Source organism: Notolabrus celidotus, chromosome 3 (genome assembly GCF_009762535.1).
Source record: "Notolabrus celidotus isolate fNotCel1 chromosome 3, fNotCel1.pri, whole genome shotgun sequence".
NCBI classification, from domain to species: Eukaryota; Metazoa; Chordata; class Actinopteri; order Labriformes; family Labridae; genus Notolabrus; species Notolabrus celidotus.
The window spans coordinates 8250199-8468201 of record NC_048274.1 but is presented as its reverse complement, the minus strand read 5'-3'; the positions used below and the strand labels follow the sequence as shown (position 1 = coordinate 8468201).

The window sequence follows — 218003 nt, the reverse complement described above, 5'->3', positions numbered from 1 at the left end:
GTTAACGGTTATGGTTAGTGTTAGGGTTAGGGTTAGGGCTAGGGTTAGGGTTAGGGCTACGGTTAGGGTTAGGGTTAAGGCTAGGGTTAGGGTTAAGGCTAGGGTTAGGGTTAAGGGTTAGGGTTAGGGCTAGGGTTAGGGCTAGGGTTAGGGTTAAGGCTAGGGTTAGGGTTAAGGGTTAGGGTTAGGGCTAGGGTTAGGGTTAGGGCTAGGGTTAGGGCTAGGTTTAGGGTTAGGGCTAGGTTTAGGGTTAGGGTTAACGGTTAATGTTAGGGTTAAGATTAGGTTAAGGGTTAGGGTTAGGGCTAGGGTTAGGGTTAACAGTTAATGTGGGTTAGGGTTAGGGTTAGGGTTAACGGTTAATGTGGGTTAGGGTTAGGGCTAGGGTTAGGGTTAACGGTTAATGTGGGTTAGGGTTAGGGTTAGGGTTAACGGTTAATGTTAGGGTTAAGATTTGGTTAAGGGTTAGGTTTAGGGTTAGGGTTAGGGCTAGGTCTACGGTTAGGGCTAGGGTTAGGGTTAGGGCTAGCTTTAGGGTTAGGGTTAATGTTAAGATTAGGGCTAGGGTTAGGGTTATGATGAGGGTTAGGGTTTGGATTAGGCTCAACCTCTCATACTACTTTTAGAGACTTTAGGTACGATGAGCAGGCCGACATGTTGGGAGTGTAGTGTTCTAGAGGGGTAACAGGGCACTATTAGCTCTTTAAGATATGAAGGTGTCTGACCATTAAGAGCTTTGTAGGTCACAAGAAGGATTTTAAATTCTGTTCTCTGTTTTTTTGAGGAGTCAGCCACTGATGATACAGAACAAGGACAGTATTGGGATCGAGTGGCTTTCCCAAGGACATGGCATGTGGACAGCTGTGCATGGGATTGAACTTCCACCCTTCTCATTAAGAGACAGACTAGTAACAGAGCCACAGCCGATTAAGCTTCCACCAAGAAGGAAAATAAGCCTATTGCCCTATATGATAATATAATCAGGCCTGAGTATGTTGAATTTATCTGTTTGTAATCGTCTCCTTATAAAAGAACAAAGAGCATACCATCAATTACATTCAATTGTTTGAATGTTTCATTTTTATTGTATGTAATGTAGGAGCAAAAGAGCTTTACTTAGTGTCAGACACAACAGGAGCACTTATACAATTTAATGTAATACAAGAGCAGTGCAACAAAGCTTTTAAAAACACACTGCCTGGAATAGACCAACAAAAAGCCTCTGAAAAAACCCACCTCTAACAATGAGACTGATGCCTTTTAACCGTCCTTCAAAACTCATAAAACTCAGCGGTGCCTCTGAAAGTAGGGTGGTGACTGTAAATATTAAGGTCTGAGGACATTGTTAATGGATTCTCTGATGACACATTTCATCCACGCGCTGATTGTAATTGCTTTTTACATGACAAGTAATAGTGCGAGGGCTTTGGAGACAGCACAAAATCCCTTGAAAATAGAGACCTATGAAATTAAACCTTGGTTTTCAATTTTCACTCCCACAAGGGTTGAGCAATTAAATGGATTTAACCCAGCGCGGTGTAATAAGACATAAATAAGTTTCAAAGTGAATCTCACGTATCATTATCATCATCAGGATTAATCAAAGTTTTTTTTCTGCTCTATTCTTTAACAAATAAGAGCAGACTGATGTTTTTCCACCCACTCTCTTTGTGTTTACACCTCAAAACAGGTTCAATACACCCACAATCTGCTGTGGTCTTGTGGTATTGATATGGCCCTGGTCTGCACTGTTTATTGTCTTATGGTGCATTTTGACCAAGAGTTCCGGGGTCTTTTAGCCCCCAGAACTATAATACCTGGAACTAAAAGGTTCCCGTGCCCCTGCTGTTGTCTGCGTTTCTATCGCGGGCTGAAGTCCTGGATAGATTGTGCAAATCAGGCCAGGGAAGTATGGAGAAAAAGTAAATGAACTACATCACAAGACCAGTAGAGGTCAGCAAAACAAAGACGAATGCCATTCATCACAGATGACACCATAGAAGCAGACGGACAGGCAGGTATCATTACGAGCAACACAACAGTTAGCCTGTTAGCATGGAAGAGACTCATCTCGCGCTGTTTTAGATCGTGCTATATTTCATCACAGATGGATTCACTGAGTCAACACATGAGAGGAGATAAGTGCGAGTAGCAAAGACATTTCAACACGGCTTTAAAATCGATTTTAACTCAAAAATCTGTGGCAAAGATCGAACAGTGTTTTGGTTTAATCAGCGACCCTGTTAACTGCCGACTTTCAGCCGGATGCATCCCTCATAACGTCTTTAGATGATCATTAAATACCTGATGAGGATATTTTGACATTTTATTAAAAAACAAACTAGTTTGCATTCCCAGGAACTCCCTCTGCGTTTCAACTGCTGTGTAAACTCCACAAACACTGACACGTTCAGCTGAAGGTCTCCAGTTTACAGGGTCATTTTTATAACCATAACACCTGGAGAGACGCATTCACGGTGGGTTTAGAGAAGACTACTGTTACAAGCTGCTAAATCAAGAGAATCACAGCTTCTTCTTTTGAAAAGTACAAACACATACAAAAAAGATAGAACAAATTTTAAAAAATGAAAGAGAGAGAAATCAAGTGAATCACAGATGTGTGTGATGTTATTGTGGACGGCAGGCGGAATACAATCACTGCAGTTAATCTAACAATCAGACACGTTCAGCATTGCAGGCCCAGCCCCCCGAAAGTCCTGGAACCTTTGAAAAGTACTACCCCCCCAAGCAGGGGCTTTTCAGGGGGGAGATTAACTACCCCTGAACTAAATTTAGAGTCTGGTTCCTCCGGTGGACATGCACGTAGTTCTGAGGTAAAGTTTCTTTAGACGGGTCCATCTGCAGCCTGCAATTCAGATCTGAGTATTCAAATTCAGTTTTGAAAGATTAATTGCAGTTAGAGGACGCTTTAAAAATGTACTTCCATCTAACTATCTCTGAAGTGTCCCCCGCTGATACCCTCACCCCCTTTCCCAATCATGTTTCTTTTACAGATACATTTTATTCAGATAAATTCTCCCTCTATCTCTCCCCCTCTGTCTCACTGCTGTCTTTCTCTCCCTGGATTTAGGATAAAGAGTGAATTACACAGCAGAACAGTCCTGGATAGCGGAGACAGAGATTACCCTCCCTGATCTTTCTACAGACAAGAAATAGTTCAGTGCAAAACCCTCCCTGAGGGCTTTGCCACCTCGGCACTGACAGGCTGCGTATTAGCATGCATCAGAGAAGAGAAAGAAAGCGGTCTTATCCGTTTTGACCCACCACTTGACTCGAGCAAGAGAGGAATCTAGTGAGGCAATGCAGAGGATGTTTGGCCTGTCACCACACTGATCTGCACTCAGAGAAAAGAGACGCAGGTTTCTGCATACAGCATGACAGGAGGATACGGCTGCAATACTAACAGGTACAGCTAGCTTTTATCCAGCAGACAAGACAAAAGTAAAAAGGTTGAGCTCCAAAAGAAGTCATGATTTGGTTCCTCTGAGAAACACAAACAGAAAGTGTTTAACCTTTGTTATGGTTTATTTAAAAACTATAGAAATACAGACTTTCAGAAGTTGTTGTTCTGAGTTGTTTCGTTATTAGAAATTCCAGTACTGCCAAGATGTTGAGCATGAAACAGTCTTTTTATAAATGACTGAGACTAAAGATACTGATCAGTCAGAGCCGGATATTTAAAGTATGGAGTTTCACAAGTTGATCTTAGTTTTGGATTTTTCCTTATGTTTATCTGTCTTTGTTTTCCTGTTTAGAGTTGTAGATATATCTTGTGTTTCATGCCTTGTTTTCTGTGTTAGTTATAGGTTATTTGTCTTCCTCTGGTTATTAGTGATCCACGTCTTGTGTGCCATTCCTTGTGTTTATTTTCTAATGTTTCTTAATCGAGTCTGTTCTGTTTCCTGTTTTATTTAGTAGTTTGTCTTTAACTCTTCCTGTCCCATTAAAGTTACTAACCATATACCTTTCTGGAGTCCCTGAGCTACCCTGTCTCGTAGATTCCTCTGGATCTCTGCCGTAGACAGCCTGCTGCTGTGGACTTGCCAGACTCCAGTTGCTGCAACTACTACTATCCATCTCACCACTATCATCTCTCTTTCTCTTCATCTCCCTCTATCCCTCTCTCCAATACGGTCTCAGCAGATGTGTATCTAACATGAGTCTGGTCCTGCTGGAGGTGTCTGCCTGTTAAAGGAAGTTTGTCCTTGCCACTGTAACTTGCTAAATGCTGCGAAGTGCTCTGCTCATGGTGGATTAAGATGAGATCAGACTGAGTCCTGTCTGTAAGATGGGACTGGATCTTATCCTGTCTTGATGTTGGGTCTTTGTTAATAACAGAACCTAGAGTACAGTCTAGACCTGTTCTGTTTGGAAAGAGTCTGAGGATAACATTTGTTGTGATTTAGCGCTTTACAAATAAAGATTGAATTATCTATAAAGCACCAATCATGTCATCAAATCAGCTCTCCACAAGGTGCTTTTACTCAATGGTACAGTTCACCTTTTTCTCTAACTTCATAATTATGGCATAATAACAAATGTTCCAGGTATCCCAGAAAGCTTTGGGCAGTGAATCATTCCTCTGTGTACTGATGATTTATATGACTTCAACCGAATATGTTGAGTTTTGGATGCATGCCATCTTGGGCTCTGAGAGATTTCACTACTTTCAACATGCTATCAGTTGAAAAGCGGTTTAAGAGAAGTGACTGACTGCAGCCCAAACAACATTAGAACGACTTTCAAAGAGATAAAAACCAGACGCTGATTATTCTTGAACAATATGTTAACACTTGATGGGATCCAGTTGTTTGATGAGCCACGATGAGTCATAAAAAAGAGCTTATTAAAGAGAAAAAATCAGCTAAATTACGCTCAATCAGACTGATGAATGCTTTGATTCAATACATATTTTAGCACGTTTTTCATGGGGTCTACAGAGGCCATGTTTGGTTACTTCTGATGTGAAAGTAGAGCTGTCAGCAGGAAGATGGTGTTCAGTGAATGAGGGGTTTAGCTGTAGGATCCAACACTTGCAAGGAACTCTCCTTATCACAAACTGTCTAGAGAGGCTATAACTGGATGTAGCTATAAGGAAGGGTTAATGTATGCTCAGCAGGTAGTTATGGGAAATAGAATCCCAACAGGGTGAGACAAGACCCTGACGCAAACTTATAATACAAACTTGTGGAAAAAAACCATTGGTTTAAAGATTATTTTATTAATTTAAAATGACTTCTGTTAACAGTTTTTTAAAAATACTCATGAAGTGTGATCAGTTTGCCTCTGGTGTTGCTCATGTTAGTGAAAGTTAATAACCATTGTCAAGGGGTTTTGACCAATCAGAACCAAGCATTTTACACAGCCGGAAGATCAGTAAGAAAGCCAGGTAATAAGGAGGCTGATTGGAGGGATGCCATTATATACAGTATATTATTCCCTTAACCCTCCTGTTATGTTGCAGGTCAAATCGACCCATTTTAAAGTTCAAAAATCAAAAAAAAAAAATGTAAGTATTTTTTGGCTATGAAACTTCTTCTGCTTAGCGTGAACAACGTATAAAATGAAAATGGTTCGTTTCACAGATTTGCAACCCCCCCTCGTATGTTTGTATCAATTTGACCCTGCAATCAAAGTGGAGCCTAAAAGTGGTCAGAAGTGTCAAATACTGAATGTTTCTTTGAACATGTGTTACATATTTCACCCCAATCCCTTTCCAATGTACATAAAAAAAGTTTTATCATGAATTTTCATAAAAAAAGAATGAATTATCCTCATTGTACCATGATCTGTGAGAATAAAAGAACACCATTGCACTAAATATTGATTTAAATAGTTAGTAATGGAGTTAATAATGAGATTTAGAAAATTTAAATTGGGATTTTTTTGGGATTCTGACACTTTTGATTCATTAAATGCCCCGGGTCAAGTTGACCCAGGAACATTATTGCTGTCCCTAAGAAATTAACATAACAGGAGGGTTAAAGGATATATCTGACTTAGTAGGATGGAGTAGAAACATTCAATCCATTAGTGTACCCCGTTTATTTCCAGGTGTACTTAATGTTCTGACTAATATTTGTAATCTTCTGTCGCTCTCTCTTTGTCTGCGCGGATGTTTTATGAGTACACTGTGCTTATTTGCACCTTTCCTAAAATGTTCTCATTAAAATCATCCTTGCAGACAAAAATACCGCGTCCTTTTCACAGTCTGTCTCGGAGTCATTGCTTATCATGTTTGCTTTTGTACGCCGTGGAAACGTCACATTCGAACTGTCAGCCAAAACCATGAACTACAAACTGTCTCAGGAGTATAAGCTGCTGCTTCGCTGACTGATTAAGAAGCATGAATAATGGATCTGCGTGTGTCAGGAATGGAAGTGGCAGCAGGTCGGGCCTGAATGCAGCAAGGGGGATGTGTCAGGCCTCAGTCAGCAAGTGATGTAGGGCGGGACATCCAAGAACCAGGGGGGAGGAAAGTGAGATTGGAGAGATGGTAATATCTGTGCTGCAGAGGAGAAATATCAGGAAGATATTTCAGCATGACTGTGATCTGAAAACTTGAAATCAGGCAGGTTTACTCGTCTGCAAATGGGTCAGTGGACATACAGATGGTGTTAGTAGTGGCAGCCATGCTTGTGGGAGCTCTGATAAGTAGGTCAGAGCATAAAATTGGACTCTTCTACCAAAATCTAATTAAAAAGTGAAGATTGTAATGCCATGGCTGTTATTTGGATAAAATCAATATTAGAATTAGCGCTTAATGATTAGAGGATTTGCAGGAAACTAATACACATCTGTTTTTATAATTAATCAAACAAAAACTTTAATCATTCTCTGATTCCTTATTCTTAAACGTGAGTTTTACTTCTGTTAATATCATTGTTCACTAATTATCTCTGTGTTTAGATGGATAAAAGACAACTTTTCCACAGATTGGCCAGATAGATTTAATTGGAAAACGATATTAGAAGAGGAAGATGGTGATGCTGTGGCTGTTGTGTGGATAAAATCAAAAGCTTATGAAAACAAAAGCATTTAGTGAAACATGCCTGAAGCGTATTTTGAGTAACTTTAATTTATTAGTGCATTAATTTTGAGTTTGAAGCAGTGAGGTGTAAACAAGGGGAATGTTAATTACATCTCTTCTTCCAGGGGCATGTCCAGACTTCTTTGACTGGGATGGCCCGAGAGTGCGGCACACATGAAGTGATATCATTCCTTTACCCTTCAGCCTCCACTAACCCTTTCTACTCAAGTTACTGAGGTTAAAGTATCACACAGGTGTAGTAATCTGGGGTGGAATAACTTAAACCGTCTAGGCTCAATTCTTTGGGGATTCAAAAAGAGGATGTTTTTCTAAGGTTTCAAATTTAAGTATTACTAGAAAACTCCTGCACAGAGTCTAACTGTCAAACAAACATTAGCCAATAAAAGTGCTTTTGATAGTCATGTCACGTTTGCAACAAGCACAAATGGTTGCGCTATTCGTGCAACATTGGCTTCAAATCTGGAGGCCGGAGGTTGTCGCTTGGGCACATCATACTTAACTGGAGGATCTGCACACTGATTGGCCATCGCGGTGCAAATGATTCGGTAGAGTTCAGCAGACGGTTGCACCAGCAGTGCGCAAGTTGTGTCCTAAGTTAGAGTGTAAAGTCATCACAAAACCATACATTGAAACTAGTTAGTTTGTAACTTGAGTTGTGTCATTGTTTGGTTGCACCACAGAGACGTAAGGTTCATCTTAACTAGTAGACCGTAACGTCCAAACTAACCAAAACATTGTCGCAGATATGACGTTGACACTTCCAGCAACCAACCAGGGGAAAGCACCAATTTTGATGCTGGGATTATACGTGTTATTTTTCGTGCCTAATCTTCTCGGAACAGACCGAAAGCTGAAACAAACTAAAGTAAAGTGATAACTATAGTCTAAATCCTTAATCTGCAGTGTCTACAATAACAGTGACTTCGAGTTGTAAAATTGTCAACTACAACATATGTTAATACTCTGGAGTGCAAATCTTCGTCATCATATTTTTTCCAAAAGATGTAATCTCTCACGGATATTGCGTTGCAGACATAATCTAGCTGGGAGAACCTTCTGTATCTCCTCATCCTCCAAATCCTCCCACCTTTCAAGACGACTACTCTACGGAGGACTTTACACAAACTAGTGTAAGAATTCAGTTGTAGCTTAGGCTTACGTTGGAACTATCTCAGCTGGTGCATCACCCAAAACGTTAGTAGAGTGTAAACTTCATCCTAAATGAGAAATTACTACAAACTAGGCTACGTTTGAGTTTACGCACAGCTCGTGCAACAGGCTGCAGATTTTTCAACTCTCACAAATTAATTTGCTTAATTCACACAAATGACCACCATTCTTGAATATAATTCAGGTTAAGAGTCTGGGTGTCATCCTTGACAGCACATTATCCTTTCAATCACACATCAATAACATCACCCAGACTGCCTACTTCCATCTTCGTAACATCAATCGTCTCCGCCCCTCCCTCACCCCCCACACTGCCGCCATCCTTGTCCACAGCCTTGTCACTTCCGTCTGGACTACTGCAACTCTCTCCTCTTCGGCCTCCCTCACAAATCCCTCCATAAACTCCAACTGGTCTAGAATTCAGCTGCCCGTATCATTGCCCGAACCCCCTCCATCCACCACATCACTCCTGTCCTCCAACAGCTCCACTGGCTCCCTGTTCAGTTCCGCATTCAGCTCAAAGTCCTTCTGTTGACATTCAAGACCATCCACAACCTCGCCCCCCCATATCTGTCCGACCTCCTCCATGTTCCCACTCCCTCCCGCTCCCTCAGATCCTCTTCCTCCATACACCTGTCTGTCCCCTCCGCCCGTCTCACCACTATGGGGAGCCGAGCATTCAGCCGCTCTGCTCCCCGTCTCTGGAACTCATTGCCACCTCAACTCAGAAACACAGATTCTTTCCCCCATTTCAAATCACAACTCAAAACATATCTGTTCAAAACCGCTTACTCCGTCTGACTCCAATTGCTCTGTCATTTTGTTATTGTTTCTATTTTTTTCTTACCCCTTGTTAGTTTATATTGTTTTCATTTCTGACTCTGATTTTGTTTCCTTTAATGTGAATTCGTGTATATATATATTTCTATCTGTGCGGTGTCCTTGAGTGCCGAGAAAGGCGCCTTTAAATAAAATGTATTATTATTATTATTATTATTATAATTTGGACGAATTAGCTTCCTTTGCCCTGCCAGACAAGAGCTTGTGTCTACTTGGGTATTTACATTGACTTTACATGTAATTCATTTGCACAAATGATTGACTGTGCAGGATTTCGAAGGACTGATTCCTCTTGTCTCATGAAGTAGATGTTCGAGGTGTTTTTCTACAACTTTAAGCACTAACTAAGGAAATATGCTACATTTGAATTCCAAATATTTGATTTTGACATAAGTCCCACCTTCAACAAGGCAATATCCGATCATGGTTTATGATTTGGGGGCGTGTCCAGAGGGGGGACGGTCAGACTTCACAGGCCACCTTTCTTCCTGCCTACACCTAAACTGCCGATACGATTTTTCACATTTCAGGGAGAAGCAAAAACATGTCTGGTTGACTCACCGTGTTCAAAGTTCACACTCTGGTGTGACTGCACTGTGGTCAGCTGACCTTCCAGGAGACTTGGGGATATAAATGGTAGTAGATAAAGCTGACAACAATCCTCCCTTCAGGCTTAAGGCTTCAGAGTCAGCCCCACTCCTCTGTTTCTGAAAGATGAAAAATATTGATCCTGTTTCTTTTGTGCACACTGGGGAACAACCCCGCTCCTGTCATTCTGCATGTTTTCCTCTCTTTATTCGTACCACATGCTTTCCCAGTCTCGTCAACATTTCAGATCTAACACAAACGTAACATATTTCTTCTTTAGTTTTGTGCCTTTCTGTCATCTGCCCATGTTTCTCCTCCCCCTTTAATGTCCTAGATTCCTCTTTACCAAACAGCAGGTTCACTTGTCATCGCAGCGGTACATCACATCACATTTTCATAAATTTGAGACTCCTGCGCAGATATTTCAAGCTTATTTATGGTCACTTATCGTCTCACCTGATCCCAGTCCTCAGCGCATGGAATATAAATCCAACACTTCGAGCTAATGTTCCTGCAAGCATGCCAGATTTAGATTTCAGGTCAAATGGCAGACACCTATGACTGCTGTAGCTGATTAATATGACACCAATATTCTACACAAGGCATAGAAATGTTTCTGCACAAGCTTCTTATATAACTCCTCTATGTGCATGGGCTGAAGATGCATGATTGTGAGAAGGGAAAACTACTGTGGTGAAACTTAAATTCACCTTAGTACGAGTTGCAAAAAAGTGTGGAGGAAAGTCAGAGTGATAAAAAGAGAAGATGAGTGTAGAGGAAAGCCAGGGAGGGAAGGGATGAGAGGATTTATTGTGAAACCTGTGCTGTAGTCCTGTCTGATAATCTGGAAGCAGTGGGTGGCTAGACAGCGGGAAAACACTATATTGATGGGACTGTTTACTCCATTCTCAGAGGAAAAAAAAGGCTCAAACACAGAAAACAAGAGAGTGAGAAGGCACAGGCTGCTCTCTCCAGGTGGTGTGTGTGTGCCTGCGTGTGTGTGCGCGTGTGTCCCATTGTGCTATGTCTTCAGTTTGCCATTAATGTCTGAAAACACACATCAAGACATGTTAAAAGTACCTGTGGGCCACGGGGAGGCTCAGTTTGGTGCTCATGACGCCAACTGTTCTCTTTCTGTCGGAAAATGAAAAATGAAATGTATGAATAATAGAAATGATACAGAGCAGTCATGAATAAATGCAGGTTCTTAACCTTACTGTCGGATCCAAGCTGTGAATGTTCAGTAAAATATACCTGTGATTATCCATAATGTCTTTGTACTTTTACACAGAGTGGGTCAATGGCAGCACTTGACCTGAGCTCCACCTGTTGGCACCACCACCACTCTTCTCTTGGTTTGTAACACGAGCTGTGATTGTGTATGTGCTCAGATGTGCTAAAGATAAAAGTATATGTGTGTGTAAAAGTTCACACATTGCTACACAAACCTCAGTATGAAACGAGGCTTTGGATTTAAATCCCCATCTTCATTGGAAATAGAAAACACGTTAATTCTTGCAAAACAAAAAGGTGAGACGGCACATTCGATATGTGTAAATGTAAACAAAGGCTGTTTCTGCAGCATGCTGTGAATGCCTCAGCTAACACCCAGCCTGTGTTAGAAACCAAGGGTATAAATAGAATGAATACATTATGTTGCTCATCATGAGTCTGGTTCTGTTTGAGATTTCTACCTGTTAAAGATAGCTTTTTTTGCCACTGTAACTTGCTAAATGCTACAACTACTATCCATCTCACCGCTATCATCTCTCTCTCTTTTCATCTCCCTCTATCCACCTTTCCATTCCCAACTCGGTCTCAGCAGATGTGTGTCTAACATGAGTCTGGTCCTGCTGGAGGTTTCTGCCTGTTAAAGGAAGTTTGTCCTTGCCAATGTAACTTGTTAAATGCTGCAAAGTGCTCTGCTCATGGTGGATTAAGATGAGATCAGACTGAGTCCTGTCTGTAAGATGGGACTGGATCTTATCCTGCCTTGATGTTGAGTTTTTGTTAATAATGGACACACGTGTGTGCAGGTGTTGCTCACTGTGACGCTGCCTTGCTCTCAGCTTGATGCGCTCGAACCAGTCTGTCCCCTGCGCACATTTAACCCTTCAACTGCTGCACACTTCTCAATTGCCGGTAATGACTGTTTTACCTCCTGCAGTTTTATTTCTTAATCAGACCTTTCTTTTATTCCACATTCTGGATCCTCTCCTTTTTTATTGGAAAACAAACATTGCCTTAACTTTCAGTAAATCTGAGGCTATTGGGAAAGCAGCAAAGTATTTAAGTGCAACCAGAAACATTCTTGTCTGACAATGGCTCGAGATAAAAACCTAAGGCATAATAATCCTTTTCAAAATGTATAAGTGTATATGAATCTCAGGGCCGTTCTTTTTAATCTCAATTAATCTTATAGTTTGGAGGATTTCACTTAAAACTGCAGCATTTCCTCTTAAAGTCGAAATCAGGGATTGACTTAAGTCAGTTTGATGCATTCTGCAGGGACCCTGACATTTTTTTGTGCAATTCATCAATTAATTGATTTATTATTATTATATTTTACAGGATAAGTTTGACATGGCACTTGATGAAAAGCCAGAGGATCTTTTGAGTTATGATTCATAGTCTGGTGACCATGAATGTTTGTTCAGTCGGGAAAAAAAGCACAAGTCAAACATACTAACTGATACTGGTGTCTGGGGAAATGAAGCAAGGTAAGAACATAATTGTTAAAAGACATAAAGCCAATATAAATCAATTAAAAGTGTCCGTTAATACTATTTAAACACAGAGAAATACAAAAGGCCTGTCAGACTGTAACAACTGGTTCAGTGAATGAAATGTTATCACAGCAATAAAGCCTGCCTGAGTCTAAAAAGACCTCACTCATATTTCACAACAATTGAGCTCCTTGACTCATTGAAAGTCACGTCCTGTGTGCAGAGCTAAGCTTCTGAAAACACCGGCTTTACCATGAACAACTTTAAGAATGATACAAAGCCCTGTCTGCATCTGCACTCTGATGATTAAAGCCCTCGTCTAAGTTGAGGCTAAACGTTAGCGCTTGTCAAGGTCACAGTAATAATTTTGAGTGAAACAGAAACCTCGATGGGAATATGAAATTAATCTCTGTATATGTTTGAGCAGCGCTCAGCACTATTCTCCTTAGAAGGTCCCAGGAGCCGTTCTTCAGTGTGCAGAGATAAAAGAGTCCAAAGACAACGGTTCAGGCTAACTGAGGCTTTACCTCTGAGTCATTCTGAAGACACAGAAAGAGTTGTAATTGGACAAAGTCCTTCTCAAAGAAACTTTTACAAAGACTGCTATTAAAAAAATACCTCTCTCAAAATGTCTTCACTGCTTTTTAAAATGAGGAGTTCATTAAACTCACCATCCATTTCTGTTTCTCTGTGGGAGGTGAACACTGTGTCATTACTGTCCAGCTTTCCAAACCTCCAATTACCAGTAATGAAAAACGCCAAAGGCTCACACTCAACAAAGAATAACTTAACTTTGAGCAGCTGTCTATAGCGATGAAAACAGATCACTGCTTTGATTTGTTGATTTGAACTAAACATATTCTGAGGCAACTGCGTTTCTATTTATTAATGGCTGTTTCTTGATTTGTTAAACGTGAGTGTTGATTATGAAATGTTAATTGTAAAGCATCACAAAGTAGTTATTGGATTTGGGGTTTTGCATGTTTTTGTTCCTTTTTGATAAAGAGGTTTTGAGTCACTGTCCCTTTAAGAGAGAGTTGTGTTGTAAACAGACAGTAGGTGGAGTCAGTGGAGGCTTGACTAGCTGTGGAGTCAAACACTTCTTACCGTGTCGTTTCATGTTGTGTCGTTTCGTGTTGTTTCATGTTGTGTCGTTTCATGTCGGGTCATTTCATATGTCGTTTCTATGGTGGCCCTGAATTGCAAATCACAACGGCAAATCAGAAAACACAACGACATTAACCAACTGGAAGAAGTAGTACGAAGTAGGCCGTTGTGTTTTTCTGAATTGCCGTTATGTTTTGTGATTTGCTGTTGTGATTTGAACTTGTGTTGTTTCGTGTCGAGTCGTTTCAAGTCATTTCCTGTTAGGAAGCTCTAAACGTTTTGTCTTCACTTCAGGGGAGCTGTTGTGCTGTCCATATTTGTATGTAATCTGCAAAGATCTATTAAAGGAACCTGTGTGAGGATTGTAGGATGTGTTGTGTCCATCAGCCTGCCATTGATGTCTCCTCCCTTCAGCATCCTATGTTATTCCAAGTGAGCAACCTGCATGCAGATATAAGCAAGTTTAGATGAAGATTGGATCCTGCACTGAATCATCTCTGGTCTTTAAACTCTGAATGTTTCATGTGTTGTTTTCTTTCATGAGATTTTAACCCTTTTAATGCAGGAAATATGCTCAGTGTAAGACTTTCCTCCAGTGTAGAGAAGAGAAAGGTCTGATTATGGTCTGGTTGAAACCACAAACAATAGAGGCTGTAGTTATATGCATTATTTAGCAATGCATTGTTAGTTATAGCTGATGGATTTAATGTATGTATCCTTTGAGACATACCTATCTTCACACTCTTAAACTCTCTCTCAAAGGTAAGGTTCAGCAAGGGTAAAAAGACAGCAGCTCCAATGGAAGGACTTCAGGTATCTTTCTCACTCGAGTGACTGATAGTCAGCTCACTGCAGGACACCGGCTGTTGATGGCTGTGAGGACCGAGCTGCTCCAACTCTCACCTTTACTTATGACTGAACAAAGGGTGAGATCTAGAATTCCAGGTGTGAATTGAAAGCACAGGGTGGCAGAGTGAGGAGCTCAGAACATGCTGCGGGAAATACTGGAACAGCAAAAAGCAATATCTCATTGGAAGACTGAAAAAAAGATGAAGGGACATGCTGATGGATTATTGTGTTGGCTTTATTTTATTAGAAAATCATTAAAATAATCTAATATATATTAAAGAATGGACGCAACATAAATATACATCATTTTCTGATTAATTCTCCTGTTTTTTAACTTTAGAAATTGAATGTTGCCCTGAAGGAAAATCATTCTAAAGCCACATGAATCCAGGATTACATCTCCTTTTAGGTCTTGAAACACCAGATCCCCAAGAGGAGAATTGTGATTTCATGTGGTGCTGGAGTGTCAGGCTGCTGTGACTGTGAGCAGAACCAAAACGATAAGAATTGATCATGAGGAAAGCTTCAGTGGAATAAAGGTTTGTCAGCGTGAACGAGGCCCTAAATTAATGTGATATTATTCTTTATAAAACTACTTTGGCCCTTTCAGGACACCATAGTTCGGCCACCGCAGCATCTTCCTGCTTCCTGCTGCTGCTGTAATAGAAAACAACTTCTGCTCATTAAAATATCAATGAAGTACTTTGAGTTTGAACTACGAGCTAAGCATACAGGGGCAGCTAATCAGGCTGATGGCAACCGCATTGCGAGAGACAGCAGGGCACTGTTTGACCCCGGACCGCCTCTGTCCAACCCCCCAATTGATGACTGAACCTAGACAATTTGGATTTTGATAATTACATTTTCAATATTTTTGCTCTCATGCTCTCTGGTGTGAGTGTGACTTGTTTTGAGAGAGAATTCAAGACAGCGTTGTATGTTGGAGACAAATGGAGTCTTAGACCACCGCCTCTTTTTTAAGAACACATTACGTATTGATTGCCGTCGGGACATACAGATCATTTTAACCAGTATAACAAAAAGTGTGTCTAAATCTGACTACCAACTCCAGCTTTAAGAGAAGGATGTTAAAGCTTCACATAGATGGCTTCCTTGACCCCTCTTTCAAACCAACGGTCTTCCCTGTCCAAAATCTGAACCTTGCTGTCCTCAAGGGAATGTCCCTTGTCCTTGAGATGTACGTACATGTACAGCTCCTGTGAATAGTAAATGCATTGTGCATTTCATTGCATTCATTTGAATCTTAAACCAAGAAACTGAAGAATTATTTTAAATTGTTAATATGGATTTAAAAACTGTATTGAGGGCATGGATGTAGCCTGGTGGTTAAATTGCATGCCCATATAGCAGGCAGCCTGGGTTTGATTCCAGCCAGTGTCCCCTTTCCTGCATGTCAACTCCAAGTCTCTTTCCAGTTTTCCTGCTTTGTTGACTGTATTTACTTTATCCCTCTAAATAAAGGTGCAAAAGCCCCCAAAATATAACTTAAAAAAAACTCAAAAAACTATTCAAATGCAAGATAGATAATGGAGTAGTAAGCATGTAAACAAAACTCAGATAAATCAGGGCGCTGGTGGCCTAGCGGTCTAAGCGCCCCACATACAGTCCTCGTTGCAGGGGTCACCGGTTTGGTTCCCGGCCACGACCAATTCCTGCATGTCATCCCCTGCTCTCCACTCCCCACATTTCCTGTCTCTCTTCAGCTGTCCTATCGAATAAAGGCAAAAAAAAGACCAAAAAATATAACTTTAAAAAAAAAACTCAGATAAATCGTGATTAAAATAATATTATTTTACAGCTTAATTAAAATTATTTAATAAATTATTGTATGACAAACAAATACAACCACTTTTAGTTAAATCAGAGGAAACTAGCCTTTATTCATTAAACAGATGAGACATGGGAACATAAAGGTGATGCTGAAAACTGGTCCAATGGACGCCCAACAACTGCTTTACCTTTACTGCTTTGCTCATGATTGAACCAGGAAGTAGAATTTAATAATGTGCAGTCTGTTTTAACATTTTACCTTTTGCATTAATTTCTCTTCCAAACAACTTCAAGGTTTTTTTTTTAAGAACATGTCTGATTGTTTGACTGCATTCTTTCTTTCTTCCTGCAGTGTCTGACCTTTTCAGCAACGCAGTTGAGTTCTTAGATCTCAGCAATTACTTTGGTGAGGACAGCATCAAAACAGATTGAGCCAGCAAAGCAAGCGATGTAAGAACAAAACATTAATGAAAAGAAGTTGTCACAAAAAGCCGTTTTCCATTGAAGTCATCTGAAGAAAGATAGTCCAGGTCAGACCGGTGCGGCGTGCTTTACAGATATGTCTTCTTTTCAGATAAATAATTCACCTGCTGTGCAGACATTAGAGAGTAAACATGTTATTCAAAGACGCCTGCAGTATGACACCTGTCTGGATGCACCGGCATGATCATCAACATCTGGCCTTTTTCCTTTCTCCTCAGGATAACTGTCTCCATATGCAGCGTTAACAACCTCATAAGAGACCAAACCAAGAAATCAAACTCCTTCCTATAAGCTCAAGAGAATCAGAATAACCTGATATCTATTTAGCCTTTAGGCCCCTTTGATTCCATACCTGTTATCTACTGAAAATGTCATTAACACGTTTATCTAAATGACAACAGCGCCGACTTTGATGGTTCCAACCTGTCATATAATTGCTATGCGGGGTTGAACGTGACGTAAAGGTCGTTCAACAGCTGTTCTTGAGCATTGCTGGTTGGAAATCTTGTCTTAAAAAGCACAGAAATAAACGATAAGTGTGATTAATCTCAAAGTTATCACTCACAAACCTTGAAACTTTGGAGGAATAAGCTCAGAGCTACTGGAGTGCTTCAGATGCTTAAGCAGCCTTGGGTGTGTATCATGATAGAAGCTGATTCTGGTGTATTAAAGGTGAAAATGACTAATGACAAGAATTACCATGCATGCTTTAGCGTAAGGAAGGTCACAAGCTTTTAAATATGATCAGAGAGTTTGTGATCACACACAGCGCCTGAGGAGATCGTACCTTTGGCCTGAAAACAGAAACCTGTTTAGAGTTTAATTGAATTTTTTACACTGTCATTTATTTACAGTGTAGCTTTCATCTCCTTCTAATAATACCTATGCAAATATGTTAATTCAGCCTGTAAGAGGAGTTTTTACTTTGATGAGCAGTTCCACATCACAGCAGAGCCAAAGAACAGGGTCTTTGGCTTTAGTCAGGTACTGAAAAGACAAGCATATGTGAAGCAAATCCTTTTCCCCTTTCTCTGCCCAGAAACCTGCCAGCAACACACCGGCTCTATGTAGTCAGGTAGAAGCAACTCAATGTGTCCTCACCAGAATGTCCAGGTGCTATCAGTTCTGTCCAGGCCGGTGGAGGCAGAGCGGGATTGAGTTTGAACGATGATAATGGACTCCTGCAGAAATTAATCTATTTCTAAAGAAGAAAGGAATATGACTTTTCTCACTTGGCCCCCACTTCCACCTGTCGACTCCTTTCCTTTCACAATTTCTCACAGCAGCAGCGTTACAGGTCAATTTTTAAATTGAAATGTACTAATTGAATGGACTCTGGACAGCATGGCGGCTATTACAAGTGAGGGGAGGCAGATGTCCTCAATTAATATGAGTCCCTGTTAACAGAGACGTGTTATTATTCTGTACTATTAGTACAGGGCGCCGTTTATAAAGATGCGTACACTGAAATTAGCAGCAACACTCCTCCACATTTAGCACCAAAACGTCATAAAACCGTGGTGTAAAATTTTGAGTGACTTTTGTATTTTTTCACATTTATTTTTGTTGTGACAAATATATTTAAGATAAAATCACAATTAAATCTAAATACAAAATGTAAAACAAATTGATACATTTGAAGTATAAATGCTAAATAGAAATTTGAATGTTAAATCTATATATAAATGTTAAATGTTAACTCTAAATGTTAGCTAATATGCTAATTAACACTGCCACCAAAGGGAAGGACCAAATTAAAAGCTTTATAAAGCGATACAGATATCTCAAACATAGTCTGTCAGGACCACAGAGTGTATAAAAAATTTACGTAGTACCCGTGACGTCACCCATCTGTTCCTGACCTTCTGTTTTGAAGCCTTTCGTCGGCGGGTGCCATATTGGGAATGCTGAACTCAACCTAACTTCTGTCGAGAAAGTGGTGAGGTAAAGAGGAGGGCCTTTAGCCTCCTCGCTAACAGCTACATGGTGCCCGCCTGTCAATCAAGTGAGCTGTGTCCTTATTTGGGCAAAAAACTCCTAACTTTATTATCTTTGAAAACACTGAGTTATGAATAGATTACAGTGTGTGCCAATCAAGAAATGAGCTATTCAGACTTAAACTGTTTTTTGAATCAGGCTGTAAACATGTTCATTTATGCTGCAAAGATCGTCTCTTTGAATTGGTGTGTATGTGGTTTCCTGTGTTTCTGCAGCCAGCCTCTAGTGGACGCTTGATGAACTGCAGTGTTTAGCACTTCCGCATTGAATTCATATTTAAAGACAGGAGGTTGCCGCTTGATTGGAAACAATGATTCAAACTGCTGCCTGACAGCTAACAGCAGCTGAGGCGTATCACTTCCGTGTCCTTCATGAACAAGCTCAAAGCTTCATTTATCAAATACATGTGAAAAAAATCACAAATATTGCTCTAAACACGATTTTAAAAAAGTGACTTTTTATGCAGTTTTGGAGCTAAATATGGAGAAATGTTGCTGCTAATTTCAGTGTGCACATTTTTTTTTACAAATGGAGCCCCATAGTATAGCAGGTATATGAGACTTTACTGTTGTATACATTAATCTGAGACATAATCTGAAGCACTTTCGGCATGAATAACATCTGCAGAAAAACCTATAAACAGAAGTGATTTCTGTGATGATTTAAAAAGAACAGTCTGCTTGTAAATGAAATGATCCAGACACAATTTCAACTGGTACAACCAAAGTACCGTGACATAATTTGACTCTTTCACAGCATTCATAGAACTTATTTTTTAAAAAAGTATAACCTGCACTGTGCAGACAGCGTGACAAAGTGATATATGCAGAGGCAATTTAATGCTCGTATAAATCTTCAGTCTGTATATATTATTAGATATAAAAATTAAATTAATACCAAATTTTAACATTTTTACTAAATTTTGACATTAGCTGTTATAAATAAGTCATTGTTAGTGCTCAGGAATGCTGGGTTGAAGATAAAAAATAATATTTGTAAAGCTGAACGTCTTGTTTAAGCCACAGTGTCTGGTAATTTCCACACAATCATTAGTGTTTGCTCCCGCTGTGTCCCGCACCGTCCATTAAATGTTGGAGCTGGCTCGCTCTGTCCTCCGCTCCTTTTCATCTCTGGATTAATGGGCTTGATATCAAGTCTTGAAAGTTTCTTGCTGCTAAAAGGGCAGCTGTTACAAGGCCAGGAGCATGTGTAAACACGGCAATATCAAGACCCAGATGGCTCCTGTCAGTCCAAGGCTCCTGGATCTGCCCTCCAATTCGGAGTCCTCTGCAGGTGGATAATGATGATGATGATGATGGTGTCTGTGATCACCGGCCACATCTGGACTCACTGAGGAGAGAGCACAAAACCAACAGACCAGTCAGAAGGACGCTCCTGCTCATTATGACCTTGTGGAAGCTGAATCACTGTGCAGGATTAGCTTAAAGGTGAAAGCTGACATGTTTTAGTGTCAGAGCAGAATAAAATTATGGATGGCAGAAAAATTCAATCATTCAATCATTCAATCAATCAATCAATCAATCAATCAATCAATCAATCAATCAATCAATCTTTCCAAACAGAGCAGGTCTACACCGTACTCTATGTTCTATTATCAACAAAGACCCAACATCAAGACAGGATAAGATCCAGTCCCATCTTACAGACAGGACTCAGTCTGATCTCATCTTAATCTACCATGAGCAGAGAACTTTGCAGCATTTAGGAGGTTACAGTGGCAATGACAAACTTCTCTTAACAGGCAGAAACCTCCAGCAGGACCAGACTCATGTTAGAAACACATCTGCTGAGACCGTGTTGGAGAGAGGGAGAGGGAGCTTTTATTTTGGTATTTCCACTGGGCTTTATATCTTTGCACTGTTGCATATAAAATAAAAAATTAAAATTAAAATTAAAAAACGTCTGCAAAGGGAGAAGTTGTGTTTCTGCGTTTGAGTGTGCAGTTGATCCGAGAGAAGCAAAGAGAGATAAGTATAGCTTATAGCCTATGCAGGGGTCTGTGTAGAGCTCGTACCTACACAGAGGCCTACGCACGTAGCTGACGTGCACGTCCTCCAAAATGTAACTACATGTAGAATCGACGCGGGCCGCAAGCCCTGTGATTGGTCCGCTTAGCGGCATAGTATTTCCCGCATTTACAGCACTTGTGGGATCTCAGACATCGGCCGCACATCAGCTGTGTATTTCATCTCCTCCTCTCTATTCTTCATGTAATCATGTCTGTATGATAAACAGCAACATGTATCAGCTGTAGATTAACATAACACACTCTGAATCACTGTGGAAAAGTAAACAGAGATCGTAGCGGTGCCGGAAGCAGGTGGCCGGCTATCAGAGAGACCACACTACCCCGAAGCTTTTCGGCGGAGCATTGCTGCGCGACACGGACACATCGACGCACAATTACATATGTGGTGCTCATGTCTGCATCAGCCCCTGCTGCGTAGAGGCGACGCAGTAGTATAAACCAGCCTTTAGCCTTAAAGGTGTACCCAGTGTGATAGGGAGGTTAAAGAAGTATGAGACAACATACCCCTCTCTCTTGCATGCAGTCTCTGCTGTTTATATCTCCACCTCATTACAATCCATGTCTAACTTTAAGACGTCGCCTTAGTTTGCAGTTTTTCTGTCAATGATAACTCACATTGGTTTCCAGCAGGAGTGCCAAGCAAACAGCTTTCAAACTGAAGTCTAAGTAGAGCAATCAAAAGATAATATGTCCTTTGAAGAACTCAATCTGTTGATTAATATTACTTTTAAGCTATTAAAGTTTTAGTGACCATGTGTGCATTAAGCCCAGACCACTCTTCACAAACAGTCTGATGGCTGTTTACACAAAGGAGCACCCAAGATGCCGTCTGCTGCTTCTCTTGGGATGAGTTGAAGGCTTAAGGTGCTCTAAAGTTGCATCAGCCCTCTATAAATAGGGCGGTGGAAAACTGACAAACTGCCTTAATGGTGTAGAGGGGGCACTAATGCATCGCAGCTGTGAAAGCGGGTGATGAATTATGGCCACTCTTATAAACTCAGAATAAAACCAAACACATTTGAGTCGCCGAAAATGTCAAAGGACCATTTAGATATAAGAAGCATTTGAATGAGTTCAAACTCTGCTTTATGCAGTTTGTAAAAACTTAAACTCGTTATCTGAAGACTCTTCAAACAGAGCAGGGCTAGACCGTACTCTATGTTCTATTATCAACAAAGACCCAACATCAAGACAGGATAAGATCCAGTCCTATCTTACAGACAGGACTCAGTCTGATCTCATCTTAATCCACCATGAGCAGAGAACTTTGCAGCATTTTGCAAGTTACAGTGGCAAGGACAAACTTCCTTTAACAGGCAGAAACCTCCAGCAGGACCAGACTCATGTTAGACACACATCTGCTGAGACCGTGTTGGAGAGAGGGATAGAGGGAGATGAAGAGAGAGAGACAGAGAAAAAAATTTACCAAGCAGCTCGGCTTTTAACTGGAATTAAAACATGTTCCCACATCACTCCAACTTTATCATCCCTGCATTCACTATCTGTTGTTTTAGGATTGATTTTAAGATACTTTTAATCAGGGGGCAGCCCCAGGCACAACATGGGCTGCCCCCTTCTTATATCTCTGAGCTTTTATCCTCCTATGAGCCAGGACGCAGTCTGAGAACCTCTGGCATTGCTCTGTTGTCTGTCTCAAGGTCTAGACTGGAAACTAAAGGGGAGAGGGCCTTTGCTGTGACTCTGGGACATCCTGCCAGAGGAGATCAGACTTGCAGAATCATTCCCTAATTTTATTTTGCTACCCTAGACAGACCTTAATAATAAGCTTTTATTTTGTGAATTTATCCTAATTTTTAACGTTTTACCTCTCTGCTTAGATTGTCTCTTTTTACTGTTTTTGTGAAGCACTTTGTTACTTGTATTGAAAAGTGCTATACAAATACAGGTATTATTATTTCTATTAACAATTTACAGAGCATTTATCTGTCATTAGATCCCATGAAAAAAACAACAACAGTGTACGTCTTACTCTCTGTACTTCTCTCAGTGTCAGTCAGCTGTGAGCTCCTTCACTTCTACAGATGATGTAAATCTTATAGGTCATAAAATGGGTCAGAAATGAATGTTTAATTTTCAAAGTAGGTTAAGAAATGTCTAACAGCAACTGTGCACTGTAGCTTTTTTTTGTTTTGATAAACCTTTTTTAATAATGAGGATATTTTCTGACAGGATTAATTTGCATTTGTTGTTCTAATGAGTATTAATTACAGCAGAGCAGTTTATGTGCGACTGATTCAAAATAGACCACAGCGTTCATGCTCATTGTAATGTAAGACAATGCCCCCCATGGTGCCTTTTATGGGCTCTCATTTGTTTTTGGATTTAAATGGGTTCTTTTGGCATGGAGGAATAATCTGTTTAATGTCGGATCAATTCACTTCATCATATATTCATTATTGAGTCTCTGCCGTAGACATCCTGCTGCTGTGAACATGCCAGACTCCAGCTGCTATAACTACTACTAACCATCTCACCACTATCATCTCTCTCTTCCTCTTCATCTCCCTCTATCCCTCTCTCCAACACGATCTCAGCAGATGTGTGTCTAACATGAGTCTGGTCCTGCTGGAGGTTTCTGCCTGTTAAAGGAAGTTTGTCCTTGCCACTGTAACTTGTTAAATGCTGCAAAGTGCTCTGCTCATGGTGGATTAATATGAGATCAGAGTGAGTCCTGTCTGTAAGATAGGACTGGTAAGATAGGATCTTATCCTGTCTTGATGTTGGGTCTTTGTTGATAATAGAATATAGAGTACGGTCCAGAACTGCTCTGTTTGGAAAGAGTCTGAGGATAACATTTGTTGTGATTTGGCGCTATATAAACAAAGATTGATTGACAAAGATTTAAAGATAGGAAAATAGCTCGGCATTGTTCCCTCTAACTTTCTAATAACCCTAAATCACCTACACCTGAACTAAAACACTGGTGTCCTCTACACCTTAACATCAGTGGATATTAATCCAGACAACTGCATCCCAGCAGCTGTCAGCATCAATATTTGTGTTCCCATCTCTTTGGAGACCTCAAGTGTTCGTGTAGGTTACTCAGTGTCCCTCCCTCAGAGAAATCAAGCGTCCTCTTTAGCCCTGCTGGTGTTACCTTAGCACACCTCACACTCTGTCCCGGTTCATTCCCACAGGAAGGGAGTGAAGCTGAACCTCGATAGATGACCAGCTGCTCCAGGACATTCCAGTTTCTCACTCGGGCCCAAGGGTCATAAGTCTGTCGTGTGCAGGATTAGTCTAACCCAGACCCTTTCAGAGTCTGCAAGGGCTCTGTTATCAAACTTTATCTTACTGGCAGAGAAATAAGACCTGCTGCAGAGGCCATTTGTTCTCTGTGGACTTCAATTCCACTTTTTATGGTGCAGCAGAAATAGCCTGTAATTCCTTTCCCCCCAAAGCGAGATCCACAACAATTACTTGTTGCTGTAATGGCTGAATTTCCCTCAGAGGATCATTAAATCTAATTTAACCTAATCTTATTTGATCAAATCTAATCTAACCTAATCTAATCTGAATATACAGAATCTAATCTGTTTGTTTGCAGATAAATTAAACTCTTTAAATAGACACTTTTCATTTGAATAAACATCTGAATGCTGCGATAGAAATCTTTACCTCTACCTGTCTCTTTTTCATGTTAGTGCCCACACATGAGCCACCGGTGAAGCATCCGAGTGTGGCCTGAAATTAACTGCTTATTGATTCACCGCCGAGGAGTCCCCAGGACAGCTATTTGAAGGTCTACAGCTCACAGATAGTCTGTCTAAGTTTTGTACCCAGGAGCACTGAACTTCAACACCTCAATCAATTCCTCTTACAGAAGCTTCAAGGTTTCTAATGAAGCAACAAGCTCCGGACACAATGACAGAAAGTATCTCCCAGATGAATAAATCCTGCCCTGCTGAAACTACTTTAAATCAACTGTGGAGGCAGCACAAAGCGACGGATCCCTGAGAGTCACGGACACGAGGTCTGACCTCGAGAGAGGAAATAAAAGAAAACCAAAACTTATTACCTCTGCCACAAAGAACATTTTTAAAGTTATATTTTTGAGCTTTGATGTCTCTATTCAGAGAGGATTGGACAGGGGATAAGGCAGAGACCGGGACAGAGTGAGGAGTAACATGCAGGAAAGGGGTAGCCTGCTGGAGGACAATAGCCTCTGTACATGGGACTTTACCACAAGGCAAAACTGGTGCCCACAATATATTTTCTTTTTCTTATTTTTTGCATTCATTTGATAGGACAGCAGAAGAGAGACAGGAAATGTGGGGAGCAGAGAGGGAGAGAAGACATGCAGCAAATAGGCGAGGCCAAGACCCAGTGGCTGTAGCCTCCAAATATGGGGTGCACGCCTAAACCGCTAGGCCAGCCGCGCCCCAAGAAGAGTATTATTATTATTTTTATTAATTAATGAATTAATTCATTCATTCATTCATTCATATTTTTTGTTCTTTTTGCCTTTTTATTTAATATGACAGCTGAAGAGAGACAGGAAATGTGGGGAGTAGAGAGTGGGGGAAGACATGCAGGAAATGGTCGACTGGCCGGGAATCAAACCGGCGATCCCTGCGACGAGGACTCTAGCCTCTGTATGTTGGGCGCTTAGACCGCTAGGCCATCAGCGCCCCAAGAAGAGTATTTTTAATTGTGATCCCTTTATTCCTGTTAGTTTAATTAACTCCAGCTGCTACCACTAATACTACCCGTCTCACCACTATCATCTCTCTCTCTTCATCTCCCTCTATCCCTCTCTCCAACACGGTCTCAGCAGATGTGTGTCTAACATGAGTCTAGTCCTGCTGGTGGTTTCTGCTTGTTAAAAGAAGTTTTTCCTTGCCACTGTAACTTGCTAAATGCTGCAAAGTGCTCTGCTCATGGTGGATTAAGATGAGATCAGACTGAGTCCTGTCTGTAAGATGGGACTGGATCGTATCCTGTCATGATGTTGGGTCTTTGTTAATAATAGAGTACGGTCTAGACCTGCTCTGTTTGGAAAGAGTCTGAGGAGGATTTGTTGTGAAATGGTGCTGTATAAATGAAGATGAATTGATTGTGTCTGCAAATAATCAACATGGCTATTTTTGTAATGATAGTCCAGGCCAAGGAGTATACAAGTGCAGAAAAGCAGAACTACATCTTCAATACAGAAACCCACCACAGCATACCTTCTCTTGCTGTAGTGTTTAAGTCTCTTGCAGCTTTTGTCTGATAAATAAAGCTATAATTTCCTGTCTTCATGTGGATCCAAGAAAAAAATATTTTTAAAATTTTCAGAGGAAAGTGCCGCACTGGTGACATGTTTTAGTAAACCGTCAGCAGAGATGCTCGGATGTTTGAAAAGGTGCCTGGTCTGAAAAGAGACACAGGTCAGAGAGAGAGGCTTACAACTGAAGTGAAATCAATAGAAGCTGATTCCTGAGGACTTGGACCAGCAATGATCAATAGCACACTAAGTGCACCAAAAAAAAACACTGCAGGAAAAAAACTGCAGCGTTTGGAAAGAGCCTTTAGTGTGATTGTACGAGGGTCAGCATCCAGAGCCTGACGTCCACATCTTCAGCTGCTCAGATTCAACAACAAGGTTTTATAAGAGAAGAAGAGTTTGTCAACCTTCACGTAGGTTTCCATTCCTTTAGTTACATAACAATAGAGACGCATCTTGGGTTTGAAGCTGCTGATTTATCACTTATTGATGATTCCATCCTGCGACTGAAAGCAGAATGTTGAGATGTGGAAAAATAAACCTGCACAGAGGCTGACTGTGTGTGTGTTTGGCCTTTGGTTGCTGGTTGAGCTGAAGCCGCCCGGCTTGTCGGCTTGGGCCGCTGGATGTTCCAGCAGAGCTCGGGAGATTTGGGACATATGGAGGCAGAGGAAGCATAGAGCAACGAGGGAGGAGAGCTGGTATAAGAAGACGGAGGTTTATGGAGAGGAGATATAAGCCGTGTCTTTCCTCTCTCATCATGGGCAACGTGAGATCTCTGGCTAATAAGATGGACGAGCTAACAGGACAAGCCAGGAGTCAGACAGAGTTTCAGGAATTTAGCATGTTGTGATTCACGGAAACGTGGCTGCGTCAGGATAATCCCGACCACAACGTCTCTGCTTCTAGACTGTCCAATAGGCCGGGAAAGCCCTGAGAGCGCTGTGGGCCTCCGACCATATTATCTGCACAGGGAGATCTCACATGTCTTACTGGTAGCTGTTTACATACCCCCTCTGCCAACCCGACTACGGCATCCAACGTTCTCAACGCTGCCATAGCCAGACTCCAGACAGACCACCAGAGTGCCCTCTTCCTGATCTCCAGGGACTTCAACCATGTATTTATTTTCTAAAAAGCTTATAATTGTATTTGTATAACTTATTGTGTATAGAGCAACTGTAATGACTGAATTTCCACCCCCTGGGATAAATAAAATATTTCTGATTCTGAATCAATGGAGGCGCATCTTGGGATTGTAAGCTGCTGATTTATCCCTTATTGATGATTCAATCCTGTGACTGAAAGCAGAATGTTGAGATGTAGAAAAGTAAACCTGCACAGAGGCATTTTCAGGAGAGGTGATATGTGTTATTTATTTATATATTTATGCAGTTGTTTCCAAATGTAGAAATCGGAATATGTATCCCTAAAAGAAAAGGTGCAACTAGACGCCCCAAAATCATACCTCTCACCTCTGGCTATATTTTCATCTTTACAAAGCATCATCTCCGTTTGTCGTCATGCTCATCTGCATCCAAATCAAAACAGAATCTGATCGCTGGCTGCTTATTTTAGGCACACCTATCAGACAACGTAACCTGATGTGAACAGCCTTCTCTCTGGAGTTATTTTTGTTTTCAAGACCAAACAATCGCTCTGTGAGGGAGCGCAGACCCTTCAGCTGGCTGTCGACTCCTGCCTGGGGAAGAAGCTTCACCACAATTTAACCACATTGATTTCTGTGTTATTTGACAACATTATTAGACTGCCTGCTGCCTGAAAAAAACCTCAGGACTCAACCCAGGAGAGACGTCCAAGAGTTTTCTTTTCAGTCTGTCATGAGGAAGCGAAGTTAGAGGGATTACAGCGACATTATAAGGTGAAGAAGCCCGAGCAGTGATTCGTCGGCTAATCCCTCTATCGCTAATTTGTGTTTAGCTTGATGGTAAAAGGTTGAGTAATGAATGAAACCAGTGGCGGCTGGCGGAGTTTTCTCCAGGGGGGGCTGTAACTCCAAAATAGACATATACCAAAAAGAAAGCAAACATGTACTAAAGTATCACACCACAGAACTTGACAGTCTATTACTTTAGATAGGATGTGCCTGTTCAAGCTGACATAAAATGTTTATTTTTCCAAACATGACTAGATACAGCGCATTTTCCATGTGGATCCCAGTTTGTTCATGCTGCTTTGTCTTTTCTGAAAAGTGCTTCAAATCAGTAATGCCTGTCTTAATCCATGCTGGGTCAGATCCTGACGTTTGAAGAAGGAGGCAGGGAAAGCAGAATAAAGCATTAGCCTCACTACATACAGTTAGCCAAGCCTTGTTTCTAAACCAGGTCCTGGAAAAAGACCAGGGGCCTCGTGTACAAAGACTTGCGTGGATTTCCCACTTGGCGTACGTTCAAATCCAGCAAACGTTGTATGCAAAAAAATATCCAGATGTATGCATCCGTGAGCAAGGAATCAACAGCTGTAGAAATGTGCGTAGGCCAGCCATGAAGTTGGCGTGAGGCGCCCCACATATCCACGGTCATTTCACTCTTGATACATCTGAACTTTGCGGTGAAAAAGAGCATACACCACGTTTTTGTGCGTACACACCCTTTGTACATGAGGCCCCAGGTGTATTGTCTCCCTCTGTCTTTGGACTGTTGATTAATTGTGATGTTCGGCTGATCTGGTCTGCGCTCTTTCACGTCGAGCTTCTCGTCTCAAACTCCTGTGGCTCGAACTGTCAATCAGAAGCACTTTATGACAGACGGCTCGGCTGTGACGTCAGCCCCATCCAGCTGCATTCAGCTCTGGGCGCAGGGAAGGTGCGCCCAGACATGGTCCTATCTCTTGTATTGAAGAGGAGCTACTGCCCATGAACACCTTTTAACAGGAGAGTCTATGGCCAAAGATTTTGTGCCCAGGGCGAAAAACACGTCACCAATCAGACAACACAGATGAACGAAACAACTTTACTCATCATTAACTATATAATGTTTATCTTGCTCATCTAAAAATATATACATACAGTTCAGAATATTGTTTTATTATTTCATTTTAATATAATTTTGTATGTCTTATTGTAGGTAATGTGTTGGGTGGTGGGGCGGCACCCGAGCACCCTCTATTGGCCAGCCGCCACTGAATAAAACCCTAACTCAGTCAATAAGTTTTAGTAAATGATAACACTAAATAAAACACTTGAATTAATTTTTAAAAGGTGGCAGTTCTTTCTCTATGTTTTTGCAGCTGGAATGCAGACTTAAGTCTCGGGATGTAATTGTAATCTGTGCACTGGAGTGTGGCGGTGCGAGTGCTTGTCTGATCCTAAATTGTTGGGTAAGAACCTGTGTTGTGAATGTTGTGAGAAGTGTTTCCCCAAAGCCCTCTTACACCTCCTGACTAGCCTCTCTAGCATCTTAACTGAAGCTTAAGTATGTGATTACGCAACAGCTGAACCCTATGTAGTGCTTTGTCTGGGGATCCTTTTTAACTTCTTCTTCTGCAAAAATGAAAAGAATGAGATGTAATTGCAGCTGCGTTCAAAAGCAGGAAACACCCTTTTGGTTTCTACTGAATTAAAACGGAGAGAGGAGGATAGTGTGAAAGCTTCAGCCGGGGAAATTAAACTTTGTGTTTCATCCGGAGCGAAACGCTGAAGACTACAGGGAAAATCATGTTTGAGGATGTTTGATAAATAATGCATCCCATATCAGCAGATATTACTGGTGATATATGATGCTAACGATGCTAAGGAGTATTTTAATGCTGCTGACAAGCCCTCAGTTTTTGGAGCATTGAAAAGAAACAGGATTTTAAAATCACATCTCCATCAACAGTGTTTGTCATGGGTTCTCTGAAGGCGTCTTTTGACAGGAGGAACTTTGCCCTGGAACAACGTGTGTTTGGACCGGTGGACCCAGGGTCTTAATTTGGTTCAGGGGTAGATAATCTCCCCCCTAAAAAGCCCCTGCTTGGGGGGTACTACTTCTCAAAGGTCCCGGGGCTTTCGGGGGTTGGGCCTGCAATGCTGAACGTGTCTGATTGGTAGATTAACCGCAGTGTTTTTATTCCGCCTGCCGTCCACAATAACATCACACACATCTGTGATTCACTTGATTTCTCTTTCTTTCATTTGTTCTATCTTTTTTGTATGTTTGTGTACTTTTCAAAAGAAGAAGCAGTGATTCACTTGATTTAGCAGCTTGTAAAAGTAGTCTTCTCTCAGCCTACCGCAAATGCATCTCTCTCTGTTACAGTTTTAAAAGTGACCCTGTAAACTGGAGACCTTCAGCTTAACGTGTCAGTGTTTGTGGAGTTTACACAGAAGTAGAAACACATAGAGAGTTCCTGGGAATGCAAACTATTTTTTTCTTTAGATAGATTTCAAAATATCCTCATCAGATATTTCATGATCATCCAAAGACGTTTATGAGGGATGCATCCAGCCGATCTCTGCCACGGCTTTTTGAGTTAAAAACGATTTTAAAGCCGTGTTGAAACGTCTTTTCTACTCGAGCTTATCTCCTCTCACCTGTTGATTCAGTGAATCCATCTGTGATGAAATATAGCACCATCTAAAACAGGGCGAGATGAGTCTCTTCATGCTAACAGGCTAACTGTTGTGTTGCTCATAATAATACCTGCCTGTCCGTCTGCTTCTATGGTGTCATCTGTGATGAATGGCATTCGTCTTTGTTTTGCCCTCTACTGGTCTGGTGGTGTAGTGCATTTCCTTTTTTTTTTCTTCATATGTCACTGGCCTGATTTGCACAATCCACCTGGGACTTCAGCCAGCGGTCGAAACGCAGACAACAATGGGGACACAGGAACCTTTTAGTTCAGGGTGAAGTAGTTCAGCGGGCTAAAAGACCCCGGAACTAAAGGTCGAAATGCACTTTGAGACTCTTTAGAAGTTCTGTTATTTATATTTTTATTCTGTCCAAGGTGTTGAAAAATACAAAAGTCATCAAAACTCCTCAGATTCATCGCCCATCATGTAACTTTAATGCAGTACATAAGAATACTTGTAAAAAGCAGTGATTACAGATATGATTCTAAGATTCAGGCGTTTGACGAGCACCAAGGCCGACAGATTGAACACTGAGTATGATCTCCTTTCTGAATGATATCAGTGCTGTAGTACTCGAGTCCAGGACTCAGGCTCTCGAGTCGGAGTCAAGCATTAACAGCATTCGTACTTGAGAGATGGAGAGGAGTACTCAGACTTGTATTGATTCAGACTGTCACATTTTTATGATAGCTTTCTTGGATGAGGCTCGAATAATTTATTCCGTTTTGACCAAGAGATGCAACGTGTTCGTCTGCATGCACATTCACATGCCGACCTGGTCTGCAACAGCTGTATAAATTCGACAATTATCATGTTTTGCTCTCAAAGAGTCACAGCAAATGCATACAAGAGCAGGGCAACATGTCCGTATGCAAAGATCGTCTTTTTTGTCATCGGGTGTTTCTGCAGCCAGCCTCAAGGGGATTCTCAATGAATTACAGTTTATAATACTTCTGCATGAGCTTCATATTTTGAGACTGGAGGTTGCCGCTTGGTCTTGATGGACAAGAGAGCATGGAGCCGGACCACATCGGATCAGAGACACGGATAAAGACCAAATATTTCTCGCTGCCCTTGAAGTTACCCCTAACAGGAAGTAGCTACATTAAATAAAAACCTCTCTGTGACAGAACTTAACATTATAACATTTGTTATGACCAGATTTAAAGCATCATCAGGACGTATGAATGAGTTCTAATACACACAAACACAGAAAACATGCTCTCACATGACTTCATTAGAGGCTGTCTCGTGGGAGCTCGTTTCATCACATCACACCAGTGAGTTGACTCCTCAACATTGAATTCATGATATACAATTTTATGGTTAAACTCTGTATTTTTTGTAAACTCTTTCTCAGCTGAGATGTTTTTCAGATGACACACTTAATGCCTTTATTTTTCAAGTCTACATGCATGACAATAGATGTGTTGCGTGTGCATTTCCTGTGGATTTACTGCAGCGAGTGTGATTCAGCTCTCAGGTGTTTTCCCTGACACAAACCCTGCATCGTTGCTGTCCTCTCCCTCGTCTCCATTAATCTTGTCGCTTAGGTCTTCTAAAAGAGAAGCCTATTTCTGGCTCCTGTCTCTATCATTTGTCACAAAGACGAAAAAAAAACCTGCATGAAATCAGATGCTGTCTGTCCCCTGTCCTGTCCATCAAACCAGACAGCCTGAGACGGGTGTACGCTGTCATTGTGCCTCCAATGAAAATGGCTTGTTTTAGCCATCTGTGTGCTCGACGATCACTCAGATTATCACTGATAGCAAACTAAAAGCTTCCGCTGCTCTTTTAGAGCCTGCAGCAAATGATGCAGAAGGTCTTGAAAACACAGGATGGCTAATGCATGCAGCTAAACTTCTGGATATGAATTTTAATGATCAGTGGAAAGTCCAATCTAAGCATGGCGTATTGAGCATGCAGGCAGGAGAAGTTTAAATGAAAAGACGTGCGTTTTTCTTAGCCGGCTGCTTTACCCCAGAATTGTTTTGTTTACATAAGAAGGAGATCAACTGAGGAGAGCAGCTAAATGAAGAGAAACCACCTGAGACCTCTTGGAGGGAAGGCTGAGTGCTCCCATTCTCCAACAGAACAATTGAATATAGCTCAGTGCCGGAAACGGCATCCCCATTCAATTAGATTCAAACGCCCAGAGAAAGCGAATAAATTAACTCTTTATCCAGAAAATCAAATCATTTTGCAACATTTCACTCATTTACATTACCTGCACAAATACAGCCTTTAATGAATAGGCCAGTGCCTGATGATTGATCCACCCTGAATTTCCATTATTGCACAGTCTCTCTCCGTCTTTCTCAGTGTTGACATAATAAAGGAGTGTTGCATCTGAATCTTGCAGCTGCCGTGTGTTTCTTGTACAGCAGTGCCAGGAAAGAAGGTAATCCCTGACACCTGAATCTGTGCAGGTGGATTCATCATCCAGGGAAGAGACTTAAACCAGTATCACACACCTTCAGACAACATCAGCTGCACATGTTTGGAGGTTAATCATGTCCTTTGGGAAGTCTGTCTGTCAATCAATCAATCTTTAATTGTATAGTGCCAACAAACGTTATCTCAAGACGCTTTTACAAACATAGCAGGTCTAGACCACTCTATGTCAAATTATGAACAGAGGCCCAACACCAAGACAGGGACAGTATTTAGCTAGTGTCTGTCTGTCTGTCTGTCTGTCTGTCTGTCTGTCTGTCTGTCTGTCTGTCTGTCTGTCTGTCTGTCTGTCTGTCTGTCTGTCTGTCTGTCTGTCCGTCTGTCCTGTTTGGCCAAGAATTCAATATCTTGATTTTTTTTCATTTCAATTGCAAAGATTTCTTAAAGATATTCCTGGTCCTAAGAGGAAATAAATAAGACTTTGTGATTTAAAACCACCGTAAAGGAAATTGTTGATTTGTGGAGAAACACTACATTTTATCTCTTACTGATCTTTCACTGTCCTCGAAAGTAGAGTTTTCTAATGAAAGATGCTACCTGCTTCCTTTTGACAGTCAGATATATTACTCAATGTGAATCTTAGCAGTGCAAAATATTTGAAAAAATGCTGTTTCTTCAGCCTACTGTCGGCCTCTCCCCTGACACGTACCCCGTCAGAGCAGTTACAAGCATTAAAAAAGAACTCAAGAGTTATTATAAAGCTTCTTGTTTGCTTTTGTAGGTCATATAAAGGCATCAGTATAATTGAAGTCTGTTTCATTACCAGCAAGACACTCCTCACTGTGAATCAATATTTATTTCTACAGCACCAAATCCCAACAAATGTTATCCTCAGACTCTTTCCAAACAGAGCAGGTCTAGACCGTACTCTACGTTCTATTATTAACAGAGACCCAACATCAAGACAGGATAAGATCCGGTCCCATCTTACAGACAGGACTCAATCTGATCTCATCTTAATCCACCATTAGCAGAGCACTTTGCAGCATCTAGCAAGTTACAGTGGCAAGGACAAACTTCCTTCAACAGGCAGAAACCTCCAGCAGGACCAGACTCATGTTAAGCACGCATCTGCTGAGACTGTGTTGGAGAGAGGGATAGAGGGAGATGACAGTGGTGAGAAAGAGTGTCAGAAAGGAACATCTGGAGCACGTACATGTGCAGTAAATCAAAAAGCTGACCAAGAAATTTAAAACCAGCCGTCTAAGACCGCTGATAGAGAGAGAATCACATCATGGACTGGGAAAAGGAAGAGGTCATCCACTTAGAGGGGAACAGATTCCAGTGTTGGATAAGGGAGGCTCTATAAATCAGCTGACAGACAAGTCACAACAACATCTTGTGACTCTTCTGAGGAAGTTACAGTGGCAAGGACAAACTTCCTTTAACAGACAGAAACCTCCAGCAGGACCAGACTCATGTTAGAAACACATCTGCTGAGACCGTGTTGGAGAGAGGGATAGAGGGAGATGAAGAGAGAGAGATGATAGTGGTGTCTCAGAGGAACCTATGAGACAAGGGAGCTCAGGGACTCAAGAAAGGTCTATGGTTATTAACTTTAATGGGACAGGAATGACATGCAGCAAAGAGGCGAGGATGGGAGTGGAACCCGCCCAGCTGTAGCCTTCATACATTGGTTGCGTGATTTATTTGTGAGCTACATCGACACACCCAGAAGATTTTTGTTTGTTGACATTTTTTGCATTATGATGGAACTCTATAGTAAAGTGAAGTAAGCAGGACTTGATGAATTTGTTGACGCTAGATTTTAAGCTGGATGTTTCAGCAAGCTGATCTTTTGGTCCACACATGAACTCTTTCTGAAAACACGAAGAGTTCAAAAGTGACTCAAAAGTTCAAAAGTATTGAAAACTTCTCCCCCTCTTCAGAAGAAGAGAGTGGATGTTCTGTCAGCAGAGACACCTCGGCTGTTTGATGGTAAACTTACTGGATTTCTTGTTCTCCTTCCTGAAAGCAATCATAGACTGGCCAGGTTGGTAAACACAAACAGAGTCTGTTTATTGACAACACATCACATAACTGTTTGTGTAGAGGAGAAAGAACAAACAAATATCCCTTGCTGTCTTTTGAGGCTACCGTCATGGGGTGTAACCTAGCACGGGAAGTAAATATGTTATGTTTATTAGAATAAAACATCAATAACTACATTCAGAATGAATCAGTTGAGCTGAGTTCTGTTTATGAGATTGTTAGTCAAGGCTAAAACAGACACACAGGTGTGCCTTCTCGTACAATAAACATAGCCTGATAATCCCTTAATAGTTCAATCACCTTGAATCAGGTCAAACAGCCTTTTGTCTGATTTAATTTGCCTCCTGTACTTAAAGCTTAAGTATTTCAAATGTCTGGTCTGACCCCCAATAAAACCTGCATCCATCCTGTTTGTGCAATTATAGAGAAAATCCGGATCAATGGAATCTAATTTAAGGCAGAAGCATTATTCTAAAACACAGAGTGCGGTGCAGCCCTGCATGGAGCCGGCCCTGTGATTAAGTGCCCCGGTTAGATCCAGTATAGCTCTGCTGCACACGGCACTGTGAGAGCGTTCATGTCCTGGATCCCATCACCCCAGCCTCTATTACATCCTCAGAGCAGTCAATACTGGGCTCTGACCGCCAGTCACTCACTCTCAGGTTGCACACACAGGCAGAATACAAATCAGCAAGGAAGAGTCCGAGCTCTCTGCATCCGCTTTGCGAGTCCAAAGCTTTTCTTAGCAGGACGCTGTTTGGACTGTTTGCTCAAAGATGCTGTGTCACAGAAACCAAAGTAAAGATACTGACTACCTGTGCTGTGACTAGAGGTGTGAGGAAGATACAACTGAAAAACAACTGCTAAATAAAAAACAGTATGATTGAGATGTTGGCAGAAACAAAGTAACATGCAAGCTGCATTGTGTTATCTTCTTAATGTATATCCAAGGGAGCCCTTTCTTTGATTGTTTTAGAATCAGGAGTGAGAAAAGGATCTAAAATTTGTACTTTCTGATAGTGGATAGCCAATTCCAGTTCCAAAATACATAACTCTCCATGGACAAAAGAGCTTTACTCTTTTTAGGAGGTAGACATGTTGTATATCTACAGGAATAATAGGTGACAGATGAAGAGATGTACAGCAAGGTGAAGGAACACACCTTATTTCATTTTTCTGCAGTACATATTCATGATTGGGGATGATTTTCTTAGATAGCTACTTCTGTCCGTTAGACCACTATCATCTCTTTCTGTCTGTCCAACATGAGTCTGGTCCTGCTGGAGGTTTCTGCCTGTTAAAGGAAATTTGTCCTCATGGTGGATTAAGATGAAATCAGACTGAGTCCTGTCTGTAAGATGGGACTGGATCTTATCCTGTCTTGATGTTGGGTCTTTGTTAATAATAGAACATAGAGTACAGTCTAGACCTGCTCTGTTTGGAAAGAGTCTCCAGATAACATTTGTTGGGATTTGGCGCTTTATAAATAAAGATTGATTGAGATAAGAGGTATCAGTTTGTCCACAGGGGGCACTATAATCAACATTACCATAAAGTTCAAGAGAGGAGCTTCAAATTATATCTATATATGATTAATAACAACGGTGAAAAGAGCTTTATTTTTTTTCATAATAAATATTTATATTTTTAATGCATTTTCCAAAAGCAAATGCCTCACAATATAGGGTAAAAATGTATATACCTTAACATTTCTATTCTTATTTATTTATCTATTTTTTCATTTTATAATTTTCTTCATTAATTTTTTTTCTCTTTTATTCTTGTATTATTATTTGGAGATCTATATCTTAAAACACGGGCTTCCTTGCCTGCCATCCTCAAATTATTGTGATGCAACAGATATTTATCGGCAAATGCCAACAGTGAACGGCAGAGTATTTGTCAATAAGTTGAAATCAATGGTTCATCCCCAGCTCAGAGAAAAAAAATGTTTAATCTTGCAGGTTGTAAAAAAAAGTGTGGATGTGTCTGGATCTGAACAGATGGTTGAATAAAACAGGTAATCTGAATACATCCCTCGGGCTCTGAGAATTTATAGCAGCCCATTTCCAATATTTTTCAAACAACAGACTCGAACATATAGAATTGGGATGCAGCACTGATACACTACTTGGCAGTATAATCTATAATCATTATCTGAATATAATGAGAACACTTTAACTGGCAAAAGAAAAAGGGCCTTCATTTCCAGTCTTCATTCCTCACGAGTGATAAAACACAGGCTCAAAACAATCCTGTTAATATTGTATCAGGCGGAGTCAGAGAGTGTTAACAAAAGGAGGGGATGTGTTCAATTTTTGATGTGCAGTTCCTTTTTTCACAGAGGAAAACAAAACATACAGGACTGATCAAATTGACATGCAGAGGTAAAGGTCTCTGCAAACCTGCACTTCTCTGTCTCCTGCTTTTTCCTCAGCTCATCTCCTCAGAGTTAACCCTCACTGGAGTCAACTGCTGGCAACACATAAATAGGACAAGGGCACACGGCTATTTTGGAGCTGTCTTCGGGAATAAATCCAAGTTTGAATGGTGGTAAAAAAAAGAAAAGAAGAAGAAGAAGGGCCCTGGAAGCTTCTTTTTTTATTTTAGTCAGCTTCTTCTTCTAAGCATCAAACTCACACATGAAAACTTGTATTTAAACAATGCTTAATTATTTCACAAGACAGATTTTATGGCGTTTTATGAGCCTGTGTGACTAATTTCAGTTCGGCATGGTTTTATAGGAAAAAAAAAAAGTTGTATATCGTATTTCTATCAACTGATAATGATTCACTTTAAATAGGAAATTGAGGTTGAAAAGTTCTTAAATAAGAAAAATAAGGTATTTTTAGGAAATGTATAAACATTATTTCTATATGAGTTCTTTTGTATTATTCCTGTTAATTAATAACTTTTTCTTTTTTATTAAACAAAAATATTTGGCCTTTTTGATGTTATTGTATAGGACAGCTGAAGAGAGACAGGAAATATGGGGAGTAGAGAGTGGGGGAAGACATGCAGGAAATGGTCGACCAGCAGGGAATCAAACCGAGGACCCCTGCGACGAGGACTGTAGCCTCTGTATGTGGGGCGCTTAGACCGCTAGGCCACCAATGCCCCAATATCATTCATGCATTCATTTATTTATTTATTTTATTTGCACACACATAAGATTGCATAAGGTCTGATTAAAAAATAAAAAAGACGAGTGTGTCAGGAGAGATCAAGAAGCCAACAAGCTTATACAGAAGTAGCTCACCTTTCTTCAGCAACACAACTACAACAAAAGCAAACAAGAGCAATCCTTGATTCTACCTGAGCACCACGGCCATATTTTAAACCCACGTTTGAGGTTTTGAAATAAAGAATGATTCGTATTGTTGTAAATCTCTGATCTGTTTATCTCACAAACTTCATCACAGCCTGCAAAACATCACCATCTAACCTGAGAAATCATGTGGAGGTCTGTAGCTAACACACTAGTTTTATTCCAGAGGAACATTGTAAACTTGTCTGTGCTTGTAGTAACTTAGTTAATATTTCATGGTATACTTTTTAGATATGAAATCATGTTTTCTAGATAAACAGAATGTAGCAGAATGTACACCCATGTGTTCTTGACTGCACTCAAGCTTTGTGAAAATATATTTTCAGATATTTTAACCCTCCTGTTATGTTGCGGGTCAAATTGACCCTTTTTAAAGTCTATTTTAGGCAATATATGCCTTTCAAACCAGCTAAATGCAGCATAAAAATCTGGGCAGCATGTGACAGAAGAGGTGTCATGTTAATTTATCAACATCACTTCGTAAAAAATAAAAATAAAAATAAAATAAACAAAAATGTCTGTCATGTAAAACTATTGTATTTCTATTTAGGGCTTTCCAATGTACATTGAAAAAAGTTTTTACATTAATTTTACTGAAAAATGCGCGTGTTGTCCTCATTGAACCATGATCTGTGAGAATTAAAGAACACCAGTGGACCAAATCTTGATTTAAATGGTTAGAAATTGAGTTAAAAATTAGATAAAAAAAAAAATGTATTGGTATTTTTTGGGGTTCTGAGCCTTTTGGATAATTGAATATGCACCGGGTCAAATTGACCCAGGAACATTATTGCTGTTCCAGAGAAACAAACATAACAGGAGGGTTAAAAAGTACTTCGAATACTTCAGTATTTTTAAAAGCAAGTACTCTAGGACTTTAACTCAAGTAACAACTTCCACTTGTATTGGAGTAATGTTTGACCAGAAGGATCTACACTTTGACTTAAGTAATGAAGACGTGTACTTTGTCCACCACTGCTCACAAACAGTCACTAAATGAGAATCAGAGCCATGTACAGCACTCCTCGCCTTGCAGTATTGTAGTGCCGGCTAATTGCTGCATCATGTTACAGCTACATATTAAAGCATGCATGTTATTCAGGGATGAGTCAGTTAAACAGAGAAGGGGGGTCGAGGGAAGCCAAGCAGCTCATGAAACACCTCCATCATATATCATCGTTGCAGGTTGGTTAATCATCTGGTGTCCGTTCTATAATAATTTGATCTTCTGCTTGAATTACACCTCAGAGGTGGTTCTGTTTTAACCAGCGCAGAGACAATCTTGTAATTAGCGTGACCGCATCACAACCAGCTATCACCCCGTTCAGAAAACACAATTTGCATAATAAGGTTTTTGAATTTGCACAGTTCCCTGTCTTATTAACCTTCCATTAACCTTTAGATAAACATAGGCAGCTCGGAGCATTATTCCCCAGGATCACACACCAAAAGACTTGGCCCAAATTCATCAGACCAGCTGTGGAATTGCTTATGGGTGATTAGGCCACTGATAGCTGCTCGCCTCGCTGAAGATGAAGATCAGAGGCGAGGACTTAGAAAACAGCAAGAGTTTACATGTACTCTTTCACACAGGTGTTCAACTTGTAAAGGTGAATCAATGAAATAGGGAAGGATCATGGTTGACAGTTTGAAGACTGAAGAGTCGGTTATGTCGTCTCAAGGGAAACATCAGACTATAAATAACTTCCCTTGACTCCTTGGTTACCTTTTTTATTCTACATATTTACAATATCACCATCTAGGCTCCATCATATCTCTCCCTTTACATCCTGTCTCTCTCCTTTCTATCAAAGAAAGGAGAAGAGTGGAGATTCTGTATAAAAGCACATCTTCTGCCTCAGCGTGTGCTCGCTCACACATTACTCACAGAGCAAATTAAAAAGAGAGTTTAATACAAATGATTCATAACAGATCTGGTGGTATCGCTCCGCAGCACTAAAAGAACAAAGTCATTTTTTCACTGCTTGTTTTGTTACAGAAAATGATAAACAGAATGCACATTTGATAATTGAATATCCTTCAATTTGTAATCAACCTGAGAGAGGAAGAGAGGAATTAAAAAATGATGTATGTCCATGTTTGGCTTTGTGTTCCTCAGCATTTGTTTGTAGATTTTTTCAGGCTAATGATGCCGTCGTGAGAAATTAGGACATAGCTTAAAGTTATTGGTTTTTATACCATTTCCATTCACTCATAGAGGATGTGAAAAGGCTTCACCGGGTCTTTCCCCCACAGCAGAGTGATGAGGCTACACAGTAAAAATGAAAACATAAAATAGTTGGCCTGAAAATGATTTTTTGGTTAAGTAAACAAAAAATGTTCCATTTTGTTGGAAAATACATCAAAGTAGTTATCTCAACTACCTGTAATAAGTTTGAGTTTGAGGCTCAGCTAAATTATTTGAGTATGCTTCAGGCAAAGAACGGGGTCTCCAATTCAAATCTACAGGGGTCTTCCACACTTTCAATTTCCCACATGTGGTGCCATCTCTCCTGTCCTGTGTGGATTCTATCGCCCTAAAGGTGAGTATTTTGTTTGAGTATTGTATTGAAACTCTAGCTTTACAGTTGGTCAATTGATGGTGAGTTGATTACCGGTTAATGTAACTTTAATTTGTTTAGTTAGTTTAATAAGGCATGGTTATTACCAATAGTTAGCCGCCTTGAACATTAGCTAGCTACCTTGCCAGTGTGAGTGCGGTAACAAAGGAACATTTTCTGAACAAACAATAATAAGTTGGCACAACTTTCAATTCTTAGTATGTAGAACTCAAAACTTTAAGTTACACTAAATATGAATGATAAGTTATCTCAACAAAAACTAATCAGTTAGCTCAAATGTAAGATTTCTAGTTAGCCTCAAAACTCAAAAATCTAGTGCAGACGGTTGCCTTGAAATTCTGAGTTTTCACAGCTTTTTCGTTTTAACATTGAGGCCGCCTGTGTCTGCTTGTCATCATGGAGCTCTTGATTAGTGTATTATCACAAAAAACAGGGCAAAATCCTACATACAACAAAGTTAAATGTGAAGAAGATCACAAATATTCCTTCAAATGTGATAAAAAAAAGAGTGACTTTTAAAAATTCCTTCTACATTTTTACATCTGTTGGTAACAGTCAATACACATTTGTCTCTCTTAACAAACTCTCAACAGATAAACGACCACGAGAAGCAGAAATGATCTCTTTCTGCACTAACAGGATTTCACAGCTGACAAAAGAAAAGGCTCCAGGTATGAGAGCTTACTTGTTGGTAATACCCTCACCGCTGATAAAGCTGCTGCTCTGAGCTTCCACAGGAAACATCCTGGACACGATGACACGGTCAAAGGCAGAACTACTCTGATGTTACAACTTGAACTTCGATTTTTTTTCAGAGAAGGAATCGTCCTTTGAAGCTTACAGTGAAGTTAAAGTGAGAAACAAACACTTTATTTTTTCTGTGTGAAAGTTTCACATATTTATCCAACTATTGAATATATCTGCCAAATAAAGAGAATAAGAGCCCGAACTTCTGCTGCTAAAGTGTGCAAATATAAGCCAGTACATAAATAAATAATCAAAGAGGGAGAGAGGAGGCCATGTTGGTCCCATGTGAGGCTCTTTTTATAAAGTAACAAATTTCATGCATGATAGGACGGATGTGCGTGTCTTTTGAGCCACTATTGTGACAATTATATGCAAATCCTGCAGCTTTGAATACCAATAAGTATTTACTTGAATTGCATTTCTTGTCTAAGCTTGTACGAATGACTACTCCTGCAACAACACAAGCTTACAGATGCTTCATCTCAAGTGCTCTTGCTGCTGTTCTGGAGGGTCTACAGGCTCAAGTCTCCTTATGTAAGATGTTGTGAAGTGGCTGAAAGTTTCCTTTTCATTATCAGGACCACTTTAAATCAGGTATTTGTACGGCCTGGAGAATAAAATGCTTATTTTACTCAAATAATAGAACAACAGCTCACAGCTCTGTGTGTTAGTATGCTGGCCTTGACGGCTTGGGGTAAAGTAATAAGACAGAATCAATCTTCCAAAACCACCGATGGGCTTTTTATTGTCTACATTATAATTCACGCCATGAAGTCAAGCATTAGCATTGATTTTCCATTACAGTGTTGTACAGTTCCATATGTTTTTTATGGCTGTCTTTTCATTCATTCTGGTTGTTTTATCCTTTTATTAAAGCTCATTCTGAAGCACTGATTCTGAAAAACAGCATCATTATTCATACATTTTAAAACTGTTATGAGTATGCTATTATTTGTGAGGCTCCCATTCACATCTAGATATGTCAGGCTTTTTAGGTACACACAACTGTGCAGGTACTTTATAAAAAGGTTACCGTCATTAAATGGGTTTAAGGGCTGTGCTGTTTGTATCTGTGCTCGTATGTGCCTGCAAGAAAGCGAGTCAGAGGACTGTCGCCTAATGGTTAAACCAATTCCTCCAGTTCAGTCAGGCTCTCCCCGCGCTTGATTAACTTTGTGATCCATTAAGTGGTTTCATCCCCTCAGCAGGGACACAGTGCCCTCTGGTCTACCCTCAGAGGATTAGGGGAATCCCTGAGACATCATCAAAGGGACTCCAAGGTGAGCAGTGCTGCTCACTCTCTTAAAAAAAGAAGAAGAGTCGATGAAGACAGCACCAAGACTTCTGGATACCATTAAAATCCAAGGCCGGTAAAATGGACTTGTTAAAGGAATGGTTGCAATCTGTGGTGTTTGATAAATGGAGATAAAAACCGCAGTTCCACAAGTGTCCACTTGAGGCCGGTCCCAAAAGCAAAGAAATGCTCATTAACATCAAAGTTAACATGTCAGTTTTTCCTGGTCCAAATATCCGTTAGCGTCATCATAACATCGACAACAGTTCTGCCTGCTTGAAGGTGAGTTTTAACCATAGACTATATAAAAAATATACGTAGTCTCCGTTACGTCACCCATCTATTCCTGAGCGCTGTTTTGAAGCAAATCGTCGGCGGGAGCCATATTGGAAATGCTGAACTCATCCAAAAGAGCGTGTCGTAAAAAGGCGGGGTTTGAGCCTCCTAGCCAACAGCTATGTGTTCCCGCCTGTCAATCAAGTCAGTCATGTCCTTATTTGGGCAAAAACTCATGATCTTAATCCGAGCCAGGAGTTTGCTGCTTGATTACACACTGCATTTTCAATGTTATTGGTTAAAAAAAAATTGACCGAAATAAGTAATGAGAAGCTGTTTAGGAATCCACAGGCCACAAATAATAATACTTTATTTATATAGCACTTTTCAATACAAGTAACAAAGTGCTTCACAGTGGGCAATAAAAACAAGAAGTGCAAAGCAAAATGAAGCGATTAAAAATAAAATGAAATAAAAGCTTAAAACCCTACAAACTTATAAAACAGACCCTTAAAATCAGAGCTAAAATTAAATAAAATCACACAATAAAGCTGTCCGGTAAAAATGTGAGTTGAGCAATGACATAAAACACGGGACTGATTCTGCAAGTCTGATCTCCTCTGGCAGGCTGTTCCAGAGTGTAGGAGCTCTGACTGAAAACGCCCTGTCCCCTTTGGGTTTCAGTCAGGTCCTTGGAACAGCTGACAGAGCACTGCCAGAGGATCTCAGACTGCGACTAGGTTTGTAGGGGGATAAAAGCTCAGATATGTATAGAGGGGCAAGTCCATGTAGTGCTTTAAGTCAATAAAAGAATCTTAAAATCAATCCTGAAATCAACAGGCAGCCAGTGTAGATGAACTAAAATGGGGGTGATGTGGGCACATTTTTTAATTCCTGCTAAAAGACGAGCTGCTGCATTTTGAACTGTTTGAAGACGGTGGATTGATTTTTGATTAAGGCATGTGAACAGGGAATTACAGTAATCGAGACCGGAGGATATGAAGGCATGAATAAGTTTCTGAAGATATTTTGCTGACATTAAGGACTTACTTTGGATATATTTCTGAGCTGATAAAAACAAGACTTGACAACTTTTTTCAAAGACAATGACAGGTGGACAAAAAAGTGAATGCTTTGATTGAAAACATCATGATACATATCGTTATTGGAAATTTTCTTGAAATGTCGTGTCATAATTTTGAGGCCATATCGCCCAGCCCTAGTCTGAAAACCCCATTTCCTGTTCATACACACAGTGGATATGAGTTTTTTTTTATAGCTCATTGTTTCTGAGGACATTCAGGCTACAAGCTTTGCATAACTAGGCATAATAAGGGGCTTTGCTGAGTTGAGTGACAGACAGGCAGATTGTTGGTGTCAGCCAGGAGGCCAAAGGCTTGCTACAACTCTGCCTCTTTGCTTCTTGCTAGGTCAACCGAAAGTTAAGCTGAGTCAGCATTTCCAATATGGTGACCACCATCACTGGGCTTCAAAACTCCTCCAATGGGTGACGTCACTGAGACTACAACCATGTTTTATACAAAGAGGTGAAAACAACATCATTCTGTGACTGTGTAGGTATTAGCATGTTTATAAAATCATGCTAATCAGTAGCATCTGGATGATTACAGGTGTTAGCATGAGTACACATAAGATGTTTGGAGTCCACATGCTGCACACTAAAGTTCTCAATCCCTCAACAAGTTTTGCATGTTTGAGTCCATAAAGTGTTTATCTTATAGTTCCAATAAGGTGTTTAATCCTTCCCAAAGCGTGCCAAGTTTGATGTACAGGCAGTCATTGCAGTACACTATGCAAATTAGTGTCGCAAAACACAACAATTTCTCAGAGCAAATATGGTAATCCATCACAGTAAAGATTTGTTGCTTTTATCTTTTTGTCAGAGTTTTCAACGCTGCTTCCACATCCACAGTTTCTGAGTCAGCAGCTAAAATGTAATGCATTTAAGAGCTGTTCTCAGACATCAAACCCAGACAAACAGTACGCCCATATGGTTGTCTGAAAAGAAAAACTTTTAATCTCTTTTGCATTAAAAGGTTGCTGTGTGGCAGACTGCAGAGGCTGCTGGTGAGACAACTTTGGAGAGAAACTTCACAAACTAAACAGAAACTTCAACAAAACAGTTTCCTGCCTGTGAGATATTTAGCAGCAGGTTATCTGAAGAACAGTTTCAGATGGTTCGGTTCATCATCATTCATCACAGACTCAGGATCCTCATTTATATACAGGAATGATCTTGGCTGTAATAATGAAAAAAAAACATACAAATAACTGATCGGCACTAACTGTGAAGGACCTGAATAATAATCTTTAGATCAACATATAAACACACATATTTTTTAAACCGAATTATTGAGTCAAAGCTGCAATTTCCTGATATAATGTGAAGCTGAGAAGTTCTTAAATCAGAGGTTTTGGAGGCGGAACTATGCAAGAACGCTTCTTTGCATTGATAACAGTAGAAGTGGGACAAAAAGTCAACACAGCCAAGGTTTGAGACAGAAGTATCAAAGGCTGTCACCAAATTTTGGGTAAGTGGTATTACTGTGACTAATTAAAAATCAGATTGAAGAGCTTCAGATGTAACTTACAGTATGTAACTAATCAAACTCAGTGTACCAGGGAAGTGTGTGAGCAACGTTGGAGTCTGTTAAATGAAACCATGTCTCTTATTAACAACTCCAACATGCTTTAAGTGTGCACCATGCGCTCTCATCCCTACGTACGGATTTATAATTAATGCGATGGTTTGCAAATCACGAATAAGGATCACAATCTTGCACACAGATTTCAACGTGGCTCTTTTTCCTGACCTTGCACTTGAGGGGCTTCACAGCATCCTTGCAGCGGTCAGCGGGTGATTGATCCAGAGATGGGCCCTTAAATTTGAAACCCCTCGCTATCACTGTGTTGATGCTAATCTTGCACACATCCTCACTCATGATTTTCTGGGTCTCCGCTGACATTGGTCAGAAACCCAAATTCTGCAAAACCGAGAGGGACCGACAACATTTTTTTTTTTTCCAGCCCAGTTTGTGCACAGCACTCTTTTTTTCCCCTCCTTATCTCCCTTCTGACTTGCAGCTGTCACATGACAATGACGCGTCAATACATTTACTGCTAAATTTGGCTGGATCTGTGTCCGGCCGTTTTCGATCCGTCACAACACCAGACCTGAGAGGTTTCTATTCAAGTCAATGCATTAACTTCCACTGGATCCGCTCTGTTTTGTTCCGGCTGCGTCTCTGATCCGGCAGGTCGGAGCCCTCCCGATCAGATACACAAGACTCCTTTTTTTGCCGGATACCAGAGCACGACGCATCAATCTCAACAGAGCAAATGGAGCGGGACAGGAAGTCAGGCACCAAAACAAAATTAGAACATCTGGTTCATTTTCAGAATAAAACACTCTGTGTTAGCACTAGATCGTATTTCAATTAACTACAACAACAAACCATCATGATGAGCGGATCCAGGCCTGGAGTCAACATGTCAGAGGTTTTCAGAGGACCAGAAAGACAACAAGGGTGAGGAGAGGAGTTGGAGGAGAATCCTTGATTAAGTAATTACGGTGGGAAAACCTTGGTCACATGAGACGGAGTCCTGAGGAAATGCTACATTCAAATTCATGCTAGTTTTCTACCAACCCCAGCTTTAACAGATATAATTCATTAATCCAATGCAATCTTTTGTCTTTTATCAGTAGTAGAAACCTTCAAACAAGCAGTTCACTGAAATGATTTCTAGCTTTGGGAGTAGAAATTAGTTCCATTTTTTTTCTTGCACACTTTCTGTAAAATCAACTCAGAATTCACAGCTACAAGACCGCAACACTCGAGTCAAGCAGTTCTATGAAACATGAAGTTTCAAGGCCACAACTTTCATTTTAACTCTCCCTCAACAAGCAGACAAGGTGTGAATGTGGCATGAAATGAGTTAGGGAAGCAGGGCCAATTGATATTTAATTAATGCTAGGCCTGACTGGAGGGGCCGCGGCTCATCTGCTGACTGTCTCATCCAATATGCATGATTTACAAGCAGGCTTCTTGCCACAGCAAACTTTCCACGCAGTTAGAAGCATCAGTGTGGAGTGGTGTACACAGCCAGAGCACGTAGGGAGCAAGTTCTCTGCAGTAACTGTTCTATTAATCCCAACAAATGTTAGCCAGACTGAGCCAACATGCAGTTTATGAATCAAACAAATCCACTAGCAGTGAACTCAATGAACGTGCGAGTGTTCAAACTTTTCTTTACCTGCATGCAGACCTGTGTTTTTAAACTACTAATGTGAAATATTTATAAGGAAGCAAAGTGTGAACACCTTTGCTGTTTGGGGGAGCTTTAAGTTGAAGAGGACATCTTTTATTTTTTAAACTCGTGTGATTTATTTATGTTCATCCTCTGGAAAGATAAATGGGGTGCTGCAGCAGCTGAAAGAAGATCTACACATTCTCTGTTTGCAGGATGTTTAAGCTGTTTCATGGTAACTTAACAGAGTTATTATTATAGACTATACAGAAAACGTACAGCCCTGAGGATAAACAAAGTGTTACGGTGTACTTCATTGGCTAGAGAAGCAATGCACTTAAATTAAAGAACAGAGTTTGTGCATTGCTCATTTAAAAAATCAATGTTAAAAAATTAGTAATCTTACTGCAGATGGATATTTAAAGGTGTTATGTGGTCTTTAAATATGGATTTATTTATATGAAAGCTTGTTTTGTTCATGTTGGGTATTGATGTTTGACACTAAGCTAATAAATGGGATAATCTTAAAACAAATGCTCATGTGTCTGTGTTTAGTCTTTTCATGTCATTATGTGGGCGATGATGGTGTTCAGGTTTTAACCACTGAGGACTCGGCGGGACAGTGATGGCTGCATGTTTCTGTGTAACACTGTGAGAGAGAGATGAAGGGAGGGAGGGAGGGAGGGATGGATGGATAATATAAAGATAGACAATGAATGCTTGGATGCTTGAATGGATGGATGGATAGGTAAATAGAAGAGATGATGGATGGATGGATGGATAGATAAATGATAGATGGATGGATGGATGGATGGATGGATGGATGGATGGATGGATGGATGGATGGATGGATGGATGGATGGATGGATGGATGGATGGATGGATGGATGGATGGAAAATATAAAGAGAGACAATGGAGGATGGATGGATGGATGGATGGATGGATGGATGGATGGATGGATGGATGGATGGATGGATGGATGGATGGATGGATGGATGGATGGATGGATGGATGGATGGATGGATGGAAAATATAAAGAGAGACAATGGATGGATGGATGGATGGATGGATGGATGGATGGATGGATGGATGGATGGATGGATGGATAACAGGATGGATGGATGGATAACAGGATGGATAACAGGATGGATGGATAAAAGGATGGATGGATGGATAAAAGAATGGATGGATGGATGGATAGACGATGGACGAATGGATGGATGATATAGACAATGGTTGGATGGATGGATTGATGGATAGATGGATGATGATTAATTGCTGGATGGATGGATGGAAAATATAAAGAGAGACAATGGATGGATGGGTGGATGAAAGAATGGATAGATGGATGGATGGATGGATAAAAGAATGGATGGATGGATGGATGGATGGATGGATGGATGGATGGATGGATAGATAGACGATGGACGAATGGATGGATGATATAGACAATGGTTGGATGGATGGATGCATGGATGGATGGATGATGATTAATTGCTGGATGGATGGATGGAGAATATAAAGAGGGACAATCGATGTATGGGTGGATGAAAGAATGGATGGATAGGTAAATAGAAGAGATGATGGATGGATGGATGGATAGATGGATGGATGGATGGATGGATGGATGGATGGATGGATGGATGGATGGATGGATGGATGGATAGATAGATGATGGAGGGATGGATGGATGGATGGATAAAAGAATGGATGGATGGATAAAAGAATGGATGATGGATGGATGGATGGATGGATGGATAGATAGATAGATAGACGATGGATGAATGAATGGATGATATAGACAATGGTTGGATGGATGGATGGATGGATGGATGGATGGATGGATGGATGGATGGATGGAAAATATAAAGAGAGACAATGGATGGATGGATGGATGGATGGATGGATGGATGGATGGATAACAGAATGGATGGATGGATAACAGGATGGATAACAGGATGGATAACAGGATGGATGGATAACAGGATGGATAACAGGATGGATGGATAAAGGATGGATGGATGGATAAAAGAATGGATGGATGGATGGATAGACGATGGACGAATGGATGGATGATATAGACAATGGTTGGATGGATGGATTGATGGATAGATGGATGATGATTAATTGCTGGATGGATGGATGGAAAATATAAAGAGAGACAATGGATGGATGGGTGGATGAAAGAATGGATAGATGGATGGATGGATGGATAAAAGAATGGATGGATGGATGGATGGATGGATGGATGGATGGATGGATAGATAGACGATGGACGAATGGATGGATGATATAGACAATGGTTGGATGGATGGATGCATGGATGGATGGATGATGATTAATTGCTGGATGGATGGATGGATGGAGAATATAAAGAGGGACAATCGATGTATGGGTGGATGAAAGAATGGATGGATAGGTAAATAGAAGAGATGATGGATGGATGGATGGATAGATGGATGGATGGATGGATGGATGGATGGATGGATGGATGGATGGATGGATGGATGGATAGATAGATGATGGAGGGATGGATGGATAAAAGAATGGATGGATGGATAAAAGAATGGATGATGGATGGATGGATGGATGGATGGATGGATGGATGGATGGATGGATAGATAGATAGATAGACGATGGATGAATGAATGGATGATATAGACAATGGTTGGATGGATGGATGGATGGATGGATGGATGGATGGATGGATGGATGGATGGATGGATGGATGGATGGATGGATGATGATTAGTTGCTGGCTGGATGGATGGATGGATGGATGGATGGATGGATGATGATTAGTTGCTGGATGGATGGATTGACGATAGATAGATAGATAGATAGATAGATAGATAGATAGATAGATAGATAGATAGATAGATAGATAGGAGATAGATAGATAGATAGATAGATAGATAGATAGATAGATAGATAGATAGATAGATAGATAGATAGATAGATAGATAGATAGATAGATAGATAGATAGATAGAGACTCTGCAGGGATCTGATATAAAACAGAATGTACTCCCAAAGGCAGAGATGCTTCGAGCAGACCTGCTCTTCATCAAACACTCTGATGAAGAGCAGCGTTGCATTAATTGAATAATAAATCTAAAAGTCGAGATCATGAAAAACATTTCTCTGTTCATTTCATTCTCAGATCCAGAAGCTGCTAAGAATTCATTTCCATCGTTAATATGAACTCAACAACTGATCTGAAATGCAAAATAAAGGAATCTTAAACATGCGATGAAAAAAGTAATCATTTGTGATTCACTATTACATTTCTTTGATTAAAGACACTCAATGTTTGACAGCTCTAGTTTTACTCTTTTGTCCTTGTGTTTACGATTTATGAACATCTCTTCATAGAATATGGAACATGCAGTGTGTGTAGAACGGAGAGACGCTTCAGGATTATTTATATGAAATTCCTCTTTTCCTTTCCTCTAAAACATAAAGTTTGTTTCTGATGATTCATCTACAGCTCGGGGACAGTTACATAAATATGTCAGATTAAATGTGATGCAGGGTGACAGCCTATCAAAATATGCATTAGATTACAAGTTACAAAGAGGACTCAGACATTTAACAGCAATGTGAGCTTAAATGTATTGGTCGCATTCGTCTCCTTCCTGGTTTGTAAGACCAATGAAGCATGAAAAGTGAGCAGGGAGAGAAGGTGAGAGAGAGAGAGAGAGAGAGAGAGAGAGAGAGAGAGAGAGAGAGAGAGAGAGAGAGAGAGAGAGAGAGAGAGAGAGAGAGAGAGAGAGGTACAATGCATCAAATGGTAACATTTATGTTCCATATCGTCCTTGGTCCCTTTGTAAATAAATTAAATAAATATAGAATAATAAAACCAATACAGCAAAATTCACACGACCAATACTAATAGGGTGTTCACACCAAGCACATCTAAAATTGTGAGTATATGCAAGTTCTTGTCGGGCGGCACAAATTGTACACGCAAACAATTTGGTGAGATTTGAAAAATCCAAACTCCAGCTAATCATTCCTGCCGGGATAGCCAATCAGCATGCAGATCTTATTGTAACGTATGATGTGACGCACGGACCAATTCAAAAAAGACGATCTTTACAGCAGAAATAAACATGTTTACAGCCTGGTTCAAAAAACAAGTGTAGTCTGGATAGCTAATTTCTCGGCTCAGGAGGAAACAGGAGATCAAGATAATGTGGAGCTATATATAATGCAGCACACAGGTAGTTTTCAGCAGTGTGTTTTCAGCCTTGGAATGCATTTATTCTATTTTTTTATAATCCCATAGTATTTGTCATATTTCCAAAAATGTTCACAGATTCATGGCGCGTCCGAGTCGTCATTTCCCTGCAGACAGTTTAAGGCAGAGCACATTCATTCCTAGTCTGCTGTCCTACATGAAGTAACAGAACATCATTCCTCCTGCTGGGCCATCCGTCAGCCCTCCAACATCGCCCCACGTTACATTAAATAAATGCCTGGCTTTTCTCAAGAGTCCACAGCAGCGTTATTAAACTGCCTACCTGTGTTACAATGATAGATCTCCTCCAAACCTCGGACCCCCGGCGAGCCCAGGTTACCCATAAATGCAGAACATAAAGAGATTGCTTGTGCGGACAACCGGTATAAGTAATAAAATCAGGCAGCACACAGCTGACTGCGTCTCTGTTTGGCTGGATGGTGACTGGAGGAGAAAGATAAGGAGACAGATGTGATCCTTGACTGTGTTTGACTGTAAGAGATACATCAATGACAAAGAGAATGCAATTATAAATCCTAATAATACGATTAACAATAAAGCTTCTTCTTGCAAAAAAATCCACCTCAACAGATATCTTCTCAAAAAGTTAGACTCCATGCGCCTTCCTTTACTTAATCGTGATCAAAGTGGCTGAAAATTGATGAAATTACTGAGCATCAACAAACGAGAGCTTGATAACAGATTGAGCGAAGATAGCCTCAAACGCTTCAGATCCAGTCAGTGTGGAATTAAGTTGTTATCCTTGAGATTCTTTCAGAAATCACGACCCATTTGGTGTTTAGTGTGGTCTTCATTTGAGGCTAGAGACACTTCTATGTATCTACATTCAGTATTTATGTATATAAAAAATTAGCAGAAGTGGACTGCTGTTCTCAAATCCCAAACATGACCCATTGCTGCCCCAAGAACTGTAGGTATTAACATGAACATGCTAACCACAGGTGTCAAACCAACTAGGATTACAAACATCAGAATTAAAGGTTCAACAAATGTCCACAATTTGATTTATACAGACAAGAACTGGGATCAAGTAGGATTTATCAGCACAGGTCTTCTCTTTCTCAGATTATAACTATGCAGGGTAAGAAGTGAGTAGGTGGGGAATGGGAATATAGCAAGAGGAACATATTCTTCCTATACTATAATCCATATGCTCTATTAGATGTATCCATACAAGTGGGCACCATGTAGCTGTTAGCGAGTAGGCTGTAGGCCCGCTTCTTCCCCTAACCCGGTTGTGCTCCCGACTGACACCTGCTCATGTAGTTGGCAGAAAACTGGACACTGTGAGTCTTAAATATGTTTCTATTCAGGTCTCTTGTTGCACTAAATCCACATATGACTACTGACTAATTGTCTCCAGAGATTATTCCTATGAGCCTGCTCCACATGTTGATATTCAGCTTGTTAATATTTTGTATCCATTCATATGACTGGGGGGACAGAGCCTTCTCAGTAGCCGCCCCCACCCTCTGGAACTCACTCCCCTCCCATATCCAAAACTGCTCTGACCCTTCAGCTTTCAAATCTCTTTTAAAAACTCACCTTTTCAAGTTAGCTTTTAATTTGTGATTGTACTGTTGTTTTGTTTGATCTGCGCTCCTTGCTTGTATTTATTTTAACAGTTGTACAGTGTCTTTGAGTTTTTGAAAAGCGCTATATAAAATAAATGTATTATTATTATTATTATTATGATACGTGTTCAATACCGTCATCTATATGCATTGTGTTGCTGTGGAAAATACGATTTAGGGGGAACAACGTATTTAGCTGTGTTTTTGAAATAAGAAAACTCACATTTTTATTTAAAGCTAGGGTTGGTAGTCATGGAAAACTAGCATGAATTTGAATGTAGCATTTCCTCAGGACTCCATCTAACCCCTCCCCCCCTCCCCTCGGAGTTCCTCAAAAAGGACGCCCCCGCTCACATGCACGAGCGCCGCTGATTCGCAACCATATGATCGTTACTGATTCAAAACCGATCCTCAGAACATCGTGTGTTTTGCACTACAGCTAACGTCTCACTCAGCAGTAAGAAAACACCAAAACATTATGAAAGGGAAAGTTAAAAACACAAACAAACGTGAAATGTATGCGGAGGAGGCAGGCAGAACGGCAGGACGGGATTTGATTGGTTTCCTAATTTGGCTCCTGATGGCAGGGATTGGTTGGTGTTTTCCCAGGTTTACTCCGGCTGGAGATAGCAGCTTTTTTTCACTCTTTTTTAAGAACACCTTATGTATTGATTGCCATCAGGACATAAAGATTATTTTAACAAGTATAACAAAAAGTGTATCGATATCTGACTACCAACCCCAGCTTTAAGGATTTATCAATAAATGATTGTTAAAGTTTCCAAAGATCAATGACAAAGAATATCTAAAGTAGGCATCCCTAATCCATACTCACTGCAGACGCTACATTGATTTTTTTGCTGGTTTCTAAGTAAATAACACAGAAATGTTACAAGGCGCAACAATAGAGTCAACACTTTCAAGGCGAGGCTAAATCCACCAGCTTAATGCATATTGTAAAAAGCACTTATTGTGGCGGGCACAAAACAAACCAACAGGGTAAGTGGAACACATTAAATGAGCCTCATACATATTATAAGCAGCAACAAACCCATACAGTACGGGCTATAATCGATTAATTATGCAATAGCTGGCTGAGAGAAACTAGAGAGTCTAAATCTTCCTCTGCCTCACAGTCACAATCATGTCTGCTCGCCAATTTCCCACCAGGCCTCGGTGACAGGCCTGTGCAAGGCAAGTGTGATAATGGATGGTTCTAATGGTCAAGCCAGGACCGCACATTAGGACTCAGGTCGATTCTCAGTATTGCACACAGGAAGAGCAGCCAGCAATCAATGCTAGGCTAATGTGCGAAAGGGAGTAAGTTGAATGTCAGTGTTGCTGATCAATAACTATTCATTTTCACCGACCACATTTCCACAAATAGGACACTTAATATTGTGCGATTGGATAATTACCACGCCCAATTAAGGATGTGTGACACTAAGCGATGGATGGTGGATGGAAAACATCTGCCAAAAGGCGCTAATGGAGACACGCGCCAGACTCTGATCGACAGGCAGGAGATGGATCTTGATGTCTGCAAACTGTGGGACGCCAGCTAAACCTGCAGGAGTCAGATAATCCTCTCTCTACCTCCACAGCACCGCAGATAATGGATGTCCATCCTCTCAGATTCTGCTCTAACAGGAAAACTCTGCACCAAAGGGAAAAGGACAAAAGCACTTCACTGCATTTGTTTTTAACACTATATGTTGTTATGATTCATTCTCAGGTTTTTTCTCCTTTTACTGTTTTTTAAAGATAAATAACAGATCCTGTCTTCTGCAGAAAATAAGTCACACTCTTTCTTTCCACTAATACGGATAATGATAAATAATTCCTCTTTCAGCCGCCTCTCTTCTCGCCTCAGAGTCGAGCTGACTTAAACACACTTTGGGACCAAAGCAACAGAAGGTCAGTGCAGATTATCTTGTAGTGGGAAAGAGTGACATCTCAATCTCATTCCCTCCAATCCAGCTGAATCCAGCCAGGCTCCTGCTGATAATGTCAACATATTTCATTTTCATGACGCCGCAACACGCACACGCACACACACACACAGTGTCCGGTACTGTTGGCTATGATAGCATTCAAACATTTTAAACTATATGTAGCCCACTTAAGCCCAGAGGTAGACACACACTTTATGTATTTCATGCAGTGAAGGCCTTTTACTGTGTCTGAGAAATAGTCCTCAGGAAAAATAAAATATTATCCTCAGATGAAAGTCATCTCTCTTGGCCAACTTTAACGTTTTTCCTTGGATTAATCTTGATCCAATCCGTGCTGTGACCGTAAGGTGGGTTCAAACTGATATTCGATGCATAAATCACAGCATTATCTTCTCCTTGTATACATATCCGGTCATAACCTGAGGTCCACCGTCGAGGCTGAGGACTAAAGGTGAGCGAGCCTTTTCTGTCAGAGCCCCGACCCTCTGGAACAAACACCCTGAGGAGATCAGAGATATTTATCTTCTTTTAAAAAACTTTTTCTTTTTCGTGCTTTAACAGAAATATTATTTGAGCGCTTTTAATTCTGCTTTTAATTTGTTTTAGACAGTATCAATTGGCTGTCCTAAAAGTCGTATTTTAACGATCAATTATCGATCAATCATTAAAAAAAACCTAAATGTTTACCGTCAAAAACAATGACAAATGTAATTTTCCCCTGAATCAAATTTTCCTTCACAACACAATGTACACAACTGACAGTGTTGAATATCTACGGATCATATTGAGGTGTTCAAATGTTAAACACACTGATTATCAACATGTGGACCAGGCTCATAATCTCCACGGACACACAGTCATAAAAGGGAAGACTTCAACAAGGGAACTGAACAGAAACATATTTCAGACTCACAGTGTCCAGTTTTCTGTCTTCTCGTTCTTATTGAGAAAAATAAGCATATTTAAGTGGTCAGCTGTCAGCCGGGAGCGCAACCGGGTCATAATCAGTCTGGCGGCAGAGAAAAAAAGCGCTCATGGAGACCTGTCACTCAGCCGCAGCCCCAGCGTCTCCGCTGTGGGCAACACCTTCAGTCAGCTGATTCACATCGAAACATGCTTTAAACTTAAAACACCTCCCTGATAGCTGAATGTAATATGAAACCACATGATGTTTGTTCCACGTGATATAAAATCGAAACAAAACAATGTTTTTGAGTAAGTACTCTACTAATTGTTGACATCCCTCATCAAAATAAAAGCTGTATTTACAATAGTGGAGTGTCTTAGCAAGAGATAACAGACATCAGTTATAAATGCTGTGAATGTTGGCATAGAAGAGTAAATCAATGGAAGGAATAACAACATTAAGTCTAGATTTGATAGTATTCAGACATATATATTGAAGTGCCGTTTGAAATATAAGACTTCTTACGAATGAAATGACTTTGAAGATCTGCAGGGATGCTGCTGTGTTTATTTGGCCTCTGATATGTTGGATTACTGAAAACACTGATATAATGGAAAACACGCAGAGCTTGTTTGGGCACTTCAAAATGCAATTTTTATCTTTCTTTCATCTTTATTGACGCAAAAATGTCAGACTGACTTTTAACTTTTTGATCCAGGTAGTTCTTCCATCCATTAACCGGCATAAATACTAAGTGTAATGCAGCCTCCTCTGCAGTGATAGTGCTTTAAGAGGCTATATCCAAGAGATGCATAATAAAGCTAATGTCAAGGCTGCTTTCTACAGTATAATTCAAACAGCAACCAGAGAGATAATAGACACTTTCAACACGAGTCTTAATGGAGAATTTAATTGCTCCAAAGCCACCCACAACGTTATCTTTGACTTTATTTAACTTCCCACTTCACAAGAAAGTGTTTCTGAATGGCAATGAAATCGTTTTCAGTCAAAATGTCTCGGTCAATGACAAACCACTTTCATTACAATTTGGAAGAAAAATATATCTCAAGTCTACGTTTATAAAAGGAAGAATATATCAACAAATAATGCACAGTTTGAGAGTCAAAAATGTCAATATTTCTTTTCAAACTCTATTGTGAATGTGTCCAAGTCATAGCATTAGCTGCTCATGTTTAATGAAACGATCACAGTGAGTCAATGTTAGTCATTTTTTGGCTGCAAACAAACCGAAGCTGGTCAACAGCTTGCAAAGGCTGACCCTCCTAACAGGCTTTCATTGCACATAAAAGGCAGCCAAAGCATTTGTTTTCCTCCAATGGCTCCAGCAGAAGTGGACACATGTAGACTAATACTGCATTCTGTTATTCAGCTCTTTGGACAATAAGAAAAGGCTATTCCCGTGTTTTATGTCGGTGTGATTGTTCACCACGGCCTCGACCCCTCAGAGTTAATTGAATAGAAATAAAGAAAATCTATAGCGCAGCTCCCAAAAAAAATCTCCCATTTGTGCCAACTGCTGCAGTTTGGGCATGTGTGCCTTTTACTGCACAATCATTCATTCACTGGAAGCATTCAAATGAAAATGTGAGTGTTGGCCTGAGAGGGAAAACGTTTTCTTCTGTTCAAGGAAGACGCACAAAAGCCAGTTAAGCTGTTTACTTCAATAAGGATTTTTGTGGGGGTCTACTTTATGGGTACTTTGTGTGGTTCAGATGACAATATGATGCACTATTAAATGTGAAAGCTGCGATAACTCCTCATCACAACCCAAACTGATGCAGTATTTACAGCACTGCTTCTGCTGACTACACCAAGAACCCAATCTCACAATATGCTGGCCATTCAAGCTTATTCTTGCCCATGTCTGACACTAATTTGAGATGTATCAAAGCATCTTTTACAAATCTGTGTGAGTCACTTCCCATTCAGGCAACAGCTCCATTAGACCACTCTAACTCTTCTTTTCAGCATAGTTTCCTCCGCCATTCTCTTTTTTTCCTCTTAGCAGCTGAAGACGACGGGAGTAACATGCAAACCATCTCCACCAGTTGAATTTTCACAGAACCAAGTTGAGCTGTGCGGATTTAATGCATGCCAAATGGAGTAACAGCCCCCACACATCAGATTTATCTCTGTCGTGCTGAGCAGAACTGACAGTGTGAGAAACTGAGCAGGCAAAGGTTGACTGGATGTGTGACAGGGAGAGAGTTTTTCTCACTTACATCGGCACACGTTTTGATTGGTTTCACATTAACGAGTTGAAAGTTCTTCTGCTTTACATGATTTATTCTGAATTGTTGTTTTTGTTTCAGAGAAGTGGATAAAATTGCGTGAATTATACAAGATGTTTTTCTTGAGCACGAGCTCCGTGTTCACCGGCTCGTTCTACAAAAACATGATCCCTCTGATGTAATCTGGATGAAATAGAAAATAAGTTAGGTCTATTATGCTTGGAAGAAAATGGACGACTTTATTCATCTTGAACTTCAGCTTTGATTTGCTCTGAATACATTTTGATTGACCTTCCAGCACGGACGAAATTACAACCTACATACAAAATAAATACATAAAAGTCACTCTACCTGTGCAGGATGCTCACACCAACCTGTGATAAGTTCTGTTCATTGATAATTCATTTAGTTAGGTCCAATAAAAGAACCACATCCTCAAATGTGTCATCATGAAAGAGAAAGGCTGCTTTGTTTTGCAATTCTACCACCAGAGAACAAAAGTTAGGCCGCAGATGGCTGAGAGGATGCAGACAGTATGGTCTGTTTTATTTATATCACAGCTGTCCCAGTGAGGAGTTCAGGGGCCTCAACATGTAAAGCAGCACAACTCGAGTTTAAAAGACTGTGAGGAGTTTTGAAATAGTGTCACTCTCATACTGACGCCTGATGTAACCTATGAAGTGAAATAAGAGCAACAGTGACAGGATTGTTTTGTTTTTGTTTCTTTATACTGTAATACTATACTGTATTATTGTATCTTAAAGAGCTCATAGTGCCCTGTTACCCCTCTAGAACACTGCACTCCCAACATGCATACCTACTCATCATACCTGGAGTCTCTAAAAATAGTATGGGAGGTCGAGCCTTCAGTTATCAGGCACATCTTCTTTGGACTCATCTACCAGTCAGGGATGGGAGGCAGACACCCTCTCTACTTTTAAGAGTCAGCTCTAAACTTTACTTTCTGATAAAGCTAATAGTTGGAGCTGGCTCAGGCTTGGACCAGCTCTTAGTTATGCTGCTATAGGCTTAGACTGCCAGGGTAACTGACACACTGGGATCCTCTCTCTCTCTCTCTCTCTCTCTCTCTCTCTCTATCTCTCCTCTGTCTGCCTTTCACTTACTTTAACTCTCCCTATCCCAATAAAGTTACTAACCATACACCTTTCTGGAGTCCCTGAGCTCCCTTTTCTTGCAGGTTCCTCTGGATCTCTACTGCTGTGGACGTGCCAGACTCCAGCTGCTACAACTACTACTATCCGTCTCTCCACTATCATCTCCCACTATTCCTCTCTCCTACACGGTCTCATCATGTGTGTGTCTAACATGAGTCTGGTCCTGCTGGAGGTTTCTGCCTGTTAAAGGAAGTTTGTCCTTGCCGCTGTAACTTGCTAAATGCTGCAAAGAGCTCTGCTCATGGTGGATTAAGATGAGATCAGACTGAGTTCTGTCTGTAAGATTGGACTGGATCTTATCCTGTCTTGAAGTTGGGTCTTTGTTAATAATAGAACATAGAGTACGGTCTAGACCAGCTCTGTTTGGAAAGAGTCTTTATTGGTTACATTAAAATGTACTTTGATTTAAATGATAATGTTTCCTCAAACAACACTCATCTGAATCTTGTCCACAGAGCAGCCTGCTGTGTTCTTATTTAAACCCTTGCATGTGGTCTGTAAGAATGAGTGTGTGTGTAACTGTCAGTCCTTCGTGTTAAGTGATTGTGATCTGAGAGAGATGAGAGTGTTTGTAAGCCGCACACACTGTTGTGACATTCAATCACTCTGACGTGGAAAATGACTCATTGTGGGTGTTGAGGAAGAGAACTGGGGGGAAAAACTGTGCCTCCCACAGGGAGAGGAGTGAGGATCACAGATCACTGACACATATCAGCTCGCTCATATCGGACTGATCTGATCATGCGGTTGCAACGCTGTTGACACTGGTTGGTTTTTGGTTCCAGATGGTTATCTCAGTGTTGTTCTCAGCTTCTGCAGCTCAAGAAATTGGATCAATTTCATTCCTCTTGTTTTGTAGTCAGGTCTGTTATTCATTCATTCTCCTCTAAATTTAAATATTCTGGTTAAAAGACAGCGTATAAAAAGATTTAGCCTGGGTCAAAAAATCTGCATGCTAATCAGGGGAAGGACATTTGGTGCCAAATCTAGTTGCGTGTTCCGTTTGAGATGTTCATGCATCATGCCAGAGCACTCCAAGCGATGAAATTACTAAAATTCAATATGCAGGCGGTGGAAATCTTGCGGGTGAAGACATCTCGTCAGAAAGAGAGGTCAAAGAAAAATGTAAAGAGTCACTCAGGCTAACAGGAAGGCCACAAATCCATGACTGAAATTGCCACACAAAGCGAGGTGCAGGGGATGGTTCAGTGCCACGTCTTGTTGAACCTTGAAAATGTGTGGGCTGCAGCGCCAAAGGACCCTACAAGGCTCCACTACTGTCGACTAATGAGATGGAAAGAAGGCCACAGAGAGCAAGTATGCAAAAAAAATGGATGATTGAATCGTGGAAAGCCTTTGTCACTTTCAACATCTGTGATTTTTGTTGCACAACGTTGCTGTAAAGTGAGGTTTGCTGTAAAACCTGTCCTGGATATATCCTGCAGCGCCCAGGAGCAAACCAGTGCCGGTGCTGTAACTCTGCAAGAAGTGCTTCTTGGCGCTGATTAGGTCTTTTAAAGCCAACTGAGCATCATTTAAATGCTACACCATCCTCACACTGGCCAGGGGCATCCCTTCATGGCCACAGTCGAGCCTTTTTCTAAAGGATTCTGCAAGCAGGATAATGGAGCATGTTACAAAGCGCTCATTATTTCCTGAGGCGGCCAAGAAAATGACAATGACGTCAGTCCTCTCCGCTGGCCTTCACCAGAGTTTAACTCAATAAAACAGCTTTGGGGAGAGGTAGAGTGAATGAATGGCCAACACCTGAATCCAACGGGAAAATCTGTGAACTAACGCCTTACAAGAGAATCTATTCACACAAAGCTAGCAGAGGAAGGAGGAAATATCTGAAATATTTATGTTGAATGCTTTTTAATTGAAAGAAATCACAGTGTCATGATTATAGTAGGAATATTTTCGTATCATTTAATTATTGGTAAGGTTAAAAAATTGAGAAATGGAGGGCTGTAACTTGGAATATATTTTCTTAGGGGTTCTATCAGTTATTTAAAATGATCTAATGATTGTGGAGTCTCTTAACTTTTAGAAATAGTGCAACTATGACCATCATAATTTCATTTCATTGTCAGACACCTTCGTATCTTAAAGAGCTTATAGTGCCCTGTTACCCCTCTAGAACACTACACTCCCAAAATGCGGGCCTGCTCATCGTACCTAAAGTCTCTAGAAGTAGTATGGGAGGTCAAGCCTTCTGTTATCAGGCACCTCTCCTTTGGAATCATGTACCACTCAGGGTCCAGGAAGCAGACTCCCTCTCTACTTTTAAGAGTAGGCTTCAAACTTTCCTTTTTGATGAAGCTTAGTTAGAGCTGGCTCAGGCTTGTACCAGCTCTTAATTATGCTACTATGGGCTTAGATTGACACACTGGGATCCCCTTTCTTCCTCCCATCACTTACTTTAACTCTTCCTGTCCAATTAAAGTTACTAACCATACACCTTTCTGGTGTCCCTGAGCTCCCTTGTCTCGTAGGTTCCTCTGGATCTCTACTGCTGTGGACGTGCCAGACTCCAGCTGCTATAACTACTACTATCCGTCTCACCACTATCATCTCTTCATCTCCCGCTATCTATCCCTCTCTCTAACACGGTCTCAGCAGATGTGTGTCTAACATGAGTCTGGTCCTGCTGGAGGTTTCTGCCTGTTAAAGGAAGTTTGTCCTTGCCACTGTAACTTGTTAAATGCTGCAAAGTGCTCTGCTCATGGTGGATTAAGATGAGATCAGACTGAGTCCTGTCTGTAAGATGGGACTGGATCTTATCCTGTCTTGATGTTGGGTCTTTGTTAATAATAGAACATAGAGTACGGTCTAGACCTGCTCTGTTTGGAAAGAGCCTACAGAAACCATTTGTTGTGATTTGCGCAATACAAATAAAGTTTATTTAAAGTGAAGACATTATAGAACTCACTAAAATCCCAAAGGTGTTAAAACTCACAGCTACACATGACAGAGGAACGCAGCCAATTCTCACAATTAAGGAGAAAGAAGCAGATGGTTTCTGGCATTTCATTTTTAAAAAACACTGAAATGAAAATTGAAAAAAGTCACAGCGAAGAAAATCACACGAGGGAGAAAATGTCCAGTTTGGACAGATGTGCTTTAATGCAGACTGCATGTGGAGAGCCGATGGGACTCAGCCAATTTCAGAGAAAAATACTGATTGCTGATGTATCATTTAAATGTGAGACCTATTTTGGGATATTTGTGAGCTCAGTGAGAATATGTCAGTCTGTATTTCACAGCAAGCAGCCGTCGTCTCAGCTGTACTGTAAAAGTAACAGCTAATACCTGAGGCGTGTGAACAATATGTTGTTTATGGTCATCATTTCTCAGAGAATAGGAGTTTTATAACATCGCTCTACAAACCACAGAGAGCTCTTTTATGTCAGCACTCTGATGCAGACCTGGAACAGTCAGTCTGATCATTTAAGCTGAAGGACTTTTTATGTTTTTATCTGAGGCTAAACAAGGGTCCAGTGAGAAGCTATGTTTTTTAATGATAATGTCACTTATTGTGCGATAAATCACACCCACAATTTAACCTCAAAGAGTAAAAAGCTGTCCTCTTCATCTGTGGCCGTGACAAACATCAAGCTGCTGCAGCCATGTTTGCCGTCTGTGTATCAGCCTTTTCCATTATTTCTCATCCATTATCACTGAAGGTCAGCACACAACATCAGCCTGAGTAGAGGCAGACACTTGTTCCTGTTGGGCGACTCAGATTTTCACCGGTTCACCTGACGTGTTTCCGTGTGTGTGTGCGGATGCTTGCTTGTGTATAGATGTGGTTGTGGGAGTGCAGACTATAAAGAAAGAGGGGGAGGTGAGAGCTTTTGCAGCAGACATACACAGAGTTTTTTTTTACTCTCCGGCAGGGCAGGCAGGCAAGCAGAGAGGAGGGATGATGGCAGAGCAGTGCGTGGGTCTGTCAGGCTGCTGATGCACATCTAAGGATGACCTTGGAGGTCTGAGGATGAAGGCTGAGTGAAATTTTCAGAGGACATCAAGAGCAAGGAGACCAAACCTGCCTGTCATATGTCACCGTGCTGACAAGTGGTGTGGGTCACGCAAAGTCTGCTTTCATGTCAAGCCACAAACTGAAATATACAATTCAGTAAGAAATAAAAGGGAACATTTCAGTCATAATCAATTCAAAGTGCTTCTTGTCTGAACAGCGAGAGAGACAACATTTCTAACCCTGGTAAATTTTTTGACCCAAGGGAAAAGGGTGACTCATGTTTTTGTGAGTGAAGTGGTTTCAAACAGTTACAGCCTCTTTGTACCCACTTTCAGACACAGAATGGTGCAGCATGGTAGCTTAATTGAATTAAAGTATTGAATACAACTCAGGCTACACGATACATGTTTTCAGAGCCAAGCTTAGTGTGTGACTCAACGGATGGTAATATCCGCCTACGGATTTGGTTACACTGAAATAGTGTAGCTATGGTTTTTAGGGGGATGCCTTTAACCTTCCTGTCGTGTTCGGGTCAAATCTGACCGATTTAAAACTTAAAAACTCATAAATATTGTGTTTTACATGTGATTGCCTCAAGGCCTCTTTATATCCTTCACATTGTGCACTTGAAGATATAAAAGTGATGAACACCACTTTCATTGGATTTTGAGTGTTTTTTATTTTACTTTTAGAAAAAGATTTTTTGGTGCATTTTTGTCTCCATGGATAGGACAGCCAAAGAGAGACAGGAAAAGTGGGGAGCATAGAGAGGGGGAGGACATGCAGCAAATGTTCAAGGCTGGAAACAAACCCATGACCTCTGCAACGAGGACTATAGCCTCTGTATGTGGGGCACTTAGACCACTAGGCCACCAGAGCCGCAGATTTTGAGTGTTTTAATCAACCTTGTTACACCTATGGTGCTCCCGGTTAAAAGTGACCGTAGGAAATTAATGGGTATCCAGATTACATTCATCCATCAGATGAGAAAACATCCCCATACACACCAACCCAACACACACACTTTAAGTAGAACCACTTCAGAATCTCAGATCATGAGTTATATTCTCAAGAAACTCAGAATTTTTGAATGCTGCCTCCTCTATGAAGGATGAAGAATGTCATTCATGGTGGAAGACCATCTCAAGAGTGACATCCTCTCATTTTCATTCAACTTTTCATGACAGTAAATCAGTAAAGGAAAGCTGCTGCACTGTTTTAAGACTCAGGCTTGCAGCAGAGTAATAGAGTCCAGTCGATACAGCCTGGAAAGCGTCTCCTTTGTAGCTCACAGAAAGCAAATTAAGAGGTGGAGACCAGTAGCAGGAAGAGGGTAAGTGTTGATTGGTTGCTAGGACATGGCAGAATAAAGCTGTCTTCATAAAAGGTTCAGTATCTGGGCTTATTGATAGAGCAGAGTTTTGGTATGAGGACTGCGTGTCTGACCATGGGCTGATTATTAAAACAGTTCACACAATGATGTGTGCTTGCCCTTTTCATGGTTCATTAACACAATGAGATGTCCTTCCACATGCAAGCCGCAGTTCATTAAGCCAGCCATTAAATCATGCACGGTATGAGGGAATGATTGAAAAACAGAAATGTGCCAAAGGAGATAATGACAACTTACTGTGGTTAAAAAGCTGGGCTTAAAAAAAGACACACCTGCGAGGGAAATGATAAAGAAAATGCAAGGTTTCTATTATCTTACACTAAAAATGTCATTATGTTTACTGTGGCAAATCAAAAAGCAATTGCATTTCTTTTTTCATGCAAGCATGCTCGGAGTCAGAGCCGGAAAGAAATACAAAGCAGACACACACACACACACCCACACACACACACACACACACAACGTAATGTGTGTATTTCATCTGAAACCGAATCCAATCTGAGCTGTGGCCATATGTTAATACACAGATATTAATCTGCATGCTTTCATCTGTCTGCTTTGAGGCTTACCTGTGTGAAAGGTTCACATTTTCTTATTTGTAGCTCGAACACACACTGACAAAAAATTATGTTGTTCCTTGTACTTGAACAATGACATGAAAACTAAAAAGAAAAATCCCTAGAGTGTGGAAAGAAGTTGGTGTTCAGGTCGTGCAGCATGTCTGTGAACTAAAATGTTTTTTTTCCTACTGATTGATTCTAAACAAGAAAATACTCATGCATATCATCAATATCTGTTATTGAAAAGTGCAAATATGAATCCAGACTATGTTGGGGTTTTAGAGCTGTGCAGCGGTTTTGCAGAAACAGAATTAAGATAACTTATTTGAATGGATTGAGACTAATAGATTCTTATTTGTTTTCATAATAGTAATAATAACCTTTATTTATATAGCACATTTATACATAATGTTTAAGAAGGTATAAAAATCATTCCCGAGTTTAGGAGCATGGGCTGCAAAAGCCAGAAAGCCCTGATGGCCAAATTCCACGAGATCCGTGTCCGGTCCGTCACTGCTCCATCTGATAGGTTTCCATTCTAGACAATGTGTTAACTTCCACTGGATCCGCTCTGTCGCGTTCTGGCTGTTCCTCTGATCCGGCAGGTCGGAGCCCTCCGGATCAGATATGCAAGACTTCTATTTCTGCCAGATGCCAGAGCACAGTGCATCAAACTCAACAGAGCAGATGGAGCGGGACAGGAAGTCAGTCACCAAATCAAAATGAAAACATCCGGTTAATTTTCAAAATAAAACACTGTGTTATCACCAGATCGTATTTCACTTAACTACAACAACAAACCGTCATGATGAGCGGAGCCAGGCCTGGAGTCAACAGGTTTCAGCTACAGTAAAGCACTGATAACTCTTTAAACTCTGATAGTAGAAATAAAACTACAACATGTACTGTATCTGCCTGAAGCGGAAAGACGTTGTAGAAGTCTCTGTATTTTAGATCTTCACAGTTTAGGGGTCATTGGCCGAATGTACTCAATATTTTCACGACCCCACCGGCTATTCTGTGAAACTTCTGCTGCTTAACTTGTGCTGGAGAGACCTGAATCTGATCCAAGGTCAGATGCTCTAAGAACTGCAGTCTCAAAGGTAGACTCACATTTATTCTGAAATCTAAAGTAAAAACTTTAGAGTAGAAGCATCACAACCAGAAACATTGATTACAACTTATCCTTTCTGGGCCTGAGTATGAGCCGTGTGCATGTTTCCTTGGTAACATCAGACATATTTCTGTTATCATGCGTTGCCTGTTTTATGTCACATGCTAATATTTTTTTCTCAGTTGGATTAAGGTTACCTTGACATGCCCTAGTTTACTAAACTACCTTAAACAACTTATTAACCCCCCTGCCTCCCACTCATCCACAGTTAGCTTGAGCTTCTCTGCAGGATCTCTTTATATAATCAGTCTCCTGTGACTCATCAACAACGCCTCTCCTGTTTGCTGTGGGCTGATCAGAACTCACAGATAATCATGCACCTTTCTGCAGCCCGGCCTGCTCTGAGATATTGGAGATTATATATGGGAGTGACTTCTTAAGAAGTTGTTTTTAAAAAACCTTGAATGAGGAGGTAATGTGGGCGAATTAAAACTACATTGGGCTTTTAAAGACGATCCCTCTGACACCTGTTCATACCTTTATTCTGTCACGGTTGGATTTCTGTGATGTTCTTTATTCAGGTCTGTCACAGGCTTCTGTTCAACTGTACTATTGAATTCAAATTTGTATTAATAACTTTTAGAGCTCTACAAAATCAGGCTCCTCAGCATATCATTGACCTTCTAAGATCCGTGTCCGGTCCGCCTCCAATTCGCTGCGATCCGGAGCAGGGCCACCGGACAGCTGGAGTCATGTGACCGAGTTTTTCCCGCAGTAATAACTGAATCAAGGATTCTCCTCCTCCTCTCCTCATCCATGTTGTCTTAATGGTCCTCTGAAAACCTCTGACCTGTTGACTCCAGGCCTGGCTCCGCTCATCATGACGGTTAGTTGTTAGAGTTAAGTGAAATACAATCTGGTGATAACACAGAGTGTTTGATTCTGAAAATTAACCGGATGTTTTCATTTTGTTTTGGTGCCTGACTTCATGTCCCGCTCCATCTGCTCAGTTGAGATTGATGCGTTGTGCTCCGGCATCCGGCAAAAATAGTCTTGTGTATCTGATCCGGAGGGCTCCGACCTGCCAGATCAGAGACGCAGCCGGAACAAACAGAGCGGATCCAGTGGAAGTTAACACATTGACTAGATTTGGCTGTAAATGTAGTTTCGTGTATCTGTCAGATATTTTTTAAGTTACTGCTTCAGGACTCAAGAGTTATCTGACAAGGTCTGAAGTCAGACTGTAGTTGGTTTAAAGTACACAAAACGAGAAATTCACTAAGAATGAATTGCAGTTTATGCAACATTTAACCCTTTGCACTTTGTCTGAAAATTAGATGATGTTTTCTATTTTAATGCAGGTTCAGCAGACGCAAAAGCAACGCAATCATTCAGTGAATCAGGCTCCGAGTCTGCAGCTGCTTCAACTTTTTTTCTTCTTCATGAACAACACTAGGAAGAGTCCTCACCTCCTTAAAGAGCCATGGGGTTGATATTTCTGTATTTAATTAATATTAAAAATAAAGAAAGCATTCATCGCTCCTTTCCTGACTTATTTAACAAACACAAAAATCTTTTATGTAAAAAAAAAAGATCTGTCTGGATTAGACAGAATTACTTTCAGAGAAAAGCTGAATTAAATGTTTCTTCTTGTTATCAAATCCTTTGCCCTATCAGCTCTGGACCCCCTGACAGCAGATGGTGTTATATTCTGAAAATCTCTGGCAGCCACCTCATCTGTCTGCTGATGACAGGAGCCATTTTACTAATGCACTCATGAATGCTTCCTGTTTCATGCAGTGTCCTTGGCGATCTCCTCCGTCGTCTCCAGCTGCAGAGGAGGGCTTCGGATTTTAGGTGGAGTCCTTTAAAGATGGTGCTGATTTAATTTCCTAACACCGACAGCTCCATATACACTTTGTATAATTTGTATGTTTATGCTTTTGGTATTCTGCATTTTCAGCACCAGCAACCAGTCAGCCGTGCAGAAATGGGACACTCAGAGTACGTTGGATGCTGCTGCTCTTCTTTGGTCTTCCTGGTTCCTGCAGCGTTCCTGTCCGCACTCCGTCACGAGGCCTTTCAATAGTTTTCGACCCCTTCAGCTCCAATTATTCTCCCTCCATTTGCTTCCACCCAGCTACATTTTTCCACTCCAAATGGCTTCCCCGCTGTCATTACTGTAGATCCTCTTGTCATTCAGCTTGATGGCTCACATGTGGACGAGGTGACTGATGGAAGCCCCCCACATGAACCTTTATCCACTCTGCATGCCGCTCTGACTGCACGGGGATAAAGCCTGTGCAGGTGAGTGTGGATCAGCAAATCATATTCACTTGTGCGATTGAATGTGAGAGCAGCTTTTACTGTTTGCCTCCGCAAGTCCATTGAGTTTCTGATGAGGCTTTTTAGTGTGTTGTTGACCTTGTACACTAAAGTCTTCCCAAGGATCTATAAGCAGTGATTCTTTATGCTTTATGGCCATTCATCCACACTTCACCTGGGCAATCTGGTGGAAATAAACACCATGACAATAAGGTTTCGCTTTAGAGGATGTACTTTGTGGTGCTATTGATTCTCTGGTATTATTGTGTTACACAGAGAGGTGTATCCAGCACCTGTCTATATAATGCAATACAACAACAACAACAACAACAACAACAACAACAACAACAACAACAACAACAACAACAACAACACAAGCTGTAGCCTCTAAAGTGCTTATAGTCAACACTCTGGATTCTTCTCAACCAAGCATTCAATCCTAAAGATTCAATGCAGGATTCTTTTATAAGATGGTATTCATAATTTTCACGTGATGTCACAAACTTATGCCTGAGAGGAGATGTTTCTGAAGTGGTTCTCCTTAAATTTATAAGGACAGATTTTAAGATTCTGCAGTCACAGAAGGCTCAGTTTGAGCTAAACGCTAACATGGCAATGCTGCAACGCTCCAATGTGGTGCAGCAGGTTTATCGGTTAACCACCTTCAGCATCTTAAATTAGCATTTTGTTATGCTTCTCATATTTTCACGTGACATCACTCACTTATGGACCCGCCCACCTGGAGGGCAAAAAAGGCTTCCTACGGGGAAATGTGCTCTCTGTGTTTAAACACTTTTTTAAATACCTGACTGTTGTTGTTCAATTACAACGAGGAGATAAGCTCGGGTTCTGCTTCTTAAGAATCCCATCTGAGAAAAAAGATCCTGAGAGGAGGAGATGTGGATTCATTCTATTAGACGCTCTGCTGTCTCTGCTGGGGAAAAAAACAAGGATCAAAGTCCACACGTCTTTGAGCGAACATCTCATTAACAGTAAGTTGTAGTAAACAAAGAATATTTTAATTAATGTATTTTTAGTCAATGTCATTCTGACACGGTCGTGTGCGTGGACTGATGGAAACAACTCCAGCAGTAACTAGCAAACCGGCTTACGCTAGCTTAGTAACAACGTCTCTGTTTTCACATCTGGACACTTTTATCCTGACAGTCTGGTGATAAAGTGGTCTGAGGTAAGGTGAGGAGAAGGTTCATATTTAGAGTCGAGGCTTGACGGTAAACTTTGGGGAGGGAGAGACGGATCCAAACACATTTATCTGTCTGTACTTTTAGAGGCTTTCATCCTGTTGGTGGTGTAAAGGGAAGGATTCTTGTTTAGAGGAATGTAAACATCACCAACGTGAAGTTCTGGTGATATAAATTTGTCTTATTCTGAAGAGATGGACGATTAACAAGCCCCTACTGCAGCTCCACGGAGTGCTCAATGGAAGACGTCATTTTACTCTTTATGACCTCCAGGCTTCACGCTGGTCACATGACTGAAAGTTATGATGTAGTTAAGGATAAAGTACATTTCAAAATGTCAAAAGGATGCAAAACCTTGTCTCAAAGAATCAAACTGTAGGGCTGTTATGTTGACATCAGGATGTTTTTGTACTGTTCCTTTCATGCTAGTCTATATTCTACTCCACAATAAATTTTGAATATTGCACATTTTGCACAAACTACTCTGCAGAACTATTTATTTACTAGTCCATTTATAGTCAAGTACAGCCAACTGTATGATAACAACACATTAATGCACACTTCACCGTGCAGTGCAGATATGTTTCTTACACCACGATGTAACTCGGCTCGGTGTAGTGACAGCACTGACTCGGTGCTGTGGGGTCTCTGGTGTTGTGTCTAACCCCCTGCTGAGATTTGCTTGTGTGTTGAAACACATGCCTCTTCAGCATCAGGACTTTGATGTGTGATGGTAGACTCCATGTTGGATGGTAGCTGGGTGGTGAAATTCCCCAGTGGGAGTCTTTCATGATCAGTAATGTGCTGCCTGTCAGGGTGGGAGTCTGCTGGTGGTAACTGGTTTATTTGTGCTTTTTGGCGTTCATTCAGCACAACAGATGGTTTGAATGCATTCAGGGCCCGATGGATCCTGCTGTGGAAATTGCATTCAACTGGTTTTGGGTCAACTAGCGAGGAGAATCAGTGCTACTTTATTACTCTTTCAAACATGGTTTTTACAGAACTCCAATCCAAGGCTCTACTTAAGCATCAGCTGCTAAAGCCTTCATTCATATTAGTTCACAGCTTCTGGATATCAAAGAATCTGACATTCAACTGACAAACAGCCACCAAGATGGAGTACAAATTAAATGCATTTCTGTTCTCCTGTTCAAAATGAGGAGCTACTGCAGCTGTGATCAAGGATCAATATCTGATATGCTGCTTTTCTCTACAAGTACTTTTTCCAGCAGTGAGAGAGCTCTCTTCAGGATTTTTAGTATGTGTTTACAAAGGTTTTGAACTCTACGGATGTGTCTACTACATGCTGAGGGTCGTAGGACTTGATTGGAGAAAAACCCTAGGACTGTCGTGGAATTTTCATAGTCTTATATATGTATGTTAGAATGTTAGACTTGTATCTTTCAAGTCTGAATGTCAGGGGCAGAGTAACTTTCTTCCAATGTCATCCGAAGCTACTGGGTGATAGGTGAGACAGGGTCACTGTAGTAATCAAGGTCCTTCTCCCTGCTCCTGTCTTTATCTGTATGTGGTGACCGACTTAGTGTCTTCAGACTAGAGCACCACTCTTCTTCCCAATTGTTTTGTTTCTTATTGTCCAAATATGGGTATCTAACTTTAGTGTCGTCTTTGGGGATAAATATCACGCCTGAGGGATTGTCTGGCAGAATTGACTTGGCATTGCACTGCACTGTCCTGCCTGTGTGTTGTTATGCTATTTCTCCTTGATCAAGTTCAACATAAACTATTTTTGAAGTAAGCCATCAGAGTCTGCTGAGTCTTCTGTGTCCAGTGTCCAGTTTATTGATGAATTCCACCCAAAGGACTACTTCACTCAAATACGTATCCTGCGAATCGCCAAATTTGGACCTTAAATTTGTGCACTTCCTGTTGGGATTATATGATGACCATAATAGATTTTTTTGAGGTATTGGCATGATAGATATGGGGGAAAAAATCTTGCATGCAGGTTAAAGTAGCTTGAGGAGCTTCACTTTTAAGTCATTAGGGGGCGCTATGGAGCAGGTTTTCACGCAAAAAACAATGAATTCATACATTTTCACCATGTCTGCATTTTGATCAGAGTTTGGTGAGTTTTGGGCCAGGATGAGACATGCAAATTTGGGGATAAAGAGGCAGAAGAAAGAAAGACAGAATGAAGAAGAAGAAAAATCTTTAGGGTTTCAATGGGGCTACGCCGTCTATGCGTGGTACGGTGCCCTGAAGTGCAAATCACAGTGGCAAAACAGAAAACACAACAACAAATAAGACGCGACAATGGAAAACAACGTTTTTCTGATTTGTCATTGTGTTTTCCAATTGGCCGTTGTTCTGTGAAAAGGTTCAAGCTGCATTTTATTTTATCTTTCACTTGAGTTTCTATCATAACAGCTTTTTCTTCAATTTGTCATTTAAAAAATTCTAATGCATTCTACCTTTATTCTACAAACCAACCCACAGTGTAAAATGAAGAAATGCTATGCGTACTGCAACCTCTTTTTTCAAGCCTGACCTACAAAAAAGCAATCTACTTTTATTTTCTAGTTACGGCTGCTCACCGTGCTGTTTGTGCAAAGTATCATCCACCTCAGGCGTTTGCAGAGCGTCTGATACAGTTTGAAGGTATTATGGTTGAACCATCTTGAGACATTCAAGTCTCTGAAGAATCATTTCTTAATAAGTTTATTGTAATAATTCAATGGAGTGATAAACAGACAGCCTTACTGGTCGGGATATAACCGTAAAAGCTCTCTGGTCAGAAGCTCATGAGACACACCACTGGAAAAGGTTTGGATCCATTATTACCGGCACAAAGGAGGGCAGGAGTCGCAGCAGGTGACCTAATTTGATCTCCTACTGTAATGAGGATAAAGATATTTCTAATAGGCACAGCAAAGCATTACAGGGCCTGTTAGGGGGACTCCAAACGGCTCCCAGTGATGGGCCTATTACTGGATATGTCCCACAAAGTGGTCTGATGTAATTTTCTTTCCCTCAGATCCCTCATTTAGAGCCTGAACGTACACAGCAGTGTAAATTATGACAGAAAATTATCACCTGACATTAGATAGAGGGGGAGTTCTGCAACAGATACATGCAACAGCTACATGAAGTCATTTTACTGCCGGCCTGTGAGGTAGAGGCTCCAATTACATCAAATACTCGCCTGCTGAGACACTCCTAATTAATAAGAGGGATGGTAAAGCAGCCTCTCCCCTTCTCCTCATTGTGCTTACTTGCTTGAAATCGATTTGTGTCTCTCCTGCTGCCACAGTGTCTGACGGATGTCTCTTTGCAGTACAGTGCTCACGCTGCAAGCAGTCATAGTGTCTGCAGCTAAACAACACCGAGCTGGATGAGAAACACGGGGCTGCTTGTTGCGGAGGAGAGAAAAATACCTTGTTTTTCTTCCCCTGCAGGAGTCAGAGACAGGTCACAGTCACACAGAGCTAAGTATCAGATAAAGGGAACTTTTTCTGTGTATGTAAGTTGTGATCAGTCTCTAAAGCGAAGGTAAGCAGCTTCTCTTTTTTTTTTAGCAATGCCAGCAGCAAAGCCGTGTGAGATGGTAACATCAGGATGGAAATATCTCTGCAGCCTTAAGATGGTGTGCTCTTATATTTTAAAACCATAATGCAGGCGCAATTAGGATGAACTCCAAACTAAAGGCATCTCCTGTTTGAAGTTTAAGACAAAGAATCTTGTGAAATTCTGACTTTACCTCAGGAACCAGTATTTGATGGATTTACAGGACTTTAGGTTCAGATGTTTGTGTTACCAACATGATAATAACTGTGGTGATGCCCTGTGTTTTCTTTTGGACCACATTTTGTTCTTTTTACGATACACTTTCTACCACCTCAGGAACATCGCTAAACTCCGCCCCTCACTCTCTCTCCCTGAAGCTGAAAAACTGATCCATGCTTTTGTCTCCTCCAGTCTAGATTACTACTTAGTCTCTAAAAATATTATGGGAGGTCGAGCCTTCTGCTATCACGCACCTCTCCTTTGGAATCATCTACCAGTCAGGGTCCGGGAGGCAGATACCCTCTCTACTTTTAAGAGTAGGCTTCAAACTTTCCTTTTTGATAATGTTTATAGTTAGAGCTGGCTCGGGCTTGGACCAGTTCTTAGTTATGCTGCTGGAGGCTTAGACTGCCACACTGGGATCCTATCTTTCTTTCTCTCCTCTGTCTGCCTGTCTATTACTTTAACTGTCCCTGTCCCATTAAAGTTTCTAACCATAGACCTTTCTGGAGTCCCTGAGCTCCCTTGTCTTGTAGGTTCCTCTGGATCTCTGCTGTGGACGTGCCAGACTCCAGCTGCTACAACTACTACTATCCGTGTCACACACATCACACCCATCCTACAATCACTACACTCACTCCCCGTCTCAGTCAGGATCAAATACAAACTCTCCCAGCTGACACATCAGTGCATTTATGGCAATGCCCCCTTACCTGAAACAATTGCTCACGCCACAGACCACCACATGAAACCTCCACTCCACCAACACCAACCGCCTCCTTCCCCCCAGGACTAAACTCAGGACTACATTTTAAAGGGCATTTCCTTAGTTTTGTCCACTGTGTTGTTTTTAAGTCGGCTTCTTTTATTTTAAATTGTTTCTACCATCTTGTTTTTAAACTATGCTTTTTACTCTGTTACTCTTCATTACGTGTTTTGCAGCACAGAGATTTGTTTCAAATGTAAAGTATGTTATAAATAAAAACTATTATTACCCAGCTTTCTTACTGATCTTACGGATGTGTAAGATGCTTGATTCTGATTGGTAAAAACCACTTGACAATGGTTATTAACTTTCACTAACATGAGCAACAGCAGAGGCAAACTGATCACACGTCATGTCAAATCAATCCGTGAAAAAGAGTTCCACACGTTTTGCTTCTGCTTGTCTCCGTGGAATCACTGGGACTATTTTTAAAACCATATACATAAATCATTTAAAATCATTAAAATAATCTTCTGACCAAGGTTTTTGCAAACATGTTTTAATATTAAGTTAGTAGCAAAAAAATAGCACAAGAATAAAATATTTCACACAGTTATGGAAGCATGAGAATTGTTATGGTGAGTATATTCAGCACGCTAACGTTTAGCCCACTGTGCTCCTGTTCTTGTCTCACTGTGCGGCCTTTGTTGTTTCCATTATTTCTTAAACTCTCCTGATTAATAGGCTGTCATGGCTAAAATGGTAAAAGTGGGTATATTATATTCACAGCTGAGCCAGGCAAGGATTTTATGTGATTAAACCAGGTGTGTAATTATCTCATCAGGCTCAATCATAAAGTAGGGCTGCAGTGCTGAATTGTCTCATCACATCTACTTTAGACCCTTCGGCTGCTCCTTATTTACAACGATGTAATCCTATATATCAAATCTAAAGTGTGCTGTATCAAGGTTTGAATGTAGCAAACAGGTTCATGCTGACATTTCCTTAATGAGCGTTGCGGTTGTATGTCATATATTTTCAAAAATAGTCTTTGTTATGAAGCTGCGACACGCTTAGGTACATGCCGCTGTCATCTAACAATAGCTTTGACATTGGAGTTGAAGATCTCGTCTGTGTCAAGTGTTTAATTCCATTAAAGAGCAGAATCTGGATGCGTGAAGTCAATGATCCATGTGGCAGAAAAACTACAACACAGAAGAAGATGTATGAAAGATTCTAGATGCACGGGCGCACGGTCTCTGGAGCAGCGGGAGCATCTTCAGATCTACGACTTGTGAAGGTAGCTCGGCAGTGCTTCAACATCTAACAGGCTGCAGTCCCAAAACATTAACACATCCTAAGAATATGTGTAAAGTATGATCTGCCTACATCCCTGCTCCTCGTCGCATAGCTTCCTCACACAACAGTAATTCTGCTTAATGAGGATAATCTCTTAAATCAGGCCTGCGTTGTCAGCATCCAGCTTATCCTTTCTATTTCCTTATCATGCTGATCTATCGTCAGCATGTTCTGCTGATAAACATCAAACACAGAAAAGAAAGGGATTATGGGTAATTGCAGAGAAAGAGATCAAATTAAATTATACACGGGTGTTTAAGTATCTGGCTCTGAAAGTACAATATCACTTTAGTCGGTTTACTTTGAAATACAAGCGCTCTGATCATAAACCAGCAGGTGGAAGTTTACCACGCAGCTCGGTCATTTCTGTACAGCTTCAATTAAAACTTGATTCTGTAGAAATGAACACAACAGATACTAACCTCATCAAAACAGTCTGCTTTTTTCAAGTTGTTTGCATGTGCAGATAAAAGTGGAGTCATTTAATGCTGTGTTTGTGGACCGTGTGCTGCAGTGAGACGTTGTTAGCTCTCTGTTTTATATCTCACCTTCATGGATTTCTGCCCCGGCTCGTGGTTTCATTTGTCCTTGATTCAGGGCTTGAATTAAATATTGTATTTCTGTCTCTTGTGTTGTTTTCTGGACTGAAATAAAAACTAACAACATTCCTTAATACTGTATCTCCACCCGGGTGTTTCAGCCTCATGGTGGCCAATTTATCAGCTCTGTTGATCCAGTAAGATAAAGTCAGTGTTCCTAAATTTGGCTGAATTTCTAGCAATAGATAAAAACAAAGACGATGCATTTTCTTTCATGGACTTGCTGACTGTCCAAGCTTTTGACGACAGCTCTGTAACGCAGATTTGCGTTACTTGCATGTCAGATCAGAAATGTGACTAACACTGTGCAGCCCAGACATCGCAAACACTCTCACTGCACTGTGAGCTGAGTGCTGTAGGAAATCAATTCATCTGCTATTAAGAATATACTGTGATCTCATCAGGCAACTTCTGGAGCATTCAGTCAATACTTTCATTTAAGACTGTTGGAGGTAATGCTGAGGCCTGCTCTTACCTTTAAACGTAAACTAAAAACTGTATCCATTTAGTCTGGCTCTCAGTCAGGGTTTTGTAATTTAATTATTTTAATGTTATATATTGATTTTAATGTTGTTTCTTTTTTTTTTTTAACTACCTGTTTTTTTTATTTTGTTCACTCAGTTTTATTTATATTTTTAGTGCCTTTTTTTTATCTTCAACGATTATCCTTACCCCCTTTATTTATTTATTTAAACTATCTATATTCTTTTTTTTATTTTGATGCTTTAACTTATTAATGCTTTGTTATTATTCTATTTATTCCTAGGCATTTATTTTATATTACTTGACTACTCAGTTTTATTTCTGTTTTTAGTGCTTTTATTTCACGTTCAACTTTTGTTGTAACCCCTTTTTTAATTAATTAATTTTAACCATTAATATCATTAATTTAATTTGATACTTTTACTTATTAATGTCCTTTTATTTATTTATTTATTTTAACACTTTTCTTATTTTTTGTCTACTCAGTTTTATTTCTATTTTTAGTGCTTTATTTTATGTTCAACTTTATCCTCACCCCTTTTTTATTTCTAACTACTTCTTTTAACTATTTATACTCTTATTGTTATTTTAATGCTTTAATTCTTTTTTTTGTAATTATTTCCAACTACATATATTGTATTGTTGTTAGTGTGCATTAGTCTCTACTTTGAAATACATATTTAATTATTAAATATGTATTTATTTTACTTCTTGTTTTCAGTCACTGTAAAGCTTTTGATTTGTATGAAAGGTCCTTTATAAAAAAAAGCTTGATGGATTACTTGAAGCATTATCAGCAACTTTACGGTAAACCTGATTAACATGATGCATCCAATCCCTGCAATAATTGGGATGATTCATAATTTCTATAATAAATGCCAGCTTAAAGGCGCACTGGTGTTGTTGTGCTTTCTGTATAGAGTATTTCAAACCTGCAGAGCTCAGCTATGTCACGCTGCTTGGAGTAGCATTTCTGAATCCCCGCCCTTACTCCACCTACACCTGCAGTCTGTGAGGGAAAGACCTGCTAGACTGCAAAACAAAGTCAACACAGTATGCTTTAAATATATACACATCTATACATAGTCTCTCCTCAAAGCTATTCATAGTTTTGCACTTTGATATGAAAACCCTACTTGGCACACAAGGACTTTTAAATTTCTGTCTCTAAGCTATAACGGCTGCAAAGTTCTGGTGTAAATACCAATGACCCAGTGTTCATTCATGACTAACAGTCTCATAGGAACGGTGCTATGACACCAGTAAGTGTTACAAACAATGACGCTGGGATGATTCAGAGAGCGGTGGGATGCTTGTTTATCTGCGACCTTTATCACTCCTGCAGGCTGAAGAGGTGTTTCAGTTTTACCCTACGATATTTTACTTTCTATTTAAATTGCGCCCTCAGATAAACACAATATGAATCAAATCTGAGTGAAAACAGAAGGACTTCTTTTACAGTGTTTTGTTGAAGGTAAACCCGTCTACGAGTGCAATGCAAGAGCTTCAGTATGATTTAAGAGCGTGTTTGTATTTCTTTGAAAGATATACAATGGATAAGTACTTGTATTAAGCTTTTACTGCTCTTTTCATTTGCTTAATTTAATGTGAGACTCCTTTTCTGTTAGTGAGAGCAATGAAACAATGTTTTTGGTGCTGCTGCATCCTTGAAAAATCCTTTGCTGCATGATCATTTAATTATGCAACAATAAGATGAGAAGAAAATTACCTACACACAAGAAAGAGCCATTTACAGAAATATCACTTTACAGCAATGCCTGCAAAAATGTTAAAAACTCTAAGGAGGTCTGGCTCAGGTGGGGGATCCTCAGTATTTGTGAGAGGGTCAGGCGGCAGGGGCTGAACAGAGGTCAGAGCTGACAGTGGGTCATAAATATGGGAGGCAGACTGAGCCAGGCTGTGACAGGGAAAGGGCGGTTCTGCTGTAATGGGTGGTAAATGTCAGAGCCTCCCTACAGCCTGAGATGAGCGATTGTTACGCAGCTTCCCTGAGTGTGAGCTGCCAAAGCCTGGAGACAGACTGACGAGCAGTAAAGGAAACATTTACACGGACAGAACGGCTTGTTTGGATGACCCCCCCCCCCCCCTCTCTTTCTTGCTGTCGCCATAGGCAAAGTGAGACAGGTGATTAATCAGGTTGTTAGCATGTTTGATGGAGAGGAGAGAAGAGAGGAGAGGAGAGAAAACGTGTGCTGAGAGGAAAGTGTGAAAGGTAGAAAAACGAAGAGGAGAGCTCCGCCGCCGTGATTCATCAGGGGTTAGCGCTCCTCGTGGGAGCAATCATTTTTAAAGCAACGGGCCTTGATTGCAATAATGTCCCCATAGCAACTATTATCTTTAATGACTATTATTTTGGCTGTCATAAAATGGAGACTGGAGCAAGTCTTATTAAAATTATTACACAATTGCACCTTGAAATGACTCAACCAATCAAAAACGGGTCAAATTTATTTTTCAAATTAAACGTTCGAAGAGTGCAAAGCAGAGTATGATGAAATGTAGCCTTCAGACTTTAACATGTGTAAGTTAATGTCATGCTAAATGTATTATTGTGGTTGTTTCTCTGTTGGTGTTGTTCCTTTTGAACCCTCGTGGTTGAAGGTTTAATACATTTATTTATCAGGGATCAAGCACAAAACCTAAACAAAGAGAACTGAGATGCTTTGTACCTGATCTAACAACTTTTTACTTTCAGTCTGCAGCCGCCGGGCAGGTAGACACAACAACAACTACCGCTTCAGTCCAAACATTACAAACACAAGGTCAAAATAGAATAAAAATTCAATGCACTCAAATTAAAATCATAAAAGGACTAAAAAAGGCTCGATCCCACTTGAATGTTTTGTGATTGCCATTTAACGTCCCCTCCTCAGGGATTGAAAGGCGGCTCCGGGGTTATGAAGTTAATTGGTTAATCTTTTAATAAAATTACAAAACGATGAAACTCACGTTTGGAGACTCTGGAGACTTTCCGTCTGCTCTCGCCGCCGCCTGAACCGGCACAGCCGTCTTCATCATCACAGTCGCCGCTGTACCGTCCCTCTCCATCTCCACTTCCTGTTTCAATCTGGTCCAGAGACCCCAGTTTAGGGATGGACTTCCCCTGCAACAACTGGCACAAAAACAAACATACTTTAAGTTAAAAACACGACCCATATTTTCACTCGGTCAACACTAGTGTTAACTCTGACTTTCTGCACCAGCTCTGCAGGCCTGCTGTGTTTACTGCTGCAGGGAGCACAATGTCTACAATATATGCATATCATATTCACATTCAATATTCTCTGCAGGATACAGTGAACATGGTCTTCTCCTGGCAAGAACAGCACAGAATATAATCGCAGAGGAAAACAGGGTGAAAATGCAAAAAGTAACCTGCTTAGGTTGCTGCTGATGAACTGGAGTCGTTTCACTTCTACAAAACTTTAAATCTGCAGAATGATTCAACTCCAGATTCAATTTATAGAACCAATTTCTGCCCACATTTTTCCACATATGAACTTTTTTGAATACTTTTTTGTAGAAGTTCCTTTTAAACCAAAAACAAATAAACACTTCCTCCTACTTCATTTAAAAAAACAATAACATTTTGTTTTATTTTATTTTACGTATGTAGCTGTAATATTTTATTTATTTACCTTTTTTATTTTTTATTTAAAAAAATAATAATTATTGAAAAACATAATGACTCTATGTCACTCATGTCTATGCACTTTGTCTCTGCCTCTGAAGCCTAAAGTGACTTCCCCAATGCACTAGCCTGTTTTCAGGTAATGATCACCTATTTCTGTTTGATCTTGTGTTCTCAAATGTATTTACCTGGTACTGCTTGTTTCTTTGTTTGTCTACCCCTAATTAATGTTGAATGAATATGAGGTGTGTGTGTGAATTGATCAATGTTCTAGGGTGGGTGGGATCTCAATGGTGTTTTTGTTCATTTGTTTTGTAACATCAGTCACAGAACCTACTTTGTACTTCTCTGTGCATAAAAACCCCAATAAAGAATCTTTGGAATAAAAAAATACAATAAAAACCTCAACAGTATTCTTCTGTTGGATGTTTGAATGATGTTGAATGACAGTGATAATCGACAGTTATACATCTGGACACCTGCCTCCCCACACAGATGTATGCATGATATAAGACACCAGACCGCTCTGGGCTGCAGTGGCCTGCAGCTAAACTTTCTGCCGTACTGCTATGCTGCAGAATCTCAATCAAAGACTTTGTGAAGTGGATACCAGGGGAAATGCATAAGCTAATTGGCTCATTTAGATTCATGGTGTGTCATTAGAAACAAGAGAGGCTGCAGTGACTTGATCAGAAAGGTAGTGTCTATGCTAATTAGTTACTGTTGTGGTTCAGTGCAGGGGAGCAGGAGAGTCAGGGTTTCTGCCATGGCCGAGCTGGGACATGTATCTATGCTGGTAATGAGCCTGTCTGGACTCCCTGCTCCTCAAAGCTGACAGGTCAGGAGATGGAGGAAGAAGAGTTTGAGCTCCATCAGCCATGTGTGTAATGGGCAGGATTTTTTTCTTTACTTTATGAAGAAACCTGAACAATGGTATGACCAATTATGAAGAATAATTTGTCTGTGGTGCCAGAGATTAGTCCGGTCTGAGAGTTTAACTGATTGTGAACGATGGGTTTCACAGTCCTGGAGGTAGAGCTGTGCTCGAGGGCTGGGCGTGTTCACAGTTCAAAGGCTGTCGACTCTGAACTTCATCTACAGAGGAAACAGCATCATGCAATAATAATCTGTGCATGTTATTTGTGGTGTGCAAGGAGGTGAAAGATTAACATGAATGTATAAGCATTTGCATTCAGGTACGTATGTGTAGGTTAGAGGAGGAGCGAAGGCTCCATTTGCTCTCCCACATAAACACTGAAACATATTGAAGTTACCTTAGCTCAAGTTTTAGGTCAAACTTAATTCTCTAGAAACGATGAAGCATGAGGGAATTCAGAAGAGAGTTGATTTGAACTTAGTTCTAAGCATCTGAAATGAAAATCCAAAACATTTCCTCATTAAGCACCTAATGTATATTTGATGTTCCCTAGCATGTGATGTGCACATTTTGGAGACACAAAAATTTGATTTAAGTCAATAAATTGATGCCAAGCATTGTCTGAGCCTGTCCTCTGACACATCCATGAATCCTATTGCACAGGCTGAAATCAATGAAACAATCAATCTTTATTTACAAATCGCAAATTCACAACAAGTGTTATCCTCAGACTCTTAATCCACCATGAGCAGAGCACTTTGCAGCATTAGCAGGTTACAGTGGCAAGGACAAACTTCCTTTAACAAGCAGAAACCTCCAGCAGGACCAGACTCCTGTTAGACACACATCTGCTGAGACTGTGTTGGAGAGAGGGACAGAGGGAGATGAAGAGAGAGAGAGATGATGGTGGTGAGACGGATGGAAGTAGTTGTAGCAGATGGAGTCTGGCACGTCCACGGCAGCAGAGATCCAGAAGAACCTACAAGACAAGGGAGCTCAGGGACTCCAGAAAGGTCTATGGTTATCAACTTTAATGTGACAGGAAGAGTTAATGTAAGAGACAGGCAGACGGAGGAGAAAGAGGGGAAAGAAAGGATCCCAGTGTGTCAGCTCCCCCAGCAGTCTAAGCCTGTAGCAGCATAACTAAGAGCTGATCCAAGCCTGATCCAGCTCTAACTATAAGCTTTATCAAAAAGGAAAGTTTGAAGCCTACTCTTAAAAGTAGAGAAGTTGTCTGCCTCCCAGACCCTGACTGGAAGATGATTCCAAAGGAGAGGTGCCTGATAACTGAAGGCTCAACCTTCCATACTACTTTCAGAGACTTTAGGTACGATGAGCAGGCCTGCATGTTGGGAACGTAGTGTTCTAGAGGGGTAAAAGAGCACTATGAGCTCTTTAGCTAAAAAAAACATTTAAAAAACAATTCCTTTACAGAAGATTTCCTCAAAATTAAAGCGCCCTTCTTCAGGGACACTAATCAGTGTCTTTCTCTAATGTAACCTTTTTTTCTCAGCTTGTTTTTAAGGATTTACATCTTCAATATCGACAAGGGTCTGGAGCCTCAGGCAGAGATGGGGAGTCTGAGAGTATTGAGAGATGCCCATTAAATAAAAGCAGCGTCTGCAAAAAATAAAACATATAAAAGTTCACAGCAAAAGAGAGAAAACATTATGATTTTATGTTCATGAATCAGTCCCTCAGTTGTTCTTTCATGCTCATGTCCATGGGCTGTAAAATAAAATCTATGCTTATGTTTGTGCAGCTGTCGGGAGCTGGACTACAGTACATCAATCAGTAATAATAGATTAACCAGCTCTTGTAGTTTTATGACATTTATAAGCAAACTCATTTGACCTAAAGTTGAGGGCACGTTTAATATGTTAGACAGTCAACAAGCATGTGAGTCAATGCTCTCGGTCTGCAGGTCCAGGCGAGCAGCTTCTGTGTGTTTGATTGCATTGAACAGCTTCCTGCTCTCTGACACACAATGAAACCGCCTGAATGGTCTAACAGCGTTATTACGCAAACTTCTGTGAACGACACGAGGCTTTGTCCAACTCTCGCTGTGAGGCAGCCGCTGTGATTTTCTCCATGCATCTTCGGGTGAAACGCTGCCCTCGGTCGTCACCCTTGGGCAGGCCTCTGGCTGTTATTGCAGTGTGTGGAGGGAACAAGACGACCAAATAATACCAATCTCTCTTCCAACAAACAAACCTGCCCACAGGCTTATAAGATACACGCCTGCACACAAAGAAGGACTTTTCCGAACACGGATCCCTTTTAATTGGTCATTTTCTTTCCTTAAATTTGCTGCACATAGTCGGAGTAAATGCTACAGGAAATAATTACCAACAAACTCTTTCCAAAGTTAAAATTAGATTCATAAGCTCATGTTTCCTTACATGCAAAGATGTAAAACAGTTCAAATGCAAGTTGTAGACTGTGAAGAAAAATAACAAGCTATTTTGAGTACCTTGCTGAATGTGCAGCTAATACTCAAACGGTTGCAATAATTAAAACCTTTATAAGACGCACGCTAACATTAAAGACAGACATCAATACACGTGTTTCACTCCTTAATGAGTGGATATTTTTAAGTCTCAGTTTGCTAAGTTAATTTACCGCAGCTACTCTTATCTGGTAATGGAAATTCAAAGGCATTAAACTGTATTTCTGTTTCATTAAAACTCTTATAATTAAAACTCATCAGTCAAAGTAAACTGGATGTGTTGGTTAAGCAAAAATAGACTTTCTGTAGCGATACAATCCTGTTTCTCTCAGTTGCGAGTCAATTAAAATGGTTTTGTTAATGTTTTATGTACAGTACATAGTAAGTTATAATGACACTGGCCTCCAGCACACACAGTTAATACAGCCAAAGCAGTGCAGAGTGTATGTTCAGCTCTACACTTATCTGTGCAGAGCTTCACTACATTCAACTTTGAACCTAAATAAATAATCCAAAGGCGGTGACAGGGAGGGGCTTGGATTCTGACAGCACCCCCAAAGACATTTCTGAGGTTAAATTACCTTTTAATATAGTTCTCTTTACATGCGAGTCTGATATATTTTGATTTAAGTCAACACATCAAAATACATTGTTTTTTCTCCTGTAAAAATTGGCTTGGGGCTTGGGGACTTGGCTTGGGAACCGAAGGGTCGCCGGCTTAAGCCCCAGTATGGACAAAGTTTAGCAAGTGGACTGGTGGATGGAGAGGTGCCCTTGAGCAAGGCACCGCACCCCAAACTGCTCGGGTGGCGCTGGTTGATGGTAGCCTCCACACTCTGACATATCCTAAGCGAAAGTCCATGGCATGTTTGTGCATGATTGTATGTAAATCAAACTATGTGTGTAGCATGATCCAAAAAACAAGTGGGGCGCGGGTGGACTAATGGCTAAGTTGCGCTAGGGATGTACATTTTAAGTATTTTCTGTGATCGATTTTTGGAAATGTTAACGATCAATTATCGATTAATTGATAAAAAAAAACATTATTATTCTTACGTCAAAAACGATGCCAAATACGTTGTTTTCCCCCTAAATTTTATTTTTTACAGCAACAAAATGCATCTGACTGACAGGATTGAATACGGGCACACGTTTGACGCGCAGAATATCAACGATCAGGCTCATTAAAATATTCTACGCAGACGTAATCTTATAAAGTGAAGGCTCATAATACTAACAGAAAAGTACTTCAGACTCACAGTGACCAGTTTTCTGTCTACTCGTTCTTATTGAGAAAAATAAACATGTGTATTCAATCAGGTGTCAGCCGGGAGCGCAACCGGGTCATAATCAGTCCCGCTGGAGAAAAGCCCAGAAGGCTCTGATGTTGCTGGTCTGTAAACGTAGCGTACCAGAATTTCCCACCTGTCTGTTGCCTTTGTATCCAAAGGTGGGAAATATCCTGTTTAAAGTTGTCAACCTTCGTGTCCGCGTTGTTGTTGGCAGCAGTTTTGTATTGATCCTCTTTTAAAAAGCGTACGTGCAGACCTGACGCACAGCCGCAGCCGCCAGCTGAGCGTCTCTACTGTGCGCAACACCTTTAACAGCTGATTCACATGGAAACATGCTTTAAACTTAAAACACCTCCCTGATAGATGAGTGTAATATGAGACCACATGATGTTTGTTCCACGTGACGGAAAATTGATAACAAAAATGTGTGTTTCGAGTAATTTCTTAACAATCAATTAATCGATAATCGATTAATTGTGGTCATCCCTATTGCGCGCCCCTGTAGCGAGTGGCCCGGGTTCAAATCCTGCCCGTGGCCTCTTTCCCATCATTCCCCCACTCTCTCCAAGTTTCCTACGCTATTCACTGTCTTCTTCTCCACAAAATAAAGTTGTAAAAGCCCCAAAAATATAACTTTTACAAAATAATAAGAAAAAAAAAATTAAAACGAGTGAAAAATCGGAATTTCCCTAATGGGAATTAATAATGTACGTATACCGAGCGCCAATTTTGGATAGTTTATCAACAATTAGTATCACAGTGCATCGTTTTGTATTTCATAAATGTCGGCGCAGTTAAAAACAGTAAAGGAGAGAGATGATCAAAGTAAGACTCATTCAGGTGGTGTTTTATGGGGATGAGGGAGATATAGAAATTTCAGTCACTGACCAGGCGGGACTAAGGGAAGTCTGAGGCATTGGTCAGGCACTGCCAAAGACACTCACGATCATCCCAATGAGAGTCCAAGTTCTTCAAAAATATACATGCATTCACGTTTAACCATAATATTTGACTGTTTCATTAGACTGTTTCAATGCATCTGGTGGTTGAGCCACATGTTTGAATTCCTGGAGGCTTATTTATTCCTCTGTGTTGCTTAATGATATCATGATGAAGAATGGAAGACTGTTGATTTTGTTTGATCTTAGTATCTCAGAAAAATTAGATGTATAGCTTGTTCCGTGTATGCAGGCCCTTTCACTGGCTCAGTCGTGCAGCGTGTATGCACGTAAATGGAAAACAACAAAAATAGTGGTAGCAGTGGCAACCTTTCTACAGTCAGTAATCACATCATGAGGAGTTACAGTGTGATTAATGATCGGAAACACACTCAGAAGAAACCAGCGGACACCCTGCTGTGTACTGCTGATAACATTCATCAACAAGCGATGGCTACAGTAAGAGGGGAGAAACTAATTGAAGATGAAGAAGCAGAAATAAGGAACATCATCAGTAAACATCATGGGCATGGTGGCAAACACTCATTTTGATTGGTAGCAACTAGGGGTGGGACAAAATATCGATCTGGCAATATATCGTCGTCCTGACTAGTGAGATAAAGTATCAGTTATGAGGGGCTTTTGAATCACCATATCATTACTTAATTACTGCACACGGTGGTGCTAACGGCATGAATGAGGGGAACGTGAACAGCAGTTTATTGACCGCAGAAGAAGTTGACAGCGGCTAAACACCAGAAGAAGACAGCAGGATGTCAGACAGCGGTGAGAAGGAGTTAGAAATGTGCTAACCGTTCTTAAAACAGAAGAAAGAACAAGCTGTTTCCGCTCTGAGACCGGCTGAGACGAGAGGAAAGATGCATTGAGATTTACAATCACCTGCAACAGGTGGACTCAACGTGATCGGAACTGTTCGTTTACTGAAACAAGAGGGAAATGCTCCAGCATGCAACGGACAGTCTCCAATGTTTGTACAAGATTTTCAAAATTTTGAAAATTTTCAATTTTCACATTTTTTTCCAGCCTCTCCTGTGGTTAACACACTTACCATTGACCTCACATAACCTCTCTTCAAAATAAAACAAACTATCCCTTTAATTAAAAAACAGTTCAAAAGATTGCAGCGGCCCTCACCTGCTGAATTTAGAAACAACAAAGCAGCAAATTCTATAAACTAAAACGATTAATTCAACCTAGAATAAAAATGGTGATGATCATTTTAACGTCATTATTAAGACTTGTATTAAAGCTTTTATCAACACTAGTGTAAGAGATAACACGGTTGGTTCACAGAGAAATATATCCCAACAACTTTTTAATGGATAAACAATTTATTGGTCCAAATATTCATGATGCCCAGAGGATAAATCCCCAGATCTCAAATGAAACAACGTCACAAGGTCAAATTAGATTTTCTCTCACACTTTTTAAGTTAATTTTTGGGCTTTAATGCTCCCATAATTACTTGTATATTTCACTCCATGTTAACTTTATTTGTCGAGCCAAAAGCTACACAATCGCTTTCCAGGCATATAAGATTAGCACAACAAATTAAAACCTCTTTCCTTTACGTACAAGGAATGAAATCTCAACGAGACCCCTAAAGAAATAGGATGATGTTATTAGGTAAAAGGAAGGAGAATTTTTAAATATGAATGATTCATACATCTTTAAAAATGTTTCAACAATATTGCTTCTTTGACACATCAGGAGCTCTGCCCTTGAAATTTTACAAAGTTGCTCTTTCACACATGTCCCTCACGGCGAGAAATCTTCCCTGTTGAATGAGGGGGGGGGGGGGGGGGGGGGCATGGGGGATAGGTGCACAAGATCAACGAGACCCTGGACAAAGCAACCCAGTCGACCGCAACAATGACAGTTTTTGAATTCACATCAATCCTTCATGTGTTTTTAATCATCCAAAATATATCCTGCTGTTTCCTCACATCGGCTCACCCTGACTTCATGCTGTGGTTTCAGGAGGCGACTGGTAGGAAAGCATCAGCATAAAGTCGGGGTAACAGTTTGAGTTGGTTGCATTCCAGTGTTGTAGTACTCGAGACCACTTGAGTCCTTATTTTCAGGACTTGTGAATCAATTTGGAATCTTAGAAGGACAGGACTTTGGATATATCACCTGAAAAACATGCCAAAGTGTGTCAGTTTCTCTCTCAAGCTAATGCAGAGACACAAGTTCATGCTTTTGTCACCTGCAGAATTGACTATTGTCATGCTCTTCTTTCTGGTCTTCCTAAAAAGAACATCTCTCAGCTTCAGTTACTCCAAAATTCAGCTGCTAGAACACTGACAAAGACCAGAAAGAGAGCCCACATAACACAAATTTTAAAGTATCTGAATTGGCTTCCTGTATCTTTTAGAATAGATTTTAAGATCATTTTATTGGTTTTAAATCTCTTAATGGTCTTGCTCCTTCTTATTTATCAGATTTGTTTTTATCATATGAGCCAGTGAGAGCCCTCAGGTCTTTGGGTCGTGGACTTTTATTTGTACCAAAAGCTAGAACAAAGACCCACAGCGAGGCAGCTTTTTATCATTACAGCCCACGCCTGTGGAACAACCTACCTTAAAAGCTGAGGGCTGCGGACTGAATATAAACATTCTTAAAAGCAAACTCAAGACCGACATTTTTAGTGTCGCTTTTAACTGAGTTTTATTCTTATAACAGTTTTATTTCACCTTACTTTATTTATTCATATATTATCTAGTTCAAATTTTAGCCACTTTTAATTTTATTTATTTATTTATTTTAAGTATAGCATCTCATTTTCTTTTAATGGTTTAATATTTTAGCGTTTTATTATCTTAGAAATGTATTTTATTTTGGTGAGTTTAATTTCCTGTGTTGAGTTTTAACCTCTTGTGTTTCCTCATTAAGATATCATGAGAGCGTTTCCTCTGTTTGTTCAGCAACTTCTTATTTATTTGTCATTTATTTATGTATTTATTTCATTTTTGTTATTATTATTATTATTGTTGCATATATTGTGTTCTAACCTTAGGATTGTGGGGTGGATTTGGGGTTAGGCTGGGGGGATCTTTTTATTTTATTTTTATATCTATCTTTCTTTCTTCTTTTTTTTCTTCTATTTTAAGTTGTTTTTATGTACATTCTAAATATAGTCTAGTTGATTGATTGATTGATTGATTGATTGATTGATTGATTGATTGATTGATTGATTGATTGATTGATTGATTGATTGATTGATTGATTGATATAGAAGGAAACTGGGAGAGAGTGATGATGACACGCAGCAAAGGGCAGCAGGTTGGATGAACCCCGGCCACATGCTTCAAGGATCACAGCCTCTGCACATTTAGTGCACGGTGTTGCCAGACCAGCAAACTTTTGGATGAAAAACGTCCAAAAGTTTGTCTGTAATTTGTGTTCAGCACTAATTAGCAGATGTGAGCTTGCAACGATGCTGCTGAGTTAATGAAGACAGTAAACAATATATCATACGCCCATGTAACAATACAGAACTGCTGGCTGTGGACTCTGAATCACCTGTGGTTTCCTTTGGTCGGTATGTTATCTCTCGCTAATTGGGATGTATTTTTTCTTTTTTTTTGCTTGTATTATTATCTTCCCCTTCTCTTGGTCCACCTCCAACCAAACAGCCATGTCCATATATTTTTATATTTCTAAACTCACCCCTGCAAACATCATAAACTTCTCAACAACTGCGGCTGCTTCCTCTGGAAAACACAACAAAGACTGCGGTTTGTGCGGCGTCTCAAAAGATTTGCTCCGGGAGCCGAGGCTCACCTTATCTTTCATCACCGCATCACAGAAGGTATACATCCTGACAGGCAGCATCACAGTGGATGTGTTGGCAGTTTTGACTGTGCAAGGATGCTGAAAGCTGCAGCAAAACACGGCGAAGCTAGCATCAAATATGTGCTGGCACCGACCTCCTCCGGCTCTGTGATATCTTCATTAGCTGCTGCATAAGGAAAGCCCAGAGCATCATCAAGGACAGCAGTCATCCAGCCCACACACTATTCTCACTCCTGCCATCTGGAAAAAGCTAGGGGAGCATTAAATCACACACCAGCCGTCTCTGAGACAGTTTCTTCCCACAGGTAGTCAGAATAATGAATAGCACCCACACACACTCACACTCACTCACACTCACACACACACACACACACACACACACACACACACACACACACACACACACACACACACACACACACTGATACTAAAACTGAGGCTTCAATGTGTACAGTACTTCTTTGCTTATTGCATTTTTTTAGATGTTGCAATTGGTCGTTTTGTCGTGTTCTTTGAGGTCAAGGTTAACAGCGCTGCAGAACAACAGCTGTATCTATTCCAATGATTAAAGTGCCCATCCTGCTTTTTTCAACCTCATTAAAATTTCAACCGATGCCTTTACCTTTGTGTTCTTGCACCTTCATAATACAGCAGAGACGACAGGCAGATATTCTCATTGTACAGTCATGAAATGCTTGAAATACCAAACTCTTGCCCACTGATGTAAAGCTATTAAGGCATGTACTTTAGCTGCTTCTGCAGTAATGGAACCAGGCGATGGCCGCGTTACTCTGTATCTTGTAAATGTAGGAGCATTATTACTATATTTATCCGGCCTACACAACCATTATAGTCTACATTTCCCGGCACAGACATGGGGAGGAGTAGTCAAAAAGGCTGAAAGCATTCAATGTGACTGTGAGCGACAAATAGCTTACTTTTAATGTCAATTAGAATGTACAGTGAGAATTATGTGCACACCTAATGACATGCAGGGTGTTATGTGGCAAAGTGAATCACACCTTCAGAAATCCAGCCGATGAATCGAGCCGCGTGTTGATTTTTAAGCTCCGGAGTATTCTCTTTGAACATGCCTCTCTGTATGTAAATAGAGGGCGGGAGGGAGAGATCTTACAATGATCATATTTGCCAGTCAGAGGAGAAAAGTGTCAGGATGTGAGTCTGCTCCCAAGACGCTGTCTGTCATTTCACATCTCCCTCACTGCAGCAGCAGCGGCTCTGACAGGGTGTTTATCAGGAGCCGGTGCTTCAGCTGCAGAGACGCAGCAGCAGGTCAGTGAGTGAGAGGACGGAGACGTCAGGATGAAAGGTGGATTTTAGAAATACTATCATTCAGATGAATCATCCTTTGACTCAGCAGTTTTCACATGTGAAGGATAATGTTTGTTATATTCTATAATTCATCACCTGTACAATGAAGGGATAGCATAGCATGACCTTATGTGCAGGTGTGTCAGGTTTCAAAAGTCTCTACAAAGTCATCCTTTAAATTGAACTATCATCTTATCCTTCTTTTAGCCCCGTTATATTCTGTTCAGCTCATTATTACCAAAGATAAAAATACAAGCACTGAATCACACATCTGCATTCAAACCTGACTCTCCTTATGTGTAAATTAATCAATGTGTCGTTGTCAAGGCTGTTGCTAACTCATGAGTCACAGGCCTTTGCTATAAATACTTCCAGCTCTGTCTGACAGAAGCTGTCAGTATGCTAATAGTTGGCCGTCATCACTTAAAGAAGCTCTGTATTTTCTAACAAAGCTCCACATTCATGGCAAACATGGTGTTAAGTGGTGTGCTAAGATATCCATCCATCCACCCATGTTTTTCTTGGTATCCAAGGTCGGGCCTGCAGGGGCAGCAATGTAAGCTAATAGGTTGTTTGCAATAACGTCATGCCAGTGACGTTTGGAATTCAAATGGGGGTCAGGAAGTAAATTTCAGAATGGACGCAACAAAGGAAAGCCCGTACAGGGCTGCTCTAGACACCGTAATAAGACAGCAATACCGGACAAAAAAATCTGGATTATGTCGGTAGAGATCCTCCTCTCATGAGGACTTCCGATTTTTTAACTGACCCGAGCTTATTTCCAAATTTGTCTGCCATTGACATCCCTAACTACCTCATCCTCCAGACTTCATTTTACACCACCGAGCAAATGAAGGCGTTCAAAAGCCTCGAGGCTCACAATTTTCTTGAGTGGTTGGGTCCAAGACCTGGGTATCAAGGTGCTTGTCATTAGGTTTTCTTCAGGGTGTGTATTTTAAAATTATTTTCCATATGAATTGTCCTCCTAGCCAAGATGCTATCAACACTAACGTTTGTTTACTTACCGCAGGTTAGCCACTCTAAACGGTCCAGTCAACGGTAGTTTGCAGCAAGTAAAAACTTAAATCAGCTATCTGGCTAGCATTACCAATTACTACCTATTGATTGTCGTTAATGGTTAAAAATTCCAGCAGAACAAAGATGGGAAAAACATAGCATTACAAAGTATGAAAGGAGTTAGCGACTTAAACATAGACTTATATACAGCATACATACATTACTTTAACTTACCCTGGACAAAGTGTTCACCACACACACAGGCATAATCCGACTCTGCTCCTTCTGACCATAAACAAAGGTTTGATATCCACTGTTTCCTCGATTTTCAGAGAGTTTTTTGCATTTTCCCCCTTGTGAACCACTCCCTGTTGGACATGATAAACACTTGTCGACTTCTCTCTGTTATTGGTTAGGGAAACCGTAAAAAACACAATCCGTAGGCATTTTTCTTGTGTTTATATGTCTGCGCCAGTCTGCGCAGACTGCTGCAAATCACTTCCTGACCCCCATCTGCATTTCACACCACTGCCACGCAACGGAAATTACATCATACGCAAACAACCTATTGTCCCAGGGGAGGAACAATGGAACTACCTCAGCTGGTACAACACCAAAAACGTTAGCAGAACGCCATATCAAATTAGAAAGTACGTTCAAACACGGCTACGTTTGAACATACACATTGATGGCGACCCTTTAAAACAGACGTGAACTTTCTGTCCTGCTGCAGTAACACTCTTTATATTAATCTGCAGATGAAAAAGTTGAATCCCAAACAAGCACACTTTTCACTCCTGCTCAACTTTTGGTAAAAACTACAGCAGCCAGTTGTTTTCAATATATTCATGACTGTTTTTTTAAAAATGTACGTCCTGAGTATGAACAACTGTGTTTGGGGCTGAGTCACAACCAAGGCTGAGAATTCAGAGTGTTGAGATATGTACATGAACGCCAGCTCTATCATTAAACCATGAAGCTCAACCTTACTGACACAACACATATTAGCTTCACCATACTGAAGTTTTCATAGACGCATAGGATAGGAATGAGAACAACTCACAGCGAACATTAGACCTATGAGTATGCGGCAGTGAAGGAGCGCAGGAGCATTCCTCTCCAACTTAAGTAACTCATCTAATGACCAATTACACAAAGGGGATTATGCTGCTGGAGCTGGAGCTCGATTTTAATCATGGATAAACACGTGCAATCATCAGAGATAAATTTGTTATCTACAGGTATGCAGCTAAGCTGGATTTGTCTTTGAATGTTTTTATTTGCTGTGCTGAGCTCTCAGGTGGACTGAACGCCACAATGAGAGCGAGCTAAGAAGAATTATTCTGCTGCAGGTTTGGGGATTTGTCTCCAATCTAGACTTGCCTGCAAAGTCCTGAAGTATCTGACTTTACAGATTCCTCACTGGATACGGACATGAATTAATCACACACTGAGTTTGTTAGTCATCCTCTGTGGGTGTTAGTGTGTAAAGTATCTCTAGAGAAGAGGATGACTGTTGAAGCCAAGGTCGTCTTTGCTGCTGCGCTTCTGTAACAGTCAAATGTTATGATGTGGTATGCACATTTAAGAGCACAACAAAAAAAATCGGAATATATTCAAAGTGTTAATCCTTTGGACGAGGAGGGGAGGAGACATGAATAATTCACAAGAAAAACTGCTGGTCAACCACCACATCAATAGCTGGTAAATAATTCAGCTGGCAGACTGGGAGAGGAGCTGCTTGCTCCTGATTTTGATTGAAAGACAGGGACAGGGCCTGCTTGTAGATTCTTGATGGGTTTTACCACATCAAGAGGAGAGGACAGGGCTGAGGAGAAGAGGAGCCGACAAATAATTCATAGGAAAGAGCTGCTGATGAGCAAGATGATGAAATCTGGAGTTTGTACTGCTCAGATTGCATGATGAATTTGTCAATAGCTGCATTTCTGTTTTGTGTTTTCCCGCGGTTTCAGCGGTGGAATAGCAATGATGCATTTCCATTTGGTTGTAGGGGAACTGGGAGCGCTTTCTGCACTTCAGTTAGTCAAGGTCAGCGGCAAATAAATGGAAATGTTGGAGAACATCTCTGATATGTAGATGAAAAAACATGTAAATCAACATTTGCATGGACACATCATTCTTATCCTCATAAAAATGCTCCGACAGTGATCGCTCTAAAGTAATAGAGTTTCACCTTTTGCCTCCATTCATATTTCAGGGTACATTTCTCCTTTTTTCTCTGCGGACGTTCACACAGGCAGCCTGCCATTCATGCCCACATGCACACGCACTTTAAGGTAAGTTTCATCACATTAATGAGGTGCACCAATACTACAGTGATTTATAGAAGTAATATACTGTGTGGGGTACATCCAGATGTGCACGCAATCACTCATGTGTACAATTGAATGAGTTTGTGCACTGGTATATGTAATTGATGTTTTTGCTGGTCATAAACTAAGCTGCCATCCACCCCCCTCCACACACTCACACACACACCATCCATCCTCCCGTCCATTCAGGATTTATTTACAACACATAAATTCAAAAAGAAAATCAAGTTCTTAAAGGATCATTATTTAACACCGCCTTCATTTCAAATGCAAATATGACCCACAGATCCTCCTGCAGCCTCAGCATCAACCCTGCAGCCTCCATGCTGTCACTGAATTATATGATTACCACTCCCAAGGACTCCCTGTTGTGTACTCTGCTTCTCTCTACTTCGGCTTTACCGTGGGCTTCATAACATGCATGAGCAACAGCTTTAGAAAAATGGAACAGCAGAGGAATAAAAAAGTGAGGGTTAAGGATTTACGTTGACAGCTCGGGTCGTGCACACAGGATGACACTTGTGTCCCACTTCAGCAGCTAATGAGATGCCAATCAGGAGTATTTGCAAATCAGAGCCACTTGCAAATCAAGTCCCAATGAGATGATCATGCAAAGTAGACTCAAGAGCTGTGAACACACAAGCTGTTAAATGAAGAGTAACAGATGTAGAAGAGAAAGGTCTGCTACTTCAAACACTTAAGTAAGCTTTCACCTTTGTTTTGGTTCATTGCACCGGCGATTTCTATACTTCACCCCAACTGATATAATACGACGCATGAACCACTTCATTATGATTCGTAAAGCTCATACATTTAAGGACGCGTTCTTTGATCCTGTGGATACTTCTGTCTGTAATCTGCAGGAGGCAGGCGCTATGACAGAAAACGCACACTGTGATAAATGATTGTGCAAATGAGTGCGTTATGTAACTGATTTGAGACTTACAAATAGCAAAACAAAACACTTCCCTTTGAGAATCAGTTTGACCCAGTGATGGAGTGTAATTTGGCTTGAGTGTACTTGAAACGATGTCACAATTAATTTCTGCTTATTTGCATCTTGAATTCCCACAAAACCCAAACAAAACCTTGGAATAGATTACAGCAAAGAGCAGCTCATTAAACACAAGATTTGGTTGATTAGCATTATGGCTACATACAAATCAGGCAAGGTTTGTTTTTCATCCCTCCGAGCAAGCACACTATCAGTGTTTTTCACTTTGTCTGAGTGTGCTGGAGGCAGAGCTGGCAAGGACCTGAAGGATCTGGCAATCGGCACTTGTGCAAAAGGGCAAACGGCGATTTCAACATGAGAGAATTTTAACTACGGAATTGAGTTTGGAGTGTTCTCTTTTTTTTTTAAAAAAAGGCTTTTAAAAACAACTCAAGGTAAATACCACACTTTTATAAATCACCTCTGAATTAGATTTTAACTGGCAGAATTCAGACTCAACGAATAAAGCCAAAGATGCTAAATATTAAAGATGAAGTGAAATTTTATCTGATTATTAATGTGTCCTGATCATTGAAGATTGGACTCAAAGAGCTTTCTGAAACCAAAGCTGTCAACTCTTTTATCCCAATTCAAGCAAAGAAACGTCTGCAGGAGACATACAGAGCGCTAATTTAAAGGGATTGAAGGGAACTTGAAACAAGCTCAAGACTTTAAGCAATTATCTATCATATTTACTCATGATAACTATTTATTTGTCTCATATTTCCACATCTTACACGTCTAAATACAGAATGCTGAATTCCATTTTATTATGTTAAAGTATGTTCTTGTATTTTGATCCTTTTCTGTTCATTTTCTTTTATTTATTTGGGTTTATTTGTTTTTATTATCTTTTATTATTATTTTGAAAGACTGGGTTATGTTTTTATTTGACACTTTTATTTTACTTTTATTTATTTATCTATTTATCCATCTTTTATTCTTTAGTTTTTCTTTATGTTTATTGAGACACTATTCTTCTGTTTTATGCATTTATAAAAGTATGCAAGTTTATGCATGTTATAAAAAGATGAACTTAGTTATAAAATTGTAAATATATTTTTTTAAATGCCTATGTGGTGCTTTCATGTTCAGTGGGACTAATTAGTACTGATTTTTGTTCATTTAAATATTTTTGTACTTCAACCTGTAATTGATAAACACCTGCGGATGAGACTGTCGGACAGAAAGGAAAAAAGACAACTCATTTGAGCACCGAAAGCTCCACAAAATGTTCCACTGACTCAACCACATTCAACAGGATTCATTGTCAGTGACCACAAACTTCAAAACGATCTATCCAGTGGCACATGTAATGTATTAAAACAATTACTGTAAGAGCCTGCTTGCTCCTCAGAGTATTAATGGCTCTCCCAACATTCACTAAAGGGACAGTAATTTTTCATAAAATTAAAACATTTATTTGTTTATAGACAAACCTGTTAAAATTGAAAGCATGACACAAAACACGTTGCACAATAAAACAGCCTTGGTTTGACGTTTTCCTTTGGCTCAGATGCTGATTATCTTATTTTTTAAAGTTGTATTTTTGGACTTTTATTTAATGGGACAGCTGAAGAGAGACAGAGGAAATGAGGTGGGAGTTAAACACACAGACTGGAGCCTCTAATGTGGGTCAATGATGTTAAAACTAAAACTAAAGACAAATTACGCAAGACTTCCACCAGATCTGTGTCTAGTTAGTCTCCAATCCTCTGCGGTGCAGAGCAGGACCACTGGACAGCTGGAGTCATGTGACCGAAGTCTTGTGTAGCTGATCCGGAGGGCTCAAACCTGCTGGATCAGATACGCAGCCGGAACGCAACGGAGCAGATCCAGTGGAAGTTAACACATTGACTAGAATAGAAATCAGATCCAGTGCTGTGACATATCCGAGATGGATCTGGTGGAATTTTGCAACCAGATTTATTCTTTAGAAATCAACATATTTTTTAACAAATGTAAACTACAGATGTCCTAACTCTGTCATTGGTTGAACTGTTGAAAGACTCCAATGTAAAAACTGAAAACAGGTTGTTATCATACAGTTTAAAACACTCTCACCGCTGTAACACTCTTTGTTTAATACATCCGGTGAGACTGAAAATCAAATGTCACACAATGAGTGTTTCCTCGTTTCTTAGCAGCAAGTCAGACGATCCTCAGATCTTCTTCACACCCAAGAGATTTGCCTCTTACATGAGTGGGTCAACAGATCATGATTTATATATCAAGCAGTGTGCGCAGGTGTCACATGCCATCACCATGTGTGATAATACAAACAAGCTCACACAAAATATTCTGAAATACAGTAAAGTTCACGGACGTATGTAAATGCTTTAGATGTAAGAAGAGGGTTCCGAGGGAAGGGAAATATAAAGAGGGAGAAAACGAGATTAAGAGGTAAAAAATGTTGAATGTGGCGTCATGTGAATGAAGAGTATCGTAAAAAAAAGGGGGAAACAGACGGTGATGATAACACTGAGCCTCATTCAACAACATCTTCTTCAGGTTTCTAAGAGAAGTCTACATCGTTTCCTGAGACAGACTTTTTTCTACTTTCTGTGCAATAATTGATTCGATTCGACCGTGACTTTATTCTCAAAGCTGTAAAATGATTGACACATGACAGATCATTCATTAAATAACTGTGTGTAAAGATGAGTTACATATTATTTAAACTGTAGTCTTTATTACTGTCTTATTTCATCTCAGACATCAGGTTAATATTTAATGTTCCATGTTTGTAGGTCTATATCTGAATAGTAAAGATAACTCTGATCTGATTCTGATATTTAAAAAAATCTTACCTGATTCTTTATTTCATATTCATAATTTAACATGATGTAGTTTAAAATAAACCTTGCATGGTGGAAATTAAAGCTGATTAAATCATGTATTTACTTAAGTCAGAATTATACAAAGGTGCTAAATGAAGGGAAAGCAAGATAAGAACATTTTGGTGAATGTCAGAATCTGCTTAAAAAATGTGTAAGTGGGTTTTAAGAATAAATTTGTTCTTAAGAACGGAGAGTTATGTCTATTGCTTGAGACATACATAAAGATTGTTGACTAGTGATATATTAAATCAGGGAAGAGCAAATTAAAAAACGTGATCTAATAAAACCATCAGAAAGCAGAAGCAGTTTACCTACTATGCAATTGATTCTCTTGTCTCCATACAGACATGCTTCTTATTATGGATATTGCTCTTCATGTCATTACACTCCTGTTTATTTTATTTTTTTTATTTATTTATTTTTTTTTTTAATTCTATTTATTTATTGGTATTTACACATTTCTTATTTATTAATTGGTATTTTTAATTATTGTTATTATAGTTATAGTTATTATTATTATTATTATTATCATTATTATTAGTAGTAATAGTAGTAGTAGTAGTAGTAGTAGTATTAGTATTATTATTATTGTTGTTGTTGTTATTATTATTATTGTTATTTTCATTATTATTAGTAGTAGTGGTAGTAGAAGTATTTTTTTTACCTTTGTTTGTTATTTTCCTGTCTTGTTTTACAACATTCCGGGTGGTACGGGGGATGTTGGGGATGTACATGTATGTGTTTGTACGTGTACTTATAAATTAAGATTGATACTTAGGTGTTCAACAATAAGAAAAATGTATACATAGAGTTATTAAAAAAAAAGAAAAAGAAAGCAGGAACAGAGACTAACAGTAAATGTTATTGAACAACAATGACTAATGTAGAGGAAAAACATCCCTCACTGATTGTCTCCTTCCCAGCAGAGGACAGATGATTTTATAACCTGGGCCGAGAAGAGACGTTACATTTCGTGCAGCAGATTAAACGTTTCTGAGAATTCAAGCTCATGAAACTTTTGACTCTGGGGTTAAAAAAGAGAGAAATACAAAGACCCACATCCAAGGAGCCGACACTCAGAGAGAAGGAGCGTGAGTGTCAGCGGGATCAGGTGCTGTCAAATGGTTATGATATAGATTTATGTGTCCTGACATCCCACAGATGGTGTGAATTAGTCAGGGAGGGGGTGCCAGCACGAGGTCAACGGAGATGACCTGGCCTTCAGCCCGCCACTTGGGAAACCGAAGTAACAGACATGTGAAGCTGCTGCAGTGCAACTAGCGAGAGGCAACACCAGCTGCTGTTATTGGAGCTTCAGGAGAGGAAGTGCTCCAGTAAACGGCCCTAATCTCATCAACCTGGAGATAAACGGCAGTGAGCGGAGCTGCAGTTGCACAAACATGCATAAAAGTGAGATGGGCGATAGAAAAGCTGCATTGATTTTGACAAAGGGCAGAAATAATGATTTAATACATATGAAGACACACAAACAAAATCAGATGGGTTTCTAAATGAGTTAGGATTGATTTCTTTCATTGCCTGGAGATGGTTCTGCATCTGAGACTTTTCTAATAGCTGTTTTCTCTCCGTTAGCTGGCTTACTTTAATATGAAAAAGGACAAAATGAAATATTTTGCAAAGCATTATTCAAAGAAGAGGAGGAGAAGGCTTTGTAAGTGGGGGTTTCATTTCAAGGTAATTTGGCCGTGCCTGTGTACCTTGATGATCAAGCCCAAAGCTAACGAGAGAGACTTAATGTTCCATAAAACAAAGAAGCTCGGAGAATTAGCAGATCGCCCGAGGAAGCGGCAACCAAGCATCTGATGAAATGAGGGATGAATAAAGACTTTATCAGAGAGAGAGATGGAGAGGGGGAGAAAGAGTGCATACTGTAAATATTTAGAGAGGCTCACCTGATTGATGTGTTTGAGTTTGTCGATGATCTGATTGATCACGGGGTCCGCTCCCTTCACTTTTACCTCGGGGTTGTCGCTCTGAGCCTTGATGCCATTGCCGACCACACGCAGGGTGTAGCTGTGAAGGGAAGACAGAGAGGTTGTAAGAGTTGCTATTCGTCTGTCGGCCATGATAAAGGGAACCTGAGGCACAGTTTGCAGAATGGGACAGTAGAGATACTGCACAGAGTTTTGCAGAGTTAAATTAAAAGAAAGAGAGTTTGTATCAGTATTTAACTCTTACATTATTGAACATATCGTTGACAGGATTAGAATCGGATTGCACGATTGAAAATTATGATACTGGGGAAGTTTTCTGCCTCAATTCCAGTCATGTGGCGCTCTGAGGTCCATTTAGAGCAGGGGTTCCCAAACTTTCCAGGCCAAGACCCCCAAAATATTGGTGCCAAAGACTTGCGACCCCCACTCTCCCTAAAAGTGATTTAATGTGGCTTCATTTACCTGGTCTGCAGAAAATAAGCCTACCTACTCTATATGAGCATGTGGCTGTGTTTCCTGTACCATTTTGAAATAACCTACTGCTACTGATGCTTTTGATAATTAACTGTTCAGTAACTCTAAAAGAAAGGCAGAAAACTCATTACATTTTTCTATTTTCAAGGTTTTATTTCAAGTTTAGCCACTATTACTGTCAACATTTTTAATTTTAATGGGTAAAATGTACTATTTTTAAAAAAACATTTTAAAAAAATCATTCCTGAACACATTTCACAACCCCCCATTTTTGTCTCGTGACCCCCCAGGGGGACCCAAACTTTGGGAACCCCTGATTATAGGATTGAGTCTGTGCTCCAGGGTTTAACCGGCATGTTATGGAGTGGGTGGTGGACACTGATGACATGCAGCATCAACAGCATCCTCCTCTCTGACTCTGTCGTCAAAGAGTCTGGCTCCACGCCCACATCATCACCGGCCTTGTGGATCACTTTGTTAAGTCTGGTGCCGTCAGCATCGTTCTGCAGACGTTAAAGGACCTCAGCCTCCTCAGAAAGGAGAGGCAGCTATCCAGTGTTCTTGGCCATGTCCAATTTATCCTCTAAGCACACTCACAGTCATCCATAATAGTAAGACTGTTCATGTTACTGCACCAGTGTGTTATCTTTTTATCTTGACATGCTTCAACTACAAACTTCCTGCAGTCTTCCTCAGAAGAGTCACGCAATGTTGTTGTGACTTGTCTGTCAGCTGATTTATAGAGCCTCCCTTATCCAACACTGGAATCTGTCGCTTACTGAGTGGAGGACCTCTTCCATTTCCAAGTCCATGATGTGAGTCTCTCTCTAGCAGCGGTCTAAGACAGCTGATTTTAAATTTCTTTCATCTCCCTCTATCCCTCTCTCCAACATGGTCTCACACGTCTGTTTTACATGAGTCTGGTTCTCCTCAAAGTCTCTGCCTGTTAAAGGAAGTTAGTCCTTGCCACTGTAACTTGCTAAATGCTGCAGAGTGCTCTGCTCCCAACATGCAGGTCTGCTCATCGTACCTAAAGTCTGTAAAAGTAGTATGGGAGGTCGAGCCTTCAGTTATCAGGACCCTCTCCTTTGGAATCGTCTACCAGTCAGGGTCCTGGAGGCAGACACCCTCTCTACTTTTGAGAGTAGGCTTCAAACTTTCCTTTTTGATAAAGCTTATAGTTAGAGCTGGATCAGGCTTGGACCGGCTCTTCGTTATGCTGCTATAGGCTTAGACTGACACACCGGGATCCTGTCTTTCCCTCTCTCTCTCTCTCTCTCTCTCTCTCTCTTCTGTCTGCCTGTCACTTACTTTAACTCTTCCTGTCCCATTAAAGTTACTAACCATAGACCTTTCTGGAGTCCCTGAGCTCCCTTGTCTCGTAGGTTCCTCTGGATCTCAGCTGCTGTGGACGTGCCAGACTCCAGCTGCAACTATAGTATCAGTCTCACCACTATCATCTCTCTCTTTTTTCTTCTCCCTCTATCCCTCTCTCCAACACAGTCTCAGCAGTTGTGTGTCTAACATGAGTCTGGTCCTGCTGGAGGTTTCTACCTGTTAAAGGAAGTCTGTCCTTGCCACTGTTACTTGCTAAATGCTGCAAAGTGCTCTGCTCATGGTGGATCAAGATGAGATCAGACTGAGTCCTGTCTGTAAGATCAGACTGGGTCTTATCCTGTCTTGATGTTGGGTCTTTGTTGATAATAGAACATACGGTCTAGACCTGCTCTGTTTGGAAAGAGTCTTTAGATAACATTTGTTGTGATTTGCCGCTATATATTGACTGAAGGACCTTTTTGAACTTGTCTTCCATGAAGTCCACACTGACTCTCTGGATAGTAACAGGAATCACTTCTTCCTGTCTCTTATTTTCATACGTGCTTTAATGTTTAATCTTAAAGTTAATAAACCATGCATTATTGAAAGATTCACAGAGTGATTCTAAAACTTTTTTTGCATGGTGATTATCAGAAAAAGAAAAACTGTATGCCACGTTTCAGAAGTCTGCTCGATGAAAGATTTACTTTAAAACTTCCTCACTGGTTTAACTCAAAGGCTGAAGGACAAAAAAAGGTTACGTTTGAATATTTAAAAATGGTCGTTTAAAATACTTCACAAAAAGTAAAGACCACGTAAGATCTGTGTGGTCAGGGTTTCTCTCTCTTCTTGATATTCTCATGATTTTTGATTCATCTCGGGACCTTCTGAGGGAGCCACGACTTCAACTCCATCCAAAAGTAATGTATAAAATATCAGTAGAGGTGAACATTTCCTATGAAGGCTAGTCTTTTTTGAAACATTCAATACTTCTGAACCCTTCTTTAATACTATTTTTAATTCAAGATCTCTGCTTTGAATGGTGTTTTTTTCATTCTGCAGTGTGTGTGATCTTTTTCCTCCAAAAGTACCGAGTTATTTTTTACACCAGTGAAAAAAAAACATCAGCAATGTGTCGGAAAAGCTCTCGCTCTGAATAAGATCTAATCCATTATCTCTTCTTCTCTTGGGGACAAATACTAAAAAGTAATCAATATTCTGAACTCACACAGAGGTTATGGTGTATTTCATTTGTGCTGGTATCCCAGGGCTGAGGTGGAAAATGCGATATGAGGGAAACATGCTTCACCTGCACACAGACTGCAGAGCTCAGGCTGCATTATACAGTATATCAATGCCTCTGTGATTGCTCTTAGCCATGAAACTATTAGACCATGATTTGAGTACAGTATAATCAACCATTCATTGGTGATCTGCGCCTTAATGTTTCAATGTGCAGCATTAATCCTTGTTGTAAAGCCGTTTGTTGTTGTTATAGCCTGGTAATGGGCTTCAGTGCAGCTCAAGGACTCGTCTCTCTTAAGTTTCTCTGCACCCTGTCAGCTCTAATGACTCTGACCATGGCAGCCGGTGAGTGAGCACAATACGCTCACATCTCAATCTGCAGCATATCATTTCATCAAACGAGCAGATCAAGGCAAAGTCAGGCATTGCTGAAAGACCTGCAGAGCTCTTTGTGTGTATGTATGCGTTTGCGTGTTTTTCAGGTGGACGCGCCGCGGCGGAGGTATCGCTCTGATGTCACTTTGAACTTAAACATCAGGATTAGAAAATGTTGAATAAAAGGCACACGGAGAAGAAGAAGAAGGACGCGGGTGATTGTGTTGTGGTAAACACAAATTGGGTTCTCTGTTCAAGCAACACAAGGTCAGGCAGAAAAAGTATGAATAAATAAAGTGCAGGAAGCATGGCTGCCTAATTTATTTAAAAGAAAAGGTGGGGTGCCAGAATTCAAATGTAGTCAGGATGTCTGGGTCCTTCAGATGTAATTTTGATCATTTCCTGCCTATCAGAGCTCCTGAATGTGATTAATTTGGGGGGAAAAGCTGCCATTCAGTGTTCTTTTCAATTTCTTATCAGCAGACATTCTGTTATCGCCATTCTTTTCACTCCTTATTAGGCTACTTCTACTTTCTTCGTGGCTTCTTGTCCTCCTTTTGTGTCTGCTGTCTTTCTTTTGGTAGTCACGTCTGATTAAACATTGAAGAGAGCATTTGAAATCTGTCCACAATAACAGCCCTGTGGTGATTTAGAGAACAGATGCTGGTGGCCAAAGTTGTGTTGTTCTGAAAATAACAACATCAAAAAAAGAGAGAGAGAGAGAGAATCTGTGTGTTGAAGCAGGACATACATAGGGGATTTGTGTCTGTTGCAGTAGTTTGCTTTAAAGTTCATTTACCCTCATCTCATGAAATAAAGTGCACCATCTTCCATCAATCAATCTTTATTTTATATAGCGCCAAATCACAACAAATGTTGTCTGAAGACTCTTTCCACACAGAGAAGGTCTAGACCGTACTCTATGTTCTATTATGAACAAAGACCCAACATCAAGACAGGATAAGATCCAGTCTGATCTTACAAACAGGACTCAGTCTTATCTCATCTTAATCCACCATGAGCAGAGCACTTTGCTGCATTCAGCAAGTTACAGTGACAAGATAAAGTAAGAGAAAGGCAGGCAGAGGAGAGAGAGGGAAAGACAGGATCTCAGTGTGTCAGTCTAAGCCTATATCAGCATAAGTAAGAGGTCTAATGATAAGCTTCATCAAAAAGGAACAATGAACGGAAGAGTTGTGTTTTGTTTCTCATCGGCAAACATCTTGAGCCCATGAAATTAACCTCTCCTTAAAACACCCGAAGACTCTATTTCCTTACATACAGGTATTTGTTCCTCAGACCGTTTCGTGCTGGACACAAATATCTGACAGAACCGGACCAAGAACACAAGCCTGTCACAATTATTTTGAAGACAACATCATGCCACAGCTCTGTGAGGCTTTGATTTGTGAGTTGTATAAAAATCAAAGGACCAATTAGGGAGCATTTCTGAGGCTAAAAAAAAAAAGTTATTTATTGTTAAAACCAAAGTTTTCAGTCTGAAGATTTGGATGAGAAACTTTGATATCATCTCAGTTTTTTAAAAAGTGAAAAAACGACAGAAAAAAATTAAAAATTGGAATTTGTAAATGGTTTATGACATATTGGTGTCAGACTAGTTAGCTTTGAATGGCCGGAATTCTTTGAAGTCCAATTCAGTTTGTTTTTTTTATGGTTCAGCCCTTTTGGTCTTTGTGGTTTATTTAATTGTAGCAGTTTTGGAGAATTCTTTGATTTTTTTTAATTTTCATTATGTGTTTTCCAAAAAATTATGATGTACCCTGTGGGAAGGGCAGGGGTTGTCTATTGAAAATATTGCATTACATTAAACTTGATTTATTATATTAAGTCTTTTTTTTTTCAATTATATAATAAAGTGAGTTTGAATATTATTTGAAAATGATTTTCCAACTTCTCTTAGTGTGCTACAACTACTTATTTTTGATAAAGCTTATAGTTAGAGCTGGATCAGGCTTGGACAAGCTCTTAGTTATGCTGCTATAGGCTTAGACTGCCGGGGGAACTGACACACTGGGATCCTGTCTTTCCCTCTCTCTCCTCTGTCGGACTGTCTCTTACTTTAACTCTTCCTGTCCCATTAAAGTTACTAACCATAGACCTTTCTGGAGTCCCTGAGCTCTCTTGTCTCGTAGGTTCCTCTGGATCTCTGCTGCTGTGGACGTGCCAGACTCCAGCTGCTACAAATACTACTATCCATCTCACCACTATTATCTCTCTCTCTTCATCTCCCTCTATCTCTCTCTCCAACACGGTCTCAGGAGATGTGAGATGCCAGGCGCCGGTAAAAACGATGATAAATTGTACTGTTAAAATGAGAAAATATTCTAAGTAACTCTTTTTTTTTTTTTTTTTTAAGTGAACGAATATTCAAAAAGCATGTCCCATCCCTAATTAATAACAATCCAAAAGCAAGATAGAGCAAGATATAAGATCGAGTTATGAGGTGTAGCTCTTCAATCAATGCACCTACAAGAAGGTCGTATTGAAACACAGCTCTGATCTTGCAGAGTCTTCCCTGCAGGTCATCAGATGAGAGGGGCAAAGAGTGACAATATATTGCTGCAGATGGCGATTTTGCAGATTTAAAAACAAAGAAAAATATAAAAGCAGTCGGACAAAAATAAAGGCGGCATCCTGCCCAGGTTTCGTTTCCGTGTGGCAAACCCTGTTATCTTATTTGTAAAATAAACATGTATGCAGAGTTTACAGGCTCCTATAGAGTCTCTTCTCACTTTTGCACGAAGAGACTCGTGCATCCACATTTCTGTAAATCAGTGGTCCTCCTAATTAAAAATAAATAAATCTTAATCTTAAAAATGTACCTCTTGACTCTGAAGCATCATATTGATGTATATTAAACATATGCTAGCCTTTGATCACAAACACGCTGGTGGGTTGACCTTTCTTCAATCAGAAGTGTAGAATAACTCAGAAATGAGAGGATTTCTCTTCGTATATCAGGAGAGATGATAAGGGTCAGGGTTGGAGACTTTTGCTGCATGTTGGATTTTAGAGTTATACCACTCTGCATGTCAACAAGTTCTCAGGTTTCCTGACTTAACATGATTCCTCTGAATATTCTGTCTTCTTCTGTGAATACAAACGACCTCATCGACCAAAATGATGTGAGAGCGAAAGTGAAGGTCCTGTTGGCTCGCTGCAGAAGTCGCCTACGGCAGGAGGCTGATGTGTTGGGACTAAACCGCACCTGCACCGTATACTAGAGAGATGATCCCTCGGCCTCCAGCTCTGTTTTAATCCCTGGACACACCTGCTGAGATGGAAATTGTGTGTGTAAGGCCTGGTATGAAGATAATCCCTGTTGGGTCTGGGGCTACTTTAAAAGTGTTAAGGGTATACCCGTTCAGAAAATAAACGTGGAAATCAATAGTAAAGGGAGGTTACTGTTCCCTTTCGCACTTGTAGCCCTTGATAATCTCATAGATTTTTTATCGTTATCATGAGATGCCATCATGTGCAATAAATAGCGCAAAATCCACTTCTTCCTGACCTTTACTGTAGTCTCTCCCTCCTTTCTGCACAGTGTGATTAATAGCAGATTGAAAAGATTACATCAGAGCCATCTGTGCAGCATTCAGCACAATGAAAATGTGCACACACAGACACATCTGTTTAAAAATAACTGATACAGAAAGAGTTTTATATTATGAAACCCAGAGATATGGATGGCTTTAGAACATTTAAATGTAAAGGTATAAAATGTCATCAGGATCCATGTTCGCACACACACATAAAGGCGGCTCAGATTGCATTCAGTAAGCATTGTATTTCATTATGCCACAGGGATCCATCGCCTGAAACACATACCATCTCTTGCAGAGCACTGCAGGGCTGGCAATGCAACACAAAGACTCTCGAGGGGTTGCATTGCAGAAAAGAAGGGTCTGCTCCTTAAAAGGTGTCGGGGATGGAAAACATTGATCATCGTCATCATCTATTCCTCAGTGTGAATAAAAGGCATACAGTAGCATCAAGCACAGCCTACAAGAGGATATCAAAGAGCTGAGTGATTGCCTGTGTCTCTGTGGACCAGCAGCAGGATCTTATAATCCATACCCCGCTCCCCAAAGGGATGCTTGGTTTGCATCTCATCTCTGCTCACAACGCTGTTCAGCCCCAGATTGAAAATTTCAATCATTTTATTCTTGGCTCTTATTCCTTTTTCATTCAACTATATTTGTCTGTAAGTGCAGAACCTCCATGTGTGAGAAACAAAGAAATGTGAGACCCTCTTTGCCTTATTACTTGACTCCAGCACAGAGTAGGATTGGTGTGTCAAAGTAATTTACTCTGATAAGCATGAGTCTCCTCAGCCTACTGTAAGACTGTAGCTGTGCACGCAACATGCATTTAACTACCTCCCTTTGATTAGATGGTGATGAGGAATAGCTGAGACTTAGGTTTAAATTTTACAACTTCAGAAAAGCCGACCAAATGAAACAGAATGAAATAAGAAATGGTTTTACCAATCTGACAACACAGAGGCAACAGAGCAAGACTGCTACAGGTAGAGAACAAACACTCAGCATCAGCAATCAGAGACAGAAACCTGCAGACGCCTCCTGGGGGACACAAAAAAATGATGAACAGGCCACAGCTGTTTCAAAGGATGTGACTGAGACTGAGTTAAAGGTGCAGAGTGTAGAAGTTTGCAGAAGAAGAGACAGCGGTTGTTAAATAATTTCAGGACCTTCAGGACTTGTTCTTCCCCCATACATTCACCTTCTCACATGCACCTCATAGCGGACTCGTGTCAGAGTTGGTTTAGGTGAAAAGGTGGCATGAAGGGTAACGCATACAGAAGGAAATCTTTTCTAACTTTGACTGTTTCATGTATAAAAACGTTTCTGCAACACAAACACAACAGAGGGAACTGAGGGAAGCAGTACAGAGAACAAAGCAGCTAAACTCTGCCTAACATGAAAGACATCATCACTACGCCTACTTGCTCATGGTAAATATTCTAGACAATTACCTGCTGCGTTCACACAGCCACTCAACCTGAGTCTACACCAATGTTTTACTAGAAGAGTGTCAAATTTTTTTTGGATGAATTAAAGCTGAACAGATTTGGCCTTATGTGTTTACACATGCACTCACCCATGAAAGGTCAGGAGTATTTAAAGTGTAGTGCATGTGTGAAAGAGGCTGTATTGTAAAGTCTTATTCATGTATCAAGAGTTTGGTTTTCAGTCTCTTTGTTTTCAGGAAGGGGATATCTGACACTCTAACCCTCACTGCTCCGCTGTGTTACACAATGAGATGCTAACTGTGACTGTTCGCTGTCTGTTTTATGACAATGATTGACTTTTTACAGAATGAGTCATTGTTTTCACCGGCTGTGGAGGATGAAGATATTCTTCAGGAGCAGATCAAGACTGTCACTATTGTTTATAATTATCATTGTTATCAATCAATTAACATCACAGTCATTACGGCTCGATGTGAGAGACCTGTAGATTTTATTGTTCATTGCCAGGCAGCTAATGAAATATCCTCAGAAAGCATATAAAGCAGCTGCGCTAGAGTGTTAGCGTAATCATGTAAAAACGACATGTATGATTACAGACTCATTTGCATTTGGTGAATATTAAATGAAACGATTTATCTGTTGTCATCTTCAGAGAGCTTCTGTGTTCTGGATTGTTTGTGTTGTTTTCATCAATTTTTAAATGTCCATCTATTTGTTTGGGGCTTCTTTAAGCTCTACAGAGCTACGAAAGTTCTTGATAAATCATAGTCCACATTAAGTATTTGAAAGAATAGATAGAATCTTTCAGTTGTCTAAGGCTGGGGACACATTAGATGATTCAAAGCCAGAGTAAGGGCTCGATTTGCCTCCTTCAACGACCTGATTCTGGGCTCATTGTAACCGATTATCCATCCAAATGATCCTCAAGTGTGTGCGAGTGCGACTATTCCCACTTCAAGATCCTGCTCATAACCTACAAAGCCCTAAACCCCTCATACCTGACCAACCTCCTCAGATCCCACTCCCAATCTCGCCCCCTCAGATCGATGCCAACCTCCTGTCCCCCATCACCAAGACCAAGCAACACACCTTTGGGGGACAGAGCCTTTGTCATCACTGCCTCAACTCTCTGGAACCCTTTTCGTCCAATCATCCGCAACTCTGACTCTCTTCACTCATTTAAAGATCAACTCAAAGCCTACCTCTTCAAAACAGCCTAGAACACCTGACTTCTACTCCCTCCACATCTCTGTTTGTTGTATTTATTTATTTTTAATTTCTATTTTTCCCGCACATAATGTAAAGCGGCTTTGAGTTCTTAGAAAAGTGCTTTATACGTCTTATTAGTTATTAATTATTATTACTATTAGCATTTTCCTGCTTCTGACTGGGTCAAAGCCTCCCCAATCTGGAATCCAAATCTATAACATGTTTAATAATTATGATTCCAGGTCAGGCTGCTTCTGAGAGGAGCGGACTGGGAAGCGTCACCAACCAGATGTTGTGTTTTCTTGGAGCTCACAAACATGACAACGAACAATAGAATGTATGATAAATGGAGTATCCGTGTCATTGCCCATCTGTTTCTGAAGCTGATCGTCGGAGGGTTTCAGTTTGGAAATGCTGAACTTAACCAAACTTCTGTCGAGCTAGTGTTTGAGCCTCTTCCCTAACAGCTACAGCGTTACCACCTGTCAATCAAGTCAGCTGTGCCCTTAATTATGCAAAACCTGTAAATTTAATATCTTCTAAATTGCTGAGTTATGAAAAATTCAACCCCGTACAGTGTGTGCCGATCAATAAATGAGCTATTCAGAGTACACTTGTCTTTTGTACCAGGCTGTAAACAGGTTTATTTCTGCTGTAAAGATCACCTTTTTTGAATTGGTGTGTATGTGGTATCCAGTACTTCCAGAGCAAGACTCAAGTGGACACTTGAGGAACTGCAGTTTTTAACACTTCTGCATTTGCTTAATTTCTCACATGTGAAGGTTGCCACTTGCAACTAACATAAACACAAGTGTATCCCAAACCAAGTGGAATATTAAAAAAGAAGAGCAGTGGCGGATGACATCAATCGCCCTCCATGTTTATATTCTGAGGTCACGCAAGCTTCTGTGAGACCGCATGTTTGTGCAATTGTCACCGCAAACGTTAAGTGAGAGGTCTAGCGGTTTCAAGGAATTTTCTAGTATGTGTGTGTTCAGAGGATTGTGATGTTAAAAATCAGTCTGACCTTTCCTCTCAAAGGTGTCTCGTGTCTCATGCCTTATTAGCAAATTTAAGTGAATCATAATAAGATCCGGGTTGGTGTTTGAACATGCTGTTTACTGAAGCTTGCTGAACGTGTTGACGGTATTTAACTTGCAGGTCACAGACTGCTCTCACTGTTTTAGATCCATTAGTATGCTTCTGCTGCCTTTGAAGGATCAATCATGAGCCGCAGCTGAGCATGCCTGTTAATTGTTAGCAGTCACACCATCTGTCTTTCAATTGTGAGTTCACGTGTGGAATTACGGCGGTAATAAATAACACGGTGTTGTTTTTAAAAGAAAGTGTCGGTGTTTCTGTCTTTTTATTTCTCTGTTAATGTGTGGATCTGTCTGTTAGAACATCTGTCGGACAATCAAAGCAACAATCGACTTCCTCCAACTTTTAATCTGAAGTCATGTCTGAGTTTTCTATGAATGTGATTATTTTTTCATGCACTAAGAGGAAGTGTTGGTAGTATGCTGCAGGAATGCATCCTCCCTGAGAGCGCTTTCATCAAAATGTTATGGAGAGAGGGGTTCAGTGGCTCGGGAGATGAAGGAGGCAGAGCGTGCACACTGTTCATGGCTGGCTGAGTGAAAAACAAAGCAGGCCTGCGGTTAGTAGGCTAGAAGGCAATACCTGCCTTCATGTTGTCACCGAGGAAACAAAAAGTCCTTCTGGCTCATCGCCGAGCGCTGAGAGGATCTGGGGGAGCCGGCCACTTCAAAGCAGCCTGTTCACTTACAGCTCGAAAGGAGGGAAAATACTTCAGGCAAGACAAAGGAACATATGCAGTTTAATGTGTAAAATCAACAAGAGGGCCGCGCTTCAAACAACCATCTGTTTGGTACAATAACAGAGTTAATATGACAATGAGAACATTAACTTTGCAACACTGTCATTAAATAATACATCAAGATCTCCATAACTTCTGCAACAAATAACTGCGGGTTAGTATTCAACATCGTGTGCACTTAGAGAGAGTTTTCTTATCGCCGTTTTTGTGTTGGTGCAAAAAATCCAAATCAGATAAAGCCATTGATTGACAAAACCTTTGCAGACAGGTTGTAATAAGGTATTTTCATAAAGGATTATAATAATCAGGATTACAAGGTTTGCCGGTATGTGTATCTAGAACTGTGTACCTTCACTGAGAGCTGTGACAAAGAGGATAATACAACAACAGCAGTCAACAGAGCCTCCAGCAAAGATTGAGCTCCAAACATCGCTACTGCCATGTTTGTTCCAATTACTAGGAAGCCCTCAGCCTTGAAGTCGTATTGACTTGTGCCAGGAGGACACCGTGGAATTAGCCAGAGAGAGCTGTTTGAGCAAGGTGGCAGCGGTAATTAATACGGTCGGCTGGACGGTCGTTGGGTAATGGGCATTTTGTGTCAGGACTGTGCTTATATTGTTTTGAAGAGATGGATTAATTATAGATTCATAAACATGATGTTTTGCAGACAAAGGAGCATGTTTTAATGCTCTCCATCAGCAGTAAAGAAAGGATCATTTTGTGGACGATGAGGGAGGGACGATGGGTGACATTAAAGCAAAGTAGAAAGCTTAATGGACGTTAATGATGATGACAAAACAAAACAATGATCACCGTTAACGCTCACCTGCATCCTCCTGATGGGAGCAAAACATGACAACACAACTTTATATTAATTATGTTTTTTTATTATGCATTTAAAAAGGTATATTCTGCAAAGGTTTAAATGCACTTCTAAAAAAAATTTCCTTCATTATCATCGTTTATTACATGTTAAATGTTGATATCTGCAGAGACTTGCCCTTTTACTATTGTTCTTATTATCCTGCTGTTTTCATAACATATCAGGTGCAGACATGAGTTGGCATGCCTGTCATGCCAAGTGTTTGTTTGACAGAGAGGCGGGAACAAAGAACCCAGGACTACGTTTTTAAAGACATGTAGAGAGAAAATTTAGCCTTGATGTGCACAAACATTTTTATTTTTTTTTAAAGTTATATTTTTTGGCTTTATTGCCTTTATTGACAGGACAGCTGAAGAGAGACAGGAAATGTGGGGAGTAGAGAGTGGGGGAAGACATGCAGTGGATGGTCGACAGGCCGGGAGTCGACCAGCCGGGAGTTGAACCGAGGCCTCTGCGACAGGGACTATAGCCTCTATACGTGGGGCGCTTAGACCACTAGGCCACCAGCGCCCCACAAACATTTTCAAGAGCAAACTAAAGGCCTACCTTTTTAGTCTCTCTTTTAACTGAGTTTTATTCCTATAACAGTTTTATTTCACATTTATTTATTTATTTATTTATTTATTTATTTATTTATTTTATCTAGTTAAAATTTTTGTAACTTTTCATTTTATTTTATGTATTTATTTATTTATTTTAAGTATAGCATCTTACTTCTTTTAATGGTTTAATATTTTTGCGTTTTCTTATCTTAGAAGTGTATTTTATTTTGGTGAGTTTCATTTCCTGTGTTGTGTTTTAAAATCTTATTTTACCTCCAGTATTTCCTCATTAGAACATCATGACAGCATTTCAACAGTTCGTTCTGCAACTTCTTTTTTATTTTTCATTTTATTATTATTATTTTTTTTATTGTTATTATTCTTATTGTTGCATATATTGTGTTCTTAATTTTAGGATGGGGGTGTGTCTTTTTATTTTTATTTTTATATATTTTTTTTTTGTAATTTATTCTACTTTAAGTTGTTTTTATGTACAGCACTTTGTGTTACAATGTCACTGTATGAAAAGTGCTTTATAAATAAAGTCTATTTTAATTTGATTGAAAGTTTGATAAAGGCAATAACAGGAGACATAAGATAATGTGTATCCATCTGAAACTTAGTAAGTGTGAATGTTAAAGCTAAGCCAAGGTCTGGCTTTGGTCTTGTACTGGTTTAATGATCGTCTCTTCCTTTGTTTGAAAAGCTGCAAGCGTAAAATTACTACAATTCCTCAGATGAATCCCGAGCTCCAACAGTAATGGCACTGATAATGAAATAGCCACAACACAAGGACAGCGAACACATTCCTCTGACACACTGAAACCTTTTGTTTAAGGTAGTTAGGCCATATTTATCCTCCAACCTATATGATGTCTGTGCTACATTGTGGAAAAGCAATGCACAGCTCAAAACAAACGTCTGAATTTGCTCACACAAAGTGCATATTGATTTCTAAAGGTCTCATATTGGAAAGAAAGCTTCCAGTAAGTGTAATACATGCAGCCGTTTTTCTTTCCTGAAAGAAATAAGTCGACATGTCGTGCAGGAGAAACAGTCGGACTATTTGAAGTGAGTCCGTCCACATGGGTAAAATGTTTGATAATGCTTCTAATGCCTTTGATGTCAGATTTATGAGCCCACTCTGTCTCTTTGGCAATGATACAACAGCTTAAAGAGAGGATCTTTATGCATTTGGTGTTGGTTTGTTTGTTTGTTCTTTCATGTTAATGCTCGGGGAAGTTATAACACACACTTTTCAGATGGCAGAGCCCCAAGATCCCAACACAGCAGGAGAGCACTGTGTGAGCTGACAGTATGTAAAAGCTGCCCAGGTCAAATCAATACTGGAGTTCATTTATTTTTTTAATTCTCTCAACAACAAACAACAAAATGCCACCTGCCTGTTTTAGTGTTAACTTGCAGTGGTATTAAAGTCTTTGTTTTAATAAAGCATGCGTTTATAATTATGCAAGTGTGGAAACAATGCTTGTGTCCATCTGAGGTTGAAAAAACGTGTATGTATGCATTAGAGATGGACATTTTAAGCCAACATACTATTCCATAATCATTGGCATCTATTCGACGATTGTTCGAATAATCGAATTGCGTGTTATGTTAATCTACAGCTGATATATGTCGCTGTTTATCATACAGACATGATTACAGGGGGGAATAGACAGGAGGAGATGAAATACACGGCAGATGTGCGGCCGATGAGCGGGGATCCCGGAAGGGCTGTAAATGTGGGAAATACAATGCCGCCGAGTGGACCAATCATGGGGCTTGTGGTCTGCATCGATTCCACTGGTGGTTACATTTTGGAGGAGATTCACATCAACTACGTGTGTAGGCCTCTGCGTAGGTACAGGAGCTACCCGGGCGTCCGGTGTATAAATCAGCCTAGCAGGATGAGGTGCTGCTAGTAGCGGGCACTGACAGCGTCTGTCTCGATCATTACGCCTGTGTTTCTGTGATGTGTGTGTGTGTTTACATTTTACAGCCATGCTCAGTCTCTGGAATTTCGTGTGTAGTAGTGTGAGATTCAGAAATGGAAAAAATCACTGCAACTATTGCTTATGTTTTCTTCCTCTTTTGCTATTTAATTCTCCCTGTTCTTCTTTATACTCTTTTGCACTGTCTACTTTGCTGCTGTGACACTTAAATTTCCCTTTAGTGGGACGAATAAAGGACTATCTTATCTTATCTTATCTTATCTTATCTTAATGCGATTAGCAAACAGCCGTAAGACGCTCTGTATTACACCCAGGCACCGGTAAAAACGTTGAAAAATTTTACTTTTAAAATGAGAAAAATATTGGAAGTAACTTTTGGATTTTTACTAAGTGAAAGAATATTCAAAAATCATTGTCCATCCCCATTATCTGTGTAAGGCAGCTACTTGGTTCACCAGCCTCTCCCTGACATCCACAGCTAAACTATCAGAGTAAAGCTGCACATGCACAGCTCTCCTCCAACCCTTCAAACACATTTACATAAACAAATGCCAGCATATGGTGCCGCACCTCTCTTAGCACCGCTGCCCAAAATGGCACCTATCTCTCATTCACAGGAATCCATTATTAGGGTTGTAAAGAGCATGTTATATTGGACCGATAATTTCCTCGCTGGGCTAAGTGGCTCTGTGTGCATATGAGCTACTGCATCATGCATGCTGTTAATGCCAAATAGATATCAGAAGTCCTCAAATGGCAATGGAACTTTTATAACACCTCTTAAATATTTGAGTTTTATGGAGGGTAATAAGGACAAATGGAGAAGTTGCCTATCTAGGAGCCGGAATGGCCTCATAAAAACAGATGGTCACCAAAAGAGAGAATTTTTAAAGATCTTAATGCCTCCAAAGGGCAATAATGCTCCAGATTAAACAGATGTGGTAAGAGCAGGGCAGACAATAAAAGACTCATCAGAGCTTTTATGAGATCAGTGATAAACATCCTCACATTCAAAATAATGTTCTGCTGTGTTTTCTTTACAGTGAATGTAAATCCACGAGTATGAAAGTTTAATTTGTCTGAACAGAAATAAATATCCTGCAGAAGCTCACATTCTCTGTCTCCGTCTATCGCAGATTATCTAAATCATCACTCCGCCGTTTTTCTTCTCTCTGGCACAAAACTTAAGAGGCTTACTCGTCTTAGCCGTACTCATCCAGTGACCAAGCATGTCCGAATCTCTACACCTGCTTCACGGAGATGCAGAGTAAAAAATGTTGAGAGGATGATTAGGAATTTATGAGGAGTTCTGTAAACATGCATAAACAAGTCAACTCGCCTGGAGGAACAGCTTTATTCACAGGCTATCAAACAGCCGAGGCAGCCAGGATGTCAGCTTTAAAGTAAACACTTAGGCTGTGATTGGACTTCCTCTCACAATGGCACTGCTTTATAACGAGGTGTCTCCTGTATCCTACCCGGCAGCGGAGCCAGAGCATCACAAATGAACTGTAATAAGGCCTGAAGAAGTAAGCTCCAGCACTCTCCTGCCTGGATATTTAAGCAGGGTAATAACATGTAATTTGTCAGTGCTATGCTCAGCAGTGCTTCAGCTCCTGCTGACTGCAGGCGATCAGCCCTTTACTGTTCAAAGATATGAACAGGAGGAAGAACACAATTTCAAAAGTCATTTAGAAAGCATGGAGGTGAACACAGAGAGATCTCTGCAGGCACTAAAGTTTTACACTGAAAACTAAAAATAGTTTATTAAAAGCATGTTTGTTTCTGTGAGTTAAAGGTAGAGGCAGAAGAAAGCTTTGTATTATTTACTGCAATAACAACAAATAATGTAAAGTGAGATCCTAATTCACTTTGTGGGATCAGTTCTTCTGTGAATGAACAAGGTCAAAGTAAAGTTCAACTCGAATGAAAAGTCCCAATAACATAATAACAATATGTGATCATCAGGTTGTCACTGATGATGCCTTTGTTATTCAAAGTTAATGACATCATTATGTTTACAACTCAGAATCAAGTATTTAACACAGCTTTTTAGTCATATAGTGCCAAATCCCTACGAACGTTATCCTCAGACTCTTTCCAAACAGAGCAGGTCTAGACCGTACTCTATGTTCTATTATTAACAAAGACCCAACATCAAGACAGGATAAGATCCAGTCCCATCTTACAGACAGGACTCAGTCTGATCTCATCTTAATCCACCATGAGCAGAGCACTTTGCAGCATTTAGCAAGTTACAGTGGCAAGGACAAACTTCCTTTAACAGGCAGAAACCTAAAGCAGGACCAAACTCATGTTAGACACACATCTGCTGAGACCAAGTTCATTGTTCTAAGCTAGCCTAGAGGAAATTAACATAACATCAGACACTTAAAAAGCAGATAGGGATGCATTCAGTAAACATTGCTCAGCACACAGTAACTGATCCATATTCGTAGTCTCATCCGACACAAACAAACACCACTTAGTCTTTGTTTCAAGCCCCAGAATGCTCTGTGTGTTTAAGTTTCTGTCCCCACGTCTCTGATCGTTGTACCACAGGTGGCAGGAACAAGCCGCCACATCTGCTGTTTCTCCAGCCACAGACTCTGAGAACCACGGCATGTCACTACACCTCTGAGAGAGCAGTGTTCATCCACAGCAGTAAACAACACATTGGCAAAGAGGAGGAAGGAGGGGGAGAAATACCAACAGTCTAATCACCTCTGAGAAGCTGTTTGTGGATATTTGCTCTCAGCCTCATTCTTCTTTTCACTCGGTGTAACCTCGCCTGAAAGAGCCACGGAGAAAAAAAAAAAAAAAAAACTGTTTCCAATGCTGCACTCCAAAGCTCCAAGGTGAATGACGGCTGCAAAACACCAGTCAGAGTGATCTGAGCTGCGTTCAAGGCTTCCTAAGATTAAGGAGTCTGTTTGTCTCCATATTTAAAAGATTGACAGAAATCATTGGAAGGCAAACGAGTGCAGCTGCAGAGAAGCAGACTCAATGGAAAGTGTGGGTGGAAATGTTGTTTTGTACAAAGAGCAGTGCTGCATGACTTTTATACTGTTTGTTTATTAATATGCACGACACAGAAATACAGAGAACACTCCCAATACTTCATCTATTCTCATTGGTATAAATAAGGAAGGAAATAAGAACATTTAATGAGATAAGCAATACAGTGGAGCCGCAGCAAGACAAAGATTTCATTCAGGTTAACTCACTTGAAGACTGTTTAACTCAGAGCTATGATTATATTCTGAAGCAGCTTTCAAACAGCTCTTCTTCAGTCCATCAGAGGTTTAGAGCTTCTGCCAATCCTTATCCGCACAAGTCTTACGGCCAAATTTCACTAGATCCATGTCCAGTCCGTCACAGCACAGGATCCGATAGGTTTCTATTCTAGTCAATGTGTTAACTTCCACTGGATCCGTTGCGTTGCGTTGCGTTCCAGCTCTGTCTCTAATCCAGTGGGTCGGAGCCCTCCGGATCAAATAGACAAGACTTCTATCTTTGTTGGACGCTGCAGCATGGCGCATCAATCTCAACAGAGCAGATGGAGCGGGACAGGAAGTCAGGCAACAAAACAAAATCAAAACATCCGGTTAATTTTCAGAATAAAACACTCTGTGTTATCACCAGATCGTTTTTCACTTAACTACAACAACAAACCGTCATGATGGGCGGAGCCAGGCCTGGAGTCAACAGGTCAGAGGTTTTCAGAGGACCATAAAGACATTGCAGCTTATCAGGGACAGACTGGACACGGATCTGGTGGAAGTCTGACGTTAGCCTTTGTGTGTTTTCTTATAATATGCCGTTGAGTGACGCAAATATGAAGTAAACAAACATTTCAAAAACAGACTATTCAGTCATTACTTAGGGAAGCATTAAGCGTTGGTAAGATGTGCTCTGAAATGGAGTTCATGGGCACTGCAAGCATAAGAAAGATGCAGTCAGTGGACACAGGCCCTTAAAGCTCCAGTGAGGAGTTTTTAGGAAGTTAGGACTCAGTCTGAACTCAATACTGCTGCCTCTTTACCATTATTTTATATGCTCATCACCCCTAGTAGGGGGGTTGGTTTCAAATTAGTTTTCCACACCAGAAATTGTGGATTATATGTTGGAGATTTTAAACAAAAAAGGAGGAGGACACAATATAAACATGCACTGCATAATATGAGATGAAACTTCCCACTTTGCCCACAGGGGTCAGGCTGAGGTTGTTTTGTTTGTATTAAAAGCTTGTTTACAAAAGTAATTCTGCAAACACAATCTGTACATCTCCAGTGATTATCAATTGAAAAGAGATAATTGGTTAGAAGCCAAATTGTTGCTTTGAGTGTAAATATCAATTCCACATTAATGAGTTTAAATGTTTTAATCTAAACAAGAGCATAAAGACTGTTTGAATAGAGATTGTATTTTTACAAACTGACTGATGGGACGATCCATTCACCCGTCTCCATCCCTGAAGATAAAATAGAGCAGCTGAGGTAAAAGGCCAGACAAACCCTTTTATTTACCACAGCAGCCCTGATTATAGCCTTTATGAAGGGAAGATTTACTGCCTGTCTGTTACATCAGATTGCCTGAGTTGAAGATAGAAGTGCTTAATAAACTGGAAACTGAAAACAAAGCGGAAAGTAGAGCCGGAGATAAAATATAGAACGATTGTTTAACATTTTCCTCACATGTCATATCACCAATCTTTCCGGAGTGACAGTAAAACTGCTCGCTCTAAGTCAATTTTATAGTCCACTGATCACATACAGTATAGCATCTCTCCTTTCAGCCTGTGATGGGCTTATCTGTGTTTATGTTTCCACACGGTATCTCCCACACGCGTCTCAGTGTGACCAATCACAGGAGCACAATACAGCTGCTAAAACACATCCCTCCCCCCCCGGTATGACTCGTAAGACTGCTTCTGGAAATCCCCCATGATCCATCACAATCACACCTATCTCTCAATCGCTCCCTGTTTGATACTAAATCAGTCACCATGTTTTCCCTTCAGGTGTCCCTTTCTGTTGAACTTCATTTTGTAATTAAGGAAATATTACACAAACATCAGTGTTTAGTCGCTGCGCTCACAGCTGCAGTGCGTTCCTTTTCTCTTTTTTTTTATTCCAAGCTTTGAACAACGCATTTATTCATTTAAAGAGGGGATGAGAAGTAATGTGGATAAACAGTAAACAAACAAGTGCATCAGTTGATTCATGGGATTCTGGTGCTAATTTGCTATTAGCATATTCAACAAAATGTTGAACAAACAGGCTGTGCTGTTTTGGATGATGTGCTCCCATCATTTCACAAAGTAGGATTAAAGTGAGTGTATTCATTTAAAGAGCACAGATTCAGCTGATACTATTAGCACAAACTATGATATCATTCACTGTAATAAGATTCCTTGTTGACTTTGGACTTTAGGATGAATGCAATCCATCTTTCTGATGTTTGCTGAGCACAAATTAGCTTTTGCTTGTTTAGATAACCAGAACTTTTTACTTACATTACCTAAAATCTTTAAAAGTAGTATGGGAGGTCGAGTCTTCAGCTATCAAGCACCTCTCCTTTGGAATCATCTACCAGTCAGGATCCAGGAGGCAGACACCCTCTCTACTTTTAAGAGTAGGCTTCAAACTTTCCTTTTTAATAAAGCTTATAGTTAGAGCTGGCTCAGGCTTGGACCAGCTCTTAGTTATGCCACTATAGGCCTAAACTGTTATAGGCTTAGACTGCTATAGGCTTAGGCTGCCAGGGGAAATGAAACACTGGTCTCCTGTCTCTCCCTCTCTCTCCTCTGTCTACCTGCCACTTACTTTAACTCTTCCTGTCCCATTAAAGTTACTAACCATAGACCTTTCTGGAGTCCATGAGCTCCCTTGTCTCATAGGTTCCTCTGGATCTCTGCCGTAGACGGCCTGCTGCTGTAGACATGCCAGACTCCAGCTGCTACAGCTCTCTCTCTCTCTTCGTCTCCCTCTGTCCCTCTCTCCAACACGGTCTCAGCAGATGTGTGTCTAGCATGCGTCTGGTCCTGCTGGAGGTTTCTGCCTGTTAAAAGAAGTTTGTCCTTGCCACTGTAACTTGCTAAATGCTGCAAAGTGCTCTGCTCATGGTGGATTAAGATGAGATCAGACTGAGTCCTGTCTGTAAGATGGGACTGGATCTTATCCTGTCTTGATGTTGGGTCTTTGTTAATAATAGAACATAGAGTGCGGTCTAGACCTGCAGATATCAGCATTGGATGAGGGGGCCTACATGCTGTCACACACCTGGGATGCTAACCTAAGGTAGCCGACCAAACCTCTATAAATCAGCTGACAGCATCACAACAACATCATGTGACTCCTCTGAAGAAGACTGCAGGAAGTTTGTAGTCGAAACATGTCAAGGTAAAAGAAAACCGTCTTATTATAAGCCCAAATATTGGTCCTGAGGTTCTGTAAATATCACCTGTCCTGTAACAATGTTTTATGACCTGAGCTCTCTGTTGAGCACGCTTCATTTTCAGAGACACAGATTTACAGCTCCCACAACATTCTTTAACAACAGGGTGGTGTCAGTGTAATTAAACCGTCACAACAACGTCTCCATAGTTGTTTTTCTTTGGAGGACAAATTTGTTTGCTTCACAGTGACAATTAATTCTCCCTTTACACGCCTGACCCTCGGTGTAGATCTAATTAAAATTATATTTTTGTAAGATTACCTGTTTTAGAGCGAGTTAATCGAAGAGCATCACATGTTTGACGCTCCTGAGCTGCGAGGTGTCAACAAGTATGGATCCTCATCTTATTTTATGATTAAGTGTTGTAATTAATCAACTATTGTTAAGGAGGTGTTCACGACAGCCAACCTCATCTGCTTGGATAATCAGCAATCTAACACTTTTCCTTCAACGACTTCCAGCTTTTAGAGAACGACAGTAAATGAGTCCAGCTGTGTTCGTTTATCCTTAAATCAAAACTGTTTCTCAGGGCGTCCATGTTTGAAGACCATACGACAGCTTTAGACCCTCATTTGAATAACCAAGTCTTAATTTATAACGAATGACTTCATTAAGGACCACATGGGAAAAGTAATTGGGCACACCTGTGTAATAAAGTGTCAAACAAAGGACAGAAGCCAAAGAGGACACGACAGCAGAGAGGAGCTCAGAAGATGAATGTAATCAAAACAGTCCCTCTATACATGAACACAAGTCTCACTACAGGAGTATATATATATGAAGTTTAACAGATGTAAACAAAACAATATGAATTAAATCTATGATGTAAGTATTATTGTAGGTATCAATAGTTCAGGCAACTGGTTTTTTTTCTATAAAAGGGTTAAATGTCTGTTACAGTAACCTTACATAACATAAACAGTAAATTGACCTGCATCCATATGGCATCTGTAGGGCTGGGCGATAAAACAGAAACAACAATTATTGTAATAATTCAATAAAATGAAATCTGTAATTACACCCCCCAACCATTGGAAAGTTAGGGGCGCTAATGTGCCTTAAACAGTAGTTGCCACACAGAAGAAGAAGACGCATTGAAGAGGGAATCATGTTGCAAAGTAACAGCTAATTCCACCAGATCAACCACAGCACCAGATCTGATAGGTTTCTACTCTAGTCAATGTGTTAACTTCCACTGGATCCATTCTGTTGCGTTTTGGCTCTGATCCGGCAGGTCGGAGCCCTCCAGAGCAGATACTCAAGACTTCTATTCACGACGCATTAATCTCAACAGAGCAGATGGAGCGGGACAGGAAGTCAGGCACCAAAACAAAATTAAAACATCTGGTTCATTTTTAGAATAAAACACTCTGTGTTATCACCAGATCGTATTTCACTTAACTACAACAACAGATCGTCATGATGAGTGGAGCCAGGCCTGGAGTCAACAGGTCAGAGGTTTTCAGAGGACCAGAAAGACAACATGGATGAGGAGAGGAGGAGGAGAATCCTTGATTCAGTAATTACTGTGGGAAAACCTTGGTCACGACTCCAGCTCCTGTGAGTCAAGTCAGTCATGTCCTTATTTGGGCAAAAACTTGTAATCTTAATATCTTCTGAATCATGGCTTTAGAAAAATTCACCCCCTGTACAGTGTGTGCTGATTGAGAAATGAACCACATAGACCGAAGCTGTTTTTTGAACCAGGCTGTAAAGCAGAGTGAAAATGCTCGACAAGAAAGGCCACTCAGCTCCATTAGTTAAGATATTTGGGCGAACTACAGTCTGACATAAACAGAGCAGCGTGCACGGCAAACTGTGCCAATGACATGCCAGCTAAAACAGGTAACACCACAACTCTTTCACTAATCATGTCACCAAAGCAAGAAATGACAGTCCGAAACGAGTGTTAGTGGACCCTCTGCGATGTAAAGTGCCCATCAATCCTCTTCACACACACACACCACTGTCTACACCGCTCCAGAGCAATTTGGGGTTCAATGTCTCGCCCAAGGACACCGTGACATGTGGACTGCAGGGGCTGGGATGGATCCCTGCAACTCTACCAATGAGCCACAACTGCCCCATTAAAATGTTGTGTTCAGTCTGGCTTACCCTTTGAAGCCAAAGATATTCAGTTTACAATCAAATATAATGAAGGAAGCTGCAAAATTTGACATTGTAGCCTCACAACCAAGTAATCGTGAGTCCTAGTCACAGAGGACGCTGGTTTTGCTTCCTGGACACCCCAGATTTCCTCTCTTCAGCTGTTTTAACCAAAAATACAAAGTTTGAATAATTATTTTTTAAATGTTGACTAATCTTATAATTTCATCCCCTAATTAAATCTTTAAAACAATGCATGACAATCTAAAAACATGGCAGTATGAAACATGAGGTTCAGAGTTGTGTGCACAGAGACCTTCTTGTTAAATCAGCCTGTGAAGCACCTTGGCATCCATAACCGCTCACACAACAAAGAGAGGACAAAAAACAGGTTGCAACTTCAGGAAGAGGCAGGCTAACAATTCACACTGCATGAAAAAGGTGCTGTATGTGTGTTGTAATGAGAATTTATCTCATTTTATAACACACACACATAAAAAAAAAAAACTACCCCACTGCAATTCAGTAAAATGTCAGGGTGACGAATGGAGCGCGCTGCGTATTTGGGTTTGCTCATTTTTTGACTGGAGCAGGTTTCCAGGCTATGCAGCGAGCAGCGGCGCTAATCTTCACAACCTCTTCACACTTCTTCAGCTTGTGTCAACAGCACTGTGAGTCAGTTAGCCATTCATATGCTGCTACAGATGGTCTCATCCCTCTTCTTCAGCACGCCGGCTGACATGATTCATGGGGCCCTGTGTCTTGATTTAGGGTCTCTTTCATATTTCTCTTTGCCCACAGCAGAGCAGCATTTCTCTAACATACCCCTGAGGCAATGCCTGCCTGCCTGCCTGCCTGAGCTGAGGTGAAAAAAAGTGCTCTGCTGGCTAAAACTGGACCAAACACGACACACACATACACACACATGCTTCTCATATGAACCAATATGAGGTCATGCTTAAATAAAGACAATAAAATTATATTTTAGGTTTTAATGGACACCTATAATTAATTTCTTTGCATTATTAATTTATATATTTTATTTAGTTCTTATTTCTTATTAGATTTTTTTCTTTCTTATTTTTTATTGTAATTTTATATTTTATTTTATTCTTATTTTTAATTTATTCTTATTATTATTGTTTTATTTTTATTTCTTATCTCATTCTTATTTTTTATTAAGTGTATTCTCATTTTTATTGTATTTATTATATTTTATTCTATTCTAATTTTTTTATCGTTATTGTTTTATTTGTATTTCTTATTTATACTTAACTTTTATTTTATTATTTTTATACAGTATGTTCTTAACATCACAAATGGATTGTGGGTGGGTTTGGGATGGAGGGGGGTCTTCTTTTTTGTATTTTTAATCTATTCTACCATTATATTTTTTTTTTGTACAGCACTTTGTATTAAAGTATCATTGTATGAAAAGTAATTTTCAAATAAAGTCTGATTGATTGATAAATAAGCCCTTATTTCTTGGTCTACTGAGTTTTTTTACAGATATTTTGACTTCATCTCAACAGGAAATAGGAATCTTGAATATCTATACTTTTTTTCTAACCAAAAACTTCACATTTTCCTCCTACCTGCAGCCAAATATTTCCTCCATTTGGTCTCTGTGGGCTTCAGATTGCCCTGTCAGAAAGGACTACAACAAAAGACTGCGCGCACCACTTCCTTATCTCGACCAGTAAATTACTTCGGGATCAGATATAGGCTGCCAACTCGCAGAAACTCCACTCGCCAGACACGAATGCAGGGAGAGAGAAAAGGGGGGGAGATAGGAAAGAGAGAGAAGAGAGGAATATGGAGAAAAAAAGAACGTCTGAACATGACAAGAGGAGGAGAGTAGCCCCGTGGAGACGGATAGCTTCTGAAGCTCTCAAAGGTCATCTGATGTTATCCAAAGATCATCTTCAGTCGCCTTTTTTACACACGGCTGAACAGCTGGAGTCAAGCACCTGTCAATCAAATCTTTCATAATCTGCAGCTACAGCAAAGTGGCTTCTGCTTCTCATTGTAATCAATCTGAGGAGGCAATTTTCACTGAGGAATCAACACGAGAATCAATCAAAGTAAGGGAAAAATTATGCGTAAAGATGGACAGTGAGTTTCAAATGTATTAAATGAATTCCTTCATCTTATTCACATTTAAAAAATGCAAATGAATTCCGTATATTTTTAAACTGCTGTATGTTGAGTGTTATGGAGTATATACGATTTTGGTTCCACAACAAATTCCCCTAAAAGAACATTAAAGTATATCTTATCTTTTCTAATGTTGTCAGTCATGGACATGCAGGGCTGCAGCCAGGTATTTCCTGATTGGTCCATCATGTGTCAGCGATATCAATCTATCAATCTTTATTTATATATCGCCAAATCACAACAAATGTTATCTGAAGACTTTTTCCAAACAGAGTTGGTCTAGACCGTACTCTATGTTCTATTATTAATAAAGACCCAACCTCAAGACAGGATAAGATCCAGTCCCATCTTACAGACAGGACTCAGTCTGATCTCATCTTAATCCACCATGAGCAGAGCACTTTGCAGCATTTAGCAAGTTACAGTGGCATGGACAAACTTCCTTTAACAGGCAGAAAACCTCCAGCAGGACCAGACCCATGTTAGACACACATTTGCTGAGACAGAGTAGGAGAGAGGGATAGAGGGAGGTGAAGAGAGAGAGAGATGAGAGTGGTGAGACGGAGAGTAGCAGCTCGAGTCTGGCACATTTAACGAGGTTGACATGATACTGAGTATAAATCATGGATTTGGCTCCAAGTTAACAACCTCCAAATATGTACTAATCATAGACTGCATAAATAATGGACGTAGTATCCACGACGTCCCCCATCTGTTTCTGAAGCCGATCGTCGGCGGGTGCCATATTGGAAATGCTGAACTCAACCTAACGTCTGTCAAGCTAGTGTGAGGTAAAGAGGCGGGCTTTGAGCCTCCTTGCTAACAGCTACAGTGTTCCCGCCTCTCAATCAAGTCAGCCACACCCTTATTTGGGCAAAACTTGTAAGTTTAATATCTTCAAAAATAACAAGTTATAAAAAATACACCCCCGTACAGTGTGTGCCGTTAGAGAAATGAGCTAATCAGACTAAAATCATGTTTTGCACCAGGCTGTAAACATGTTTATTTCTGCTGTAAAGATCAGCTTTTTTGAATGGGTGTGTATGTGATTTCCGGTACTTCAGGAGCCAGCCTCTGGTGGACACTCAAGGAACTGCAGTTTTTAGCACTTTGGCTGTGAGAATTGAAGCCAATGCAGGAGGTTGCTGCTTGGTTATGACAAGGTGTGTACGACAAAATCAAAAGTAAACATGCACCAAGTCTAATATACACACTAATTTTAATTAAAGCATAATTAATAAAGCAGATAATCAAAACTAAACTGGTATCTATGAGGGAATGATACATTGATTATGATTTCATCTTAAGCCTAAATTGATCAGCAGAGGAGCCAAACTGTCATCAACAAATCAAAACCCAGACTGTAGCTGAGCAAGGACAGAAAAATCTCCTAATTTGAGCTTTCCAAATGTAAAATTTGTCTTTTTTATGCGTTTAATATTATTGCATCCAATATGCATGTTTGGCAGACCCAGCGTTCTGTTCCTGTGGTGCATTCTGGGTGATAACTTCTGACATTTATACACTAATTTAATAACAGCGAGCGCAGCCGGTAGATGATTGTGTAATGAAACAGTCTTTGGTTGCAGCACTATTTCACATCAAGCCTCGCTCTGCTCTGTTTTTTCAAACACTGGTCTTCTAACTTGAAACATACTCATGTTCCTTTAAATACGTTACTTTATATGTGATTAAAATGTTAGGTCTGCTGTTACTGCAACAAAGTTTACCCCCCGTGGAGATTAATCATAAAGGTTAATGTCAGGGAAGGTGAATATATATTAACGGTGTTTCATTCTGTAATTTAATAATAACCTATTTTATGTTTGTTGTTAACTTAACTTCTGTACAAACATTTACCTTTCGTCTTATTAAAGCAAAAGAAAGCAGAAATAAATGTCCCATAATATCAAACCAATGCTGCAAATTCACACATCATTTATCCACATTAGTTGGTTTTAAGCCTCTGCAGGTGTTACTGTGATTGTTCTTCCAGTGACCACTCTCCCATCATCTGAGTCGAGCTGTTTGCTCAGGTGATATAAAATAAGAGGCCTCAGAGAGCGGTCACTTTGTGGCGTGAAGGTATGATTAAACTGGCGGTAAGTCATCGGGATGCAGGCGGCGTTTTTTTTTCCTCACGCGTCGAGGGACCGTGGTTCGGCAGCGGCAGCAACGGCGGCGCTCAGACGTGCCTCGCCTCCTCTCTGCAGCATTGTGTAGCAGGAGCGGCTCCACCGTGCTGGAACCGAGCAGATGGCGAACGTATGCGGCGCTCATGCATGTCATCATCACCTTCATTAGCTGAAGGTGACATATGACATCATCTGGCCCGCGTGCATTATGGGGGCCAGAAAGAGTTGTTTGCTTCTTTTTTCTTCTTTTTTTTATTGCAGCGAGGGTTCAAGGTTGTTGATAGGAGGGGAATCACAACACACCCTCACACACACACACACACACACACACAAACAAACACATCTTTCGGTTCCTCCTCCTCCTCCTCCTCCTCCTCCTCCTCTTCAGCCTCCTCCCAGCATTAAGGTAAATAAGGGCTTCCAGCAGAGAGCCAATGAGCACGGGCCACTGAGCAGAGATGCATGTTTGTGTTGCCTTCCTCCCTGGACCCCGCTCGTTTATCTTGGCTGTCAGGTAAAGGGCAGACTCAGAGAAGGTGAAACTTTTTTTTTTTTTTTTTTTTTTTTTAATAAGGCGGGCCCCGTTTCCATAGAGACTGCTGGACAACATCACAGGGACAATGATAGGAGAGCGAAATGTGGTGTGAGGACATCCCGGCACCGTTGTTTGGTTACGTTTATGTTTACGTCAGAGGAATGAAAGAGCTGTTTCGATTAAGTCTCAGGGAGCCTCAGGATTCAGACCTGTGTGTGGTGTGTGTATGTGTGTGTGTGGGGGAGATTAATGAGAGCATATTCACACCCAGCTTTCAGCTTAGGTCATGAGCTAAAAGGTAGGTTTCCACTTATAAAGAGGTGCTGAGTCTTCTGTGGGAACAAAATCCCAGATAAAGACAGAACAGAGCTCCAGTGATGCTGCAGAAAGTCACGTTTGGGGAATATGTCAACTAAAAGAGGCACATTCTCAACAATGTAACTTTATATTTTAGGTGGAATAATGAATAATAAAACACAGAGCAACATTAGTGTTGTTTTAAGAAGCTGTCAATATTCCAAATGCGAGCTGCCTACGCATTCAGAATATTCTCCAGGCTAAAAGTGCATAAAGAAGAGACAAATTGCACAGGTAATGAATACTTAATGACTACTACATTTTTCACTTTGTGCCGGTAAATGGGAAGCATGTTTAGTTAACAAATGAGTGGAAAATCAAAGAAACAGAGGGGAACCACACACATTGTCAAAAGCCTGCAGCCGCAAGATAAACCGACACAATGATACAAAAAGATACCAGCGTCTTTGTTTCCAGATGCACTCCAGCGAGAGGGAAATTAAGTCTCTTATGGAGCAGAACCCAACATGGATACGGTCCACATGGAGTCGCGGAGTCGATGAGGAATAAGGCGCCCTTGATAAGACGGCACACGGCTCTAATTCATGTGCAGACGTGCTTAGAGCTACTGCAGCAAAGTGATGAATTCAGAATTAGGTGCTAAGCTTTTATTACTGACTAGAGCCAGGAAGAGAGAGCACACTTCTCTACACTGACTCCACATAAAATCTAGACTAGAGCTCTAAAGCTCTTAATGGTCAGACACCTTCATATCCCAAAGAGCTCATAGCGCCCTAGAACGCTAAGCTCCCAACATGCAGGCCTGCTCATCGTACCTAGAGTCTCTAAAAGTAGTATGGGAGGTTGAGCCTTCAGTTGTCAGACACCTCTCCTTTGGAATCATCCACCAGTCAGGGTCCGGGAGGCAGACACCCTCTCTACTTTTAAGAGTAGGCTTCAAACTTTCCTTTTTGATAAAAGCTTAGTAGTTGGAGCGGGCTCAGGCTTGGACCAGCCCTTAGTTATGCTGCTATAGGCTTAGACTGTTATAGGCTTAGACTGTTATAGGCTTAGACTGCTAAGGGAAATGAAACACTGCTCTTCTGTCTTTCCCTCTCTCCCCTCTGTCTGCCTGTCTCTTACTTTAACTCTTCCTGTCCCATTAAAGTTACTAACCATAGACCTTTCTGGAGTCCCTGAGCTCCCTTGTCTCGTAGGTTCCTCTGGATCTCTGCTGCTGTGGACGTGCCAGACTCTAGCTGCTACTACTACTATTATCCATCTCACCACTATCATCTCGCTCTCTTCATCTCCCTCTATCCCTCTCTCCAACACGGTCTCAGCAGATGTGTGTCTAACATGAGTCTGGTCCTGCTGGAGGTTTCTGCCTGTTAAAGGAAGTTTGTCCTTGCCACTGTAACTTGCTAAATGCTAGCCTGTTTGTTAGTCCTGTTTGTAAGATGGGACTGGATCTTTTCTGTCTTGATGTTGGGTCTTTGTTAATAATAGAACATAGAGTACGGTCTAGACCTAGTCTGTTTGTAAAAGTGTCTTGAGATAATGTTTGTTGTGATTTGGGGATATATAAATAAAGATTGATTGATTATTCTGTGTTCATCTTTATGATCTTGTCGAATACTCACAGGAAGAAAACTAGAAAAGAAACTTCAGGATCTTTTCTGTAGAAGTCGATTGCTGGAGTTTCTCTGTGGGTCTATTATTTACTGCTCTGCGCGAGAAGCAGCTTTTGTTTTCAGCACAGTATTACTGTGTCCTTGTGATTAATTCACAAGGCCAGAGTTTTTAGTCAGCACCTCCAATTCTTAAAGTCTTTATTGGGAAACAAATAGATCTCACTCACACTCACAGTAAAGACACGCTCCCTCCTTCATGAGCATTAACTTCACCTCTCCTCCAACTCTTTGTTGCCAGTTTTGCAGCGGCCTTTGATTTATATCTAGAGGTAAAGACGAAGAGTGCTCCGCGGGGACCGAGTCTGGCGTGCTCGCGGTAGACAGAGGCAAACGGATATCACACACCGGGGCGAGGGTGTGTGCTCTGACAGCTCATCAGTGGACAATAAGGCCTTGGCTGTTAATGTCCTGCTACCTGGCACTCTGCGGGGTCACAATCTGCTCCAGATGCTGGAGGCAGGCATCCAACGCGAGGTGGGGAGTGGACTCACTGAAAAATGAATGATAGTAGATAGACACACACACATACATGCACCACCTGCAAGCAGCCAACTCTGAATTTAAAGTCTCCTCTCTTCCTCTCTCTCGCTGGCAGCTCCTGCAGCAACATCAGGGATAATATCTGAGCACAAATAAATGAAATCTCCCTTTTCCAGAAAGCTAGATTGAAAATTTATCTGTTCAGAGCAATCATGCATAATTCGACACAACGGGGAGGGGGGCTAAAGCGGTGTCACATGCACACACGCGCACACACACACACTGGAGAGGGACTTATGAACTCAATTTAGTCAGCCGGGCAGAGTTCTTGATTCTGTCACTTGGGATAATCGTCAGGATGTGGTACTCTGACCGAGCCCCTGCGTCTAAACCCGGGCAGGATATAAGGTCATGTTGGAGTGGAACTCTAGCCATGCAGCACCCAGACCTCAAGTGCTCTGGTGGTTTTGTGGTTATCTGCAGTAGCCAGCTGTCGCAAGCTCTTCAAGAACGTCCCCTCTCTCCTCCTCTTCCTCTGCCTCTCATCTTTCCCTCCCTCTCTCTCTCTCTCTCAATCAAAACTCCCCAATAAGCCTTTTCTTGTCTCATTTAAGGGTGCAAATGTGTCAGTGTTTTCCTGTTGAAAGATTTAGTCTGGAATGTGTCAGAAGCATCCATAACGCTGGTTTTGGGAGCCACAGTCTGAGGAAGAAACATTAAATTACACAGTTGGTTCCCTGGCAGGAAAAAGAGAAAACCCTTGGCTATATTTGTTTTGCACCTCCATGAACTCTTGCTGGCCTCTTAGGCACCGAGGATACTACAGTACATTTTTACCCCAAAGTTGTTTTTTCATGCCATGGAGGGAAACAACTCTATTTCTTTCTCGCATGAGAGTGACTAAGAGGACAGCTATGCATAATATATCTGACAGCGCATGTTTAAAAGGTTATTTCTTTTTCGGAATTAGGTCAGTTCATCACAGCAAAACGAACACAGGAGGAGGCGGTGAGAGACTTGATGTTCTGTAGCGTGTCTGTTTATCACTTAAATTCTGTTTTCTGTCTGTCACTGTCAGGGACGACGCGGATAAGAGGCACCGCTGCACGGCGTACATCATCACAACGGATGCAGAGGAAGGATCAGCAATCTGGCATGAGGCTGGGATGTGTGTGTGTGCGAGTGTGTGCGGGTGTAACCCAATGTGCACAGCTCCACCTGCTGGACAGAGAGCGCCACAGCAGCACTAAAACAGGCCTGGAGCTGCAGGATTTACGAGTGTAATGACCACAGTCATTTTACTGAATGGGACCATATCTCTGCCAGCAGGTTTATTAATGGATGAAGAGTGAGCATTAACGTGAGCGCTGAACAAAGATTACCAGCTCATAGAGTATTTCAGGCACTTTATGAAGAGATCCCTGCTGTATGTACATGCAGTATGAGTCTGACTCTATTTACTCTCAACCTTTGTTTTTACTCAAGCATTGTTTGGGCTCCAACAGACTTCACTATACATTCAACATGCTTCTCCTATTCAGAGCCTACATTACATTAACATATTTAAGAAGTAACTCTTGTTTCTTAACACGCAATAAAAGTGATGAGTGTCAGAAATAAGCAGAGTGCATGGTTTTATTATCAAATAAGGAAATATTTCATGGTTGATGTGTTTTATGGGCTGTTAGGCACCAGAGAGGTGTAACTCTGTGTTTGATGTTTTAATGAGTAAACTGTTGCAAAGCTGCAGAAAAGACAGATTAAAGTAAAGCCACGCTGTGAAGAAAGGCCTCTCAATAACAACCACAAATGCAAAGCACAAAGTTACAGATGACCAACTTTCCAGAACACCCCTCTCTCCAACTCGGTCTCAGCAGATGTGTGTCTAACATGAGTCTGGTCCTGCTGGAGGTTTCTGCTTGTTAAAGGAAGTTTGTCCTTGCCACTGTAGCTTGCTAAATGCTGCAAAGTGCTCTGCTCATGGTGGATTAAGATGAGATCATACTGAGTCCTGTCTTTAAGATGGGACTGGATCTTAACCTGTCTTGATGTTGGGTCTTTGTTAATAATAGAACATAGAGTACAGTCTAGACCTGCTCTGTATGGAAAGAGTGTTCATATATCATTTGTTGGGATTTGGCGCTATATAAATAAAGATTGATAGGTTGATCGGAAGTCCTGCCTCGATCCATTTGCTGCATGGCCTCCCCCGCTATCTGCTCTCCATATTTCCTGTCTCTCTTCAGCTGTCCAATCAAATAAAGGCAAATAACCACCAGAAGAATATAACTAACAAAAAATAAAAACACACAAAAGTAATAAAAAAAAATGTAAAAATTAAAGCATGACAGCACAACGTATCCATAAACCATAGTCACTTCTGTCCTATCGAAAAAAAAAATGCACAAAAAAAAAAGATATAACTGAAAAAATTACTCTTCTTCAAATGTTTAGAAAAATAAAAACAAATTGAAAATAAATTAATTAAAATAAAAACTCTGTTTCAATGGGTTCTTTTTAATTAAAAATTAAGAAATATAAATAAAAAAATGTCAGCACGAAGACAACATTTCCAGAAACCAACTACAAAACTATGAGACAGCAATTCTTCTGCTGCCAACTGTGTCTATCATTATGTATTCAAATTAATCACAACATCCTGATTATATAGCTGTGTAGTGTTATTTTTAAATAGAAATGTTAAAGCTACTTTAGGGACTTTTTAGCTGTCTGCGAACCAGACTGAAATTAATATTGCTGCATCTTTACGATCTACAAAAGAAAATCAGACTATTGGAAACAATATTGATTATTCTGAGTCAGTAGGTTTTGGACAAATTAACTCCAAAAACAGCATTTTTTTTTAACATTTACTCAGGTAAGAATTTTAATGAGTGATGAAATAAAGCAGGGTGAGATTCTTTGTAAAAATACACTACACATGCATGTACCCCTTTGTCCACAGGGGGCGCCAAAATCAACAGGAGCTTTAAAAAATGTGCAACATCATCACAGAGGGTAGCTTCCTTTTTTTAACCTGAGACATAAAAACACAGTGCCCATTAAAATGTTCTCATACTCTTTAACACATCCTTGTTGCTAGCTTTATGCTCACAGATGCTTATTACATTTCTTATGAGTACATTCTCAATTAATACAAACAGCCAAGGTGGTTTGTAGCTTGGCTGAGTTGGAGCCGAACACCAAATAACAACCTCACAGATATTTGATGTTGCATGGATCGACTATCCAGGTTGGAAAATCAGGCAGAATCACATCCCTGCTGAGGTAATGTGATACCTCTGAAACATGTCATCACTCCAAAATGCTGTGACCTTACGATTCTTGTGAAATAAGGAAAAGTCTTTAAGTTTTATGCTAATCAAATGTCAAAAGGTGTAAGGAAATGTCTTTGCTCGAATCTTTGCTCTTGTAAAAACCTGTTACCTCCAAATCATTCATCTAAATTTGTCTAAGAGGAAGACATCACTCTGAAACTTGAAGCCACATGCTGCCGTGTGATGAGAACCCTAAATTGTTGTGTAATTTGTTTGAATCAATGGTCTCTAAACACTCAGTAAAAGGTTGGACTCTTTATCTTTCAACACATGCCGTACCCTGATGGGAACCGTGTGTGGGTTCTGCAGCGAAGCTTACTCTGACAACCCTCAAATGAAGAAGTATGTTTCCCGAGCAGGCTGGAATAACCTAATCTCTTGATGCTTCTTCAGTGGATTCCTATTAGAAGAGCTTAAAAGCTGTCATTTCTGCTAAGCCAAGGCAAATCACCTGAGCTTCACAGCCAGTGGATGGATGGAAGAGAAAATGAGACAAATGAGAGATAAGCAAATGACAAAACAGTGGAGTGAAGAAGAGAAAATCACAGAGGAGAATGAAACAGGTTTGGATAGAGCTGCTCAGTTCTGTATTTATAGAATAATTCTCTGTGAATAATTGTCTGAGCTAACTGCTAACACCGAGGAGAAGCTGCGACTCCAGCGCTCTTATTACCATGTCATTAACCTCTTCAGGATTAACCGGGCAGCAAAGACACACGGGGAAGGTCAAAGGTCACTGCTTAGACACCCACTCCAGTATGAAGGGTGGCCTATTACAAGAGAGGCCGTGCTCTCATCTGCCCGCTTGTCTTCAAGCATCTCCTACAAATCGTACTGTAAAACCAAAAAAAAAAATGATCCCACAGCAGTGATCCCTTCAAGTTAAACTCCAACAGCAGGCAAGGTCAGTTTCCTGATTATCATGGAAATAAAAAAACTGTTGTACCGAATTAGAAAAAGGCTCTTTGAAAGCATAAACACAGCGCCAAACACCTGGTGTGTGTTGGCAGCCGTGAGACAGTCTGCAGGTGGAGACGAATTAAAGCGAGTGTACACCGGAGGAGGTAATCATGAATAAAACATCACTCTTTCTTACTTGTTGAAGCTGTAGCTTTTTAGCACTGCTATAACTCCTGGTTGTTGTCCCCCACTGGCAGGAAGTGTGGGAAAATATATTCAGAAATAGATTTTCTTATGATTAGACGTCAAACTGTATTAGGAATCAAATGTGCAGCAACTCGAAAGGAACGAGGCTCCCTGTAATCCCTTGACAAACGCAATTTTGTCTTTGTCAGTCTGTTACTGCAAAAGAGAAACAAAGAAGACTTAGTGCTCCGTGTGTGTGTGTGTGTGTGTGTGTGTGTGTGTGTGTGTGTGTGTGTGTATGTGTGTGTGTGTGTGTGTGTGTGTGTGTGTGTGTGTGTGTGTGTGTGTGTGTGTGTGTGTGAAGAAGTGTGTGTGTGTGTGTGTGAAGAAGTGTGTGTATGCATGTGTGTGTGTTGATACAAAGAGGCAGTGCATGGCAACCTGCCATTCCTTTAGAGTGTGTATCCATGACGGATGGAGAAAGCATGTGGGAACGTGCTAACCTTTCAGCTCTGACAGGGATGGAGTCTTAACCAGAGAAGATCACCGACACTGAAACAGTTACAGGAATCATCCCGGCTTTATTTTTCACCTCAACGGGAGAAACGTTTTGATCAGTCTTCTTGTGTGAATGATGCAAGAGAATAACCCTCCAACTTATTCAGCTGTTAACTTGGGCAGGAATAATAAACACATTTATTGAGACCTTATTTTGAAAATGTTAACCCGCGTACGTGTCAAAAAGGATGCTCATGCTAGCCCAGATTCAATATCTTCTTCTGATTTACTTGTACTTTATGAATCAATCAATCAATCAATCTTTATTCATAGAGCACCTTTCATACAAATGATGCAATTCAAAGTGCTTCACAGAGACAGAGTCCTGAGGAAATGCTACATTTGAATTCATGCTAGTTTTCCATGGCTACCAACCCTAGCTTTAACCATACAGAGTAATTTCACTCAGACTTAATAATCACCAATATGGGAAGCCAAGTGCTGGACTCCAGTGGCAACAGTTACTACTATCCGTCTCACCACTATCATCTCTCTCTCTCTTCATCTCCCTCTATCCCTCTCTCCAACACGGTCTCAGCAGATGTGTGTCTAACATGAGTCTGGTCCTGCTGGAGGTTTCTGCCTGTTAAAGGAAGTTTGTCCTTGCCACTGGAACTTGCTAAATGCTGCAAAGTGCTCTGCTCATGGTGGATTAAGATGAGATCAGACTGAGTCCTGTCTGTGAGATGGGACTGGATCTTGTCCTGTCTTGATGTTGGGTCTTTGTTAATAATAGAGCAGAGAATACGGTCTAGACCTGCTCTGTTTTTGAAGAGTCTGAGGATAACATTTGTTGTGATTTGGCCCTTTATAGATGAAGATTGACTGAAGCAGAAGTGTCACAACTTTTCTAACCTAGCATCAATCAGTGTCTGCGAGGAGCGCTCAGACTCTGAGGTTGTGGACGCAGCCAGTGTTAAAAAAAAAGCTGTCATTGGACACAGGTCCTTATGCAACAATGCAGGCAAGTGATGCACTCTGGAGTTGATGGAGATGAACACAAAGGACAAAAGAGAGGCAGTCACTGGCTTGTGTTCAACATGCGGACATAAAAATAACTGCAGCAAATGCTAATGTTGCTTTGATGCTAAAAAGCTACTATGGAAAAAGTTTTTTAAAAGCTCTTTCGCTAGAAAGGTTCGGCTACTATCAGAGAATGTTTATAGCTCCTTTGGGGTGAAGCCAACATCAGCCATGCAGGTTTATTACAAGAAGCCAAAGCCCTCAAATCTAAATAACACCAAACAGTCTAAATTTGGTGAAATATGCCTGAAATGAACAAATGAATGATGACAATTTACAGCTTTTGGTATAGGAAAGGTATTATGTTGTGATATGTAGCTCCACTGCACAAATCAGAGGGTCCTGTAATGGTACCCTGAAGCAAAACAGCAAAATATGTGATAGTTTGTTGTGTAGGTATTGTACGTTGAGTCCTATTTCCTCTGTTGTTCCTCATTCTCCCTGTGAGCACAACACCTCACCAGCTCGCACATTACTTCAGATCAGCGACTCAGGATGGGATTGTTTCAGGTGAAATTAGCTGTCACAAAAGATGACAAAACTGTTAATAAGACACAATACTAATCAGAAGAAATGAGGTCCAACCTCATTCCTTTTCCCTCTCAGTTTGTGTGTCAGCGAGGAACAAACACAGAGGGAGGCTGTGTTTACCACGAGTCAGACCCCATCATCTGCATGCACAAAGACGTGGAGATGAAAGCTGTGTGTGTTCCTCCTCTATGATCTTATCTGATTGTTTTTCATCTTTTTGTTTACTCGGTACCCCGATGAGGACGTGCTTTAAATCTCCAGCTCCTGAGTCATGTTTGTGTCTTTATCCCATTTTATTAAATAAGACAAAGCTCTGATGCAACTCCCTACTTTTTAAGACCATAAAACAATCTGCACCAGCATGTACAGAGAGCTGTTATAAAAGGCATCCAAGCACACACTGCAGTGTACAATTTCACACACACACACACACACAGAGAGAGAGAGAGAGAGAGAGAGAGAGAGAGAACAACTGCACCAATCGTTTAAGGCCTCTGAGGCCTCGATAAGCTTCTGTAAATCAGCCACCATCCGGCAGTGAGTTTTATTCCCCTCTCTCTCAGTGGATGTTGGGTTATGACCCGTAGGCAGGAGGTTATTTATTGCTTTAGTCTCAGCTTGTGTTGACTCCCAGCCTCTCATCTATGGTTGGAGGCTAATAGAAAGCAGCACAGGGTTGTAGATCTGCAGGAAGCCCGCTCAGCAGCAGGGACTCGGCTCGATAGTCTCCTCTAAGCCTCGTTTTCCCCAGATTCTAAATGTCTCTCTATCCCTCAGCTCTCTGCCTCCACTTGTTTTTTTTTCCTCTCTGTAATGATCAAATCAAAATGAAAACCTGCGAGTGAACCTGAGGTGAATGAGTCCTCATCAATAAGCGCTGAATGAGGAGAAGAGGAAGGAGGGTTAGAGAGCTGAGAGAAGGAAGCCTGCAGACCGTAAATATTTCCCAGAGCCTGCTGGCAGGGATGATAGACAGCCTGCAGCCCGCTGGTCTGCCTCTCTCTCCAGCACATCAGAAACATCTCTATTCTCTGAGACGGCTGCCTCCTTTGTAATGGAAACTTGTGGAGATGTGTTGGAAAAGAACAAAAAATGAAACAGGCAAGCTGTCAATGCCAGAAGTGTGAAGAAGTCCGTGTATTACTCATCAATCTTGGAGCCCGCTGGTTATCATCTGAGAGCGATGCAGCCTCTGGGAGAGATGGCCAACTTTTCAAGGCTCACAGTGCAGCAAGCAGACAGAGATAAGGGACTCATGGTCACAACTTCCTTTACTTTGTGCTTCCTTTGTTTACAGTCCGTCGACAGATGCTGTATTCTTCATGAGACAGATCACCGACCTAAATATTTGCATCAGTCATCATGACATAGACGCCAATCTGAAGCTGACTCGTTCAATGCAACTCTTTGATTTCTTACATGTAGACGTCACAAAGAAGGCTAAGCTAATTTGAGGTATCAAGCAAAGTGCTCTGCTCATGGTGGATTAAGATGAGATCAGACTGAGTCCTGTCTGTAAGATGGGACTTAATCTTATCCTGTCCTGATGTTGGGTCTTTGTTAATAATAGGACAGAGTACGGTCTAGACCTGCTCTGTTTGGACAGAGTCGATACAATAAGCCCAGATATTGGTATCTAGAACGAAAAGTATGATCCGTGCTTCCCTTTCCAGAATGGCCCCGGTGCTCTCCTTCTACCTTACCTTCACACAGCAGCTGTGAAACAGACTGAACAAGGCTGTCATTCTTCACAATGCAGCGTCTAACCAAAACTGGCAACACAAGCCTCGGCCTGGTTTGAAATACGGGCCCACTTGCCATTTCTACAGCGCTGACAGCAGCTGACAGTTAAGAGGAACAACCACAGACTGAGGATATATGGGGAGGTCCTTGAGTGATGACAGCGTGGCTAAGACGGAGAGCGGTGATGTAATGGAGACAAGGCCGCTGACGGATACTACACGAGAGGCCAGTTTGTCTGCTGTGGTTCCAAACCATTCATATCCGAGATGTATGTTAGAGAGCACCAACGCTTAATAGAATAATTCTACACTGTGTCAGCTTGTTTGTGTGGGCAGTACACTGTATATGTGTGTTTTAGAGGGGGTTCAAATGGTGTACAAATGACCTGGGCGTGCTAGGATCACACATTGTGATGTCTCTGGGGCTGAAACCTGCAACCTCATGCACACTGAAGCCATTTTCAGTGATATATTCGTCTCCTTTCTTTGTTAAAGTAATGTCTTTAAGTAATTTGTACGACATGATATCTACATTAATTCTAGACAGGCCTTTAAACATAGCTTACTCTTCTGTAACAGGCTGCTGCATTATAGGGTTTTCAATTCTTCTCTTCTTGCTGTTAAAGCCACCTTTAAGAGAATATAGTAACATTTTGTCTCATCAACTTTCTTAACAAACCAAAAGCTGCCACTAATTTTGGTTCCACTCACACAAGACATGTGTGATGTATTTTTGGGGATATAAACGTATGAGTCCAGGTAGATGGTTTTTAAATCTCTTAATGGTCTTGTTACTTCTTATTAGAGCCTGGGAGCTCTCAGGTCTTCAAGTAGTGGTCTTTTAATTGTACCAAAAGTTAGAACTAGACTTATAGCGAGGCAGCTTTTTATTTTATTTATTTTATTTTACTATAATTTAATTTAATTTACAATTTACTTGAATTTTTATTTTTATTTCTTATTATATCTAAGGGCAGAAGCAAACTCAAGACCTACATTTTTAGTCTTGCTTTGAACTAATTTTTTCTTCCTTCTTCACTTATCTATTTATAATCTAGTTGAAATTTAAGTCTATTTTAAAATTCATATTATAAATTATTATATAAAAATATACAATATAATCACTTCATTTTTAATTTAAATTAATTTATTATTTTTTTTGTGGATTATTTAATTATTATATTATTCCCAGTATTTGTATGTATTAAATCTCAGCATTTGAATATTTTATTCTGTTTTACTTTGCTGTATTTATTTGTAGTGAAGCCTTTTATCTTATTTTACAGGTTTAATCTTTTATTGTTTTATTATCTTATTAATTTATATTATTTTGGCAAGTCTAATTTCCTATCTTGAGTTTTAACATTTTTTTTAAATTCATTTTTTTGATAATTTTACTTATTTCATTTTTTGGGAGTCTTTTTTTAATTTTTATTGATTCTATTTAACTACCACTATTATTTTTTTTTATGAACAGCACTTTTTGTTACAAAGTCTGATAAAGGCTGATAGATGACATTAATGAACCCTGGTTATAAACATGTGGGGGGGGGTCTTCTGTGATCTGAGAGTAATTCTGATGCAGGATGGTTAAACTGATTTCATGCACAAAGTCAGATGAGATAATAAATCTACTGTATCAATGTTGGAGTGTTATAAGAAGCACATATTTCTCCCCCTGTCTTCCAGTCTTCGTGTTCAGATTTGTTCAGAGTTAAAAAGTGTTCCTGGCAGGCTACGGAGTCCTTTTCCTCGGGGTATTTTTCACAGCTGTTAGCTATACTGCTGGTGGATAAATAACCATAAGGCACGGTAGGACTTCAAAAAAAGGACCTTGTTTAAGTTTAGAAGCAAAACAGAAAACACATTAATGCCACAACAATCTTTGTTTGGCAGAACTGACTACAAAAAGAGCAGATTGAGATTTGATGGTGTGTATTTAGGTTAAATAATTCAATAAAACGTTTTGGTTTTACGATACAGAGATATTATAAGAAATATAAAAATGCTCCGCTTTGAAAAATGATAGTTTCTGTGTGGTGGGGTTTTTCCAAAAATCAAACTACTGGACACATAAAGTATGTCTCCTAATTCATAGGAAAGTCTATGTAGTGTATGTTTAAGTGTATGATGTTTTCAAACTGTATCTCTTACATTTATGTGTGAAACTGAAATCATTAGTGAGTGTAGAGAAACTCTCTCTCTGCAGCAGATAAATGATTAATCACTCTTCTTTTTACTGACTCCACATGTTCACTAGTTTGGAGAGCTATGCTCAAACACTTAAGTGAAGAAACAAGAAAACAAACACATTTTTGGACAAGAGAGGAACTACAAAGGATTGATTTTCCGTGCAGTCCAGTGTTTGCAAGTAATTCCACGAACAGCACAAAGCAGGATCATCCAGAACTTCAGAACAGGTTTTAAAATCAAGTCAGAATCTGATGTTTGAGATTCAAAGCTGTGTTGTTTTCCTTAAGTTCCACCGGATCCATGTACGGTCCGTCTCTGAACCGTCATGGCACGCGATCTGATAGGTTTCTATTCTAGTCAGTGTGTTAACTTCCAATGGATCCGCTCCGTTGCGTTCCAGCATCCAGCCCTCTGGATGAGGTACACAAGACTTCTTTTCTTGATGGATGCCGGAGCACGACGCATCAATCTCAACAGAGCAGATGGAGTGGGACAGGGAGTCAGGCACCAAAACAAAATGAAAACATCCGGTTCATTTTCAGAATAAAACACTCTGTGTTATCACCAGATCGTATTTCACTTAACTACAACAACAAACTTTCATGATCAGCGGAGCCAGGCCTGGAGTCAACAGGTCAGAGGTTTTCAGAGGACCAGAAAGACAACATGGATGAGGAGAGGAGGAGGAGAATCCTTGATTCAGTAATTACCACAGGAAAACCTCAGTCACATGACTCCAGCTGTAAGGTCCTGCTCTAGTTCCTGCACCGGACCGCAGCGGATCGGAGACAGACCACACACGGATCTGGTGGAAGTCTCGCATAAGGAGCCTCGGGATGCTGTCAAAACAATCTGGGTCTCTAATACTGACCCCTCTCCTCAAGATGGGCAAGAAAATTCAGTAATAAAATCTGAATCAATGAGATAAAGAAAACAAAACAGCTGCAGATGCTTTTGTTCAAAGTGTGAGGTCTGTTGTGGATTTTCGAGGCCACAAGAAGTCGATCAAACTGAACTCTGGGAGATTTTGAACACTCTGGAGGATCCTTACCTTAAGCCACTCGATGCCGGAGTTATTGAATTTGTCATTTGTACTATTGACCTGTTAAGAACAAACCTTTTTACGATGTCCGTGCCGTTCCAGCAGGAGAGCCCATCACCGGAGGCCAGCTCACTCACACACAGTTGATCCGCCAGGCCACCGTAGTACGTCCGATAGAGACGTAAGCTGTTCAGAAAGTCCCTGAGAAGATGAAGCTTTAATTAACTTAAATCAGAAAAGGACATTTCTCTATGCACACATCTTTTATTTTGACCTACTCACCTTCTCCTGACAGCAAGCGAGTCCCCAGACGCCCTTAGGAGACTTTTCAGAGGGAGGGACTCTCGGCTGTCTCTGCTGTGCTGGATGCTGACTGACTGCGCAGGCTTCCTGCTCGCTTGGCCACACAGTTTGTGCACCTATTACCCGAAGAGACAGACCCAGATTTAAGTCTAAACACTGAAGGAGAAGCATGCATTATTAAAGACTAAACTGTACTGGAGCCTCACAAATAGGCCCTAATTTAGCTGTCTGAGTGACAGCTGTTTATACTGAGGCCATTAGTGCAGCTCAGCCTATCATTTCCAGTTTCTAATGCACAGCATGTGCGGCCTGGCAGGCTGCTGTGGCGCTGCATGACCACTAGATGGAAGTGTTGTGTCTCCATCCAGACAGGAGCAACACTGAGGGTCAGCAAACAACACAATGCATTACAAAATGTTTGGTTTGGACTTCATGATTTATTATTGTTTATGGATAAAGACGGGTTAATTGTTGGGTGAGTCTAAACCTGAGGAGGGGATGATGAAAGTAAATAAAGACCCATCTATTTAATCTTCCTTTTATGTTGGCTTCTTTTCTTCTTTTTAATTTATCATTTTAATGTCACTTTATAATTTGTGTAATGTTCAACTGTTTTATTTGTTTCTATTCTTCTTTTTTTTATTCAACTACTTTTTTATTTATATTTTTACTGTTTTTATTTATATTTTTTGTTGTCTTCACTAGTTATACTTTATCTTTTATTTACTGATTTCTGAACTATTTCCCTTTATTATTTATGTATTTTTATTTTAGTTTTTTAATTCCTAATTGTTTTATTTATGTACATTTAATTGCAATTGGTCAATATATATTAGATTTATTTTATTTTTTCCAATTACTGTAAGGCACTTTGAATTGCATTTAATTTGAATGAAAGTTGCTCTATTAAAAAAAACCAGAAAGGGTAATACCCCTCTAGAACACCACGCTCCCAACACACAGGCCTGCTCGTCATACCTTCAGTCTCTAAAAGTAGTATGGGAGGTCAAGCCTTCTGCTATCAGGCCCCTCTCTTTTGGAATCATCTACCAGTCAGGGTCCGGGAGGCAGACACCCTCTCTACTTTTACGAGTCGGCTTCAAACTTTCCTTTTTGATAAAGCTTATAGTTAGAGCTGGATCAGGCTTGGGCCAGCTCTTAGTTATGCTGATTTAGACTTAGACTGCCGGTGGAACTGACACACTGGGATCCTGTCTTTCCCTCTCTCACCTCTGTCTGTCTGTCACATACTTTTTTTTTCTTCCTGTCCCGTTAAAGTTACTAACCATAGACCTTCCTGGAGTCCCTGAGCTCCCTTGTCTCGTAGGTTCCTCTGGATCTCTGCCGTAGACGGCCTGCTGCTGTGGACATGCCAGACTCCAGCTGCTACAACTACTACTATCCATCTCACCACTATCATCTCTCTCTCTTCATCTCCCTCTATCCCTCTCTCCAACATGGTCTCAGCAGATGTGTGTCTAACATGAGTCTGGTCCTGCTGGAGGTTTCTGCCTGTTAAAGGAAGTTTGTCCTTGCCACTGTAACTTGCTAAATGCTGCAAAGTGCTCTGCTCATGGTGGATTAAGATGAGATCAGACTGAGTCCTGTCTGTAAGATGGGACTGGATCTTATCCTGTCTTGATGTTGGGTCTTTGTTAATAATAGAACATATAGTACGGTCTAGACCTGCTCTGTTTTGAAAAAATCTTCAGATTATATCTGTTGGGATTTGTCACTGTACATAAATAAAGATTCTTTATTAAAACAAAAAGGCTTTGCACCAGAAGCTCTTCATATAAGAAGGAAGTGTGTGTGTTTGTAAACGGCTCTCTGAAACGGCTACAACTCTGCCCCTGAGAAAAGAATATGACATGCACTACAAGTCACTCCTCCAGAGTCAACTCCTGGGGTCTGTTTATGTTTTTGTAGAGAATAGACTTAGACCAAATAATGGGCACCCCTGGATATACATGGAGGCTTCTGAAGTGTATCACACTTTTGTCAACCTCCACCAACTTTGTTCTCTTCTTACTTTTTATGAATTTTTGAATAAAAGAGTTGAGGTGGGGGCTGGGTTGATGATTGGATGCAGGATGATGTCATTTCTCTGCGTGTATTTGTCTGAAAAACTGTGCCAGGGTTCCCACATTTCCAGGACATTATCATTGATGATCAAGCTGGTATGACAGTCTAAATTTAGTTCCTAATTTAGTTCCTAAATAGTCTAATATGTTCCTCTCAGTGGAAGTCTACATTGAAAGACATGTAGTCAAGGAGTCTAGGAGTTTCTGTGCAGTTGTGTCGCTCTTTTTGTTCCTTTTGTTTTCACTATCGGGAGTTTGCACTCCTACTAGCTAGAGCAGGGGTTCTCAAACTTTTTGGATCCAGGGACCCCTTACAGGTGAGAAAATTGTCCAAGGACCCCCTCATAATTGTAACACAGATTAAGCACATTAGTGATGTGTCATGATCAAAAGCTGCGGCTCTGAGAGCCGATGCTTTATAGTGAATGAGAAGAGCCGGCTCGCATCGAGAGACAGCCGGCTCCCAGTTTTTTCCCTTTCGTTTTTTTCTCACAGTGCTCAACCCCAGCTCTGCTCACAGCAGAACTTTGTGTTGATTGGTCAGCTTGGCAGCCATGCAGCCAATCATGTGAGGATATAAGATACAGGTGATGGAGGGGAGGCTCTGTATCGTGGCTTCATCTGTTCCTTCAGAGAGAGTCTTCTTGAAGACACAGCAAATACTCACTGAGAGGAGAAATCAGATCAGCCCATCCAAGCTGAGGCATCGGATTTTTCTCAATGCCAACCTGAGGACGTTAATAATGTTTGCTTGAGTTTGGTTCTGGTTCTGGTTCTGGTTCGGTTCTCGTTCAGTTCTGGTTCAGTTCTGGTTCGGTTCTTGTACGGTTCTGGCACAGTTCTGGTTGGGTTCGGATCGTTCTGGTTTGGTTCGGTTCTGGTTCGGTTCTGGTTCGGTTCTGGTTCGGTTCTTGTACGGTTCTGGCACGGTTCTGGTTCGGTTCGGTTCTGGTTAAGTTCTGGTTAAGTTCTGGGTCAGTTCTGGTTCGGTTCTAGTTCGGTTCGTTCTGGTTCGGTTCGGTTCGGTTCTGGTTAAGTTCTGGTTGATTTCTGGGTCAGTTCTGGTTCGGTTCTGGTTCGGTTCTGGTTCGGTTCTCGTTCAGTTCTGGTTCAGTTCTGGTTCGGTTCTTGTACGGTTCTGGCACGGTTCTGGTTGGGTTCGGATCGTTCTGGTTTGGTTCGGTTCTGGTTCGGTTCTGGTTCGGTTCTGGTTCGGTTCTTGTACGGTTCTGGCACGGTTCTGTTTCGGTTCGGTTCTGGTTAAGTTCTGGTTAAGTTCTGGGTCAGTTCTGGTTCGGTTCTAGTTCGGTTCGTTCTGGTTCGGTTCGGTTCGGTTCTGGTTAAGTTCTGGTTGATTTCTGGGTCAGTTCTGGTTCGGTTCTGGTTCGGTTCTGGTTCAGTTCGGTTCTGGTTCGGTTCCGGTTCGGTTCGGTTCTGGTTCGGTTCTGGTTCGGTTCTGGTTCAGTTCTGGTTAAGTTCTGGTTCGGTTCGGTGCGGTTCTGGTTCGGTTCGGTTCGATTCTGGTTCGGTTCTGGTTTGGTTCTTGTACGGTTCTGGCACTGTTCTGGTTCGGTTCGGTTCTGGTTCGGTTCTGATTGAGTTTGGTTCGGTTCTGGTTCGGTTTTGGTTGAGTTTGGTTCGGTTCTGGTTCGGTTCTGGTTTAGTTCTGGAACGTTCTGGTTCGGTTCTGGAACGTTCTGGTTCGGTTCTGGTTGAGTTTGGTTTGGTTCTGGTTTGGTTCTGGCACGATTCTGGTTTGGTTCGCTTCGGTTCTGGTTCAGTTCTGGTACGTTGTGTATCGGGTCTGGTTCAGTTCTGGTTGTGTTTGCTTGAGTTTGGTTCTGGTTCTGTTTACTTAAGTTTCCTTGTGGTTCTAACCCTAACCCTAATCCGAACCCTAACCCGCAACCTAACCCTAATCCGAACCCTAACCCTAACCCTAACCCTAATCCGAACCCTAACCCTAATCCTAATCCGAACCCTAACCCTAACCTGAACCATAACCCTAACCATAACCCTAATCCTAACCCTGACCCTAATCCGAAACCTAACCCTAACCCGAACCCTAACCCTAACCCTAATCCTAACCCTAACCCTAATCCGAACCATAACCCTAACCCGAACCCTAACCCTAATCCGAACCCTAACCCTAACCCTAATCCGAACCCTAACCCTAATCCGAACCCAAACCCAAACCCTAACCCTAATCCGAACCCTAATCCGAACCCTAACCCTAACCCTAATCCGAACCCTAACCCTAATCCTAACCCTAACCCTAATCCGAACCCTAACCCTAACCCTAACCCTAACCCTAACCCTAATCCTAACCCTAATCCTAACCCTAATCTGAACCCTAACCCTAATCACAACCCTAACCCTAATCCTAATCTGAACCCTAACCCTAACCCTAATCTGAACCCTAACCCTAATCACAACCCTAACCCTAATCTGAACCCTAACCCTAACCCTAATCCGAACCCTAACCCTAATTCGAACCCTAACCCTAACCCTAACCCTAATCTGAACCCTGACCCTAACCCTAATCCTAACCCTAATCTGAACCCTAACCCTAATCACAACCCTAACCCTAACCCTAATCTGAACCCTAACCCTAACCCTAATTTGAACCCTAACCCTAATCACAACCCAAACCCTAATCTGAACCCTAACCCTAACCCTAATCCTAACCCTAACCCTAATCTTAACCCTAACCCTAACCCTAATCTTAACCCTAACCCTAATCCTAACCCTAACCCTAATCACAACCCTAACCCTAACCCTAATCCTAATCCTAACCCTAATTCGAACCCTAACCCTAACCCTAATCTGAACCCTAACCCTAATCCGAACCCTAACCCTAACCCTAACCCTAATCCGAACCCTAACCCTAATCCTAATCCGAACCCTAACCCTAACCTGAACCATAACCCTAACCATAACCCTAATCCTAACCCTGACCCTAATCCGAAACCTAACCCTAACCCGAACCCTAACCCTAACCTGAACCCTAACCCCAATCCGAACCCTAACCCTAACCCTAATCCGAACCCAAACCCTAACCCTAATCCGAACCCTAACCCTAATCCGAACCCTAACCCTAACCCTAATCCGAACCCTAACCCTAACCCTTATCTGAACCCTAACCCTAATCCTAACCCTAACCCTAACCCTAATCCGAACCCTAACCCTAACCCTAACCCTAATCCTAACCCTAATCTTAACCCTAACCCTAATCCGAACCCTAACCCTAACCCTAATCCGAACCCTAACCCTAACCCTAACCCTAATCTTAACCCTAACCCTAACCCTAATCTTAACCCTAACCCTAATCCTAACCCTAACCCTAATCACAACCCTAACCCTAACCCTAATCCTAATCCTAACCCTAATTCGAACCCTAACCCTAACCCTAACCCTAATCCGAACCCTAACCCTAACCCTAATCCTAACCCTAACCCTAATCCGAACCCTAACCCTAACCCTAACCCTAATCCGAACCCTAACCCTAATCTTAACCCTAACCCTAATCCGAACCCTAACCCTAACCCTAACCCTAATCTTAACCCTAACCCTAACCCTAATCTTAACCCTATCCCTAATCCTAACCCTAACCCTAATCACAACCCTAACCCTAACCCTAATCCTAACCCTAACCCTAATCTGAACCCTAACCCTAACCCTAATCCTAACCCTAATCTGAACCCTAACCCTAATCTGAACCCTAACCCTAATCACAACCCTAACCCTAATCTGAACCCTAACCCTAACCCTAACCCTAACCCTAATCCTAACCCTAACCCTAACCCTAATCTGAACCCTAACCCTAACCCTAATCCTAACCCTAACCCTTACCCTAATCTGAACCCTAACCCTAACCCTAATCTGATCCCTAACCCTAACCCTAACCCTCATCACAACCCTAACCCTAATCTGAACCCTAACCCTAACCATAACCCTAATCCTAACCCTAACCCTAATCTGAACCCTAACCCTAACCCTAACCCTAATCCTAACCCTAATCCTAACCCTAACCCTAATCTTAACCCTAACCCTAATCACAACCCTAACCCTAATCCTAACCCTAATCACAACCCTAACCCTAACCCTAATCGTAACCCTAACCCTAATCTTAACCCTAACCCTAATCCTAACCCTAATCCTAACCCTAATCACAACCCTAACCCTAACCCTAATCCTAACCCTAACCCTAATCCTAACCCTAATTCGAACCCTAACCCTAACCCTAATCCTAACCCTAATCTGAACCCTAACCCTAATCCTAACCCTAACCCTTATCCTAACCCTAACCCTAATCTGAACCCTAACCCTAACCCTAATCCTAACCCTAACCCTTACCCTAATCTGAACCCTAACCCTAATCTGAACCCTAACCCTAACCCTAATCCTAACCCTAACCCTAACCCTAATCTGAACCCTAACCCTAATCACAACCCTAACCCTAATCTGAACCCTAACCCTAACCCTAATCTGAACCCTAACCCTAACCCTAATCTGAACCCTAACCCTAATCACAACCCTAATCCTAATCTGAACCCTAACCCTAACCCTAACCCTAACCCTAATCCTAACCCTAACCCTAATCTGAACCTTAACCCTAACCCTAACCCTAACCCTAATCCTAACCCTAACCCTTACCCTAATCTGAACCCTAACCCTAACCCTAACCCTAACCCTAATCCTAACCCTAAACCTAACCCTAATCTGAACCCTAACCCTAATCACAACCCTAACCCTAATCTGAACCCTAACCCTAACCCTAAACCTAACCCTAATCTGAACCCTAACCCTAATCACAACCCTAACCCTAATCTGAACCCTAACCCTAACCATAATCCTAACCCTAACCCTAATCTGAACCCTAACCCTAACCTTAACCCTAATCCTAACCCTAACTCTAATCTTAACCCTAACCCTAATCACAACCCTAACCCTAATCGTAACCTTAAGCCTATCCCTATCCCTAACCCCAGGATCAGGGTGAGAATGGTTTTGTAACAGAAATGCACAAAATTGGGCAATTATAAGGCTGCTCATAAAAACACGGTACCTTAAAGGGTTTTCAACACAAACCATTAGTTTTTGCAAAGTTAAGGTAAAATATACGCCAACAAAAGATCCTAAATTAAGAGCCGTTTGGGAGTCGAAAGAGACGGCTCTTCTTTGGGGGCCGAGTTAAAAGAGCTGGCTCTCTGAAAAGAGCTGAACTTCCCATCACTAAAGTACATGCTTACTACCATTTGCATTCTTAGTTTCCCTTGGAACTATTTGTATTGTAAAACGTATCAATGTAAATACTTCAGACCTGTACCATGGTGATAAACAGATAACCCTTCAATTTGAATCAAGTAAATATCACTTGTATACTTTAAAACAGAGGGTCATTTCATTCCTTGTGGACTCAACATGACAGCATTTATACTTTTCAAGTAATTGATCTTAAACGCTTTCAGAAAATTAACAGTAGCAAGACTCACATATCCCTTCGAGCCACCAAATGGTATCATAACAATGGTGTATGCTGTTTTGTAATGACACAGCACAATTTTATAATTTATTAGAAATGTATTCAAATTATTTCACGGACCCCCACGCTATGGTTCACGGACCCCCAGGGGTCCCAGGACCCCACTTTGAGAACAACTGAGCTAGAGTACGGTAATTGAGCTCTCAGCCTGCAGAGAAAGTTGTGAGGCACAGACCCCCAAGCTCTCTGCCCGACTCCACTGGTCACACTATAACTTAAATATAAGACTCTTTGAATCAAAAGAGCACTCTACAAGGTTAATGTACCATAAAACATAAACAATATACCCCCGTTTTCTGTGAATGCATGATAATGAAGTGAGGGAGAAAAGATGTGAAAAAAGTTGCGCAGTGTCGCTGTCTTTTCCAGCACATCATGCACTCAACTTTCAATGGTTAGGGATGTGTTTTGTTAATAGGGTCAGGTCGCACGCAGCCATGTTGGAATAATTTTCCAGGACTATATGTGCTTTTCCAGGACATTTTACTTTTTCTCCCATTTTCCAGGTGTTTTCCAGTACTGGAAAACTGGTCAACTGTTTTCCAGGTTTTCCAGATTTTCCAGGACGCGTGGGAACTCTGCGTGCACGTGACCTGTACTTTAACGGTTAAGTTATTCTTAGAATCAAAAGTATTTCAGGCAGTAAAAAGTCAATCCTCCTTATCAGTAAATCTCTCCATGAAGCAGAGCTGACCTGTGCTGAGAGGCGAGGTCCATTTTTCTGAGCGTGTCCGACAGCGTCATGAAGCAGCGTGTGAACTCCCAGAAGCACTTGCTCCAAATCCTGCAGCCCCTGCATCCGTGCCGACAGGCCCTCCAGCGAGCGGACGAACTCCCTCCAGTGAGTGTCGATCTCCGCCATGCTCGCCAAACAGCCCCGCATCACGTTCAGACAGTATCCCATGCAGGGTTTGGCCTGAGTTAATCCCTGCGGAGAAAATTACTGTGAGATCAGAGATTCCTGTAATTGATAAACTTCAGAGACATGCATCTGTACCTGGCAGTGAGGACAGTAGTGCATCTTGAGCAGAGCCCTCCTGCACTCCCGGCTCAGCTGCAGGTGGTCTGTGGTGTTGATGACCTCGATGCCAAGGTGCAGCGCCTGAAGAAGAAGCTTCCCAGAGACCCCCGAGCGAGCAATCTGATCAGCCAGGAGGCTCGGCGCCGCACCAAAGGGTCGCACATCCCGCCTGGACTGCCGGACACACTCAGCGTAGCCTGATGAGATGTCGCTGAGGCCGGGGTTGATGAGGTGACTGTAGACCAGCGGGAAGAGAGAGTCGAAGAATCTCTGCACCAATTCATCAACGTTGAGTTCAGAGCCCAGCAGGAAGAGGCCGATGTCGGTGAAGAGCTCCTGCACGGGGCCCAGGGCCTGATCAGCCATGGTGCGGTACGACTCGTGGAGGATGACGTTTGTGTGATTCTCTGCCTGTCGTATCAGGACCTCGAAGGTCTCTGCGGGATGGAGAGAAGGAGAGAAAGAGAGGGACAGAAATATTATTTCACAGGCAGACTTTGGTTCTTACTGTAAAGCCTGGTTTATACTTAGACACAAGCATTGCTGTAGTAAAGTACTATAAGTAGCTCTGCAGTCGAAACACTAGAGGGCAGTGTGGTTCCTCTGATAGTCAGGTCGCCTGTTTCCTGCCCGGCTACATTCTTTGTTTACTTTTTCACAGCGATTCCGATGTTGACCTAGAGTTGATATATGTTGATTTTTATCATACAGCAATAATTACAGGGAAGAATAGAGAGGAGACATCGGAGGAGATGAAAAGCACTGAGGATGCAAGGCAATTCCGGCAGCGTTGTAAATGCTAGGGATGGGCAATACGAATATTTGTTCACTTTATAAAAATTGAAGAGTTAATTTTAATATTTTTCTCATTTTAAAAGTACAACTTTTCATCGTTTTTACCTGTGACTGGTTGTTATATAGTATTCCCGCCAGACGGTGACTGCAGAGTGTCTTAAAACTGTTTGCTAACCGCATTAGCAAACAGAAGAAGAAGAATGCTAACTGCATGAAATAGCAACAAATTAGCAACAGTCGCAACGATTTTATTCATTTCTGAATCTCACACCACTACACACGTATTTCCAGAGACTGAGCATGGTGATTATTCGAAAAATTTTGGCTTGAAACGCCCATCCCTAGTAAATGCGGGAAATATAATGCTGTCCAGCAGACCAATCACAGGGCTTGCGTTCCGCGTCACATAACATTACTATTAATCCTGGTTTTTACTTCCCACGTACTGATGCAGAGGCTTATGCAATAAGCAGACGTGCACCTCCACTCAAACGTAATTATCCATCAAATTAACGCAAACTGAAAGCCCTTTGATTGGTCCACTGGACAACATTGTATTTCCTGCATTCACAGCCCTTCTGGAATCGCCATACATCGGCCGCACATTTCATCGCCTCCTCTGTCTCCTCTCAATTTGTCCCTGTAATCATTGCTGTATGATAAACAGAAACGCTCATCAGATCTAATTTAACATAATACGTTCTGAATCGCTGTGAAAACAAAGCAGGGCAGGAAAAGACCCGACTATCAGAGAGACCACACTGCCCCCAAGTATATATATATATATATATATATATATATATATATATATATATATAAGAAATATAAACCAGGCTTAACGATTATTTTGGAGGAGGTGCACGTCAGGCTACTTGGGCCTCTGCATAGGTACGGGGGCTACGCAGATCTATGGCGTAGGCTATGGCATTTGATGCAGAAGTATAAACCAGACTTAAGTCAGTACAGAGATCCTTCTCATGATGATTTCAAATATTTCAAATAACTATTTGAGGCCTTTCTGTGGAGGAAACAAGAATTTTCCATTTGATGCACTCTGGTGCAGTTTCCTGCAAGGACCACGATTTAACCAACACTTGTATATGTCTGTAAGTTGTTCTTGCTGCGTGATAAGAGCCAGAGATATGAAGAGAAGTTAAAGCTCATAAAGGCTGAGGCTACTGCTGCAAAATATAATCAGGGATATTTAAAATACAGTGCCCTTGTAGAGACAGTATTTTTATTAACCCCGAGAAGAGAAGAGAAGAGAAGAGAAGAGAAGAGAAGAGAAGAGAAGAGAAGAGAAGAGAAGAGAAGAGAAGAGAAGAGAAGAGAAGTCTTCAGGGGTCCCAGCAGGAGTCTCAGCCCCCTGCGCCTTCCTGGAATGAGGAGCCGTGAACGTGCAGGGAGGCAATTTGTTCTCTAATCAAAAGCTGAGCTGACAAAAAAAGTGGTTAAAAGAAAAGAGTGTGGACGCTCCCGTAACATGAACACAGAGTTTTTAAATAAGCCAAGCTCTTCTGCCAAACCACGATGAGCAGCTTCAGTGAAGAGAAAAAGACTCTGTGTTTCCTGGGAGTTCTCGTAGCATGAGCAAATAAAGGGATCCAAAGGAAAAGAAAGAGAGGAGGAGCACTGTGACAGAATATGGCAGAGGTTAAGAGACTGAAATGAGGAGGAAGAAAGATTCAGAGAGAAGAGGGAGGGGAAGGAACATTAAAGATTATTTCCTCAGAGAATAAAGATTATATTAACATCTACTCCATTTGCATACAAAGCAGGAGCCTTCATGCTGCTTTGAAATAAGAACATAACAGAGAATGTTTAAAGGGATGAAATGCTTACTCTCAAATTACAAACATGCATCCCCGTCCTGTAAGTACATGATTCCCCCACTCATGATTTCTTCATCATTGTTGAGTATTTCTGCTTAACACTCTGACAGTCTAATGCTCTGGCTGCTGCTTCAGGACCAACTTCACATCCTGCTGTTGCTCTTTTGTCTGCCACAGCAACGTACCAGGCGCTGTAAGCTAAATCCAGCTTTGCTGGCTGGTGTGTTTGTGTTTTCTAAGTGCAGCTGTTTGAGGAATATTACAGCATTACGGCATCCAAAAGTCACATAAGAGGATAAAAGAGCGAGTCAGAGATGTACTCAAAGACAGAAATAAATAAAAGCATGTCTCCTGCTGAGCGATGGATTCTCTTCATCATGTAAGTAGAAGAGCAGTCTAAGAAGAGTGTTTGATATTTTGTAAATTATCTTAGAGCTGGCTGAATATGAAGTAAGGGATGGAAAAACATGGACCAGGATAATCTTGATGACCTCTTACAGCCGGGTCCTTGTTAGAGTTCCATTAAAGCTCCTGTGAGGAACTTTTCAGTTTGTGTCAGTCATTCTTTGACGACTACACCCCAGCAGTAATTATCAAATCCAATCCACTTTATTGATATAGCACATTTAAAAAACAATCAAGTTTCGCACAGTGAGGTAAAATTTGAAGTTGAATCATAATAAAATATAAAACTCTTTAAAAAATGAAAACGCGGTAAGAGCAAATAAAAATCCAAAAAAAGAACAGAGGCAGAGACAACACAACTCTCATGCTGGGTTAAAAGCCATGGAGTAAAAATACGTTTTCAGACGGGATGTAAAAGTCGTTAATGTCTAACATGGGGGGGAGTTCGTTCCACAGTTTGGAGGCCACTGCAGAGAAGGCACGGCCACCCCTGGTTTTCAGACTGGTCTTAGGGACCACAAGAAGCTGCTGACCAGTACACCTCAAAGAACTTGTGATTATTTATTATGAAGAATGGGACATTATTTTCAAATGCTCAAATATTTGTTCAATTTTTTAAAAAAATGATGAGTTAATACAAATATTATCTCATTTTTAAAGTACAACCTTTCATCATTTTCACTGGTCTCTGGTTTTAATACGGTATTCACATATGCATGTGTTATAATTGGTTTTCTGACTGCAAATAATAATCTTAATACACAACAGTGACCAGTGATGTGCGTGAACAGGCTGGTGAACGGTGAACTGAACCGCTCAGTTTACATCTCATGAACGGGAACGTGAACGACTCTGGAGGCAGAGAACTACCATTCATATTCAGGCAGCATAGGAGAGTTACTGAGTGCTGTGTTTACTGTAGCTAAATTCAGGTTTACAGCACCCAACAGGCATTCAGCATTGCTTATGGGTCTAGTAATCCAGATGTAGTAAATGGTACCTGTGAAGCAGCTGTTGTGACATTTATGAACGAATCAGGACTGATCCCAACAGGCTGGTCTGGTTTAGAGAGGTGTAGCTTTTCGAGAATGAGGAAGAGTTCATTTTCAGGACTGGTTTAGCAGCGTAGCCTACATGTGTAGGCCTCTGCGTAAGCTAAATCTGGCTTACACAGAGGCGTACCTATGCAGAGGCCTTTGCACCTCCTCCAAAAAGTAACTATGTGTCAAATCGAAGCAGACTGCAAGCCCTGTGATTGGTGCGCTCAGTGTATTTCCTGCATTTGTAGCCCTTCCGGGACCCCCGCTCATCGGCCGCACATCCTTGAATTTCCTCTCCTTAAACGTGTACTCTCTATTCTTCCATGTAATCATTGTTATGATAAACCAGTTTTAAGTGTTTGTTTGTAAAGTTTTTCTTTCCCTCCGCTCCTCTATTTTAGGGGATGTTTTCTGTGTGTTGGAACTTTAAAGTCAGATCCTCTAGCCAAATATTCAGCTGACAGGTCGCAGAGTTAGATGTGCTTTTCTAAGTTTTCATAGCTGCAGATTTTTTTGTCTTTTACACTTAATACCCATCTATGATTCTACAGTGGAATACAGTAATTCATGTAGTTTAGTTAATGTCAGTGATTAAGGGCTGGAGACTGAAGTATAGGAGGCTCTACTGAAGAAGAATATAGATGCAGCTAAAGAAATGAACATGAAATAGTTAAATTTTTGTGTGAATTGGCACGGCACTGACAATGACTTAGATCTTCATAACTTTTAAAAACAGAGCACAACTCATCGTAATATTACAAGTTACAGAAGGCTCACTTCACAAGACGATCTAAGAACGATATGTGAGTTCTGTATCTTTCTCCAGACATGAAGAATAACTCAGCTCAGAATAAAATGTTCCACCAGCTCGCCTTTATCCCTTTGTCTCTTTTCTATGTTTTTGTCTCAGCTAATACCTGAGCCATGGCCATTCCCCTGTCATGTGCTGGTCATGAGTTGTGGGGAAACAGTCCGGGTGAAGGCCCAGAGCCAGGCAGGGGGGCTGATAGTCTGAGAGGGGGGTAACCAGCATGATGAAGGCTTAGACGGTCAAGTCCTGTACGCTACGCACTGACGTGGAAAGATTGACCGAAAGCCCCCCGGGGAGGGGGAACGGAAAGTGGTCTGACATACCGCGGAGGTGCCAGGAAGATGAGTCTGATCCTGGGTCTTGAATGAAAGATAAAAGACGTGACAGGTCTGACGAGATCTAAGACTAAGAGATGTTTGTTCATGAGACAGAAAAGCTGTAACTCCTACACAGGGAGGTCAGAGAGCGAGTGAGAAACAGAGAGAGGATGTGTAAAGACAAGAGTGGCAGCTGTGAGAGAGCAGAGAGTGTGCTGTGTCTTTGTGAGTAAATGAAGCAGACAGGAGACAGGCAGATAAATACAGAGAGATGGAAACATGTGCTGCAGGAGTACAGTTGGAGATTATTACAGCCTTCGGGTGTACACAGCAGAGCAGGCAGGGTTATGAAGGGTCCCACAGGGATTACTACGCGTGCTGAAGGAGGGGGTTTACCACATTAGACTGAGGAGTTAATGAATCCCACCTGTCAAACCACATCACAAAATCCATCTTCTAAATGAATTTGTGTAGGTTTTATCTCTTCAACTGGAATCTTCTCATGTCTCCAAACTCTTACCATCAACTCGCTTACAGATTTCTCCGTCCAGAGAGGCGACAACAGCACGGAGAATAAGCTGATCAGTGATTCTGCTGTCCAAACAAGTCTGCTGTGTCAGAAAGAGAACACCCACACAGGAGCTGGGAGCTGTCCATGCAGCGCTAATGACACTATTTTTCATCAAAGAGAAAGTGTGAAGAAGCGTCTCTCACTTGGAGGCCAACACCAGCAGCAAGGCTTCTGGGCAAGCCTGAGGATATAAATAAGACGAGGGGAGGAAGGGAAAAGAGAGAGGATCAGCAGGAGATGAAGAGGAGGAGGAGGAGGAGGAGGAGGAGAAGGTGCATCTTTTACCTTTCTAAAACAGGAACATTCAAACCTACTGAAACTGTTCTCAGTCAGATCAGGTCAAAAGCTGCAGGGATCAGCTGACTGTGTGTAATATGAGTTAATCCAAGTGGCAACCTCCAGCTGTAAGAATTGAAGCCAATGCAGAAGTGCTGCAAACTGCAGTTCCTCAAGCGTCCACTTGAGGCTGGCTCCAGGAGTACAGGAAACCACATACACACCAATTCAAAACAGACAATCTTTACAGCAGAAATAAACATGTCTACCTTTAATCAGCTCAACAATCTGCTCTGCTGTGGACTGAATCTTTGATTCTTTATCAGTAAGTTAAGTGTGTCTGACGTCAGAGAGTCAGAGAGCTGTCTGTTTGTATGCCCTTAAACTCTAAACTATCTGCCTCTGGACATTAAAACAGCAAGCTCTCTGTGTCTTCAGAAAAGTAAACCTAAGACTTGCCTTTTTAATCTGGCTTTTAACTTGGAGAAATTTCCTTTTAGCCCTAGAGCATTATAACCTTTATGACCATTGTTTTAGGATCATTTTAATTTTAGTCTAACCCTCTAAGACCTAGACAGCCGCCAGCAGCTACTTGTTCTTAAATGTTTGATAACTTTTGAACCGCTAATCATATCAACAAGCTTTAAAAACTCAGTTACAGCAGACATTCTCAGCTTTCCAAGGATACCACATTAGCCTCATGCAGCATATTCAAAATAAATTAAGGAGAGTCTGGCGCCCCCAAAAATGGTCTAAGTCTTTAAGGATTAATTGTATTTTATCTTTATTTTATTTTATCTTTATTTTATTTTATTTTATTTTATTTTTCTGGTACTTAACTGATGTGATTTTTTTCTGATTTCATTATAATGATTTTATTTAATTTTTCCATTACTTATCAGATTTAATTCTATTGATATTATTGTAACTATTTTATCTATTTTTCTTATATTGTTTTTTTATTCTAATTATTCTATTTATATTTCTGTTATTCAGCTGATTTTATTTGTATTGATTTTATTGTAATAGTTTTATTTATTTTCTTATATATATCTTATTTTACTCTATTGATTTTATTATAATGATTTTATCTATTTTTTTCTGATATTGGCTGCATGCTTGAATGTATGAAATGGGCTGTATAAATAAAGAGGAGTTGAGTTGAGCCAGTTTGTTCCTTCCTGGCTAAACTGCTTCTGCACACTCCTTAGCTACAAGGTCGGCCTAGCAGTTCAAGCCTGCGCCCCATGTACAGAAGCTACGTGGGTTCGACTCCTGGTCATGACCCGATGCTGCACGTCTTCCCTCACTCTCTATTCCCCACACTTCCTGTCTCTCTTCAGCCATCTTATCAAGAAAGGAAAAAATGCCAGACAACAAAAACATTTTGGGAACATTCTCACAGATTAAATTCTTTACACAGACATACACAGTGTTTGCATTCACAGATTCTCTTATCATGGCCATACTACTTTCCATGTAATTACAAGGATCATTAAGAAGACATCTTGGAGGGCCTGTGGGTGTGTTCCCGTTAAAGACAGACCACAGTGAAATGCTGCAGTGCGTCTGTTTCCCCTGTGTGTGTTCTGAGTGTCAATGACCCGGCTGATAAGATGAGAGCAGACATGTTTACATTTCTATCAGCGGGAGAAAGATCAAGACGAGGCCGAGCCAGTGTGATGGCAAACACTCTCACACTGAGGAGTGACTTCTTACATTGTTATGAGGAGACGGTCTGATCCAGTGAACTGGCGGCTGGGTACACGCAGGAATCAGACACCAAAAGTCTCAATTTATACATAATTTTCACGTGATGTCACACACGTGCGGACTCGCCCCCTCGGAGGGCAAAAAAGGCTTCCTAAATGTTTACAAACGTTTTAAAAAGCCTGACAGTTGCTGTTTCATTACATGAGAAGGAGACAAGCCTGGGGTCTTTTTCTTAAGAATCCCATCTGAGAGAGAAAACCCTGAGAGGAGGAGATGTGGATTCATTCTATTAGACACTCCGCTGTCCCTGCTTAGGGAACAAAACAAGGATCAAAGTCCACACGTCTGTCAGCTTTGAACATTTCATTAACAGTAAGTTGAAGTAAACAGAGTATTTTAATTCATGTATGTTTAGTCAATGTGGTTCTGACGTGGTCGGTGTGCCTGCACCGATGGAAACAACTCCAGCGCTAATTTATTGACACCGCTAGCTAACTAGCCAACGCTAGCTTAGTAATAAAGTCTCCGTTTTCACAGCCAGAAATTTTTATCCTGACAGTCTGGTGATAAAGTGGTCTGAGGGAAGGTGAGGAGAAGGTTCATATTCAGTGTTGAGGATTGACTGTGAACTTTAGGGAGGGAAAGACGGTTTTAGACGTCTGCATGAATGATATCAGTCACCTTTGCTCTGATGAGGAAGAGTTTCTCACCCTACACCTCAGACTGCAGCGTTACTGACCCGACCAGATCCTAAACACATTTAACTGTCTGTATTTTTATAGGCTTTCATCCTGTTGGCGGTGTAAAGGGAAGGATTCTTGTTTAGATAATTGTAAACTTCACCAACGTGAAGTTCTGGTGATATAAATATGCCTTATTCTGAAGAGATGGACAGTTAACAAGCAGCAGCTCTACAGAGCGTTCAATGGAAGCCGTCCAGTCTTCAGTGCTGCTCACGTGACTGAAAACGATGAACTGTTTAAGCAGGAAAAACAGCAGAGCAACAACTGTCAAACATGAGCAGCTGTGAGTCTGACGCAGTTTAAACAGCAGCAGGTGTCCTGCTGACCCGGACAATGAGGACAAAGAGAGATAAGGAGAGCAAACACAAGACATGCAGGGAACAATGATAACCGTTAGACACAACATTCTTCAGCTATGAGACTTTAAAAATCTATATTTACAAGTGAAAATGTTCGAAAAGGTACTAAACATCATGGTAAAAGGTGGAAAATAAATAAATGTGTGCAGGGAAAGTGGTTTAAAGGTGTTTATGGTCCAACATGAAAGAAGATTCAATTCCAAGTTGTAGCATCTGATGCATAAAGGTTTCAGCTCCACACTTCTGGCTGTTTTTCTGTACGTTTAATAACATTTGACTGGTTTGAATGATCTCCACTTCTGACTCATGCAATTAGGAAGAAAATGTGCAGCTTTGAATCCATCATGTGTATCATTCCAGCATGCAACCCATCAACCTGCTGCTGTCAAACTAACTCTGATAAATCAATAACTAATCTTCGGATCCTCTGCTAAAACTGTCCGTTATCCAGTATCCAGATATATCGACTATTATTTAGCGATCAACAAAGCCCCTTCAGTTAGATTCCTGAGTGAGTGAGCTTCCCTCCATGTCTAAAAGGCTTTTCCATCTGATCCCATTTTCTTCCTCTCTCACATAATTGCTGCTCTTCTCATTTTCTTTAATGTTGGGTGATCTGGTTAGCTGTGACAGGGGGAGCTAACTGAGTGATGAGTTACACTTTAGGGCAAGGCGGTGGGCAGTTTGCTTGAAAAATTGAAAAAAAAAAGATTTCATTTCGTACATCCTGTTGGTTTATGAGGGAGGAAGGATGTGAACAAGTATGCAAATACAGCACACTTACTAGAGCCAGTGAAAGCATTAAGTATAGCAAATAAAAAGAAACATGATTTATAAATGCAGAGTGTTTATTTCACCACCTGAGGGAGACATTTTTCATTTTAGTAAGCAGCAGGAAACTGGATCGGGGTGATGTACAGCTGCAGAAAACATAACAGCCTGTTTGAACAGACTAACATATGTCCTGCAGTCACTTCTTACTTCTGCAAACCATCTTATTCACGAAACTTAGTGTGGCTGTCAGTGAGTGTTAAATAAATATTATGTAAACACTAAAAATAGAGCCAGAGTTACAGATGTGCACACTTTGATGTTTAACTATGTTCCCTGTTAAACCTACAACATGACTCATTCAACAGTCTCGTCTTCCTCCTCTCTAACTCTCAGTCACCCTTCGTCACTGGTGATGTCGACCACATAATTCAATGAATGCTCTGTAATGGATACCTCAGTCCAGTTTGAATTCACAAACACTCCTTTCTTTCGACACTGCCTTGTGTAACTTTCTGTGAGCATCAAACATTTTTTTCAAACATTCAAAAAAAAGACACAAATAAAGACAATACAATAAAAAGAAAACAGAAAAATAATAGGAAAAATAAATAAATTAATAATAATAATAAAAATAATGATAAAAATAATCCAAAACCAGACAGACAAAAACAAAAAACTATGATTATATAATTCGGTTATTTACAGCAAGAAAAAAATGTCTCTTTGTGTTTTTAAAATTAACTTTAACTTTAAGAGTTACCTTTTTAATCAGGTTTTAACTTGGAGTAATTTTCTTTTTAGCCCTAGACTTTTATTACAATCATGCTCATTGTTTTATTAAATCATCATTTTATTTATTTTATTCTATCTTATTTTATTGTATTTTATTTTTATATTATTCTATTGTTCTGATATTTATCAGATATTTCCTCAGGACTCCGTCTAGCCCCTTGATTACAAACAATCGCCGAATAGATGCCGTCCCTGCACCATAGTGAGAAGGTTATGTCAATCAGTGACAGATGGTGTATGAGATGACTTCCACTGTTGAACAAGCAACCTTCAACCCAACATGATAGCAGTCTGGACCCACTCCATATAAGTAGATGAGACTTGATGGGTCCAGATGAAATAATGGGATGCAGAAGGGGACTGCCCGAGCAATGATTCACTGGATTAATTCATGAGTGAGCATCAAACAGAGTGATCAAGTGAAGTCTGAAAACACTGAAACAAGCTTTAATGCAGGAATTGTTAGGGCTACACCGAAAGGGGTCAATACATCAATGATGGTCCTCACAAGTATAGTATTAGAAAAGTGTGCATGTGTGATGATATTCATGCGCATGTGATTGAGGGAAGAGGTCAGCTGAATAAGAAAATAAGACTTCCCTTTATAGAGGACCCTTTGAAGAGAAGTAAACACCTGACTCTCTCTCTCTGTCTCTCTCTCTCTCATACACACACACACACACACGCACACACACTCAGTCACAGAGAGGAGGCATAAGCAGGAATAACACAGCTACTATGCATCCCTGTATGTGCACTCTTAGGTGTGAGCAGATCTCATCACTATCAGCCACTTTTGTTTGAAGCCGTCCGTTTCAGGTTTTTTTCTTTCAAACTCTCAAATGCCAGCAGCAGCCGACCTCGGCCGAGCTGCTGAGTAACCCAGAGATGGCTTTTATTAATGTGATTCATCCCCTCTGAATGGCTGCGACCACAACAGAGCAGCTCAGTGACATCTGATAGGCTGCAGAAAAGGCCATTCTGCATCTAGAGAGGATGAGTCAGTGGCTCTGTGGGTTCAGCTCATCCCCAGGAAGAAAAAAAAACAGAGAGACACAATGAAAGAAGATGACTTGCAGGGTGGCACAGTCAGAACAGTCAACAGAAAAATATGCTCTTCTTGTGGCATATTAGGGGATGAAACAAGCAACCGCATGCTTTGTTGTGCCAGGACTGAGTTTGATGACAGTGTTTACTGAACAAATGTTTGCGGGGGCTGAAAAAGCAGGAAAGGTCTGATTATGTTTGTAAAACTCAGACAGATGTTTGGAGAGGAACTGATTTTTCAGTCATCTTCATATTGTTTACAAAGCAGACGGAAATGCATGAGGTTTAATTTACAGGTTCAAAGCTTTATGAGAAAATTCTTACAAAAATCAAAAAAAGTTTTAAAGAAATATATACTTTTTTTTTTTTTAAACACATAGCCTCTCTTTTAATACGGTAAATTAGGATTGACCTTTGTCCTATGATTCAATTTTGGTGTCTGCCCATTAACACTGACCACAAGACTCTCTGTGCCACTTGAATCAAATAATTATAAGTGTAAGAGTCGAACAATGTCTCTATTTTCCTCAAATCTGAACCACATCAAGGAAGTTCTTTCTGGGAAACTACAGCGAAATGTATCAATCATTCAATCTATATAAAGCACCAAATCACAACAAACGCTATCTTAAGACTCTTTCCAAACAGAGCAGGTCTAGACCGTACTCTATGTTCTATTATTAACAAAGACCCAACATCAAGACAGAAAAGATCCAGTCCCATCTTACAAACAGGACTCACAAACAGGCTAGCATTTAGCAAGTTACAATGGCAAGGACAAACTTCCAGAAACCTCCAGCAGGACCAGACTCATGTTAGACACACATCTGCTGAGACCGTGTTGGAGAGAGGGACAGAGGGAGATGAAGAGAGAGAGATGATAGTGGTGAGATGGATAGTAGTAGTAGTAGCAGCTGGAGTCTGGCACGTCCATAGCAGCAGAGGAGACGAGACAAGGGAGCTCAGGGACTCCAGAAAGGTCTATGGTTAGTCACTTTAATGGGACAGGAAGAGTTAAAGTAAGATACAGGCAAAGAGAGGAGAGAGAGGGAAAGACAGGATCCCAGTGTGTCAGTCTAAGCCTATAGCAGCATAACTAAGAGCTGGTCCAAGCCTGATCCAGCTCCAACTATAAGCTTTATCAAAAAGGAAAGTTTGAAGCCGACTCTTAAAAGTACAGAGGGTGTCTGCCTCCCAGACTCTGGCTGGTAGATGATTCTAAAGGCCTGATAGCTGAAGGCTAGACCTCCCATACTACTCTTAGAGACTTTAAGTATGATGAGCAGGCCTGTATGTTGGGAGTGTAGTGTTCTCGAGGGGTAATAGGGCACTATGAGGTGTCTGAACATTAAGAGCTTTGTTGGTCAGAAAAAGGTTTTTAAATTCTATTCTAGATTTAATGGGGAGCCAGTGTAGAGAAGCTAACACAGGAGAGATGTGCTCTCTCTTCTAAGTTCAAGTCAGTAAGTTAAGAGGGAAGTATGAAATGTCTGAAACTTAAATCAAATGTAGCTCCGTTCTTCAGGGCAGGAGTCCTGTTGTTTTTTCCCTGCTGATATATTTGTTCTCACTTCCAGAATTTGCTTTCACTTCGCTTCTCTATAAATCACCTTTCCCAAAAATATGCTCTGAGTCGCTTTCGATTTACCTGGTAATAAATTTGGTCTATTTTAAAACATGACCTGCCTTCCTCTCTGGCTGTAAACTGGGAGCCGGTCAGGTCCGACCGAGTTATGCTAACAAACTCACACACTCTTAAGCTGCTGGATACAGAGAGTAAAAATAAACCTGCCTATAATATCTACAAGAAGGAGCTGACACATTTACAACATTTAAGCACTTATTCATCAAACCCTCTGAATGTAGGACTGTCAGGGCTTTGATAAGAGTTCTAAATAATCTTATTTTGGCTTTTTGGCATGACAAATTTTTCTTTAAGCGTGTTAGTTTGGGAGCTGTGCCACAACACGACACGACTTTATGAAATTCACCAGGTTGGAGAAAGTGACCCACAAACGAACCTGGCTGCATCTACAGAAGACAAGCAAGCTCTCGCTCTGAAGTCGAATAAATGCATGACATAAAAAAAGAAAGAAGGAAAAGAAAACAAAGTGTTTGAGGCATGATATCTCCAAAGCAACACCACACACACAAACACAGAAACACACGACCGCAGAGCCGAGCAGACTGTCCCGACTGAGCAGAGCACAAAGCGTCACTCAGTGTGCGTGAGTGAGTCAGAGTACCTGACCGCTCTGATCTACAAACAAACCACCAGGTATGAAACTGGGCCCTTTAGTGTGTGTGTGTGTTTGGTGTGTGTGTGAGGGCATGTGTAAGCTTGTAGACACGATGAGAGGAACAACACAAAGAGCAGAGAGGACATATCGAACTGTCCCATCTCTAAATGTTTCCCCTCAGATGTTTTGACTCTCCGTGTCGTCGACCTGCCGCCTTTTAAATTTGGAATCAGCCGCAGCATGAAGAGCGGCGCGCCGACCACGCTGACCTGCAGACGGCAGAAAAATGTTCCTGAGAAAAGAGAAAAAGCCCCGGGATGTTTTCTTTTTTCTACAAACTTCAGTTTCAATAAAGAGCGCATTGTTTTAAACAGTCGCCTGCTCAGAGGTGTTACAGGAGAGAGTTCTGGCTCTGAGGAAGCATGGAGTCAAAACTGAGCAAGAGAGTAGAGGAGGAAAGAAAGGAAAGGAAAAGAAAAGAATGGTAGAGAGGATGGAAAGGAAGACATAAGGGGTGAAAGAAAGAGGAGTGGAGAAAAGGCAGGAAAAAAGAAAGGGAGGAAGAAGAACAGAAAAAGGGAAGAGGGAAAGGATATGAGGAGAAGTTAGGAAAGTAGAGGGAAGAAAGAAGATGAGGAGAATAATGATAAGAAAAGGAATGAAAAAAACTAAAGGGGCAATGAATTAAAAGAAAAGGAAATGAATTAAAACGAAATGAAAGGAAAGGAAAAGAAAGGAAGGAAAGGAAAGGAGAGAAAAAAGGAAAGGAAAGAAAAAAGAAAAGGAAAGGAAAGGAAAAATAGAAAAGGGAAAGAGAGACAAATGAAAAGGAAAGAAAATAGAAAATGAATCGAAAAAAGAGGAAAGGAAAGGAAAGGTTAAACAAAATTGAAAACGGAAGGGGAGAAAAAAGGAAAGGAAAGGAAAGAAAAAAGGAAAGGAAAAAATGGAAAACAGAAGGAAAGAAAACAGGAGGAATAGGAAAAGGGAAAGGAAAGGAAAGAAAATAGAAAAGGAATGGAAAAAGGGAAAGGAAAGGAAAAAGGAAACAAAATAGAAAACAGAAGGAGAGAAAAAAGGAAAGAACTGGAAATGAAAGAATAGGAAAGGAAAGGAAAATGGAAAGAATATGAAAGGAAAAAACTGGAAAGGAAAGGAAAAATAATATTTTGTATTTATATATCACAACATATTTCAAAACAGGGTTACAAAGTGCTTTACAAATAGGAAGTAAACTAAAAGACAATAAAAGAGAATTGTGAAGAAGACAATGGAAAAGAATAAAATAATAAAACAAATAACCTGCAGGAAGGTGAGAAAAAAAGGAAAGGAAAAAACCTGTAATAACTGGAGGAGGGCAGAGAAGGGGGGGATGAGAGGAGAGGAGGGGCACATTAGGACTGTACGTCATTTTAATCTGTGTTGCCTGGAGTCGGGCTCAGCTTACCATCAGCTCTTATCTCAGTGTACTTCCTCCTCCACATCAATAAACACGCTCCTCCTCCCTTCATATACTAACGGCTGACAAGCAACCTGAACTAATTCATAACTCTGCACACGCCCATTTGAGACACAACAACAGACACTTTCTTCTGTCTGTGTTTGTGAGTGTACCCTTTCCCCCCTCATATCTCTCTCTCTCTCTCCCACTCTCTCCCCCCATCTCTCTCTCTCTCTCTCTCTCTGCTCCCTGTTTCTTGCAGAAGGCTTAAAAGTCAATATTTGAGGATCTGTTGCAGCTCTTGAACACTTCAAAGCGCACAGAGCTCCACTGTGAACATGGCCTTTAATATGCCGTTCAGGAAAAGATGCAGAGAGGGTCAATAAAGTGGGACACAAGTACTGCCTGTAAGTGTGTACGTGTGTGTACGTGTGTGTGTGTACCTGTGTGTCCTGGACTTCTAGGTCAGATATCTTTTTCTCCAGGAAGCAAAGTTCAGGTTTAGCCCTCACTGGCTTGTAAACCCAGACAGAAAACGAGCGAGCTGCCACACTTTTACGAGCTGGACTGAAATTGATAATACCATAATAAAGCTTTCATTAGCTTTGAAAGGTGGCTCTGTGTGAGGGTGCGGAGGGTTTTCCTGTAGCCTGCCTATGAGAGCTGTTAGGAGCTAGTGAAGGAGCTGACAGAAGCCTGAATAGAAGGCCTTATGCACGCAGCATGCCAGTGATTACTCTATTGAACTGGATAATTACATAAGATTTATAAAAAGCTGATATGGAACATTAGGTTCAAGGGTCTGAGAGTGGTGAGCTGTGTAATTTCACTCTGATGACTGGCCTATAAAGGAGCATAAGAGAAGTCCTTATATCATTGATGTGCTCGTGCTTTCAATAAACTAACCTCTTAAAGAGGAGCAGAGTGAAGTCAGAGTCTGATTTCAGGTTATAAGCTTTCATTCCCAGGCTGTGACAAATACTTGATTATGATTCGTCAAATCCCCAGGGTGAGTAATTCTCAACAACAAAAGCAACATTTGGCCCATTTCACCTCTGCCTGTTGACACTGTGGCAAAAATGTTAACAATTAAATTGAAATCCTTTTTCTGAGCGACACCTTTGTTTCTTAAAGAGTTCATAGTGCCCTATCTAGAACACTATGCTCCAAGAGTGCAGGCCTGCTCATCGTACCTAGAGTCTCTAAAAGTAGTATGGGAGGTCGAGCCTTCAGCTATCACGCACCTCTCCTTTGGAATCATCTACCAGTCAGGGTCCAGGAGGCAGACACCCTCTCTACTTTTAAGAGTAGGCTTCAAACTTTCCTTTTTGATAAAGCTTATAGTTAGAGCTGGATCAGGCTTGGACCAGCTCTTAGTTATGCTGCTACAGGCTTAGACTGAAACACTGTCTTTCCCTCTCTCTCCTCTGTCTGCCTGTCACTTACTTTAAGTCTTCCTGTTTCATTAAAATTACTAACCATAGACCTTTCTGGAGTCCCTGAGCTCCCTTGTCTCGTAGGTTCCTCTGGATCTCTGCTGCTGTGGACGTGCCAGACTCCAGCTGCTACTACTACTACAATCTGTCTCACCACTATCATCTCTCTCTCTCTTCATCTCCCTCTATCCTTCTCTCCAACACGGTCTCAGCAGATGTGTGTCTAACATGATTCTGGTCCTGCTGCCTGTTAAAGGAAGTTTGTCCTTGCCACACAGTACCTAGACTGTTATTTTGAAATGACAGGTTCATACAGATCTAATATAAGCAGCATCTAGTGTTCTGACTACATTTCACAGTACAGGATTTGGGATGCATTTTAGGGATATTTGCATAACCTATTGACCTTGATTGTTATTTCTGTAGAAGCAATTTGCCGTCTCTTCTGCAAAATGTCAGGAAGAAATCCAAGTTAGAATAACCCAGAGGTGTTTACATTTCAAACGATTCCTTTTATCCCATCAAACACGCCAAAGCTCATTCTGTTTACAACCATATCAATCGCAAGAAGCAGAAAATCTTCCGCCTGAAGGCGAGAGTGTACAACGGTTAACTTGGCAAACTGGACTCAGTTAAACCTTTGTGAATAATCATTTTCTGAATATATCTGCAGACTAATTCAGGTATTTACACATTCTGTACTCATGTGTGTTTTGACCCAGCGTGTCATGTGTCTCTGTGAAAGTATCTGATACTGTTGGGCGGCAGAATAAACCCATGCTAAATCACTTCGCTCCTTTTCTGCAGTTCCTGGAGTTTGAAGTTTTGATTAGATTTTCCGTGACTGAGTCTGAGAGCAGCACATTAAAAAGTGTTTTACATTGAGGCATAAGGAGGTTATGAAAACAGTTTATCATTAATGTCAAAACAGCAGAAAAAAACTCAGCTGATACTAAAAATGTCCCATTAATTCCATCTTGAACTAACAGATGCATCTACGGAACAAATCAGAGCCTTATCAGCGGTACCGAGCACGCCATCAGACAGTAAAAACAACATTCATTTGTCACTCATGCCAGGATACGAGTGATAAGCAGCACAATTATGCCATTATGTCTGCCATGTAGGGGAGAAAGACAGGATGAGGAGGAAAGAGAAGACGAGGGGAGAGTGGGAGCAGACAGTAGGCTTGGTGTTTAAGATTTCATCGTCCAGACGACTTCAGACTAATCCCTGGAGACTCCTTCCTTACTTAGGAAATACTTCCTTCCTCTGTCAGCCTGACACCGGAGAGATTTCTCGTCTGTAAACAACTAAAGTGAAACAGAGAAGCAGAGTCCTCAGGAACATGTCAACAGTCCTGGAGATGAGACATAACGTCATGCTGATGTTTTTATAAAAAGTGACACGTGTTTGCGGTTAAGTCCTGGCAGCCTCCTCTTCGTATCAGCTATAGAAAGTGAGTTCCCTGCACCAGCCATGATTTGTGTTCGGTTTACCATCGAGTTAAATTATTCAAAGAATTCTGGTTAAACTTGAGGACTGCTTCCAGAAAAGAGTCACTTAACACAACACTGAATCAAAGAAACACGGTCTGCATGGAGGGCTGACTGTCAGCTCGCTCTTTGCTGTGTACTGCTAACAGCTGTAGCTGCACAGTCAGCTCCTCCTGCACAAATATCACACATGAATATGACTCTGCTGCTCTCAACCCGATGTAAATCTCCCAAAAAAAAAAAAAAAAAGCCTGTCGTAAAGATTCAGCTCTTGTTAAGCAGCATGCTGTATCATCTAATCTAGAAAATGGCCCCAAGACAACAGCCAGGAGCCATAAATCTCCATTTCAAACGGGCACATAGGAGACAACAATGTAAAGTGCTGACTGCTGTGTGTATTTTTAGGGCTCGTCTCTATGCAGTGAGCTGGAGTGAAGCCTGTGTGGAATATGTGAGAGTGTTTAAAAATGACAGTCACAGAATGCAACACAGAGAAAGTCAGAGTGTGTGTGTGTGTACTGCTGCTGGTCACGTATGGGATGCAGCATTAGGAGAGCACTTGGAAATTTTGTCAGCTGAACTGGAGCTCCTGAGCAGCAGTGGACTGATACACACACACGCACACACACACGCACACACACACACACACACACACACACACACACACACACACACACACACACACACACACACACACACACACACACACACACAGACTGATGGAGACTCAGCAATTAGCCTCTCTTCAGACATTGTAAAAGCTCTGGAGGGTTCCTCTTGGAATGTCAGATGAGGATGTTGGGTATTAAAAAGTTATTTTTAGAAAAAGACAACATAAAACTCACCACTGGTTTCTGCGGTTCAAAGAACTGGCTGAACTGAAACAACAATGTTAAGGAAAAGAATGAAAGATATATAAACTACAGCAGAGAAACACTTAAAACTAAGAGGACACTCTGAGAGCTGAGCCAAAACCAACAGTCACGTCTTATTTAATATGTAAGAGCAGCGAGGTTATACATCTGGATGTGCTGCTGCAGCTAAACTATACTTAATGTGCTCCAATACTATGACAATCATTCTAGTACATATCTGAAGAACCTGCTTTATTTGTCACTATGTGATCATGCTCTTGCATTAGTCACACCTAACCCTAACCCTCTAAAAGTAGTATGGGAGGTCGAGACTTCAGCTATCAGGCCCCTCTCCTTTGGAATCATCTACCAGTCAGGGTCCGGGAGGCAGACACCCTCTCTACTTTTAAGAGTAGGCTTCAAACTTTCCTTTTTGATAAAGCTTATAGTTAGAGCTGGATCAGGCTTGGACCAGCTCTTAGTTATGCTGCTATAGGCTTACACAGGACTTCCACCAGATCCTTGCCCGATCTGTCTATGATCCGCTGCAGTCCGGCTGCGAAAACGCAACCGGTGACTGTTGACAGACGGGAGGGCATGGAGCCGGACTGCAGCGGAACAGGACCGTCGGACAGCTGGGGTCACGTGACCGAGGTTTTCCTGCAGTAATTACTGAATCAAGGATTCTCCCCCTCCTCTCCTCATCCATGTCGTCTTTTTGGTTCTCTGAAAACCTCTGACCTGTTGACTCCAGGCCTGGCTCCGCTCATCATGACGGTTTGTTGTCATAGTTGAGTGAAATACGGTCTGGTGATAACACAGAGTGTTTTATTCTGAAAATTAACCGGATGTTTTCATTTTGTTTTGGTGCCTGACTTCCTGTCCCACTCCATCTGATCAGTTGAAATTAATGCGTCGTGCTTCGGCATCCGACATAAATAGAAGTCTTGTGTGTCTGATCCGGAGGGCTCCGACCTGCCAGGTCAGAGGCAGTCAGAGGAACGCAACGGAGCAGATCCATTGGATTGTTGTGTTTTCAGAATTCAGCACAGCGCAGGAGGGCCGGACAGCTGGAGTCATGTGACCGAGGTTTCCCCGCGGTAGTTACTGAATCAAGGATTCTCCTCCTCCTCCCCTCATTCTTGTTGTCTTTATCAGCCTCCTCGATCTTTATTAAAATAGGGAGGCGGGGCTTAGACCTATACAGCAGCCAGTCAGCAGGGGGAGCTCTGACTCTTTTGGCTTCACACTCGGTGGACACTCATGGCATCCATTTAAATAAATCATTTACTTTCACGCAAGTGTTGTCAAAACCCAGCCAGGTTTTTTTCACAGGCAACCGTTTTTAGCTTAGCATTGAGACTAAAATAAGCTAACCTGGCTCTGTGTAAAAGGTAACGAAAACCATCCATGCACACCTCTAAAGCTTACTCTTTAACACAATATATCTTCAGCTTCCAGATGAGAAGTAGCCTGCCACATAACCCCCTGCAAATCAGCATATTGTTGTTTTGTTAACGTTACTTACTTGGTACAGATTTAACAGGACATAAGATGTAGTAAAGCAAATTTAAGGCGGATCTGTAGGCATATGTGTGTATGTAAAATGAGCATTTTGTCCCTGTTTAGAGTCTTTCTGTTAAGCTAGGCTCTGATTTGATATCAACATATAATTACCAGTTTAAATCATACCGTCTAACTCACTGCATTTAAAGAAAAATGCCCTAAAATGTCACATTATTTATGATGTCAACAAGTTAAGCCAACCAGCATGTCTGACACAGGGGTAGCAAAAGGACACAGAGGGGGAAAAGCCGTGGTCAGTTGAACTACGTTGTTTCTTTGCAGCAGCCCAAACGCTGGGATTGTTGAAGGGTATTGACTCTGAATAATCCTGCTTCCCACTAAATCCTCATCCTCTGACTTCAAACACTGTGCAAAGGCTTTCAATAGAATCTGGCATCCTCCCAACTTTCTCCCCATCAGTCGCTCATTCTTCTTCTTTGCATTCTTCTTCTCTCTCTGTCCTCCCCTGGATCAACTGTCCGGCCTTGAATCACAAAGCCAAGCCCAAACTCTGTGCAAATCTCGAGGAGAGGCCCCTGCAATGGCTCGCAAACACACTCATACACATCAGCACTCATGCACACTCAAAAACTCACACTGCTCTTGTAAGAGTGACAACAAAGAAGGCACTGCTGTGGACCTGGTGGACAAAGAGACTCCCAAATGAAAGGTCCCACTCAAAGGAGCAGGGAGCAGGTTAGAGAGGATTTGAAGGCCAGCTGTGGGAATCAGCCAATGAAATCTTCATACAATAAAAAACAACCACAACTCAATTTATTCAGTTTATGCACATATTCATCACACATTCACACGCTCCTAAACGGTCTGCCACATTCGTTACCATCAGAATCTGTGTGACCTAAAAAATGCTTGAATAAAAACCTTAGAGTGACCTTTGTGTCATGAAAAAGTATTACCTTGAGTCTACACTTCTGCTCTTATGACATGAGCTATCTTTTAAAGGTACAGTGTGCAGATATGGGAATATCTAGTTGTAATAGTCACCGTGGCCTTGAAGACCAAGAAGCTTCTGTGATGCATCATAAGTATGATCCTCCATTTGTCAAGTTTTTGCCATCAAAAACGTGTATCAATGCACATCAACAACAGATTTGTTGTTCTTCTTCTTCTTTGTCTTTCAACTGACGCATTTTCAGTTTGATTCAAGTTTGTCCACTCTGAGCTCCTGTAGAAACATGGGAGTGAAACATGGCAGGGTCTATTTTTTTCTCTATTTTATTTTTCATTTATTTGTACTCAACTTTTTACTTTATTGTATTTTAAACATAATACATTTTTTCATTTATTTGTACTCTATTTTCATTTTATTTTTTACTTTATTTGTACTCTGTGTTTTACTTTATTGTGTTTTCATCCATCTAATTTTCTCATTTTTGTAATATTTTTTTTCTTTATTTGTACTCTATTTTTTTCACTTTTTCCTTTATTTGTAGTCTATTTTTACTTTATTGTATTTTTTATCTTATTTCATTTTCCTCATTTAATTGTACTCTATTTTTTTTTCCTTCATTTGTACTCTATTTTTTACTTTATTGTATTTTAATCTTTTTATTATTATTATTATTTGTAATTTCCTTTCTCTTTATTTGTACTCTATTTTTAATCAATTTTTTTTAACCTTTTTTTAAAAAACTTAATTCTATTCTTTATCTTGTTTCATTTTGTCCTTTATTTGTACTCCTTTATTTATTGTATTTTTCATTCTATTTTATTTTTCTTAATCTGAACTCTATTTTTCTCCCTTTATTCTTAAAATATTCTTTCTGTCTTCGTTGTTGCATCAACCGAATGTCCCCCCGGGATCAATAAAGTCTTATCTTATCTTAATGAGGGCCGTAGATTAACATTTAAGGGGTTAACAAATGTCACCAAATGTAATTCCACTCCACAAGGGTAACTATCTGACTTTTTAAGTAAACCTTAAAAACATGGCAGAGATGTTTTACTTAAAACCACAACTCTAAGGCAGTCATCCTCCCGGGGCCAAAATGTCAAAATGATGAACCAACTTTATTTGATTCTTCAAAGAGAACAGACAGTTTTTACTTGTTAAAGTTTAAACAAGCCAGATACATTCTGAATGTCTCTGTGCTATATTTCCATGTTATAGTAGATGTGATAATTCAGTCTTGACTAAAGTCATGGCCCGAGTGTTATCCTGCCCGCCTTGCTAAAAAAGCTTTTAAGATCTACAGATATGTCTCTGAGATGGAGTGACCTCCAGTGATTGTGGAGAGAAACTGTCAAGCTGTATGTTCGCTTAGCTGCTTATTCCCAATAAAAAACGTTAAACTGATCTGATTTATATCACACCTTTTATATTGTGGCATCAGGTATTGTTTTTATAACCCACAGCAGACTTCTTGGCATGGCAGAAAAAAACTCAGCGTCTTTGTGTGAACGTCTGGAGCTTCTTGAGGGAATATAAAATGAGGAATGTTCAACTCTAAGACAAAAGATCCTAAAATGCAGCGTCCTATAAAAAGCTGCATATTTTCCCTGACTGAGGCCAGCAGCCAATTTGTGACCAACATAGAAAGTTTACTGGAAACGAACACTGTGTTACTGTAGTCAGTGATGCAGTGCTGCTCAGGGCCGGTCTCAGGACAATATCTGTGTGCTTGGGAAGAAATTACTGTTTAGAACGTGGAATTCTTGGAGAAATGAAATTGCAAAGGAGCAGTGAGGTAAGTGTGGTGGCTGCTGGAGCGCTGCTTTTAGAACAGCTTTTTACACAATGTCCAGTAGAGAGCAGCTGGGAATATTAAAGTACCAAAGAGAAGGCCTGTGTTTAAGAAGAAGTGGATATTATCCCAGTGAGACTATCAAAAGTGTCTTTTTTCTGTGTCATGGATGGATGCAACCTCAGGAACTTTTGTGTCTCAACAGCATGTTTCTTAAAGAGCTCATAGTGCCCTATTATTGCCCCTCTAGAACACTACACTCCCAACATGAAGGCCTACTTATTGTACCTAAAGTCTCTAAAAGTAGTATGGGGGTCGAGCCTTCAGTTATCAGGCCCCTCTCCTTTGGAATCATCTACCAGTCAGAGTCCTGAAGGCAGACACCCTCTCTACTTTTAAGAGTAGGCTTCAAACTTTCCTTTTTGATAAAGCTTATAGTTAGAGCTGGATCAGGCTTGGATCAGTTCTTAGTTATGCTGCTATAGGCTTTGGGAACTGGCACACTGTGATCCTGTCTTTCCCTCTCTCTCCTCTCTCTGTCACTTTAACTCTTCCTGTCCCAATAAAGTTACTAACCACAGACCTTTCTGGAGTCCCTGAGCTCCCTTGTCTCGTAGGTTCCTCTGGATCTCTGCTGCTGTGGACGTGCCAGACTCCAGCTGCTACAACTACTACTATCCGTCTCATCACTATCATCTCTCTCTTTATCTCCCTCTATCCCTCTCTCCAACTCGGTCTCAGCAGATGCGTGTCTAACATGAGTCTGGTCCTGCTGGAGGTTTCTGCCTGTTAAAGGAAGTTTGTCCTTGCCACTGTAACTTGCTAAATGCTGCAAAGTGCTCTGCTCATGGTGGATTAAGATGAGATCAGACTGAGTCCTGTCTGTGAGATGGGACTGGATCTTATCCTGTCTTGATGTTGGGTCTTTGTTAATAATAGAACATAGAGTACGGTCTAGACCTGCTGTTTGGAAAGAATCTGAGGATAACATTTGTTGTGATTTGGTGCTATATAAACAAAGATTGATTGATTAATATTAGTGCAGGGTAATGGGTCTAAAGTATCAGAACACCTATTACACGACTTTTTCTGTATCTATACTAATGAACAAACAAAGATGTAACCGTTACATGGTTTTGGTGCTAGCCAACCAACGTTATGGCTGAAGTCATGGACTGCAATAGAAGTAGCATCGCAATAAAGTCATCTTTCTTGTCAGCTGCAATCAAACCAAGTGGACTTCCCCCACGGAGAACTTGTTTGGCGCAGTCTGTGTCGTCCTATAATTTGACGCCTGATTGTGGTCTCCACTCAGTCAAGCTGTGAGGCCGCTGCCATTCAGCTATGTTCCTTTTTCAATTCAATGAGTAAAAGATGGGCAGTGGATGCTTTAAAAGCTAGCAAACAGAAACACAATTAGCATTTATGAGTGCAAATAGCAAGTCAAGAGCACGACAGGCTAGCTTTCCACTTCAGCGACAAGCAGCACTCAGTCCTGTGTGTTTGATCTCAATTGAGCTCCTAACAAAACAGAAGCTGGCAATTAGAAGCAGTGCAAATAAAACAGCAAAGGCTGACTGTGTCTGCTGGATTCCTGTGTCTTGTGTTGACTAGAGAGTATTTTTCTTCCCAGGCTCGAAACCAAAATGAGACAGTGAGTGGAAGAGAGACCACAGACCACAGAGGGTTAATGGTTGCAACAGTTTCATGCCATGAACTTTCAGGTTACAGTTGCATTGAGGAGAATTAACGGCTTTAATGTGATAATCTAGAGTTGCAATGATGAGATATATATAGCATACTTTCTCTCTATTTTCCTGCTTTTTAAAGTTTCCCCAAGTTTTTCCTGTTGTTCAAAATACAAGCTCACGTTCAGCCTTTAGATAATCCATGAAATCTGTCTGCATATAAAGCAGAAGCATGCATCTCTTGTTTAAAAGAACCCCTCAGTGTTTCTTAAAGGTACTCAGCTGTTTTCTATCTTAGCTGCTGAAGAAGTAACCTGACACACTTGAGTTGTTCCTGCATGGAGCTGTTGGTCCAGGAGCTTAAGCTTGGCTCAACTTAGCTAAGAGTAACACAGAGTCTGGAGGCAAGGTAAACCAGCCAGCTCAGTACAAAGTTCTGCAAATACAGCAACACTCACAAATTCACTCAATGCGTCTCACATGTTTAATCTTACAAAACAAGAAAAGACAGAGACTGAGTCAGAGACGTTTCGAATGCACCAAAGAAGATACAATTAAAGGTCCTGAATGTAACACTACAACGGTTTGTCCTTCTATTTCTAGATAGATTAAAGTAACAAACTGAAAGATGGCCTTTGTTTCTGTTTGGTGGGCAAAAGCAGGAGATGCAAAACCTCTCTCATTCAACAGTTGGATGGGGGAAATGCTCTCAAAGCTGCAAACACTGAGATACAATCGAGCTAACTGTCCTGAAAAACATATTCAATTTGGTAGCCCAACATCGAATATGTAAAGAAGCTGAGTCCATCCTCAAACCCTCTTTTTCTTTAATCCTAATGAAAATATTCATGTTTTATTTTGATGTCTCTAAATTCTAGCTATTATTGTTACTGCATTTACTATTACTATTTTTTTATAATAATAATCAATGTATTTCTATAGTTACTATAATTATTATTGTATTTTATAATTATTATTATTTTGTTTTTAAATTTTTACTGTTTTTTTTTATTATCATTCTTTTATTTTCATAATTATTGGTTTCGTTTCATTTGTATAATATATATATATTTTTAATTACTATTAATACTTTAGGTTTATAATTATTTCATTAGTACAATAATAAAAATTATTATTATTAATTATCTTATTCTAACATTTTTTTATTTATATTTTATGTTATAATTAATGTTGTTTTACTTTCATAATTATTTGTTTTATTTTATTTGTATAATTATTATAATTTTATTTTTGAAATTATTATTCATATTTTACTTCTATAATTTTTTTTATTTGTCATCCGTTTTGTTTTGTGTAGTTTGTAACTGAGTTCAGGTTCAGTGGGTTCATGACAGACCACCACACAAGCAGGAAGCAAGTTCTAACAAAACCCTCACATCACATCATGACCGACAGATTTCCTACTTTCAACTGGCAACACTAGTCTTCAGGTTTTCAGTCAGAACGAGTAGAAACACAGCTCTCCAAATACGTCTTCAAATCTAAGCTTGTACCAAAGAAGGGCCTTCCTTTGATCCGGTGATTTCAGAGCGTTTTGCCGTGATTCAAGCACCTCTACCCAGACGCTCTCTCAGGCATCTCAACAGCTGATCCACAGTGGGCTCTGTTTCTCTGTTTTATTTGAGTCCTGCTCCACAGGGCGCCGGGGTTGCACAGGTTGGTTGCCATGGATGTAAGACAAACCTGCAGAGGATGAAAAAAGATCTCCCCTGAAGCCCCTCTCAGCAGGCTGCATATTTGTGCATTGTGTGCACGATGTGCTGGAACCTCACAACCGGTGAATGAAAACATGCAATCCTGAGAGACTTACTGACTGACCGGGAGCAGGAGGGGGAGAAAAAGAGATATGTGCAGGAGACCTCAAAGGCCGTCTGCTTGACTTTAAACCATCAACTCGTTTTTTTTTCTCTATTTTTTCTACCTCAGTTGCCCAGTTATCTCCTGGCTGTGAAATATCTTGGAAGGCAACAGTGAGGTTCATTCCAGGGCGAGATAGTGAAAGAAAGATACACATTTCTGAGAAGGAAACAGAAAATGAAATAAACAAATACTGCAGAAAGAGTCTGGTTTCGAAGTCCTGCTCATGATTAACAGCTCGAGGATTTGTGCTGCTCATTATGTTAAAGTATTGAGCTCTTTTTCTGCGTCAGATATGCCCATGAAGATTTGTGAAGCCCCACTACAAGCACAAAAGCAGAAGCATAAACTCCCCTGTGAAAAACATTTGAGATAGCCTTTTATTAGTTGTTGTTCTTCTCTGTGATCCATCCACATTCCTCTGATTTCTCCGGGCCCCCCCTCTCTCTTCAGCTGCATCATATAAAGATGCCTAATTGAAGGCTTTTGCACAAAACAAATGACCACATTAGCCTGCCCCCTTTTAACTCGCCCATGTTTCTGTCTGTGTTTGTAATGCATTATACACTCTGCTTGTTCTCTGTTGTCTCTCAAATTACAGTGCAGGCTGCCAATCATCCTGAGACTCAAACAAATGGACTTGTTTTTCAGAGCAATCCCACCCACCCACCTCGCCTGTTTCCCTCCGGTGAAAAAGTGTTTATGATGAAGCAGAGCAGTAAATTCTGAAAGAGCACCGGGCAGCCAGTCAAGGTACAAAAAAATTCAATTTCAGCATGAGCAGTAAAGTTATTGCCGCTTCTCCTCTCCCATTATCATCCGAAAACACCCAAAACAAAACTCACAGTCACACAAGATGAATAACAAACAATTCACTCAAATTAATTCAGCGTCATTGAATGCTCCCCAGATAGGAGGACGGATTAAATGCTTGACTTGTGTTTCTTTTATGTCCGCACATGAACAGCAAAATCGCTCTCTTTCCACTCTGTTAAGATCTAAGAAGCTGCCAGACATTTCTGTTCCTCCGTGCTTCCCATACATATGGTGCCAGTGAGAGTTTTCATCTGTGTGACAAAGACTCTTAAAACCTCTACAGCCCAACAGAACAATGCCACGTGGGTGGCTCTAGTGTGTTCCTGTGTGTGAGTGTGTGTGCTGGGGGAGTGTAAACAGATATCTTAGAGTGTGAGTCAAAAAGTCTGCATCAACATTTGAACAAGTATTAGCGTTTGATCAACACAGATTTACTCTGACAGACGAGGTGCGGAGGAACAGTTTGGTTTGTAGTTCACTTTTTGAAGTTACAAACTGTAACGGGTTAAAGGATTAGTGAATTAAGTACTACAACTCTCCTGAAGCCAGAAACATAACGCATTAAACAGAACACTGTGCTGCTGAGATACATCACAGATCTGCATTAGTCCCAAGTCGGTATTCAACTTAAAAGGTTTGTTTTTGTACCTGCAGCACCAAAAGTCAAAACGCTGCAGCTCGAGTACTGACAAGAACCAGGAAGAGTTAGCTTCTCTACACTGGCCCCCCATAAAATCTAGACTAGAACCTAAAATCCTTCTTCTGACCCACAAAGCTCTTAATGGTCAGACACCTTCGTTTCTTAAAGAGCTCATAGTGCCATATTACCCCTCTAGAACACTACGCTCCCAACATGCAGGCCTGCTCATCGTACCTAAAGTCTCTCAAAGTAGTATGGGAGGTTGAACCTTCAGCTATAAGGCACCTCTCCTTTGGAATGATCTACCAGTCCGGGTCCAGATGGCAGACACCCTGTGTACTTTTAAGAGTTGACTTAAAACTTTCCTTTTTGATAAAGCTTATAGTTAGAGCTGGCTCAAGCTTGAACCAGCTCTTAGTTATGCTGCTATAGGCTTAGACTGACTTACTGGGATCCTGTCTTTCCCTCTCTCCTCTCTCTGTCTCTTTAACTCTTCCTGTCCCATTAAAGTTTCTAACCATAGAACTTTCTGGAGTCCCTGAGCTCCCTTGTATCATAGGTTCCCCTAGATCTCTGCCGTAGACGGCCTGGTGCTGGGAACGGGCCAGACTCCAGCTGCTACAACTACTACTATCTGTCTCACCACTATCATCTCTCTCTCTCTTCATCTCCCTCTATCCCTCTCTCCAACACGGTCTCAGTAGATGCGTGTCTAACATGAGTCTGGTCCTGCTGGAGGTTTCTGCCTGTTAAAGGAAGTTTGTCTTTTATCCTACATGCTCTTGTTTACATGCTGCATGTTGTCCAAATCAGTACGTTCTGTTAGTGGATTAGGCAGTTTCGAAAACAGCCCTGGTTTTCAGCTCTTGTTCCAGTTCCTCAGTAATAAGTATTTACTGTTTTTTAAGGGGATCTGAATATGTCACTTTGATCTTTGAGAAAATGTGAAACACATTAAGGCATTCAATAAATAACAATCAGATTTGTCAGTAATGAAATAATAGTCAGCAGCTACAGTCTGCATGTATGAGAAGCACACGTTGGGAACACGACTTGTTGGCTTAGTAAATGTAATATTTAGAGTATTTATACGGCAGCTGTGACTCCAATGTGAGACGTAAATTGCTGAGCGTCTGTTGCCACTTGAATTACGCAGCCTGGAAGTTGGAAGCAGCCGTCAGTGTTTGTTGACTGATGTGAGCCGATGTTGAGAGGGAACTCTGTTTGGTTTGGCAGGAGCGCACACAGGCCGCCATTTCTCAGATGAAACCATGTGAGCGCTGTTCATTTCATGCAGCTGCTTTTTGACTGGCTCCTGTGTGAGTCTGAGCCTGCCAGTTCAGAGATCTATGACAGGCAGGGAGGAAAAATATACCTCCAGAGATCTGGAGAGGCTAAATAAATACTACAGAGACAAGGATTGAGAAATGTTTATCTACTGTCAAGAAACTTTAATAATTATAAGGCCAACATCAACAGCTCACAGAAGCTTCAAACATCTTCTTTCACTGCAGACAACTCCTGATTTATCTCTCCTCTCTGTGCCGTAGACATCAATCTCATCTTATTCTTGCCTGATGCAGCTTGAAATTACAAGTGCAGCAGTAGTTAGAGAGAAGCTAGTCATTTAGATACACAAAGGTGCTTTTCAACTGCAGGTACTTGACCCCAGGAACTATGCACAATTCGTCAACAGGAACCAGAGTCTAAATTTAGTCCTGGGGTAGTTAATCTCCCCCTGAAAAGCTGTTGCTTTAGAGGTAGTACTTTCCAATGGTTCAGGAACTTTGGGGGGCGGGGCCTGCAATGCTGAACACAGACAACTATAGGGCCACAGGAACCATTTAGTTCCTGGAAGAGTAGTTCTGGGGGCTAAAAGTCCCCGGAACCTCTGGTTGAAATACGCATTCATAAAAAGTGGCCCATGATGTCCTACAGAGGACTCCTTCTGTTTTATTATTATTATTTGCATAATCGTTGAATAGATGCCGATGATTATCGAATAGTATTTTGGCTTGAAATGCCCATCCATTCCCTGAAGCTGGGGATTTTCAGGGGGAGATTACTTACCCGGGAACTAAATTTAGACCCTGGTTCCTGCTGTCGAATTGCGCATAGTTCCTGGGAAAAGTCCCTGGTTCCTGGATCAAGTTCCTGCGGTTGTAAAGCATTTTAACTTTCCTACCAGTGTCTTCCTTAAAATCAATTCGGCCTTCATGCTGTTGTTAAAACTCTCTGAAACCCTATTGGCTTATAATCTGCTACAATAAATTGTTCACAGAAAAAACAGAAACAAAACTACGCCTTAAATCTGTTCACAAACCTTCTACATTTACTTTTACAGGGAGGCAAAATAAAATCTGTGACTCATTTGTAAATATTTCCAACAAAAGTTTGGGACTCACCGACAAAAACAAAGAAAGGGAAGCATTGAAAGTTTATATATTAAGAAACTCTTTACACCAATGATTCTCATACGCCTTTTTAACAGCCATTACAAGTAAAATGAAGGATGAGTAAACAGTTTTTAAGTGGTTTCATGCGTCATAAATGCTGATTGTTGAACTTCAGAGGCTGAGCAGTATCGCAAACATCTCATGACAGAAACTGCTCCTGCAAACCTCGTCCAAATCACTGTGATCATACAGGACTCTCCCTATAAATCATTTGAGTTCTGGAGGAGGATAACAGCACGTCTTAAACCTGAGAGACATCATTAAAGTGAATTAGCTTTAATGATACGTCTGCACATTCAGGTCATAAGCTTCTGTATCTGCTGCCCACCCTTTTCTGCCGTCATATGACAGCTATCAGCCCGAGTGGGAGAACATCCCACACCAAGCAGGGAGAGGACGCAGACTGAGGCAAGTTGTTGCCTGCAAGTCGACTGTCAGTCACTGCTGGGTGAGAGGATGGAGAGGAATGGAAAACAATGAGTGAAAAAAAAGGTGGAGAAGGGAAGCTAATGAGTCAAGGGATGAATGTGTTCCAGGGCTCCAGAAATGAGGATTTGATTTTCTCATCGGGGCGGACAGTCGAGTAAAAGCCTCAGAGTGTATTCCTGGCAGATTCTCACCTTCACAGGCAACCTCCAGTAAATCTGTGTAATCTCAAGATCAATGTGTAGCTGTAGACCTGGAGAGGGGACAGACCCTCTGTTTGCACACACACACACTGACTCATCCACTGTTTTTACAGAGCCCACACAATCCCTCACTCCTAAATGCATACCCGACTCTGAACCACACACAAACATCTACACACGTACAATTATCCATGTAAACATTTGCCGTCTCATCTCAGCACACGTTTACAAAGCAGAACCTCAACAGCAGTGATGCCTAAACACACACAGCGGCTAACTCTCTTACCTTGAAAAGCAGCTACGTTGCGCGAGATGAGAAACTTGAGGCTGGAGCTGGACGTTTGGAGGAGGTTCTGGATGTCTCTCCGGGCCGCCACCTGGTACTTCTCCTCCATCTTCTTGGTGCAGCAGCTCAGGTTTTTGGACATGCACACCTGGAGGTCTGAGCCTGAGAGTCATTGAGATAGACACAATGTAAATACAAACAATGTTGTCAGGAGCATGAGAGACAGGGTTCATCTTCGCATTCCAACACAAGAGTCTCCCTTCATCTTTGGCATTCCTGTGTGTGATTTGATCCTCTAACATGAAACCTTTATATCAAAATAAGAGATAAGCATCTGATTCCAAAGAGAAATAAATACATAGAAATAAGACTTACTTTAATGTGACTTCACCTTTTTAAATATTTTTTATTTATCTGTATGTATTTATGTATTTTTTTATATTTTTATTTTTTTACTTATTACTTTGAATTTATCTATTTAATTATTTCTGATTTATATTATTATTTTTCTATTCATTATTTTAATACTGTTTATATATATTTTTCTATGTTCTCTAATGTGATGTCATCTTCTTCTTATGAACTTTTTTTATTGTCCTTTAATTATTTTTGAAAAACCTCCATAATAGTGATTTATTGGTTTCTTGTTTCAGCACTTAATTCTGTTTAATTTGCATTTATTCTTTTTAACCTTTTGTATTGTTTTTTGTTTTTAAAATTGTTGGAATGTTTTATTGTTGTTATTTTTAATTAATTTGTTATTATTATTATTATTATTATTATTATTATGATTATTATTATTATTATTATTATGATTATTATTATTTTTTTTTATTACTGTTATTGTTGTAGTTATAATAATAATAATAATAATAATAATAATAATAATAATAATAATAATAATAATAATAATAATAATAATAATAATAATAATACAAATATTAACATGTATAAAAACTCAAAAAAGATTTGTTTAAAAACTTGATAAATGTCTAAAAACTCTTCTTCTTGCATAATGAACAGACTGTTGTTCACTGTAATATAATGTCTTTTGGTTTAGGTGAAACGTCAGAACAGACCCACGTTGTTAAACTGTGTTTCTCCAAACATCACTAAGTGTTTATTTTTTGGGGACAGGAATGCTTCCCCCTGTGACTGGACTGAAATGCTAAGACATGACAGGCATAAACTGGGGCAGAGGATTTGCTTGCTCTCTTCAGGCTGCTCCACTTTTCTTTACACATTCCAAAGATATCCAAGTCAGGTGGATCTGACACCCAAAACTCCCCGCAGGTAGGAATAAGTGAGCGTGTCTAACTATCTCCTCTATCACCTGTATGATAAACTGGGAACTGTCCAAAATGACAAGCAGCTTTCCTCTCCTGTGGCTGCACTCATCAGCAAAGAACGACAAGACTCTGCAGACATGCTAGCTCTGTGATACTCTGAACAGAGGGTTGCTTTGAGGCGAATGCTACAAAGTGCACACTGAACCACTCACAGTGAAGTTACTTTCCTAACAGGAACATTAATTAGCATGCTTATCATCTTAGGTCAGCAAGTTACAACATAGTTAGCATGAAGGCAAAGAGTGGGTGTGAGTTTGTCTTTAAGGTTTTAACCTCCAAGTGGATGGCTGCAGGATCAATATAGGCAATATGGTTCATCCTCAGGGGAGCAGAGATGTTTCAAATATGTGCAACAAATTTGGCTGCAATAGTTTTAATAGAGAAAATCACTGAAAACCTCAAACATGAGCCAAATCATAACAAATGACTCTACAAACAGAGCAGGTCTAGACCGTACTGTATGTTCTATTATTAACAAAGACCCAACATCAAGACAGGATAAGATCCAGTCTGATCTTACAGACAGGACTCAGTCTGATCTCAGCTTAATCCACCATGAGCAGAGAACTTTGCAGCATTTAGCAAGTTACAGTGGCAAGGACAAACTTCCTTTAACAGGCAGAAACCTCCAGCAGGACCAGACTCATGTTAGGCACACATCTGCCGAGACAGTGTTGGAGAAAGGGACCGAGGGAGATGAAGAGAGAGAGATAATAGTGATGAGATGGATAGTTTGAGTTGTAGCAGCTGAAGTCTGGCATGTCCACAGAAGTGACTAACTCTAGAGTTACGCTTAAAGAAAATACAATGATCCTAGTCTCTTTGGAAAATATATGCAGTGAAGTCTGGTTATGTAAATTATTTTGGAGCACGCACACACGCATAAAACATTGTGTAAAGATTCAAAACATTGATATCAAGCTAAAGAATGTTGTCGTTGAGCAAGAAAACCACAACAGCCTGGACCTGATAGAAGATCTGCGTCAAAGTGTTATCACAACATCAAGTCATGTCTCAGCTTTTCCACTATGAGCAAATGTAAGCAATCTCAACACATACGGGACAATCAAAACATCTTAAAAGCGACCCAAAACTCTGCAGGAGCCTCCCCAACATGCCTAGGCAGAGCTCACAGAGATGTTGCCAGAGACCCTATCAGCTCCCTGTGAGGCTCAAGAGTGAGGTGGGAGCAGAGCAGGCGATGGCACACATGGAGGAATTCAAACTCTCCTGATAAGACAACTTGAAAGTGCCCCAGGTCCTGCTTTTTTAAAATGCTTACCAGAACTGTTTCCACTTCTGACACCAGAGAAAACAGCTTTGTTTAGGCGAAGGGATGGACTTATGACTGCTCTGACCTAAACTGGGGGCAGTTTGGCAAATTTTGTGAATTTCCTGGAATATCTGAAAGTCATCTCCCCCCAAAAACCACAATGAAATAAAGACATGAAATCTGGGATCCACTTTCCCTCACACCCTGTCCTTCTTCATCTAATGAACCAGAGAACATTCATCTGAATCCATGAAGGGAAGAATCCAACAAGTGTTTAAGCAGGTTTCTGTTTGGAATCCGAAGAACCTAAGAGGAGGTAATAAACGGAAGCTGTGTACAGGGAAAACTAAATTCCAGCTTGCAAAGATTAAAGGGTTAATTTTACACCAAACAAACTGAATCTAACAAGCTTAAAAAAGTCATCATTTTCAAATTACAGCTTCTTATAGAGCATCCATCCCCCCATAAAAGTAGTCCTATATTAAAACCTAGTCCTACACTAAATAAAACACACTGTACATTTAAATGATACACTGTACCTTTAAATACTACACATTCTACCTTTAAATACTACACACTGTACCTTTAAATGATACACTGTACCTTTAAATACTACATACTGCACTTTAAGTCCTACAACCCGTACCTTTTAATACTACACACTGTACCTTTAAATACTACACACTGCACCTTTAATTCTACTACACACTACACCTTTAAGTAATACACATTGCACCTTTTAAATACTACACTATACCTTTAAATACTACACACTGTACCTTTAAAAACTACACACTGTTCCTTTTGATATGCTACATACTGCACCTTTAAATACTCTACACACTTTACCTTGAAATGATACACGCTGCTCCTTTAAATACTAGACTCTGTACCATTTTATACCCTACACTCTGCCTTTAAATACTACACACTGTATCTTGAAATACTACATACTGCACCTTTAAATACCCTACACTCTGCCTTTAAATACTACACACTGTATCTTGAAATACTACAGACTGCACCTTTAAATACCCTACACTCTGCCTTTAAATACTACACACTGTATCTTGAAATACTACAGACTGCACCTTTAAATAATACACACTGTACCTTTAAATACCCTAAACTCTGCCTTTAAATACTCAGACTGTACCTTTAAATACTACACACTGTCCTTTTAAATATCTACACAGGAGAGGGTCCACATCGACCTAGGCAGCCATCTTGCACCACCATATTTCTACAGTAGCGAACAGACAAGCTAATAACATACACACTTTTGTATTTAGTAAGCGGCCGCACAAAAAGTAGTCTATGGAAGGCAGAGAAAGGACGAAGAGAGAGGTTGTTGTGTCCAAAAAAAATTCCATTGATGATTAATTTTGACAAATGGTCAGGTTTTTTTCCTCCAAGACCATCGTAGTTTGTGGAGTTTCCCCGACAATAAGAGAGAGCAAGTGAGCATTTTAACCTAAAAACTCACAGCTTGATGTTGCTGAATATTCCCATTCTTATACACTGTACCTTTAAATCTGTCCTGTTAAATAACAAAGAATACATTTGAAGGCATCATCTCAACCCCATTTATTCTACCACACATCTTATCAATTAATGGAGAAATGCATGAAAGATTAATGACTTTAATTATAGACCAAAGTGTGACACAGCTTGAGGACCATACAGCCACATGGGAGTAATTATGGGCCAGGAGTGTTGATGGCATCATGCAGGTTATTTCGAGGTTTAGGGGGCATTTGAGGGCTCTCTGTCAATTGAGTGGGTTTCTTTACGGCAGCAGAGGAAGGAGCTGCTGAAGTTTATAGGGAGCAGTTTGTGGCAGGATGGCAGTCAACACTGTTAAGATTTACAGAGAGGAGCAGCAGCAGCAGCTTGAAGTCGAGTCACAGCCAGCATGAAATATCAGAAGTCATAATCCCCCCCCTGAAAAGGAATCTTGTGGAGAAGTTTCATGAGAAGAAAAACTTTGTGGGAGGTGTTCCAAAAAAGCTAAGTGAACCCAACTTTACCCTAAATCACTCCTGTTTATCCCTGGAAGCCACTTATCTGCTTTAGAAAGCCAAATGAGGAGAGTTTGCTTTACTTTTTGGTTACAGCCTCCGAGTAATCTCAGCAGCTTTGGTTTGATTTATGGGATTATCACAGCACATGTTATATTAGCTCATGAACTGCTAATAATGCAGAGAGGTAAACAAAGACTGGAAGCTCTTAAAGGGTGTTTTTGTTGTAACTGTGAAAACATGCCTTCAAATATACCTCTAAAACAGGTGGAATCAACAGAGTCTGTAACACTGCTTTAAATAAACCACAATAGAGAGGCTTGTGTCATTATGTGAATTAAAGGTACAGTGTGTAGAATTTAGCAGAACAGACAGAAATGGAATATAATACTCAGAATTACACTACCAGTCAAAGGTTTGGACACACCTTCTCAAGGGTTTGTATTTATTTCAATTATTAAACACTGTAGATTAATACCAAAGACATCAAAACTATGAAAGAACATATATGGAATTATTTAATTCACAAAAAAGCGTTAAACAAACCAGAATATGTTTTATATTTTAGATTCTGTAAAGTAGCCCCCTTTTTCCTTCATGACAGCTTTGCACACTCTTGGTATTCTCTCAGTCTGCTTCATGAAGTGGTCTCCTGGAATGGTTTCTAATTAACATGAGCCTTGTCAAGAGTTCATTTGTAGAATGACTTCCCTTCTTAATGTGTTTGAGACCATCAGTTGTGTTGTTCAGAGGTAGGGTCAGTGCACAATGGGTAGTCCTATTTGACTACTGTTGTAATCCATGTTCTGGCAAAACCAGATTATTTCATAGTTGTCTTAATGTCTTCAGTATTAATCTACAATGTTGAAAATAGTTGAAATAAATAAAAACCATTGAATGAGACCGTGTGTCCAAACTTTTGACCGGTCGTGTATGTTTCAATGAATGATAATTACCTTATTGAAAAATTATATTGTTTTTGTTCACTTAGAATGAGCATTTTACATGCACTGAACAAAAATATAAACGTAATACTTTTGTTTTTGCTCCCATTTTTCATGAGCTGAACTCAAAGACCTAAGACTTTTTAAGGACTATGTCTCTCAAATATTGTTCACAAATGTGTTTAAATCTGTGTGAGTGAGCACTTCTCCTTTGCCGAGATAATCCATTCATCTCACAGGCGTGGCATATCAAGATGCTGATGAGACAGCATGATTATTGCACAGGTGTGCCTTAGGCTGGCCATAATAAAAGGACACTCTAAAATGTGCAGTTTGATCACACAGCACGATGCCACAGATGTCCCAAGTTTTGAGGGAGTGTGCAATTGGCGTGCTGATTGCAGGAATTTCCACCAGAGCTGTTGCCCGTGAATTGAATGTTCATTTCTCTACCATAAGCCGTCTCTAAAGGCGTTTCAGAGAATTTGGCAGTACATCCAACCCGCCTCTCAACCGCAGACCATGTGTAAGCGCACCAGCCCAGGACCTCCACATCCAGCATCTTCACCTCCAAGATCGTCTGAGACCAGCCACCCAGACAGGTGCTGCAACAATCGGTTTGATAACCAAAGAACTTCTGCACAAACTGTCAGAAACCGTCTCAGGGAAGCTCATCTGCGTGCTCTTCGGCGTCTCCACCTGACTGCAGTAGGTCGTCTTAACCGACTCGAGTGGGCAAATGCTCACATTTGATGGCGTTTGGCACTTTGGAGAGGTGTTCTCTTCACAGATGAATCCAGGTTTTCACTGTACAGGGCAGATGGCAGACAGCGTGTATGGTGTTGTGTGGGTGAGCGGTTTGCTGATGTCAACCTTGTGAATTGAGTGGCCCGTGGAGGCATTGGGGTTATGGCATGAGCAGGGGTATGGTTTGGATGACAAACCTAAGTGCATTTTAGTGATGGCAGTTTGAATGCACAGAGATACCCTGACAAGATCCTGAGGCCCATCGTTGCTGCATGATAATGCACGGCCCCATGTTGCAAGGATCTGTACACAATTCCTAGAAGCTGAAAACATCCCAGTTCTTGCATGGCCAGCATTCTCACTGGACATGTCACCTATTGAGCATGTTTGGGATGCTCTGGATTGGCGTATACGACAGCGTGTTCCATTTCCTGCCAATATCCAGCAACTTTGCACAGCCATTGAAGAGGAGTGGACTAACACACCACAGGCCACAATCAACAGCCTGATGAACTCTATGCAAAGGAGATTTGTTGCACTGCATGAGGCAAATGGTGGTCACACCAGATGCTGACTGATTTTCTGACCCCCCCACCCCAATACAGTAAAACTTCCCATTTCACACAGGACTTCCACCAGATCTGTGTCCAGTACGGTCCGGTGGTCCGGCGGTCCGTACTGGACAGCCAGACAGGTGGAGTGATGTGACCAAGGTTTACCTGCGGCAATTACTGAAACAAGGATCCTCCTTCTCCTCTCCTCATCCATGTTGTCTTTATGGTCCTCTGAAAACCTCTGACTTGTTGACTCCAGGCCTGCCTCCACTCAAAATGACTTTTTCTTGGCATAGTTAAGTCAAAAACGATCTGACGATAACACAGAGACTTTTATTCTGAAAATTAAGAGGATGTTTTCATTTTGTTTTGGCGCCTTACTTCCTGTCCCACTCCATCTGCTCTATGCATATTGATGTGTCATGCTCCGGCATCTGGCAAAAATAGAAGTCTTGCGTATCTGATCCATTGCATTCCGACCTGCCGGATCAGAGACGCAGCAGGAACGCAGCGGAGTGGATCCAGTGGAAGTTAACACATTGACTAGAATTGAAACCTATCAGTTCCGGTGCCGTGACGGATCGGAGACGGACCGGACACGGATCTGGTGGCCTTTCATTGTGGCCAGTCTAAGGCACACCTGTGCAATTACCATGCTGTCTAATCAGCATCCTGATATGCCACACCTGTGAGATGAATGGATTATCTGTACTCACTAACACAGATTTAGACAACTGTGTGAACAATATTTGAGAGAAATAGGCTTTTTGTGTCCATACAAAAAGTCTTAGATATTTGAGTTCAGCTCGTGAAAAACAGGAGCAAAACCAAAAGTGTTGCGTTTATATTTTTGTTCAGTGTACATAAGGAGAGGGACCCCTTCCATGGAGGCTGCCATCTTGCTCTGTAACATTTCTACATGGCACAGCATGAAAAAACTATTCACCATGCACATTATCTTTTATAAAGAAAGGATCATACATCTCATGCATCACAGGAGCTTCTTTTCCAGGGGTTGAGCATATATTCCCCTTTCTTCACATTGCACCTTGAAGAGGAGCTTTAAAAAGGCACTTCTTGCAGCATTTGAGCCTCCTGGGATGCCATTTATCTGCTGTTTCTGTCTATGTGATTATCATAACTGCACACACGCCTCTTAAATGGGTTGAAAAGGTGCGTTTCATAACTACAGACTCTAAGAAGCAGGAAAATGACAGGTTCATAGTCACAGTAAAGTTATTTGGCTCTACAGGGAGGTAGACTGATGCTGAAAGCTTCTGGTGTGTTTCTTTCATTCTATCACATTAAGTGAACTAACATACTTTGAATTTAATATACCAAGCTTTGAAATATGTCACATGCTGTAATCAGAGTGGGGAAATAACCCTCCTTTATAATTTAAATAAAGAAGTCAGAACAGTGAGCATGGTCTTACCTGGTCTGGGACTTAAAGGTAATAACTGACTCGGTCCAATTTGCCGGAGTTGGAAAACTTTTCTCACTTCATCGCATTTGTTTGAGCTTCCAAACCCTAATCCGGACCCACACGCCAGGAGGAAGATGTTTATCCACAGTGCATCCATTTTAATAAAATCCCAGGAGAGTATCCGCACTAAAACCGAAGTAATGGTCTCCTCTGAACCTGCAGTCCCCGCTCAGGTAAGTCCCGTCCACATCTCGAGTTCCAGGATTCAGGATTCAGGTCGTGGTGTCAGTGTTCGTGTCGATGTGACGCTCCGGACAATCCTTTAAATCCAGTCTCAGAGGGAAAGTTCCTGCGGGAAACTCCTCTGTTCAAAGGCATGGGCATGTTGTCCAAGTTGGTTGGACCGAGAGCAGAGGCGGAACCGTAACGTTACCTGCGCTCCCTCCGCCGCGAGATGTGCAGCTGGCGCGCGGCACGACAGCCACACCTAGTGGACGGACTGAGACCTCAACACAAGACCTCAGGACCAGTTACTGATGATTCAATGCGACGTAGGCTCCTGATCTGACGTACAGAGAAAGCACACTTAGCACTCACCCTAATGATGATTATTTTATTTGTTTAATCTTAATTAAAAGTTTTAACTCACTGACTGTTTACATGTCAACAACTTGTTTTACTGCTTATAATCTGCTCTTTTTAAATAATTATATATATATAGAATAACAATAATAATTTTCAGTGATTTTTTAAAAACATTATTCCAAATATTCTGTGCTTCAGCATTATTTGTATTTTATTCAGTATTATCAGGATGTGATTGACTAAAATATATGTAGATGCGGATGCATGTTTATATGTATGCATGAATGTACTTGTGTATGTATGCATGTGTATGTGTACGTATGCATGTACATATCGATCTGTGTGTATGTATGTATACAGTTGTGCTCATAAGTTTACATCCCCTGGCAGAATTTGTGATTTTTCTGGCCATTTTTCAGAGAATATGAACGATAAGAGAAACACTTTTTTTTCACTCATGGTTAGTGGTTGGGTGAAGCAAAATTTTTATCAAACGACTGTTTACTCTTTTTATATCATAAAGACCACCGAAACTACCCAAGAAACCATAAATTCTGCCAGGGGATGTAAACTTATGAATCCCTCAGAGATTGTTTTGTTTTTGCTTTTATTTGTGATTTTTACATGGCTCCTATGTTGTGGAGGGAAGTATTGCTTGTTGGTGTAGACCAAAATAATCCAAATCTAATCTAAAAAATAAATAAAGGTATGTCTTATTTTTTTCGGACTTTCAAACAATACTCTAATATACACCCCAAATTTATATACCATACATTTTTATTCCTATTTATCTATTTTTAATTTTACTTTTTTTTAAACTTATTCTCTATTTGTGCTAATGTCTATTTTGCTCCCACAACCATTTTCCCCCTGGGATCAAGAAAGTATTATCTTATCTTATCTTAATATTCTTTGTGTATAAGAACAAATATAATCTTTAAATCTCCCCCAGGATAAATGAAGTATTTCTGATTCTGATTAATAATTTATAAAGACAAGAGTAATTTCCTTTCATTGTATCCTAGAGGCTCTACTCAAACTAGAAATGAAGGGTGGTAAACCATAATTGTGAGTTTCAAATATAATCTTAAGGGCTGTTTTCACGTAGCCATGTGGTCGAATAAAGTTATGTAATAAGAAGAAATCTAGCACTCATGAGTTAATGGACTTTTTTCATAATAAATAGTTAAATTAATAATATGACAGAATATTTAAATTTAACATGAATAAAAGTGCATTAACCCCAGATGTAGCACTACCCTAGACAACCAAGTCTTACTGCTGTGACAAATATGGTTGTTTCAGTCATTGGTGATCCCTTTCAGCAGAGAAAAAGGCAGATAATATCCATTTTTCTTCATGATTCTGATGTTTAATAACCAGAAATAATAACCATCAATCTCACTTGTGGTATGTTTGTCTTTCTGGCATGGCAGTTTCAACACTGCTGCATATAGATTTTCCAGGGTTTAACATGAGCTGCTGTAACTCTTTTTTACCATTGCTTTTAGTACTAATCCTTCTTATTTACCCATTTGTATCTAGATTTTCTGTTCTACATATATGCTTTGTCTTAGAGTTGAATGTTTTATTAGCAGGGCCACTTGACAAGCCTGTTTTGTGTGCCCCCCCGGCACATTACATGTCTTTGAAGTTAGTTTCTTTTATTATTGAATTTCCTGGTTATATCTTGGCTCTTTTTATTGAGCAGTAACATTTTGTTTTGTTCTTTTATACATCACCTAATCACCTAATGTTTGCACACTTATTTCTTTGTGCATGCATGTTTTGCAAAGGGAACTTCTATACTTAAAATCCAGGTCAACGTCAGTGCCTACAATTTACAAAAAGACCACCTCCCTTTCAACTTCAATGCTTTATAAATTTTCTTACAAATGCAACTAACTCATTATAAAACTAACAAAACTTAAAGAAAAGGTTTCAAATGTTTAATTTATTTCAAATATTTCAATTCAACCGTCTTTAAGTCAAATACATCAATACAAAGAACCAATAGGGTTAAAACATTTAAGGATTCAGTCCTACTCCAGGTCAGTGCCATCTCCTTGTTCCCACACAGGCCGGGACAAGTGCAATACCTCCAGGTACACAGCATTGCTACCAATCCCCACCTGTGCAGGAAGGGACATCTGCACATGTCTAGCATTTGCACTTTACAAGTATGAGGAGAAAAAACAGAATCTTGGTCCACTTGGTGAAACATAGTTCATCAACCTAGTCAGTTTTGCATGGATTTGCACAGCAACCATGAGTTAAAGCGGAATGCAAACCAGCAAAACTGACCAAGTGACGATTAAACTCGGATGAGCCTTTGAGAATCTCCAACATGTGAACTTCAGCAAGATGCACGTAGTCAGAAATACTTCAAGTGCTTACATTGCAGTAGATAGAAAACACTACCTGCACTATAAGCACTTTAGTACTGCTGAAACTGTGTTGCTTTGTGTGACAAGACAGAATGCTCCCGTTGTTAAACAGCATTACATGTAAACAGTTCATGCAGATTGAGTTTGATGTGTCACCCCCATAACCAAAAATCTGAACAAACACAGGTGGAGAGCAAGCAGGCCACCATCAGTTTTGCATAGATTTGCACAACTCATCTATTCTTGTAGTGCAACTATGCAAAACTAGCAGAGAACTGCGAGATAATTGAGCCCAATTAGTGATTAAAAATGGTCTGGTGGCGCATATCACAGCCCCTTATGCCAGAAGGAGCACTTAGGGCAGTAGGTGCTAGTCTATTTCACTATCTGCACTAGATGCACCTTAGCACAAAGACAGTACTTCAACATGACATGTAACAGCACAGAACATGCACAACAGTGTCTGGGTATTGCTGTAAGTGCCTCCACTGCAGTAGGTATTGCATAGTACTACCTGCACTGTAAGCACTTTGACAATACACAGACTGTTTACAGCATCACTTCAGCATCATGGGAGAGATGGTCTGCAAGGTGTAATGTGAGAAGTCCTCAACTTCTGCATGGATCTGGAAACAGAAAAATACAGGAGAGCTTAGAAAGGTCGTGAATATTAAAAAGTACAGCACGTGTGACTCGTTCCTTTCAGAAATCCTTCCTAAAAAAGGTGAATCCGTAATTCCTTTAACGTGGATGTGTTTTATTCTCTCTGATGCGCCGATAATTACACTAAGTTGTTGTGACACACGATGTTGTGATTTATTACAGCAACACGAGGTCACTGAAAACATGAATGAGCAGCAGCCTGCGGCCCGCGTTCCCTGCGCCACTGGAGCGCATGCGCAGTGCACGCTGTTGATCACCCCTCCCCCACCGTCTTTAACATGGCGCCTCGAAGTGCGCCAACCTTAGCTTAAATGGCTTTCAAACCACGCAAACTTCAGTGTTGCACAGTGTAAATTTGTAGCTGTGTGCTGTTTAGTTGCAGTAAATGCTGGACTTCTTAGAGAACGAGACTATTAGTCGTGTTGGAAGAGCAAACAGCCAGCCGTGCGCTGCTTGGTGCTTAAACTAGCTTAATGTTAGCTTAAAGAAAACAGGACAAAACGTGTTAATTAAATATACAGGAGTGGCTTTACAACCACTACAGCTCGCACAGGTGGATGCAGATTATTTAATGTAAAGCAGCTGCCTCAACCTCACATGTTGCTTGTTAATAAAATTGCATACGAGTTGAGGATGAGTTGACGACACTGTAGCTTGTTAGCAAACAACAAACTGAGCACACGCTGGAAATTACAGCTTCTGCGTGTTATTACTGTGTGTTAGTTGAGCTTAATGAGTGTCAAAACGTGTCTATGTATATTCTAAGCATAGTGGGGAAATAGATATGTTGAGTTTATCATCTAACACAGCTTTAAAGTTTATGTAGCTAAGCTAAGCTAGCTGAGGCCTAAATCTGCCCCATGTGCTGCTGCTTTGTTCTGGGGGGCACTTTAACTCACACACCACCGCACTCAACACTGAGAAACACATCTATCAGATTCAAAAACAAACTTTTCAGTTATATAGCCTGCATGTTTATTAACACACAGGGGTAAACGGGAGGCTGTATTTTCCCAAACTAGTTGAGAAAGCTCCGGACAGCTTTTCAAATCTCCCTCATTCCCTCAATGGTGGAGCAGAGGGGGCTGCCATGCGCCTCACGTTACACTGTTTTCATCTCCAGTATGGCATTTATGTCTTAATGTTGGAATACCCCTCACTGCGTTTAAGCAACACATGTAAAACGAGCACAAAAAATATTTAATTTGACTGAATAGAGATTAAAAAATAACCCAAAACCTGACTTCCTTGCGGATAAACATGCGCTCAGTAGACACTCACCAGCCGAAATCCTCCATCTTCGCTCACTTGCTTGGGCTGCCACCGACAAAAGAGAGAAATAAATACCTAACTAATCCGAAAACTTTTCTACCAGCGGACAAAAACACACCGCGGAGAGAAATCCCGACTGATCGTGAGTCAATTTACAGCCCAGATATGTCGATTTAAGATGATTGCGGGGTTAGGAAAGTGGCGCGAAGGCGACCAGTTGGTAACCATGTGGGTGAATGAAGGGCGGCTCCCACTGAACGTAAATATCTAGCTACAACCCCCAACTCTCCTATTAGCATACATAAACTACGGTACTTCCGACCCACATCTCCAACCAAACAGCCTCCACCTCTCCCAGGGAATGAGAGGGAAACACAGAGATCACTGCGGCTTTCAACAACCAAACACATATGAAGAGTATGCATGCAGAGCAGGAAACAGCATGCTTACTCATGCAGCTTTATGCACAATTAAGTTCAAGTGAAATAAAATATAAAAAAATAATCCAGATTTATTTTAAATTTAAAATCAAAATAAACTATTCTACATATTAAACATATTAATTCCTTTTGAGGCATGTTAGTTTAAAAAAAAAAAAAGCTGACTAATTAACCTGTTGCTGCTCCTCGAAATATTAAATGAGCTTTAGTGTCATAATGATATTTTGCTAATTTTTATTAATCTGTAAAATGTATACTAAACGGAAAAGACCGACATAAAGGGGAAAATAAAGTGTGCAGGCATGATTTCATGACGGTTAATTTTTTGTTATTCACATTAAAAATGCATTTCAAGACATTTAGTTAACTTGGACATTTTATGTTTTTTATGTTTTTGTTTGTTGCAGAAAGTTTGTGCAATAAACTTTGTTTACAGCTTAACTTCTTAATAACTATTATGAAGTCTGCTGTTAAAAACTAGAACATTTAAATGTCTTAAAACAGTTGTTTTTACACCCTACAGTCACAAACATATGAAGAGTTTTTATGCATGCATAGCATGAAACAGCATGCTTACTCGTGCAGGTTTATGCACATTTAAGATCTGCGTTGAATTATTACAATTTAAATCAAAATAATTGCACTGATGAGATAAACTATTGTACATATTAATCACATTAATTCTTTCTGAGGCGTGTAAGTTAAAAAAAGATGACTAATTAACCTGTTGCTGCTCCTCAACACATTAAATGAGCTTTAGTTCAATGCTCTTATATACAGTATATTAATATTTTGCAAATTTGTATTAACATGTTGAATTTATATTAAACGGAAAAGACATATAAAAGAGGAACAATAGATTATACAGGCATGATTTCATGCTGGTTATTTATTTTAATTCACCTAAAAAAATGCATTTTAAACAAAGTTAACTTGGACATTTTATGTTGGCAGTTTTCTGCAGAAAGTGATTGCAATACACTTTAAGTACTTGAATGTATGAGTTTACTTCTTAATAAGTATTGTGAAGTCTGCTGTTAAAAACTAGCAAATGTAAAAGTAAAAAAATTGTTGGTTTTGCACCCTACAGTCATAAACATATGAAGAGTATGCATGCATTGCAGGAAACCTCATGTAGCTTTAAGCACATTTAAGTTCAAGTGAAATGAAAATATATAAATAAATAACTTCATAATAATCATAATAATTGTGCTGATGAGATAAACTGTTCTACATATTGAAGACATGAACTCCTTTTGAGGCATGTTAGTTTAAAAAAAGATGACTAATTGACCTGTTGCTGCCCCTCGACACAATAAAACAAGCTTTAGTTTAATGCTCTTATATGTATTACTCTTTTGCTCTTTTATATTAATATATTAAATTTATATTGAACGGAGAAGACAGAGAAAAGAGGAAAATAAAGTATACAGGCATGATTTCATGCAGATTTATTTTTGTAATGCACCTTAAAATTGGATTTAAAAACATTAAGTTAACTTGGCTTTTTATGTTTTGAATTTGTTTGCAGAAAGCATGTGCAATTGGCTTTTATAAGTATATTGAACTTCCTAAAAACATTGTTAAGTGTGCTGTTAAAAACTAGAAAATGTAACAATCTAAAAATAGTCATAATAAACTATTTATCTTCTGAAGTAAGAATTTAGGTGTAACTCTTTAAACAAAGTTTATTCATTAACAGGCTAACAGAAATGCAGGATCGTAGCTTCTCCAGCTTACAAAAGTAATTTAGTTTTTGCTAAAGTGATTCAGAGTAAGAAGATTCAGTTTTTTTCAAATCATTGTATTGTATTAGGATTATTTAGGATTGTATTTCAAATTATGTTTATTTCTCTTGTCAGAGTTATTTGGTGAAATTAATTCGTTTCGTGTACCAGTTTGACAGAAGACAAAACACAATTGTTTGTACTGTGACTAAATAAAAGCACCAAAATCTAATTCAAAACAACATTTTAAGCTCCTTTTTTGATGATGATCTAATAACAGGAAGCCTGAAATATCAAAACGAATTAGGCAAGTATTCAAACTAATTAAAATTGTTAAAACGTTTAGTTTGTAAGACTATTTTAACACAATTATGTTGATTAGAAAAAGCAGTGTTATAAGCAGAACACACCTGTACTCTTCATAAAACATTTAAAGAATGTAAAATAGGCTGTAAATGTTTGATTCATGTTGTGAAAATCAAGATCAATTAAGATCAAATTCTGATTTTGTAAATCAGATAATCAAAACATTTCTAACGTTTCAGCAGAGTCCATTAAGTGCTCATACTAAGCTGTATCTTTGTTCTTAGATGTGAAATGAAACGGCTGCATTTCAACCAAAAACGTTTTCCATTAAACTACAACAGAAAAGCATTTTAGTGTTGAAACATAACTCAGGGGCCCTGAACAGTAAAGGGCCACACTCAGCACTCCCTTAAAGGGTTTTAATGTTGAGACAAATAATATCTAAGAATTAAAATAGCTTTAATCAACACATCCCTCCCGCTCTGACATCTGACTTTAAATAACCCAAACCTCTGTGTTTTCATTCTTCGATGTTTATGAAGTTAATAACCAAGACTTAGGATTCCCAGCTCCTTAGAATAAAAGTCTATAGGTTTGTAAACTAGTTCACATAATGTAGATTTATTTATTTTAACTGAGGATGAAAGAAATGCTCACTTTCAAAAAAGGATTGCTAAAAAGCTACCTCTATTTTCTAATTAATGTTACATTAAACTTTGATTTAACTTTATTTCAGAGGAAAGCAATTCACATTATTTTGTAACCCTGGCTGCTTTCTAAAAACGTACAACCTTTCATCCATATAATTGTTTTAACTCTCCAAAGTCTGCATGTTTTAGAAAGTTTAATCAGCACTTTAACTTCAGGTAAAGTGTAAATATTACCTCCACACTGAAAGTTATAGCTGTAAAAGCTTCTTCTGTGACTTTAAAACCGTCTTAAAATACATCTAATGATTGTTCTCGATGCAAAGATTTAGAAATTGTCGAAGAAAGAATGAAGAATAAAGAAAGAGATTTTAAAAAAGGATGATGTGTTTCTTCAGTTATTTCCACCCTAACATTTTGGAAGTTCTGAGAATTAGGGAAGAAATTCAACACAGCTCTAGAATAGAAAATAATATGTGCATCAATATTTTTACATTGACCAGTCATCGCATCTAAAACGGCTCCAGAAGAGCTGAAAATGAATACAACATTTATTCAATCTGCTGCTGAGCGTCCGTCTTCTAAATGCAATGTCACAGATGTAATACTTGTACAGTATGGTTGCTGGCCAGCAGAGGGAACTAGCTAACTGTATACTGTACATCCATAATTTTAAGACTGCAGTTCAACTGTAAGAGGAAGCACTGACCACAACTTCCCCATCACTGGAGCGTCTGTTGTTTTTAATGTCAGCTTTATGGAACACAGAGTTTCAGAAAAGCGGCGAGGGGAAGGAGGAGAAAGTTCTCACTGATCGAAAGTTTTTTAAAACTGTGAAGTAATTCTTTCTTTTCTGCACACTGATGTTTCAAAAAGGTTAAAAATCCACAGAAAAGAGTGATGATGACGAAAAGGTATTTGATTTGATCTCTTAAATCCTCCACCAGATGGAGGGATAGAAAAAGTTTCACCTTAAAACCATTCTATCTTTTTCAGCTCCACTTCTCCTAAGCACACGGTGGGAGAGGGAGCGCTCAGTCATGACCCCCAACCCCCCACACAAAGCCAGCGGTGGGGCTAGTTCCTCTGCATATGGAAGTGAGGTGGGGGGTGGGTGGATGCAGGGAGGTTGTAGACTTCACATCGTCCCATGGGGTCAGATAAAAGCTCTCCTTATTGGACCCTGCCCCACCCCCCTCTGTCCTCCTCGAGCTTTGTTCTCTCTGCACAAATGATAGTTAAAGATGCAATATGGGTGCCGGGCACAGCTGCAAAATGCAGACTTTCTGCATCCTGTTCATGAGATTATTTATATTTCTGTGAGTGAAAATGAAGGATGTTGTGTTTTTGGAAAAAGCTGAAACACATGCAGGTATGACACCACAAAGTAAGGTGAGCAGAACATGCACTTATCAGGGTGAATGTGCAACGTTTAACACCCTCCATGTTTACTATTTAACCTGGTTTAAACCTGTTGAGATTCAGAACATCCTCTCAGATGCAGCACCCCTTCTGCCCGTTTCTTTCTAAAATGGCCTACCATATCTAAGCCCCTCCCACCACAGAGGCCATGAGCCTGGGGGTCCCTGTTTTGTTCTTCCTATAAAAGCCCGGCCACCATTGTCTCAGCGTGACCCCGGGGTCAACTGAACTCACCTCGCCTGACCACGGCCCATTCAGCTGTGAAGCCTCACACAGGACAAAAACATCTCACAGGAGCAGGGATCACTTCAGGCGAGGGGGTGGGAGCACACACGCACACACACACACACACAGAAACACACAGAAACACACAGATAGTGAACACGCTTTGCTGTGTCTCAGAGTCATACGCTCATTTGTGTTATATTGTTTTTTTTCACATTGTTGAAAGAAACAAGAGTCCCGTTCAAAGTGATCTAAAGTGAAGCAAATGCACCAAGGTTCTTCAGACTGTAGCTCTATGCATTGAGAAATATATGAGCACTAAAAAAGTCCTTTGTGCTCAACAGTTTTGATGTAGTTTTACTTCAAACGTTTCCTGATTTGGACCTCAGTTATTTACAAGACTAAAACAAGAAAACAGATCACACCACTCCATTTCTTAAAACTCTGCACTGGCTCCATCTTTCTTTTTGATTTTACAGTTCTTTTTCCTGTTTTTAAAGCTCTTTACAGCCTCCATACATCACAGATCTCCTGTTATCTTATTTTCCAACTCGATCACTGAGGTCCTCAAATGCTTCCTTTTTAAATGTTCCTCATGTGTCCCTCACAAAAAGAGAGAGAGCTTTCTGTTTTTATGCCCCTAAACTCTGAACTCTGCCTCTGGACATCAAAACGGCTTTTAATTTGGAGACATTTATTTTTAGCCCCAGACAACATTATTACTTTTATTACTGTTACTAGCATTATTTTAATTTAATTTAATTTAATTTAATTTAATTTATCCGCTATTAATCTGATTTGATTTGATTTATTTATATATTTATTTTTAAGTATTACATATCACTTTACTCTATCTTGTTTTAGCCTTGTATCATTTTAACCCATTCCTTTTTGTTTTCTGTCTCTCTGCTCTTTTGTGAAGCTCTTTAGGCTTCATGCTTGAATGTATGAAAGGTGCATTATAAAAAAGATGAGTTGGGTTATTTAACTATATTTTGCTGGATGCAAAATTGCGTTTTTTTTTAGCTGGAAGAAGAATAAAAACATCCACACTCTACATCTGAGGCTATTCATTTCAGCCAGGCTACATGCAATTGTTGAAACATTTAACTGCATTTCAAGGGAACGCTCTCCAAAGCTAGCTTACTTTGGTTTTAGGTGAGTAGTTTCTTTGTTTGATGCAGAGACAGAGCACATGTCCTGAAGATCCTCCAGTCTGGCTCCACGCTCTCTGACGCAGCAGTGTCCCTGGTGGAGAGGAAGCTCATGGAGGCTGACAGGTTGAAAATGTGCAGCATGATGTGGCTGAAGGAGCATGAAACATGTTCACCCATGGATGCCATGCACAGCACCCACAGGAGAGATTGTAAGACAGTTAAATGTTGAGTGTTTTCATTATCATCTCCACATACATCAAATGTGTTTTCTTGTGATTTGATAGGGGATAGTTTGATAACATAAATGCATGTTATAGTTACAGGAACAATATTAAGACAACTGAAACTCTTATTTTGACATGTTACCAAATAACATCCAGATAATTCCACTAAATAAAACTCTATTTAAACTTTCTGTCAGGGGTTTTCGTGCTTCTGACCTAGTAAGACACGGTGAAGACTCATCATGGAGCTGTTCACAGCAGACTGACAGCCACTCTCCAGTGAGCATCATTAAGTAATGAAGAGACATGCTTCTCTGAGCAGCACCTAATTCAAGCATCTACCATCTAAAATCAATCAGAGGACTGCTTCTTATTTCTGGAGCTAGCTTCAAATCTACCAGAGCTAAATTACAGAGCAACAAAATGTGTTAAAGTCCTTAAAATACAACGCAGAGGGACATGTTATGAATTTATTTTTAAATCTGGGCCCTCATTTTTATACATCAAAAGTTGACTTGACATTTTCGGAACTCATCGTCAGCTGAGTAACAGACTGATATTGATCAGAGGTTCAACTTAATCCAGTTTAAGTAATACAGATTGTAGTTTTAGACAAAAAGAAACGATTAAAATGAGCTACGTGTCAGAATTTAACCGTTTTAATTTTCTCTAATTATTTAGTTATTCGTTTTTCATTATACAGAATTCAACCTGAAGTATCAAACCCTGATGATACACGATCCGCTACAGTAGGTGGCGGTATGCATCGGTTTGCGATCCGCCATTAAAATGAGAGAAGAAGAAGTACGTAATTGTTTTAATATGGGTGCAGTACCAGACAGCGCCACAGGGTGGTGCCACCTTTCTGTGTTGGTTTCGACACTACAGACAAGTTTCTATTCTCTGAGACTGCAGCAAGTGGCAACCTTCGGTCTCAAACTATGAAGCCAATGCGGAAGTGCTAAAAACTGCAGTTCATCGAGGATCCACTTGTGGCTGGCTCCGGAAGTACAGGAAACCACATACACACCAATTCAAAAAAGACGATCTTAACAGCAGAAATAAACATGTTTAGAGCCTGGTACAAAAGATGGGTGTAGTCTGGATTGCTTATTTCTCGATCGGCACATACTGTACAGGGGATGAATTTTTTCGTAATGCAGTAATTTCAAAGATATTGAGATTATGAGTCTTCCAATGAGAGACACAGCTGACTTGATTGACAGGCGGAAACACTGTAGCTGTTGGCTAGCAGGCTCAAAGCACGCCTCTTTACGTCACAATCGCTTGACAGCAGCAATATGGCTCCCACCGACGATTGACCTCAAAACAGCGCTTCAGAAACAGATGGGTGACATCACGGATCCTACGTCCATTATTTATAGTCTATGACTCCAAAACAACTAACATCTCCTCAATTCTAGCCACCCACAAAAACCCTCCTTTTCTTCAACTCACTGAAAGAAGTGTATTCTTATCATCAAAAGAAGAGTTTAATTTTGTGTCTTATTGATTTAACTTTTGATTCTGTATATCATCCTTTTAATTTGCTGTGAACTGTTACTCCAGTGAGTTTCAGAAAGCAAAGAAAAGAGGACACCGTCGACTACCTTTGATAAAGACGCTTTTTAAGCACTAACAATGTCCTCATGTTGAGTAGTTATGTTTCTTGAAGCTTTGCCTCCTGGCTGTGAACTCAAGAATATTTAGAAATCATCCTTAAAGAGAAGGTAAAGCCATAAAAACATCTTCTGGTCAGAGAAGAAGAGTGTTGAATTTCTGGAAATAGTTTAATAAAATCAACAAAATCATGTTGGGGTTTTTTTTTACTGAACATTTCAAAGTTTACACAGCTGTTGAAAATTCATGTCAAAGTGCTTACAAATGAATCCAAATATTAAATACACATTTATTGTACAAATGAAGCAGTGCGGTTAGATTTATTTTTCTTCATAAATAAAAACAAACAAAAAGGTTTTTGATTTTTTTTACTGCAGTAATCGTACTAATACAACATTTTAAAATACTCTATGAGTAAAAGTCTCGCATTCAAAAATATTTTCAGTTAATTCGATGTTTTTTTTATCATGATTAAATCTGCTTTTTGTACTTTAAACAAACATTAAAGGTACAGTGTGTAGAAATGTGATTATTCAGCGATATCAAGCGCTCAGATTCTAGATTGAAACACTCCCCTGCTCACTCCTTTGATGCATGATAAGTATGATCCTACATTTGTCAAGTTTTTACCATCAGTAACGTCTGTAAACACAAATTATAAAGTGCACGTATGTTACTAGTTGGTCCGTCCTGTGCTGCTGTAGAAACATGGTGGCCTCTGTCCTTATGTTGACATAAAATGCTCATTATTAGTTAACAAAAACAAACTATTTATATATTCAGGTGAGTAAACACTAATTTAATCATACTTTTGAATATTATATCCCATTTCCACCAAGTCTGTTCTGCTAAATGCTGCTAAATGCTGCACACTGTACCTTTAACTGACCGGTTGTAAGATAAATGAATGAGTTTATTTAAAATAACCCAGAGCTGAGCTTGATAGCTCTCATGTCTTTTTCCATTCATGAATGATAGCACAATTTTTGGGGGATTTAATCAGTTTTTCTAAGACTGATTGACTGATCAACCAAACTTATAAACCGACTAATCAGCATTTTGTTTAAAGTTGTATTTTATAAACTACTAGGTGTTCAGAAATCTTACAAAACGTTTCTTTTCTGTTAATATAAATCAATTAAATGACTTTTTATAAAAGGTGCTGTTTGTCTGGGAGCTGATTATCATGACTGAAAGGTTTGACGTGGGCCAAGAAAGAATCCACTGAATGTCGTCCTGCAGGATTTTTGTTTCTTTCATGAATAACAAGCGTCCATGTTTCTCAATCAAAGCAGGTAACATTGGTAGTCGTCTGGTTTTCAGAGTTAACAACATTTCCTGTTAAGAAGTATGCATAGAAAGATAAACAGCTGACATATTAATGCATACGTGTACTGGTTTGGGAATGTATCCAGCTTGCAGATTTGCATAGAGGACTAGCGCTCTAAAAGTGCCCTTTGACTTTGTTGAGTCCCAAGTAACATTGATCATCAGCTTCATGTAGCAAAGTAAAAAGCATCATCATGAGAAATGAGAAAAGTAACGTACAGGTGTCTCAAAATTCAACATAAGTGCAGTTCTGGAGTAAAAGTGAACATCAGTTTCCTCTCTGACTAAAACCAAATGTGTAAACAGCATTTCGTCCTCATGCTGCAGCGTGACTCACAGATCAGACTTATTTTTGTCTTCTCTTAAAACCCACCTAAAAGACAAACAGTGTCATTAACTGACGCCTGAGTGTGTTCCTCAGCATCCTCAGCACGAGTCTGTCATCAGAGCAGCACACATCAGACTTTGTAGTAGATGTTGGTGGGACTCTGGGGCGTTATCTCCTGGACTATGTACACAGGAGGCCCATAGTCGCTGCTCACGCGCTCATAATGACGACAGATCATACTGTCAGAAGCCCTCATAGGAAAGACCACGTCGCTGCGGTCTGAGCCGTTGTTGTCGCTGCTGATGCTGTCCCGCTTTGGCACGGCCAGAGTGTTGAGAGAAACCGCGGCCGACTGTTGAGAGACGGGGACATTCTGGCGGCGGCGGTACCTCCACACAACCACCACCACAACTATGATGACCAGGAACAGGATCAGACCGCCGCAGACAACCCACATGAGAAGTCCTGGCTCAGGGATACCACCACCACCACCACCACGTGGGTTTGTTTGTCCTTTTTCTAAATCTGTCATTAGAATCAGCAGAAAGATGAAAGAGTAAATCAGGACACAGAGATTTAAAAGGTTGCAGACTTTATGCTCTGGTTCAGTTTGTGTTAACATGAACAGCTGGACGTAAGAGAATCAATCTAATCTTTAGTTTACGAGTAAAAAGTCTGGAGTTGATTTTGGCGCTGAATGAATCGCAGAGTCATTATCAAGGTTTCTGTTTCTGTACAACTCAATTTCAATTCATCTGTTGTAAGTTATAGGTTGTTGTTGTTTTTGTTTCTTCACAGTTTGTATATATGATTTAATCAAGCTGTCTCAACAATACTGATATTCTATCTGGGATTTTTCAGATGCTCCTCTTTATCCATGAGAACTGCATGATGGGAAATGAATGTCTAATTTTTTGGTCTCTTCCAATATGAAAGCACATTGAAAATAAGTCAATTAAAAGCATTAAATAGGAATTAAAAGTGCTGGTTTTTCAGAGACAGCAGTCTTTTAACCTTTGCATATCCATCTAATTTAAATTTTATGATATAAATTATAATAGACTAAATTAGAAACAAAACAACAATGCAGCAAATAAACTCAGAGGCAGATCTCATGCACAAATTAGAAATTAAATTAGAAATTAAATTAGAAATTAAATTAGAAATTAAATTAGAAATTAAATTAGAAAAATAAAATAAATAAGTCCATAGTATGATGAAGAAAAGTAGGGATGCAATTAAAAATGAATAAATAAATACATACAAATAAATAAATAATAAATATAGCTAAATTAATTAAAAATACTAAGAATTAAAGATAATAAGAATTAGAATAATAGAAAGGTAATACAAAGAGAAACGACACACTTTAAAGAATATACAAAACATTTTAAAAAGTTAACTAATGAATAAAAATAATTTAAAATAATAAATTAGATTGATGGAAAACTAATAGAAACAGATACAAATAACTATAAAGGCAAATAAAACAAATAAAGATAAAATAAAGATAAAACAGTGAAATTAATAAAAAATAATTTCAAATAATAATTAGATTGATTTAAAACTAATAGAAATAGATACATAAATAATGAATAAATTAAATAATAATAAAGTATATCACAAGCATACCTGATTAGACACCATTTATCTTAATTTTTTATCATTTTATAACTTTTTCCCACATCCAGATTTATAGGGTGCAAGCATGTGATTCTAGTCCACTCCCTACATTTGAAAAACCCTTACAGCTCAACATACACTCGTCTCTGTTCATACCAGTTTTGCTTTCTGTATCCTCTTCTTTCCCTGACGGGTCTTTGGCCTTGGCCTTGGTCTTTGTGGGTGGGAACCTGGTGGGGGACTCCTGGAGGGTCGTAGGTGGATCTGAAGAGCCTGGAATATAACGAAGGAGAAATGTCACAACATATGGCTCGACACTGTCCCTCAAGTCTCCTCATTTTACCTGCCTGGAGGCGGGTTTTGTCATTTCTGTGTAGGTGAGGTTTTGCCATGTGTTCCTATCAGAGCTGTAAGGTTTGTTGAATCATTAGCGGTTGTGTCAGTGTCTCTTTTTTCTTTCAGTCATCAAGGTTAAAAAAACATCTCTAAAAAAGAAGCAAAGAAACTTAATTAAACCACAAAGGTCATGTTCGTGTCATGACTGGATCTCTCTTTCTCTCTTTACAGGAAAAAAAACAATCACTAATATTTTCACTTTCTCATCCTACACGTTCATGACTCAGTAACGCCAGATTAACTTCTCCTCTGGGCCTTAGAAAACATAATTAGTCCTAACTTGTGCTGAATTTATAGACCGGTCATGATGCTGTTTAAGATGCTGAAGCTAGCACACACACGATGACCTGAAGTCAGGATTTCTCAACCTCTTCCTTTTGGGGACATGGCTCTCTAACAGTGGTGGAGAGTGACTTGGATAGATATAAATGTCAATTTTTCACATTAAGAGTTTACGAAAAGAAGAAAAGGACAGATCAATAAAGTGAAACACAATGTTCAAAATTAAAGGAGCAGTTTCAGGCTTTCATGGTTTCGGTGTCCGTCAAATTTCATTAAGATGGCGGCGCGCAGTGGTGCAGCGGCTTCTCGAGCTCCCATGGCTAAGCCTACTTTTAGTGTTTTTAATGTTGATTTCCCCTTAATTGTATGTTCTTTTTTTTGGCTTAATACGGGACCTGAGAAACGAAATTTCGTTCCATGTCATGCGACAGCTTGTATTGGTATGACAATAAAAAACCTTGAATCCATGAAATTTCAGACGTCTAACCTGTTTCTACTTCGATTAAAGAAACATTTCACCACTAAACTTTGTGTTTAAAGAGTTACAATTATTTAATACCACAAAAAAGTCAACTGCAAAAAATAAAATAAAATAAAATAAACACATTTGTTAGGGAAGCATATTGCATATTTATAAATAATAATAAAGTACATTCTATTCTATTCTATTTTCTGAATCAACAAGATACCCCTACCATAAAATCCCATCAGCACCTGAAGGCCACACAAGGAAGTTAGCAAGCCCTGTGGGCTCAGTTAAATCCAGTTTCATTTACTTTGGGTTTAAAACATTGGGGGATACTTGTGACTAACATAGATGGTGTAGTTACTACTTTGTCAACAGGACTTTGCACTTGTTTAGAAGTAAGGCTTGTTCTGATCTGCTGCATGTTGCAGCATTTCTCCAGGATCAGCTGATCAGATACAGCTTCATGGATATGAAGCGATGCATCTGAAATGCATTCAAGCTGGCTACGTCATAACTCAAGAGACAATTAGACCATAATAATACGAATAATGATAATCAGTAATAATAAACAGTAAATACTGGATCCTCACGCAGTGCAACTGAGGCGCTCTCAGTCTCATTAATTCAGAAAAACAGAGCAGATTTTTCTTTCTCATGTGAATACAACACGCTTCAGTGCATTTGTGGCAGGAGTTATTATCATTTATTTTTCTTTAAAATAAATAATTACCTTTATCTCTTCAGACTCATCACCCCTCTAATGGGTCTTGACCCTTAATATGGAAACCACTGACGTAACTCTATATATAAAAGTTAAAGCATCACCTCAACCAACTACAATAACATACTGATGATAAAAACACCTCTTCTACAACAAACATGACATACTGCTCTTAAACTTGTAACAGAGTACTTAAAATAGTTTTATTGCTACTTTTAGTTGAAGCTGCTCTGAGGAACTTTCAGCTTGTGTTGATTTTGGCGCCCCCTGCTGGCAGAGATGCACCTCTTCTCATTTAGCTGATTTTGTCCTGCACATACAGTACAGAGGTTGTATTTATCTATTTATTTTAAGTTATATATTTTGGGCTTTTACACCTTTATTAGAGAGGAGATAACAGTAGATAGAGCTGGAACCAGGAGAGAGAGGCTGCAGGCTGGGATTGAACCCAGGCCGCTCACTATATGGGCGCATAATTTACCCACTAGACCAAATCTGAGCACAGAGGTTGTATATTTTGACAAAAAATCTCCTTCTGCTTCCTTTAACAATCAAAGATGTCACTCAATGTGAATATTTGTTCATGAAAATGTAAATAAAGGTTGTTTCTTCAGCGAGCTGTCAATCGTCTGGTCTGTCACTGACCACCTTGCAGCAGTTTCAGGCATTAGAAAAATGATCATTCAGAAATTAAAAATCTTATAGCTGATAGTCTTGATTGCTTTTGTAGGACTTAAAAAAGGAATCTGTATAAACTCAAGTCGTTTCACATCCGGTTAAAACGTCTCACAGAGATCTGAGGAAAGGATCTAACTCTTTCAAAGAGGACGCTGCTTTTTCTTTTGTAAAGTTATTCTCAGCTTTGTGGAAGTTAAACACGTTAAGGCACAATTTAAAGAATTAATGCAAGAACTCATTTCACACCACATTTTATCACCAGCTGTGGGAGCAGTTTTTGAACCATCTATCATGCAGCCAGGCTCTGATTTGATTCACACAGACGTCCCTGAGTGATCCTGGGTGAAAAATAAAGATTTTTTATGTGGTACTTTTATTTATTGATTTGTGAGGATAACACACGTCACTCCTGTATGTTACACTAGTGTGTCATATTTTAGTTTTGAGTCAGTGCATCACTCACCACATTAACCCTGAATGTCGAAATAACTGTGATAAGATTTTCAGCTTTAAAGGCACAATCCGTAAATCCAAAGCCAAACAGGGAAGCAGGGAGGGCTGTGGTAAAACCAAAAATCTGAACTCACGACTGTAAACTGCAACTAAATGTAAAATATGTGGAGATTAATGAGAGATTACAACTAAATCTAAATTATTAATGTTTTCTGTTGCTGTTAAAAGGTTTGTTTACATCAGCAGTGTTTGTAAACACCGCGGGAAAAACAGCTCCATATTTTCAGTTATGATCAGATGAGAAACACACAGCATGCAGATTTATTTTTCATCTCTAACTCAAACTGTTGAATAATTCAGATACTTCAGATTTCTGTGGTCAATAGATCGCATTTTGGGATGGTTTAAAAGTTAAAAATAAACACAACGTCTGTTTAACGTATACGATTCTCTGCAGCTCAACAGCTATAATGTAATGTCTATAATGTTAATGATAGCTTGAGATAATAAATGTTTAAGTGTTTAAGTGTCAATGTGATTGCTGCACAATACAGCAATCAATCCTCAGGATATGTGAAGTGTTGATGTTGAATCTGCTGCATTGAGTTGTAATGTACACCACAGGTGCACAAAACGATGAAGTAAGGAACCATCGTCTATTATGATGATGATACAGTGAAAGATTATCGACCGCCGCCGCTGCCAGTCCGAATGATCGCATGCAGGATAATACAGAAGGCCTTAAGCTGCCAGCGGTTCGAATTCGGGATTTGAGATAATTCATGAGGCAATCTCTCTTCAAGAGAAAGAACAGATGATCAGGATTATCTGACCACTTAGTCGTTCCAGTCGGGAGGCGATATCGTACCGTGCGTTACAACAACCAGCATGACAATCTTTGTAGCTGTGTCATTCTTTCAGTCACACACAAAGTACTCACTCTGGCCCACTCTCAGAACCAGCTTCATGGATTTGGTTTTGCACATCCCTCCGTTGGTGTTGTCCAGACCTTGCTGAGTACCTGTAGATGTGGCTGATGTGCAGAGAGAGGAGACTGGTCAACTTTTTTAAAAGGTTATGTTTTTTTTTTTGCAATCATTGTAATACAAGGTGATCATGCAATGCATGTTTTGCAGGCCAGTTGCTGAAAGTTGCATCACACAGTCAAGAAAATGCAGAGAAGTAAAAACTTGAACTGTAATGAATCATATAGTTTCTGTAAAATCACACACGCTTGTTTTTAAATTATCTGTGATCTGAACTTGCACTTTATTTTGCGAACTAGTTTTTTTAACTTGTTGTCTGTAACATGTAATATTTATTATGATGTGTGCTGCTGACTTCTAGGCCAGATCACCCTTGTGAAAGAGGTCTTGATCACAGTGGGTATTATCTGGTTCAATAAAAGTTAAATAAAATAAAAGTCCTGTTTGAAAATACATAAAAAGACATAAAGATATAAAATAAGGCAGCTCATGCACTCGAAATAAATCATTTTGTCAATAAAATGTTAGAAGCTGAAAAAAATATCCATCAAAAGTTTCCAGAACTTGCTTTTTTTATCTTACAAAATCGCTCTACATCACCTCTACATCAAGTTGCCCTCGTGTATGAAATGCGCTATACAAATAACGCTGCCTTGCCTTGCCTAAATGCTCAAAATCCTCCTCATGAAGAAGCTCTAACCACATTTTTTCTAGTATTTTTATGAAAACAACCTTAATATTAATAAACGTGTCATTTCAGCTCATTAAAAATAAGAAGTCAAGAAATATTTTGAATAAGTTTATATTTGGAGTATCACATCAATTACGAAAGCACACCCTTATATATCTACAAAAACAGCAAGAACTCTGGTTCACCCCTGCTCCTCCCACACACATAGACACACACACATAAACACACAGGCACACACTCCCACACACACACGCGCAGACTTGTTAGCAGCATTTAGGTCAGATAACAACATCTCACAGGCCACAAGCCACGTTGCCATGAAAGCTCCCTTCAAATCTGCCTGATGCTGTAAAAGCCTTGTGTGATTTGGGGCATGTAAGCCCTTGGAATCACAGTGGCCTGCCAGAGCGAAGTGTGCTGTCAGAGCGCGGCGAGGTGGATGAGGCTACATGGTCAGACTTGCTCTCCATCTCATGCCTCACTTGCCATTAAGATGCCGGTTCAACCGACAGCGGCCCAATAACGAGGCCACATTTTTGTGATTCTCACGCAAACTGACACGCAAATTGAGAGGGCGGCGAGGATGACGAAGGCCACAGAGGAGGAAGAGACAAAGAATTGATTTAAACGCTGCTCCACCTGTAGGAACCAGCAGCTTTTGTGTCTGCCTTTACACCACCAACACACACACACACACACACACACACACACACACACACACACACACACACACACACACACACACACACACACACACACGCAGGTGACTCAGGTATCATTCTGACTTTACACACAGTGACTCACAGGTGATGTAATAGTCCCTCCCCTTGAGGAACTCCAGACCCCACAGGTTGGGGCTGAACTCCTGGAACTTGAAGGTGAACTTGACATCGCGGTGAGGTTTGTCACAGTTGAGCAGAGGCGTGTCAGTCTTGAGGATGGTGCAGGTCTCCATCTGACTTTTAGAGACCAGGTACACTCGATGGAACTCCTCCTTTGCCCCAGAGGTAGCATCTGCGCGGGGACACACAATGTCCATCTTGTCCCCAATCTGAGGATACAGGACCAGACCCTGACCTGGACTAAACCTGTAAGAGAAGACAATATATCAAGAGCTCATGAAGTTAACTAAAAGGTGTTTAAAGAGCGACCAGAAATGAATCCCTGAGAGAAACACAAACACACTGAATGCAGTTTGAAGACAAAAGACACAACAATCAGACAAATTGTGGAAAGTGCCCGTCACAAGTCTCAAACAAATTCACTGTGATGTTTTTGAATTGCTGGTTGCAGACTAAAACTAGAAAATATTCAGATTTGACTGAAACGATAAACTGTTCTGCAGCTATCCTCAATAAAATGAGTCCCTAATTTATGCCTCTAATTTACAGTTTGTACTGTTTCACGAAATACTCTCTAGATTTTGATGCTTTTGTAACACAAATAAATGTTTATTAGATTATTTGTATATGACATTAAAAAGACTAAAATATAATAGAACAATGGTGAAAAGTCAGTAGATAAACTAAAAAATTAAAATATCTGACATGAAAATTTGATATGAAATATAAAAGTGGATTAAACAGTTTGATTAGCATTGTTGCCGATAAACCGACTGTAATCGATTAATCGACAGCTAAGAGTTTTTGTAGCACGCTCGTGTAAAGTCTGGAACTTTCCACTGTTAAATCTATCATGAACTGAATAACTGAGTAAGAGGAAAGAGCAGCAGCAGCAGCAGCAGAAAGTTGCATCCATCGTCTCATATCATGAAAAGTGGTCCATGCACTCACTTTGTGTTGGAGCTGCTCCAGTGGATGGACTCCAGAGTGACGGCACGACATGAGCTAATGATGGCCAGAAGGATCAGGGCACCGCAGCTCCATGTGGTTCTCCCCATCACAGGAATAAAAGTCCGGTTTCACGGCGGCTCGGTATCATAAACCAGAGTGAGAACAGGCAGAAATGTGTCGCCTCTGCTGCATGTCTCCTGCGGCTCCAGGTGTGCGCACAGGACGCATCCCTCCTGAGCGTAATCCCAACAAGTTCCGAGTCTTCCCCCTGCAGAAGTATGAAATTTTCCACATTGTGCGTAATTGGCTAGAAAATCATCCTTGTGACGAAATCCGTGTATTGAGGACAGAGCTTGTGTGGAGTATTTGAGTGATCAGCTGACTGACCGGTCCGCCCATACACTGCTGGCTCGTGCGCAGGGGAGGACGGGGCTGGTTGGCACAATTTTCATCCCTCCCTCATGACAGTTTCTTCACATTCAAGAGAGAAATACCGAGATCGATTTAAAAAAAAAAGGAATAGCTTTGCAAGGAAATGTCATACACTGTTTTTTCTTTCACTAAACACATTTTAAAAACTCCAATGTACATCTGTAAGCTAATTATTATTTGATATTCTTTATTAGGAATAACCCTTTGAGATGTGTCATCTCGTTTTCAAGGGGGTCCCAACAACACACAAAGCAAATGAATACACACAAAACAGTAAATCACAACAAACACAAATACAAAAACACAAGTAACCAATACATTAAAAAATAATAATAATAAGGACAAGACAATATATAACAAATAATAATAGGGCAAGTAAAAAATAAGAAATATCTCTCTCTCTCTCTCTCTCTCTCTCTCTCTCTCTCTCTCTCTCTCTCTATATATATATATATATATATATATATAGTAAGGGAAGTCATAGGGGAAATAATATACATATATGCCCACACATACGCATATATACACGTACACATACACATACACATACACATACATACATTTGGTAATCAGGAGATCTTGTTCAAAACAAAGCATAATATAGAGAGGATCAACCACTCCTAATGTATAAACAGTGATTATGCTACATTCTAACATTTTTATTAGCATGCAAATAGTATTTTCTTGCTTAAAGCATTGTTTTGGGGAGTGTTTGGGTTCAATACAGCCCAGAGAAGCACATTCATTGTTTTAATTTGTATAAATAAAAATTATTTTGCTTTGCTCACAACTTTTAAGTGATTTATTTTATAGTGGAAATGGTTGTTTGAGATTTTTTAAAATATTTTTTAGAACAAATGTGTTTTCAGGTGAAGAGTTTCAAGTATCTCATAGCTATAAATGACATAATGTGCTATTTATATCAACAACAAAAAAATTAAGCTAACATATTAAGCTAACCAAGTCTAGCCAAATTTAAAACAAGCTAAAATCCTCACCAGTGATTATATTAAAATATATTTCAGGTAATTAAACTATTAATTGATTTTATTTAGAAGAAAACGTCAATAAGATGTATTAAAACGATTTCTACACGAATGCTAATTTCCGGCTGTTTCTTGACGGACGTTTATTTTTAGAACAGTTTAAAGTGGTGACGTCATTCAGTCTGTTACCGAAACAAGGAAAGCTAACGAGTCAGCATCGAAAAATAAGTTAGTTTTGAAGCATTGATGCTAATAACAAAATAAATACTCAATACAGTGTCTAGTTGTTGTTTTTTAAATCATAAATAATTTGTCACAACTGTCAAAAACTGCCCCTAACCTGAGTAACATGGCCTCTATTTATATCTTGAATGTGGATAAAGCTCCCATCTACACAAGATACTTTGACATCAGTTTCACCCCCTTCACTGGTATTTTTTGAACTGATTTCACTTATTTGTTTTTAATTTAAAAGGACCATGAATATGAATTAACATTTTTGCAAATATGCCAGAGTTAGCCAAAAAGCTAGTTTACATCTAGTCCCTTGCCAGATGTTAAAAGCTCCAGAACACATTTAAACAAAAACAAAAGAGAGAGGAGAAAACAAAAAAAAGAAAAGGAAGCACATCAGAGTACAAATAACACACATATGATTAAAATGACTAAAAACTACATAAAGAGATGACATGACAGTCTTTGAGAAAGTGGCCATGGACATAAAACACACAGAGCAAGACAATCAGGAAGCAGCAATAAGGATATTTTAAGAAATACATGAAGCATAAAGCACAAAAACAAAGCATGTTAGGCATTAGGCTAATATTAATTCAGGCATTCCTGTAGGAATAAAGATAACATCAGAAAACGAATAATATCAACAGATCTGATTGATTGGTACTCTCGCTGTTGGGAAGTGTGAGGCCGTGGATGTGACTCACCTTAATAAACAAGAGCTTTAATGCCATAAAAATATACAGCTTTACTGATCATTGACTTTAAGTGTCACTCTATATCTTTAATAAATCTCTGACAAAATCCAGAGTTTGATGTGTTTTTGTATTGATCTTTATTTTGACATTGAGCAGCTCTAGAAATCAGCATTGCACTGGTGGAAGATTTTCTTTAAAATCCTGTATATTCTGCATTTAAGGAGCCTAGACTGTAATCCGCTCATTTTCAGGGACTCTGAACTAATGACAAAGTGGTTTAAAAGATTACACAGGCTTCTGTCACAAGACTAAAGCAGCACAAATGACAGCCGAAACGTCTGTGTGCTGTTTGTGATCAAAGTGTGGGGAACATATTTAGGCCTATAAATCATTAAAACTGAGTTTGGATGTGGGCTTCACAGACAGCGCTGTGAAGATATATTGGAGATGTTCAACACAAGATTATAGGAGGAGTTTTGCTGGAATAAACTTCAGATGCACAATCCTTTGATGCTGATTTTATTTTCTTGTTAGACACCCTGCTGCCGATAGACGACCTCAACAAAGTCAGGTATCAGGAGGCATCTAGCTTTTGACTGAAGACTTTCTAACAAATACAAAAAGTAAAAATAAACACAGGACAAATGAAGGTGTGTCCAATGAGAAACAAAGGACACTAACCACAAAGAATTAGCTTCTTGGTTTGCCACATGATGATCTGACCAGCAGTCAGTGATTAAAGCTACAGTAAGGAGTTTTTGATGTTATGAAACAGGCTTCAACTCATATAATAGCTTTTTTTTCTCCCTTGCACATATTCTTGAAGAATGATACACCTGACTATATCAGAAAACACCTCTTTCACATTTACAGGAAAAGATCAGTGAGGTAGAAGAGGTATTACTTGGGGTGCCCGTGGCCTAGTGGTCTAAGTGCGCCCCCTGTACAAAGGCTAAAGTCCTTGTTGCAGAGGTAGCCGGTTTGACTCCCTGTCCCCACGTTTTCTGTCTCTCTTCAGCTGTCTCATCAAATAAAGGCAGAAAAAGCCAACCAAAATAAATTATAACTTTAAAAAGAATACAGAAGAGGCATGACTTTGTCCAGAGGGGGCACCATAATGAACACAAACAGAAAGTTGCTCACAGGAGCTTTAAGAAACTGTTTACTTTGTTTTATTCTTTCCTTTCTTTGTGTTTTGCCATCACTGATTTAAAAAACAGTCTACTTGATGAAGCCAATTTAATAAATTAATAAAAAGGTATTTTAATCTACCCTGAGACACAATGCAGTGAAATAAGCATCAACTCAAAGCAACAAATGTCAAGAAATAAGACTTAAAAATGATGCGGTCATTGAAAAAAACAGGTCTGTTTTCATGTTTGTTTTTTGAGTTAATTTCTTTATTTGATAGTAATGCATGCTGATGAAAATACAAGGGATAAACATGCTGGAGTTTAAGCTGTTCATGAAAACAAGACATGAGTAGATATACATTTAAAATACACAGAGGACTGAAATAAAAGTGATATTGTGCAACATGTAGAATTTAAAGTGATCACAGCTCTCCTATGAGACGAGTTGTATCTTCATCTTAGGTGAATTCTATCCATGAC

General features: G+C 40.3%; 2 protein-coding genes and 2 long non-coding RNA genes across 9 annotated transcripts; 1 reads left to right on the top strand and 3 right to left on the bottom strand.

Moving 5' to 3' along the window:
• Window positions 1-16222: 16222 nt before the first annotated feature.
• gpc5a (glypican 5a) lies at window positions 16223-192128 on the bottom strand. 5 transcript variants are annotated; one of them, XM_034680642.1, is made up of 9 exons: window positions 191626-192126; window positions 183303-183464; window positions 151673-152133; window positions 151370-151603; window positions 143026-143162; window positions 142819-142944; window positions 100472-100592; window positions 79986-80148; window positions 16223-19974 (listed from the first exon to the last, which is right to left on the bottom strand). In XM_034680642.1, exons 1-9 carry the CDS (start codon window positions 191771-191773, stop codon window positions 19814-19816), a joined length of 1713 nt encoding a protein of 570 aa, XP_034536533.1. In that variant the 5' UTR covers window positions 191774-192126; the 3' UTR covers window positions 16223-19813. The 5 variants fall into 5 exon arrangements, with proteins under 5 accessions (XP_034536533.1, XP_034536534.1, XP_034536536.1 ...); XM_034680643.1 differs by lacking the exon at window positions 16223-19974 and adding an exon at window positions 68395-69103; XM_034680645.1 differs by lacking the exon at window positions 16223-19974 and adding an exon at window positions 69734-69850.
• Window positions 125732-132811, top strand: LOC117810713. The gene is made up of 3 exons (XR_004630837.1): window positions 125732-126016; window positions 130989-131224; window positions 132309-132811. It is a non-coding gene; the product is annotated as an uncharacterized LOC117810713 (long non-coding RNA).
• A 2007-nt stretch (window positions 192129-194135) lies between the features above and the next one.
• LOC117810621 lies at window positions 194136-196887 on the bottom strand. The gene is made up of 2 exons (XR_004630813.1): window positions 196533-196887; window positions 194136-195214 (listed from the first exon to the last, which is right to left on the bottom strand). It is a non-coding gene; the product is annotated as an uncharacterized LOC117810621 (long non-coding RNA).
• A 7834-nt stretch (window positions 196888-204721) lies between these two features.
• Window positions 204722-214472, bottom strand: LOC117810606 (ephrin-B2a-like). 2 transcript variants are annotated; one of them, XM_034680518.1, is made up of 6 exons: window positions 214428-214472; window positions 214041-214308; window positions 213052-213335; window positions 211511-211603; window positions 207728-207844; window positions 204722-206473 (listed from the first exon to the last, which is right to left on the bottom strand). In XM_034680518.1, exons 2-6 carry the CDS (start codon window positions 214145-214147, stop codon window positions 206079-206081), a joined length of 996 nt encoding a protein of 331 aa, XP_034536409.1. In that variant the 5' UTR covers window positions 214148-214308; window positions 214428-214472; the 3' UTR covers window positions 204722-206078. The 2 variants fall into 2 exon arrangements, with proteins under 2 accessions (XP_034536409.1, XP_034536410.1); XM_034680519.1 differs by lacking the exon at window positions 214428-214472 and having other exon boundaries at window positions 214041-214390.
• Between the last annotated feature and the right edge of the window lie 3531 nt (window positions 214473-218003).

Coding starts and splice junctions, on each gene's coding strand:
- gpc5a (XM_034680642.1), bottom strand. CDS start 191,773: ATGGATGCACTGTGGATAAACATCTTCCTCCTGGCGTGTGGGTCCGGA. Junction 152,134..183,302: donor CAACGTAGCTGCTTTTCAAG/GTAAGAGAGTTA, acceptor TCCATCCCGCAG/AGACCTTCGAGGTCCTGATA. Junction 151,604..151,672: donor ACTACTGTCCTCACTGCCAG/GTACAGATGCAT, acceptor TTTTCTCCGCAG/GGATTAACTCAGGCCAAACC.
- LOC117810606 (XM_034680518.1), bottom strand. CDS start 214,147: ATGGGGAGAACCACATGGAGCTGCGGTGCCCTGATCCTTCTGGCCATC. Junction 213,336..214,040: donor TGGAGCAGCTCCAACACAAA/GTGAGTGCATGG, acceptor CTTCTCTTACAG/GTTTAGTCCAGGTCAGGGTC. Junction 211,604..213,051: donor GAGGGACTATTACATCACCT/GTGAGTCACTGT, acceptor TCTGCACATCAG/CCACATCTACAGGTACTCAG.